General features: G+C 44.7%; 1 protein-coding gene across 1 annotated transcript; it reads right to left on the bottom strand.

Annotated features, from left to right (window-relative positions):
- Positions 1-58,115: 58,115 nt before the first annotated feature.
- Positions 58,116-254,257, bottom strand: PDGFD (platelet derived growth factor D). Its single transcript, XM_063127106.1, has 7 exons — positions 254,114-254,257; positions 129,255-129,459; positions 126,368-126,548; positions 89,593-89,652; positions 86,264-86,462; positions 69,810-70,024; positions 58,116-58,401 (listed from the first exon to the last, which is right to left on the bottom strand). Exons 1-7 carry the CDS (start codon positions 254,241-254,243, stop codon positions 58,267-58,269), a joined length of 1,125 nt encoding a protein of 374 aa, XP_062983176.1. The 5' UTR covers positions 254,244-254,257; the 3' UTR covers positions 58,116-58,266.
- Between the last annotated feature and the right edge of the window lie 34,101 nt (positions 254,258-288,358).

Genomic DNA, 288,358 nt, shown 5'->3' with positions numbered 1-288,358 from the left:
TTAGCATCATAATAGCTCCATTTACTAAGCAGCCCTGGAATTAACTCCAGCATATCTTGTTCAGTTGGGCAATTAAAAGAGAGAGAAAACCAAAACCGATACCCCACTGCATTTGACATTTAAGAATTTGACATTTAAGAAAGTTGGGCTCCAATCCAGAGCCTCACCAGCCCCACCTGTGCACTGCGCATGGAGCATGTGGGCTGCTCCCCATTCACTCTAATGGAAGGGCCAGCTCCATGCCCACATATCTCTCTGTTGGAATGAATAGCGGCACCTTAAGAACAGAAGAGCCACGCTGGATCTACATAAAGGCCTATCATGTCCAGCATTCTGTTCGATTGGCCAAGTAGATGCCCATGGGAAGCCGACAAGCAGAACACGAGTATAACAGCACCCTCCCACCCATGGGATCCTGCACTTTTTCTAGCTCTACAATAACCTTTTTGCTGTGGTGAACAGAACTGTACTCATTCTTCCAAGTGTGGCTGTATCATAAATTTGTACAAGGGCATGATCATACCAGCAGTTTTATTTTTAATTTCTTTCCTAATCACCGTTTTATTGAGCAATCCATCATAACCCCAGTATCTCTTTCTTGGACAGTCATTGCTAGCTCAGATCCCATCAAATAGACAAACAGATGAATTCAAATATGTTTTTCATATATGTCAAGTTAGGATCCCTCCCTCCTGCCAATGTGCATCACTTCACACTTGTTTACATTGCTGTTTTTATGCCCATTTTGGAGAGATAATCTTGGTGCTCTTCACTGCCTCTCTTTCTTTTAATTACCCTAAACAATTTGGTGTCATCAGAAAACTGAGCTACCTCACTGTTCATCCCAACTCCAGATCTTTAGGAGCATATTGAAAAGCAAAGTGTGAACCGCCCAGAGAGCTTCAGCTATTGGGCAGTATAAAAATGTAATCAATCAATCAATCAATCAACAAATAAATAAATTTAGTCAGTTACTGAGCTACCTCCATCCTTTCAGACAGAGGAGCATTATATGTCCCAGCATCCATACCAGGATACTGGCTCAAGATTACTATTCTAAGAGCTTGGCTTTGAATCATTCCCCATCTTTTCTCTACTATGGCTTATGCACAAAATATCTAAAAGCAGAGAGTGTAGAACTTTGGCTGAGGTACAGACTGTCACGATGTTGTAGATTTAAAATCTCTCTCTCTCTCTCTCTCTCTCTCTCTCTCACACACACACACACACACACACACACACACACACACACACACACACACACACACACATCATATTCTGCCCCTATTGATTGGGCAGATGCATATGACAACATTTGTCAAAACTGCCATTAATTTGAGATTCTCCATTTGTGTATTTGATCTGGGAGAGAACGTATGCCAGAGGAAACGGCACTTTTGAAAGGTGGACCTCAACAGAGGCAGGAGCTGAGAAGGAGCAAAAGGGAGGGAAAAACACTAAAAAGCCAAAATATGTATTTTGAGTGTGATTTTTCCTGAATAAATTGAAAACTGCTGTACGAAAGAGGGAAAATTCGAGTTCTGCTGCGTAATACAGGCAGTGGAACACATTACTGACTTCTGTTCCATCCTCTCAAAAAATATAGTAAATCTTTATGCAACTTTATTTTTCTTAAGTGCTCCAATTGTTTCACATACATGATTGCAGTTATCTCTGCAACGTTGGCCAATGTTATTATCTTCACATTACAGATAAGAGTGAGGGGGTGGCAATAGAAAAGCTTTCTGTTTCTTCACTTTCAGACTTACCACTGCCAGCTCAGACAGTAGATAAAACATCTTTGCCCATTAATGCTCAAGACTCCCAAAACCAAGGACTCGTGTTGGCCTCCACAAGTGGGGTGAGCCAGGACATTTTGCTGCCTGAGGCTAGGGACAAGATGGCGGCCCCTCACCATTCCCCACACAGAAGTCAACTGGCCTGGCAGCTGAATCTTACTTCAACATCGGTGACAGGAAAGCATTCTACACTCCAGCTAAGGTATCAGGCAAGGTTAGGTGGCCCAGGACATGTTGTGTGGCCTACGTAACACAATCCTCCAACATCATGCCAGTCCTTTTCCAGCCTCACTGGGTGCCAGTCCAGGTCCGGGCCTGATTCAAAGGGCTTGTTTTCAAAGCCCTAAATGGCTTGAGGCCAGGTTATCTGAAGGAACGCCTCCTCCCATATGTACCTGCCCAGACCCTAAGATCGTCCTCAAGGGTTCATCTCCATGAGCCCCTGCCAAAGGAAGTGAGGTTGTTAGCTACCAGGAGGAGGGCCTTCTCAGCTGTGACACCCCGGCTGTGGAATGAGCTTCTTAGAGAGGTTCGCCTGGCACCTACGTTATATTCTTTTTGATGCCAGGTGAAGACCTTTTTATTTTCTCAATATTTTAACAGTTTGTCATTTTAGTTTTTTAACTTTGCTGTTTTAAATCTGTATTTCAAATCTGTATTCGTCTCTGCATTGCTGCTCATTTTCATCCTGGTTGTGCTTTTATATTGTACTTTTATACTGTGTTTTTATACCATTGTTTGTTTTATATTTTGAATTGTCTTCATGGTTTTAATTTTTGTGAACTGCCCAGAGAGCTTTGGCTATTGGGTGATATAGAATGCAATAACTAGCTAGCTAGCTAGCTAACTAACTAACTAACTAATAATAATAATAATAATAATAATAATAATAATAATAATAATAATAATATATTTCTTTCTTACCCACCTCTTCCTTTGAATCGAGGTGGGGAACAACATTAAATACAAAAACACAATAAAATACAGTAAAATACATAAAACTGATTAAACTAGGGCTGTGCAGGGACCCCCCCGATCTGCTTCAGAGGCCGATCCGGAGCCCCTGAAGCAGCCCGGATCTGCCTCGGGGCTGCCTCGGGGTTCCCAATCCGCCTCAGTGCAGAAGCCAAGGTGAAATTTGGGCCCTCCAAGGCAACATGGAATTTTTTGGGTGGCAGCTGCACAGCCACCACCCAGAAAACTCACCCTACTTACCTGGTGCTTCCGCCGCCCACCGCCACAGATGGCGGCGGCACCAGGTAAGCCCCCTTCCCCACTTACTTGCATCCGCTGCTGCAGATGGAGGTAAGTGGGGAAGGGGGCTTGCCTGTGGCCGCTGCCACCATCTTTCTTCTGGTGGCTTCCAGTGCCACCAGTGGAAATGAAAGGGAGTAACTTAAAATCGTGCAGCCTACTCCCTTTCATTTCCGGCGGCGGCACCGGAAGCTGCCAGAGGAAAGACGGTGGCAGTGACGGAGGCAGCAGGTAAGGAGACTGGTGGGGGGTGAGGGTGGGTGGGGGTGGCTGCAAAGCGCCGTGGTGGCCTGAAGCTTCAGATCCAATTGGCTTCGGCTTTGGGCTGCCTCAGCCTTTGCCTGAACTGCCTCGGATCCGTTTCGGAAGGGTCCAACCCACCCCGATCCACTTCGGATTCGGAGTTTGGATCCAAGGCAGTGCACAGCCCTAATTAAAACATTTAAAAATTAATGCATTATTAAAATAACAGCCAGGCAGCTTAACATTCGAGTGGGTAGGCCTGCTGGAAGAGATCAGTCTTATAGCTTTTTTTAAATTCAGAAAGACTATTAAGTTGGCAAATCTCTCCTGGCAGGCCGTTCCACAGTCTTGGAGTGGCCGAAGAGAAGGGAATGGCTGGGAACTTACCTGCCACCTGAGATAGTGACTTCACTCTTCCTAATAGTAGGACTTGCTCTGAATGTACCCAGTGTCATCTTAATGAACCCTCCCCTCCCCTGTTTCCTGGAAGTGGTGGGCAAGCATTGCATAACCTTGGCAACTCAAGAGTTGTTGTTGGGCTACAAGCCTCTCTGCTAAAAGCCCCATGGGGCTGCAGCACAGGGCATTTTTAGAGTAAAAATAAAAATAAAAAGAGAAAGAGAAGAACCCCTTGGCCACCTCGTGCACTTAAAAGGTAAACAGAAACCATCCCCATCCCAATTAGAATTTTTTATGCAATTCTCCCTCTCTCTTCAAAAGAGGAAGAAAAAGAAACGCCTCTCTTTTAGGGAGAGAAGAATTTCTTTCACGGAGGTTGGGCCAATAACGGACTACTGAACAAAATATCTTAAAAAGGCCTCCATTGTCAGAGGCAATACGGTGGGGAAAAGAAGGACATCAGCAAACTGGAATGTTTTCAGAGGATGGTGACTACGATGGTGAGGAACCTGGTGGAAATGGGCATGTTTAAAATGGTGCTCTAGAAGACAGGGATAGAACCAATGGGTGGAAATTGGAGAGGAGCAGATTTTAGCTAAATCTACTAAGAGCTGTGCCAGTAGGACAGACTGTTCATTGAGCATTGGGCTCTTCTTCACTCAACAGAGACTGGAGGGCCATCAGGGATGCTGTAGTTGCATTCTGCATTGGAAATTCTTGCATAGAGCCAAAGGGCTGGACTAGAGGACCTCTCTTCCAGCTCTAAAATTTTGTGTTCTATGAATGCCATCATGTTCTGCTTGTGACTTTCCAGAGGCATTTGATGGCCGGGATGAAACAAAAGCAGAATGCTTGCTACATGGGTCTTTCATCCTCTTCAACAAAGCAATTCTTATGTTCTTAAGATGAAGCCTTTCCAGCAATTCCAGCTGAAGATAGATCAAAGGTAAATTCAGGATTGGCATTGCAACATTTCAGCATGTTACATCTGATTTCATTATGGATGAACTAAATAGAATCTTGTTTTTCAATCTGCATCTTAATGCATTTTCAAACCCCTTGACAGATCTGCTACTTCATATTCCGCTACCTTGACAACCAACCTGCATTCCATAATTTGTTCTGTCTCTCAACTGCCTCGGTGTTTTGCTCGGAAATGATGGGCTAACTCAACATGACCGGCACAAAACCCTGTTAGAGCGTCTAACGGTCTGAAATGTGCTGTTGGATATTGGAGCAGCCCAGAGTTTCCTTCTGGTTTCTATGGAGCCATTAGTAATGGTCTGAATTAGATCCAGGGCAGGGTGGGGTGTATTCAGAGGCAGTGAATTTCAAGGAGTGCAAATTGGACTCATAGGGATGTGCGAAACAGCAACATTTGTGCTCGCCAAAGTTTGCTGAAATCCACTTCAAATCTCTTTCCAACTAAAGTCCATATCAGATCGGGAGCTTTGTATTTTATTTTATTTTCACATGAAAATTTTCATGCATATTTCCCCAAATGTACACATCAATTGTGCGCATCTTTGAAATGGATGCATTCTTCTCCCATGGAGTGAAGCATATTTTTGCACATTTTTCAAAAGCACCCATTTTTTTCATGTGCAATTTTCAAATGCATGCATGCTGTTGGGTCCATAAATCACATTGCCAGCTCAGAAATGTATGGATTTTGACCACAGTTTGCATCCAAGTTTGTGTTCAGTCCAGAAGGTGCACACTGGTAAATTCTAATCAAACCCACTCTGGAATGAATTTCTCATACATCCCTAGATTGGAGTGAAGAAATCTATCGACATAGTTTCCCCAGTCCACAGCCAGTAGCTGGGAAATAATCCATAAACTAAATAATTTTACATACAAGAAGAAGGTAAAACAAGAGAGAATAGCATGTGAGTTTTTACAGGGATTGAGGATCAGCAAGAATCAATCAAAGTCCTTAAGGGCATGGGTTCCTGGGGCATCTCCTCAAAGTCATACTTCTGCCTCTGCAGAGGGAAGTCTTCTGCAACAAACCCAAAGTCAGGCCAATATGGACATCTCCTGCTTTTCCTTGCATCTAGAGACTCAGTAGGATACTATGGCCTTAGCTAGACTTATCTGATAGTCCGCAATGGAGGAAGGAAGATCTCACACTGCGATTAACACAAGATCCCTCCTCCATTTATACATGAGGTGCGACGACCTCAGGAAGAGAGGAGTCGCGCCTGCCATTTTTTTTAAAAAAAAGAAGATGGAATGCTTGAATGCTGGTGCACTAAAGGTAGGTTTTTTAATTTTTTAAAACTTAATTTTCCTGCTCCCTCCACTTTACCCCCGATGGGCACAGCTCCTGGCTCTATGCAAGGAATCGCGTGGAGCCGGGTCAAACCGCAGCAACTGGCCACATGTTCCGTGGTCTTGGTCTCAGCCCAAGACCGCGGAAAAAGCAGGCCCAAAGGGGAGGGCTGTATCCTGGGGCAAAGGAGGGATGATCCCTCCCTGATCCCTGGATCCCCTGTGCGTCATGTGGATGCACAAGGAAAATCCCGGGTTCACCCCATGATAAAGCCTGGTCTAGCTAATGCCTATGTCAACAGTCCTCACTACTAGTGCTGCTTACCTGTGATGGGTCAAGGCAAAACTGGAGCAGAAGTGATCATGTGATCTACCTGAACCAATTAGTCTGTTACTCTAGTGCAAAGCCTTCTTGGCCTTACTGTTAGATATTAGAGAAACAATAAACTGCTCTTTTAACTCAAACTTCACGGTGTATTCTGTTATCCAACACTTAGCTGCAACTTGAAAGAGCCCTATCACCAGGAAGTATGTCTATAACCTTTTCACTCCCACTCAAAAACATCATTATTATTCCTTTGTTTTCCTTCAGTGCTACAGGAACTCTTAATTGACTTTTAATTAAGTGGTGCACCGGTTACAACAGAATAGTCTTTAACTGCCGTACGTACCCTCAGGATTTTCTCGTGATGGTTCACCCACTTTCAACTCTGCTTTGGTGTGCTGAGATTATAAAAGTCAGGTGGGGAAAGTGTTACTTTAAACAAAAAGTTGAGAAGAGAGGATGGAGAAGAGCTCAGGTTATATGCTCCTGCATTAGAATTAATCAGCGAAGAAAAAATGCCCGCAAGCATAATCTTTTTCTTTTTTTATGGTACCATTACAGGGTTGTCCCACTCCAGTATGGCCTCACTTGGAATTCTAAAAAGCTCACTCTTGGAAACTTGTATGCAGGTCAGAATGATTATCAACAAACAGGAAATAACAAATGCAGTCTTTTCTATATGACTGTTTTGGAAGGACATAAGAAGGATCAGACCAAGGGTTCATCTAGCCCAGCATTCTGACACCAACCAGCGGTGTCCACAGCAACCCACAAGCAAGACACAAGTGCAGCAGCACCCTCCCACCCATGTTCCCCAGCAACGGATGTAGATAGGCTTTCTGCCTCTTCTAACGGAGATAGCATATAGCCATTAGGACTAGTATTAACATGCTGGTATTAACATTCAAACCCCAAAAGTGCTTGAGGCCAGGTTGTCGGAAGGCTTGCCTCCTCCCATATGTACCTGCCTAGACCCTAAGATCATCTTCAGGGGTCCTTCTTCAGGATCTCCTGTCAAAGGATGTGAGGCAGGTGGCTGGCTACCAGGAAGAGGGGCTTTTCTGCTGTGGCCCCCCCCAGCTGTGGAATGAGCTCCCTAGAGAGGTTCACCTGGCACCTACTGTACTACATTGTACTCTTTCCGGTGCCAGGTGAAGACCTTTTCATTTCCTCAATATTCTAGCATTTTACCATCTTGCTTTTTAAACTCTGCTGTTTTAAATCTGTATTTTAAATCTCTGCATTGGTGCTTGGTTCAATTGTGGTTGTAGTTTTATACTGTGGTTTTAAATTGTGTTTTTCAGCTTCCTTATTTTATATTTCACAGTTATGATCTTAATTTTTGTGAACTGCCCAAAATGCTTCAGATATTTGGTGGCATAGAAATGAAATAAATAAATAAATAAAAGTGATGCATAGCCTTCTCCTCCAGGAATTACATCAGTGTGTGTGTGTGTGTGTGTGTGTGTGTGTGTGTGTGTGTGTGTGTGTCTGTGTGTCTGTGTCTGTCTCGGTGTGTACATTTTCTACAGTATTCCTCTTCTTGCATTCAAAAGTCTCTGTGGTCTTAGATACAAGGCCTGTTTATACCTGCTCTTCCATGTGTGCAGCAAAGAAGTGGGTGAGGGAATATGATACTAGTTCCGCCCCCAATGCATCCTCTGGCCATGCCCCCAGTGAGAGGACCTATATGCATACATATGTAAGCCTTCTTCACAATAACACTGAATGTCTGCCTGTTGGGAGCATGGCCAGTAGGGCTGTCAGCATGCAGGTGAGTTTAGCTACGTGATCCCAAGCCCTCCTCCACGTGTTTTCTGTACACGTGAAAAAGAATGTCTGAATAGACCTAAGCATAAGAGGATTGGCTCTGTTCAGTTCCACAGACTTTTTCCCTCTGTGATGTGTTCCACTCCTGCTGTTTAACTAGAAGAATTTCTAAATGAATTCCCTTCTTTTAATTTTCAGGTCCCCCCTCTACTTTATTGATGCAATAATAGTAATAATAATCTTGATGAGATTGTGCATGATTTGACATTGAGGTTCCTTTTGTGTAGTGTTTGACTGATGCGTGCATGGGCTCCTTCTCAATACAACCCTTTGTAGAGTCACGTCAAGATTACTCTCTTGTAGTGTTTTATCTATAACCACATGTGCATCAGTAATGTAAAGGGAGGGAAGAAGACATTAAAGAATTGAAAGCTGCAGAAAATTTCAAGCATAGTACCCTGTACAAACACTGGAATCATCATCATCATCAACAACCACAATAGATAATTTCTAATACATTGTTTCCAGTTTGGAAACAAGACCAGGTAAAATCCACAGAGAAATGCAGGTAAGCAGAATTTCGGAAGCATTCAAACAAGCTTGATCTTTGGTGCCAGAGAAAATGGATGATAGCACATTGAAACATCATTATAATACTAGTGCTGTGCTGAAAGTTCTGCTAGGACTCTTTTTAGCACATTGGGGGGGGTAGAGAAAAGGGGTGAGAAATGACTCCACAATGTTTGGTGGAGTGGTTAATTTTATGAAATGTTTTGGGGCAGCTGTTCCACACACACCATCAACAATACACCTGGAAAAAATGCTGTGTTTTGACAGACTGCCTTTCACAGAGGCATTGTGTGAAATGGTCCCAGAGTCTGCTTGGAGCACTGCCTCCTCTTGCCACAGTGGCAAACACATCGTCAAAAGGAAAAAGAAATAGGAGGGCATGAAACGTCTGCCACCCGTCATTAAAGATAAGACCCCAATCCCCAAAATGTTTACAGATTTCTCCACCTGGTCCCCAAAATGCCAAAGGGCTGCAAAACTTAGAAGGAGGTTCCAGCCCAGTGTTAAGGTGACCATTTGGAAAGGAGGACAGGGCTCCTGTACCTTGAACAGTTGTGTAGAAAAGGGAATTTCAGCAGGTGTCATTTGTATGCATGAAGCACCTGGTGAAACTCACCAAATTTGAAGCTGCAAGAGCCCTGCCCTCTTTTGAATCTGGTTACTCTAGTATTGCTCCTGCAGCTTTAACTGTGGTGGTGAATGCAACTGTTCAAGATACAGGAGCTCCTGTCCTCCTTTCCATGTGGTCACCTTACTCAGTATGATCTAATCTAGGCCTGAAGAAGAGGCTTCCTACCAGGTTCTGCTTCCAACCCTTGGCCCCCTATCCCTTCGGGAACCTTATGGCAGGCCTAAATTCAACAGGAGGAGCTGATTTCTTTCTCACTTTACCTCGATGCTGGGAAAACTTTACCTGTTGAATCTCTTCCTGCTGTAACACCCTAAAAAGGCACAGGAGCCCTTTTAAAAAACTAAACAAAACATGTTTAGTTTTGACAGACCCCATCTGTCGGGGATGCTTTAGGGTGGATTCCTGCATTGAGCAGGGGGTTGGACTCGATGGCCTTGTAGGCCCCTTCCAACTCTGCTATTCTATGATTCTATGATTCTATGTCCGCCCCTCTTCTTCCTTCTGCTCAGCCACTTCTTCTCAGTTTGAGGCTGGCAGTTGAAGCTTTCAAGTGTTTCCATAGCTCTGGAAGGAGTGTTCAGTAGCTGAGAACAGAACTGAGCCAAGGAGATGCACAGTTTGATATTTAGCATCTCACACAGAGCATGAATCCTGAAAATTAAATGAAGTTGCTTTTTGCTGCTCAAGTGCACCTCACGACAAGGTATTTGCATGAATAATCTCTTGCGCCCAGGCTGCATGGATTAAACATGAATGGTGACATAAAATTAACACCTAGCTTGCTGTTCCTGTTATCGCTTGGAAACGTAACTTGGTGACGAGTCCTCTGGAGAATGCAATCTGCAAGGTGATCACTGCCTGAAGTGAGGTGGGGAGGGGAGGGAGAGAATTCCCATTAAATGATTTTTATGCGCATTACTTTTGGTGAAGGTCTTAAACAGGATGGCCAAATGCATGGGGCAAACAGGGCTACCACACCTTCAACAGTTGCTGCTGCTGCTGTCATTATTATGCATGCACAGCATCATTGGTGTACAGAGTTTCTAAACTTAGTGTGTCCCATCTCAGATGGTGGATCTTGGAGGACCATCAATGGACACAAAAGGGTCTATTCTTTAATTTATTATTATATTTTTACCATGGGGTGGGGTGAGATGCCATGTGGATATTCTTCCTCAGGCACCAAAATGCCTTTGGTTGGTGTGTGTGTGTGTGCGCGTGAGAGAGAGAGAGAGAGAGAGAGAGAGAGAGGCAGAAAGACACTGTGAAGGGCTCACTGGAATTCATGATAGGATGTTCTCACTTTCCTTTGATTTTGGTGGGGCTGTGAATCCATTCTGGATTTTGATCAGAACCAGCCAGAACTCTAAAAGAACTATCCACAACAGTGAACCTATTTTGTGGTTGGGTTCAGCATCTTGAAGAGCTCCTTCAGAGTTCTTACTGGTTCTGACTGAAACCAAGAGTGGATTCGCTCCCCCATGACATTGGAGCTACTAGCCTCTACTGGCTGACTGTGTTTTGAATGCAGTTCTTCCCAGTCCTAGGGCCTCACCCCAAAAGTTCTCAGGGCTCCAGTGACTATGTTAAAGTACATACTGTCTTTGCATGTACACAACACATAGTTTTTTCTTTATTTGAGGGTTGGAATCCAAGGTTGAAGACCTTACAGCGAGTAACTTCAGTATGAGATCCTAGCTCCAAATCCAGGGCTAACATGCATCTTCTGTCGTCACTTTTTATTTTGAGACTACTGGGATCTGACAGGCTCTTCATCAATGCTGAACCTGGGGCTATATCTTTCGTAAAGTATCCCATTAATTAGCTGTTCGGGAAAATCATTTTTGACAAGTGTCTCTGTATTTCTTCTCTTTAATATCCTGTCGTTCCCAAGTATCATAAACCTGCCATTAATTACTGGCATCAGCCAGGACTTGCCTTCCCTGTTCCAAACTTCAAAGCGATTTCCAGACTCCTACGCAAAGCACAGGCCCAGAGAAGCCACCAGGATAAAGTAAGAGGGGTTTCATTCAGCGCAGCACACCAGTGCAACCCCTCCGTACATTTGCACATCCATTCTGTTGCTGCAGGCATGAAATGTAATCTCTTCTCAAAGCCATGGATCTGCCAGATCTGATTTGCCTCGAAAACTGAACACGCAGACGAGGTCTCTGGGGCTGCCAGGCCTGCTTTGAAGTGTGCTGATGCTTGGGGTTGCCAGGCAGAGGTAGTCAGACTTCGTCCCACTCGACTCAAATGGGCTTGGAAATTATCCAAGTTCTTTCTGCTCTGAAATCAGAACGAACTCAGATCAAGAACTTGGAGGCAGAGTGGCCGAGTGGTTAGGGTGCTGTAATGCAAGTCGGGAGATCCAGGCCCAATCTACACCAAGCAGGATATAACACTTTAAAAACGTTATGAAAACGGTATATGTAATGTGTCCTGGGCCTGAACAGTTGTCATAACCATTATAAACCGTTATAAGGAGTAGTGTAGATCCTGCCCCAGGTTCTAGCTCCCACTCAGAAATGAAGCTCACTGGGTGACATTGGGCCAGTCACAGACTCTCAGTCTAACCTTCCTCACAGGGTTGTTGTGAGGATAAAATGGAGAGGAGGGAGACTATGGGTTCATCTATACCAAGCAAGATATTCCACTATGAAAGCGGTATGAAAGTGGTATATAAAAGGCAGGAGCCACACTACTGCTTTATAGCGGTATTGAAGTGGACCGACAACTGTTCAGGCCCATTGACACATACCATATACCACTTTCATACCACTTTCACGGTGCAATATCCAGCTTGGTGTGGATGTGTCATGGGCCCCAACAGTTGTCAGTGCACTTCATTACCACCACAAAGCAGTAGTGTAGATCCTGCCATGCACTTCAATACAGCTATAAAGCAGTAGTGTGGCTCCTGCCTTTTATATATACCACTTTCATACTGCTTTCATAGTGGAATATCTTGCTTGGTGTAGATGAGCCCCATGTAAGCTGTCTTGGGTTCACTGGAAGAAGAAAAAAAGACAAGATATAAAAATATAATTATTTATATAAATAAATGGAAGGATTTGTCTGTATGTTCTAAATGGACTCGAAAACTGTACATCCGATTGTTATGAAACTTTTAGGGTTTGTTCTACCTCTATCGGGGAAGGTTTTAGGCATAGTGAAAATTTAGACTGCTGTCTTGAACCAAAAAGGCTGCAAATCATTAAAAAGATTTACTGCTTCATTGATTTCAACCAAACTTCGCGTCATGATTCAGCACTGCAGCGAGCAGACTTTAACCATACATCATTCATGTTTTCCACGTTTTTAAAACATTTTAAATAAAAATAAGAATCCCCAAATATTGCGGACAGGGGAGAAGTTACAGTATGTCACAAAACAACAAGCACAGCTTGAAGCCAGGGAAAATTAGCAGGCTAAGGGCTAGGCTTGCCCCTTCTGTTGTGGACAGCTCCATCTAAGAGGGATGGAGTCACTAGAGCCCTCCCTCAGGTGGCTATAGGGGTGGACCATTACACGCCCATGACTAGGGGTGTTCAGCAGGCACGCCTTCACTCATGCAGGGCAGGCACAACGTGTCCAACTCTGAGAGCTGGGTAAGTTTCCTTGAAGGCTTCTGTGTATCAACCTAAAGGCAATTCCAACTCTGGGGAAACTGAGCCCTTCAGTTAGTTAATAAATAAATAAATAAATTTTAAAAAGTCTGATCCAATCCAAAACAATCACCCCTCCTTGCTGACCCTCCACATCCAGAAGCATTGTCCCCAAATGCCTCTTCCCTGTTACTTTTATATAAGTGGCAGCAGAGGCAGCATAAGCAGAAGATGCATGGAGGGCGGGAGGAGGGAAGGAGGGACGTCCGTCTCTTTCCTCACCTCTGTCATCCAGTGCACCAGGGCAACAGGGCGGGACAGTGTTGCTCACACATCTGCCAGGTAAATAAATCTAAGGGGAAGAGACAGTGGTGCAACGAGAACTACACCTTGGGGCCAAAGTCCAGGGCCCCATAGCCCAGGGGTCCCCAAATGATTACCCGTAGAGTGATAGGTGATGAGGTCAGTGTAGAGATCAACGAAACATGAGCGAATCAGCGAAACTTGAATTCCTTTTCAAAACTTGTTCTGACTTGAATCCATACCAGATGGCAAGATCTGTGCATTTCTCCTCCCAAAAGTACACATCGACTGTGCACCTCTTTCAAATGTACACATTCTTATTACATGGATTAAGGTGCATTTGTGCACTTCCCCCCTCCCAAAGGTATGCTTTTCCTTTTCACACTTATTTTTTGGGCATCTGTGAATCGCATGGCAAGCTTGAAAAGATATCAATCTGGGTCTGCATCCAATCTTGAAGGTGCAAACTGGGTAAATCCTGATAAAACTGAAACTGAAACATTTTTTTCCATATATCCCTAGGGCAATGACAACAGACCTGGGCAGGATCTACTGCTTCATAATTGTATTGAAATGCACAGACAACTGTTGGGGCCCATTGACATGTTCCGTATATTGTTTTTAAACTGCTTTCATAGTATGATAGAATAGTAGAATTGGAAGGGTCCTATAAGGCCATGCAGTCCAACCCCTGCTAAATGCAGCAATCCACCTTAAAGCATCCTTGACAGATGGCTGTCCAGCTGCATCTTGAAGGCCTCTAGTGTGGGAGACCCCAGGACCTCCATAGGTGATTGGTTCCATTGTTGTACTGCTCTCACAGTCAGGAAGTTTTTCCTGATGTCCAGCCAGAATCTGACTTCCTGTAACTTGAGCTCATTATTCCATATCCTGCACTCTGGGATGATTGAGTGTTATATCCTGCTTGGAGCAGATCTGGCCCTGGTAACAGCCTTTTGACCAGCATGAGCCTGCTGGACCGCACCAGGACTGACACTGCTCATTGTAGTATTTTTATATATTCTGCATTTAGAACAATAACTGCAACATTGTACAGTCAGGGGAAAGCCAGCTGGGGATGTACATATTTACTGTTTATCATTTTATTATTTTTACCTTAAATATCTATTATCTGTTTCTACAACAAAAGTAAATATTCCCAAGTAAACTTGTTTCGCCTCATTTCTATAGTCATTACTGTGCTATGATTTAAGTGAGTTTAAAATGCAGAACTGCCCATGCGCAAATTATTTTTTATTTTTATTTTTATTGTATCCAGGCTGGCAAACTATCTTCTGTTTATTCTTTTGCTCTAATGTCTTAAGAAGGTAGAAGAAGTAGTAAAACAGGGAACGGTGAGTGGGGCGGGTAAGAGAAATGTTAGCTGTGTGTTTCAGAACAATTTTCTCCCTCCCCCATCATTCTAGAACCCAGGATCATCCCATGAAGCTGATTGGTGGGAGATTCAGGACAGATAAAAGGAAGGACTTCTTCACACAGCGCAGAGTTAATTATGGAATTCACTACCACAAGATGTAGTGATGGCCACCAATTTGGATGGCCCTCAAAGGGCGGTTGGATAAATTCCTGGAGGAGAAGGCTATCAATGCGCATGTCTACACCACAAGGGAGTAGGGGGAGGATCACGGACTTACTGGCTTCCACAATCCTCCCTGGGTGTCCAGATAGTCGTGTGACATCCCAGAATAATGGCGCAACTGCCATTTAAAACAAAAACAAGAGAGAGAGAGAGAGAGAGAGAGAGAGAGAGAGAGAGAGAGAGGGAGAGAGAGAGAGAGAGAACCCTTGATAATTAGTAGTGGCATCTTTCTCCTGCAGGCCAGGTGGAGGCATCATTCCTCAGTTATTCCTCTAGAAACACATTCTGAAGGTTGAAGGTGTAAGGATGCTATTCCTCAAACATCAGTAATGGGTTATGCATGGTGCCCTCTAGATGTTTTGAACTATAACTAATGTAATCCCTGACCATAGGCTCATGGGAGTTGTAGTCCAAAACACAGCTTTTAAAGCTCAACTAAAAACTTTTCTTTTTCCTAAAGCTTTTAAAACTTGATGTTGTGCAGACTTCTACTGTTACTTTCTACTGTTAGTTTTTCCCTACCCTGTGCCTGCTTACCCTTCCCTGTACCTGTTGGCATTCTCTTCCCCTCCTTATTGTTTTACTATGATTTTATTAGATTGTAAGCCTATGCGGCAGAGTCTTGCTATTTACTGTTTTACTCTGTACAGCACCATGTACATTGATGGTGCTATATAAATAAATAATAATAATAATAATAATAATAATAATAATAATAATCTAGAGGGCATCGCCTTGCCTTCTGCTGATGTAAGGCATACAAACCAGAGAGATGCAACCCCTCAAAAGAAGGTTCAGATTGGGGGGGGGCGCTTGTACACGGATCCTCTGAGGAGAGAAAGAGACAATGTTAAGGAGCTGCAAATCTCACTGGTGTCAATGAGGCTTAAGGCTGCTTGGATCGTGCCCTGGAGAGTTCCTTTCATGATGGATAGGGCTGCTAGAACTAAGAAGATGAGCGGTTGTGTGAATTCTCCCTGTAATTAATGAAGTGCATTCAGCAGCATAGTATTATTTGGTCCATGCACTAAGCCATTGATTTTGTACTAAGGAACTCCCAATTTTTCAAAGATCACTTTCGTGCTTGCCTTCTCCATCTTTCAACCAGTTTGACCATTCAAAGGATCAAGGGGGCGATTTTTCCTCATTGCCTCTTCCTCACTTTGCCCTTTTATGGCTAAGTGAGCCATAATTTATGTTGCATCGGCATTGGAAATGTCATTGATCCCTATCTTGGACTGCTTTTCTTGATTTCTTCTTGGGAAGTCTATAGCAGAGGAAATAGATTTGTCTTTTTTGCACCTTTGTGATCTTTCTAATGTTTTAAAATGCATTGATGCTTCATCCCCCCCTATTTTATGGACTAGTTCACAGAATCTTTTTAACCAGCAGAGATTGTTAGAGATTGCACCTAATTATGCAATCATTGGGAAAGATTTTAAAATTAGCTTATTTTATTTAAAAGTACTTTTAGACTGTCTCAAAGTGTGGGACTCTCCCATTTTAAAATAGTATTTTTATTAAGAACCTCTTGATTCAAGAAAAGTTAACAACCTTTATAGGCAAAGTTCCTAACATCACAAGAGACATAATCTGGCATTTTAATCTTAAAAAAAATGATGGAAGAATACTTCTTTTTTAAATTGCTCCATAAATGCTCTCTTTGTTCATCAGCATGCAGTAACAATGAAATACTCTCCCAATTTTCTCTCCTGCACTTCACTTTTTCTTAAAAGCAATTACCTTTGAGAAACCATCCAAAAGCTTATATAATCAAAGGAGGAGTACCCACCAATAAGAATATATATAGGCTATGTGAGTAGTACATTCTATAACAAGGGAGGAGGCCTAGTGTGGTGTAGTGGCTAAGGTGTTGGACTGGGAGTCCGGAGATCCGGGTTTTAGTCCCCACTTGGCCATGGAATCTTACTGGGTGACCTTGGGCCAGTCACAGACTCTCAGCCCAACCCACCTCACAGGGTTGTTGTTGTGAGGTAAAATTGGAGAGGAGGAGAATTATGTATGCTGCCTTGGGTTCTTTGGAAGAAAAACGTCAGGATTATAAATGTAATAAATGAACAAATAAATAAATAAACCAGGGATCTTTAAGCTTGCTGAAATTCTCCAAACTTCACTTTGAAGCTCGGTTTGCATTTTTCAAAAGTTGTGCACTTTGCGAATGCAAATGCATCTTAGGGAATTTGTGAACGTTTTTGGACAGCACACGTTCCCGTTTGTGTTCAGGGTTGCATTTTTGAGTGATTTGCGAATGCAAATGAAATTTTCATGCATGCCTAGCAACAGTTGGTAGCAGGAGGAAGAGAGGGAACTCAGCTGGAAATAATAAAATAAAATAAAATAAGCCTTGATCCAGAAAGGAATGCACACTATTGTCATGAAGGAAATTGGTGGGCGTGGAAGGGAGTCAAAGGACATTATGACTGAGGAATTCTTCTCCACTTTAGTATTTTTACCTGACAGCTATAAGGGAGCCACAAGTATCAAGAGCTGTTGTGGAGATGATAGTATGGCTGAATTTCACATCATGATTTAGGCTAACCTCCCATTTGTTGACTGATGGCTTTTAGTCCAAATATAAACCTATTGGTGGCTGTCCTTCTTTGAGTTGACTGTCTTTTCCCACAACATCACATTCCTTTCATAATATCTGCTGCCGCAAACTTTATAAAATGATGTATCTAGAAACTGAAGTATAGAACAAACTAGCTATGCAACTGAACTCAAAATGGCTTCTGCTCTAAGTTTCAGTTCTTTGAATTCTTTCTCTTTGTGCATTCATTCATGGAACATGTTGGGTCCTGTTCCTGTTGCACCTTTTCTGCAAGTATTCCTACACAATATATAAACATTGGGCAACCTAATGGCTAGATCCATACAATGCAAAGGCTTTTCCCTACGTGGCTGGGACCCCACCTAGTAATATGGAACACAGCTTTGAGTACTGGGTGACTTGCCACATCACTCACATATCAGGAGTTATCATCATCATCATCATCATCATCATCTTTATACCACTCCATAGCCAAAGCTCTCTGGATGCTTCATATCAATTCACAAAAATTTCAAAACACATAAACAACATCATAAAAATAAAACATAGTATAAAAAATTTAACATGCAAAATTTAAAACAATTTAAACAGCCAAAAACAATTTCAATAAAATAGTAGACCTGTTAAGGACAGCTGACATAAATGCCCATCATATTTATTTCTTTATTTACAATATTTATATACCGCTCCCCATTCAAAATTTCAGAGCCGTGTACAAGATAAAACACAATAAAAACAGAATACACCTTAAAATAGATTTTTAAATTAAGCAAATTGAAAAGTGAACCATGAACCATGGCTGGTCGTTAAGGAAAGGCTTCCTGGAACAATGACATTTTCAGGAGGCACAGAAAGGAATACAAAGTTGGTGCCTGTCTGGCCTCCAGAGGCAGGGAATTCCATAGGAGGGGGGCTACCACACTGAAGGCTCTTCCCCTGGTGGACTCCAATTGGAGGATGGGTCTATGTGGAACCACCAGGAGCATGACCTCCGATGACCTCAGTGACTGGGCAGGTTGGTAGGGGAGAAGGCGCTCTCTCAGGTATCCTGGTCCCAAGTTCTTTAGGGCTTTGTACATAAGTACAAGAACCTTAAACTTGGGCCAGTCATGTACCATTAATTATCTGGGAATAAAGGGTGGCTTTAACTTGGTGCCCCCCCCAAATGTCAGTGTTGGTGCCAAGTGGATGAGGAGATCATTCCATGATCGGTGTGTGGGGGGGAACCACTGAGATGGCCATGTCCCTTCTTGGCACCTTCCAAGCCTCCCTTGGAGGTGGCACTCAGAAGAAGGCCTCAGATGCTGATCATATTCTCCGGGTATGTTCATTTCGGGAGATGTGCTCCGTCAGGCATTGCAGTCCTGAGCCATGTAAGGTTTTATAGGTTAAAACAAGCATCTTGAATTGGGTTTGGAAACATACAGGCAGCCAATGCAAGCAGCCCAAACTTGTCCCCAGACAAGTCCTCAGACCTTCTGGTCCCCCAGTTATTAATCTGGCTGCCTTATTTTGAACAACCTGCAGCTTCTGAACAGCCTTCAAGGGCAGCCCAATGTAGAGTGCATTGCAGTAATCTAACTTGGGTATATAATATCTACAATACGTTTACTTTACCATAATATGTAAAAGAAGATCATTGGAATAGTGAAGAACCAAGTGCGCTGTCCCTCTCCCACCCAGAAGTCCAAGAGTCTGCTATGTTGCTTGAAAATGTAGCAATTCAGGTGGTAACCCTGCACCAAGGAACTGCAGAACATGATGCCAGGTTTGAGCATGTGTCTGCCAAAAATGTTTGCAAATTACTGGAAATGTGCTCGCGTTAGATTTGCACAATTCTCCCAGTTCGATTTTGTGGAAACTTCCTAATTTGCACAAATTTTCCCGATACACTGAATCTTCGCTGGTTTAGTCTATGGAGGAAAGTCGTGCAAATGTCTCAAAATTTGCACAAATTTGGGGAAATTTACGCAAATTTCACATTTGATCGCTGCTCAATTTGCACAATTTTCCCGTTCGCACAGAATGAGTAGCAATCGTAGACACAAACAGGAATCGGGCATGAGATGAGCAGTGAGATGATGTTCAGAGAATCCTTGTGATGTGGAACATTGCTCGTTCCATCATCCCCAGAGGAAGTGGGTCAGCGATCAGCTGTTGTTCCATCTCAAAGGATGCCTCTTTTTTCTCTGAATTGGTATGTTTGGAACAGACTTGCACAGCCTGGTGCCCTCTGGATAGTTTGGACTACATCTCCCAGCAATCCCGACCTCTGGCCATGCTGGGTAGGGATGATGGGATTTGAAGTCCAAAACATCTGGAAGGCACCCATTTGTGGAAGGCTAGTCTAGTAGAAGCATTATGTGTAATATTAGCAGTCATGCCACAGCAGCAGGACATTGCAACCGGTAATAGGTATCCGACCGCATCTCCCATAAATGCCAGTGTAATCAAGGGTGATCATAAGCATGTTTTTACGACTTCTTTTATGTGTCTATTTTTCTTTCCCTTTCTTTTTTTTGGAGCCCCGAAGGACTGGTATCCTACGTATAGCCGACTTGTCACATTTTAGCACCCCTGGAGGCAAAGCCATACAGATGCCTCATTAATAAAGATTGTTTTCCTGACAAGAGGCTCATTACATAATTAGAAGGAACATGCAGAATTTGCAGCCTCTAGTAACTGCATATTCGGTGCTGTCCAGTGTCATCACAGATCCGGATCCAGGCTTTTCATTAATGCATAAGCCGTTGGCTGGGCATCAAGTAGTATAAAATAAAATCGATATGGTGTAACCAGGAATAATGAGAAATCATTAACTTAGGAGATATAAAATGTCCATTTTCGAAAACGTGCGGGTGTCTCTGTGTTACAAAGTTCTTATAAAGGCCACCTTGAATGGAAACATAGGGAAAACAGGATCTAGATGGAACTGGGCTCTCAGTAGAGCTGATGAAGCGGGCCCTATTGTCCCATTTCTATCTCTACTGTAGCCAGGTGGAATAGCAACTGAATGAGAGCAGCCGAGGCAGAGGGAGAGCCAAATGGAGCTGTTGTCTCAGCAGAGCTGAAGGAATGGATCTGTTGCCTTCTCTCTCCCTCTGCTGCAGGCAGATGGATATTATTTAATCTCAATCTCTCTCTCTCTCTCTCTCTCCTACATAAATATTATTTTAGTCAATATTTTGGCTTCTAGTATGTAAAACATCTCCCCTCCACCCACTGTGTTTCAGTAGTAGAACTCATGTACAGAGATTTGATGTTGGGTGTACACATGGAGGGGATGGTGGAATTGTGAACTTGCTCTCAGGCTCTTTCTTAGCTCCCTAAAAAATAACCCCAACTACAACCCCCATTTTTAAAATGTCCTTTGCAAAGTCATTTAACATTTGAGAAACTGAGCTTGAGTTTCCTGTTGGCACGTCCCTCCGATTCCGTTTGTGCGCTTAGTTCTCCGACTCGCTCTCATGTGGATCATTTTTATTTCTTTTAATTGAACTTTGACTCTTTAATTTTGTACCCCTATTCTTGCCTAGGAAGTTTTGAACTTTTCAATAATGTAAGCAACAGATTTATAAGAGCTGTCATTAATCTTAGCCTTCTGTTCTTATAGCCTTAGTTCCACTTGCATCAGTCATAGCCAGGCATATATTGGTAGGAAATATGCATTTTTCATTTCCTGGGTTTTCAAAAAGTGAAATTGCATCCCCTTAGGTCATAACAAACATATCTGGAGGAACTTCCATGGTTCCTTCTGCTCAAGCAGTTTCCCCCTTAGCATTTCTTGCTATGAGAAACTGACTAAATTAGGCCTACTTCCAGTGGAGGCTGGTGACTCCTATGTCAGTGGGGTTCTGAATCCACTCTGGGTTTCACTCAGAAACAGGTCAGACCTCTAGAGGAGCAATATAAGGTGTTGAACTCATTTTGGGGAACAAGGTCAACTCCTTAGATAGCTCCTTTAGAGTTCTGATTGAAACTTAGGCCCTTTCTACACCTATGGGTGTAGAGGAAGGGAGTGGGGGAGATCCCAGACTTACCTGCTTCCAGGATCTCCACCCTCAGTCCACATGGGATGCGCGATGTCACAGCTGTCATACCCATTGCGGCTGTCTTTTTTTTTTTAAAGAGAAAGAGCTGGAGCACACTCACGCTCCAGCAAAAATTAAGGTAAAAAAAGAAAGACACCCCCCGACCCTGCTCCCCACCCCACCCCCTATGGCCCTGGACTCCCCCATCCCAGCTCCTTCCCTCTGATGACCTTCGCTACTCGTGGGGAAGAGGGAAGAAGCCGGGATGGGTGTCCACACTGCCTGCAGTCCTCGGAATTGTCCTGGGACCGCAGGTAAAACTGAGATAACTGAGATTTCAATTATCCCAGGGAAATGGAGAGATCATCCCTCCCTGCTCCCGGGATCACCTGTGCATCATTTGGACACACAGGGATGATCCAGGGATGATCCCGGGGAAAACAGAAGGTGTAGAAAGGGCCTCAAGGTGGATTCACTGCCCCACTGCCATGGGAGCCACCAGCCTCCACTGACTATTTCACACATTGATCCTGTTCAGCTGATATGCTAAGCCACAGTGGTTAAGCATTTTGAGCTAAACATTATGGCTTAGTGTGTTGTGTGAACCATGACTTAGCGTGTTGTGTGAACCATTCCTAACCATGGTGAGTACATAACCATGGTTTAAACATGCTCACTAACCATTTCCTGCGAAAGGGTTCTTGGCCTAACCATGGCTTAGTGTGTTGTCTAAACAGGCCCATTATGGCTTAGCAGGTTGTGTGATCCATTCCTAACCATGGTGGCTACATAACTTGTCACTAACCATTTACTGCAAAGGGTTCTTGGCCTAACCATGGCTTAGCATGTTGTCTGAACAGCCCTATTCATGTATCTCACTTGAAAACTAATCACAGTCTCTGGAGTGTCTCAGGTATCCTTGCTTTTCCAAACTACGTACATGTGAAGCTGGGGGCCCTAATACAGCTCACCTCAGGTCAAGTCCTGCTCCAGCCCTAAGGCTTATTGGCAGTAAATATTTTAAGCTAAAATGTGCTAGTATCTTTGGCCTGGGCTCACTTGCCTTTGGTCCTGCCGCGCCATTGGGATGTAGCACCCAAAGAGTTTCTTTGAAGTGGAGTCCAGCCCTCAGGCTACAAGAGCTTCAATGTAGTGCTGGGCCCAGGCGGACGTGCCTAGCAGATTTTTGCCCCAATGCTACTGAAAGGACAAAGGGCGCAAAGGTCTGAGCAGAACTCAGTTCGGGCCTTACCTGCGCTCTTTGTCCTTTCCCCCTGCTGTGTTAATGGAGCCACCATTAAAGCAGCAGGGGCAAATACACCATTTCCCCATCCTTGGGGAAATTGTGTTTCCCCCCCCTCCCCATGCTGATTGGGGCCTTAAAGGCTCTATTCATAGGGCCTTTAAGGCCTCCATTGTTGGTGAAGGGAGAAACGTGATTTCCCCTCCACTCTAATGGTGTGGTTTTAAGAGGCCTTTAAGGCAAGGTTTTAAGAGGGTGTTTAAGGCCACGAGTGTGCAATTTCCCCAGTATGCCATTCATGTGGCCGGGGGAATTGCACACTTTCCGGAGGCCCCAGAAAGTGAGCTTTGCCTTCCCTGCCACCCCTCGCCCATGGTGGCCTTAAACACTCTCTTATATTAGCACAATGTAAATTATACTCCAGCCTCTTTGCTGCTAGCCTTCTGTTCCCTAGAAGAACGCCACCATCCAGAACCATCCCCTTGCCATAAATGTACTATAATCCTGACTTGTACTTGTAATGATTACACTTTATTTTGAGATAAGACTATTATAACAGATAAAACAATGGATTGCAGTAGACCAAGCAGAATCCTGGAGAATAAAAAATAAATCAATAATCCAGTGACTATAATACATATTGCAATACTGCTCACAAATAACACTGGGGAAAAAAAGAACCGGGGGGCGGGCAGGGAATACACAAACCCTACGATCGAGCCCTGGAATTTAAGTGTACCTGGAACTCAAGAAAATACATAGAGTGGCTCTCTACGGACGTTGTTCCAAACTGCCGTTCTCAGCACCTAGACAGGCAAAATTGTTGTGAACCACCCAGAGAGCTTCAGCTATAGAAATCAAATCAATCAATAAAATGCCCCCCCGCCCCAGATGATGTGTATCCATGTGTGTAAATGGTGTGGATGAGATGTGTGTTTTTGTGTATTTGGGGGTACGCCCATGTGTTTGGCATGATTAGTTTCATTCGTGGCTTGTACATCACCCTGGTACCTATACTAGAGTGACCAGATACAAAAAGTGAAGGGCTCCTGCAGCTTTAACTGTTGCGATGAAGAGGGAATTTTGCCAGATGCTGCATGCATACAAATGACACCTGCTGAAATCCCCTTTTTTATGCAACTGTTAAAGACACAAGAGCCCTGTCCTCCTTTTCATATGGTCACTCTATCAAATAGAGATGCTTCAAACAGAGGACTGTAAGGACCCTTGCTGCTGCCTTGAACCTGGAGCTTTTATTGAACACTCACAGCTCTTAAAATAAATGGAACCATCATGACTTATGTTGGAACGCATCAAGGAGCTGGGCTTGGGCCTTCCTGAATGTACATTGATATCTCTCCCCCTCTTCTCCACCCACCGCTGCAATGTGAAATAGAAGTCCTGGATTCTTCCCCCTCCCCCCCCCCCCCGAAAGGACCACAGCTCAGTGGTAGTGGACCTGCCTCCCACGCAAATGGTCCCAGCTTCACTTCTGACTCCTCCAGGAAGAGCAGGGAAATACCACTGCGTGAAACTCTGGAGAACTGCTGCCCAGTCAGTGTGTCGATAAAACGGAGCGACATGGAGCTACGTCACAGAAAAGAAACGCCTGTTGTTGCTGAGAGCGAGAAGCCAGGATGCAAGCTGAGCTACCTGAGGCCTGGCTCTGCTTTTCAAGCTCCCTGCTAGTGTCTGTTTCTGCAGTGCCAAGTAGAGGGTAGCAGCAGGCAAGTTTTCAGCCAAGATGTGTGCACATTCCAAAGCCGTTCGTAGTAAAGAAATCCCCCTTCTTTCCTTTTTAAAGTCACCGTTCACCCCACATCCCGCAGTAGTTCCTTTGTTCCAGGCACAGAGCAGCCTTGGACTGTGTTGACACCCTCCTTTCCTTTTGGCTTCCCCGTCGCTCTTCTTTCTCCTTTACCGAAAACGAAACGAAACGAAACCGTAAACATCCACGGCATCCTATTCGCTACGGAAACCCACAGCAATGCATGGTTTAATCGCATCCCTCGGAAAGAGGACAGACGCTAGTCTGGAGGGAGGGAAATGCAGACCTTGGCCAAAGTTGCATCTCAGCCTCTGAGGAGAACCGGCCCATGGTTTTTGATTAAAACATATTTGGAACTTGGAAGGACAAGGCTTAGTAGGAAAGCAGTTTTTTTTAAAAAAAAATCAATCAATCAAGGAGACTAGAATTAGAATATTAGTCCATCAAGGCCAGTATTGTCGACACTGACTGGCAGCAATGGCTCTCCAGGGTTTCGGGCAGAATTCTTTCCTCACCCTCCCTGCAGATGCTGGGGATGCATTTTACCACCAAGCTACAGCCTTTGAGCAGAGCAGTATTATTAGATTTCTTATAGAGGTGCACGGCATGTTCATCCTTTTTTTTTTTATTATTAGTTTTCCACATTAATTAGACATACAACATTACAATAAAGAAAACATCAAACAACTACTACATACATGTTGAATAAATGTTGAATACATATGTATTGAGTAAATATTAACTATAAAATATCATACCATAACATAATCATTCTTAACATAAAAGTGCACCCTCCACCTCGGGATCTATTCCTGATTCCAAAAACTTATCGTTTCTTCTGCTGGCGGTTTTCCACTTCCCTTAGTAAACACAAATATTAGGAACTGTTTCCAGATTCCTTCAAACTCATTTATTTTAGTTATACCTTTTCTCCACTTAATATTACAAGTCAGTTTATCATTAATAGCTATATCCCATACTTCTTTATACCATTCTTCAATAAGGTATTCCCCTTGAATCTTCCAGTTCCTAGCTACCATCAATCGTGCTGCAGTCAGCAAACTCGATATCAACTCTTTAGTTTCTTTTCCACATTTTATATCTTCAAATAGTGACAGTAATGCAATCTTTGGTGTTTGTTCTATTTTCATTCCCACTATTTCTTCAATTTCTATAAGCACCATCTTCCATAATCTTTGTACATATTTGCATTCCCACCACATATGTAAATACGTTCCTTTTCCCCCACAACCTCTCCAACAATTTGCTGAATGCTGATCATTTATCTTATTCAATCTAATCGGGGTTAGGTACCACCTCCACAAAATTTTAAAATAATTCTCTTTTATTCTCACTGACATACTTCTCAACACTCTTTGTTTCCACAGTCCCTCCCAGCTCTGTCGCCCTATTTGTACCTTCAAATCTGTCTCCCATACCATTTTCCCTGAACTATCCCCAACTCCTTTTCTAACAATATTTTATATATTTTGCTCATTAACCCTTTTAAAACTATACTTCCTCCTTTACCTTTTTCCTTATTTACTATTAATTCTTCAAACTTCGTCATTTCTCTACAAACTCTACTATCTTTAATCCACTTTTTATTCCATTGTTCTAATTGCCCATACTCTAACCAAGATAATTTTTTCTCCTTTAACAAATCTTCCATATCTTCTCTTGTATTTATATCTCTTAACCAATCCTTTAATTTCAATTTGTTTTTCTCTTTTAATATTTTACTTAATCTACCTTTCAGTTCCTCTGGGAAATTCTTTAACATTATTACCGGTGATAAGGGAGAGTTGCTCGGAAGCAGCTTCCCTTTAAATTTACTCCAAATTTCCCATTGAGACCTCAGGAGTGGATTATCTATACTTTCAACCCATTTTCTCCCTCCTTCCTTGAAAAAGACATTTTCCAAGCTCATCTCCGCATTAATTGTAGTTTTATCCTCCATCCAATATAGATCTCCTACTCCTATAATTGCTTCTACAATATGTCTTAATCTATTTGCTACATAGTATAATTTTATATTTGGGAGACCCAATCCTCCCTTTTTTTGGCTTAAATACCATTTATTCTTATTTACCCTCGCTGGCATGTTCATCCTTAACTCCAGATTGTACACACTGCAAAATATCTTCCTGGTGCTTGGTTCCATTTCGCAACGGACTGTTCCCCTGCAGGTAGGATCACACAAACCACCTGTCCCAGGACCGGGCCAAGATATTTTGTTACCTGAGGCAGAACTGTTCCCTCTCCCTCCCCATCCTCCCAAGTCAAGGTGCATATTACCCAAAGCAGTATTTATATGCAGGCAGCACCTGGTGAAATTCCCTCTTCATTACAACAGTTAAAGCTGCAGCAGCCCTGCCCTCTTTTGTATCTGGTCACTGGAGTATAGCACCGGCAGCATTAACTGTTGTGATGAAGAGGGAATTCCACCAGGCGCTGCATGCATAAAAACAACACCTGCTGAAATCCCCTTTTCTATGCAACTATTAAAGACATAGGAGCCCTGTTCACCCTACCTTAAAGGTCCTGGTGGCAGCAAAGCCAAGTGTTTGTGGGAGAAGGTGCTTCCTGTTGGGGGTGAGAAAGGCCTTAGAGGAGGGGAATTCTTACTAGGAGAGGGGCAGGAATGCCACACCCAACTATACCTACCCTGGACACCAGCCCTGCTCCTGGGGCAACTTGTTGGAAAGAAAGCAGATAAATAAGGTGACCATACCAAAACAATGAGTTGAGGTGACATCCTGTGCTATTCTGCACATTCAGACCTTCCATTATGTGGCATTATTTCAGTGCTAAGGAAAGAGAAGAATGTTGTTGAGATGGATGTGAGGAGATCCAAGAACTAGTTCATTATCTAAGCTACTGTCATTGTTCATCCAGGCAAGGGGAAATAATCCTCTTGTTTTATCTGCATTTTAACAAAATATCACCCCCTCCCTCAGAACGTAGATTTTTTTTTATTACCATTTTGCTGGTCCTTTCCCAAGCAGTTGAAAGTGCAGGGCCGCCTTTGTGGGGGTATGTTTCCTTTGGAAAGGAGAACACTGAAAAGACTGATGATATCTTTTATATTTCTCTAGAAATGTTTGGGCAGAGAAGAAATTATAGCAATGCAGTGGCGAAGTAATAATAAATCCGACATGCTAACAGTGAACACATTCTCTGAATGTAGCCAAACCCACATCATCCGCACACAAGAGGGGAGGATCTTCAGGCATGCGAAAAGTCTGAAGTTTGTAAAAGTAGCTTTTGTGAGGACTGGTTGAGTGGGTAAGGCTAGTGCTGCTTGCTGTGATTCTGTCTTGCTTAATGGAAGCAGTGGTAAGACCCGTGTGTGTGTGTGTGTGTGTGTGTGTGTGTGTGTGTTTTAAAAAAATACCCACCCGGATCCTCACTGTGTTGGATAATTTCCACCCAGTCTCCGCTATTCCATTCTTAGGCAAGGTGCTGGAGCATCCGGTGTCTTCTCAGCTCCAGGGATTTCTGGATGATGTGGATTATCTAGAGCCATTTCATTCTGGCTTTAGGCCTTGTTATAAGAAAGACAGTGCTTTGGTCACCATGATGGATGATCTACAACAGGAACTAGGCAAGGCAAGTTTGTCCCTATTGGTTTTGCTGGACCTCTCATTGTCAGATACCACTGACAATGTTATCCTTCTGGGGCATCTGTCTGAGATGGCACTGGGAGGCACCATTATATGGGGGCAATCTCAGAAGGTGGTGGTGGTGGGTTCCTGTCTAATGCTGTGTCTTTTAGCCTCTGGTATTCCTCAGGGTTCCATCTTATCCCCGATGCTGTTTAACATATGCTGTGAGAGATTGTTTGGAGTTTGGGAGTTTGGTGCCACCAGTACGACATCCAACCCTATCTTGACTTTCCATACACATCCAAGGAAACTATTCTAGTTCTAAATCAGTGTCTGATGTTGGTAACAGGCTGGAAGCTGCCCAGCTTTTGGCAGTGGCCAACTGCACCCATTCATAAAGATGTATGGTTAACAAGCCACCCTGAGGACATTCAGACAATACACTAACCCCTATGTACATCAGCTGCTAGGAACATGGGTGGGAGGGGATGTCCTGCTTGGGGATTTCCTGTCAACAGCTGAGTGGCCACTGTGTGAATGGAATGCTGGACTAGGTGGACCCTTGGTCTGATCCAGCAGGGCTCTTCTTATGTTCTTACCAATGGAACCAGTATACTAGTTCCACCCATCTGTCAGGGATGTTTTAAGGTGGATTCCTGCATTGAGCAGGGGGTTGGACTTGACAGCCTTATAGGCCATCTCTACTATTCTATGATTCTGTGTCCGATCTGGCCACTGTCATGCCTGCCTTAGTTACATCCTGTTCGGAGTACTGCAATGTGTGCTACATGGAGCTGCCTTTGAAAATGGTTCATTAACTTCAGCTAATCTGGAATGCTGCAGCTAGACTGTTGTCAGGGCCACTTACAAGGAGCACATGACTCTCTTTTTACAACAGCTTCCCTAGCTGCCAATCTGTTTCTGGGAAGAATTCACCATTCTGGTTATGACCTAAAAAGCCCTATATGGCTTGGGACCACCTTCTTCCATACAAGCCTGCCCAAGTTTTAAGATCTTTGGGATAGGCCCTTCTTTTGAGATGGCAGTCTTCACAGGTGCATTTATTGGCTACACAAAAGAGGACCTTCTCGGTGGCCACTCCCAGGCTATGGAACTCCTTGCTGAGGGAGGCAAGGTTGGCTCCCTCTCTGCTGTCCTTCTGCCAGCAGGCAAAAACCTTTTTATTCAAGCAGGCCTTTGGCGTATTTTAAGCCTACTGATTAGCATTTTTACAGATTTTGTATCCCTTCTTCTTTACCATCATGTATTTTTATTATGTCTGTGTACTTATGTGTTGTAATGGTGGTCTGTTGACTGTAAATAAAGATTGATTGATTGATAGATCTGTTGGGTTGGATGTTGCTTTTATTCTGTTGGGTTTTAATGTTGTTGTTGTTGTTGTTGTTGTTGTTGTTGTTGTTGTTGTTTTTAATCAAGTTTTATTGTCAACTACCTTGAGTGCCATTTTTCTTGGCAGAAAGGTGGGGTACAAATAAGAACATAAGAATAGCCATGCTGGAGTAGGCTGTCGACCAGCTGTCTACTAGGGACCCACAAGCAGGACATGGTGCAATAGCACCCTCCCACCCATTTCCCCCAGCAACTGTATATTGGCTTACTGCCTCTGATACTGATGTAGCATATTGTCATCAGGCCTAGTAGCCATTGATAGCCTTCTCCTCCAGGAATTTATCCAACCCCCTTTTTTAAAGCCATTCAAATTGGTGGCCATCACTACATCTTGTGGTAGTGAATTCCACAGTTTAACTATGCACTGTGTGAAGATGGTGTGCAGAAGAAGGTTTGCAAAAATGCTATCTCTAACATGAGGATCTTGATCAGAAAGGAGAACAGAAAGATACAATTCCTTTCATCTGCCTGGCATTTTTCATTTTCATTTTTGTAAAACAGGTGTAATAAAAACGTAGAGCCTTTCTTGATAGAAAGAAAGATGTAATAAAACATGCCAAACAGTTTCCACTTCCCCTTCGTTACAGGGGCAGATATGTTTGTGGTATGGATCCTTCTGATAATAGAGAAATAAGTATGGTGGGAAGAAATAGAAAGAAGGTGGAAATAGAAAGAAAGAAGCTGCCAGTGTTTCTGAAAGTTAAGTAACTGTATCCATATTTAGCATTTGTTTTCCTGCAAACAAACTTCTTTTTTTGCAACTTGCATATTTCTTTATCAATTGCAAGACGAGAAAATGATAAAAATGGCACATCCCCCTTCTTAATGGAAACTGTTAGCCATGCAGTTCCTCTAATGATAGCTCTCTTTTAATCATTTCTGTTTGGCTAAACCTTCTGTTTTCCAGTCTCCACCCTCCTATCTATGCTGTGCAGCTTACAAATTGGTAACACATAAAGTGTCTTGGAGACTGACAGCAGCCGGTGGGTTTAATGTGTGATCCACAGGCCTGCTGCTGCCTCTCCGACAGCGCAAATCTTGTCATCAGCACGTGTCTGGTGCTCACTATGGTGGGTAGTTAAGTGGGACGTGCTGAACCAAGAGACACTAGATTTAAATCATTCTCTTGATGAGTCTGAGGTGGGGTGGCTTGGCAGTTTGCTTTGAGTTTTTTGAGCCCAGCTGCACAACCGTCACGGTCAATAAATGAAATCTCGTGATTTCAATGGATCTAGGTTTGTGTTGCCCAAGTGTATCATGATGAATTTCTCTATGGGGTGGTTCAGACATGCATGGTAATCCCCTGATGACTGCAGCATCAAGGGATAGCTTAAATGTGTGAATACATTATTATCACATGGGTGATGTGCAGGTTCACAGGGGATTTGCAGGAGCCTCACATAACCCATCATCTTCCCGATATATACTGAGGCCACAGCAAGACCTAAGGTTTATCCTGGGATCATCCAGGGTTTGCCCCTGCCTGAGCACTGGATCCCCTGTGTGTCACCTAGATGAACAGGTTTGACCCCCAGATGATCCAGGGATAAACCTTAGGTCTAGCTATGGCCTCAGTCAACCAGTGGGATCTTCAGAGGAAGCCTTATTGGTCGTTCTGTGGCCAATGGAACATTGCCAGGTCATGGCACAAAAGTGGACCTTTTCAGTGGTGGCATCTACTCTTTGGATTCTGGAATACTCTTCCATGTGAAGTTCAAGAGGCAGAAGTGCTGGCTGGTTTTAAATGCCTCTTAAAAACACACTTGTTCACACAGACTTCCCCTGACTTGTGAGGACTCTGCTCTACCCTGTTTTATTGTTTATGATCCTGTAATTCTTTTTTTTTAAAAAAAAAAAATTAAAATGTTTTTAGTTATGCAGTTTTATCTTGTTTTTAATCTTCTAATATTGCATTTTATTGTGAATCGCTAATGGATACTCTAAACTAGAATATTCCTGCTAGGAGGAAAGAATATGCTGCACCAATTTGTTGCAGGCTTCACGTGTTACAAATAGAATACCCATATCTCCTCAAACACATTTATCTGTGAGTTGCCATGAGGGGAAAATGTATATGTGAATTTTCTTTGCATTAGGAAGGCAGCTACTTAGGCCTCCCCAAGTATAACCACCACAAAATCAGGTCAGTTTGCAAATTTGCATTCTATGCTGTGGAGACGAGAATCAGCAAAATGCAAACTCACTGAGGTTTCCAGACTCCACCTCAAAGCTCGTTATGACTTGTGTCTTTATCAGATTGTGAGCTTAATTTTTTTCTTTTTGCCTGAAAATTCATGAGAATTTTCATGCACATTTCTACAAATGTATGCAACAAGTGTGCACTTTTTTTTAAAAAAAAAAAATCTGCATTTTCTGCTTCCAGCTGGTTTCCTTCTATTTGGCCCTGGTTAGGCCTCATCTTGAGTATTGCATCCAGTTCTGGGCACCACACTTCAAGAAGGATGCAAACAAGCTGCAGGGTGTTCAGAGGAGGGCAATGAGGATGATCACAAAGCCCTATGAGGAGAGACTGAAAGGACTTGGCATGTTTAGCCTTGAGAAGAGAAGGTTGAGGGGAGACATGATAGCACTCTTCAAATACTTGAAAGGTTGTCACACAGAGGAGGGCCAGGATCTCTTCTCGATCATCCCAGAGTGCAGGACACGGAATAATGGGTTCAAGTTACAGGAAGCCAGATTCTGTCTGGACATCAGGAAAAACTTCCTGACTGTTAGAGCAGTACAACAATGGAACCATTGACCTAGGGAGGTCATGGGGTCTCCCACAATAGAGGTCTTCAAGAGGCAGCTGGACAGCCATCTTTCAAGAATGCTTTAAGGTGGATTCCTGCATTGAGCAGGGGGTTGGATTCCATGGCCTTATGGGCCCCTTCCAACTCTACTACTCTACGATTCTATGATTCTCCCATAGATTAAAGCACATTTGTGCACATTTTTCAAAAGCATGCATTCCTTCATGCACAGTTCTAAAATGTATGCAATTTCCAACTATATCTCCCAATGCCCACCACGAATGTCATCACAAGCCAGAAATGTACGACCTTCAACTGAAGATTATGTTTTGGTCTGCCTTCTATTCCGGGAGCTGCAAAACGGGTTAATTCTGGTAAAAGAATGATCAGAACTGAAACAAATTTCTCATCCTGCCCTATCCTACATTCATGCCTTTTCTTAGCTAACACAAATCAATAGAAAGAGGATGGAGCAGGAACACTTGGCCTGATAGACAGTCCTTCAAACAGAGGACTACCCTCTACACAGCAGGATATAGAGCCATCCTAAGTGTCCCTAATATTTTATCTTTCTCCCCCTCTCTCTCTTCTTTGACCTGTCTTTATTCTGCTATTTTATTTCCCTTTATACCTGGTTAATTGAATTAACCTGGAAAATAGAAGCCACAGATGACACTCTACCATTTGAGTGTCTCCTTTTGGGTAGCAAGAGAGTCAGCTATTGTATGTCCTACTGCTTTTTTCCACTTGAATGATGAAAGTGGAGATGAAGTGTATGCCCTCTACTGCGATGAATGTTTACAGAAGAACATACAACATGGAAGAATGCTTTGTGAAAGAACAGGAGCACATAAACCCTGAGAATTGTGACAGAGGATGTCACAGAGAGAACATGATTCACAGACCTAAAATAGCCAGCATGGAATAGCAGCTCAATTTGGAATAAGAGCCAAGTTCAAATTCTTCCTTTGCAATCAAGCTTGCTAGGAATCTTTGGGCTAATTGCTGGTCTCTAAGCTTAATTTACTTCACACAAGTTGTTGTCGTTGTTGAGAAGGGATCATATGAATAGAATGGTGAAACATTTCATATGCTGCATTGTGCAGCAATCCTGGGGAAGGGGCTGGAGTAACTCCCCTGTGAGGAAAGGTTAGCTTAACTTTACCCAAGAGACATGATGAGGTGTAGGAAATGATGCATGGCGTGGAGAACATTTTTCTCCCTCATAATACCAGAACCCGTGGTCATCCCATGAAGCTGATAGGTGGGAGAGTCAGGATAAATAACAGGAAGTCCTTCTTCACACAGTGCATAGGCAAACTATGGAATTCACCACCACAAGATAGAGTGATGGCCAGCAAGTTGGGATGGCTTTAAAAGGAGGACTGGACAAATTCATGGAGGAGAAAGCTCCAAAAAATGCATCTCATGGGCCACTACAGGGAATAGAATGCTGGCATTGATGGACCTTTGGTATGATTCGGCAAAGCTGTTCTTATGTACTTAATTAGTACTGGGAGAATTAGTGAGGCTCAAGATCATCCTTGTTCTCCGAATTCCACCTCGAAGATTGGTCTGCCTAGTTCCCGAAATGGGTTTTGCTCTTGCTGTTTGAACAGGAGAAGTATGCAATCAGTTATGCATTTCTTAAAGTGTGCACCCAAATGCACTTTTCTCCATTGACTAAAGCATGAAGATCTATCTATCTATCTATCTATCTATCTATCTATCTATCTATCTATCTATCTATCTATATCTATCTTCAAAAGGCACATTTTTAAAGTGCACATTTTTCTAATAAACACATTTTGTGAATGTGATCGCAAGCTCAGGAATATGTGAGCATGGTTGGAAAAATGTAGGTGCAAGGCAGGTGAGCATCTGTGCACAAAAAGGGAGAAAAATCTCAGGATGCTATAGGAAAATTTTATTATACAAAAGCCCGATGCATTTCAGCCTCTTGTTTTTTTAGGCCTTCTTCAGGGGGCTGTAAAAGTACATACCGTATTTCTTCGATTGTACGACGCCATCGATTGTAAGACGCACACTAATTTCAGTACCACCAACAGAAAAAAAACCTAAGGCACACCTGCAATTCTAAGACGCACCCCATTTTTAGAGATGTCTGTATGGGGAACAAAGTGCATCTTAGAATCGAAGAAATAGGGTATAAAAAACAGGAATGAGACTACATATAACTTAAAACATCTTGCAATTATAAGTGCACACTGCAACCACAGCCTGTGCATACACATGAACAATAATATAATTTCAGTAAAACACATAAAACGTATTTTAGGGAACATTGCAGATGAGGCCTGTGCATGTATTTAATAATAAAGAACAGTTAAAATATCACCTACTTACTTGTTACAAAGTCTGCAGAAATTTATTAAGAACAAATTTTTTCTTGTGATGGTGACTAGATGGGATGTACTGAATGCTATGCATTTTATATACTATTAGACAAGTTTTTCCCCCCTGAGTTTCGTACAGGTGTTATCATACAGGACATTTCCCTCAAGGTCTTTTCATATCTGGACAGAGCTACAAGCACCAGGGAATGTCTCAAAACTACAGGGTGGTTATAGGAGTGGTAAGAAAAATGGAGCAAGTTCTGATGTTTAATGAACTGAACTAAAATTCTGGAGCATCCTTAATTCTTAGGCCTCTCCCAGATCCGTGAGCTTCTAGGGAAGCCAGAGGCAAAACTACACCAGCTTAGATTCCCTGATCTGCACAACTTTGAAATGTGTTGGGGGGGGCAGTCCTGTTTTGCCTCTGGCCACTTCACTTGGGTCCCCACCCCATCTGTACAGTCACCACTTGCTCTCAACATACCTAGGTCTGACTCAGGAGTAGGCACTGTGGTAAATTCATCATAGGAATGACTCTGGGGTCACTGTCACCTTCGCCCTCAATATAATATCATTCTGAATTTTTAATTGAGAAGTCAGCTGTAAAAATTGTAATAAGCAATTAAGCTAAGTGTAAATAATAGCATTGGTAATTATGATTCTTCAGATTGTCTGGTTGACTTCTTAGACAATTTGGATGAAGGAGGTGATATTGCGCTTAGATCTTATCTGTGATTTTTTGTTTTAAAAGAAATGTTTTTAAAGAAAGCCAACCACATATAGCACGTTTTAGATCTATTTTAATTTGTCGGTGGGTTGTGTATGTTTTGCCTAGGGTAAAACGATCCCAACTCTCTGTTTTCAGAGCAATCTGAAAAGTTATCATTCAGCATAAATTTTAATAAGCACATTCTCAAGAGCAAAGCTATACTTTAATTAATGGGCAAAATAATTGTGCCCTGTTTGCAGTCTGGCTGTCAGCCCCCCAGCCTTGGTTAACTGTATGATTGTTGCTTTCCTCCCCATCCACTTCTTGTATTGAGAAATCATGCTATGACTCTTTGGGGATAATCAGCGTTTGCTGTGAATGCATGAAGGAGAAGGCGGCTTTTATACACTGGAGTAAGCCTGGGAAACATACTGCATTGCAGCAAGCTGGCTAAGAACTCAGTGAAGCAAAGCATATTTACTGCTAGGAACAGCGCATCGAGAAATGCCGTAATCAGTAAGCACAGGCATCTGGTGTGTGTATATGGGGGGGGGGGTAGATGTGGGGGGACGATGGTGAGGATTTAAGCACACTCCACATGCATATGCAATGTGCTAAACATAATATATCCCTGTTTTATGCCAGGAAAGGGATATTACTCTGTACAGCACCATGTACATTGATGGTGCTATATAAATAAATAAAATAATAATAATAATAATAATAATAATAATAATAATAATAATAATAATAATGATAATGATAATGTCTATGTACGTGGCTGCCAGGAGTGCTAGCTACAAGATGCATATGCCCACCCAATGGAGGCTGGCAGCTCCATTTTTGGTGGGCTGTCCAAGGTGCTGAACCCTACCCCCAAAATAGGTTCAGCACCTTGTATATCTCCTTTAGAGTTCTGGCTGGTTGTGGCTGAAACCCAGAATGGATTCATAGCACCACTGGCTTCCACTGTGCCCACAATTTGAAAGTTTAAGAACAGCTCAGCTGGATAAGGCCAAAGACCTGATATCTAGGCCAGCTTTCTGTTTCTCACATTGGTGAGATACATGTCTATGGGAAGCCTACAAGCAATAGATCTCTCCAACCAATAGCCTCAGCAACTGGTATTCTGAAGCATGCTGCCTCTGACCATGTTATGCCTGTTATGGGCAGTATCCAAAGTTGCCTGCACACAAGCAGGTTCCACCATAACAGGAAGCTAGTGCTCTCTAATAAAACCAGAAATGAGCCAAAACACTTATTTCTGGAATGGAGCAGCTCAGCAGAGCTCACAGAAGAGTGGTCCACTGACAGTCCTATTCTGGAAATGAACATTTAGAATCATTTCTGGGGTTGCTTGAAAAAGCGTTGGTTTCCTGTTGAACCAACGGTGGGTCCTACTAGTGCAGCACAATCAGCAGAGGCACAGGGAAAACACTGGATGCTGCTCTATGACTAATAGAGTATTAGTCTATTCAACTCCATGAATTGACTATTCTCCTTTCTATGTCTCATTTTTAATATGGTGGCTGTCACCATATGTTGTGGTACTGAATTCCATAGCTTGACCATGCACTGGGTGAAGAAGTCTCTCCTTTAGTATGTCCCAACTCTGTGACCATTCAGCTTCATTTAATGACCCCACTGGGTTCCAGTATGATGAGAAAGTGAGAAAAACTCTCTATTTCCACACCATGTGTAATTTTATAAACTTTTCTCATCTTGCCTTTTTACTAAACTAAAAAATTCCAAATGTTGTAACCTTTCCTTTTACCAGTCCCATGATCATTTTGGCTGTCCTTGGTTTTTGCTTTTATTTTATTTTTCAACTTTCCCACCAGATTTGTCAATCAGAATTGTGTAAATTTGTATAAAGGCATTTTGACAGACCTTTGGCATAAAAGCTGGTCTGATGCTGAAGGGGCTTTAAATTGGATAGTGCTATTTATTTCTTTTATTGTTGTGCTCTTAATGACATTTTTAATTGATTTGTTTTTATGTTATATTTTAATTGAAGTTTTTATTTTAATCTGCTTGAGAACCATTTTTTGGAATAAAGGTGAGATATATAATAAATAAACATATGACTAAATGCAGCATTGACAGTTTTATTTAGGGATGGATTGATCTATCAGTTTCACTTCCTTTCACATGTGAAGTTTTGCACTGGTTGGAGTGTTGGAATGGGATTCAGGAGATCTGAGTTTTAGGCCCCACTCAGCCGTGAAGCTGACTGGGTGACTTTGGGCCAGTCACTGACTCTCAGCCTAACCTAGCTCATAGGGTTGTTTTGTAGGGATAAAATGGAGAGGTGGAGGATTATGAGTCCCACGGACAAAAAAAAAGGCAGGCTATAAATGCAATAAATAAATAAAGATGTACTGTGTTTCTATTTACATCCTAGTAATTATTAGTTTTAAATTTGCACCTATACATATCAATTAGCAGATACAAATTTTATGCAAATCTATGTCCTCTTTTTTGGCAATGCACTGCGTAGTTGTGTAATTCAGGGAGGTAATAATGGTGGTAGAAATGTAAGAAATAAATAAGTAAAATAAAAAATATCAAGTTCTTTCTATCCCATTTATTTATTTATTGTACTTTTAAACCACCGAAAAATGCAAGTTCTTTGGGTGGTATAGAGAACATTAAAAACATACAGTACAAATATTAAAACGAAAAGAAAAACAGCATAGTATAAAACCAGAAGCAGAGAATAAAGCTATGACAACAGATTAAAACCAGCAGTGGAATAGAATAATATGCCTGGGAGAATAAAAAAATGTCTTCACCTGGTGCTGAAAAGGTCATACCATACATGCCAAGTGAACCTCTGTAAGAGAGCATTCCAGAATGCACTCAAAGCCATCTTCTATGATGGAGGAACTTCTCAGTTGTGCCTTCTTCCACATTTGACATTTTTAAATTTCAGATTCTTTCTGTCCTGTTTATGAAGAAATGTACAAACCTGAAGGTTGCCCTCCCCTGTCTAAAATGTCACTAGGACATAGGACGGCTTTAGCCAGGTCCTGGGTGTGCATGCAGTATTGCTAGAAGTAGAGTGTAAGATTATTTCTCATTTGAAATTTTACTAAATATGTGTAAGATTGGGGTTATAAAAGTTTGTTGGCATAGCATAGAGAAAGAAGCGTTTGGGGGCATAGAGAGGTCCGCCTGGCGCCTACACTGTACTCCTTTCGTCGCCAGCTGAAGACCTTTTTATTCACTCAGTATTTTAACACTTAATTTTAACTTAAATTTAAATTATACTGTTTTAACTCTGTATTTTAACCTTATATCAATTTTGCTGCGTGGTTTTATCCTGGTTGTGCTTTTTATATTGTATTTTGTATTTGTATTTTTAACTTGTTGGTTGTTTTATGATGATTTTAATTTTTGTGAACCGCCCAGAGAGCTTCGGCTATTGGGCGGTATAAAAATGTAATAAATAAATAAAATAAATATAAATAAATAAATAAATAAATAGAATGGGTTTACATAGGTGTACAAGTGATGGGGTAATGTTTTAATATTAAATGGGCAAGTAGGCATACACACATAGAACACTGTATCAGGGGTTTAGATGATTTAGTTTGGATAAGGCCTGATAGAAAATGATTTGGAAATATGGTTTGATATTGTTCAATGATGTTACTCATGAGAACTTGCAACTTGGTATTGCTCAAAAGACATTAGTCATATGAACTTGTGACATGTACTAACTGTAACTAGGGGAAGGGCAGGTGAGGTTGTGGTTGGAAAGAATAAGAGCCAGACAACCTTTGGCTCTTGACCTTTCATTGTCATAAACAACTAACTGAGAAAGGGGAGGAGGTTTTCAGGAAAGGATGGTCTAAATTATGAGGTGGTCCAATGGGTTTAGGAGTTCAGGAGACGTCAATAGGAGGAATTGATGATGTCAAATTGGGCATTTAAGGCTGAGCACAGAGGGATAAGATGTCTCCCCTTTCCCTCAGGCATGGTTTGGTCTTGCCTGGGAGAGATGGGAGTCCCTCCATGGAGAAGAGCTCCTTCACAGAGTCTGTGTTCGTCTGTCTTTGTTTGTGTTTGCCTGTGTTTGTCTTGTTCTCCAAATCTGCCAGACTTGTGAGTATGTTCTTTTCATTTGCTTTGCTGAATGGAGGTTTGTGTGTCTGTTTGACTTTAACTTTCTTAAATGGTTTTAATAAATGTTTTAAAGTTATAACAGCTTCATTGTGCTTGCGAGTCTGAGTGAAGTCAATCATTCTGGACGTCTGTCTCTGGATCTTCTTTATACCTACAACAAGGTAGTGCAGGAATCTGTGCCTATGTTCAGTACATCTTAAAAAGATCACCAGAAAATTCTTCCTACAAGAGAAAGGATACCTAAGCTATGTGAAGCTTTTCAATTCATCCTTCAGATGTTCTCTCAAATGGCACTCTTAAGGAGGGGTTGATAATAGCAATATATTTATAAGCTTGCTTTTTATTTCTGAGAATGATCAAAATGCCCCTTGTAAGATATTCTGGCGGAACACACTCAAGTTGCTTTTGTGTTCTAGCAGTGCAGATTTTTTTTTTTTTAATATGGGATATATTTTCCAGAAATAGACCTTTTTTTCAGTAACTTGCAATCCAAAACACACTTCAGTGTATGCATCCCTTGTGTGCTATAACTCTTAAAAAACAATGCTCTATGCCTGTAGTTCCTAGCTTTTTTCACTATAAATAACAGAAACTTATAGAGCTTCCACTGTGTACAGCACTTTATAATTCTCATTTCATCCTTATTGGCAACTCTGGGAGCTGCTATTTCCATTTTTCAGGGGTGAAGTTTAGCAACTTCTCCAAAATCTCCCTATGAATTCTTGGTTGAACTTAAGAACATAAGAAGAGCCATGCTGGGTCAGACCAAGGGTCCATCTAGTCCAGCACTCTGTTCATACAGTGGCCAACCAACCAGCTGTCAACCAGGGACCATCAAAGCAGGATATGGTGCAACAGCACCTTCCCACCCGTGTTCCCCAGCAACTAGTGTATACAGACTTAATGCCTCTGATGCTGGGTGTAGCATATCACCTTTAGGTCTAGCGGCCATTCATAGCCACCTGTCCAAGAATTTATCCATCTACTCCCAGAGTTAGGAATGTGATTTGGATTTGGCAGAATCCTGAACTGAATCAGGCTGATTCAGACAGAGTTGGGGAATGAGCAAATCAAAGTGGGGCTCCTCCAAATAGGGATGTCAGAGGAATCTGATTGGAGGATAGAGCTTGATGAATTTTCATTAGCTCCCCCCCCCCCCCGGGCTGGACTCTGTTCTATCTTCCACCAGCTATCCTGACTCAGTGTGCAATGAGTTGGGCTAGCTGGTGGATTTTTGGTATTTTTTATTTGTGCAAATATCCATTTGCGCAAAAATGTGACAGCAATTTGTGCAAAATTGCAGCTGTAATTGGCAATTTGTGCAAATTACACCATTTATGACTGCCCCTTGGAACAAACTGTGCTATTTACAGCTGCATTATTATTATTTTTTTGCACAAATGGATATTTTTGCAAATACCACCCCCCAAAGTCCCCAGATTTTGTGAACTGACCTAGGGCTCATCTCACAAATGCAAGCTGAGTCAGAGGTATTGTGGGGATCTGTCAGACCCCCAAAGGGCCAGATTTCTCTGCTATGGACATCCCTACCTTCAAGGGGGTCTGAATCTGAATTTGGACATTCCTGAAGATTTGGGATTTGGGGGGACACAGGGACAAATTGAGACATCTCTCCCAGAGCTCACTATATAAGGAAAACACAAGTGTGGGAAAGGAAGGTTGGAGAGGAGGATGGTGTAGTTTTATGACTGGCAGCTCTAGGGTGATCAGATGACACAGAAAACCCTGGAGAGCACAGGAAAAATGGGAATCTCGGGGGAAACTGGGGCTGGGCTCCAATTTGCTGGGGAAAAGGCCTGGAGGATGAGCTCCTAGACTTCCAGGAATGCATCCTATAGCCCCCACCCCCACCCCCCACCCCCAGTGCTAATCTGGCCTTCTCCTTGGCTGGCGCGATTGTGCTTGCCAAAGAGAAAGCCGGCATCAGTGCTGGGAGGGCCTAGAATGATGCATTCCTGGATTTCCGGGAATGAGTCCTCCAACTCCCCAACACTGATCTGACCTTTTCCTTGGCTGGCATGATTGCACTGGGCCAAGGAGAAAGCCTGGATCTGCCGGGGGTGGGGGGGCTAGAGGGACACATTCCCAGACTTCCGGGAATGCATCCTCTCCCACAGCACCATTCTGGCCTTCTCTTTGGCTGGCACAATGCAATATCAGCCTCTGCAATTGGCAGCCAGTGTGAAACATCTGGATTGGCCAAGCTTAGTATGAAGACTCTGTGCCTAGTGTTTTGCCTTTGCTTGGTCTACAGATCAGGACATCCTGCATTCTCAGTCCCTGGCTCTGACACCAGCTTCATCAATAAGAATGGGCCCCAGTGGGGCTGAGATGGAATATGTACAACCTATGCTTGGATTTCGGGATGGCCGGCTTGGCTTAGACATTAAGGAAAAACATGCTGTGTTTCGTTCTCTTTGCTGCATTCCCAGTACAAAATTCAAACATTAGCACTAAAGTAGTATAATCAAGTCGATGGCAATGCAGATAAAGTTTGCACAGACCACATCGCATAAACATTAAAGTGTAGTCGATGAGCATCTATATACCAAGGCTGATTCGGAACACTTCTGTGGTTCAAGACGAGCGATTTGCAGATATGTGTTTCCAGCTTTAGTTTCTCTCCATAATATTTGCATTTCTCATAATACCACCGCACCCAATAGAGAGCTATTGCACCATTGATTTTAATGGAATTTAGCTTAGTGCATACTGCAGAAAGCAGACTGTACAGAGAGAGTAATGTGGTTGCTGGTGCATAAAATAACTCAGACCAATATTCTTAGTAATAGTCATTTGCCACAAACCCTTACTACCTTTCTTGGTATTACTGCTAGATGTTCTTTGTGACATTCTCAGAGATATGCCTTAGTTTAAATCTTTCATCTTTCACTATAGTAGCTTTCCTTGGTGTGCGGGATACAATGAATGGGTCTCTTTATAACTGGCTGCTTTGGGGATCCAGGGCTGTTGAATTATCTCTGAAATGCTGTGTGTGTGAGTGTGTTGTGTGTTGTCCTCCCCTTCCCTCCTGTTACATCCTTAGGTGTAGATGAGCCCTGAGTCAGAAAGGATGAGGCATTCTGGGAAAAGGATGGTCTAAACTGTTGAGGTGGGCCAATAGACTTAGATATTTGAAAATAAATTAATGGCCTGGTTCAGACAATACGCTAAACCAGGCTGCTTAACAAGCAGCCTGGTTTAGCGTGTTGTCTGAACCAGGCCAATATGTATTAAGATCGACGTCTGAACATAGAGGAGGAAGATGCCTTTCTTTTCTCTCATGTGTAAGATCCAGGATGTTGCTCTGAGCCTAGCATCTAGGCCACACTGACACCTTGACTTTGCCTGGAAGAGCTCCTTTGCAGAGTCAGTATGAGTAGTACGGAACCTGTGAGAATACGGCTGCAAGATTTGTGACTATGTCATTTTGCTTTGCTTGGGAGGAAAGTTTATGATTATGTTAACGATGGGGTTTCTTTTAATAAAATGCATTTAAAGTTTGAGTAGATGTTTTAAGTTTTAAGTGCATCTGGCTGAATACAAACATTCTGTCTTGAATCCTCAAGTGCACCTGCACCTACAACATTTGCACCCAACTAAGGCTATTTGAGATGGGTGCACTGGAGTATCTGACCCTGGTATTTTAGCCTATTAGTTTTTCCCCTACAAGCCCTTCAAAGAGAAGACAGTCCTCTGTAAAACAGAGGATTCACAGCCACCCTACCTAGGGCCAGTCTCGTAAAATTCTGCATGTTTTCAGTACCCTGGCATCTTTTTCCTGATAGATGGACATATTTCTCTTGGTTTCCCCAAAACAATTCTCTCACATGTGCAGCAATTCCCACTGTACTGAGGCACCTATGGGCGTTTTGATCACTTTTGAATTTTTCAAAAGCCAATTTCTTCCTGCTGCCTGCAGTATTGGCCTTTCACTCCTGTTCCTGAGCGCTTTCTTCTTCTTTTCCTTTTTCGGTGCACTTTTCATTGGCATCCGTTCCACTCGGCTGAACTGTATCTGATTCCAGGGTAGCGGTGCTTGAGCAAGGTCAGCCCCATGACTAAAGGTGTGATCAGAAATTGTAAACTGCCTTTTCCATGTTCGGTTGGCCTGCTTGAAACGTTACCCTTGCATACCCTTCCACATTTTCTTCCCTTCTTAGTTTATTTATTTATTCCTGAAATGTATGCCTTGCCCTTCAAAAGCCAATCAGAATACCTGGGGCAATTTAGCAAAGAGTAAAAATACAGCTATTATAAAAGCATCTTTCTTGCATCAAGCATGATCTACAAGAACGTCCCCCTCTCTGTTATTTTATCAAAACCAATAGTAAAACAGGACAACACAAGGAAACACCCGTTCTTAAAAACAGCAGCTTGAATTTATTTTATTTCAGCTTGAATTTATTTCATTTTTCTGGGTTTATTTCTTCTAATGTATCTTTTCCATGCAACAATTAATTTATCGAACATTTGCCTAATGCTTTAATTTATAGATATGAAGCCTTTACTCTTTAAAGACAGGATAATATGAAGAAGGGAGGGGGAAGCCTAAAAGGCAGGGAATGCGACCAGGGATGGGGTGGAAGGGTTTACCATTTGTATTTCATTGGGAAATGAAAAATAAAAATTTAAGGGCGCAATGCTATGCATGTTTAGACAGAAAAAAGTACTACAACTCCCAGCATGCCCAGCCAGCTGTGCTCCATTGTATGTTTTTTTCTGTCTAATCATGCTTACATTTGCAGCCTAATAAACTGTTAAGAAAAAAAAAAGAAGAGAGCCATCCTATGGTGCCTGGACAAGTGTCCCAGGGACTATAGGATGGCTCAGAAACCCCCTTCCAGGGTCAGAGACAGTACTCTGACCTCAGAAGATGGAGGTAGAGATAGAGAGAACAGGGCCAGCTGCTTCTCCGAGATTGGAAAGTTGGCATTCTATTGGGGCAGAGGGGAAGAGTGTGCACCGGTCCGGATACAATTTATCCTGAGCCTCTTCCAGCCTCCCTCCCTTTCCGAATGCCCTTGCTAGATGGGCTGAAAAGCCCATCTAGCAAAAATAAAGGAGATCAGAGGATGGGAAGGCAAATATCGCCTCTGCTGTTCTTCCTGCCCTCAGCTCAGGAAGGCATAATCTTGAAAGCCTCTGAGTTTGGGGGCCTTCCAAGCAGCGAGGGCACAGTCCATAGCACTGTGCCCAGAAAAGCTGAGGAAAAGAGAAAGGGACTGGAAAGAGGAGACCTAGTAGTGGTGTAGAAATGATGCAGGATATGAAGAAAGTGGGGAGACATTTTTCCTCCCTTTCTCATAATACTAGAACTTGGGCATCATCCTATGAAGCTGAGTGGAGCTGGCAATGGTGGTGGTGGGGAGATTTAGGGCAGAGAAAAGGAAGTATTTCTTCACAGAGCATATAGTTAAACTATGGAACTGGCTGCTGAAGGATCTAGTGATGGTCACCAACTTGCAGTAAAAGGGGATTAGCCAATTTCATGGAGGATAAAGCTATTAACGGCTATTAAATGTTTTCAAAAGATGGGGGAAAGAGAAAGCAGAAAAAAGCCAAATCTTCACCACACAATGAACGAGAGCCATGATGGGACTTCCCTAGGCTGGCGGTTCTACAACAATGGTGTCAAAAATTTTAAAAAAGCTCTTCTGCTTATACCTTATCAGTGGACATATAGCAGGAACTGTGATGTTGAGTTGAGTGTTTTGAATAGTACAAATGGGAGGATGTGGTTCTTAAGGTATCCAGGTACCAACAAATTGAGGGCAGTGGGGTGGCAGAAGGTAGATCTCCAGATGTTTGGGACTTCAACTCCCAGAAGCCCTTGCCAATACGGCCAATGGTCAGGAATGCTGGGAGTTGAAGTGTAATCCACTGAAGATCTACTTTAGGGGTTTCAAAAGAAGAACTAGCACCTGCACTTCAAAATTTGCCACTATACCACTGGGAGTAAGGTCTTTCCAGAGGTGGAACAATGGCAGTTGAATCTTTCCCTAGATGGTTGACAAAGTAAAACCCCTTGCTAGTTTTTAAGAGACCTGTTACAACAGATTTTTATTCCACAATGCTTTTTAGCAGAACTGAATACCTTCTCCCTGCTGTGGCTTATTTTAACCTCCACATTGTTACTGAGGTTTCACTTGAAGTGAAACCTGACGCTAATTTCAAAGTTGCTCTTCTCAGGCAAAGCTTTGAGAGAAATAACGAGCGGCACTTCACAGGAGAGGTCCCACACATTCCCCTAGGTTGTCACCAAGTTTTGTTGAGAGCCAGAGTTGAAACTAATTTGGGGATGTCTTCCTTCAGGCGGAACATCTGGGGGAAGGACACAAAATCTCCCTCTCCCCCTAAAAATGTTGGAAAAAATGTCTATGGGAGGCAGAAGTATGAAGTCTCCTAGGTAATCATGAGGGTTTTTTTTCTTTCTTTTTTCTTTTCCTGAAAGTGAAATTCAAATCTTAATTTGGATCTGATGAAACGGGGAAACCAAAAACAAACAAACAAACACCTCCCCCATCAATCAGGAGAAAATTAGTCATACGAGTACAACAGTATCAGCTTCACAAAAAGCATAATAAATAGTCAAGATATACCTAAATGTAGAGTGACCATATGAAAAGGAGGACAGGGCTCCTGTATCTTTAACAGTTTCATAGAAAAGGGAATTTCAGCAGGTGTCATTTGTATATATGGAGAACCTGGTGAAATTACCACTTCATCACTGCAGTTAAAGCTGCAGGAGCTATACTAGAGTGGCCAGATACAAAAGAGGGCAGGGCACCTGCAGCTTTACCTGTTGTGATGAAGAGGGAATTTCACCAGGTTCTCCATATATACAAATGACACCTGCTGAAATTCCCTCTTCAATACAACTGTTAAAGATACAGGAGCCCTGTCCTCCTTTTCATATGGTCACCCTACTAAATGTGACCTGCCCCATCTTTCACCTTCTCCAGAATATGACAGCGATGATTTAATATCAGTATGCCAAGCCGTATTTTCAGTCGTGCTTCAATTAATATTTTATTAGAGAAGGGAAAAAAAATCTTTATAACGGTATTTTTAATTAACAAAATCTTTAGTCTCAAAGATTTGAGTTGTATGCAAAATACATTTCTTGGGGAAAGCTAATTTGCTTACCTTTCCTTGTCAAAGATTTAAATTGGGCCCAAGTGCCTTCATTAAAATTGAAGGGGGGAAATTTAATAATCACTCCTACACACAATCCTGCAGCATTTATCATGATTGAATAGCTAAAAGTGTAATTGTTCAGATGTTGTGTAATTGGGGTGGGGGGTGGGGGGCATCTCCAATATTTTGGTTTGTTGTAAATAGAAGTGGGCCCTCATCAGCAAAGGATCACATTTGTTTTACAAGAGTTTGCAAATCCTTGCTTGACCTTTGTGTGTGGGGGAATTACTGTAGCTGCAGAGATGGAGCCATTCTGTGCTGAAGCAGTAAAGGTTACTGTGAATGTCATGCATGCATTTTCAGAGAATAGTATAATCTGGGCAGGATCTATAATACTGCTTTATAATGGTATATTGAAGTGCAATGACAACAGTTGGGGCCCAGGGCCGTAGCTAGACGTAAGGTTTATCCCAGGATTGTCCTGGGGTCAAACCTGTTCATCTAAGTGCCACACAGGGCATCCAGCGCTCAGGCAGGGACGAACCCAGGATGATCCTGGGATAAACCTTAAGTCTAGCTATGGCCCCAGACACATGCCACATAATGATTTCAAAACACTTTCATCGTGTTAGATTTTGCCTGGTGTAGATCTGGCCCTGAACCCATTTGGTGCTTTCTTATGGAGCTTGTTCACTGTGTTGTTTACATGCTCTCACTCTAAATGCAGAGTGACTAGCCTCTTGGTGCATAGAACTCCTGAGAACACCTAAAAGGGAATATTGAATCTTTATTTATATTCTGTTTTAGGCAGCGGAGGCTGGTGGCTCTTACATTGGTGGGGATGTGAATCCATTCTGGATTTCATAGAATCATAGAATAGTAGAGTTGGAAGGGGCCTATAAGGCCATCGAGTCCAACCCCATGCTCAATGCAGGAATCCACTTCAAAGCATGCCTGGCAGATGGTTGTCCAGCTGCCTCTTGAAGGCCTCTATTGTGGGAGACCCCACAATGGAACCACTAGGTATCTGGTTCCATTGTCATACTGCTCTAACAGTCAGGAATCTGGCTTCCTGTAACTTGAGCCCATTATTCTGTGTCCTGCACTCTGGCATAATTGAGAAGAGGTCCAGGCCCTCCCCTGTGTGACAACTTTTCAAGTATTTGAAGAGTGCTATCATGTCTCCCCTCAATCTTCTCTTCTCCAGGCTAAACATGCCCAGTTCTTTCACTCTCTCTTCATAGGGCTTTGTTTCCAGAACCCTGATCATCCTCGTTGACCTCCTCTGAACACGCTCACTCCAGCTTGTCTGCATCCTTCTTGAAGTGTGGTTCCCAAAACTGGATGTAATACTCAAGATGAGTTTTCAGTCAGAACCCGCCAGAACTCTAAAGGAGTTATCCAAGCTGCTAAGCCTAGTTTGGAGCCAGTCTCCAGCACCTCAGATAGTTCTTTTGGAGTTCCTTCTAGATCTGTGTGCAAGTGGCATCTCAAAATTCTCCACCCTATTTGATAGCACCCTGAATTTCTCCTGGGAGAGGAGAATTTCTCCAACAATTTCTCGCAAGTAGGCCTCACCATTGGTTTTCTTTTCTTTTTTTTATCTAAGGGCTTTGGGGTTTGTTTGTTTGTTTGTTTGCACTGCCACTGCAAGTGGCAACAGCATCAACTGTGTTGGCAGCCTGGCCCCCATCCTGCATCCTTCACAATGCTCCATTCTGCATCCTCCAAACTAGCATCACTCCAGAGCATTGATGGGAGTGCAGCCATCACAAAAAATAATGGTGAAGAAAATGTGGAGAAAGAGTGGGAAGCCAAGGAGGCTACAGGCTGACTGAGGGCCTTGCTAGATGAGGCCTTAGCGCTCTTTGAGGCCCGATTTCCCTGCTGTGTGTCCACATGACGCACAGGGCAATCTGGGCCCAGGCCGCACTAAAGCCTCCCCTAACGCGCCATAAGCGAAGTCGCTTATGACGCACCTTTGTGGTTACTCGCTTACTCACGAGTAGCCAGGAAAAGCCGCGGACTGGGCACAGCACTCATACGAGCGCTGTGCCCATCGGGCCAGGGAGGGATCCCGGGGGGGGGGGGGAAGGCCGGACCTGGCAGGAGAGATTGGGATGGCGCAGGGCGACACGGGACAGGGAGGGAGGGCGCAGGGCGACACACGGCATGGGGAGGGAGAGCGGGGAAAGAGTGGGCAGGGGGCAGGGGGCTTAATTTAAAAAAGGGTGGGGGGCTTAAGTAAAAAAAACCACTTACCTTCTCTGAAGTCTTCGGGGTGCACGTGGCCCCTTTAACAAAAAAACAAACAAACAAAAATGGCCGACGCTGCAGGGCTTCCGTAGTCCCTGCGTGTCGGCCGTCTAGGAGGCGGCGCGGCGCACGCTAAAGTTAGCTTGTCGTCGCCCCGCCTCCCTGCCGGCTTATCCAGCAGGGTCTAGCAAGGCCCAGAGACAATGAAAGACTCACTCACACACACTCATCAGTCATCTCATAAGTAAGGTAAGTATAGGAACTGTGGACCAAACCCCATGAGAATTTCTCCAAAATTTCTTCTCCTTTGAATTCCTTTTCAGAGCAATTTCTTGCAGCCAGGTGGGAAATTGCCCAATTCTGGAAAAGCGACAGAGCTTTTGACCATCAACGCTGGTTTGATAAGATTTGGAAACTAGCTTTAAATGATAAATTGACACAACATAGCAGGTTAGCAAAAGGGGAAACAACATCAGACACATTTTTGGGAAACTGTTTGGACTTTTTCACATTTATTAATGTGAATCCTAGCGAACCTAGACCCCCAATGACTCAGGAATCCTTTTGGTCAGAGGTTCTAACCTAACCTGCATCTTTTTCTGTACTAAGTGCTTATTGAAGGAATGAACACCCATGCTTTTTTATAGTGGTGCTGTGGGAACCTTTATATTGTTGTTGAGTGTTTTCTTTTACTCTCTGTGTGTTTATTGTATTTGTCCTTACTTGAAAATCAATAAAAATAGTATTAAAAAAAAAGTTTTGAAAAGAATTTTCCAAAATTTGCAGAATTCTCCAATTCAGGACAAAAAGAACTTGAGATGATGATGATGATGATGATGATGATAAAACATTCAAATGTGGGAGAAACAGAAGCTGACTGATATGTCCATTTAGACCCAGGGCTTTCAGTGCTTAGCTCTTAAAACTGTGGCCTGGATTCCTTGGGTTTTCAAACATGTTTGTGCTGCTGAGTTAGGATTGTCCCCTCGTTCTTCTGAGAGACTCCTCATCTTTAACAGCTACTTGGAAGGCAGGTACAATGTGGTCGTCTCCATGGTGGGGATATTTGAATTGGGCTGATGTAGATGGGTGAAAATGTTGTTTCCTTTTTTGGATGCAAATTTATTAAAATTTGCAAAGTTCATATTTTGGTGCGAAAGAACGGCTAGGGCTGGACCTTGGGGCAGCCATCTAGAGCCCCATAGCTTGGGTTGCCAAATGACCACACATCAACTAGCAGGTGATGGAGGCAGGGGCAAACACACCTAGCATCATAAGAACATATGGTAAGTAGAGCCATGCTGGATCAGACCAAGGGTCTATCTAGTTCAGCATTCTGTTCACACAGCAGCCAAACAGCTGCCCATGGGAAACCACAAGCAGAACATGAGTGCAATAGCACCATCATGCCCACGTTCCTCATCAACTGGTGTACATATGTATACTGCCTCTGATACTGGAGGTAGTATATAGCCATCAGAACTAGTAGCCACTGATAGCCTTCAACTCCAGGAATATGTCTAACCCCCTTTTAAGACATCCAAATTGGCAGCCATCACTACATCTCGTTGTTACAAGTCCCATAGTTTAACTACATGCTGTGTGAAGATGTAATTCCTCTTATCAGTTTCATGGGATGATCCCAGGTTCTAGTATTATGAGTAGGGGTGTGCACAGACCCCCCGCTCCGCTTCACTTGCAGATCCGCCATTTTCCGGATCGGGCCGCTCCGCCCCGCCCCCGCTCCGCCCACTTCCGCTCCGCTCCGCCCGGAGCTCCGGATCCGGATCCGGAGCTCCGTTTCCCCCCCCCCCCCATAGGCTTGCATTGAAAGCTAAAAAATTATACAACTTTTTTTCTGTTCAAGTTAGAAACCTCATGTTTGGCACCATGACACCTCATGGGGATATACACACGCATGCCAAGTTTCAAAGCAATCCCATCATCCCCTGATTTTTGGCGAATTTTTGAAAATCGGGCACCCCACACACAACATCCCTGCGAGGTGGGCAGGGGAGGAGGGAGGGAAGGCAGGCAGGCATGCAGCTGGCATTTCTGGGGGCATAAGGAAGTGAGCCAAGGATAAGCCAGTAATGCATATAAAATGGAATAAATCAATCAATAAACAAAGGAGGGGTGGAATTAAAAGCAGCAGTGTTGCTCAATAAACAACAAGAAGAACTTTTTTTAAAAGGTTATATCTGTCTTTTACCAGCAATAGGGGGACGTGCCCGGGGGAGGGGGAAGTAGCTGCCAGTTCAAGACACTGACAGCCACAGCTCTGAGAAGAAGTAAAACGCTCACTTCGACTCAGAACAGGCATTGCTCCACCACTGAAAAGTGACCATTCACTTCAACTCATGATAGGCATTGCTCCACCGTTTTACTCTCTTTGGAAGGCTCTAATGGCCTTCCAGTGCAGGAGAGAGTGGGGGCACGTCCACGATGAGATGCCCTAGGGGAGCTCATCCCCTTGCACCACATCGATTCAGTTGTTCACCAAGGTTAGGGTGGGGAGCAGTGCTGTGTTTCTATCTCTTATTCTTGGCTTAGTATATGATTTCAGGTTGTGTTTGTGCATTTGGTGGGGCTACTGTGTTAAAAAACACGGGGAAAAGCCCGTTCAGATGAAGAAAGAGAAGTTTCCCAGAATCCCAAGTTACCTGTTTTGCCTATGCCCTCCTCCAACTTTGGGATCATCATGACCGGGAGCTGACTCTGCCCCTCAGCCCTTTGAAAAAGGTATTTTTCCCGCCGATTTTTTAAAAACGTCTAGCCCGCGACCCGTACGATGCAGAAAGTTGAGAGTGGTCTCAAAATGACCCCCATCCACGACTCTCTGTGCACAAGAATTTTCAGAACGATAGCTTAACCCCCCCCAGTTATCCCCGATTCTTTCCCTCAATGCAATCCTATGGGCGAAAAGCCGAAAACGCAGTTTGAGCCGCGCGGTTGACCCGATTTTCACAAAAATATAGCCCGCGACCCGTACGATGCAGAAAGTTGAGAGTGGTCTCAAAATGACCCCCATCCACGACTCTCTGTGCACAAGAATTTCCAGAACGATAGCTTCAAAAACAACGTAGTTATGCGCGATTATTTGCCGCAATGCAATCCTATGGCGAAATGTTTTCAAGATGGCGACCGGAGCGCTCCGCCTGAACTCGGAGCTCCGAAAAATGGGCGCTTCTCTTCGCCTTGCTTCTAGGGGGTCCGCGGTCCGCTCCTACTCCGCCTCTGGGTAAGGCGGAGCAGGCCAATCCGCTACTGCTTCTACGCTCCTAATCGGAGCGGAGCACATCCCTAATTATGAGTGAGGGAGAAAAATGTCTCCCTATCCACATTCTCCCACCCAGTCTTCCAGTTCAGCATACTGGATCTTAGCACAGTTCTTCTTCTTCTTCATCATCATCATCATCATCATCATCATCGTCATCATCATCATTATTATTATTTCTTCTTCTTCTTCTTCTTCTTCTTCTTCTTCTTCTTCTTCTTCTTCTTCTTCTTCTCCTCCTCCTCCTCCTCCTCCTCCTCCTCCTCCTCCTCCTCCTCCGAATTCAATTTTTTAAAAGTCAAACTTGGCAAATAGCATATCAATAATGTAGGAGCAGTTGCAAAGCATGGAATGACAGTGGTTGTAGGGAGAAGAGAAATGTTAGCTGTGGATATTGCAACTGAAGTAGTACATGCGACTATTCAAAGCCCCCACTCCCCATAAATTAACCTATGCTATTCACTTCCACAAGATGTAGTGATGGCCACCAATTTGGATGGCTTTAAAAGGGGGTTGGATAAATCCCTGGAGGCGAAGGCTATCAATGGCTCCTAGTCCTGATGGTTGTGTGCTATCTCCAGTATCCGAGGCAGTAAGCCTGTGTGTACCATTTGCTGGGGAACATGGGTGGGAGGTTGCTATTGCACCATGTCCTACTTTGTTTGATCTTGGTCGACAGCTGGTTGGCCACTGTGTGAATAGAGTGCTGGACTAGATGGACCCTTGGTTTGAGCCAGCACAGCTCTTCTTATGTTCTTATGTTGTTACTATTACATCCAAGACCTAAAATTACATGATTGTACCCCTGGCCAACATTACATTTTGTACATATGACTTTTGCCTATTTGGATGATCAAGGCTGTTCACCTGCATTGTCCCTTAGTTACCAAAAGAGCATTGGCCAGTTCAAACTACAGCCCAAGCAGAAGTGCAGGGAGACATAGGAGCAGATTCAAGGCTCATGTGCAGCCCTTCCAGTTTCCATCAATCCTATGACAAGGCTCATGTATAGCACATCCCTACACCTGTCATCCACACTTGTGATTGGCCCACCACAAGAAAGGGGTGGAGAGATGGTGGAGGCAGGCCATCGGAACATAGGAAGCTGCCTTATATTGAGTCAATCTATTGAACCATCTAGCTCGATATTGTCACCACTGAGAGGAGGTGGCTCTTCAACGTTTCAGACATGATCCTTCCCTAGCCCTGCCAGGAGATGCCATGGATCGAACCTGGGACCTTTGCATGAAAAGCATGTCCTCTACCACTGAGCTATGGCCCTTCCCTTATTCACACCATGTCACTCATTTCTTTTTCAACTACTGTCTATCAGGCTTCTGCAAATAATCCCAACTAAATTCACTGGAATTTTCTGCCATTCTCCTCCTCCTCTTAATTCTAAACATCTGGGCTACACAGATGTTACTACACATCGCCTTCGATTCCATTCATGTCACCACTTGGTTGATGGTTAGTCACTGTTTCCTCTGCCTGTGTTGAAGAATGCTTGTGGTGAATGGGTTGCTTGAGCATGAACACAGACATAAATTGGCCTTCCGCACTTCATCTTCCAAAGCGGAGAGGGAGGAGAAATGCAAAATGGCAGCTTGGTGCTATCCTTTCACAGTTCAGATGATGTATTTACCAAAAACATGACTCAGTCTGGGCAGGAGAGGAACAATCGACTCCAAGTGGACTGGGAGCCTTCAAAATTCCTTAGAGATTTCAATCATTGGCAAGGACAACTGAAATTCCCCTCAACCCAAGCCAATTTTATGTTCTAGCTATTTATGAATCTGGTGAGCAGGTTGTAAAGTTCTACTTTTTTAAAAGTACAGCTATCCCCATCACTCATTTAACATCTTGTCATGTATTTACTGAATATTCATGGCATGAAATCAGTTCCAGGATGACTCATGTCTTTAGGGTGAAGATTCAATGAATTAGTCAAACTACTTGGAAGAAATATCCAATTAAAATACCATGCAGTAGTGTGGTCCATGCAGGACTACAGCTTGGTTAAGAATGATTATGAATGCCGCGGTTTAACATGGTAGTTTTCCGACATTAGCTTGGAAATACTGGGGAAGTTTGGCCAATGAAGAACTCTGGAAAAAATCTTTTCAAAAGGAGTAATAAGGCTAATTTGAATCTTTGGCTTCAGAGCTGATCGTTTAATATTGGAGCAAAATGAATTAAGCATCTTAAAATGGCATTTTAAAAAGAGAACAATTACAACCAATTCGATTAAAGGAAAACAAAGCCAGTAGAAAAGCGGTATTTGGATTCTTGAGTGTTCCGCCAGAATAGGAAGTGGTAACTTGTTCAACATTTAAACTTGAAACGTTCCAAGAAGGGTTTGATAGAGATATAAAAACAGGGAGTAGATAACACATTCAACTTGATAAAAGAAACCAATCTAGAGGACGGCGATAATTTAGAACTCTACTACTGATGTAATCAACAGAACAGGAGTGGTTTAAAAGTTCACAGTATTACCTGATAACAGGCCAATTTCAGTTTAATGCATGAAATGCTATTGTAAAACCATTTCTTCCTTCCTTAAAGACAGGAGCCAGAAAAGCAACACATAACAATGAGGCATCTGTGAAACCCTATTTCCCCCACTATATTCACAATCAAAAGTTCATTTTGACCATAAACTGGCATATATTTTGCACTGGACTGCTTGCAGGGGAAAAGTATATATGAAACCCTCAGTTTGAAAGCATCTTCTTCCTTAATAGTAATCAAACAACTTTCTCATAATATGTTCAACAGCACAGGAAGCTGGCTATGTGCTGTCACCTTTAAAGTACTTTATTTTACTAATAGCCAGGCAGTAAATGAAGAATATCTATATTCTGTGAAAATAATATACATTCAGCATTGTTTGGCAAGAATCAGGTGAGGCTCACGGCATTAATACACCTCATCAAAACACAATCCCATTTTTCCCCCTTAAAAATGCTAGTAGTTTAAACTTGGCCAAGGAAGTTAATAAAGGCAGTTAACTAATATTACTGTATATAATGAGACAGGTATGGCATTCGGTATGTAGCTGAAAGAATACTGATCCTTAAACTTGTCTTCTAAAAACTAGAATGCTGCTCTTGCTTTCCACGTGGATACATATGTAAGAAGAGCTGGTAGGTAATGCAGTAAGATGTGACTGAGCTGGAAATCAACAAGTCCCCGGTTCGAATCTCTCCTCTGCCGTGAACTCACTAGGAGGCATTAGGCAAACCACTCTCTCTCAGGCTCAGTTCCCCATCTGCAATATGGGGGTGGAAATAGGGATGCCTTGAGTGTCCAGCTGGGTCTGCGAGGGCAGTGGAACCCCTTGTGTCCAGCCCTCATGGACCCAACTGAACACATGCTTTCTCCTTGCTTCACTCCCTACTACTTCAATTGGGGCCTTAAAGACCCTCTTAGTGCAAGGCTACCTTGCATTAAGAGGGCCTTTAAGGCCCTGATTGGGGCAGGAGTGGATGGGAATGTGCACTTTCCAGAGCCTCTGTAAAATACACAATTCCCCCAGGCACACTAACGGCAGCTGCCATTAGCGTGCCCAGGGGAATTGCACTTTTTGGAGGCTACAGAAAGCATGCTTTCCCCTCGTCTGCTCCAATTGGGGACTTTAAGACTCTGAGTGGAGTCGTGGGGGAGGGAAAGCACATTTTTGGAGACTCTGGAAAGTGCACATTTCCCTCTGTTGTGTTAATCTCCCGCCAATAACACAGTTCGGGGAAAGGGACAATGACCACCAAGTGGTCACGAGCCTTGAGAGCGTTCTGCAGAGGCTTGCGATTCCTGACTCATGGGGGCAGGCAGTGGACAGCAGCAGGGTGAGCACTCACTGTGTTCATTAACCCTTAGGTGGAAGGCCTTAATAATACTGCCTTGCCTTGCAGGATTGTTGTAAGGATTGCAATTAGAAAACGCATGTGAAGTACTTAGAACATTCGAAAGTCCGATACAAATGCAGGCTATTATTATTGAGAGTCATCTTAAAGAGGTCCAGTTTAAATACATGTACAAACAAGAGATAGGGGGTGGAAATTTTAAATTCCAGAAAGGGGTGGAAATTCCAGATATCCAACTCTGGGTTCTGGATTTCCTTGGTGTTGCTGCCCAGTCACATGGATTCTATTTGTAACAGAGGAACTTATCTGGATATGTTGTTTCTTTATGCCTAAATGGATTGCTGGGCGCCCAAAGGTCCCGGCTCACTTTGTAGATTGGGCCATCCCTGCCATTTCAGTGGACTCCACAAATGGAGTGCTTGTTTCTCATTGTGAAGATTGTAACGTGTGATTCAGTCAGGTTGCTAGTATACTACTGTCTTTCTACAAAAGCCTTAGTGTGCTTAAGCCTTAGTCTAAGGCTAAGCCTAGAGATGGTTGTAGCTTCTGAGATGGGGAGGGAGGAAAATGATAGAACTGGAAATTACAGTAAAATTCTTCTGAACTTCCATTGAACAAATCTGTCAATTTTGTTTTCTCTCTGTTTTTCATTTTTCCAGTCTAAAATTCAGCTCATTTTGATATTTTGGGAATTTCCCCAGAATTTGATTCACCCTAAATTTTAAGAATCTTTTGAAAACATTTGCATTTGTGCACTTTTCTCATAATCCATGCATTTTGTATGCATTTTTTGCGTAATATTTTCATGCTATTTCCCTATATAGGTGCATTTTTTGTTCTTGTTTTCTGATTGGAGAATTCAAGTGTGAATTTCAAAGGGTAACCGAATTTCAGTTTACATACTGGTTCTGATATGCAAAATTTGGTGACTTTGCATTAAAACCTGAACTGAACTAATTTCTTCTTCCCTATCCCTAATGCTACTGTGAGAAACATACTAGGTGGTAGACTACTATCTGGATAACATTGTGACTCCTGGGAATACAGAAGTTGACCATCCTTGTCCTAAATGCATCCTAAGATGTTTGCCAGCATTGGGTGACAACATGGCTCATCAACAGAAGTTGATTCAATAAAACTACTTTTTGCATGTATGATGCAATCCATCGTGGTCTAGTGTTTTTGCATCTGTAGTATGAGAGAACAAGGATGAGTACTTTGGGGTAGCCCTTTGTCTTAATCCAGAAAATTATCTGAGCAAGCAGAAGAGTACACACCCTTGGATTCAGACTGCTTAATGTGCAAGCTTGCTTGTTGTGAACTGTAAGTTGCTACGCATGCCTCTATGTATGCATTTCGACACTGCTAGATGTAGTCTCTTTTTCCCCATGCAGCAACATGATTCTGCATACCTAGTACACCAGATCCACATGTGGAAACCTGTTTCTGCACGTGGAGTACATTTGGTGGACTGGGCTGCTTGGGTATAAACTAGGAGGTGCTGTCTATACGGGTTAAAAGCCCAATGGGGGCTGCGCGGTAGCTCTGCATCAGCTATACGATGCAGCAGTCACTACGCAGCCAGTACGCTACGCAGCTGCACACTGGAAAAGTTGGGGAATTAACATGGCTTTTCCTGCTGGAATGAGGTCAGTATGGCTCTTTTGCCATCTGTCCTTGCTCCAGGGGCATTCCCGGGTGCAAGGCAACCTCCCATTGGTCGCCGGGAGCTGGGCGAGGGGGAGGGGTCAGGCCCGGTGAGCTGAATGGCCACTGGAAAGCCTGGGCTGCCTCCTGCATTGGGATTACCCAACACCACCCCGCAACAGCAAAAGTGCAGGTTTTTTTTACAAAAGCAGGAGCAACTGGCACTGTCAAGGCAGACCCTGGATTACCTACTTTGAAAATATATATGCATTTCCCCCACTTATTTACATTGTAAGTGTGCTTAAGTCAATAGGCTTATGTGTGCAAGGTTATGTGAATACACGCATGCATACCCATGTGTAACTTATGCATGCAAGATTTTAAAAGCCAACTAGGAAATTCACCCAAAAGAATACTGCCGTCATGGGAGTTAGATCTCATTGCAGGCACTGAACATACCATCCTTTGGATTCTCCTGTTTTCTCATCCTTAATCCCAGATTTGCATTCTGATATATAAATCTGCGTTATTAATGATGACATGTGGCACTTAGAGGTACTTTAAGCTGGATGCGGATGTTGACATCCCTACTGGTGGCAACGCAAAGTTCCAGTGCCACTGGGAAAATCTCTGGGAACTGCCCCTCCTTCAAGAGAAAGAGGTCCTTAAAGTTGCAAATAGGATGGCTTGGACTGTTTTTATCGAGGTGGCCTTGCACCGCAGATGCAATCACAACGCTCATGGTGTTCCAGTTGAATATCAACCAAAGACATGTTGTTCTTGGTTCTGCCCCTTCTCCTGGCATGACCTGCTTCAGGGATGAATTTCAGCACCTAGAATAGAAAATGGATGGTTAGTCAGAAGCCACTTCGAGTGCATCCAGGAAACCACGTATTCTGGATGGAAGTTTAAAACTGGTCTTAGAAAGGATTGCACTCCTTCTCAAAGGCCAAGCACATAGTTTGGGAGACAGGGAGGTATAACAAATTCCAGTCACTTCATTTTTTAAATTAACCCAGTTCAAACCTTCCAGACTGAACAGAGATTCCGACATAATCTGTGGTCGACGTTCATATATTTCTGAGCTCGCAGTGTGGTTTGTGGTCAAACGAAAATGTGTTCTACAGCATGGGTAAATTTGGAACAATGAACATAAAATTGTGCATGCTTTAATCAATGGGAGAAGAATGCATCCATTTCAATGATGTGCACAACTGATGCATACATTTGCAAAAAAAAATATGCATGAAACTATGCACGGATTTTCATGTGAAAAGAAATGATCTGCTTTGTGGGATGACTCCTGGTTCTACTAATATGAGAGGGGGAGGAAAAAAATGCCTCGCTATTCACATTCTCCACACCATGGATAATTTTGTACACTTCTATCATGTCTCCTGTCATTTTCCTTTTTTTCTGAGCTGTTGTAACCGTTCCTCATTTGGGAGTTGCTCCAGCCCTTGATTATTTTAGTTGTCCTTTCCTGCCCCTTTCCAAACCAATGGTCAGAGATGATAGGTAGTTGTAGTCTAGCAACATCTGGTGGCCACAATTTCCCCACCTCTGCTCTATAGACATCAATTCCATGTGCAGCCTATTGAGTGCAGAAGCTGGAGCATACACAAACACTTTCCCCAACATCTAGTGACTGTAATACAACGATTTTTAAAATTGTGAACTAGGGCTTTTTCAGGTGCTAGCACATGATGGGGGATTAGATCCGCCCAGGATTGAAGCCAACAGATCTTCTGACAGTTTAGGGATTTTGTCTTTTCTCTATTTTCTATTAAGAAACATGAGCACAGTCTATGTGCACTTTGCTGATAACAGGAGAGAAATGAATTGGCAGGCATGTTCCCACCCAAGACGGCAAAGCAGTGTTTGAACAACACAGGAATTTGGCGGCTTTACGAAATGATCAAGGGACTGATATTTCAAGTGTCAATCCTGCCTTTCATCTAATAGTCTTAGGCTCAGGTTTATTTGGCAGAACTGAAAATAAAATAAAAAGCAAGGTCGCCTGGCATGGTCACAGTATATAAAAGGGAACTCGGCACATTTGAAATAAAGCTGAAGTTTTCAGATTATGGGCCATTTGCTTGCTCAAAGATGCCTGTCTACTGCATTTATTTGAAACTGACCTGACCTGAAGTCATCAAATGGAATTTTCCATTTCTTTAATAGGGAACTCACCAAAATACTGCAGTGTATCCTCCTCACATCCTAACATAAGCCAGCCAGCTATGTGCTCCTTCAGGACAATGTAAGCTGTTAGTTGTAGAAGCAGGGCATTTCATAGCCTGCCCCCCTCCCCCAGTTTTCCATTTATCCAACAGCAGACACTGAACTTTCTGTAGCTACTGAGCATTATCAATCTCTATTGGACTGGTGTGTGTGTGTGTGTGTGTGTGTGTGTGTGTGTGTGTGTGTGTACACGTACATGTGTACAGGATCGTGATTGCTGGCCCTGTCCCAAATTTCACATGTTTGAGGTCCCATGGCACAGAGGCCTAAACATGCTATTCCCAATATGTATTGGGTTGGAATACACTATCTCTGCCCTCCATTATGCAAAATATATCACATTTGGGCATAAATGAATAGGAACATGAATGAAAGGAGATTCATGCTACAGGATTTTTATTAGAATGTAATTTTTATTAGAATTATGATTTTATTAGAATGTAAGCCTATGCGGCAGGGTCTTGCTATTTTATTGTTTTACTCTGTACAGCACCATGTACACTGATGGCGCTATATAAATAAATAAATAATAATAATAATAATAATAATGATAATAATAATAATAGGAAAATGGATCTCCCAAGATATCAAGTCAATTTGAGGAAATCTGGAAAAACAGGGAGCAAATTACTGACTGAACCCATACAAGCAAAGTCTAGTTCAGGGATTCTGTTATGTGAGTCATCGGAAATATATATTGGCTTTAAATAGTTGTATTTATTTATTTTACATTTATATCCCACCTCTTTTCTACTTGCAAGGAACCAAAGGTGGGTTACATGGTCTTTCTCCTTCTCAGTTTTATCCCCACAACAACTCTGTGAGGTAGGTTAGGCTGAGAGTTGGTGGCTGGCCCAAAGTCACCATGGCTGAGTGTTGGACTAGAAAACGGATCTCCCAAGGCCCAGTCCATCACTCTAACCACTACACCACACTCTTTCTGTAGGAAATGAGTAAAGATATGACTTAAGGAATGGCAGGTCTGGTTCCAAGGTTTGGGTACAACTATGCCCTTGGTGCATAATGCCCATCACCAGCTTCACAAGCAATTACTACATAGAATCATAGAATCATAGAATAGCAGAGTTGGAAGGGGCCTACAAGGCCATCGAGTCCAACCCCCTGCTCAATGCAGGAATCCACCCTAAAGCATCCCTGACAGATGGTTGTCCAGCTGCCTCTTGAAGGCCTCTAGGGTGGGAGAGCCCACAACATCCCTAGGCAACTGATTCCATTGTCGTACTGCTCTAACAGTCAGGAAGTTTTTCCTGATGTCCAGCTGGAATCTGGCTTCCTTTAACTTGAGCCCGTTATTCCGTGTCCTGCACTCTGGGAGGATCGAGAAGAGACCCTGGCCCTCCTCTGTGTGACAACCTTTTAAGTATTTGAAGAGTGCTATCATGTCTCCCCTCAAACTTCTCTTCTCCAGGCTAAACAGTCTCTCTTCATAGGGCTTTGTTTCCAGACCCCTGATCATCCTGGTTGCCTTCCTCTGAAGGCGCTCCAGCATGTCTGCGTCGAATTGTGGACCCCAGAACTGGACGCAATACTCTAAATGAGGCCTAACCAGGGCTGAATAGAGAGGAACCAGTACCTCACGTGATTTGGAAGCTATACTTCTATTAATGCAGACAAAAATAGCATTTGCCTTTCTTGCAGCCATATCCCATTGTTGGCTCATATTCAGCTTGCAATCTACAACAATTCCAAGATCCTTCTCATTTGTAGTATTGCTGAGCCAAGTATCCCCCATCTTGTAACTGTGCATTTGGTTTCTATTTCCTAAATGTAGAACTTGGCACTTATCCCTATTAAATTTCATTCTGTTGTTTTCAGCCCAGCACTTCAGCCTATCAAGATCACTTTGAAGTTTGTTTCTGTCTTCCAGGGTATTAGCTAGCCCACCCAATTTTGTGTCATCTGCAAATTTGATAAGCGTTCCCTGCACCTCCTCATCCAAATCATTAATAAAAATGTTGAAGAGCACTGGGCCCAGGACTGAGCCCTGCGGTAACCCACTCGTTGCCTCTCCCCAGTTTGAGAAGGTCAAACATGGAGGGGGTGGGAAAGCTACAGCCTCCCCCTCATGCTCACAAACAGGCTGATGTAGGAGGAGCACTGTAACGGCCCAACGCCTTCACTGTGTAACCCCGCATGTTAATACCAGGGACCCAAATAGTGATGAATGCTAGGATTGGGGCCAGGTAAGATATCAGCTCTGGTGGGCCCTGCTGTGGTACGTTTGCCCCGACAAATGCCCCAGTATACTGGGTACTGATTCAGGGGCTGAGGAATGGTTAGAGTAGGGGAAAATGTACATCAGAAAATATTCCCCCTTCATATATCACAGATTGAATCAATCCCGTTATGTGGGACCATGTTAATAAAACCTAGACAGAATGGGAAATGCGGCTGCTGAGGCTGATACTGTGTTGATAGGAATCTAAAAGATTACGATGCCCTTATAAAAGTTCTCATAGAACTGACTATATGGGGGAAGCAGAGGAATGCGACGCTGTCCGGGCTTTCTGCCTTGTAACTATATTGAAGGATAGTGAGGAGTCGTGCTTCTGTGACTTTCCCGTCTGGTGACAAATGCTTTGTGCTTCTCATGCAAACTGCATCACGCTCTCCTGACCTTGTTTGGAATCTAGGTGAATATGAAATGATCTAGGGTCATTGAAAATATACTTCAGAATGACATATTCTCCGCAAGGCGGCCCCCTGGGTAAAGATTTATCTATTTTTGGTGGAGAGCAATTTCCTGTTTTTTAAACAATCAATAGTTTTTAACCCTGCTATGCTGGAAAACAAAACAAAACCCCACTTTGGTGTTCTGATATTGGAAGTCAAAGAGTTTAAAAATGAGTGGTTGGCTTGTTAAAAAATAAAAATAAAAATGAGGTGTTTTTGAGACTGCATTTAAATCCAATTTAAGGTGATAAATCTGAAATTTCGTTGTTGTCTATAATTAAGGAGGGACGGAACAGACTATTATATTAGTCCGTGGCAAATTTCACGTGTGTTCATTCGTAAGTCTATCCTGTTCCAATTCTGCATTAATCTGAGGGGGAGAGGGGGATGGGTTAAAAATCTGCATAAAGTTCATTAATGTTTTATATGAACATTATGGTAAAACATGTATTTTAATTTTAAAAAATAAGCATTTTCCGGTAAAATATGCATTTTTATATGGATTTTGCTATGTTTTTAATGCCAAAAACTACTCCACATTCTGGAGAAGTGCAGAATCCAAAGGATAACTATTCTAATCTGCACATTAGCTTGGGACATGTTATCAGGACAGCTCACTTCCAAACACAGAGTGCACAAAATCCTCGAGCGTTCCTGTTACAACACAGTGACACAACTATACAGACACTTCAATGTTAATTCTCATGGAACCTCACCATTTACTCATTCACCTTTCTTTAAGGTCTATGGAAAATCTGCAAGACTGAGATGATTAACACCCAGGGTGGCCACTTATGCATTGCCAAAAAACTGGAAATGCATCACCAAAACAACAACAATAACAACAGGACAAAACAGGGCACAGATCTGCATAACATTTGCATATGTTAATTTATATGATAGATGCTACTAGCATTTAAACAGAAATCCAAGACATCCCACCATGGAGGGGAAGACGGTGACCAGTTGACCCATGTGTCTGCTCAGTCTGCTGTCCAGGAGCTAACAGTTGATGAGGTAACTTCAAGGCCCCCTCTCTCCCGCTGTCCCTCTGCTGTCCTAGAGGAGTTTTGCCCCGAAACATGAGTGTTTTAGAACTATATAGCAGGGGCACACAGTTCTGGAGATGGGAAAGGCATCCTTTGAAAACTAATCCCTGCCCTACTCCCAACCCTCATTCTAGGATACTTACTGTTAGCTGTGAGGCACTTGAGCAGGCCAATTCTCTTTCCATTTTCTCCCTCCTCTTGAAAAAAAAAAACCTGTTTCTCAAACTGCAGAAATAACTGATAGATACAAACAGCCCACCTGCCTTCTGGGTTCTTTATAACACACACACACACCGCTCTTCAGTAGGCTCAATTACTATCAACATTCTGTCAGGCAGTTTTTAGTGTGTGTGGGTTTAAAATAATATCATACACACACACACACACACAGAGTAAATCCAGATTCTAGGTGTTCCCCTAAGTATGTAGAAGCCCCTACCCTATTTGTATGTGACGCAATTTCACTTTCCAAAAGACTGCCGCTCAGGTACGTGAGTTGATTGCTAGGGTCAGCAAGTGGGGCCCGCAAGGGAATGTACCCTCACTTCTTAGCTGGAGTGCTCCTGTTTGGGATTCGTGATGGCCAGACAGACATGTACTCCTCCAGGATGAGTTGCTAAAGGAAGCTCAAACAGGAGCCCCACCTTTTTCTTTTCCAACTGACAGTCAACATTTGGTGGCTACTGAGCATGCTCTGTCCTTACTGAGCTACTTTTAAGGGTTTTTTTTTATTGGTCTCTTAGAGTTAAAACAACAACAACATTACTACATTTATGCCTCAGCATTTTTGCCCTCTTGAACAGAACGCAAGGTGGCACACATGATCTTCCTCCTCTCCATGTTGTCCTACATGTGAGGTAGGTTGGACTGAGAGTCTGTGACTGGCCCAAAGTCATCCCATGAACTTCATGGCCAAGTGGGGACTAGAACCCGTATCGCCTGAGCCGTTCCAACACTCTAACCACTACACCACACTGGCTCTTTGCACAATGTACTTCTTCAAACCTTGGGATTCCTTGAAGCATGCTGATACCTCCCTGAATGGTCCCATTTTGGCAACTATCCAGTTTGCTATGAGAGGGAGAAATTATGTCTTGTTTTTGTAATTTCGCTGTAAGCTACAAATGTAAAGGTACAGCAAAAACAAAACAAAAACAACATATTGATTAATAAGTAAATCTATCTAATTTCTACCCTGTTTTTTTTCCCTCTGAAAAACTCAGGGCATGTCTAGACCTAGGGAGGGGAGGGGGAGGATCTCATGATATAGTGATCACGAGATCCTCCACCTCACTCTACACATGGCGCATGATGTCCTGGGAGGAAGGAGGACATCGCGCCCACCAATTTGGATTTTTTTTTCTATTGAAGATGGGCGCATGAGTGCTCCATCAGAAAGGTAAGTGTTTTTTTTAAAAAAAGATCCTGCTCCCCCTCCCACCTCCTGAAGAGCTCCATGCCCCATGGTTTACTTGCAAGGAGCCGGGATGAAACCGGGACAGCTACTGACACATCATCTTGGGACAATCTCGAGACCACAGGAAAAGTCAGGATTAAAGCCGTCCCTGTTATCTCAGGGAAAGGGAGGGATCATTCATCCCTGCCCCCAGGATCCCCTGTGCGACATGTGGACACACAGGGGTGATCCCCAGGATAAGCCCTCGTGTAGACATGCCCTCAGAATGACTCATATAATGTTACCAAGATGTACTCCCACCCCAGTCATGCCTAACTTCAGTAGCAGAACTGTACCTTGTGTCTTCAGGACATTCAGTGGCCTCACATCAAACATTTGCTACATGTAGAATGCCAGCACATCACAGAGCACATCTCTGCTTGCCCTCTTTCTTCTTGGCATGTTCAGTTAGCAACACTTAGGCCCTGGTTACTTCAGTGCCCATCTCGCCCCGGTGCCCCACTACCAGCAGACCTGTTCACAGGAGCGGGGCGCTCTGATTGTCCCTCAATATCAATTAGAATGTGCAGGAGCCGGGTCTTTTTCAGTTGCTGGCCCCCAGCTATGGAACGATTTGCCAGTGGAAGTTAGACAGGTTCCCACTGTACACTGTTTTAAACGTCAGTGTAAGGCGTTTTTATGTATACAAGCATTTGTGGGAATGTTTGAATTTTCATGTGACTTGAGAGCTTTTAATGGTAACTGCTTTTATTAATTAATTAATTAATTAATTATTGCATTTATATCCTGCCTTTTTTCCACCAAGGAACCCAAGGTAGCATACATAAACTTCCTCCTCTCTGTTTTATCCTCACAACTACCCTGTGAGGTGGGTTGAGCTGAGAGTTTGTGACTGGCCCAAAATCACCCATTGGGTTTCCATGGCCAAGTGGGGACTAGAACCCGGATCTGCCGACTCCCAGTCCAACACCATAGCCACTACACCATACTGGTTCTCTTACGTGATATTGTAAAGTGCCATGATGCTGGAAATGGTGAGGTGGCGCTATGAAAATGTTTTAATGAAATAAAAATAAATAAAGTTCTACCTGGTGTGCATTTAGATATATGACCCCCATATGATAAGAAATATCTGGTGTGATGGCATGGGAGGCTGCAACCTTCATAAAGCTAAGCGGGTCTAGGCCTGGTCAGTTTCTGGAAGGGTGACTACCTGGGAACCCCATATACATTGATTCCTGCATTGAGCAGGGGGTTGGACGCGATGGCCTAGTAGGCCCCTTCCAGCTCTATGATTCCATGATTCTGCGCATCCTGAGGTGGCAAATCCTCTTGACGACTGGGCCATTTGCCTCTTGCTGAATGTTCAAATTGATTCTAAGTTGGGAAAGATACGAAAGAGTCCATGTCACCTGCTCTTCTCCCCCTGATGAGAGCTTTTTTGTTTTGTTTTAATGGCTAGATAAATGTGGAACAAAGCTAGTGAAGGGTAGTTAACCCCAGGACGGGACACACCCACACCCACACCCACACACCCACCCTCCTTAAAGAATCTTTCCTGGGAAGAATGTTGCACCGGACTAACATCAGTCCTGTCTTTGATGGATCCAATATAGATTTATCTTCACTGCGTCTATTAATGCTAATGTCTAAATCTGTGTTCATTGTACTGTTAATTCATCCCTAAAGGATACATTTACATTTAAATTTACAAAAGCCAGGTCATTCGAAGCTAACGCTAGAACATTGTCCTTAATTAATTCCGGTTTGTGAGATAAAACGAATGGAAGGAATTAATAGCAATGTGGCAGACTTGGTGAGTTAATTCCCATCTCACCATTCCAGTGGAAGGCAGGTCTTTCCACGCTGTGTCCACCCAGCAGCCTAGCAATCGCTTATCCTGACATGATAGCATTCAACGAAACCTTTAACATTCATTATAAATCACATTAATATTTGGGTGCTGCGTAGGCATTCCCTCCTTCAAACCAAGCTGCTGCTTTTGTATTTATTCATATTCAAGATGGATTTACACATTGTACTGCTTTTAGAAGCTTCTCTTCCCCACCCACCCCCACTCCCAATTCAATCAACCTGTACAGAGAGAAGCTCTGTGATCTTGAAACGTATTCATTAAGGACAAGCTCCACAAAATAACAACCAGATATTTTATTTATTACATTTATAGCCATTTTACCAAGCTAAGCAATCCCAGCGGTTGCAACCTTCCCTCCATAAGGGAGATGCTCCATACATCTTTCTTCATGGCCAGAGAAGTAGGTAGGGTGGCCATGTGTCCTACTTTACAGAGGACAGTCCTCTAGTTGAAGGGCTGTCCTGTGCAATTCCAGTTTGACGCTAAAGATCCATAAGCATGGTTGCCCATCATCAGTTAGACTGAGCAGGCAGGCAGCCATGATAGTTGGTCACAGTCTTCCATCCTATGGGACTGTACTGATGCTGCATTTCTCTTTAAATCACAATATTAATCATGTTAGTCATTAATGTGTGGGGTTCCTCATCCCGGTAGGGATATGGGTGTGGATGTCTGTTTTTCTGATTATGGCCCCTCACCGGATTCACGTAAAGCACTTGTTCAGTCTGTTCTGAATGTTCAGTGCTTAAAACAGGGCCGAAGAACCTCAGTCCCGGCCCCCAAATCCAGCCCTCTTGGAGCCCCAATCTGGCCTCTCGGGTTCCCCAGAGGGCCATGCCCCCTTCCACTCGCCCCACCCCCTTTCCCCGACAACCAATCATTTGGTGATTTCAAAGCTTTTGTGTCTGTTTTCTCCATTCTAAAAAGTTGAAATGCTTTTCCTTAAGTCTTAGGGCTCACCTACACCTAGAGCCCTTTCAAGATGGGGGAGGGATGATTATGGGGTTTCCAGCTTCCAAGATCGTCCCTCATGGAGCACACATGAGGGAAATTTCATGGGAGTAAAGGAGAGCCATTGTGGGACGTGTGGCCCGTGATGGTGCTTTCGAAGGTGTATTGGGAGAAGTCGGTGGGATTGGACAGATGGGTATGGGACATGGAATTCTTTTTAATACCTCCTCCGAGAAGTGTACCAGCGTAAATACACAGAAATGCGTGTGTGTGTGTGGGGTAGGTACTGCGTTGAAGATGCACTCCTGCGCATAGATATGGTTGCATTTAAAAAATGCACGGACGGGGCCAAAACACACTGCGAACCAATTAAAAATGTGCAGAAAATGGCGGCCGTCCACTCCCGCACACGTCTGAAACCACTGGATATGCTCCTGACAGTAGGTTGTCTGTTTGCTGAGCTGGGTGTTCACACCAAACAGCAGCAGCTTTGGGAAGGGGGGGGGCACACCACAGAGCTGAAAAAAACATGGCAAAAGCAGTCTGCGATATTCTTGAATAACTGAGGCGTCATCCCTAAATCACTTAGAGAGTAGGTGAACATCTTGCGGTGCAGTAGGGACGTCCTCGATATTATTCAAGAATAAACGGCTGGTGCAGATTAGGCCTTAGTTACTGGCAGTAAGAGCTTTCAGTTAAGACAGGCTGGTATTTTCCCCACACCCCTTTGCTTTTGGCTATGCCCATCCCTGGAATGGAGGCCACAAGAACTTCTCCAGCCTGGAATTTGGCTGAAAGAGGTTCAGCATAGTGCTGTGCTGATTCTTGCCCCCTATTTGGAGAAGTTTCCCTCTTCCCATGAAAGAGGCATTGTTTTTTCTGTCTCTTTCATGGGGAGGGGGGAATTCAGAAAAAAAATTCCCCTTATGGAGGGGGACAGGATTCCCAAATACCCTTTTTAAGTGTAGCCAATTGCTGAGGGTCTTTATTTCTACTTTTTTAGTTTTTTTTTTTAAAAAAACACCACCCCTGTGGATGAGCCCAGCATATTGGAGACCATGTGACCTCTTCTTCTCCAATAAGCATTCCAGTAAGAACTCCTGGGCTCCTGAAAATGCTGGAGGTGTTTTAAGAAAAATAAATAAAAAGAAAGAAAGAAGAACTCTCAACAACTGGCTACATTTAAAAAGGGTATGTGGAAAACCTGTTCCCATCCCCAAGGAGAAAATTCTCTGAAATTCTCACCTTTCCCAACCTCTTTTGCCTGAGTTTTTGCTTTTTCTCCATTCACCCCCACAAAATGCTGAAAATGGAATGGTTGAATTTTTGGGCCATCTACTGGTTCAACACCTCTGGCTTAATGGGAGAACTGGATAGAGGGCAATAAAGGCCTAGGCATGTATCCCACCTCAGGCGGAAGGGGATGAGGGGAATAATAGCAAAGAAGACTGTGTATGATTGGGATGAGGACTTAAGGTGGAGACTGCATAGGAAGCCCAGGACCCAAATTAGGCCTCCAAGCCTACCTCTATTTTAGAATAAGCATCCTAGCATGCAATGAACAGGTTTTTGGTGGGTTTTTTTAAAAAAATTCGGGGTCACTTGAGTAGTTTAAATGGTGGCAAAACCCTAGATTTTCTTGTAGGTGCTTAATAAATATTTATTATCAATAATGTATGTTAGAGCTTACTAATGACTGGTAGTGTGTGTGTGTGAGTAAGTGCCTGTAAGGATGTGTGAGGAAAAAGTAAAATCCAAAAAGAATTTGTGCTTAAAACATAGCCTTCCCTCAGCCTAGAGAAAACAATGGCGGAGCATAATTTAAATAATAAGGAGCGAGAGTGAGCAAAGTACCTCATGATATTTTTTCACCAATATCCCTGCTGTGATGTGTGAGGAAAAAGTAAAACCCAAAGAGAGTTTGTATTTAAAACATACCCTTCCCTCAGCCTAGAGAAAACAATGGCGGAGTACAAATTAAATAATAAGGAGCGAGAGCAAGCAAAGTACCTCATGATATTTCTTCACCAATTTCCCCGCTGTACACGTGCAGGATTTCCAGTTCAGAGAGCCGCAGCCACAATTTCCTCCACAGCGTTGGACCAGAAGGCAGCGCGGGAAGAAAACAACGTTGGTCTGCCTCAGCTCTTCCCTTATGTTGACCGAGTAGTTCCTTGGAGTGCAACTATAACGTTTCACGTCATCGTTCAACCTGTCCAAATCGACTGGAATGGAAAAAGAGAGAGTGGGGAGAGGTCAAACATGGAGACAAAGATTACTCAAGGAGACCCCTATGATGCCGATGAGGATGGACAAATCTGTTTATTTCTCACCCGGGTCACTTCTTAGAGCTGAGCTGAAATTCTCAGAAGACATTTTTATTCTGTGATTTTCATTTTTTTCTCAGCCTACCCCCAACTCCTAGAAAAAGGCCATTTTGTAGAATTTTCGTGGAATGATGCTAGAATTGGGGCATTTGGAGAATACACAATGGTGGTCAGTTTGTCAACACAGTGGTTGCTCTTTCCACTTGCAATGGCAGTAATGACAAGAATAACCATCTTAGGGGAAAAAGAAAGAAGCTAAAGGTCAGCCCTAATCTTGAGAAACAACGGCGTGGAGAATTTTGAGAGGCTGTTTCCATATTTCTCTAGTTTTTACCCACAATTCCATTCTATTTCACGATTAATCTGCATGGTTGTTTTTGTTTTGTTTTAAAAACCCTTTCAAAATAGTAAATCAGTACATAATTGAAAATGTATTTATTTAAAGGAGTACTTCCCCTCCAATATGTTTTAGATCTTTCATGATTTCTCTCAAAATGCACAAATTTACATATTTAAATGCATATTTCTCTCCCTCCCTCCCTCTCTCTTAAAATAGTATTGGGTTTATGTTGTTTAAAAAGTCTGTTTTGATATGTTGAAACTACTGAAAACTATGTTGCAACTTTCACAGTAGTGGAATATCCAACTTAAGCTCCAAGCTGCACATGAACTTGAGAGGTGTGGATCTGGCCAATTTTTTATAGGAATTTGCAAAGACTGAAGCCCTGAAGCATCCCTAGTTGCTGGGTAGGCTTTTAAGGCTAATAATAATAATAATAATAATAATAATAATAATAATAATAATAATAATAATATATTTATTTATTACCCACCTCTCCCTCTGGATTGAGGTGGGGAACAACATCAACTATAAAAGTACTATAAAATATATAAAACTGATGAAAAACATATAAAACTAGTACATTATTAAAATAACAACCAGACATTTTAAATTTCGACTTGGTAGGCCTGCCCAGATAGCAATGAATGGAATAACCAATAGAAAAGATTGAAGTCAATCACCAACCAGCCCTTTCTGTGGCAAATATGTTTCCTGGGGGCGTAATGGCATTGCGTTACTGTTTCCTGCAGTACAGATGGAAAGGGTGGGATACACAGAAAGAAAAACTAAAGAGGTTCCTCCATGGAAACTGAAACCACAACAGTCTCAAGGATCTTACGAATTGGGCATGGACTCCCTTTGACTCAGAAAACATCTGGGTTTTTGTGACTCTTCTTTGTGAGTACTTGGGAAACCTCAAAGAGGCTTGGAAACCTCAAAGAGGCTTTATTTATTTGTAGCCTGTCCCATAACATTTGATTAATTAATTGAACATATTTACACCATACTTTTCTTCACAAAGAGCCCAACACAATGGTGGTGTTCTAAAGTTCTAGTTCTCTGGGTAGTTTGCAAAAAACAGTACAAAAAGCCACTTGCAAAGAAACTGCCCACAAAAGATGCAGTATTCTGAAAATTTGGGGAGTGATCATGGAATGATAGAATAGAATTGGAATGGGCCTATAAGGCCATCCAGTCCAACCCCCTGCTCAATGCAGGAATCCACCTTAAAGCATCCCTGGCAGATGGTTGTCCAGCTGCCACTTGAAGGCCTCTAGTATGGGAGAGCCGATGACCTCCCTTGGTCATTGGTTCCAAACTTCCTGACTGTTAGAGCAATACAACAATGGAATCAGTTACCTAGGGAGGTTGTGGGCTCTCCCACACTAGAGGCATTCAAGAGGCAGCTGGACAACCACCTGTCAGGGATGCTTTAGGGTGGATTCCTGCATTGAGCAGGGGGTTGGACTCGATGGCCTTATAGGCCCCTTCCAACTCTGCTATTCTATGATTGCATGATTGCCGTACTGCTCTAACAGTCAGGAAGTTTTTCTTGATGTCCAGCTGGAAGCTGGCTTCCTGTAACTTGAGCCCATTATTCCGTGTCCTGCACTCTGGGATGATCGAGAAGAGACCCTGGCCCTCCTCTGTGTGACAACCTTTCAAGTATTTGAGGAATGCTATCATGTCTCCCCTCAAACTTTTCTTCTGCAGGCTAAACATGCCCAGTTCTTTCAGTCTCTCCTCATAGGGCTTTGTTGAGAGACAGCCCTCAGCTGCCACACACAGACAGACATACCAACTCCAGGGAGGAAATTACAGTTCTGAACATCTTCAGAATGGTCATTCCTGTGGGTATATAATAGCATTTGTATTCTTCCCTTGATTCGTCAGGAAACTACAGTTGTCAATAGGGAGACATTTTTCTCCCTCTCTCACTTGGGGTTATCCCATGAATCTGATTGGCAGGAGAGTCAGGAGAGAAAAATATATATTCTTCTTCACACAATGTATAATTATGCTATGGAATTCACTGCCACAAGATGTAGTGATGGTCACCAATTTGGATGACTTTAAAAAGGGGTTAGACAACTCCATTGAGGGGAAGGCTATCCAGGGCTACAGGTCCTGATGGCTCTATGGTACCTCCAACACCAGAGGCAGTATGCCTGTGTACACAGTTGCTGGATAATATGGGTGGGAGGGTGCTGTTACATTCATGTCCTGCTTGTGGGTTTCAAGAAGGCAGCTGGTGGGCCATTGTGTGAACAGAATGGTGGACTAGATGGACCATTGGTCTGATCTAGCAGAGCTCTTAAGTTCTTACAGTTCTGAGTCTGCCTTACTTTATGGTAGCCAAAGTCTCCTTTCCAATGCTGGTTCCCTCCATTCTCAAATGAAGGTAAGATCATTTTGTTGTTGTTTTGGGAGGGGTGGTTGCTTGGCGTTTGCTAACCATTTTCAGGACCGATCCAAACATGAGTGTGGATTTGCCTAAAATTGGTTGCAATATTTTATTTTATTGCATGAGCAAAATGTGTGTTTCACATTTTGAGCGTGTCTGTTTCAAAAACTCACCCAACTTGGGAAAACAGAGCTATTTATGGTTTTCCCCTCATTGAAATATTTCATTTTATTGATAAACTCCCAAGCGTCTTTAAATGCTCATGGACATGCAGCTCATTCCAATGTGTGCTCAATATCTGCGCGCGCGCGCACACACATACACACACACACACGTTCTTTGCATTTCATATGCTTTGGAATTTCCCTACTATAACTACTGAACTGTGCAAGTGATATCAGCACCTTCTATAAGAATATGGTAATGTAAGGCTTATTACTCAAGATCTACCAGACCAATTTTGCAGATTTGTGTTTTAAACTAAAGATTAAGGAGTGTAGACATCCAGAAAATGTAGAAAATTTGAAGAAATTCAAAGCTTGAGCTTTGGGCAGCTTGGGAAGGGAGACGGTTGAAGCAGAGGGGATGTTAATGCATATGCCCCACCCTGTGCATGTAATGTAACATGTGACACATTGGCCCCATTCAGACAACATGCTAAACTATGCTGCTTAACCACAAAATGGTTAATGGAATGCATTTATTTATTTATTACATTTTTATACCGCCCAATAGCCGAAGCTCTCTTGGCGGTTCACAAAAGCTCAATGCATTCCAATAATAATAATAATAATAATAATAATAATAATAATAATAATAATAATAATTTGTTACCTGCCTCTCTCTCTGGATCGAGGCGGGGTGCAACACAAATAAAAACACCATAAAATACATAAAACTAATTCAAATGTTTAAAACCAGTGCATCATTAAAAGCAGCACGCCATTAAAAAAGCATCTTAAAATTCAACTGGGTAGGCCTGCCAGAAGAGATCAGTCTTTATGGCTTTCTTAAATTCTGGAAGACTGTTAAGTTGACGAATCTCTCCCGGCAAGCCATTCCACAAACTGGGAGCGACAGAAGAAAAGGTCCTCGGGGTAATAGTTGTCAGCCTTGTTTTTGTTGGCTGGAGTAAATTCTTCCCAGAGGACCCGAGTGAGGGCGGATTGTACGGGAGAAGGCGATCCTGCAGGTAGCCTGGACCCAAGCCATGTAGGGCTTTAAAGGTGATTGAAAAAGGAAAGGAACCTCTCCTGCAAGCACTGAGTCATTACTGACTCTTGGAGGGACGCCAGCTTTCACTGACGTTTTCTTGGCAGGCCTTATAGCGGGGTGGTTTGCCGTTGCCTTGGCAGCCAGTGAAGGGATTTTAAGACTGGTGTGATGTGGTCACCCCTAGGTGTACCAGTGACCAACCTGGCTGCCATATTTTGAACTAGTTAAAGTTTCTGGACTAGGCACAAAGGCAGCCAATGTAGAGCACATTGCAGAAGTTGAGCCTCGAAGTTACCAGCACGTGCACTACCGTCTTTAGGTCTTCCAACTCTAGGAAGGGGCGCAGTTGGTGTATCAGCCGAAGCTGATAGTAGGCCCTCCTGGCTGTCACATCTATCTGGGCTGTCATTTGGAGTGATGGACCTAGAAGCACCCCCAAGCTGCAAACGCAGTCTTTCAGGGGGAGTGTAACCCCATCCAGAACTGGTTGACACACCGCTCGTCTGGATTCAGCTTCAGTTTGTTTTTATTCATCCAGCCCATTACAGCCTCTAAGCATTCATTCAGAGGAGACACACTTTTGTGGTTAAGCAGCATGGTTTAGTGTGTTGTCTGAACAAGGCCTGTGTGTGTGTGTGTGTGTGTGTGTAAGCAAATGTAATAATGCTTACTCCTGTGAGATCTTAGAGTGCTGGGCCAATGAAAGGCAGGCACAGAATGCTGGGAGAGGGGCTGGAGAAAAGTCAGGTGGTGATAGAGTAGGAAGGGAAGCTGAGCAGGAAGAACTGAAAGGACACCAGGGGGAGAAGAGAGAGAAAAATATATACTGCATGTTTTCGATCTCAATCTTCAAGTAATTGTAAATGATCTTCTTTAAAAGATTTTTTTGTTTTGTTTTCACCCTTGCCAGTTTATTTGGAGTACATTTATTTTAAATGTGTAAAGTTGCTCTCATCACAAGGGAAACATATTTTTATCCAATCGTTCTCAGTCTACTATCCCCTGTAGTGATACGGGATTTGCACTAGTTAAGTTCAGAATACAGCACCCTCAGGATCTCAGCTTTCATTAAAAAAAAAAAACCAATAAAACAACCCAACAATGCTTAGTTTTTAAATCTCAAGGCTCCAATATAGACTTAAAGGTTTAAAGGCAATTCCTGATGAAGTCTCGGAAGCTGGGAGTATGGGAGGAAGCTAAGGTTATTTTTAGTGGTCTGGGGTGAAGTTAGAAATGATATAGCCTATGTAAGGTTAGTTTAAAAGGAAGGGGGGAATGCTACATCTCATGATAAAGACTTGTCCTGTTTTCCCAAGAGTGCCAGTATTTGTACAAAGAAGTATGTATTGCTTGCGATCTAACCACAAAATCAATGGGAGTTACTAGCACACTCAAGCAACGAAAGCAAAGTCACCCTAGTGTACGTAGGGAAGAGTGAGGAGAATAGAAAACCATCGATTACTTTGTCTTAACGGATGGATTTTTGTGCTTTGTTGTCATTCTTTAAATCTACTGCCTCTGAAGCCTGACTGTTCAAGCTAATGCCATTTATAAGGAAGAAGAGGGTTTCCCCCAAAGTGTCTCCCCTCCCACCAAGCCAGCTCAAAACCACACACACATAAACATTAAAATGGCTCCATTAAAAGTAAGTGAATAAGGGAGCAGTCCTATGTCCCCTAGACAACATTGGGTGGCGGACGACATAGGATTTTTCAGTTTCCTTGCTCCAAGCTCATAGGTGGTGCTCTCCACCCCTCCCCCTCACAGCTGTGGTGACTACCTCTCCACACTCAGTGAAAAGGATGTGTTCCCAGTGGCAGGGAGGGGAGGAGACCATGCAAGTTGGTTTAGACAGCTTCCTAAGAGCCACATCCACTCCTCCCTCCCACTGTAAAGGCCCAGCTAGACAGTCACAATTGGCTGAAAAAAACAGGGCAGACAGAGCACAGAGGAGAGGATCCACTCTGTGCTGCCGCTGCCCTGCATTGAAAAGTTGCACGTCCCCAATGTTGGGGAGTTATGAATATCCAGGATGGTGCCCTAAATTACAGTATTTTTTTGTTTTAACATGCACTCTGTTCCCCAGAGAGCTTCGGCTATTGGGCGGTATAGCAATGCAATAAATAAATACATACAGGAAAGGTGCATGTGTGCACATGCAAGCAAACAGGAAGCCGAGATGCCGTTCCTCCAGCACAAAGATCATTTCTTAAAGAGAATGATCAAGAGGGCCGGGCTTTACAGTGGAATTGTAACTGTCCACATGGAACGGGGACTCTGGCTCATACAAACTGGCATGCCAATTACCTCGAAGGAGGAAGGGTCAAATAGTCTAAGCGGGATGAAATTACTGCTGTCATAAAGGGGGTGCATCTGAGCTGAAATCAATGGAATCGAGCCAATGATGAATCTGGCTTCGTAGAATTCCCCTGTCATTTTTTTTTTAAAAAAAGAAAGCATTTATGCTGCAAGAGCTGACTCATTGCATGCCAAGCAGCAGCTTAAGCTACAGTGACAGGGCGAATGTGTCTGGGTGTCCGTGTCCCTTTTGCTAATACGAGCTGGTTGACGTGCAGCACAGGCCTGCTGCACAAGCAGTCCCATCGTTCTCCAAACACACTCACAAAGAGGTAATTTCTGGACAGATCTCTCACTGGTTTGAAGGGCAAAAGGGTTCCTGATTCTGGAGAACCATGGGCCCACTGCCACTTTCTCTCCCCGCCTTCACACCAGTGGCAGCACCAGATTCCCCCCCCCCCCAAGGAGTCAGGGCACAGAAGGGCAAAGTATATTTCTAGGCGGGCAGTCTGTATCCCACACGTTAAGATGTCTGAAAGAAAAATAATGGTGTATCTCACTCTAAAACTGCCACTGTAACCATATATTCTGAAATAAGTCATATATTGATAAATTTTGGGGTGTTTTTTTTGAAATATAGCATGTATTAGCCAAATTCAAATTACTGTAAGGAAAAAGGCATTCAAAAAAGGTACAGTCACTACACAAGCATTTCCTTGAAGTACAGATTAAACAGACAGAACACTTTCTTTTAGAAAACAGTTACTTTTGAACTAGTGCACAACTTTGCCTGCACATGGCAGGAAAACCCAACTAATATCTATTTATCCCAGAAGAGTTGGGTTTTCTGAGGTTTTATTTTTAGCGCTAGAATGTGAAAATAGAGCGGGAGATGCACAGGAGGCTGAAGACATCGGAATGACCCACGAACATCCGTGAGCGGCCAGTAACGAGCAGGCTATAAAACATTCGTTTAAAGAAGCTCCTGCTTAAGTGATCTGCATGAGCTAGCTATGCACCTATGAATGTGCCCCAGAGCCCTTTGCAGTGCACGCAAGAGCCTCAGCAGATAGGTTATTATGGAACGGGTTTCCTGAAGGCACAACATTTGAAAACAACTGCCTTAGAGTGGCGATTTCCACATACACAAAAGGGTCTTTTTGGAACACAGGATGCATATTTGCCATGAGCGAGCACATGTGACATCTGTATTCCACATTCAAAGTATCATGGCTCACTGGCAGATGGCCCAGAACCCTTCAAGGTTGAGTACGAGGAGAATTACAGATATTTATTGGCGTCTCCTTGCAAACCCTGGAGACATGAGATTCCTCTGTTCAGTATTTTTTTTAAAGTGTTGAAAAATCATTTGTATTAATGATAAATGGATGACATTTTGTTAAGGATACGGGGAATTCACATGAAACCTTCACACTTTCGTGTGCATTGTTGGCCATTTTCACCACCTACACTAGAAGAAGGCCAAGGTGTGACATCCCTGCTCTTTGACCTTCTTTGCTCAAGTCCCTTTTTAAAAAACACACCACCCAATGGTGCCAGAAATTCTTGTTTAACTTGTAAACCTCCCATAGCGGCCCAATGTTATTTCAAGAATGTCCCACCTGATTAATCTATCCTCAGCAGCTGTTGCATAGTCTTTTGTTAAGTTTTGCATACCATGGCATAACATAATGTACGCAACAGAAGCATGGTCATTAGGGCTAGCTGAATCCCTGTGTAAGCAATCTAAATCAAGTTTGGTACATTTAAATTTTACTGATTTCATTGAATTGGAATTTCTCTGGTCTGCATGCATCTCTTTGATTACTATGGGCTAGTTCACACTGGCACATGCTATCTTTTGATTTCTTGTTAATTCCACAATGGTGATTTGCACCTGGATGTATAAACTGACCTCACTGAAAAAGCATTGCATTTGAGGTGATCGGAAAGTTCAGTCTGTGATATTTAACTTATAATGGCCCATTCACCTATGTATGTTCTTCACAACATGATTATAACGTCTCATAACTTTCTTGTGTGAACCCACTCTGTGTTCTTTACAGACCCGTTCCCATTGAGACTAGACCTGGGCTGTTTCTACACCTGCCCTTTTTCCTGGAATCATCCCGGGATCATCCCTGTGCATGCAAATGACACACAGGAGATCCCGGGAGCAGGCAGAGACGATCCCTCCATTTTCCTGGGACAATCCTTAGGTGTAAAAAGGGCCCTGTACAGCATAAGGTGCACTGGCCAATTGCAGTCCTCTTCCTCTCCACTTTTGCCTCCCTGTACAAGTTCCAAGTACCTACTGTTTGTAGCTCTTTGTGAGAACATGAAAAGCAACAGTGGACAAAGGAGAGAGCTTCCATCACTACAACTCCATTGTGCTTCCTCTCCCTGGATTCAGTACCTCTGTGGTCTCATTTAGGAAACTGTGGTTTACAGGGATTATACAGAGTTCCCCAGATTACATAGATTGTGGGAACAATCTATGTAATCCATCACACATAATTTCCCCCCTGCTTTGCCTCTGCATTTTTTACCTCCGATGCATAAGCGTGTCAAGCTTATGGTCCCTTTCACCTGAATATGCTGCTCTTTCACACGTTTGCTCTTCCACTCCACTCCACCCCTCACCTTCTCTTTCTCTCTCCAGTGCATTAGTTGTTCCTTCCCCTACCCTTTTTTTAAACAAGACATATACAAGCAGGTCCTGTCAGATGAGTACTTCAACTAGGCTGCCTTTCTGCCTGGCAAAAATGGAACAACCCTTTAGTCTGGCTCTTTGGGGGCATCAAGGGAGTACAATCCTGTCTTTGTGGAGATTTGGGCATTGTATGATTTAAAAAAATGCTTTCGAGCCTGGGATGCAATGTTTAGGTTTTATATTGAGGCTTGGAGTCGGCTGCTGGGAGAGATCACTTTTCCCTGCCAGGACCTAATGCAATCCATTCAAGCCAACAGTAAGGTTTATCCTGGGATCATCCTGGGGTCATCCCTGCCTGCTCCCCGGGATCACCTGTGTGTCATTTATATGAACAGGGATGACCCCGGGACGATCCCGGGATAAACCTTAGGTCTAGCTAAGGCCCAAGACTCCCGTCACAGCACACACAACACAACAAAGGAAAACGTGAGAGTACAGCACTACATGGAGGCTTAAGGGCACATTAAATGAGCTTAGGGAAAATAATCCAGACTGTAGGTGTTCTAGGAAAAGACGGAAAAGGCTAGGGAAGAGGCAGGGTGTCATTAGGACAGGCACGGCATCATGTCAGTACCATGCTGAAGATCCGCACACCAGGCATGGCAAGAGTGCACTCAATTGCTGGTGTGATGGAGCCCTGTGTCTTGAAAAATTGGAACTGGCCCCTGTCAAAAGTCCAGCATCAATTGTTGCTTTGTTCTTGCCAGATTTCAATTACAGATGACATTTACTATTAGAGGTTGATGGATTGAATAAAAAGAATTGGGCTGGGTGCAGGGTTGAGTGGAGTGGAACTCACTGAACTGGATGATCCCGGGGGCCAGAAGGCAAGTTTTGCCAATCCCCACCCTGCAACCCCCTACACCCTACTCCAGAATGTTGTTGAACAGTATCTAAGGTGGTGCTGGGGACTGCACAGGGAAGAAGGGATCGTCAAACATGGCTAGCCCATCCCTCTTCGTCCAGGGAGAGGCTTCACTGGATCCCAGTTCCCTCCAATAACAGAAGGAATCCTTCCATTCATGAAGTTCAACTCAGGATCCCTCCCATTGTGTATACGCAATGAATGTTACTGGCAGACACATTAAAAGAAGTCCTTCATATGAAGGAAATTCTTTTAGTTGGAAAAGATGAAGACAGAGATCCCAAAATACTCATTTTTGTCCTGTGTTAAAATAAATTTGGCACCCTCTTAATTTCGATGTGAAATTCTGTTTTACTCTCTGGAGGAATTGGAATACATCTGCATTCTTTGCAGCTAGGAAGACTGATTAGTACTTAGAAACAATGGTATTGTTTTGTATCTGGCCAAGAGGGCAGGGCTCCTGCAGCTTTAACTGTTGTGATGAAGAGAGGAATTCACCAGGTGCTACATGCATACAAATAGCACCTGCTGAAATTCCCTTTTCAAAACAATTGTTAAAGATGCAGGAGCCCTGTCCTCCTTTCCTTATTGTCTAGGGTGACCATATGAAAAGGAGGACAGGGCTCCTGTATCTTTAACAATTGTTTTGAAAAGGGAATTTCAGCAGGTGTCATTTGTATATATGGAGAACCTGGCGAAATTTCCTCTTCATCACAACAGTTAAAGCTCCAGGTGCCCTGCCCTCTTTTAAATCAGTAAAGCTGCAGTAAAGCTTCTGCAGCTTTAACTGTTGTGATGAAGAGGAAATTTCACCAGATGTGACATGCATACAAGTGACACCTGCTGAAATTCCCTTTTCTATGCAACTGTTAAAGATACAGGAGCCCTCTCCTCCGTTTCATATGGTCACCCTATTATTGTCAACCTAAGGAAAGAAGTGATTACTAGTTTAAACTCATGGGATGGTGAAGTTTTCAAAGTGTTCCAGTAATGGGAGCTGTGCACGTACCCAGGGCTGAGTGCTGAAGAGTCTCTGTCTCGTTCAGTCTGTCTGATTGACGGAAGTGTCAGCCAAGCTCTCCAGCTGCCTTCTCCCTGCCATTATGAATAACTCACCAAAATAAAATCTGGACACCTCTAATCGTTCCTCAAGAGTACAAATGGGTTTTGGCTTTCCCTTTAAAGCCAGTTATTGTATATCAACCATGGAACATCCTAATTATCACTTCCAGCTCCTCCTCCTCATGCCCCCACCCTGCTGCATTATAAGGGCTGGATAATCATTTTTATCGCACTGAGCTTAGAAGAACATCTGTCATCGGCACCTGTCAGAGCAGGTGGTTTTTTTAGGCTGCAAGCATCTCACCAATTTCCATTACGTAGACTGGGTGGCTGAGCATTTTAATTGTAATTGGACTAAGAGAGTGGACTTTGGTATTAGGCACCCGGCTGCTACAAGCGCATTGTTAGGGACACAAAAGAAAATGATTCCCACCTCCACTGTGTGATTTTTTTTCATTTATCTACCACTCAGCAGATAAGCTCTCGGGGCAGATTATATTTTAATACCTAACAAACCAATAAAGTCAATAAAAACACATTGAACATCATGCTAAATTGATATATTTATATCTAGAAATAGATCTATATCTATTTCTCTCTCAAACACATTTCCATACTTTGATTTTCAAATTGGCATAAACCAGAAGAGAATTGGTACTAGATTTGATTCTGTGGCATGGATGAGAAACTTCTGGCCCTCCACCAAGCCCCTCCCCCTCCACCAAGCCCCACCCCTCAAGGGTTAGAGGAATCTCCATTATTATCTCTGATCAGTGATTGGGGTGATGGTGGGGATTTCCGTAGTGTGCCATGCGCCATTCCGCACTTGGGCTTGCATTCCATTAAGTGCTTCCCCTTCCTCACATCCTTCCCAACAGGGGAAAGTGCAGGGCAGTCAGCGCCACCCCAACTGAGGTTCTAAAGTACTCCTCCCCCTTGCTCATTGGCTGCGGTGGCTTCACTGGGTGTGGGCTTTCCCAGGCCAAGGAAAGCCTGCATTCAGGAAAGTTGGACCCCCAGCTCCTCCTCCTGGTGCCTGAGTTAGGGTGTTTCCACCTAGGGATAGCGCAAGTGTCCAACTGTGTCTGTGAGGGCAGCCTCCCCTTCACGTCCAGACCCAGTCAGACGTGCTTGGGTGCGAGTGCGGACTTAAGCCCAAGGGCTTGTGGGCCTCCCAGAAAGTGTGCATTTCTTCCCCCTGCAGTAATGGCAGCTACCATTAATGCAGCAGGGGGAAGGGCCAGAAGCCAGGGCAGGAAGCTGCCGAGTTTGTGGTGGGCGGGTGAGCAAGGGTGAGCAGTGCCTGATTTGGGCCGCCCTTAGTTTCACCTCTCCCCAAGTCCTCTCCCAATGGGGGAAAGTGCAGAGCATGGTGAAGCTGGACTAGGGTGACCATACGAAAAGGAGGACAGGGCTCCTGTATCTTTAGCAGTTATATTGAAAAGGGAATTTCAGCAGGTGTCATTTGTATATATGGGGAACCTGGTGAAATTCCCTCTTCATCACAACAGTTAAAGCTGCAGGTGCCCTGCCCTCTTTTAAATCTGGTCACTCTAATATAGCTCCTGCAGCTTTAACTGCTGTGATGAAGAGGGAATTTCAGCAGGTTCTCCATATATACAAATGACACCTGCTGAAATTCCCTTTTCTATGCAACTGTTAAAGATACAGGCGCCCTGTCCTCCTTTTCATATGGTCAACCTAGCTGGACACCCATGTGAACTGCCACCCAGAAGAACTCCAGTTGGTGCTTTGGCCAAGGACTAAATTATGTTACTCGTTAGGGGGGCACTCTCCCCACTGTTGTTTGTTGCCTCGCCGAGGGCTGGTCCTTGAGATCATCTGGCTCCCCAGCCCCCTTCGATGGTCTACTGAAAAAGGCTAAATACATTTTGGGGGAGGCATGCAAGCCCATAATACATTTTGGAGAAGGCATGCAAGGAGGCATGCGAGCCCCTGCCGAAGGAAGTGAGGCAGGTGGCTACCAGGAGGAGGGCCTTCTCTGCTGTGGCACCCCGGCTATGGAATGAGCTCTCTAAGGAGGTTCGCTTGGCACCTACATTATATGCTTTTAGACGCCAGGTAAAGACCTTTTCATTCTTCCAGTATTTTAACAGTCTATAAATTAATTTTAACTTTGCTGTTTTAAATTTGAATTTTAAATTTGTATTTTTGTATTGCTGCTGTTTTTATGTTGTTTTTGCTTTTATATTGTATTTTATATTATGGTTTTATACTATGGTTTTGTTTTGAATTGTCTTAAATTTGTAAACCGCCCAGAGAGCTTCAGCTATTGGGCAGTATAGAAATGCAATAAAAAATAAATAAATAAGAAGAAACATGCAAAGACCACAAGACAAAACTTCCCAAATGTCCTGCAAGCTAAGGGAAAAAAGAAAGAAAAATAAACCAGAGCGCAGTCGTTATGTGCTGAAGATGCATATGTGAACCGGGATCGAGAAAGAAACCTCAACGTGCCGCAATTTTCATAGTTTTCTTAGTCAAAATTAAGAGTGAGCGTCAATTCTTGGTTAATGGAACTGTGCTGCCACCTGACAGCTTTCCCGTTTCTGTCCATTCCACCCAATGGATTCTTTATTCTGTTTTTTTTTGTTTTTTTTAAAGGGGGCATTATTTTGCTACTGTTATTTACAATCAGCTAATTTTACCATGAATGTTAATTTTTTTTTTCTCTCAAAGCTGCTGCAATACTACAACACAGTACAGTGCTAACAATAGGGTGGCCATATTTGGGAAACCCAAAAAGAGGACACCTAGTCAGGGAAGCAGCTTTCTGAGTCCTGCAGAAAGTACGTTATTCCCCCGCCACCTTAAAGAACCCGATTGGAGTGGAGGAGGGGAAAGGATTTCATTCTGCACCACCACCATCCACTCCAATTGGGGCCTTTTCTATAATGTCCACGAATGACCCACTTTCCCCTTTAAGACCTCACTTGGAGCTCGGGGTGGGGGAATGATGTGCCTCAAGAAAGCATGTCATTCCCTCCTGCCATGCTAATAGCAGCCTTAAAGGGGAAGGTGTGTCATTCCAGGACATTATTGAAAATTATAGAAAATCCCCCCTGACACCATGGAAAGAACAAAAACCAGGACAAATCCGGGGAAATCCTGACAGTTGGTCACCCTAGCTAACAAGGGCTACATGCCATTAAACCTCTGCGAAACACACTAAAGTACAGTAAAAAATGCTGTTTAAAAATGCTTCAGTTTCTGTAACTGTTTGGCAGGTTTACACAATGCAAGAAAGAGGTTAATGTAATAATTCTCCAGACATCTTGAGAAGCTCTGAGCAGTTTGCTGAGGTTGTTCTCTTGTCAAAAGTACTCTCTGTCGAGCTGAATTTCCAAATTGTGACCGAACTCTACATACACATTTAAACTGCCATACCTTCTTCTCAGGAAACACTAGTGTTTGGCAGGGCAGGAAGGAGGATTAAGGCTGGTATCAAAGAGAGGTATGGTTGAGCACCTACCGAGAACTCACAGCCCAGCAGGAGTCCACAGAGGAGAGCCCCCTGGAGTTGCACCTTCTCTTCAGCATTGCAAATGTGTACCACTTCGGTCCCGAACCCCAGCAATGAGCTGGAATAGATTAGGCCACCTTGGTCTGACGGTGGACCACTGCCCCTGCCTGCCCAGCTGTGGGACTTATTTGACCCTTCCTCTCATGTTGGCAAGCCTCCCCTCCTCCAGCAGAGACACCGTAGTTTGCAACAGTATCATAGAATCATAGAATAGTAGAGTTGGAAGGGGCCTATAAGGCCATCAAACCCAACCTCCTGCTCAGTGCAGGAATCCACCCTAAAGCATCCCTGACAGATGGTGGACTTACAGCAGGCCAGAGCTGTCAACATCCTTCAAGATGGTGGTTCTCCTAGAGGATGTGTGGCTCGCCGGTGCAAGTGGACAGGTTGGGTAAGTCCCATGGCCAGGCAGGAGGCAGTGTCTCTCTGGGTTTGGGGGTCAGCCTTGTGCTCGGGAAACTGCAACAGTTAACCAGCTTTGGATTTGGAACTGAATCTAAAGTAGGCCGGGTGGTTCTGAGTTATCCCGAGCCAAACTGGGGGCAATTTGGAAGTTCTGAATCAGCCTCTGAGGTGAATCGGGGGACTGTGCTCCCTGGCTCCCCACCTATCAAGAAAGCAAGTGGTAGAAATGATGAGAAAGGGGAGGGTGAGCAACAGCAGCAGGTGACAATGGCACTGAGAAGATAGGGTTACTGAGGGAGGGGACCACTGAGGGTCTTTTCCAAGGGCCCTAAAAAACTGAAGCTGGCATTGGCTAGCAGTGCCAAAGACAGAACCTCCCTTACCAAATCACACTTTCCAGGATACTTTTGGGGAAAGACATGTCAGCTGTAGAGTTACAAAATCCAATGTTTGCAGGAAAGTGATACCCTTAATTCCACACATCGTCCCTTTGTGTGTTAGCACTTAATCAATTTATAAAGTGTATATATATATATATATATATATATATATATATATATATTACCAGGGACAGCCCAAGACGTTTTGCCACCTGAAGGGCAAGATGGGATCTGCCACCATTCTGTGGAGAGAAGTCAACTGGACTGTGGCAGCTGAATCTTACATCAACACTAGCAAAGGGATAGCATCCTCCAATGAACCTGAGGGCAGCAGGCTTGCTTAGGGAATGCAGGGCAGGCTGCTCAGCAAACCTAGCACTGTTCACCCACAGAGGAGAACAGCCAGGGGTCTCAGGAGGAGGATGGAGGTGGCTGCTGCTGCATCTGCTGCCTGAAGTGTCCACCTCACTCTTTGTAATGGTAGGGCCGGCCCTGGTTTTTTAAAATGAAGGAGGGTGTTCTACCATATTAACTTTTGTAAATCGCCCAGAGAGCTTCGGCTATGGGGCGGCATATAAATTTAATAAATAATAATTACAAATATTTTTCATGGCTACCCTGAATGGGTTTTAGAACACATATTATCACACATTATTACATAAAAAATTAAAATGAGTCGAACTCTGTACAGCAATTACTCCTATAATAGTAATAATAACAATAAAAACAACAGCTCCACTGCTGGGTTCCATTCTTCTTAGCTCCATTGTTCAATCTCCTCTTTCTCTTTAATATGACTGAACAGTAACACAACTTACAGTAACTTTCAACAGTAAGACCATTGAAAAGTAACACAATATTAGAATCAAATCCCCCCACCACCAAAAAATCAGAAGGTTTCTTCCTACCTTTTGACTTCCTTTCATAGAAGCTTCTGCCTCGAGGTGGGCCAGTTTCTGTGTACAAATTTTCGAGATCTTCCTTCCACGTATCTGGATTAAAGTGCTTGAACAGTTCCTCGACAGTGTCAAATCCGGCGATGGTTTGATCCAGAGCTTCCGCAGTTAGAGTAGGGTCAGTCACTGATGGAGAGTGATAGGAAACGCCCTAAGAGTGACATACAGTGCAGGGTACTTTGAAAAACACAGGTAGAAAATGACAAAACATTTCAAAGAAGCTTTTTCCAGAGATGATTCATGGGCTGAATTCATGCAAAGCTGGTGTTGGGCATTTTTAAAAGCAATGGCTGTGTTTCCAGCTTATATGTGTGTGTGTGTGTGTGTGTGTGTGTGTCTGTGTGTGTGTGTGTGTGTGTAGTATATACACCCACTTTATTTATTAATTTATTGCTCACTTGTTCATACCACTCCATAGCCAAAGTTCTTGAGCAGTTCATAAAAGCACACACACACACGTTCATGACTAACCTATTTAGATATTCATTATTTATATAGTGCCAGCAACGTAATGGCACATGGCACTTTACAAAATAAAAAAGGATCAGTCCCTGTTCCAAGGGTCTTACAATGTAACATTCAACAAAGGGGAGTCAACAGAGGAAGGGGAAGAAAATGGAGGCAGGGCTGAACAGGGGCCGAATATGTGGTTATTTCAGTTATATGTACCTAGATTTAGTCAGAGTAGGTTAGGGGGATTAGAGGGTCATGGAAAATAGGTAAAATTTTAAGGTGGGTTTGAAAGAAGTTAGACAGGAGGTTTCATGGAAGTGCTCTGTGTGACAGTTCCAGGCATAAAAGTCATAGTCTTTTGAGGGACTAGGAGAAGTTCAGATAGCTGAGAGTGGTCCACCTGGAGAAGTGATTGATTTTTGCAGCAAGCTAGAGGTGAGAGGACTGAGGCGAGACCATGGAAAACCCAAGACGAGAAGTTGAGTGAGTGAAGACCAACGGGGAGTGAAATCCAATGGTGGGACACCAAGCAGTTCTGTTCAGACTTGCCTTTCTTTGATATAAAATTTGAAAAGACTGAATTTCAGAATTCCATAACCAAGCAGAAAAAGGAAGCTTAGGACTCTTGGCAGCAATGGGAAGTCAAGAGAACAATCACAGACCCTAATAACCAGCTGGCAGATTCAGTGGAAAAGTTACTCAATACAGGGCAGCCTAACAAACGTGAGCTTCTTCTGCAAAGAGGGTATAAGCAGTGTTAGCAGAAAAGCTTTCGGAAAGTCCACCGTGGCTTGAGCGTCGTATCCAAAAAAGAAGACAAAGAGGGACTGTTTTAATGGGACAAGGTTGAGACCTCTGGAGACTCACAACCTCACTGTTTTCATTCCACAACGTTCATTAGATTGTCACTTGGTAGGAATGACTGGCAGCTCTTTTCTAACGAGTGCCAAGCTGGTAGTAATGTTTTTATCCTCCAGAGAGATAACAACGAATTCAAATATATATATATATATGCATGCAAACTGGTTCAGCAAAGTTTATAAGTCTTCCAAGGCTACACAGATGTACAAATGAGCTCTTATGTGGTGGGGGAAGCCATAAAAGATACCATTGCCGTGCATTCAGTAGTAGAACAGGGCAAGGGCAGACATGTTTGTGGGGCAAATGCACAGTGCAAGATTGCTGATGTCACCTATCATTTGCTGGGGATGAGGTTCAGGGCCCAGGGTCTGAGCTGCGTAAATGTGGCAGGAATCTGTGGTGATAGTTAGGAATCGCATGCAACTCACTTTTGGGAATAGGCAGGCAAGTAGCATAATTCCCCCCCTCCCCTCAGTCAGCACCCATGGAAAATGTTTATGTTGCACCTAGACATATGGGACAGTATCCACCTGTGTCATTCTATTAATGCAAGTGACTTTGCACTAGTGGAAACTGCGTTCGACGCATGAGAAATATTGTGCAAGCAGTGTTGCACATGCGGTTGTACATGATGCTTGTGCAACCCATGGTGCAACCCTGCTCACACAACCACTCATGCAAACATAATGGTCAACCACTTGCACAACAGAAAGTTCAGCAGAGCTCTGTTAGTGCCATTTGAGTTTGTGGAATGACGCTGTTAGATACTGTACAGGGCTGGCCGAAGACATTTTGATGCCTGACTCAATGAACAAGATGACACCCCCTCCCATCCCATGTAAAGAAGCTGATTGGATGGCAGTTGTATGTTTGTTCAACCATGGTGATGACTTAGCATCCTCCACCACACAGCAGACTAGCTTACGGGCGCATGGCAGGCTGAATGACATACAGCCCTAGAACCATAGAATAGTAGAGTTGGAAGGCCATTGAGTCCAACTCCCGATTTTCCAACACTTTGCTCCTGCCTCCCAGCATTTGCAATCTGAAGCAAACCACCTCACTCTCCCTAACAGAAGGGCTGGCCGTGCCCAGGCATGTCATTCAATGTGGGCCTACCCTTCAAGAATGCAGCTAGTGCAGAATGCAGTAGCTTAAGTGTTAATGGCCATGTCTGTAAGTGACCATATCATACCAGTCTTTAAAGACTGGTACTGATGGCCTATTAGTCACTGGACTCAATTCAAGGTGGTATTATGAACATATAAAGACCTGAATGGCTCAGAACTATGAACACCTGAAGGAACACCTTTTCCCAAATAATGTTGTCTTGGCTTTGAGGTCAGCTATGGAGACCCTTTTATTTATTTATTTAGAATATTTATATACCGCTCCCCACTGAAAAATTTCGGAGCGCTGTACAAGATGAAATGAAAATAAAAACAGAATAAAACAGTTAAAACAAAATTTAAAAAGAAGCAAAACAACAACAAGACAGTAATCCAAGGCTGCATGTTAAAGAAAGGCTTCTTGGAATAAAGATGTTTTCAGGAGGCGCCGAAAGGAGTACAAGGGCGCCTGCCTCACCAACAGAGGCAGGGAATTCCACAGGAGGGGCGCCACCACGCTGAAGGCTCTTCCCCTGGTGGATTCCAATCAGAGGATGGATCTAGGTGGAACCACCAGGAGCAGGCCCTCGGATGACCTCAGTGACCGGGCAGGTTGGTAAGGGAGAAGGCGCTCTCTCAGGTATCCTGGTCCCAAGTTGTTTGGGGCTTTGTACACAAGTACAAGAACCTTAAACCTGGCCCGGTAGCGAATAGGCAGCCAGTGCAAATTTATTTATTTATTTATTTGCAATATTTACCTTGCCATTATATCACAAATTCTCCTTGTTGCGGATTTGAAATGAACTCCAAGCTCTTTTGCAATTTCTTTTTCAGATAAAGCAGCAGCACATTACTTACCAAGACGGGGCTTGTGACCGATTCCCAGTTGGTTTCAGACGCAGCAGGCTGGAGAACTTCCTGAGGATCAAACAGAAAAGGGGGAAGAAAAACAAAACAAGGATATTACAGCCACGACACTATCGTACAGATATTTTTCTGTTTTGTTTTTCGGAAAGCATGAACTATACAGCCAGTGGGGATTTTTAATCCAAAACACACGGCCTTGCTCCATTCTTGAGGGTTGTTTACTGATCGTCATTCTTTACATGTGTTCATGTGAATGAAAACGGTACTTCAGTGAAAGGTACTTCAGTGAAAGGTATTCAGGACAATGGATTGGATCCAGATTTAGTCAGAGTAGACCCGTTGAAAGTAAGTTAGTCATGGCTAACTTAAATCTCATTGATTTCAATAGGTCTACTTGAGTGTAATTTGAACACAGACAAAGCCCCCACTTTTCTTCCTCTAAAGAAAACTTGTGCTCAGGAGAAACAACTGAGTGCATTTCAGGGTGAAATTGTCAAAGCAAGAAGGCCTGTATTCACGACCCTTGTTTCCTCTCAGGAAACCATCCAGACCAGAAAAAGCATCATCATAGTTGGTAACATGACCAGGTGATCTGTGCGTCTATTCAGTCTGCTGGCCAGGTGCTATCAATGGGCAAAAGCCCCTTTTCTCCCTTCTTAGGTTTCTTTGACTTTAACCAGACTTGGACTAGACAACCCATCTGGGAAGGTTTAAAGTCTACTGAGGCAAGGTATTAATGCCAGGTCTTGTTTGTTTTTTGATGGAAGGGAATATTCCTGAGAGGAGTATTTTCAGTTCTCCAGTTACGATTCATTCCCTGGTTAAGTTTCATTTCTCCATTTAAGTTTTATTTCTTCAAAGTAGAAAGAGTACTTTCTGTTTTGGGGGAAGAGGGTACAAAAAAGTGAGAGAGCCAGCCAGGAGAGAGCCAGGGAAGACTAGACCATAAGGAAGGAGCAGAAAGATGCAGCTTGAAGAAGTGTAGGTGCAACTTAGGGTAAAAGGACTTGCATTTTTGCAACTTTTATTTTCTTTTAATGCCTTTGTACCACTCAGTTCTATTGACTAAATACCTTTATTGTAATTTTGTTGTTTAATAGTACACTGTTATGTTGAGCCACAAACATCTGGAGTGTCACTCACCCCACATCAACATCCTAAACTCCACATTACTGGAAAGGGAAGGTAAAAAGAAGTAGGGTGGGACTCTTAAGGAGGCAGATATCCTTAAGGAGTTGCTTAGAGGGTCCAGGTCAGAGAAGGGCCCTGACACCATCAATAGAGGGAACCTACAAACAGACAACTGTTATCTGCCAGCTCGCCAAAACAGAGGACTGTTCTTTGTAAAATAGGACATCTTTCCATTCAAGGCACAACAGTTAAACCTATTTCTTTTTGTCACTGATCTTCTATTCTAGTCTTTCTTCTGGGTGCTGAAAATGCTTACATGAGATTATGGATGGCCAAACAACTGATGTTCAAGATCACCAGAATTCTCCAAACATTGACTTGCTGCTCGCCTCATGCCTGATTCCTGTTCACATTTGCGATTGCAGCTCATTATGCATGAACAAGAAAATTGCACACATGGAGCAGCAAAGGAATATAAAATTTGTGCAACATCCCCTGTTCGATTTGCACAAATTTCCTACATTTCCTCCATAGAAGAAAGTAGAGTCTAGAAAGGAATAGTTGCGTGAATTATGAAATTGCTTACATTTACAAAATTTGCACAAATTGAACACAAGCACAGTCTTGGCAATTTATAATCATTTTTGATGGACGTATGCTCATGACTGCATTTCACCAACTTATATGCCATATCTATATCTATATCTATCTATCTATCTATCTATCTATCTATCTATCTATCTATCAACAAAGTTATTGTTTATTACGGATGTGCTCCGCTTCTAATCGGACTGGCGAATTAGAAACGGAGTGGGGGGCTTCGCCTGCCCTTAAGGCGGAGGCGAAGAGGATTGGGGGGCCAGCGGAGCGTGGCGAAGAGGATCGAGGTGAAGGCAGATCCTTCGCCTCGATCCGGAGCTCCGCCGGAAAGGTAAGTGGGGTTTACTGGGCCCTGCCGCTGTCGCTGTCGCCCATGCGGCGACGGCAGCAAGACCCGGTAAACCCCCCGCCCTCCTCTCCCTTACCTGCCTCCGTCGGCGGAGCGTCGATTATTTTTGATTACTGCATTTGAAGTTGCAAACAGGGCATGTTCACATGAAATCCTTCTACCTCCCTACATGACACACCCACCAAATGATCTCCTATTCAGGCACAAAGAAGGCTGAGACCTGTATAGCTTTAACAATGAAATGCTGTCACATTACCTCAGAACATTTTGAAGAAGGGTTTCTTGCCTCCTTTGGAGTATGTGAGGAAGCCTTTTCAGCTTGAGGAGGAGGTCATTGCATTTCCGGCACATATAAAGCACTGCTGGCTTCACCTTGGCATGTCTGCTCCCCCTTGGCTTATGAACTGTGTACTCCTTGTTTGAGTGAATGTGGCTTGTCTTTGGAGTCTTTAGTGGTCCCAAAACGTAGAACAGCCCTTTTCCTGATAAGGGTCTATGTTTTACCTTCCATGGTATTGGAAGGGCAGTTCACTTCTGAGGAACCTCCAGTTCAACTAAGATTAAGGCCTTAGCTAGACCTACCTGTTATCCCGCGACGGAGGAGGGAAGATCTCGTGTTGTGTTTAACGCAAGATCCCTCCTCTGTTTACATGTGACGCACAACGACCTCAGAAGGAGAGGTGTTGCACCCGCCATTTTTTATTTATGAAAGGGCCAGCAGCACACGAATGCTCGTGCACAAAAGGTAAGTACTTTTTAAAATTTAAATTACTTTCCTTGCTCTCCCCACCCTACCCCCAATGGGCGCAGCACTCCTGAGGAGCACTGCGCCCTGTGCGCAGAGCTGGGTCAACCCACGCCACCCGGCCACATGTTTTGCGGTCTCAGGCTCAGCCCGGGACCACGGAAAAAACAGGGCCAAAGGGGAGGGCGATATCCCGGGGCAAGGGAGGGATCATCCCTCCCTGATACCAGGATCCCCTGTGAGTCATGTGGGTGCACAGGGACGATCCCAGGGATCACCCCGGGATAAAGCCCCATCTAGCTATGGCCTCTGCCTCTGCAACTCCACTTAGATTGAGACAATTTCTCATGTGTCATTTTACTTTAGTTTCTATAAAGGACCAAGGGAGCAATTGCTGCAGCGTCTTAGGGCCTTGCTAGACCTGCTGGGATAAGCCGGCAGGGAGGCAGGGCGACGGCGCATTAACTTTAGCCCTGCAGCTTCGGCCATTTTTTTTTAAGTTTAAAGGGGCCACGTGCGGCCCGAAGACTGCGGACAAGGTAAGTTTTTTTAAAAAAATTAGCCCCCCCACCCGCTGCTGATCCCGCCCCATAGGCCCCTGCCTGCTCGCTCGTCCTCCCCGCATCCGCCATCCCCGATCCCGTCCCTGATCTTTGACCCCCCTCCCTTAGCAGCCCCATCCCTGATCTTCTCCCCCCTCCCTTGGCAGCCCTGTCCCCGATCTTCTCCCCTGCTCCCTTAGCAGCCCCGTCCCCGATCTTCTCCCCTGCTCCCTTAGCAGCCCCATCCCCGATCTTTGCCCCTTCCCTTGCCATTGTCGATGTCCGGCTTCCCCCCCTCTCCTGGGGGGTCCGGACTTCCCCCTGCCCCTCTCCCCCCCTTGGGATCCACCCCAGCTGATGGGCACAGCGCTGAGCACTGTGCGCAGTCTGCGGCTTTTTGCGGCTACTCGTGAGTAAGTGAGTAGCCGCAAAAAGCCACGGAAGTAGCTAGACGTTCCGCAGCCCCGGCCTCAGGCTTTGCGACTTTGCTTATGGTGCGTTAGAGGAGGCCTCAGTGCGGCCTGGGCCCGGATTCCCCTGTGTGTCATCTGGACGCACAGCAGGGAAACCAGGTCTCAAAGCGCGCTAAGGCCTTGTCTAGCAACACCCTTAGTGTTATTTCCCAGATGCTCTGGTGGTTTTCAGGTTGTTTCTGTTTGGATGGCTCTAATACCATGCTCTCAAGATGTTTTGGTTTACAACTCTCAATGCTTGCTAAGTTTTTGAACACTGCTATTAGCACCAAATTGGTAATGGTGGTAAATTACGGTGTACACATGCTCTGAACATGGCTCTTTATGTTCTATTTTTTGTGCTGTTGCTGCTGCTATTGCCATTGCTGTTGTTGCTGCTGGTTTTATTATTGACTGTTATTGTTTTTATTGCTATTTTATTGTGTTTATATTTTTATTGCTTATACTATTTTAACTGTGTTTATGTATTTTATTCCTATAAGCCGCTTTGGGAGAGCTTCTTCCCTGAAAGGCGGCCAAGAAAAGTTTTAAATAAACAACAAATATAAAAACGATGATGATGATGGGCCATGACATGGGCTAAAATAAAAAAAAATCACCTGAAGCTCTTTTCTTCCACCTCGGACTAATATCCCATTTTAAAGGAAATCATACAGTGCCTGGATGGTTTAGATAACACCAGGGCCATTGTATTTTACACTGTGCTTCTGATTATTTTGTGGTATCTTTCATAAATACTGTCTTCTTTTATTATGTTTATGACCTTGAGAGAGACAGCTTAGCTACCTTGCTAGGAAGGCACACAGAATATGGTTAGGGAGACTAGCAGTGCAATGCTATACATGCCTACTCAGAGGAAATTCCCAGTCATTTCAGCGGGAGTAACTCCCAGGGAAGCGTGTACAGGATTTCAACCTAGGTGAGATTAAAGTGGCAAGGACAAGAATCACGAACCACATTTATTTTATTTATTTAATTTCTGTACCACCCAATAGTCAAAGCTGTCTGGGCAGTTCACAAAAATTAAAACCATAAGTTACAGTGTAAAATTTAAAATAAGGAAGCTTAAAAAGACAATGTAAAACCACAAGTACAATATGGTTACTCACTTACCAGGAAGTGCGTCCCACTGAATGCAATAGGACTGATTTCTGACTAGAGGTGCTTATGATTTTACTGTTAAAGTTTTTGTTCAAAGAAGAAAAGTGGGATATACATTTATAGTACAGTCTCCTGCAGAAGTTAGTCCCATTGAGTAAAATGGGGCATACTGCCCAGCATATGTGTATAGGACAGGGGCATCCCAATGTTTTGGACTTCAACTCCCATAATCTAGGGTGACCATATGACTGGATTTGCCCGGGTTTTGGATGACAAATCTGGGAGGGGGAGGGGAAATCCAGATTTTTCCAAAGAGCAGCTCTAATGGGAATTAACAAAAATGCTTATGACTCCGTCGTTTTTAAGCTAAAGACATGAAACTTGGCACGATGGTAGCTCTTAGGAAGGGCTTTAGTCATACCAAATTTGAAACAGATCCGTTCATCCATTGATTTTTTAGGAATTTTTTTAAAATTGAGGTTTTAAAATTATTATTTTTTAAACTGTCATTTTTAAAGATAAAGAGCTGAAAGTTGGCACCATGATAGCTTTTAGGTAGAGCTTTAGCCATACCAAATTTGAAACAGATCTGTTCATCCATTGATTTTTATGATTTTTTAAAAATTTGAGGATTTTTTTTTAAAAAATATATTTTTAAAGATAAAGAGATGAAACTTGGCACCATGATTGCTCTTAACAAGGACTTTAGCGATGCCAAGTTTGAAACAGATCTGTTCATCCATTGAGTTTTAGGATTTTTTAAAAAAGTTTGAGGTTTTAAAATTATTTTTTTAAAATGCCATTTTTAAAAGATAAAGGACTGAAAGTTGGCACCATGATAGCTCTTAAGGAGAGATTTAGCCATGCCAGGTTTGAATCAGATCTGTTCATCCATTGTTTTTTTAGGATTTTTTTTAAAGTTCAAAGTTTTAAAATTATTGTGTTTTAAAACTGCTGGAGCCATATCCTTCAAACTCAGGTTGTCAAACCTCCTCTTTGGGGTTTTGCATATTGAGCAGTTTCAGCCCTTGGCATTAAGGGGATCTCCAGTCTTTAGGTAAACTGCCACAATGCCCACCCTAATGTTAGAGTAGAGAAACATGTGACAATTATACATAAGCTTTTTTAAAAAATTGAAATTAAAAAAAGCCAGCCATCTGGCCAGCCAGTAGCAAACCCTTTTAACAACAACAGCAGCTTGCAATGAGTGAAGATACAGTCAGAAAAGATATTTGAGGGAAGGGGAGACTGTATCACAAAAAGCATAGCAAAACCTACAAAGTACAGCAAAACCTACAAAAGTAGGAGTGAGTGAAGTTAATTTCAGATACATTGAATCTCTCACTTGTTCTTTATTTCAGTGATTTTAACATTAAGATGCTATGTAGAACAGATTGTCTTAAATGTGTGCTGTAAAATCAGACATGTGACCAAGGCTATGTTCGGGTGGGCACGCCCCCTTGGTGCTGGACACGCCCCCTTGGGGGCCGAAGATGTTGTCCTCCTTTTTGGTTTCCAAAATATGGTCACCGTACATAATCCCTAACCATTGCCCATGTTGACTGGGGCCGAAGAGAGTTGTAAACCAAAACATCTCGAGAGTACCCAGTTGCCATTGGGTTTCTGCCCTGAAGTATTAAATTTCACTATTGGAGTTCAGCCTTGAAGCATTAAATATAATAAATAATAGCTACATAGAAGAGGGGATGTTTGCAAGGCACTTGTTATGCATGCTTGGATGAGGAAGCTGCAGCTGCTGAAAGTCCCTCTTCTACATAACTGAAAAAGCAGGAAACAACGCAACAACAGTTTTATTGTTTAAACTTGCTCTGTTTCAACAGTAACATTATACAACTTAGAAACAGAACACATAAGCCTGACGTCATAAAAGCCGGAGTCAGTCACAACACAGGCATAGATGAGGTAATCCAAATGCCTTTTATGGTGTAAAGCCCCTTCTCAACTTTTGGAATGTTGTAGCAAATTAAGCTATCACATAATATATTTCTTGTGGCTGTATGGCAGGTGTTTTACTTTCCCTGAGAGCAACCTGAGCGACCCCCTCCTTGCCATCTGCTTATAAGAACACTAGGTCATAGCCTATTGTGCTGGAACTGATGGAGGCAAACCCCTTGGGAAGCCCACAAGCACGACATGAATTCAAAAGCACCCTCCCCCTCGTATTTCCAGCAACCGCCATACAGAAGCATGCTGATGCTGAGGTAACATATAGCACTCATAATTTGTATTAGGGATGGGCGAACTCACCCACGTCCCATTCATCATATGCTCACCCCATTGCTAGCTGCCCACCCGAGCTAGTCAGGCCAAGTGAGCTTCGTTTGAGGCCCAAGGAGCATTCAGCAGCCATCCACTCTCACTCTGGAAATTACATATCCCGCCCCACCCCCGTTGTGTAAATGGGTCCTTTACAGCCGCCATTGACACAATGGGGGAAACGCGCAATGTCTGGAGCCTCCATTGTGTGCCTCCATTATCTGTGAGTTTAAACTTCAATATTTAGAGCACAATCCTATGTAGTTTAGGCAGAAAAAAAAAATCTGGCTGGAGAATACTGGGTATCAATTAATCACCATAAGTACATGCAATTAGGTGGGAATGTGCAAAGGAGAATAGAAATGCACAAAAATACTTCAGTTAGTCTGTCTTAGCTTCCGTTCCTTCATCCACTCTCAGTTGGGTGTAACTATTTTTAAATCTCCATATCATATACTTCGTCAAAGAGAAACAGAAGTATATTTAGTTTTATAGAGAAAGGGAACGCTCGTATTCCAAATGGCTAGAAATGGCTAGATGCTGCCACCTGTTCCAGGCTTTTACAGCTGGCTCCTTTTGTCTCTATGATATTACATTTCCTCTAGCAAAATGTACCACCCATGGTTCCATAAGAGTAGTTTTTGTTCCACGATCACTTCACACAGCTGCAGTCACTCAGCACCTCTGAAGGGCTTTCGAATCCAACCCACCCTGCAGCTTATATTACAAGCTTCAGTTCCTGCTTGCACACACTTTAAAAATTATCAATATAATTTCTCAGACTTTTTAAACCTACATTGTTCATAACAGCCTTCTCTCATCAGAAGCATGACCATGCTATTGATTGAGCCCAAACAGATATGGTTTTATGAATTCTAAAGTTATGCCTCCTCCTCCTCCTCCTCCTCCTTCTTCTTCACCCCATCAAAGCACCTGGTGCTGTACATAGTAAAACAACAAAACAGAAATGCCCTGCCACATAGGCTTACATTCTGATATCACAAGAAAACAACAAGAAAGGGAAAGGAAGGGACCACACAGTCACAGGGGACAATAAAACTAACAACATTATAAAACAGTAAGATCAAACTAAAGTTCTAAAAGCTTTCAAAAAAAGAAAAGTTTTCAGTTGAGCTTTAAAGATCATAATTGAACTCATGGTCTGCAAATGTTCTGGAAGAGAATTCCAGGTGTAGGGGGCAGCGAGAGAAAATGGATGAAGCCAAGCAAGGGAAGCAGAAACCATTGGGCAGATAAGAAACATAATATTCAATGAGTCAAGAGCGTGAAGGGGGCAATAATGTGAGATAAGAGAAGAAAGATAGGAAGGAGCTAGACCATGGGCTCATCTACACCAAGCAGGATATTCCACTATGAAAGCGGTATATAAAAGGCAGGAGCCACATTACTGCTTTATAGTGGTATTGAAGAGCACTGCAGGATCTACACTACTGCTTTATAGTCATACTGAAGTGCACTGACAACTGTTGGGGCCCATGACACATCTACACCAAGCAGGATATAGCACTATGAAAGTGGTATGAAAGCGGTATTCGGAATGTGTCTATGGGCCCCAACAGTTGTCAGTGCACTTCAATACCACTATAAAGCAGTAGCGTGGCTCCTGCCTTTTATATACCGCGTTCATACCACTTTCTTAGTGGAATATCCTGCTTGGTGTAGATGAGCCCCATGACAAACTTTGAAAGTCAACAGGAGAATATTATGTATTATTCTGAGACTGCTGAGAATGTGGACTTTTTTCAATGATACTCTTTTTTATAGTCTATGCAACTAGATATGAGAAAACTAATGATCCGCACATCACAGAACAACCACCACGCATTTGGAACTGAGGGCTTATCTACACCAAGCAGGATATTCCACTATGAAAGCGGTATGAAAGCAGTATAAAAAAGGCAGGAGCCACACTACTGCTTTATAGCAGTGTTGAAGTGCACTGACAACTGTTGAGTCCCGTGACACATACCATAAACCACTTGCATACCACTTTCATTGTGTTATATTCTGCTTGGTGTAGACAGGTCCTGGGCCCCAACAGTTGCCAGTGCACTTCAGTGCCACTATAAAGCAGTAGTGTAGATCCTGCAGTGCACTTCTATACCGCTATAAAGCAGTAGTGTGGCTCCTGCCTTTTATATACCCCTTTCATACCACTTTCAAAGTGGAATATTCTACTTGGTGTAGATGAGCCCTGAGTGAATACTCCATAGCAGGGGTGCAGAACCTTCTTCAGCCTGAGGCCATTTCTACACCTGCCTTTCCCCCCTAGAATCATCCTGGGATCATCCCTGTGCATCCAAATGACACACAGGGGATCCCAGGAGCAGGCAGGAACGATCCCTCTATTTGCCTGGTATAATCCTTAGGTGTAGAAAGGGCCTGAGTTCCATTTTGGAGATGCTTTCAGGGGCCACATTCCAGTGGTAGGAGGGGGTCAAAAGAAAAGGGGGGCAGAGGTGAAGGTAAAAGGGATCTGGCCAACACCCCCAAAATACCTGCATATTTATGCTGCTAAATATTAAGCTTTAGGAGAGGCAGTGCAATTTTTTAGAATGGCAAATCAACTGCATAAAAGGAAGGAAAGTACCATGTGATTAGTGGTTGGTCAAAAGAGGGCATGTCCATCCAGGAAGTAAGAGGATGGACAAGATCGAAAGTCCTCTGTGGGCACCAGGTCATCTGTGAGCAACTCCAATGGTGCCCGTGAAGGGGTCCCCAGCATGGTACACGTGGGCACCTGTGCAAACTCTCCTGTCCCCATTTTTTTTAAAAAAAATAGACATACATGGATTTGTATCTAACCATAGCAATTAATACATATGAAATGCATACAACTTTTTAGGAATTCAACAAAAGTGGACCAAATATCCAATTAATCCATTTGAAGATGCAACCTATATGCATTTGAAGATGCAACCTATACTCTGTACAGCACCATGTACATTGATGGTGCTATATAAATAAATAAATAATAATAATAATAATAATAATAATAATAATAATAATAATAATGCCACTGAAAGAGTTGTAAGGTCCTCAATACATTGCATTATAGGTGAGTGTTTCTCCTTCCAATGTTGTAATATCAGTTCTTTTAGTTATAGAAGTTATACAACCTGCCCCCACCCACAGCAAGACGTCCAAGGTCCAAAATTACCTTGTTCCGATCCAGTCAGTTCATACCGGAATCCACAAAAATCAAACATCTCTACAAGAATCCCAAAGCCAAAGCTGCATGACAGATTGCCATTTGAAATAAAGGAACATTTGAAAAACAGTTTGTGAAACGGCACGAGGGTGTCTGTGGCTTCTTTTGACCTTGAACTGGTTAAAGGAAAATAAATGAGGTTGCTATTTTTTCTTCTCCTTCCAAGGTGCTACATCCAAACTGAGCCTTAAACATCCAGAAGCCACACATACCGTGAGCTGTTGAAGTGTTCGGCTGCCACTACACATCACTAGCTATAATTCCATTATCGGTGATGACTATGTTAATAATAGTGTGAAATGATGTAGCGGATGCCTCCTGATGCATTCTGACATAGTCACTTGTTATAGTAGGGGGGAGAGCATGATAGTCCAAACTCTTGTCAAAGAAACATGAAGGTTTTCAGCTGTAATTACAGTCAAGGTCAGTCTGAGCTTGGTTTGCCTATTTATGAAAAGTGAAAGGTGCAGGAGCGAGGAAAATGGCTTTAAGGAGCAGGTGCATTTGGTCTGCACCTCTTTCATTCTTCGCTATTCTGTTAACGAAGCAAGGGTGTCCAATGTGTGGCTCATTTATGAAACCATGAAAACTTTCTGCGGGAAGAAAGGGAAAAATATCCACTCTTTCAGGTAAAAGAAAGAAAAATGGGTAAGCTTCACATTTAAGACAAGGACTTCACAAAATGTCTTTTTGGCCTCTGGAATTCATTGCCACAGTTGGGGTGGTCAGGTGGCCTCTTTTACAGAGGACATTTCTCTGTTTGAAGGGATGTCAAAGGATTGTCCTCTATTTGAAGATGTCCTCTGTTTGAAAGGCTGTCCAGTTCCAGGTTAAAGATAATGGACCCCCTAAGTCTGATGTGAAGGGTTAAGGGACCCTCTGGAGCAGATTTGGGGCATATGTGGGGGGTTGCAGGGGGGAGGAGAGGATGAGGAAGTCCCTTTGTATGAGGAGACTTCCCGTGCGTGGCATTGTCTCCAAGCCTTTGTATCACACACCTACCTGAGGAACCCTGTTCTTGAGAGTTAAATCACATTGTCACTGGGGAATCTGGTGCCATTGAAAGGACTTTGGTGATCTTCTGTCATGCTGACTGACAATTTTTTGAGGGAGCCTTCTCAGTAATACAAGAATATGCCTGGAGTACAGTTGCTTGCTTCAGTTGCCTCGCCTGTGTCCAGCAGAGCAGAAAAACAGCCCTCCGGAATTAACAGGAAGCTAACGAATGTGTGTGAGAGAGGTAAAATGATCGTTCCCAAGCCCCTTCTCCCTTGATGTGAGTGACAATGAAAGATGACATTTTGAAGTGGTCCCTGTAAATAAGGGCTGTGGAGAGATTTTGTGTTTAAAACAGGGAATTGTTTATGAAACAATAGAATATTCCAGAATTCAGCTACAGTGGGTGCAGCAGGAGGAGGTAAGAGATGTTTAATTGGAGACTGAAATATATTCCTGCATTACAAAACAATGCATTTACGAATGCATTTTTTTAACTTCTTTTCTTGGATATTATTGTTGTTATTAATGGGGGTGTGTGAATCACTTTACAACCAGGTAGACTCAAGATATATTGGACTAGAATCATAGAATAGTAGAGCTGGAAGGGGCCTATAAGGCCATCAAGTCCAACCCCCTGCTCAGTGCAGGAATCCACCTTAAAGCATACTAGCAGATGGCTGTCCAGCTGCCTCTTGAATGCCTCAAGTGTGGGAGAGCCCACGACCTCCCTAGGTAATTGGTTCCACAGACGTACTGGTCTAATAGTCAGGAAGAGCTTCGGCTATTGGGCAGTATAAAAATGAAATAAATAAGTTTTTCCTGATGTCCAGCCGGAATCTGGCTTCCTGTAACTTGAGCCTGTTATTCTGTGACCTGCACTCTGGGATGATTGAGAAGAGATCCTGGCACTCCTCTGTGTGACAACCTTTTAAGTATTTGAAGAGTGCTATCATGTCTCCCCTCAATCTTCTCTTCTCCAAGCTACACATGCCCAGTTCTTGCCTCATAGGGCTTTCTTTCCAGACACCAGGTCACTGGCTAAAATTTGGTCAAAACCAAAATGAAACAAATTTCTCATATAACTCTAGGTTCTACAGAAGACACGTGGGACTCATAGAATCATAGAATCATAGAATAGCAGAGTTGGAAGGGGCCTACAAGGCCATCTAGTCCAACCTCCTGCTCAATGCAGGAATCCACCCTAAAGCATCCCTGACAGATGGTTGTCCAGCTGCCTCTTGAAGGCCTCTATTGTGGGAGAGCCCACAACCTCCCTAGGTAGCTGATTCCACCGTCGCACTGCTCTAACAGTCAGGAAGTTTTTCCTGATGTCCAGCCGGAATCTGGCTTCCTTTAACTTGAGCCCGTTATTCCGTGTCCTGCACTCTGGGAGGATCGAGAAGAGATCCTGGCCCTCCTCTGTGTGACAACCTTTTAAGTATTTGAAGAGTGCTATCCTGTCTCCCCTCCATCTTCTCTTCTCCAGGCTCAACATGCCCAGTTCTTTCAGTCTCTCTTCATAGGGCTTTGTTTCTAGACCTCTGATCATCCTGGTTGCCCTCTTCTGAACACGCTCCAGCTTGTCTGCGTCCTTCTTGAATTGTGGAGCCCAGAACTGGATCCATTGTTGATGGGTGCTATGCAGCTACTCACCTGGACTGCTCTACAACTCCCATCATCCCCAATCAGCATCACCTATGACCATGTTGGTTGGGAATTATGGGAATTGTACTCCAATACACCTGGAGAACACCAGGTTGGGGAGAGGAAAATGTGTGTGTGTGCGTGTGCGTGTGTATCATCTCTCTATCTATCCAGGTATCTTCGTTGTGTGCAGAAAAGGTCAGCTAAAATGATCCAGGGGCTGGAGAAACTTCCCTACAAGGGAAGGTTAGAACAGCTGGGATTGTTCAGCTTGGAAAAAAAAAGAGGTTTAAGGGGAAACATGATAGAGGTGCACAAAATTATGCATGGTGTGGAGGATGTGGATAGGGAGACATTTTCTCCTTCACTCATAATACTAGAACCTAATGGGGTCTTCCCATGAAGCTGATTTGTGGGAGATTCAGGACAGATAAAAGGAAGAACTTCTTCACACAACATATAGTTTTTTGTTTTGTTTTGGTTTATTACATATTTATACTGCCCAACAGTCTAAGCTCTCTGGGCAGTTTACAACTAAAACCATAAAATCCAGATTAAAACTTTAAAATCACATAAAAACAGAATAAATTACAGTCCAGGGAAGGCTTGTTTTAAAAAGACATGTTTTTAGGAGGCGTTTAAAAGTTATTGCATTTTCCGCCTACCTAACCACACGAGGGAGGGTTTTCCAGAGGCTGGGTGCTGCTACAGAGAAGGCCCACCATTGAGGTTCTTCATGGCAATATTCTTTTCGTGTTGGGACGATGAGCAGGGCCTCTTCTGAAGATCATAAATGTCACCTGGGTGTATATAAGTTAAGCTATGGAATTCGCTACCATAAGCTGTAGTGATTGGATGGCTTTAAAAAGCGTTGAATAAATTTCTGGAAGAGAAGGCTATCAATGGGTACTAGTCTTGATGGATATGTGCTACCTTCAGTAGCAGAGGAAATAAGTCTGTATACACCAGTTGCTGGGGAACATGAGCAAGAGGGTGCCATTGCATCCTTGTCTTTCTTGTGGATTCCTGGTAGGCAGCTAATTGGCCACTGTGTGAACAGAGTGCCAGACTAGATGGACCTGTATGTTCTTTGCCATTTCAAATGGAAATGTCAACACTTACTCAACTGATTAATTGACAGAGGGCCTTACTAGACCTGCCGGCTTACGTTAGCGCACCTCCCCCGGGCTTCCAGACGGCGGAGACGCAGGGAGGACGCAAGCCCTGCGTCGTCCGCCATTTTTTGTTTTTGTTTAAAGGGGCCGCATGTGGCCCGAAGACGGCGGACAAGGTAAGGTTTTTTTTAACTTTTTTAAAAAAAACGGGCGGGGGGAAGGATGGCAGGGTGGGTGGCATGCTTGCTCGGGCGGCGTGCAGCGCGATCTCACCCGCCCTCCCCCGTGCCACCCACCCTGCCATCCTTCACCCTCCCCTCTCTTCCCCCCCCCGCCGATGGGCACAGCACTCCTATGAGTGCTGTGCCAGGCAGGTACGCGGCTTTTCGCGGCTCCTCGCAAGTAAGCGAGGAGCCGCGAAAAGCCGCGGAAGTCGCTAGACGTTCCCCAGCTCCGGCCTGAGGCCGGAGCTGGGGAAAAAATGCGCCATAAGCGCATTCGCTTATGGCGCGTTGGAGGAGGCCTCAGCGCGGCCTGCCTCCGGATTCCCCTGTCCCCATCTGGACGCACAGCAGGGAAACCGGGTCAGAAGGCGCGCTAAGGCCTCGTCTAGGAAGGCCCTAAGATTACTGTCAGCAGGATGACAGACCTATTCATTTATTATTAATTGTGGCTGTGAATCCAAAAAGCTTCCTAAAGTCGCACTAAAAGTTTATGTTAATCCAACAAACATTTTTATTGTTTTTTCTTCTCTCTCATGATCTGACCCCCCCCCCCCCGCCATATCCTAAACTCCCTCTGGAACTCCCCTCAGGTTCAAAAATGGTTTGCCATGTGACCTAAGGGGCTGGTGGTTGAGAAAAAGTCCAAAAAACAAAACAAAACAGCCTTGGGCTCATCGTACCACAGACCTTTGGAACTTGACTACTACTGCTATTATTATTGTTATCATCTCTTCCATGAAATTTTATTTCATCTCAAAATAAAGTTAACAAAACTGTGCACTGACCTGTTGCCTTAGCTGATACCACGTATATGAGTGCTTGCTTGTGGTTTTACCTTTGCCTGCTCTCTTGACCACTCCTGCCTAGCCTGAACCTCACTGGCCTGAAATCTGCGTGCTTGAACATTTGCTAGCTTCATTGACTTGCATCTTGGTTAGCCCTGCACTCCAAGTTTGCACTCTGGACCAAAAGAGACATTATTTTCAATGTATGTCTAGCGGCTATGTCTTTTCTTCATTTCTTTATCTTTACCCTAGAGTAGATGCAGGGCTCCTGATCGAGATGGGGTTGTTGTAGGGATCAGCCTCTGGAACAACATCTGGATCAGCCTACCCCCATGCCTACTCCAGAATAAAAATGAAAAGAAGCTATAGCTGCTAAACATACATTGGATGGAAACAAAGCCCTATGAGGACAGACTGAAAGAACTGGGCATATTTAGCCTGGAGAAGAGAAGATTGAGGGGAGACAGGATAGCACTCTTCAAATACTTAAAAGGTTGTCACACAGAGGAGGGCCAGGATCTCTTCTCGATCCTCCCAGAGTGCAGGACACGGAATAACAGGCTGAAGTTACAGGAAGCCAGATTCCGGCTGGACATCAGGAAAAAACTTCCTGACTGTTAGAGCAGTATGACAATGGAATCAGTTACCTAAGAAGGTTGTGGGCTCTACCACACTAGAGGCCTTCAAGAGGCAGCTGGACAACCATCTGTCAGGGATGCTTTAGGGTGGATTGCTGCATTAAGCAGGGGTTTGGACTTGATGGCCTTGTAGGCCCCTTCCAGCTCTGCTCTTCTATGATTCTATGATTCTATGCTATTACCCTAAGGACGTAAGAAGAGCTGTGCTAGCTCAGACCAAGGGCCCATCTAGTCCAGCATCCTATTCACACAGTGGCCCAGCACCTTCCCATGGGAAACTCAAGAGCATGACATGAGTAGAATAGCACCCTCCCACTGAGCTACAGAGCCTGGATCCAACCCAATATGTATCAAATACCTGTTCAGTTACTGGCGAACATCCCAAAGGTGACACAGATTTGCATAAATTTTGCATATGCTAATTTATCCCTATAGATGCAAATTTAGAAACAATTACTATGTTTTAATTAGAAATACAGTACATCTCACCCAAATGGGGAAGACTGTGATCAGGTGACCCGTGTGCCTGTTCAGCCTCTTGATGGGCAAGTTTGGGGGGCCCTGTCATAAATCAGCAGTGTTAAACTCGATAAGCAGGAGGGAAAAATCAACGAACAGTCTGTGGTCAAAAGCTGAAGTATCTGTCCAAAGCCGGGTCAACAATACTGGAATCAAGAAAGCATCAAATCGTAGTCAGGGTCTGGTCCAACATCAAGAGAAGTTCAGGCAAGATCAAAGAGCTGGTATGCGAGCGATGAAGACAAGACACCAAGAATAACAGTTGCTTCCAGTTGGATATTAATTTTTAGGATTTTTTGGATTACAGAATGAATTTGAATCCAGAAAGTTTTTGCTTTTTTGCAGGTCCACCATCTGCATGGGACTTTCTCCTGTGAAGGGCCACTCCCCAATCACTCCCAGGCCTAGCTGTTTAATTTTTGTCTTAAACAGAAAGCTGTTCGTCTTTTCTGTTTAATCCCTCAAACTGAAGCACCAGAGGCCCCTCCTTGCTCTTCTTCAGGTTCTTTATCTTGGAACTGGACTAGGGTAGGAGGACAGCCCTTCAAAGAGAGGACACCTTTGAACCCTGACTGTTAGAACAGTAGGACAATGGAACCAGTTACTTTTGGAGGTTGAATGCCATACTAGAGGCATTCAAGAGGCAGCTGGACAACCATCTGTCAAGTATGCTTTAAGGTGGATTCCTGCATTGAACAGGGGTTGCACTCAGTGGCCTTATAGGCCCCTTCCAACTCTACTATTTTATGATTCTATGAATCAGTGGGGCCTGGCAGCTCTGATTTCGCTGGGGCTGTGAATCCATTCATTTTAGTCAGAACTATAAAGGAGCTTCCCAAGGTGATGAACCCTACCTCCAAAATAGTTTTCAGCACCATTAGAGACTAGGGCAGGATCTACACTACTACTTATAACAGTTTATAATGGTTATGACAACTGTTCAGGCCCAGGACACATTACATATACTGCTTTCAAAACATATTTAAAGTGTTATATCCTGCTTGGTGTAGATTGGGCCTAGGCAGGTTCTGACTGAAACCAAGTATGGATTCACACCCCCACTAAAATTGCAGCCACCAACCTCCGCCGTTTTGACTACAGGCCTGTCCTCTGACAGCCCTTCAATGAGAGGCCTGTCCTTTGCAAAGTAGGGCACATGGCCACACTAGAACGCAGGACTGGATGGGCTTTGGGTCTGATCCATCCCAGTTCATGTTCTTGAGCATTGTGCCTATGGAGGTAAAGGGTTGTGCCCGTGTCTGTCTGTTGCAAATTTAACATGTCTTACTGATTTTATCTGAAGGTTCATTGAATTTTCAAGCTCAGTGGGTTCCGTTTAAGTTTGCAGTAAACGTACGAGAGAAATATGGATTATGCTTCATAGGGACCACGCAAGGCAAAGTAATTTGTTTTACCCCCTCCCTGAGCTGCAAAGCGCTGCTCTTTTAAGGGGAGGCGATACAAAGGGGGAAAAAGGAACCTGTTTAAACTGTCTGAGATGATAACAGCAATGGCAAACGCCGAGAGACCCCTCAGTCTCTCAAGAGTAGAAGGATGGTCTTTTGCCAGGTTCGTTTGTTTACCGATGGGATCAAAAGATGCTGATCTAGTGGAAGTAGCAAAGAACACTGCTTATTTGCGTTGTTTTAACCTGACCTCAGCCTGATAGTCAGAAGAGTATTGGGGGAGGGAGTTTCTCCTCCTTCCCATTCATTTTGCAACATCAGTTCCTGGTGTTTTCACACACAAAAAGGGTCTTCAAAGGACATTAGGATTTTCTTTTTCAAGTCACCGCTCTTTCTGGAGTTCTTAGTTAATTGCAGCTATAGAGAGCTGCACCGCAGGTGCTATTTCCAATGTCAAGAGCAGACAGCGAAGCCATTTTATCACTGGGGGTGGGGAGATTCAATAGGGCTGCAATCCTACACCCACTTACCTGGGAGTAAGCCCCATTGAAAGTGGGAATTACTTCTGAGTAGGCATTTATAGGCTTGTCCTGTAAGTGTCAAAGGCCTGATCCTAGCTTTATCCAAGGACAAACTGCAAACCCCTCCCCCTGTTTACTTGAAAGATAATTTGTTGAGATTATTTTCTATCTACATACTTTAAAATAAATACAGCAGTTCAACCAACGCAGGAGAAAAAATAATATCTCTCTCTGCTTCTAAAGGGACTTGTGATTTCATCTAATACCTTGTTAGGGCAGAGCTCCATTTCATTGTTTATCAGCATAAAGGGGCAATGAACCAGCCATTATTATTAGGGCTGTGCATGGACAACTCCGCACCCATACCCGATTCGCTTTGGAGACTGATTCATAGGCCTAAGGATTATCCCAGGCAAATGGAGGGGTCGTCCCTGCCTGCTCCCGGGATCCCCTGTGTGTCATTTGGATGCACAGGGATGATCCTGGTACAATCCTGGGATAGAGGCCTGGTCTAGCCATGGCCAGAGCCTCATGTGGCGCAGAGCGGTAAAGCAGCAGTTTCTGCAGCTGAAACTCTCCCCACGGCCTGAGTTCAATCCCAGCGGAAGCTGGTTTTCAGGCAGCCGGCTCGGGTCGACTCAGCCTTCCATCCTCCTGAGGTTGGTAAAATGAGTACCCAGTTAGCTGGGGGAAAGGTAATAACGGTTGTGGAAGGCAACGGCAAACCACCCCGCTATAAGGCTGCCAAGAAAACATCACTGAAAGCTGGCGTCCCTCCAAGAGTCAGTAATGACTCAGTGCTTGCACGAGAGGTTCCTTTCCTTTCCTAGCCATGGCCAGAGACTCCAGATCTGCCCCGATTCAACTCAGGATGCTTTGGGCCTGGGCTGCCCCACTTCGGATCTGGATCTGAAGCGAGTTCTGGACACCCAAAGTGGGTTGACTGTTGTGGGTTCCTGAGTGCCCACCTTTATGGCTGCCTTGGCTTGAGACTTTAGACTGAGTAAGTGACAGAGCCCCTATCTTCATTTAAAATAACAGCTCTCATTGAGGATGGGTGGCTGCCAGATGGCTCAGGTAAGTCCTGCAGGCAGGCGGCAGCAGTGGCTGACTATTGCCACGGGTTGGTTCAAATTCAAGGTTTGGGCCTGAAGCGGTGCACAGCCCTTACACCAGTAGAATAATCGCATGCGATTTGGAACATGGATGTGTGTGACTCTTCCCTCCCACCCTCACTAAATGATATCCTGGAGTTTCAGGGTGCCACCAGGTGGGAATCTACACTGATGTTATTCTAACGTTTTGAATGGGTTACTGTGACGCACAGCGTCACGTGACCCTGGGTCTCCAACTTTGTAAATGAGTTGTACTTACAGGTTCTATTTCTTAGTTCCAGCGTGGCTACAGATTCATGTGTAGCCTCGTTCTACCGGTAATTTCCCTCTCCCAACCCAGAGCTGCTGGGTTTGCTCCGCCCACTTCCTGTTCTCCTTCCTTCGCCCCGTTTGCTATCTTATCTGCTACAGCAGATAAATCACACCAGCGTTATACTGTGCAATCACTGACAATTGCATGCAAAGGACTCAGAAGTTTTCCACCTTAGAATCTGCTTTTATTGTGAAGTACTCCCATGCATCCTGCCTTAAAATTTGAATCAAATTGGGTCATCGGTTGATTTTTTTTTAACATTTCCCCCCTCTTTGCAAAGGAGCTGAGGAGCGCTCAAAGGATCGCTGTAGCTCCGTGCAGGAAAATTAACAAGGGTCTCTTGGTCCCAGTCCAAAACTCATGGCCAGCGGGGCTTAAATGGGGCTGCTGCTAAAACTTTTCAATTTGGTCTCCCATCTAAACCCTGACCAGACCCTGCCTTAGCTTCAGCAAACTGGCTGGCTCCTATGCGTTCAGGCAATTCCCTGGGACTTGTGTTAAGATGTTTTGGGAGGGGGGTTGTGTGTGCTTATGACTATTGCCCTGCACTGCTGGCTAGGAATGAGGCAGGCAGTGGGCGGAGCAAACCCAGCAACTCTGCTATGCTCAGAGGGAGACCAACGAAAGGATTTAACAATGTGCCTTGCAGTAACGTTACAGCTAAACGTAAGTAACGCTAGTGTGCCCCGTGATACAGAGAACCGATACAGAGAACCATGTTAGAAAGGGACATGTTATAAGACTAGTGTAGATCCGGCCCAGGGCTGGCTGAGGGGATAGTTAGTGTGAGAAAACTAGAGTGGCTTTGTGTCCTCTTTTACAGTCCTCTCTTTAAAGAGCTGCCAGAGGGCTGTCCTCCATTTTGAAGGTGTCCTCTGTTTGAAAGGCTGTCCAGGCTATGTCTGATTTAAAGATTTAAAAAAAAAAAATCTGAGGGAAAAGCTGGGCCTTGAGGTTGCCCATCAATAGTTACCACCTGGACAGCAGACTGAGCAAGGCTCACAGGTCACAAGCCGGTTTTGGGCCGAGGTGGGCTGAATTGGCAATCCTGAATCAGATTAGGGGTTTGGGATGGAGGCAAAGCATACCCATAATTTTAGGATAGGAAGTACAGTGCCTGGTACTGTTGTCATAGTTTGAGATCCCGACCGCTTTATCGGATGGGAAAAGTGCCCTCTGTTTAACCTTGATTTGGATGAAAGATATTTACTCGCTTCCCCTTTTTGTGTTCCAGATGAGAATGCTACGTAAGCCTCTGAAGAAGGAAAACACCTGCGGGCTTGCTGGCTTATGAGCCCCAGATAAGCACTTTCCATACCTTTAATCTCTTTCTAAATGCACCTGGCCAACGTACCTGAACCATCACTGAGATGGCACTGCAGACTCTGAAAGCTGCAGCTAGAACAAGCAAACAACAGAGCTGGCTTTACTTTCTTGCATTTGGGGAGAAAAATCACCCACAAGGTGATCACTCATCCACGGTCTTCCTATCCCTGTGTGCTTGGAAAAGAAAGGCGATTCTTAGGGAATGGTTTACATGTCTGGACTAGTTGGTTATCAGTTCCCTCTTACTTAATAAATGCTCCCAGTAATTTCAGGGAGATAGTAAGCTGTCTGATATGGAGCCACATCTTTGATCCATTGAGCCTAGTGTTGTGTTTCTAAGTGGCAGTGGGTTTCAGTTAGGGGTCTTTCCCAGCTCCATTGCCTGAGATTCCTTAGTGCTGGGGTGGTGCCTTCGGATTGCTCAGGGGCCACATTGGACCCTCTGGGGGCCACACCCTTCACTTTCCTATGGCTGCAATCAGACGTAGCCAAGTGGCGGCACTCCTAGTGTTCTTTCTATTTTCTCTGTTGTCCCATTTTCATCTCCACTACGAGCATAAACCTTATGGCCGGTTTGGACCCATGAGCACATCTGGGAATTTGAAAAACGGCTGTGGGCACCAACACAAAATGGCTCCCATGGAGGTTATGGCTAGTCATATAATAGCTGCCGTGGGGGGCTGCCTAGTCCAGAACAAGCTAAAGTGGTGTCTGTTGGTGGGAGGGGGGGGAGAGAAAGAGTAAGTCCACAGGTTGTGAGGGGAAAATAGCAAGGCGAAGGGGGAGAAGGAGCAAGGCTAGAGGCTGGAAAGGGAAAGCAAAAAAAGAGTTCAGTAACATTTTGCAAGGTTTTAATTATTTATATATTGAAGTGGGCACGGAGTGGGGAGCTCTACGGGCCCTGTGGGCTCTGTGTCTAATGGATTTTAATTGACTTTTTTAATATGGAGGCATCCTAAAATATTTTGTATTATAACAGAGAATAATATATTATTGCAGGTAAAATTCACCATCCCTCTCCATCCATCCAGGGAACAGGGAAGCCTGGTGTGTGTGTGTGTGTGTGTGTGTGTGGTGTCAAATTTCATCAGCATCCTTGCTAATAAAAAGTGCTGGGTCTACACAAAACTGGGTGGGATAGCTAATACCCCGGAAGACAGAAACAAACTTCAAAGTGATCTTGATAGGCTGGAGCGCTGGGCTGAAAACAACAGAATGCTTCCAAATCGCATGAGGTACTGGTTCCCCTCTATTCAGCCATAGTTAGGCCTCATCTTGACTATTGCATCCAGTTCTGGCACCACACTTTGAGAAGGATGCAGACAAGCTGGAGGGGGTTCAGAGGAGGGCAATGAGGATGATCAGGGGTCTGGAAACAAAGCCCAATGAGGAGAGACTGAATGAACTGGGCATGTTTAGCCTGGAGAAGAGAATACTGAAGGGAGAAATCATAGCACTTTTCAAATACTTGAAAGGTTGTCACACAGAGGAAGGCCAGGATCTCTTCTCAATCATCCCAGAGTGCAGGACACAGAATAATGAGCTCAAATTACAGGAAGCTAGATTCCGGCTGGATATCAGGAAAAACTTCCTGATTGTTAGAGCAGTACGACAATAGAAGCAATTACCTACAGAGGTCATGGGCTCTCCCACACTAGAGGCCTTCAAGAGTCAGCTGGACAATCATCTGTCAGGTATGCTTTAAGGTGGATTCCTGCATTGAGCAGGGGGTTGGACTGGATGGCCTTATAGGACCCTTCGAACTGTACTATTCTATGATTCTAGGAAAGAAATATTTGGAAGGGAGGGGCAGCATATAGATCTTTAGAATGGTAGAAGACAGCATGAGTAATGTGGAGGCATTAAAGAAAGGGAAAACATAGGCTCGCTATGAGAAAAAAAATCTTCCTGACAGTGAGGTTTTTCTCGATGTTGATTGCCCTGAAGGAGTGATAGAAGACCTATTTGTTGGGGCTTTTAAAAGAAAACTGGGCAGACAGGCGGGAAGAAATATAAAATAAGAGAGATTTCCGCCCAGAGAGATAGTTTAATGAGATGTCCTAATAGCTTTTTCAGATCTGTAGTCCCAGGGTCTGCATTCTTCTCTAACGACTGCTGCGGTGGAATAATAAAGCGTGAAAAACAGCTGAAGCCTGCATTTGTGGAATCTGATCAAACATCACGATTACTGGACCTAACCCTGCAAATGCCTCCCAGTGGCTATTACTTGGCCACTTCAAGTCTTGAGTGGAGATTTACGTTGTAAATAATGACACATTTCGGACTGTTTTCCAATCATATGTTAACTTTTTGTGAACTTTCCCCACTCCCCACATATTCATTACAAACACTTCAACTGACAATACCAATTTAGATTTGTAATCCATCCTGTTAGTAACCGCTAACAGCCTTTGAAGATGTGGAATGAAATAAATGTATCTTGGGGAGAAAAAAATACTGATTACGAATCATCCAAGGGAATTAAAGTATAGCACACCAGTGCAGTGTGGCGCTTAAGAGTGTTGGCTTTATATCATTTTATTTTCCAACAGCAACATCTAAACAAGCATCACACATAATACATACAGAGACATTGTACATACCCACAAAACTGCGTATAACAACTACAATTACTAAAAAACATTTAAGGGTGAGGTTAGGATATATATTCTGTCCTCTCCATGCCTGAAATGCCCCTTCTGTTCTTAATTACCCTTCCACCTAAGTTACAACCTTGAATTCACAGAATTTGTTTTCCCTTCCCCCCTCTTAACTTAAAAACCACGAACAAATTAGACTGAGGAGAGCCCCGGTTCAAATCCCCACTCAGCCACACAGGTTGCTGCATAGCTCTGGGACATTCAGTAGAGCTAGTTTGGTTAGAGTGTTGAACGGGCACTCAAGAGATCCGGGTTCTAGTCCTCACTCAGCCATGAAGCTTACTGGGTTGCTTTGGGCCAGTCATTGACTCTCGGCCTAACCTACCTCACAGGGTTGTTGTTGTGAGGATAAAACGGAGAGGAGAGGGGGATCATATCCTTGTAAGGCCAAAAAAAATGTGGGATATAAATGTGATGATAAATAAATTCACTATTTCTCCACCTAAACTTCCCCACAGGGTTGTTTTGAGGATTAAAGATGTCCGGGAAAGCTGCCAAGTGGCTTGACAAAGATAAGCTCACACAGTTGGTATCTTAGTAACAAGGAATTTATTGCAGTTACAGACTTCGGAAGCAAGGTCCAGAGATGCAGTCCAAAGGTCACAGGAGTAGGCACGGGTAAATGTTGTCAGAGGCAGTCCAAGGTTACCACAGGATTCCGGAAGTCGTCAGGCGTGGTCACGGGGTCCGGGAGTCAAGGCTGGGTTCAGGAACTCGGGATCTGGAGCGAGGTGCGTGCTCAAGAGCTCTGGGAGCCAGCTTCCACCGAAGAGCTCAGATAATCTCTGACAATTTGGCAGGGCTCCTGGCTGCTCCTTTTATCCTCAGTCAGAGTGCTGAGTCAGCGTTCCGCAGCTGATCTCTGATTGCTTGGCGTTTCTCTTGAAGGCGGCTAGACCGCCTTCGGGTGGACTTGTCCGCCCTTAACTGGCTGAAACTGGGCTGGTCCCTCTCCTCCCCAGATCCCTGCGGCTCTTCCAGAGTCTTTGCTGGCATCAAGCCCTCAGAGCTGGCAGAGGTTCCTGCTGGCCTTGGCTCCTCTCCCTGAGGCTCTGCCACAGCCTCTGCCAGTCCATTCTCTTCTCCTGAGCCAGGCCCCTCTGCACTGGGTCCAGCCTCTGCCACCTCCCCCTCATCTCCCGACTCCGGTTCCATGCAGGGCATGACACTACTCCCCCCTCCATTATCCCCTTCCCCCGAACCCTGAGGGCCCGGTTTCCGGGGATAACGGCGGTGGAAGTCGCGAACCAAGACGGGAGCGTGGACTTCCGAAGCTGGTTCCCATGATCGCTCCTCAGGACCATAGCCCACCCAGTCGATCAGATATTGGAGTCGACCACGGTACCTTCGGGAGTCCAACACCTGTGCCACCTCAAATTCCTCTTCCCCATTTACTAGTACTGGAGGAGGAGGAGGCCCGGCCCCCGAATCCGGCCGCACCCCAGTCGCCGGGACTAGCAAGGATCGGTGGAAGACTGGGTGTATCCGTAATGTCCGAGGCAGCTGTAATCTGAAGGCCACTGGGTTGACCTCTGCGGTTATTAGGTACGGCCCTATAAACCGAGCGTCCAGCTTCCGACACGGCCGTTGCAGAGGCAGATTTCGGGTCGACAGCCAGACTCGGTCCCCGACCTTTAAGGGAGGTCCCTCCTGTCGCTTCCGATCCGCCCCGGCCTTATATGCTTCTTTGGCCACCTCCAACTGCTCTTGAAGCAATGCCCGAGCTGCCTGCAATTCCCGCAACCACTGGTCTGCTGCAGGAACCGCCGAAGAAGGAACGGCTGCCGGAAACCATCGAGGATGAAACCCCCCTGTCGTGAAAAAAGGGGTCTGCTGGGTGGAGGCATGGACCGAGTTGTTATATGCAAACTCCGCCAAGGGGAGCAACTCCGCCCAGTCATCCTGCTGATAGTTTGTATAACAGCGTAAGTACTGCTCCAGCGTGCCGTTAGTTCGCTCCGTCTGACCGTCCGTCTGGGGATGGTATGCTGACGACATGTGGGCCTTGATATCCAACAGCTGGAGGAGACTCTTCCAGAACCTGGCCGTAAACTGCACTCCGCGGTCTGAGACTATTCCCTCTGGGAGGCCATGGTACCTGAACACCTGATTGACAAAGAGCCTCGCCGTTTCTTTTGCCGTGGGCATCCCTATGCAAGGTACAAAATGGGCCATCTTCGAAAATAAATCTACTACCACGAAGATGGTGGTATGGCCTGCAGACAGAGGAAGGTCCGTTATAAAATCCATTGAGATCACCCGCCAGGGGCCTGAAGGAGTCGCCAAGGGGTGCAATAGCCCTGCCGGCCTCCCCCGCAAATCCTTAGCTCTGTGACAGACTGGGCAGCTTTGCACATAGCGGCCAACATCCGCTCGGACCCGAGGCCACCAAAATTCCCGAGTCAGTAGATGCAGTGTTTTGCAGAACCCAAAGTGCCCGGCAGGCTTTGAATCGTGGCACAGGCGAAGCACCGAATCCCGACAAGGCCCTCCTGGTACATAAAGACGGCCACGATGATACAGAAGGCCATCCTTCATGGCGAACGGAGTTGGCGGGTCATCCCTGGCGTGTGCTGCCACCAAAGAGTCCCGCCCCTGGAGGTCCCGAATCTGCTCGATCAAGGGGGATCCTACTGGGGCAGCCGCAAAATGTTCCGGACGCAGAATTGTTGACCTCTGTTCTTCCCCAGGCTGTGTCGCATATTCAGGCTTCCGAGATAACGCATCCGCTTGTCGATTCTGGGAGCGTGGGATGTACTTCAGCTTGAAGTTGAACCGGGCGAAGAACAAGGACCATCGCTTCTGACGCTGCGTCAGTTTCCGTGCAGTCTGCAAATACTCCAGATTACGATGGTCCGTTCTCACCTCCACCGGGTGTACCGCTCCCTCCAGCAAATGCCGCCATGCCTCAAAGGCCGCCTTAATGGCCAGCAGCTCCTTCTCCCAGATGGTGTAGTTCCGTTCTGGGGGCGTGAGCTGTCTGGAGTAAAAGGCACAAGGCGACAACCGAGATGCATCCTTGTTTGGCTGCAGCAGCACTGCTCCGATAGCAACATCCGAGGCGTCTGTCTCCACTATGAAAGGGGTCCGAGGATCGGGATGCTGTAAAATTGGAGACGAGGTAAACCTAATTTTCAGTTTCTCAAAGGCCTGCTGGGTGCTCATAGTCCACTGAAACGGGGCCTTACCCCGGAGCAACTGTGTGAGAGGCTCAGCGAGGGTCGCAAAGTCGGGAATGAATCTCCGATAAAAATTTGCGAATCCTAAGAACCGCTGAACCTCCTTCCTGTTCCTCGGAGGCTGCCACGATAACACCGCCTCCACCTTTGCTTGGTCCATCTCCACCCCTCTTGCCGAGATCCGGTACCCCAAAAATTCCACCTCCGTCAAATCGAACTCACATTTTTCTAATTTTGCATAGAGATGGTGTTCCTGGAGTCTTCGAAGCACCGCCTTCACATGGACGTCGTGGATGGTCTGGTTCGGGGAGTAGATCAAAAAATCATCCAGGTAAATTATGACGAACCGATCCAAGTAGTCCCGGAACACATCGTTCACGAAGTGCTGAAACACGGCTGGGGCGTTGCACAGGCCGAACGGCATGACCGTGTACTCGTACTGGCCGTATCTGGTCATAAAGGCAGTCTTCCACTCATCCCCGGGTCGGATGCGCACCAAGTTATAGGCTCCCCTTAAATCCAGCTTCGTAAAAACCCGAGCATGGCGCAGACGTTCCAGCAACTCCGGGATCAAGGGTAGCGGGTACCGGTTGCGGATGGTAATTCTGTTCAAAGCTCTGTAATCATTGCAGAGCCTGAGTTCACTAGTGTTCTTCTTCGTCACAAAGAGGACCGGGGCCCCTGCAGGCGACGTGGATGGACGAATGAAGCCCTTCCTCAGGTTGGACTCTAAAAAGTCCCTTAGGGCGGCCAGTTCCGGTTCCGACAAAGAATACAGGCGCCCCGCCGGTATAGGGGCTCCTGGGACTAAGTCTATGGCACAGTCATACGTCCGGTGTGGAGGCAGTCGCTCAGCTTCCTTTTTTGTTGAAGACTCCCGCCAATTCCTGGTATTTTGCGGGTAGGCCGCCAGCAGGTTCTTGGGGGGGGTTTTCTGGGGCGGCAGGGATCCGTTCGGGCCAGCAGTATTCCTGACAGTAGGGTGAAGCAAACAGCACTTCCCTCCGAGCCCAAGATATACAGGGGTCGTGCTGGGTCAGCCAGGGCATCCCCAGGACCAGCGGGAAGTGTGGGACAGCGGCCACGAAAAACTGGACCTGTTCTACATGGCCCTGAATCTCCATAGTCAGCACCTCCGTCTGTTGGTTCACAGGGCCTGACTTTAGGAGCCGTCCGTCAATGGTCTCCACCGGCCGGGGTTCTTCCAAGTGCTGCAACGGGACCTGGTGCTGGGTGGCAAACCCCAGGTCCATAAAGCTGTTGGACGCCCCAGAGTCAATCATGGCCCCTACTGACATCACCAGGCCCTCCCGTCCCCTAAGGGTAGCAGTGACCAACAGCGGATCCCTTCGGGGTTCTAACTGGGGTAGGGTAGTGGCTAAAGCAGGTTCTCCCAGTCTTTTAACCCCAACTAAGCCTGGGAGGGTCCGTTTCCCGGCAAGGGGGCCCCTCGCTGCTTGAGAGGACACACCCGGGCAAAATGGCCCCCCTGTCCACAGTAAAGGCAAAGGCCCCCTGCCCTCCTCCGCTCTTTTTCTGCTGCTGACAGACGTGGACGTGCTCCTCCCAGCTGCATCGGCTCCTCTGGTGGGCTAATCACCGGAACCTTGGGCGAGGCTACGGATGTCTCTGGAGCAACTGCAGGTCCCCTCAAAGCCCACCCTTCTGACCTGGGTGGGTTCTGTAAGCGGGCTAGCCTGCGGGCATTCAGCCTGCCATCAATCCGTGCCGCCTGTTCCATGAGCAGAGCCAAAGACTCAGGTGGAGCAACTCGGGCCAATTCATCAAGGATAGCGTCTGAGAGTCCATATCTATACTGGGCTTGGAGGGCGCTATCGTTCCAGGTAAGGTCCTGGGCGATGAGGCGGAACTCAGTGGTGTACTCCCTCACTGAGCCCTTTCCCTGGTGCAGGTGATGGAGGAGCCTTTCTGCTGTTTCCACCTTAACTGGATCTCCCCAGGTATCCAACATCTCTTTAAAAAAATTGTCCAGCTGGTTCAGGAACGGGTGGTCTTGGAGCAGATATGGAGTAGCCCATCGCTGCGCTGGTCCAGACAGGAGGCTGATGACAAACGCCACTTTCTGAGTGTCTGTAGGGAACTCCTCTGGCCTGAGCTGGAAGTGCAGCCTGCACTGGGCAAAAAACCCTTCCAGCTCCTGCGGTTTGCCAGCGAATTTTTCAGGCAGAGCTGCCAAGCACTTGATTCTTCGAGGGGGGGGCTGGGGTTGAGCAGCTTGCGTTTGTAACACAGCCACGGCCGTTTGCAATTGAGCCACCAGCGTCTCCAGCTGCTGATTCCTCTGCACTAACTCTTCCATTGCTTTTTCTTTTCTTTGTCAGCCAGGTCAGAGATTATTCTGTCCGGGAAAGCTGCCAAGTGGCTTGACAAAGATAAGCTCACACAGTTGGTATCTTAGTAACAAGGAATTTATTGCAGTTACAGACTTCGGAAGCAAGGTCCAGAGATGCAGTCCAAAGGTCACAGGAGTAGGCACGGGTAAATGTTGTCAGAGGCAGTCCAAGGTTACCACAGGATTCCGGAAGTCGTCAGGCGTGGTCACGGGGTCCGGGAGTCAAGGCTGGGTTCAGGAACTCGGGATCTGGAGCGAGGTGCGTGCTCAAGAGCTCTGGGAGCCAGCTTCCACCGAAGAGCTCAGATAATCTCTGACAATTTGGCAGGGCTCCTGGCTGCTCCTTTTATCCTCAGTCAGAGTGCTGAGTCAGCGTTCCGCAGCTGATCTCTGATTGCTTGGCGTTTCTCTTGAAGGCGGCTAGACCGCCTTCGGGTGGACTTGTCCGCCCTTAACTGGCTGAAACTGGGCTGGTCCCTCTCCTCCCCAGATCCCTGCGGCTCTTCCAGAGTCTTTGCTGGCATCAAGCCCTCAGAGCTGGCAGAGGTTCCTGCTGGCCCTGGCTCCTCTCCCTGAGGCTCTGCCACAGCCTCTGCCAGTCCATTCTCTTCTCCTGAGCCAGGCCCCTCTGCACTGGGTCCAGCCTCTGCCACCTCCCCCTCATCTCCCGACTCCGGTTCCATGCAGGGCATGACAAAAGAGGGGGCATGTGCTTCCTTGGGAAAGATGGAATCAAGATGCAATTGACAAACATGTGGAGAAAATACTTCTAAAACGAACCAGTTTTTAATCCATGACCAAAGAAAAATGTCCCAGATTACTCCTGGAAGAGGCCTAGCACATCCAGGCTTTACGTTAGAACTTAAGAACACAAGAAGAGCCCTGCTGGATCATACACCTCAATGTATGCATTTTTAAATGTATACATCCCCCCTTTACATGGGTGAAATGCTGTTTTGTGCTCACATTTCCCTAATATTTGGTGTGCATTGGAAAGCTTGCAGAAATGTGGATTTTGGACTTGCTGGAAGTCTTGGCAGGTGTGAATTGGATCAATGAGAGGATGGGACCTCTGCTCGCATTGGGTCACTCTGCCCAATTTTTGGGAACCCCCCCTCCCCAAATGCACCACATCTCACACTTTTTTTGGGCACAGTCCTATCAAGATGCCCATCACCCTCTGAACCTGGAGGATGGCAGGCTTCCTAGGCAGAGTGGGAGGCGCATGGGGGATTTGCACTGCTCCTGCTCTGCATTTTTGCTAGATGGGCTTTTTTGCCTGTCTAGTTGGGGCTCTGCAGAGTGGGACAGAAGGAGGTTTGGGAGGCTGGAGGATTCTTCCTAAGCCTGCCTCCCCAATCCCCTACCTCAATGCCCACAGAACCCTCTTTCCCTCTTCAAAGTCGCTGTTGTGAGGGGGAAGGGGCAGGGAAATCAGATCCTGGGTACAATGTCGGAGTGCCATCTCCAACTTCAGATCCAGGAATCCAACCTATCCTACTGTATGTCCCCTGAGCCATACAGTAGAATGGCCATAGAATGTTCTCTTACCATGTTTTCCTAACTATATGCAGCATTTTCAGAGTGTTGGAGAGGCTGCTTTGGCAAGGAGGGAGCAGGGAAGTCCACTTCCGCCAGAAAAGTGGTCCCAGCATAAATTTGGAACCTGTACAAATTCGCCTGATGAAGCACATTTCTCTTCTAGCCCTAGTTGTCCTGGTGCAGACATAGGCTACTGAAGTTGGCTCTGCCTCCACAGGCACTTGACGGCGTGGAGCATCATCACACAGGGGAAAATTGTGATTGCTTTCCGTTGCTTCTCCGCCCGCACGTTTGTCCCTCATTACTTCCTCTTTTGAAAGAGGAAGTAAACAACGTACCCGTGGCCCATTCAGTGGGCCGATTTGATCGTGCGGCTTCTCCTGCACACAGCAAGAGATAATGGCAACTTCCATTTTTTAATAAAATAGATGGACTTACTGTGGTGTGTTTTTTTGTCATGCGAAGAAGTCTAGAAAGGGCAGGAGGTTCTCGGGGGGCGGATGATGTTGTGAGAGGGACCCGCGAAAATCTGAGTGCCCAGTAACAATTAGGCAATAAAGCACTTGTCTGATGGAGCTCATGGAAGAGAATTCTCATCCTTCCTCAATCCTTAACCAGCAGCTTGGGGTGGTTGCCCCACTCGAACCCTCTCTGTGGCCACCACTGATTTTGAACACATCAGTAAGATCCACACCAGAAGCCACTGCTGGTGGAACAGAGCCGAGTATTTTACCAGAATCTCCATCCCCATGGAGTGTTTGTAACTCAGTTGTTAAAATCCCATCTTTCACTGTTTTCAAGAGCATTTATTTGGCTCATGATGTTATCTGCGCCGACTTGAAGTGGGCTTAGCTGTTTCCTATGAAGAGTCATAGATTTTTAAAGGTAGCAAACACGGCTGCAACCATTTAGCCTAATTTCATGGAAAATTCATAGAAATTGATTTAACGCAGTAATGTTGGCTTCAAAAGCAAGACGTGCAGTTAGTGCATTTGAAGAAACCTGCGCTGCTTGCTAAACCCATAAAAGCACAATGACGGGAGAGGCCTCAAAGACACCTTTCGACTCTATGCTGAAAGCTAAAATTACACTACAGAACAGTAAGCCAAATTCTGAATTATGCAAATGTTATTTGATTATCTGATCCAATAAAATCAAATGTGATTTATTACACAGATTCCATTCAGCATCTGCAGGAGTGGTAATGGCTTATTTGAGACAGGGCCATCCATACTACGGTAGGCAGTCTGCAGTAGTTGCAATAATGAAGGAAGAGGAGGAGGAGGAGGAGGAGGAAGAGGAGGAATGGGGGGCGTTGGGGAGGAAACACTCAAAAGATTGCTAACTCCTCAAGTGAGCTAGAAATAAACACAATGGCCTTGTTTAGGCAACACTTTGAGCAATGTGATCATCAATAAACACACCTAGTGTTGCTGCCACATGACCACAAAACCACACCCTAATACGTGGTTTGCCTAACTATACCATAACCACAGCTGCAGCCAGAGTGTTGACTGGGGCATGGTTACAAGGAGCACACAATTCCCCTGTTAAAACAGCTCCACTGGCTTTCAGTCTGTATCCGGGCACAATTCAAAGTGCTGGTTAAAGCCCTATATGGCTCGGGTCCAGGTTACCTGAAAGACCGTATTCTCCCTTACGAGCCAGCCCATCCTCTGAGATCTTCAGGGGAGGCCCTTCTCTTGGTCCCATCACTATCACAGGCATGACTGGTGGGAACGCGGGAGAGGGCTTCTCGGTGGCTGCCCCAGGGCTCTGGAACTCCCTTCCCGGGGAAGCAAGACTGGCTCCTTCCCTGGTGTGTTTCTGGAGGCAGGCTTAAATGTTTTTGTTCCAGCTGGCCTTTGGGAAGTACTCTGGACCTCTGTTAATGCACTGTTTATATGTTGTATTTTTAAATTATTCATATTTTAAATGTTTTTAAATGTTTTAAATAGGGCTGTGCACAGACGCCCCCCCCCCCCCGATCCACTTCAGAGCCCGATTCATACTTTCCAAACTTGTCCCAATCTGCCTCGGATTGATTTGGACCTCCCCCGATCCGCTTCAAAACCAGATCCGAAGTGAGATTTGGACCTCTTAATCAAGCTTCAGATGGGTTTCCCCATAGTGTTTCATTGGGAGAAATAAATGCCTATAACTTTTTCATTTTTTAAGATAGAAGCAGAAAACTTTTTGAACTTACAGATGGCTTCATGGTTGTCATCTGTGGAAATCTTCAGACAGATCTGTGCTGCAGTTTGCTCACACTGAATTGAACAGGGTCAATATATTCAACACCACACGCCTTTCTATGTGCTCACAACTTTCAGAAGAATGCTTGGATGGCACCCAGGGCCAAGACAGGGCTTCCCCTACACACACACCCATACCTGGAGACTTTAAAAGCAAGGCTGGAGCTGAAGTTTGGGAGGTGCTGCTTCAGGGGTAGAGATGCTATTCCAACCAAGTTATTTTTTCTTATCTGTTCTGTTTTGTTGTAAACTTGTATTTAGTATATTTTGAAGTATTATTGTGATATTGTTGATTAGTATATTGTTAAATATTGTTGCAGTTTTAATTTTTGTAAACCAACCAGAGAGCTTCGCCTATTGGGTGGTATAAAATGTAATAAATAAATAAATGAAAATTAAAATGCAATAAAATAAATAATAATAATAATAATAATAATAATAATAATAATAATAATAATATCATCTTTTCATCTTCAGGTGTGCTCCTAAGTCCTTTTAGGGTGGAGCCTTATGCATATTTAGAAAGAAAAATCTCTTACAACTCCCAGCGTTCCCCTCCACGTTTAGACAGAAAAATCTCCTACAACTCCCAGTGTTCCCCAGCACATAGCTGGCTGGGAAATACTGGGAACTGTAGGACTTTTTTCTGCCTATACATGCATAGGATTGTGCCCTTAGTCTGCCATGCTTTCTGCATGGCTTAATGTTTTTATCTCCCTGCTTTTCAACTTGTTTTAACTTGTTCTTATTATATCTTTTATTTCTTTTTTCTTTTTTTCTTTCCCCCCAATAAATTTTATTTCAATGTAACCAACACGTTCTCACTATATGATTACCAATGTTTATTTTGTTTTTATATAATTTTCAGACTGCTTTTATTACTACCTTGTCATGCTTGGAGCAGGCTCAATGAAAACAATTGGACTTCAGTTCGCCATGAATGAGTTAGATTGTATTGATTTCAGTGGGTCTTCTTTAAACACGACACAACCCATTATTGTTGCTTTTTATGTATTGTTTTGGTGTTGGAAGCCACTTTGAATTTATTGATAAAGAAAAGTGGGCTAGAAATTTCTAAATAAATAAAAAAACATGTTCCCTCAGCAGAGCGGTAAAGCAGCAGTTTCTGCAGCTGAAACTCTCCCCACGGCCTGAGTTCGATCCCAGCGGAAGCTGGTTTCAGGCAGCCGGCTCGGGTCAACTCAGCCTTCCATCCTCCCGAGGTCGGTAAAATGAGTACCCAACTAGCTGGGGGAAAGGTAACAATGGCCGGGGAAGGCAACGGCAAACCACCCCGCTAGAAGGCCTGCCAAGAAAACGTCAGCGAAAGCTGGCGTCCCTCCAAGAGTCAGTAATGACTCAGTGCTTGCACGAGAGGTTCCTTTCCTTTCCTTCCTTCTATTTTAATATAATGGAAAAGTATATAGAGTATGGCAATACCAAAATCCTCATCCCCCTATGAAACACACATATAAACTTAGGATGGATTCACTCAATCCTTTTTTCTTTTTTTAATGTGGGGTTTATGTCACTGACTTTCAGCCTAGCCTACCTCACAGGGTTGTTGTTGTGCAGATCAAATGGAGAGGAGGGGGATCATGTACACTGACTTGGGCTCTTTGGATATAAATATAATGAATAAATAAAAATAAATAAACCTTCTGGGATCAGCAGCTTATGGCTTATTTCTCATGTGTACTATGTTCAGCAGAGAGATTGTGTTGGACAAAAACTAACATTGGCTTTCATTGAATATTAAAACTGTGGATTGCTGTTCTAGAGTATTTTAAACTATGTGCAGAAGAAATGTTCACCTTCATCTCTCTCATCTGAGATGAAATGCTCAGACATCTTCCAGCCAAGAAAGTACATCTCGGTTTCAGAGTAAGTTGGGAAATAAAGGTTGTCCAAGAGGCAAACGATTCTTTCTGTTCACATTCCTGGCAAGGTAGAAGTCCAGCAACAAATGATTATCAATTTTCCACTGCTGAAAAAGCAGCTCTGTTGGAATGTTATATTTTGTTTTTCCTACACCCCCAGGGTCCCATATTAACTGTACATAGTTTCTTATAAAGCTAGCTAATTGTAAGAGAGGTCGTCTGGGAATATCACACCATGCTGCATTGCTTAATTTGTATGCATTGTGGTACTGCAGGGAAAGCAACATCATAAATTGTTGTTTTGCTAAATTGCCTTCAACTTAAAGGCAACCTGATCTCATAAGAACAGTTCCAGTGAACTATCCCAATAGTCCATGGGTGGGAAACCTGTCATCCTCCAAATGTCATTGGACTACAAAGCTCATCACCCCTGATTATTGTCCATTGGCCAATGACATCTAGAGGGCCACACGGCCATAAAGGTGAGACAGGAGCAGCAGCAGCAGTAGGCCTAAACCCTCACACACGTCATCAGCACAGGGGGGATTGAAGTGGTCCTGGGTGCTCATGGTGTGGATAGTCCTGTCAGGTAGCTTGTGGGCATCTCAGGTGAAGCCAAGATGACACAGGTGGGCAGGACATCACACCTTCAACAAATCAAAAGTCTCCAGTCTCATCAAGACAGTGAGCTTACACACATGCAAGGTCTCCATCCTAGAGAACTATGGAGACTAAATGGACATCCTGCTAAGGCATGTTGTGTTCTGCTTGCAGCATCTATTATGTAAGGATGGGGCCGGGGCTTCCTGGTTTGGTTTCAGATGCTGAGTCAGACTTGGAGGCAGAAGTAGAAGAAGCCCAGCCAAGAGAGGGAACAGGAGAGGAAATTCCTTAAGACTCTTCAGGAAATTCCCCAGGAACTTATTGCATAGGAGGCCCAGGTTCAGAGACCATCTTCCCCCTCCCCTCCTGGGAACTCAGCCTTTGTCGGAGAGGGAGTGAGCATCGGAATTGACAGATCCCAGAGTCCTCTGCAGGGTGAAGTGGGCAGAGTTGAGAAGAGGTGGGAGGCAGTCCACTTGACTAGCTGCACATCAGAAGTTGAGTCAAGAGGACCCTCCCTGAAGGAGGAGTCCAGTAGTTGATAGGGTAGTGCTTTGCTTTGTTTGGCTCATTATGCTTAGAAGATGGCTCCTAGCCTTCACAGTCACTATAGGTGTGAAGAGGGGGGTTTTTTGCGCTGGGTGGGGTTGTTTCTGTTTTACTGAATAAAGACTTTGTGGATTGCACAACGAGTCTCTTTAGTATCTCACATTTCAGTGGGAGGGCTTGGAACCACGACAAATTCTATATCGCCTATGTATATCTCATGTCAGTTCATTTACTTATTTATTTACTATATTTATATACTGCCCCATAGCCGAAGCTCTCGTGAGCTATAAACCCCAAGGGCACCCACCCACCCACCCACCCACCCACTCCATACCCGACCGCAGATGCAAATCAAACTGAAGCTGAAAAAGAGCAGCTGTTTCTATGGTTATTCTTTGGGGTCTTTCTCTTTGCCTTCAGCGTGACACTTCGACACAGAAAGTGATAGCATTTCTGAAACACGTTATTAAAGCACGCAGTGATGGGCTTTAGTTTATAGTTTCCCCTTAAGTTCTTATTGAGTAAAAACCTGGCCATCCTATTTTGATCTGTGGTATCTCAAATAAAATATCTACGGACAGTCAGTTTTTCTTTGCTCGAAGGTGTGCTATTCCACGCATCCTCAAAAGGTCTGCACCCCTTCCGTGCTGGAACCTTTGCTTTATCCAAACAAGCGGCCATCTTACTTACCACTAGGGAATAATAAATCTTGAATCCAGGTTTAGCCACTAAGTAGTCATCTGATTTGAAGGTTATCTTCAGCTGGTTCGTTTTTGACGTTATTCTCGGAGGAGCTTCCTTGTATCCACACCATCGTCCTCGGATCAGTGTGCTGATTTCGGATATATCTTCCACTTCCACAAAGTCATATCTGGAGTCAAACAAGCAGGCATGGACATGTTCCTTAGCTAGGGCTAACATGGAAAGTGATCTCCTGTGAGCTTTTGCCTTGAAATTAGCGGGGAAGGTGGAAGGGCAGGATGCCCTGTCAAATTTTGGGTTGACATTCGGGTGAAATCATGGGTGGAAAAGCATCCCGAGTGACCACCAACTGGTGGCTGCAATTTCTCCCCGCTCCATGACCTCCACAGAACTATACTATGTGCTGTTGTAGTACAGTCTTCCCCAGCCTGGTGCCCTCCAGGTGTGTTTGGACTACATCTCCAATCATTCCCAGCCAGCATAGGAGTTGCATTCCATACATCTGGAGAGCACCAGGTTAGGAAAGCTTGATGCAGTGTGGGTACAAGTCATATTAATACTGTTGGGAAAAGGGACACAGTGGGAAAAGGTCACAGTGGCTGTACTTCTTGTCTTGCCCCTACAGTGAGGGTGTACACACACTTACACAATGGGCAGTATCCAACTGTACCATTCTGTTAACAGAAATGCTGTTTTGCTAGCAGATGCTAGGTTATGAACTATGCACAAGAGATGAATCCAATGAAAGTCACATTTACATACAGATGGTTGCACCAGTGGTTTTTCATCAATCTTGGGCAATGTGTTGTGCAACCCACTGCACATTGGGCTGTGTAACCCATTGTGCAACTGCTTTGCACTCATTGTGCAACCGTTTGCTCATTCTGCTTGTGTAACCAGTTACGCCACGGCTTGCACAACTGGTGTAATGGGCGACCGCTTGTGCAATGGAGAGATTCAGTGCAGTTCCGCTAGCGATAGCTGAGTTTGCGGAAAGACACTGTTGGATACTGCCCATAGAGAATATCTAGCAACTTCCTTGAAGGTATGTCAGGCCTAATATTAGGGTACATTCACTAATGGTTTTGACTTCATTTATAGCAGCTTTCCCCAAACTGGTGCCCTCCAGAAGTGTTGCGCTGTAATTCGCATCATTCCCATGCCCGTACTGCATGGGAATGATGGGAGTTCAAGTCCAACTCATTAAGGTCACCCGGTTGGAGAAGGCTGATTTATAGTAACTCTGTTCTTTTCTGGGTAACAATGGATCATTTTCTGTAATTTTCTCAGAGTCTGAATCTACTAATTTGACTGAGTTAGCAAGTACCTTACACCAGCCTTCACAACATAGTGCTCTCCAGATGTGTTGAACTGTACATCTAGCTGTGGATGATGGGAGTTGTAGTCCAATAAATCTGGAGGTGCCAGATTGGTTTCTACAGTTATGAAGTTCTACCAGCTGATTTTGAATGAAAGCATTCCATTTCTTTCCCCCCATACTCCCAATTCTGGTGCTCCTGGTTCTACAGAGGTTGTCGGGGATGGGAGGAAATAGTGGCTGCAACTTGATACTTTGAAGTTTTAAAGAACTTTTTAAATGCTAGTAGTTACAGGGAGACCTGCCTTTGAAAAGGTGACATGTGAAGTGCAGGCGGGCTTGGATCTCTCCTTGGCAAAAAGCCCCCCTTCCCAATCCCCAAAAGGACTTGGTGGATTATTTATTATGGACTAAAATTCATCCATATGCTTTGAATGCTCTGTGGAAGCAAAAGAGCCATAAAGCAGCCGGTGCAGCTAGGAATATGGCTCCTTTGTGTGCCTAAATGAGCCCAAATGGTATCTTTATTCAAAATAAACATTAAAAAAGAACAAATCCTGCATAAAGGCAGTTGTTCTAGTCATACATCAGACTGCTCCATCCCTTCCCAATCCTCGGAGTGCTGAACGGCATGCAGAGTTTCCTGCAGGCAGGATGGAATTCCCAACCTCATGCCTCAGAGTGGTGGTGGGCAGCTGTTTCACTTAAATCCACAGCCAGAGCCTCCTGCTTGGGACAACGAAGGCCAGATCTAATCATTATGAATGTGGAATAAAAAGCAGGAAATAACACCATGAAAGAAAACGGTATATGGAATGTGGGTTGCGCCCCAACAGTTATCTGCGAACTACGAGTTCCATCTTAGATTTTAAAACGCGTTTGAAAACTCATCTGTTTTCCATCGCTTTTGGTATTTTAGCCTGATTTACTGTTCTCATTGCTATGATTATTCCCTTTTTTCTGTTTTGTGTAACCCCTTCCCCCTTCATATGCTTTAATGTGATTTTAGACTGTAAGCCTCTAGGCAGGGTATCGCTGTTTTATTTGTATATTCTGCACAGCACCAAATACATTGTTGGTGCAATAATAATAATAATAATAATAATAATAATAATAATACTTCAATACTGCTATAAAGCAGTTGTGGAGATCTAGCCTGAGTCTACAGAGAATGTGTTTACTTTATTTATTACATTTATATATTGCCCCATAGCCGAAGCTCTCTGGGCGGTTAACAAAAGTTACAAACAGTAACCATTAAAAACAAATATACAAAGTTTAAAAACAAAAAGCATAAAAACAACAGCATGCTTATAAAAACAGCTATTTTGAGGTCTGTTAAAAACAAAATGGACTTTTGCTCTGGGGAAACATATTATTAAACTTTCCAGGTGAGAGACAGGTGAAGAAGACCTCGAGTTCTGCCCTGAGCTGGACTCCCCCCAACCATAAGGTCATCTACCATCAACTGCCTTGTGGGAAGAATTCCGAGACAGACACAGAGAGAGAGAGAGAGAGAGAGCATTTTACAACTCCACCCCCCTGTCCTCCACTCACCTGCAGATCTCATTCTCTGGTTCCTCCAGTCCGAATTGATGATCAAACACCAGCTGTATCCTTGCGTTCCCCGGCGAAAGCAACTTCCATGTCAATAAGAGGTTCCTGGGGTAGTTGTGCGGGAAACGGGGGCTGTGGATGTAGCCGCTCTCCAAGACGTTGATGGACTCTTCTTTGCGGTACAAGGCTGTGAGGTGATTGCTCTCTGTTAGTAATCACAACTTGTAGGAATTAGTATGTGGCTCAGGACAGAAGGGCAAAGAGAACAATTTGACAATAAATGACTATCTACATTGATAGGCTTTTAAGAAACACTGGATTCACAATAACTCTTTTATCAACTCGTACACAGGGGTATAGTGGAACCAGGGCTCACAGGGTCAAAACACTGGGAGTTTTTGATTAGCAGGATTGATGACATCATCTGCCACCTCCCTCAGGTTTTTGTGTTTCCCCTGAGCATAACTGCAATCCTCACAGTAGCCAGGGAGAAATGGATTAGTTCTTAGCAACACAATATTGTTGTGAGCTATCCCTGCTTTAATGGAAAGTATTTTGGGATGGTTTATTTGTTTGTTTGTTTACTGCATTTCTATACCGCCCAATAGCCAAAGCTCTCTGGGCAGTTCACAGATATTCAAACCATAAACTACAACTGAAGTACAAACTTTATATCACAATATAAAATTACAACCAGAACAAAATTGAGCAGCAATGCAGAGATTTAAATTACAGATTCAAAGCAGCAAATTAAAAGATTAGGATGGTAAAATGTTTAAATACTGGGTAAATAAAAAGGCCTTCGCCTGGCATTGGAAAGAGAATAATGTAGGTGCCAGGTGAACCTCTCTAGGGAGGTCATTTCACAGCCAGGGTGCCACAGCAGAAAAGGCCCTCCTCCTGGTAGCCACCTGCCTCACTTTCTTTGGCAGGGGCTCACAGAGAAGGGCTCCTGAAGATGATCTTACGGTCCAGGCAGGTACATATGGGAGGAGGCATTCCTTCAGATAAACTGAAGTGGAAATATGGAGAATCTTGATGAACTCGAGTTTTTTTAGTATGCTCATCCCTACTCCCAGTGATAGCCAGACACGTGCCTTTGGGAAGCTCACAAGCAACAAGGTGGAGATAGCCAGACCTTGTTTTCCACCACCAGTGTCCCCAACATTGTTCATAAAACCTTTAAGATGATAAGGAACTCTTTGTTGTTATGGTTCCTAAGAGTCACCCATGCTGTGAATCATTGTCTGTTTGGCCAAAGTCAACTGAAGCATGATTCAATTGACATCTGTCTGCTAAGTAATTTCCCACCATGACTTCCCACCATTGTTCACAGAGCAATTAGGAAAAAAAGGAGACCCATCTTATTTTTAATTTTGTTCTCATCACATATACCAGCTGAAGAAATTAGGTGTGGCTCAAGAGCTTGCATTAACAACAGCAACAACCAAGCAGACATGGTATAATAACAACCTATATTACCTGAATATGTTCTATGCTTTCCTTCTCTGGGATTCTTGGGCTAATCTACATATTACAGTGACAAACAGGGATGACATGGAAAATAGTTTCTGCAGGTAAGCAATCCACACCCAGGTCATAATATCTAGAACAGCTTGGGGGGAGGAGGGATGACCCATCTCTGAATCACTGTGTTTACCAAAGGGGGAGGTGTGTGTGTGTGTGTGTGTGTGTGTGTGATATTTTAGAATGGATTCAGGTATGTGGGTTCTTGAGGGTGTTTATTGTGAGAGTGACAATACAATTTTTCTTCTCTCTTTCTATAAAAACTTGCTGTTTGCGCCTAGTGTCATTTCAGGGTGGAGTGTGGGGGAGAGCTGCTCTAGTAATTGCTTCCGGAAATAACAGATTATTACAGCAGAGAGAGAGAGAGAGAGAGAGAGAGAGAGAGAGAGAGAGAGAGAGAGAAGGAGGTTCCACACCACAGCAAAATCCCTGAAGTGTTCCTTTATCCCATCCACTTAAACAATCTGAATCGTTTCACACTAGGGATGTCAGAGAAATCCATTTGGGGGTGGAGTTTGATGGGTTTTCCTAGGCTTACACCCCCCCCAAACTTATTTTGGTTCCCATTGGGCATCCAACTCAATTTGCAGTGAGTAGGGCCAGTTTCCAGATTTTTTGGGGGTGGTGGTGGAGTGTCTGCAATTTGTGCACATTTCTGAGCAATCTGTACAAATTAAAAGCTGAATTTGCATAAATTTTTGTGAACTGCCCAGAGAGCTCCGGCTATTGGGCAGTATAGAAATGTAATAAATAAATAAATAAATAAAATAAATTGTACAAATTATGGCCAAATTTGCACAATTTGCATAAATTCACCTATAATTTCCAGAAATTGCAGAACGTCTCCCCCCCAAAAAACCCATACACAAACACACACAAACACACAAGTGATTTGTATATGCTGGGGGAATTCAGTCAAACTACAAAAGAACCAGATTTCCCAATGGACATCCCTATTTTACACACACACACACACACACACACACACACACACACACACAGAGAGAGAGAGAGAGAGAGAGAGAGAGAGAGAGAGAGAGAGAGAGAGAGAGAGAATGGTCAGAATGTCTCTTCCCCACATTCCCCACCTGCAAATGGGATGGTGAATAGGGGTGAGCCCATGAGTAATTGTACAGATCCCTGTAAGTTGGTACACCTATATACTCCCATATAAATTGGCATGTATATTCAAAACGAGGGCCATTAGGGCCAGAATTTGGAGTAATTAAAATATTTTTCTTATAGCATCTTAAAACGAAGACACAGATCAAACGCTGATGTGAAGCATCTTTCCCAACAGTCCCGATTAATCTTATCAATAGCAAACTTCTATGATGGATATCTTTCCCTGAAGAAAACCAACAACCCTGTTTCTCAGCCAGTAATTTCATCACCCTAGATAAGAGAGAAATTCCTTGAGGCAGTAGTGCAGTCCCGCTTTCTCAAATAGTATTCCCAGCTCAAAATAAATGTTGACTATAACAGACAATAGTACCTTAAATGCTACCCATAAGCCTTTTAGCTAGAAAAAGCTAGAAACTTCTGGCTTTAGGTTAGCTCTGGGTTATTCACATTAGGAAGTGACAGAACTTTAATATCAGATATAATATGAAGCTATAGCAGAAGATATAAATCCAGATCCACACACCACAGAGTGCAATGGCATTAAGTTTGACTCTCACATCAGTCACGATTAAGACAACAGAATTCGTGTTCTTTCCCTGTTTACCCTTGCCTCTATTTCCCTTCATTTCCTCTGCTGATTCCCCAGGATTGAATCATAGATTGTAAGCTCCTTGGGGCAGGGATCTTTCCTGTTTTACTTGGCAAAGCTTCATGTGCACTGATGGCACCATGTAAACAAGTAGCTTCAGAGGGCCTTCTCAAGTTCACCCTGCTAAATGGAATACAATGGGTGACTTCTGTTTTGTGCCTTTGTTGTGAAATGCCCTCATGGGAGAGACTCACTTGGCACCTATGTTATGTTTCTTTTGGCCCCAGGTGATGACCTTTTTCTCTTTCTAGATGTATTTAATTTATTTGTTACAATTTTACACTGCCCAATAGCTGAATCACTCTGGGCAGTTTACAATTAAAACCATAACATTAGGGCTGTGCTCTGCTCCGATTCAGATCGCGAATCTAGAGCAGAGCGACCTGATCTGCCTCCTCCAAAGGCGGATCCGGATTGGGTTGGGGGAGCTGCGGATTGAGGCGAAGCAGTTCGCCTCCATCCGGAGCTCTGAACTCAAGGGGAGGGAGAGGGGGGTTTACCTGGCTCTGCCACCGCAATCCGTGTGGCGACGGCGGCAAAGCCAGGTAAGGGGGGGCTTACCTACCTCCATCGCGGTCCAGCGTCAGCTTCAACTGAGGGCCAGGCCTCAAGCCAGAAGAGCAGGCCTGCTCTTCTGGTTTGAGGCCTGGCCCTCAGTTGAAGCCGGCGCCAGACCGTGACGGAGGCAGGTAAGTAGGGGGAAGAGGGCTTACCTGGTGCCGCTGCCACCGTGGTCCGTGCGGTGATGGCGGCGGAGCCAGGTAAGGGGCAGAGGGGAGGGGGGCTTATTCAGCCTCCATTTTGCCCCCCCTTCCTCACTTACCTGTCTCCAATGTCTGCCGCGGAGGCAAGTAAGTAGGGAAGGGGGGCAAAATCTTGATTCGCCCCTCTGGATATTGCTCCGCAGAGCAGAGCGGGGGGGGGGGGGGTCGAATTGACCCGAAGCAGATCGGCCTGATCTGAAAGTTGCAGATCAGGCCACGAAGGGGTTCGGGGGGCTCCGTGCACAGCCCTACATAACATACATTTTTAAGTGCTTTATTCTTAAGCTTTTTTAGTGCTTTTAACTCTGCCATTTAATATGTTGCTGCTGCTGTTGCTGTTGCTTTTATTTATTTTAATTGTATACTATGTACTGTGGTTGGTTTCATTCTGTCTGGTTTCATGATTGAGGTTGCTTGATTGTTTCTATGTTTTGAATTTTTTCATTCTTGACCTCCCGGAGAACGCTACTCATAGGCGGCATACAAATAGTGCTAACAAACAAATGTAACAGTAATGGTGAGAAGAAGATAAAGGTGGAACCTGACATCCTTGTCAGTTCATTCAAGTTTGCTCCTCATTCCATTACTGTATTTGTATGTTTCTCTTATGCAGACACGTTGGAGAAATGAGTTTGGGGTGTGGAGTTTGATGCATTTTCCTAAACCTGCCCCCCTCACACACTTTGTTTGATTGTTGCTGCAGCACCAACTCGATCTGCAATGAATTGGGACAGCTCATCAATTTTCCAGGGATTTTCTGCAATTTCCCCCTGCAGCTTTTGCAATTTGCGCAAATTTCTGAGCAATTTGTGCCGACCCGGCTGTATTTTGCGCAAATTCGCCCATAATTTGCACACATTGCTCAGAAATTTATACAAATTTGAGGAACCTGTGGTTGGAAAAGGCACAAAAAACATTCCTGGAGTATAGGGAAAAGCCCACAGCTTGGTTCACAAGTGCGAATTGAACTCAGAACTCTGTGGAGCCAAAATAAAATTGGATTTCCCAGTGACTGACATCCCTATTTTTATGTAAACACCTCCTGCTCTTAGGATTGTGAGCTAATGGTTTGTTTTGTTTGTTTGTTTCTAAATTAAGACTGAATGGGAGAAACAAAAAAAAATGGAATACTAATAAGGAAAACCATTAGCTTCTGGTGTTACTTTATTGACAGGAGAATATGAACTGATGAGGGTGTATCTTTGATCCTGTTATCTTTTGAAGCATGAATGTTTAGGTCAAAATAAAGTGAATTTAAGATCAAAATGTGGAGGTCTTTTTCCGAACCACTTAGGAATACAAATATAACTATTTCATCTCTTCCCTCGGATTGGTTTCTGCTATGTGGGTGGATGTGGGCATCTACATCCATTAAATTCTGCATAAGAAATAGAAGTATGTCAGTCATCCATCAACAATCTCTCTAGAGAGTGAATAACTCTATCTGAGGAAACAGCTTGAAAAAATATATAGGACAAGAGCCTGGGCACTTGTAGTAATGGATTTTTTTTAAACACGATTAAGTAGTATCATTTTACATCCCCTCAGTCTGCCATTCACTCCATATTCCCTATCAGAAATTTCCTAAAACTGCTCTGACCAAATAAAGAATTACAATTTTTTTTTTAAAAAAAAATCCAGCTGCTACTTAAAACCAGTCAGGTTCTGGTGACTCCTCTTCCGCCCACACACATTGAAAGATAGAGGTGCTCAAAATTATATACGGTGTGGAGAAAATGGATAGGGAGACATTTGGGGGTCATCCCATGAAGCCGATTGGTGGGAGATTCAGGACAGATAAAAGGAAAGACTTCTTCACGTAGTGCACATTTGAAGTATGGAAATCACTTTCACAAGATGTGGTTAAGGCCACCCATTTGGATGGCTTTAAAAGAGGATTGGGCCAATTCATTGAGGAGAGGGCTATCAATGGCTACTAGCCCTGATGGCTAGCTGGCAGTATGCCTATGTACACCAGTTGGTGGGGAACATTGGCAGAAGGGTGTTGTTCCACTCATGTCCTGCTTTTGGTTCCCTGTGAGGCACTGTTGGGCACTGTGTGAACAGTATGCTTGACTAGATGGACTCTTGGTGTGATCTGGTATGGCTTTTCTTATGTTCTTAAAACGTGAGTCTTGGGGCTACACAGGCTAGCTCTGCCAACGGCCTCTGAGGCATACCATCACCATGTCCCCACCATCTGTTCTTTTGGCTCTATGCAAGTTCATCAGTTTGCATGTAGAGGAGGGCTGCAGATCTTCAATCTGGTGGGCCAAATCCAGCCATCCAGGGTTTCCCAGAAGGCCATGCTGACAGGAAAAGTGCAGCCAGCCAGGATCTCCTGAGTGGTATAGCATTGGGTCAGAGAGTTCAGGGATGGAGGTGTAGAAAGCTACCAAACTGAGCCGTCCCCTTTTCCTCCTCTGTGTGCTATCCGGAAGTGTTCCCTTTTTCCTTGTCAAAGGAAGGGGAGGAAAAGGACTCTCCAAGGCCAAATCCCACGCTTATTAATAACTTGTGTTTATGAGCCATGTCTCCACTGTAAGAAGTGCACAAGGCAATGTACACAAAGCTCTGTAGTTCTCACTAGATTATGGAGAGTCTTCCCCAAACACCCTTAGGATTAACTCCCAAACTATCCATGTTCTCCCAACCCCCCCCCCCCAATAATCCTGTTAGTTCCAGTGGGAGCGGGAAAGAGACTATTCAGGGGGCTTCACCCCTGCAGAGTTGTACCACTCTTCCTCATGCATTCTAACAGAGCAAGACTCTCCATTATCTAGTACAGGATGACATAGTGATGGACGGACCCACCTGCATCTGATCATCAGAAGTTCGCCCTGCTGCCCACCTCCGCTCATTGGGCCGCCCGTGATTCTGTTGAGGCTTGGGCCCTTTCTACACCTCCTGATTGCAAGAGCCTTCCCCAGCGTGTACACGAGGCACGCGACGTCCCAGAAAGAAGCAGGGACATCGGAGCTAACCTTTTTTCTTCTACTACTTTTTTTAAAGCAGTGGGGCCAGTAGTGCAAGCACGAGGCCCTGCTCCACCGAAAATGTAAGCATCAAAAACAAACAAACAAAACTGAAATTGACCCCCCCCAACCCCCTCCCTGCCATCCCAGGGGTGGCAAAACTGCTGCCACCACCTCCTCTGATGGGCATGGAGCCATACCACATGGCTCCATGCTCATTTCGGGTGCTGCGCTTACTCACGTGTAAGCGCAGCACCAGGTGGGACAGGTGCCCACACTTCCTGTGGTCTCAGGCAGAATTGGGTTTTCCCAGCATTTCTTTATCCCTGAGAAAACCTGTGCCTGTTTCCCCTCCCCCTGCCTCAGGGAGTCCCTGTGCATCATTTGGATGCAGAGGGACTCAGCCGTGATGAGCCCGGACTATCAGGCTGGTGTAGACATGCCCTTGCTGAGGCCCAATGAATGCTCAGCAAGCAGCTCTTGCTCCAAAAATTATGCCTCCCCCCCCCCCCGTTGTGTAAATGGCACTGTTCTGTAGATACATTTCTTTGATAAGTTGTTTGACTCTGTTAGAGGAATAATTTGCTAGAGCTTCCACATTAATCCCATAACGATAGAGTATGATACTGACTGAGTTTGCCCAAAAACTTCAAGACAAGGATTGTAATTGCTCTAAGTAGCATTTTATTGGGAGCTGGGAATCACTCATGCTAGCCAGCTTCAGCCAGTATAGGGCTAGTGCAACATGTGCACCAGTTTGAATGGAGATTAGCCCTGTTTCAGCCCTTAAAAAGGGGGCAGACATTCCTTTGGGGACAACCAGCAATGATTTTAGAAAAGAGTTCTGTATCACTTCTAAGGGGAAAGCATTACTGTATCCCCAGATCTCTGCACCATACAATAATTGTGGCACAATCTTCTGTAAATTCTATGTCACAGTGGAGGCTCTGGAAATTGTACATTTTCCCCACTGGCCGCCATTTATGTAACATGGGGAAATACATAACTTCTGGAACCTCCATTGTGGTGCACAATGGAGGCTACAGGTGAGGGTGGATGGCGCAGAGCAAATGCACTGCGGGTGTCCAACTGGGTCCGAGGGGGGCGGACACAGGGGAGTCCTTTGGACTCCTAGACGCAATCAGGCACCCGTAACATCCCTAGGATGGGGGGGAGGGGAACCCTGCAAGGGATAAGCTAGCATTCCTCTCCAGCTCAGAGGACAAGAATTTGAGACTTTTAATGCTCACCTTTCCATTGAGTTGGGTTCAAAAGTGCTCCAGAAGTTCTTTCCCAATACAGGAAGAACTTTGCCAGCTTCTCTAGACAAACTCCTTGTTTGAGCTAGCTGCCCCCCATGCTTTTTACGGTCTTATTTTTTATAAATAAAGTAATGTTTTTTTCTGCATACCTGGGGAGTCCCTGGGGCAGGCAATCAGATACCTATACCCTGTCCATGAGTGGGCAAACCTCACAGCTCGCACTGCTTAGCGTGCAAGTTTGCTATTATTTTAGAACTTCTATAGCACCACCTTATCTCATTCTAATTTCACATTACCTGGCAGGCAAGGCTTCCCTGCTATTCAAGCTGAAATATTCCCTTCATCAACCTATTCTTTAGGTACATTTACACTCGAGATCTAGCCTGCTGCGAAGAGACTGCCAGAGGCAATGTGGTTTTAATTGAGCCTCATAATGCTTTGGAAAGAAAGATGATGTGAGTTAATCCACCCTGCTAATAAAGGGAGGCACACTAGCATTCCCGCACCACATCTGAGATAAGCGCAGCACCATCCTTTCCAGGTCTTAGCTGGGGAAGATTTGCACCCCGTTCTGCACTTCCCTTCTGCATCAAAGCTTGGGTCAATGCTGGAGAATGCGACACCTTGACAGAATCTCCGAGTCTGCCTCTTGAATAATGCAAGGGCAGGAAATAAACACGTTGCATTAAAAGCGTTGAAAGAAGAAGGGCTTTTGTGTTTTCATTTCTAGCAAGAAATACCTCTGGTTTTTTTCATTTCTTTTCATTTCCCCCACTGGAATCTGTGGGGAATGAAGAGTAATTGGTTCATATGAAGAGGACGTTTACAGCAGTGCTGGAGAAAAGGCCAATAGTGGACAAAGCGAAATGAGGAGATAACGGTCTGTTGATATTGACCTTAATAACATGAAATGTTTTCTCTTATTTTTCAGAAAAGAGGAGGAGGAGGAGGAGGAGCTCAACTGTCAATCTTCAGTAACGGGAGATATGGTACAGCATACCAAGACATTTTGCAAAGGCCAAGGTGGGGCTCCCTACCATTCCATGGCCAGACTGGCAGTAGAATCTTACTTCAACATTGCATCTGTGAACAGCAGGCTAAGTTAGAGGACGCAGGACTGGTAGCCTGGCAGCAATTCATCCCCACTCCCTTCAACCCAGCATCTGCCACCTGACATGGCCACTTCACTCTGCATGATAGTAGGGCCGGGCCTGCACATACTTTTTGCTTGTGTGAAGTCCCAGCAACAATCTCCAGCATCACAGTTGAAAGGGTCAAAGGCAGGGGTGAGGAACCTCAAAACCAGCCCTTCTGGGATGCCAATCTTGCCCTCTGGGGTTCCTCAGAAGGCCCTGTGTCTTCCTCTGGCCCCACACCATTTTCCCCCACCACTGAACATTTGGCAGTTCCTGGCTTTTATGCAGTTCCCTACCTCTCAATGTTCTAAAAGATTGAAATCCCTCTCCCAAGGCTTAGTTATTGGCAGTGAGAGCTTGAATAACAGCTACAATGTGGCAGACTATTTGTGCCTTTACCATTACATAAATGGGGCATTTACAGCCCATTGATGCAGCAGAGGGGGGAATGTGCAATTTTCAGAGCCTCCATTGGGCTCGCAAAGGAGGCTTCAGAAATTGCACACTCCTCCTGCTGTGTTAATGGCAGCCATAAAGGCCTCATTGATGCAGTGGGGGAAGTGTGCAATTTCGGCAGTGGGAACAGATGGCTGCTGGGTGCTTGTCGGGAGGGGGCAGAGATGGGGGAGTCTGTTGGACTCCCAGACTCAGTCGGGTGCTTCCAACATCCCTACCCAAATCTGGCTTCCAACATCCCTACCCAAATGCCCACATCTCACCTGCAACCAATTATAACAAAGCCAAGTCGGGAGGAACCAATGGGCTCCATGGGTGTGCGTGGAGCCAAACCGGGATCTGGGAGAACAGTTCAACCCCTTTGCTCCTCCACTCTGTAGCCTCAAGTGATTCACCGCAACCAACACCAGCATGCAGATAACCCTGGCTCAAGTCCTAGCTGAACCTGACCCTCAGACCCAGGCCAGTTGGATGGAAAATATAGAAGTTACAAGTAGAAAAATGGAGCTGCATCTTCAGCTGAAAGCAACAGGTGGCTTATTGGTTTGTTTGTGTGCTTATTATTACATTTATAACCTGCCCTTTTTCCTCTTGCAAGGAATGCAAGGTGGGTTGCATAGTCTCCATGCTCCCCATTTTATTTATTTATTATCTTGCCTTTTTTCCTCCAAGGAATCCAAGGTGGTGTACATAATCCTCCTCTCCATTTTATCCTCACAACAACCTTGTGAGGTAGGTTGGGCTGAGAGCCTGTGACTGGCCCAGAGTCACCCAGTGAGCTTCCATGGCTGAGTGAGGACTAGAACATGGATCTCTTGACTCCCAGCCCAACTCTCTAGCCATTACCTCACACTGGCTCTCTTTTATCCTCACAACAACCCAGAAGGTTAGACTGAGAGTCAGAGACAGGTTCAAAGTCACCCAGTGAGCTTCCATGGCCAAGTGGGGATTAGAACCCAGATCTCCTGAACCCTGGTCCAATACTCTAACCATCACGACACCCTGGATGTGTGCCTTTTAAAATTGCCTACAAAATCCTTGTCATTATCTGAAATTTGGCTACCCTGATGCTTTGAAAGAAGTATAGAATTCCTGAACATTTCTTGACATTTGGATGGGAACCATCCAAGTTCCATGCAGCAGAAGACTGGTCGGGTCTCCCATTGAAAGCAATGGGAAATGAAAATGAATGGTTATCAATGAAAATGAATGAACTTGTTGCAAATCAGTAATGAACTAAGTGAAAATTTAGAGCATTGCATACGAACTGAATGAACAACAAATTAATGAACAATACAATACAACTTTTAATAACAAAAATGAATGGAGCAACCAAATGATTTCTTTTTCTTGCTCACCCCAAGAAATGTGACACAAGCTTATGTGGGTTCAGGCAGAGTAGGTGATCACCCGGGATAGGTGATATAAAGCAAGAAAATGAGATGTAATCAGGAAAACTGATAAAAATATAAAAACGGGCATAAACAAAAAACAAATGCAAATGAATGGCAACTAACAAATCACTGCCCTTTACTAATTTGGATAAATTTTGGACAACTCTCTATTGCCTTTAACAGCTTCAACACTAATATAAATTTAGAGATATAGCAGCAGCCACAGTAGAAATAACTGGAAGATTATGAACATAAAACTATTTTGTGTCATTGAAAGCCATCCAACTAATGTGCTAGTGATGGTAATATAAATGTTATTTCAGGGACATAGTTGGCATAGAACATATGCACTCTGCCCAAAGTCTTTCAAAATGTTCAAGAGTGCACTTCATTAAGAGGAAATGTTGTTGAGTAGCAGCCATAGACATCAGTTTTCCACAGAACACGCCCTGTAAATCTACTTTTTTTGCCTAATTATTTAAAAGCATGACTAGGCAATGTAAGTGAATAAATACAGGGCTTAAATTATAATGTCAAAATAAGGACAGAGAATATTACTTAATCCAGCCATCATTTTGTACCACTTTTGCTGAGTGGAGCAAAGGCAGGCCTCTTAAAATGGATGCAAAATTAAGGCCGGTGTGGCATTATAATTCTCAATGTATTTTCAAAAGATAAAAGTCAAGAAGAAGACATTTCAGATGGCTTCACACCTATGGTAAAATGCGAATTTATTGGAAATTTAGGATGAACCTATATTGCTCCTACCTTCTGAAATGCTGGGTGTGAGGCAAAAAAGATGAGACAGCTAAGGTATCAGGGGCCAGGATAAGAATGACCATCAAGGAACTGGTGGAAAACAGGCACTATTTGGGGGGAAATGGTTGTTCATAGTGACAGAAGCCACTGTTGGAATGGCCCTAACTGGCCTACAAAACAGGGTTATGCCAGTTAGGGGACCTCCAAATTCAAAATGAGATAGAACCACATCCAAAACACTGCATCCTTTATTTGATGTTTTTCTCATTAAAAGAATTACCCAAGGAATGGTCAATTGGACACTTTTGACACACCGCATAAAAAAACGACCACCTCAGAGTACCATCAACAACTGTGCATCTGATAGACAAGGTGATTTGGGCCAAAACAAATTGAAATATATGAGTTAAACAAATCCTGCCCAGCTATGTTCTGATCTAGAAGCCGTGCTAGAAATATGGAACTGCAAAATCCAGCATAGAATCCAGCCAAGGAAGATTCTGTAAGCATCACTATTCCTGAATTCATGGTCTCTACAATAGAACAATGTTTACCTTAAGACAGGGTTGGGGTCCCAATCTGGCCGTTCGGAGTTCCACAGCTAGCCACACCCCTTTCCCCTGGCTGTGTCCCTTTCTTCCGACCAATGATTGTTAGAGACGTGTGAAACAGAAAAACCTGAGCTCGCCAAAAGTCTCCTCATTCCACTTTGAAGCTCGTTTCGAGTTGAGTCCATGGCCTTTGCTAGATGAGGGTTTAGCCTGGGCTGATACCCGGAATCGCCCCTGTGCATCCAGATGACACACAGGGGATCCCGGGCTCAGGCAGGGCTCAACCCTCCCTTGCCCCAGGGTAATGGGCTCCACTTTTGGCCTGGTATTTCCGCGGTCCCAGCCTGAGCCTGGGACTGCGGAAAGTCTAGCCCGTTCCGCCACTTTTTCCAGCTACCGCAATTACTCACCTATAGCCGGGAAAAGTGGCGGACGGGGCCAGTGCTCCACAAGAGCGCTGGGCCCATTGGGGCAGGGGGGAGATCGGGGGGTGGGGAGATCGGAGCCAGGGGGAGCAGGGAAACCATTTTAAAAAAAGAAAAACTCACCTTGGTCATTGGTGTGCTCCTACGCACCCGGCCCTTTAAAAATGAAAAACAAATGGCGAACGCGATGGGGCTTTCCTTTAGCCCATCGCGTCTGACGTACTGGGCCGACAGCCTGCGCTAGCTGCAGCATGGGCTCGCTCCTCCTCCTGACCAGACTTTCAGGTACGTCTAGAAAAGGCCCATATCAGATTGTGAGCTTTGTTTTCTTTTTCTTTTTGTGAATGAAAATCTGTCTGCATTTTCATGAATATTTTCCCAAATCTTTAAAATGTATGTAATCTTCTCCCATTAATGTGTGTTTTTGCACATTTTTCAAAAGTACCTATTTTTTTTCAGGGTTTTGCATGCTGTGAACACATTTTTTGGGGTGAGTGTGTTTGTGAATCACATAGTAAGTTTGAAAATGTACAGACCTCATCTGTCGATTGCATCTGAGTCTGTGTTCAGTCTGGAAGGTGCGAACTGGGTAAATCCTGATCAAAACAAAGTAATTTGAGAGAGCTTCGGCTATTGGGCGGTATAGAAATGTAATAAATAAATAAATAAATAAATAAATAAATAAATAAATAAATTTCTCATACATTTGTGGACCCCAAAAAGTGTAGAACAGGATGTGTATGTTTTGAAAATGTGCATGAAAAAATGGGTACTTTGACAAATGCACACACATGCACTTTAATGAATGGGAGAACAGTGCAGACATTTCAAAGGCATGCGTAACTGAAGTGTACATTTGGAAAAATATGCGCAGGAATACACACGGATTTTCATGCAAAAACCAAAACCAAAACCAAAGTTCGCAATCTAATATTAACTCAAGGTGGAATAAAACTAGGCCTCTGCACTGCTTTGGGGCCAAACCCCAAATCCAAACTGAAGTAGGCTGATCTGGCCCACTTTGGTCCGAATCTGGATCAGCACCTGATTCGGCCAAGGAAGTAGTTTACAGCCACCTTTTTGGCCACCATGTTTGTGACCTTAGATGTAGGGAATTGCAGAGCCCCCACTTATTTTTAAAATTGCTTCAGATCCAGGTCTGAAGCAGGTTGGCCTGGGCCTGAAGCACCCGAGTTGAATCCGAATCAGCCTCCAAAGTGAATTGGAGAGGGGGCTGTGCACAGCCTTAGTTAAGACAGAATCATCTACCAGTCCAGGCTGCTTTTGTACATGGGATTGGAAGGGGCGCCTTCTTGTCCATTACTTCAGACAGCAAAATGCTGGTATAAATACCTATTTAAATACTTTTTGTCCATGTTCCGAAGGGCAGCCTGTATGCTCACCTGTGTCCCAGGCTGGGGCCCATTTATGTTACGATTGACTGTTCCTCAACAGAAGCAATGAAGTTCTGTTGTGTTCCACAGGTGTCTATTGTAGAAGTGGGGCAGCCTTGCTTGTGCGTGCTAGTGTGATCACATCACCCCAATACTGAAAGATCTGCACTGAGTGCCAATTGTTTTCTGGCATCAATTTAAGGTACTGGTGTTGACTTGTAAAGCTCTAAACAGCTTTAGGCCCTGGCTTTCTTGGCATGAAGCTGATTGTTGATTAAGATCAGCAACAGAGGTCCTTTTAAAGTCACCCTCACTTGCAGAGGCCTGCTTTTGGGGTATGCCGGAAAGGGCTTTCTCCTGTGTTGCTCCAAAACTCTGAAATGCACTCTTGGTCACTCATCTCTCTGTGTCCAGAAAAGCGATCAAGGCACATCTTTTTAAGTTGGCTTTTAAAATGGCTGTTCTGCTTGTTATGGCTGTTTAAAGATGTTTCAATGTTTTCTGTATTTTTATTTGTTTATGGTGCTTTATTTTTTGAAATCTTTGTAAAGTGCCTTGGTTGACTTTGAAAAGGTGGTATAGAAATACCATAAAGAAATGAAATAATAATAAAATAAGTTCTCAGTTTTGTGTTCTTCCAGGCTACTCCTACCTGTTCCTCCCATAGTTGTCTGATCCATTCAGACAACTATGAGCCCCTGCCAAAGGAAGTGAGGCAGGTGGCTACCAGGAGGAGGGCCTTCTCTGCTGTGGCACCCCAGCTGTGGAACGAGCTCCCTAAGGAGGTTCACTTGGCACCTACATTATATGCTTTTAGATGCCAGGTGAAGACTTTTTTATTCTCCCAGCATTTTAACAGTCTATAAATAAATTTTAACTTGGTGTTTTAAATTTGTGAGTTTGCATTGCTGCTGTTTTTATCTGGTTGAGCTTTTATATTGTATTTTATATTATGGTTTTATACTGTTGTTTTATACCTTGAATGGTTTTAATTTTTGTGAACCGCCCAGAGAGCTTCGGCTATTGGGCGGTATAGAAATGTAATAAATAAATAAATAAATAAATAAATCCCCCCCTCTCTCTCACACACACACCTTTCAATATTTTGTTACCATCTTTTCACACATCAGATGAAGATTTTTTTCCCCCCTCGCAGATAAGCATTCTTTCATTTTCCTTGGCTTGGCAGCTAGCAAAATTGAGCCAGTTGAATTCATAGAGTTCCAAATAAACGAGAGAAAAGCATATTTGAATCCAAGCCACAGAACAGTTCAGCTTCGGGTCGAGACATGTGAAATAAAGTGAATTTGTACAGCTAGTTCTGTCGCCTGCTTTTCTCCCGTCATTTCCCCGTAGTAAGCAGGATTTTTTAAAACAACAGCAACAACAATGTGTTATGTTTAGGATTCTATATAAATCAGAAGGAACATTGACAGATTGCATGTGAGGACTGGTTTCATGGTCAACCCTGCAACGAAGGGTTTTTCGGAAATGATGTAAAATTGCAGGACTATTTCCCTTGGCAAAATCATTTGTACGTGTGTGTGTGTGTGTCTAAACAATGGCATCAATCTTAGCCAATGAAACAATGAACCATTACATCACTCTGGACTCTTGAGGACAAGGGCATTCCTATGGTGCCAGCGAATAATCATTCACGCCCTTCCTTTTAAAGCGAATGGTTCACACCTCACCTCCCACAGCATGAAACGACAGAAGTGCAGCTGCTCTGATGGAAGTTGGCTTGTTCGCTATCAGTTTGACAGCATGGAATCTCCTCCATCAGACTGGTGGAGTCTTGATGATGGATTATATGGGGTGGCAAAGTCCGCAGAGAAGAAGCAAGACAGTGGCAAAACCTGGGCCAGATGCGATGGGGGCATAGGAAAAAAATTGGGGAGACACAATAATGCTTAGAGTAACCATCTGGAAAGGGGGACAGGGCTCCTGTATCTTTAACAAGGAATTTCAGCAGGTGTCATTTGTATGCATGCAGCACCTGGCAAAATTCCCTTTTCAACACAACAGTTAAAGCTGCAGGAGCCCTGCCCTCTTCCGTATCTGGTCACTCTAGTATAGCTAGAGTGACCAGATACAAAAGAGGGCAGGGCTTCTGCAGCTTTGATTGTTGTGATGTTCAGAGAGATGTGCAGAGGCAGAGCTGGATCAGATGTGGTGGGTTGCAGCAGTGCTGGGTCAGTGCCTCCAATGTAGCATCACTCCAGAGCATTGTGGGAAATTTAAATGGTGACTGGACTTTGCTGCCTCACACAGCTTGGGGCATAGTCTACAGTGCTGCTGCTGTTACAGCAATCCTTGATGGAGGAGGAGGCCCACTAGAGGACACCTTTCCCAGGGCCACCTCAAACCAGGAGCCAACACAGACCCTTGGTGGTGGTGGGGAACACGTGTTTCAGACCTCTCCAACGTCAAACATTTCCTGCATACCCAAAGCTTGTAAGTTAGGAAGAAGGCTGAACTAAAACTCTGGCATGCTATGTTTCTATATACTGGACAATATTTGATGTTGGGGAATCATTCAAATGTTTTAAACATCTGCTATCTATATTTTTGTACCGTCCAGTGAGGATTGTGCTGTTTTTGAACATTTGAAATGGCTTCTCAATCATTTAGTTCCTTACACAACAACAACACAACTCCATAAGCAAGTCTTATATCCATGATCTTATATATTTTCTACTTTTGTCATATGACTTATTCTGGCCTTTGTAAGTTCTTATAAGGTCTAGTTGATCTTCTTCAAATTCCCTCCTTTAGTTGGAGCATAGTGGTAGTACTCATCCTAAACTGCACTGCAGGGCCGGCCCTGTCATTAGGCAGAGTGAGGCAGTTTCCTCAGGATCATGAGCATCTGTTTGTGGGCTTGAGCTTGGCAAATTCCTGCCAGTTCGGCCCCCCAGGTGCCAGTTCGTGAACCCCCACGCTTGCCAGAGTCAGTGTCTGCCAAGGCAGGCAGGCATGGCAGTGGTGAGCAACCACGCTTCCTCATGCCGGTGCCCAGCCGAGAGAGGCGTGGTTGTTCAGCAGTGCTAGGGGCTTCCCCTCATGCTGCTTCTGTTCAAGTAGAGCACAAAGGGAGAGAGAGAGACTTTTCTGTAAAAGGCTTTTACGGCCCCCCTCCCTTCATGCTCTCCTTGTGAAGAAGGACCATGAGGGGCTGCTGCAGTTGCTGAGCAACTGAGCCTCTCTCTCTCTCTCTCTCTCTCTCTCTCTCTCTCTCTCTCTCTCTCTCTCTGGGAAACGTGGTTGCTTGGTGGTGGTGGCCCCTCATGCCCCTTCCTTGCAAGGAGAGCACGAAGGGAGAGGGAGCCTTTTCCATAAAAGTCAATTTACGTAAATCAACCTTTATGGAAATGTTCCCCCTCAATCCTTTGCACTCTCTTTGGGAGGGGTGTGACTTGAGCGGATGGACTTGAGTGGACAGGTCACCGAGACTTTGAAGGGCTCTCGTGACCTGGCTTGCATGGGTGGGCGGTAGCCGTGGCTCCTCCGATGCCTGCCCAAAATGGACTTGGGTGAGTCTGTCCATCTCTATCGATGGCAGATTATTATTAGCTCCGTTCTACCACATTTTTGGAAGCCTGCCTTGTCCACAGTTTCACCGAGAGCAAATTTATTTATTTATTTATTTATTTATTTATTTATTTATAGTATTTCAATCCCACACCTCGGTCAAAAAAGGCTCCCGGAGCGGCTTACAATCGAGTTAAGATGTTACCTTTCTGCAGAGGAACAGGAAACAAAAGCTTCCCATGGCTCCTGTTCCTCCAAAACAACGCCACTTCCTAAAGAATTTTTTTTGCATCCCCTGGATCTGAGGTATTTTCATGCTACTCCCAATGCCGAAGACGAATTTTGCATCTCCAAGGTGGGGAAGAAGCAAAGGCTTTATTTCTCAAGATTGCAATGGACTGGAAGTATAGAGAACATGCATATCCTGTTCCTGAATGGCAAGCTGATCTCTTTAAGTCTGCATGGGAAAAACTGCTTGCAGTGTGAAACCGGCATTCTTTTTATTAAAACAGCATTAATACAGCTGTCAGGGGCTGTCCATCCTATACCACACCCCCAAAGCCAAGATTTAGCTCACAATTAATGACAGCCATTTTGTTTATATCACTCTATTCCTGACCAAGACGAATGGCTTCACCTGAATTCTGTGTTTGCATGAGGCTGGCCTCACATTTGCCACTAACCTCTGGGTCCTCCGGGGTGGGGGGTGGGGAATGGGACATAATAAAGAAGAATGGTTTTGCAATATAATGGACATCTATTCTATATAGCTGGCAATTCAGCTTTCATCCATTGGGAGATCGACTCTGTTCCTACGTGCGTTTCGAAAGAACATCCTCCAGCACAGTGCCACAGCACCAAGGACAGCAATTTGTTAATGCACGTACACGCATCCCATCAGGCTATGCAGCTGTTTTGAACACCAGAACTGAATTAAGGACCAAGGTCTGTTCATTACTATTATTAGTACGTATCCATGCATTTTCACAGGGTAATTGCAGGGGGTCAAGGATCAACGCTGTGGATCCTTCTTCAACTTCAGTGAAGAGAAAACAGCACTTCGCTTGTTCTTTGTTTTAATTGAGGTTAATGAGGGACTATGACTGCATGCTGCTTCCATAGCAAATTTTATTCTGCATCTTTGCTTGGCTTCTGGATATAACTTTGGCTCTTGAATGACCTTTCCAGCTGATTAAACAACATGGGTTTTCTGCCAGTGCAGTACTCGTGGCTACAATCCAGCACCACGCACACAGTGTCCCATTTGCACACAATATAGAATGGGGGGGTATTTATTTTATTTATTTATTACTTTTATATACCACCCCATAGCTGAAGCTCTCTGGGAGGTTTACAAAGATTAAAAAGATTGGATTAAAAAAACTGAACATTAAAAATCAATATACAAAATTTAAAACCATGAAAACATTAAAAAGTTAACATTTAAACAAATTTTAAACACTCAGCCAGGCCAAAGCTATTGAAGTCAGTAAAAACTCAGTATGTGCTTTTGAATTCTTGGGAGAAAAGGAAAGTCCTAACCTGGTGCCGAAAAGATAACAATGTTGGCACCAGGTGGGCCTCTTTGGGGAGATTGTTCCATAATTGGTTGGCCTCTTTACCTTCAGAAAACCCTCTCCATATTAACCAGTGTGCCAAAGAACTCTTGCTGTGGAGTCTCTTTGTGTTGTGGAAGATTCTGAGCCACGTTATAAGATGCACAGTCAATTCATGGGGAGCGTTGGCCAGACCTGTTGGGCCCCATCATAGCTTTGTGTAACATAAAGATGCACCCTACGACACACCCAACACTACAATTCCAGAAGAATATTGTGATGGCGGTTAAGTGATCTCAGGGAAGCTATTCTGTGATGACTAATTTGCGAAGGATGCAAATCATGTTTGAGATTTGCGCAAATCAAGCAAATTACGGCCATCGTTTGCGCAAATCATGCAATTTGCAGCCGCAATTTGCCTAAATGTCTTTTTATGACTCCCCCGCCCCACAGAAATAGAAGGAAAATCTGTGCGCTTGCTCAATTCATGCAAATCAAATAGGGCCAGGTTGTGGGGAAATGAGTCAAAGTCTGAGGATCTGAGCTGTTGAAAGCTCAGTGAACTTCACCCTCCAGATGGATTTCTCTGACATCCCTAACACACACAAATGAGAGAAAAAATGAAGATAATATTGGGGGGAAGGAGCACGACTAAATCATGTCAGTTACCTTGAAGAATTCCCCTGCTTGAATCCACTATTCCCACTGAAAGTGAGGAACATTTGCCAAGGCTGGTAGTGTTGGTAAAGGGGTTCCCCAGTGCAATGATGACCAGTGCTACAGTGATGCTCAGTTGGGATCATCTCTTGCTACCAGTATAAAGCTACCTGCTGTGACATACATTATACCCATGGCAGTAGACTAGTACTTAATACTAAGCCTGGGACAAGTATATCTGAGGGAGTATCTCCTTCCATATGAGTCTCCCCAAACTTGAAGACCCTCAGGAGTGACCTTAGATGAGACCCCTTCCTTTTCAACCATTTGATCTCATAATGCCTGGAACGGAGTCTTCACAGTGGTGGTGCCACAATTATGGAACATCCATTCCAGAGAAGCTCTCCAAGTCAGCTCTCCATACTACCTCATTGGCACCTGCCTGACCAACAAAAGCAGGGAATTCTATTAGGAGGGGATGCAACCCTACCAAGAAAGGTGCCAACGTATACGTTTACAATATACCGTCAAAAATAACTTTTAAACCCTAAAACTTTGTAATAGTAACATAATACAAACACCACTCAGATCTCCCCTGAGAACATTAGCTATTGGGAGGATTACAAAAGCAATAAATAAATAAAATTAATAGATAACAACAACAACAACAACAAGAGCCAGATTCAGCCCAGTTAACAAAATCAGAAAAATAATTATAACTAAAAAACCACAACACATATATTGAGTCAGTAACCTGGTAAAACCCTTAACTAAGAGAAAGTTCTGTGGAGGGAGGGTAGCATCACTTGACTGACTCAGGTGTCTCCTCCCCAACCTGTGGCAGCTGCATAGTAGATTAGTGCAGTCCAGTACTGAGCTGTGTTTAATACCTGTGTTAAATCAGGTTTGTGTCAGTTTTTTCACAACCTGGTCTGAATTGGTGGGAGAGATGTGGGTAGGCAAGGAAGAGAAGTCCATGAGCAGCTTTCTCTATGGTTGAGAAACAAGTTACTCCGTGCCAAACTACATGTGCACTGGAGCCTGGTGAAGCACCCCAGATAGCTCCTTTAGAGTTCTGAATGATTCCGACTGCAACCCTGAACGGATTCACTGCCCCTCTGACATTGGAGCCACCAGCCTCCACTGCTTTTGTGTCACTTGATCCCTGCTGGGTTAGTGCAGCTTCAATACTAGTTTTTGGTCCTCCGCAGAAATGGCTTCTGCAGCACAGCAGAGGACAAGCTAGCAGGGGACCCTTCTCACACAGACTACCCCAGAATGAAGGACCTGGATCTCACCTCCAGAGCTCCGTATTCAGGACCGCACCTATCTTCCTACAATTGGCCTTTCCTTTATTTATTTGCAATTTTTATTGTAAATAACCCCCCCCCCCAAAAAAAAACCAGTCAGGGCAGTAAAAATGCCAACCAGCCAGGTGGAGACCCTAATCAAACCTGCCTTTGCTGTTATTCTAAGGCAGGAGCTACACTACTGCTTTAAAACAGTTTATAACAGTAGTGACAACTGTTGGGGCCCAGGACTGTTTTCAAAATGTTTTCAAAGGGCATGTCTAGACCTAAGGACCAGAGGGGGAGGATCTCGTGATATGGTGATCATGAGATCCTCCCCCTCAGTCCACATGCGGCACGTGCCGTCCCGGGAGGAAGAGGACGTCGCACCCACCATTTTCGATTTTTTTTATTGAAAATGAGCACACAAGCACTCCAGCGATACTAGTAAGTTGTTTTTTTAAAGGATTCCACTCCCGCCTCCCACCCCCGATGGGCACGGAGCTTCTCATTTACTTATGAGGAGCTGGGACGAAACTGGGACGGCTGCCCACACGTCCCGCAGTCTCGGGATCATCCCGGGACCACGGGAAAAACTAGGACAAAAGTACAGGGCAATATCCCTGGGAAAGGGAGGGATCATTCCTCCCTGCTCCAGGGGATCCCCTGTGCATCATGTGGATGCACAGGGATGATCCCGGGGCGATCCCTGGGATGTCGCCATGTCTAGACATGCCCAAAGTGTCATACCCTGTTTGGTGTAGATCTGCTCTAAATCTTGCCAGATTGAGGGTACAATAAACATTTTGGAAGAGCAATTAATTGAATAAGAAGGAAAGAAAAAAAAAACACTCTTGAGTCTTCCTTGATTTAAGAATGGATGCAAAGCCTCGCAGAAGACAATCTATAGTTGTTCACTGAATAAAATAAAGTGGCAACGGGTATTTCCTAGGGTTCCTGAGGGATCTTACATTCTATTTTGAAAGTGTGGCCTGTCATTATAAAAGGAACCGCAGCAGTGACCTTGAATATCTTCTGGCATAAACTATAATTAAATAACCGGCATCTATGCTAAATAGCAACTCTGCGGTGCGATGCTAAAGTAGTGTCTCTCTACACGTCCCTGGACTAGTTTGCTGCCCATTGATTTATTTTGACTTAAAGTAGCACCTCTTAACATTTTCACAATCCCCTTCTTTGTAAGGCATGACCTGCCTTCTTCAAATCTCCATTCTTTAAAAAAAAATTCTTATTAAACCAAAACATACTACATCATCAAAGTCTCACTTGCTCATAACCCAGCTAAATCACACTTCGAATGTTTCCTCATGTTAAATAAGCATTGTGCCAATAATAATAAAAATTGGAGTTTTGTATATTTGTTTGATATTGTTCCTGTTCTTCACCCTGTGTGTGTGTGTGTGTGTGCGTGCACGCATGTGAAATCATCATCCTGTCAGTACACCCTGTCGTTTCCTCCTCCCACATGTGCTCAATGTCCATGCATACAGTAGAACATTTGCACAGAGGATCTCCATTTCTAGGCCCCCGAATTCACGTTCTGCTGCACACATGGATACTGGGGGCATAAAGGAGCAGGACCTGCTGCAGCAGTCACCAACCCCAGCTCCACACATCACGGAGAATGGCACTGAACGTCTGCACAGGCTGTGGCTTGGTACAAAAGAGAGCTAGGTTCTATCACAGCCCATTCTATGTTCTGCTAGGTTCAGGACCTGCTAACTCCCACAGACTAAATTGGATGGGATTCGGAGGAATATCTCACTGCAAGCCCCAATGCATGCTGGGGTTACCAGGAATCAGTGCCTAGTCTGAAATTTGAGAAAACACACTTAAGTCCTGGTGAATCCAGGGCCCAAATACACACCCAGTTGCCCCATACCTGGGCCCTTTGAAACCACACCCTGGTCCCTAAGAACAAATACAGCAATGAACTGGGCTGGGAGCAACATCAGAAGACAGAGTACATGCCTGGCTGCACAAGCCATCCATCCCCAAGCAGAGTTCCTAAAGAAGAGTTCTTGGCTCCAATACTTTCAGGATATGGCCCCTCTACATAAAGGCAGGTCTACTATGAAAATCCTCAGTAGCTGGTGCTGGGGCAACACCTATGGTACTTAGCTCCAAGTGACCTACTGGACAGCTCCCCTGCTGTTACAGCAACTTTGCCCCAGAATCTGGCTCTGGAGTTAGGTTTGCTGCCTTGCTGTCAGGTATAGGCCTTGTACCTAGTGGTTAGATTTATTAGGAAATGCTTTGAGAATGTCAGATGTTCCCTGCAAGCTTATCTCTGTAAGCAGTTCCCATGGGAATAGGTGGTACACTCCTTTGCTTCGGCCTTGAAGTAGCTGGTTCTCTGGGAACTTCAGAGTGTTTTGGAAAAGGTGGGGGATACTCTTCGAAGTGGGTTGTAACATCCCGCCCTCTTGGCACATGGGCATGGTTTACAGGTCAGAGGACCTGTCTGTCAAGTGACTTTGAATAGGCCTTAAAGGCTGGTGCAAAGCTGAAAAAGCTTTGCTAGGTTTCATCTCTCGACACAACGCTTGACCTCCCTCCTGCTTTGGATTCCATCTCTGCTTGGGACTTTGAAAGCACTCTGCACATGGATGCTTTGCTATTTGGACTTTGGATATCTAAGAACTGTGCCATGAAAAGTAGTGAGGCTTTTCATAGACTTGGACTTACATATGCTGTGGATTCTGTGTCCGTGCCCAGACTCAGGTGGCAAGGAGTTCCCAGTCCTTAGCAGAAGGATGGGACTCCTGGGCCTGAGGCTTAACCTTCCCTGAAGTCATGGTAACGAGGTCAGCTCAGTTGTGGCAGGCTGAGATTGACAAGTGTGTGACCGATCTTCTCTGCCTGGCTTTGGTGGCTCAGAGCAACCTTTCCCTGGGACTTTGTTTTAGGAGATTGGCCATGTCCCTTTGAGAAGCCAGCGTATGCGGCATCTGGAGAAGTTCAAAGCTGTTATTGGTGTACCCTATTCCCCCCCTCCTCTCCGAGTGTTTGCCTTAAGGATCGTTTCAGAAAAAAGAGTCTAAAGCTTCCTAACCATCGTTCAGCTTTAAGTGTGTTTTGGAGACTCTGTAACCATTAAGCTTGTCTACCATGTGATTTCCTCAACAAAAGAAGTCTCACTGATGTGAGTGTCTCGTGTAAGCTTGCCAGCACGTGTGAATGCCAGAGGGAACAGACAAGAACAAGACTGGACAGCTCCTCTTACTAATCCAGAAGACCATCAATTCAAGCCACTGTTAGTAAGAATAGAAGACCTACTGTACTACTCACAAAGAGTTTTGTTTTGAATACAGGAAAGCATTACAAACACCATCGCTCTCGCTTATAGTCTGAAAAGGACTAGTCCATTCACCCACCTCAGGTCTCTCCCCATTGTCGCTCCATTCTATTTCAATCTGCTTCAGAGTGCCTCAGCCCAATCCAGGACTGCTTCAGATTTGGGCCAAAGAAGGCCAAATCAGCTCGCTTTGGCTCAGATTCATGGTTTGTACCCGAGGTGGTGCACAGTCCTAGAATATATCATACCAGTGCCCATTTAACTTTAATGCAAATTGATTGTCTTACATGACAGGGATAAATCATGCTTGCAATTTATGCATCAAAGTTGTTAAACGGCTTATAAACATAACAAAGAATAAAATATTCAACAGTTGTGCAAATGGAAAGGGGGCAAAGACACTTCTCAGGGCCAGCCCTGGATTTACATTTTCTTCCCTTGCCTCTCCCGATCCAATATGAAAGCTGAATTTCCTGCCCTGGGGTTTCAGCCATACTTTGAGATCCGTTCTTTGAGATCCTGAGAACCATATCTAAGATTGATGTCAAGGCTTTGCTTTTAAGGGGCCTCGGATATGATCGCTGCTGGAGTGATTAAGTACATCCCCAGTCTGACAGGCATCTCCAGGACCAGGGTCACTCTCTGATTTTAGCAAGCTGATGGGTGAATCCCTAATACTTTAAATATTTTTGCAAGCCTATCAACCTATCACAAACATTCCCAGAGTTTGAAAAATAAATATTTAACAATATACAGTCCACTTCCTTCCTAGTATTGCTTTTACAAGTCTACCTTTTGGCTGCTGCTGCAGCTGGCCTGGAATGTTGTGGTTTATCTCCAAAGCTCCTGAAATTCCACTGGAATGTCAGGGGTAATCCAGGTCTTTTTTTTTTTTTGCCTGGCAGGCACACCAAGGCGGTCCATTTTGGTCCTTGCCCTGCTTTTTGAACACTGGCAGCCAAGATATATTTTGGACCTTCTTGTGTAGTAATTTCTAGTGTGGCCCATGTGGATGAATTTACAGAGGATAGTCTTCTATTTGAAAGGTTATCAGATGGCAGCTCTCTATTTGAAGTTGTCCGCTGTTTTAAGGAGGATCTAGTCCAAGTCTGGTTTAAAGATAAAAAGCCACAAAGAGAGAGAGCAGCAGGAACCTTGAAGTTGCCCATCCAGAGTTAGGACCTGAGCAGATAAGTCCTGGTCAGTTAAGAACTGGTCACAGTTTTCCTCACCATAGAAAGATAGTGGCGGAGTTGGCAAAACTTACATCAATAATGAGAGAAAAGTCAAGATCTAGGTTCAGAACTGAATGGAAACCTTTTATAGACTTCATGCAGGATCAAGAAAATAATTATTTGTTTATCTGTGGATTCAATGAATAAGAAGAAAACTTTAAGATAAAGGAAAGAGGAGAATTTTTACTTTTGTAATTATAGAGCAAGAGAAAATATTGTTACATATTTTTGCTGTGGAGAAAATTGGAAGCCCATCTTAATGTTGTATGTGGTTTTTTTCTGTCTTACTTTGTATATTTTGTGTTTGTGAGTTTGTTATGTTTTGAAATAATAATAAAAATATTATTAAAAAGAAAAGAAAGAAAAAAGAAAGGTATATTTAAATTATATGTTTAAATTAAAATAATCATTTCTATATTCTTGTGGAAATCGGTGTCTCTTTTCTCTTCCATTTTGGTGATTCGTAAGTAGCCATTTTAGTAATTTCTCCTTCAGGGTCCTAATTGTTATGGACACACACACCTCACCCATAATCAGACCTCAACGTCCCTTCCTGTGGTAGAGGAGACACATACTTCATATAGGGCTTGTTCAGACAACACACTAGGCTGCTAATCCTTTTGCAGCAAATGGTTAGTGAGCATGTTTAAACTGTGGTTATGTAGCCACCATATTTAGAAATGGTTCACACAATACACTAAGTCATGGTTCACACGACATGCTAAGCCATAATGTTTAACTCAGAATGCTTAACCATCGTGGCTTGGCATCTTGTCTGAACAGGGTCATTGAGATGTCCTTTGATGGGAAATCTATTGCTCTGTCTGCTTGGTAGAGAATCATGGCATGTCTGGCATTTGTGGGCTGAGTTGCAGGTTTTTCCCAAACTCTGAGAACATATTGCATATTTTTGATGACTAGCTGTAATTTGTGTAATTTGCAAAAATTGTGGTCAAAATGTGTGCAATTTGGTAGGGATGCTCGAGAAATTCAAGATGGCCTAAAATGAGTTCGGATTTCTAAGAATCCAACTTGCAGAATCCACAGTGAGCCAGCCCCTACAGGCCTCAGGGAGTCTGCAGACTTCCGGATTTTTGTTTTTAGTTTCCTGAAATTTACACAAATTCAACCACAAGAAAATTTGCATGTTTCAGCTGAGACATATAGAATCATCGGATTGTTGACTTGGAAGGGACCACAAGGATCATCTAGTCCAACCTTCTGCAATGTGCAGGAAAACCAATTAAACCATCCATGAGAGGTGGTTGTCCAGCCCCTTCTTTAAAAACTCCGGAGATGGTGAACCCTCAACTTCTGTAGATAGACTGTTCCACTGTTGTACAGATCTTACCGACAGGAAGTTTTTCCTTAAATTTAATCAGAATCCAGGTAGCTGTAACATATACCCATTATTTTGAGTCCTAATTTCTGTGAAAATGGAAAATAGTTTTTAGTTCCAGGAAATATTAATTCTTTCTTGTTTAGGACCCACACTTAATGCCGCTTTAAATTCCGAACATTAAATTAGAAACATGCCACACTGAACAAGCAGAATGTGTGTGTGTGTGTGTGTGTGTGTGTGTGTGTTCCAATCATGGTAGTGTATTGTAATTATGCCAGACTAATGGCATCATGTAGCTTCCAAGGCCTACCCAGAGACTTCTCACTTTGAAATAAACGCAGAGGGCCACAGAACACTTCTCATCTTCAAAAGCCCATTCCATTGAGCTGAATTATCAAGCCCCATTATGCAGTAAACAAGTGTCTATGTTTACAATGCCAGAGCAGGTAATTGTCGATTGAGGAATGATTTCTTGTTTATAAGAACATGCAGTACAATGGCTCGGCCGGTCACAAACAAAACAGAAGGCGCGCATTAAATCATTTTGCTGGCATGCAACGCGCACAAAACGAAAGCATTACCCCAGGGATATCTCCATAAAAGGAAATTCTCGCAGGAGAGGGCATGAACTTGAGTTTGCGTGGATTAATTGTTCTTAAAGGTGCTGAAGCAACTTTTAGCAACTCATGCTAGAGTAACCAGGAAAAGACTAGAAATCTTGAATAGGAATGAACAGGTCCCATGAAAGAGCAGAGAGTCCCACATCCTCTGCTGAGACATTAGGTTTGGGGAGTTTTAAATGAGTACCTTTGCTATAAATTCAAAGTCTGGCTATTTATCTTTTTATTAGCCCAAGAAAAGACTGAGTTCCAGACTGGTTTGAAGCCACAGGCTGAACTTCCTGTTTATCCACCGCAAATGTGAGCTTCAGTGAGTCACAAGGTTTTTCATTTAGGAGAGTCAACACAAGCAACTTCTTGACAAAGTCCAACCCCCAATTAGTTATTTGTTTAGCAGTTGAATACTGCAATTTAATGCACACTTTCTTGGGAATAAGCCCTGTTGAGCACAGAGGGAAAAACCTATACATACAATCGGGTTCAAAGCCATTACCCCAAATGAAAGTTTCCCATGTGCAACTCAGGAGGACATCCGCCAGGAAGTTCTGCGGTATAATAAGCCTCACTAAAATGGATGTTCTCTCAGCAGGGGGCTTGGAGTCTGTTGCCCTACTAACACTAAATGTGGAGAACTGTAGAGTTCCAAATGCCAGTGCTGTTGCATGTCACACAGGCCATGATTTCACAGAGCACAGAGTTGGATACAGAATGCAGAATTCAAGCAGGGCTGGTCCTTCCATGAGGAGGAGTGAGGCAGCTACCTCAGGTGGCAGATGCTTTGGAAGTGTGGGCCGGGGGGGGCAATGGTGAGGTGTTGGAGGGTAGAGTAAGCCTCCTGCCCCATGTCCACTGAGCTAGACCACTGCCCTCATGAGGGCACTGTGCCCTCTTGAGGACACAGGAAGCAAAAAGTTTTGGTCTGGCCCTCATCTCATCTTTGATAGGCAGACATTCCCTAACATATTATCTGGTACATCTATGCCCAGGGGACATCATCCATGAGGCCACTGTATCACTGTAAATACCATGTCTACAATGACTGAATTTGAAGATCCATTCAGTCATAAAACACAACTTTTACAGTGGTCATGTCTGCACCTTACATATATCCTGGAGTCATCTCTAGGTCGTCCCTGTGCATCCAAAAGATGCACAGGATATCCCGTGGTCAAGCAGGGACAACCAGAGACTTTTCCTGGGATAACTAGTAGGGGTGTGCACGGACCCCCCGCTCCGCTTCACTTGCAGATCCGCCATTTTCCGGAGCGGGTCACTCCGCTCCGCCCCCGCTCCGCCCACTTCCGCTCCGCTCCGCTCGGAGCTCCGGATCCGGATCCGGAGCTCCGTTTTTGGCCCCCATAGGGTTGCATTGAAAGCTAAAAAAGTAAACAACTTTTTTTCCGTTGAAGTTAGAAACCTCACGTTTGGCACCATGACACCTCATGGGCGTATACACACACACGCCAAGTTTCAAGGCAATCCCATCATCCCCTGATTTTTGGCGAATTTTTGAAAATCGGGCACCCCATTCACACCCCTTGGGATAGCTCCGTCAATTTGCATGTTAGAAACCTCAAACTCGGCACCAGGGCAGCTTATCCATGTGTCCACATGCACACCAAGTTGCAAGCAAATCCCATCATCCCCTGATTTTTGGCGCGGCTCTACCCTCTAACGCACCACCCATAACCCTAATTCACACCCCTTTAGATAGCTCCGTCAATTTGCACGTTAGAAACCTCAAACTCAGCACCATGATAGCTTATCCACGTGTCCACATGCACGCCAAGTTTCAAGGCAATCCCATCATCCCCTGATTTTTGGCAAATTTTTGAAAATCGGGCACCACATTCACACCCCTTGGGATAGCTCCGTCAATTTGCATGTTAGAAACCTCAAACTCGGCACCATGAGAGCTTATCCATGTGTCCACATGCACGCCAAGTTGCAAGCAAATCCCATCATCCCCTGATTTTTGGCATGGCTTAACTCACCCCAAATTGTCCCATTCTACAACTACGTCAATTTGCATGTTTGAAACCCCAAAGTCGGCACCATGATAGCTTATCCACGTGTCCACATGGATGCCAAGTTTCAAGGCAATCCCATCATCCCCTGATTTTTGGGGAATTTATGAAAATCGGGCACCCCATTCACACCCCTTGGGATAGCTCCGTCAATTTGCATGTTAGAAACCTCAAACTCGGCACCATGATAGCTTATCCATGTGTCCACATGCACGCCAAGTTGCAAGCAAATCCCATCATCCCCTGATTTTTGGCGCGGCTTAAACTTTTTAACTCACCCCAAATCAAGTCCCATTCTACAACTACGTCAATTTGCACGTTAGAAACCTATCCTTTGGTCCCATGACAGCTTACCCATGTGTCCCCATGGACACCAAGTTTCAAGGCAATCCCATCATCCCCTGATGTTAGGGGAACTTTTGAAATTTGAACACTCCAGTATGTCAGGGATTTAAAGTTGCAATTGCAGACAGCTCAATGGGGCCAGTTCCAAGGCAATCCCAACATGCCACGAGATAACCCTAAATCTTCTGGCACATTTGAAAAAGGGATTATTGAATTTGATAAAGTCTAAGTGAGCGCAGGAAGGACTTCTCCCCTTAGTCAAAGCAAGACACATACACCATCGCTGCAAGGCGGGAAGGGGAGAAGGGAGGGAAAGCAGGCAGGCAGCATGCATTGTAGTGCCGCAAGGATGGCTTGAGCACTAACGCATAGCAAACCAACCCATAAGTGGGCGCAAAGTGAGGCAAAGATGGCTGGTTCTTTCTTTCTAAGCCAGCAGTTACGCCTTGAGGGGCACAGAGGAGGACGATTGGGAGCAAACCAGGCACCAGGCGGGCAGAGAGGCAGGCAGAGTAGGCGAGGAGTCAGTCCTGGCAGATGCCCCACCACAGCAGCACCCCGGGGGAGGCGGGCAGGCGGGCAGGCAGGCAGGCAGGCTGCGGGCATTTCTGGGGGCACAAGGAAGTGATGGCTGGTTTCTAAGCCAGCATTGCAGTTAGTCACGCATTGCAAACGCAAACCATCCCAGCGAGTCGGTCACCGAGGAGGACAGGCTAGCAGAGGGGCAGGCAGAGTGACATGTCATAGATCTAGTATTGGGGAGGAGTCAGTCCCGGCAGATGCCCCAACACAGTAGCACCCTGGGTGGGCATTGGAAAACGCCATCTTGTGGGTCAATACTTCCCCCACCCCATGTCCTGCAGGGTTGCCTGCCTAACCCTTGTGGGGATGGGAGATGGAGAGCTTAGAGTGGCAGTGCCAGCAGCAGCCTTCGGCTTTCCCCTGGAACCAGTCGCCTTGCCCGCCTCTTTCCCCAGCAAGATCGCCTGGTGCTGCCTATGAATATGCATCTTCATGCTGCTGGTTCCAAAATGCCCTGTCGATGAACCCCTGCTTAGGCTGAGTTTGCAGTGGCGACAGACAGCAAAGCGGGGATCCGCTCCCAACTCAAAGTGGTCCCACACGATGCTTGTCTTTCGTTTCCGTGGTGACACCACCAATTGCCCGCCTGAGCTCTCTGGTGTTGCCACAGAAACAGGGGTGTGGGATGAGACTGGGGAGAGAGCCTCGGCCTGCTGCTGCTCCTCCTCAGCCCCCACATCCTGGAGGCCCACCGCCTCCTCCTCCTCCCCCCCTCCACTGTGCTGAGGACCTCATCTAGGTCCATCATCGGGCTCGTGGGCTGAAAGGAGAATGAAGGAGTTGGGGATACTCCTCCTCCTCTAATGGCACTGCTGCCACGTGCCTCTTGCAAACGGGCACTTTTCCCATTCCCACCCTCAAAAAGAGAACGCCGGGCACAAGTTGCAGAAGAGAGTGGCTCTGCCTGCTGCTTGTCCTGCTTCTGTTTTGGAGCAGTCAGCCAAGGAGTTGCCCGTTTGAGTTTCACAGGAGGAGAGGCAGCCTGCTGGCAGCCTGAGCCTTGCTGCTTTCAGCACGCCTCCTTCCTCTTTTCATGATGACTAATAAAATATTAATACTACTAATACTATGTATAAGGTACTACTAAGAATATGTATAAGAAGAATATAATATGTTTAAATGTAGGGAAATGGGACAAGAAGAATAAAATATACTACTACTAATATGTATGAGAATATACTAATATATATATATATACTACTAAGAATATCTAAAAGAATATAATAATATGTTTAAGAATATTACTAATAAATGTAGGGAAATGGGACAAGAAATGGGACAACCACTACTATAAGAAGAGGAAAATATGAATACTACTAATAATATGTATGAGAATATATACTAATAGACTACTAAGACTATGTAAAAGAATATAATAATAATATGTTTAAGAATAGGGAAATGGTGTGCGTATGCTTTCCCCAAAATGCTCAATCTGTGGCTGCACAAAAGCAGCCCACTCTGTCCAAGTTACACAGAGAAGAAAAAGAGAATCAAATTTTTTTGGTATATTTTGGTATATAGAAGATAGAAGGAAACAAAATCAGGATTTAAGAGAGGGGAGGGGGGAAAAGAACCAACCACTACTATAAGAAGAACAAAATATGAATATTACTAATATGTATGAGAATGTATACTAATAGACTACTAAGACTATGTAAAAGAATATAATATAATATGTTTAAGAATAGGGAAATGGTGTGCGTATGCTTTCCCCAAAATGCTCAATCTGTGGCTGCCTGTTGAACTTGACAAAAGCAGCCCACTCCGTCCAAGTTACACAGAGAAGAAAAAGAGAATCAAATTTTTTTGGTATATTTGGTATATAGAAGATAGAAGGAAACACAATCAGGATTTAAGAGAGGGGAGGGGGGAAAAGAACCAACCACTACTATAAGAAGAACAAAATATGAATACTACTAATATAATATGTATGAGAATATATACTAATAGACTATGTGAAAGAATATAATAAAATATGTTTAAGAATATAAATGTAGGGTAATGGGACAAAAAGTGTGTGTATGCTTTCAAAAGAAAGCTTTCACAAAAGCAGAACAGTCAGGCTTTAATACAGGGAAGGGGGGGGCAACCAACCCAACCACACACTCCAAAATTCAAAAATAAAGTTTATATTAAATCAAAGTAAGGGGAAAACACAGGGCAAACTAAGCTACAAGTCAGAAAGAAGCAAACAAACACACACACGCGCCAAACTAAACCTATCCTAATCTATCTCCAAAGTCCAAAGCAGGAGCACTAACTAACTAAGTGTTCCCTCCACGAACGCCAACCCACAAAGAGACACAAAACAGAAAGTTCTCAGGGTGGGTCTGCCTTAGTCCCCCCTCCAACGCTGGGATTGGAGGAGGATGCTTTCTGAGGAGATCAATTCTCATCAGGATTGGGAGTTGAATGTGCCTGTCATCGCTTCCAAAAAAATAAAAAAATAAATAAAAAAAACCCCAAACCCCGATTTTTAACAAAATATTGCACGTGAACCACAGCACGCAGAAAGTTGAGAGTAGTCTCAAAATGACCCCCATCCACGACTCTCTGTGCACAAGAATTTTCAGAATGATAGCTTAACCCCCCCCCAGTTATCCCCGATTCTTTCCCTCAATGCAATCCTATGGGCGAAAAGCCGAAACGCAGTTTGAGCCGCGCGGTTGACCCGATTTTCAAAAAAATATAGCACGCGACACGGACAACGCAGAGAGGTGAGAGTGGTCTCAAAATGACCCCCATCCACGACTCTCTGAGCACAAGAATTTCCAGAGCGATAGCTTCAAAAACATCGTAGTTATGCGCGATTATTTGCCGCAATGCAATCCTATGGCGAAATGTTTTCAAGATGGCGACCGGAGCGCTCCGCCTGAACTCGGAGCTCCGAAAAATGGTCGCTTCTCTTCGCCTTGCTTCTAGGGGGTCCACGGTCCGCTCCTACTCCGCCTCTGGGTAAGGCGGAGCAGGCCAATCCGCTACTACTTCTACGCTCCTAATCGGAGCGGAGCACATCCCTAATAACTAGGACTGTGAATTTCCCAGTTTTTTCAATGTTCCCAGGACACCCCCAAGGATTGCAGTTGGGGTAGCGCACGATCACAGGTTATCCCTTCTTCCTTGCAAGAAGCAGGGCTCTGGAAATGGGCATGGAGCTGTGTGGGGGCAGTCTGTACCCATCAGGGTGGAGGGGGAGCACTTTCAAGGTGTGTGTGTTTTAAAAATTTTTTGCGGTGAAGCACAATTGGGCTCTGTTTCTGGGGCGGGGGGTGATGGAATGGTGCCCGCAATGTTCCTCTTTATTTCCGGGATGATGTGCAGGCATGCACATGCAATGGGATGATCCTGGAAGCTGTAAAGCCTGGGATCCTCTCCCCTCCTGGAAGGTTCATAGGTGTAGATGAGCCCAGTGTTTCACCACCTGAAGCAGCAGTTGTGTTATTTATGCTATCCAGAGCAAATGTCAAAAGTTCTATGTGGGTTAAACAATTAGCCCCCTGAAGAAATGGATAGAGGGACACCTCTGTAATATTAAGAACAAAATAATAGGTGCCCTTTAGTTGGTTGTTTCATTGAATATAAACATCTTGCAACAGATTTTAAGTTTTAGGAAGCTTAACGTGCAAGACGATAAGACCCTGCTGAGAAAAGAAATAGAATGGATCTTTTGATTAAACACCTCATCCCCTCAGGGACTAAATGAGGAACTGGAATTTCTACCACTTCTGCAACAGCTATGTAGTTTTCAGACATCCCCTTTCCTCTCTAATACAGTCTTGTCCAGATATGAGAGGCCATGATCTAATTGATGTCTCTGGGGAACACCTACAAAAACTTGTCTAACAGATAGAATATAAACTCCAGCCTTCTGAACCCTTTCCTAAATCACCAATGAATTTCAGTAGGAGACATTTATTATTAGAATTTCTGCAGGCTTTTTTTTTTATATATAAGCAAGTGTGCACAGGCCTATCTGCAGTGTGCAATATTATGTATGCTTCTGAATGTTAAAAATTCTATATGTTTTTCAATGCTAAATGTTCTATATTTTTCAATGCTAAAAAAAAAAATTATGCTACTTTAATAATGTATTGCCCGGGGGGAGGGGGCGTCTTCATGATGCCACTTTGGCTGCCCATTCCCTCAAAACCCTGTGGCATCGCTGCTGTGGGGTGGGAATGTTAAATCCCCATGGCAGGAGGGAGCGTGGGCTTTCTGGTGGCCATTTGGCTAGTTGAGCCTGCCCTCTGTCCGGTCTTCCTGTGACAAATCTGTGGTCACAATCTGCCCCCAGCCTCAAGCCGAAGTGAGATCACCATCGACAGATGGAGTAAAGGCACTGGTGACCTCAGAGTAAAGGAAAAAGTCACGGTGAGTGCGAAACGTTTTAGAAGCGCAGTTTCGTGGAAAAGCCCTGTGGCGGCTGCAAGTTTGTGGCTGCAATGCAGAGCCGCTATGCAGCCACCATGGGGTATGCAGGGTGTACAGACAGCCTCCTGTATTAATTTACTGTATTATTTTACAGCCTCCTGAAGAAAGCCTTCGAATACAAATAGGTTGAAACATGTTGGGCTTTTTTTACAAATGTAATCTTTATTGCAGAATTTTCTGTTCTTGTTTTTTGACTGACACAATGTAATGTTGTTATTGAGAATGCTCAGTGCTCACTGGGTATTTATATATATATATTCTCCTAACCACTTGGCAGGCTGATGCAGGCTGCCTCATCAAGTGCTTACTTGAACGTTTTAGTAATTTACCAATGAATAAATGGTTGTCTAACTAGACTGATATGCTAGAATATTTGTTTCACTGCCTCACTTACTGTTTGAGTATAAGATCTTCCCTTCTGGGCAGGTAAAATTGTAGCACCATGTGATTTCTGCATAATATGTTTCGATGTGAATTGTGCTTGAGTCATGAACATGTGCAAAAAAATCCCTTCTTTCTCCATCTGAGTATAAGCCTTTTTAATTAAAAGGTGATGAGGACACTGCTATATTACATGTGTATCCTGGGAGTATCATTTCCTTTCCTCCTGCCAGGAGCTCTGCCTGAACACATAAATATTTAGATCTACTGCAAGTTTCTACATCTGTCACCACCTTTCCAACAAGGTCTGTTTTCCATATTCATTTTTTACACCCTCTCAGAACAGCATAGGCAAGATTTTGAGCTAGTCTGAAAGAGCTCAATAAACTAAATTTATCTTAGGACTGATGCTGAAGAATCTGTATGTAGAACCTTATTAGATTGGACCAAAGAGCCATCTAGTTCAGGGGTGGAGAACCTATGGCCCTATGGATGTTGTTGGACTACAACTCCCATTATCCTTGACCATGCTGTCTGGGGATCATGGGAGTTGGAGTCCAGTGATGTCCAGAGGATCACAACTTCTCCACTCCTGATTTAGTCCAACATCGTTCCACTGGTCATTAGAAGCCACTCCACAGATTCCTTGCCACCCACATAGTCATTAGAGAAAAACTCTATCACAGGTGCAAGCACATGATTCCTGTTATAGATATGCAGCTAGGCATAGGCAAAGGCACTCTGATTATCAGCATAAAGTGGTTGTCAAAACAGCTATGTTTCCCTAAGAGGGCTGTCAAAAGTGTTGCAAGCTGCTCTTGGTAGGTAACAACTCCTGAGCGATTCACAATGCAACATATGCTTTGCAGATGTTCCGCAATGAAAAACAAAATGAGAGATTGAATCTATTATTTCACAAAGAACTATGTAGGATATAAGGCTGGGTAAAGAAGTGTTCTACCTCACAGGGATTCCTAAATACTAGGGGTGTGCATGGACCCCCCAATCCGCTTCGTGGCCTGATCCGGAAAATCTGGATCGGGCCCAATCCTCTTCGCGCCGCTCCGCCCGTCTCCCGCTCCACTCCGCGGAGTAAGATCCGGCTTCGCCACCGTCACTATATGGACAGCGGCAGCAGTGCAAGATAAGCCACCCACCCACCCCGCCCCCTTACCTTCCTCCATCATGGGCTTCAATTGAGGCCCCGGTTGAAGCCGTAAGAGGGCCTCGAAGCCCGCGACAGAGGAAGGTAAGCGTCCCTCCTCCCTGCTCCCTTACCTGGCGCCGCCGCCGCATGGATGGCGGTGCCGGTGGTGCCAGGTAGGCCAGGCCCCCGCACCTGCCCCCGCCCCCTTACCTTCCTCCGTCGCAGGCTTCAATTGAGGCCCCAGTTGAAGCCGGAAGAGGCCTCGGCCTTCACTTCCGGCTTCAACCGGGGCCTCAATTGAAGCCTGCAATGGAGGAAGGTAAGCGTCCCTCCTCCCTGCTCCCTTACCTAGCGCTGCCGCCACTGCTGCCGTATGGATGGTGGCGCCGGCAGTGCCAGATTAGTCCCCTCCCCCCCACTTAACTGCAGGCGAAGCTCCGGATTGAGGCGATCCTCTTCGCCTTGATCCGCAGCCCCCCTGACTCTCTTCGCCTCCACCTTTTCCGGAGGCGAATTAGGCCGCCTCGCTCCTGCTTCTCTGAACCGAAGAGAAGAGCAGCACATCCCTATTAAACACTGCATCAGTCTCTGGGCTTTTCTGCATGAGGCATTTATCATGTGCTAGTCATTCATGTCCCCCCCCCCTCAGATTCTTTAGATGATGACGTGACCCTCCAGTTTCACTTCTGTGTGTAACCAATACTTTTGGTGAATTTTCTTAGAGCAGGGAAAATGTGGCACTTAATTGTGAAAGTGAAAGGAAGTGCAATTTCCTTTTCTGTATTTGTGCTATTCTGCCATGTCACAGTGCCGCCTATGTAGTGAAAAGCAGGAAAGGAAATGCTCAATTCTACAATGAAACTGAAAGCATATTCAGCCAATTAACAGCTGTTTAACAGCCTTGTGTAGAAAAGTTCTAGATCTCCAAGCTACTGGAGAACATTGTTAGGAAGAAGGGAGATTAAAAATCTATATAGAGCAATTGTGAGTTTCAACCAACAATCATGGCCAAAAGAACCTAGCATATTTCAGGATTATTGAGGAGACATGGGGCTCATCTACACCAAGCAGGATATTCCACTATGAAAGCGGTATATAAAAGGCAGGAGCCACACCAAGCAGCATAGAGCATTATGAAAGCGGAATACAGTATGTCTCAATGGGCCCCAACAGTCGTCAGTGCACTTCAGTACTGCGATAAAGCAGTAGTGTGGTTCTTGCCTTTTATATACCGCTTTCATGGTGGAATATCTTGCTTGGTGTAGATGAGCCCACAGTCTGCATAATGCAAATAAACCATGTCAGAGATAGTATTTAAAAGACTATGATGGGGAGCATACTGGTTGTCTTAGCCCCGTGGAGAACAACAGCAACATATAGTGGGCCTGTTCAGACAACACACTAAACCAAGGTTCAGCTGCTAAGCCTTTTGCATCAAATGGTTAGTGAGTATGTTTAAACCAGGGTTACGCCACCATGGTTAGGAAAGGTTCACACGACACACCAAGGGCCTTGCTAGACCTACCTGAAAATCCGGGTTTGTGGAGGGGCCAGCTTGTGCTACAAGTAGCGCGGGCTGTCGCTCCTATCCACACGTCAGACGTGACAGGCTACAGGAATGCCCCGTCACATCTGCCATTTTGTTTTAGTCTTAAAGGGCCGGGTGCACAGGAGCACACCACCGGCAATGGTAAGTGGGTATTTTTTTTTAAAGGGTTCCCCACTCCCCCCATCCCCGATTTCCCCACCCTGGCCACAATTCTGCCCCACGATCCCCACTTCCCCCCCTACGATCCCTGCTTCCCCATGATCTCTGGTTCCCCCCGCGATCCCCACTTCCCCCCTGCGATCTCCATTTCCCTCCATGATCTCCCCACCCCCGATCTCTCTCTCTGCTCCGATGGGACCAGCACTCCTGTGGAGCGCTGTGCCATGTCTGCCGCCTTTCCGAGCTACTCGCACATAATTGTGGTAGCAGGGAAAAGCGGGAGACCGGTCTACACACCCACGGTCTCAGGCTCAGCGCGAGAAATACCAGGCCACAAGTGGTGCCGGTTACCCCAGGCCAAGGGAGGGTTACCCCTGCCTGAGCCTGGGATCCCCTGTGCATCATCTGGACCGGGGCTCACACCGGGCTAACCCATCATCGAGCAAGGCCCTAAGTCATGGTTCACATGACATGCTAAATGATAATGTTTAACTCAAATTCTTAACTATTGTGGTTTAGTGTGTCATCTGAACAGGGTTATAACATGCCAAAATGCCAAGGAATTGTCATCCTGATTACAACAACAAAAACAACAACAATTTTATTGCAATCAATAGACCATTTCAGCAAAAGTTACATGTCATCCTGATTAAGCAGTTCAGCACATAGCTAACGATTCTGTGGCAAGAGCAGGGCTACTGCAAATATCTATTTAACAAAAGGTGCATATTTACAGTGGCACATTGTGTGTGTCTATCAAGCAATTGTCAGATAATCAGGTTTCTGAACAGTTTATTGCAATTCTGTGATGAAAGAAAGAAGTGGAGACCAGTTGTGAAATTTTGGCAGGATCTACACTACTACTTTATAACAGTACTGAAGTGCACTGATAACTGCTGGGGCCCATGACACATTCCATACACCGTTTTCAAACTGCTTTCATAGTGTTATATCCCGCTTGGTGTAGATTTGGCATAAGACTACAATTCCATACACATTTACCTGGTAGTAAACCCTATTGGACTCATTAGGACTGAGTTGGGAGATAGCGTCTCAGGGATTATGATATTCTGATTCTGGTTAATTTGATAAGGCCACCTGTGAGGCCGACTCTCGCCACTCCAACCGGTGTCATGCGATCCGGGGGGTGAGTGGCATGGGTTGGTCTACCCTCCCCAAAAGGGGTATGGCCTGGGTGTGGCGATCATCTGACGCCACTGTCCAGACATAGAATGCTTCGCCCAATATAAGGCCATGCTAGTGGCTGGCGTAGATTAGTGCCCACCCAATTTCCCTTTGCAGATCTTTAATAAATGTGGCCCAAATTTTATACCATACACCATTGTCCAAATTGTTCTTCTGAACAGAGCAATAACTAAGCCATTTGGCTTCTCTGTCTTCAACGCATTTTTTAAAAAATAAAATTTTATATAGCCAAGAGAATGCTGTGTCTGTATGTGCCTCTATAGAATTTTTCTTAAAGCTACCCCTCACTGCTAAAGTAGAAAGGATATGAAATTAAGGTGGGCCTGCACTTTTCAGTTGAGAAGAAATGCACCAGCGTGCTTGGAACTGAAATGCCATGTGAAATAACAATGCGGACAAACCTGCCCTTGAAAAAACTGCATGCCTACTTTTGTGGAGAAATGTCCTGCACATGCAATGCTATTTTTGACAAACAAGAAATAGTTACAAATGTTTCACAGATCTCTAGGTAATTGTTCCCTCCCTGCACTGAAGCATGACTGGAAAGAGGTCATGGACGTGCTGAGATTGCATAGTAGCAATCCGCAGAGAAAGAAAAGAAAGGTCAGTTGGTGGAACCAGACAGAGAAGTGTGCCTAGCAAAACACCAGCCATGGATCATTGGGAACCAATGGGACAACCCAACATAGCCATATCAGGCTGCAAACACATACCTGGTGTTGGGAATCTGGAGCAAGAAGCACTTGTTATTGTCCAGACTAATTGCTCCCTGGTGGACTAGAAATATGAATGGATAAATCTATTTCACTTTCTGTAATGTTCACGTTCCCCCCCCCAAACCCCCCAACACAATTTATTTCCATCGTGTTTCCGCATCAGATGGTCCCCAACATGGCACCCATGGTCACCAATGTGCCTGTAGACACTACTCTTGGTTGACTGCCAGGCTTTCTGACAGTCCTGAATTTGATTTCGGTTCTTAAACATTCATTTTATTTTTAACTTGGGGAATGGCATGCATGCTGCAAAGCAAAGTACCGCCCTCCAGTAACATCTTTATTTGGTTCAAAAGACTGATTTTGAGTTTCACAGTTCCTCTGCCTTGTATTTAGGTTACTGAGCAAGTTAGTTTTCTTTTAGTTTTACCAATTTGCCTTCTGAGAAATAAGTGTTTTGTGACTAGCCATGCCCACAATGGCAGCCATTTTATGAATGGTCAAGACACCCACCATGGCAGCCATTTTGTAAGAATGCTCATGGCACTCTGTCAAAGTTCTAATTGTGTCCACTGCTCCCAAAAGATTGGGGATCTGATATGAATTTTGTATGCTATTCCCCCTAATATATACATTTTCCAAGCATATACATATTTTTGTGCATAATTTTCCCTCATATATGAATACTTGTGCACTTTTTTTTTTTTTAAAAAAATAGAGCATTGCATCACAACATTTGGAGAAATGCAAAAACTGAAGGATAACTGTGTTTGTGCATTAGCTCGGGATGTGTGAATTAGGTCTGTTCATATTAAAATGACAATCAAATGAACTCCCCCCTCATCCCTACCCAGAAGTGGTCAGCCATAGTTGAGACTTGTCTACATGGCCTGTATACCTCATCATGGCTGAGCAGTGGGACTGTGTTAGGGTGACCAACTGTCAGGATTTCCCCGGATTTGTCCTGGTTTTTGTTCTTTCCATAGTGTCAGGGGGGATTTTCTATAATTTTCAATAATGTCCTGGAATGACACACCTTCCCCTTTAAGGCTGCCATTAGCATGGCAGGAGGGAATGACATGCTTTCTTGAGGCACATCATTCCCCCACCCCGAGCGCCAATTGAGGTCTTAAAGGGGAAAGTGGGTCATTCGTGGACATTATAGAAAAGGCCCCAATTGGAGTGGATGGTGGTGGTGCAGAATGAAATCCTTTCCCCTCCTCCACTCCAATCGGGTTCTTTAAGGTGGCGGGGGAATAACGTACTTTCTGCAGGACTCAGAAAGCTGCTTCCCCCCCACACACTAGGTGTCCTCTTTTTTGGTTTCCCAAATATGGTCACCCTAGACTGTGTTGTTTAGGGGTGTGCACGGACCCCCCGCTCCGCTTCACTTGCAGATCCGCCATTTTCCGGATCGGGCCGCTCCGCCCCGCCCCCGCTCCGCCCACTTCCGCTCCGCTCCGCCCGGAGCTCCGGATCCGGATCCGGAGCTCCGTTTCCCCCCCCCATAGGCTTGCATTGAAAGCTAAAAAATTATACAACTTTTTTTCTGTTCAAGTTAGAAACTTCATGTTTGGCACCATGACACCTCATGGGGATATACACACGCACACCAAGTTTCAAAGCAATCCCATCATCCCCTGATTTTTGGCGAATTTTTGAAAATCGGGCACCCCACACACAACATCCTTGTGAGGTGGGCAGGGGAGGAGGGAGGGAAGGCAGGCAGGCATGCAGCTGGCATTTCTGGGGGCATAAGGAAGTGAGCCAAGGATAAGCCAGTAATGCATATAAAATGGAATAAATCAATCAATAAACAAAGGAGGGGTGGAATTAAAAGCAGCAGTGTTGCTCAATAAACAGCAAGAAGAATTTTTTAAAAAAGGCTATATCTGTCTTTTACCAGCAATAGGGGGACGTGCCCGGGGGAGGGGGAAGTAGCTGCCAGTTCAAGACACTGACAGCCACCAACAGCTCTGAGAAGAAGTAAAACGCTCACTTCGACTCATAACAGGCATTGCTCCACCACTGAAAAGTGACCATTCACTTCAACTCATGATAGGCATTGCTCCACCGTTTTACTCTCTTTGGAAGGCTCTAATGGCCTTCCAGTGCAGGAGAGAGTGGGGGCACGTCCACGATGAGATGCCCTAGGGGAGCTCATCCCCTTGCACCACATCGATTCAGTTGTTCACCAAGGTTAGGGTGGGGAGCAGTGCTGTGTTTCTTCTTGGCTTAGTATATGATTTCAGGTTGTGTTTGTGCATTTGGTGGGGCTACTGTGTTAAAAAACACGGGGAAAAGCCCGTTCAGATGAAGAAAGAGAAGTTTCCCAGAATCCCAAGTTACCTGTTTTGCCTATGCCCTCCTCCAACTTTGGGATCATCATGACCGGGAGCTGACTCTGCCCCTCAGCCCTTTGAAAAAGGTATTTTTCCCGCCGATTTTTTAAAAACTTCTAGCCCGCGACCCGTACGATGCAGAAAGTTGAGAGTGGTCTCAAAATGACCCCCATCCACGACTCTCTGTGCACAAGAATTTTCAGAATGATAGCTTAACCCCCCCCCCAGTTATCCCCGATTCTTTCCCTCAATGCAATCCTATGGGCGAAAAGCCGAAAACGCCGTTTGAGCCGCGCGGTTGACCCGATTTTCACAAAAATATAGCCCGCGACCCGTAAGATGCAGAAAGTTGAGAGTGGTCTCAAAATGACCCCCATCCACGACTCTCTGTGCACAAGAATTTTCAGAATGATAGCTTAAACCCCCCCCCCCAGTTATCCCCGATTCTTTCCCTCAATGCAATCCTATGGGCGAAAAGCCGAAAACGCCGTTTGAGCCGCGCGGTTGACCCGATTTTCACAAAAATATAGCACGCGACCCAGACAACGCAGAGAGGTGAGAGTGGTCTCAAAATGACCCCCATCCACGACTCTCTGTGCACAAGAATTTTCAGAATGATAGCTTCAAAAACAACGTAGTTATGCGCAATTATTTGCCGCAATGCAATCCTATGGCGAAATGTTTTCAAGATGGCGACCGGAGCGCTCCGCCTGAACTAGGAGCTCCGAAAAATGGGCGCTTCTCTTCGCCTTGCTTCTAGGGGGTCCGCGGTCCGCTCCTACTCCGCCTCTGGGTAAGGCGGAGCAGGCCAATCCGCTACTGCTTCTACGCTCCTAATCGGAGCGGAGCACATCCCTAGTGTTGTTTATATGATGCAGCCGCCCACTTGCTGCCACATTGGGCTTTTCTGTGGTGGTGTTTTACCATGACTTTTTCAGTTGCTCCGAGGTCACCACATTGTTTCTTTGTTTGTCAGTGGTAGTTTCAGTTTGGGTTAAGCAAGTGGGTGTTGGTAGGGGGTGGATCCAAGTGCAGGGTAAGCATGGGAATGCAGGGCCAGGGGTGGGCTTGACAAACCGAATGGCCTCCAGTGTCACAGTTTTTAGCCCATGCTCCCTCCTGCCAAGTAACTTTATTGATTCTGCCTCACAGCAGCGATGCTGCAGGGTTTTGAGGGAATCAGCTACCAAAGCGGCAGTTTATAGATGCCCCTTGGTCACTACCACCCCTGTATGGCACAAGCAAGGCTCAGATTCCTCTTCATCTTTTGGTATCCAGAATTGGGTCCCTGGACCTTACTAGTTAGTAATTTTTTATTTGTCTAACAGCAATTATTGATGAGTAGTGCTTGACAAGAGATTAAGGCCTCATCTACACCAGTCAGGATACTGCAGTATGAAAGTGGTATGAAAGCGGTATAAAAAAGGCAGGAGCCACACTACTGCTTTATAGTGGTATTGAAGTGCACTGACATCTGTTTGGGCCCATTGACACACACCATATACCGCTTTCGTAGTGCTATATCCTGCTTGGTGTGGCTCCTGCCTTTTATATACTGCTTTCATACTGCAATATCCTGCTTGGTGTAGATGAGGCCTAAATATATTGATGATCCAACTCAAGGACTACTACCAATTCACTGTTACAAACAACAGTTATCCTTCTATTCAGTTGTCTTATTTATTCTTGAACAAGATGTGGTTGTGTTTCTGGATGGACATGTTCTGGAAAGAATCTGAGGGAACTGGATGAATTTCCCAAATGTTCTCTGAATGTTTGAAAAACTAATCCAGATTGAATGTGGGGCCTTAGCTAGACCTCAGGTTTATCCCAGGATCATACCGGGGTCATCTCTGCCTGCTCCCGGGATATCCTGTGTGTCATTTACATGAACAGGGATGATCTCGGGATGATCCTGGGATAAACCTTAGATCTAGCTAAGGCCTGGATTAATCCCCAACCCTGCCATATGATGATGTGAAAACTGCCACATGAAACAGCCCTGAGGCATCAATGGGCCCAATTCACATCCATTTCAGATGACTGGACAGAGACATTGGACAATTTTGGGTCTATTCCAAAATGGATCCAGAGGCAGACTTCCTATATCTGGGTAAACATCTGAGGTTGCTGAGCTTATGTTTACAGCCAACTCTAGTTGTGTTATATAACAGGAATCTGAGTGAGAAATCAGAAAGTCACAGTCTTTTTGTAGCGGTGATATAGTATCATCTGCTTGCTCTGTTCTTCTTCTTCTCTCACACTGTTACAATTACGGCAGCCATTAAGAGCTAAGCATCTGCTAAGCATCACCACCTAGTGACAATTCAAGACATCAGGTGTCCCAAATGTATGAAACAGAAGGCAACTCTAGTATGGCATGGCAAAGGCCAATCTGAATGGGGAGATACTTGCCACACAAGCTAGAAAAAGAGTGATGATGGGATTGCAATGGAATGAGAAGCTTGTTCTGTCAATTTGCACTTAATCATGCAGCTCAAGAACAAACTTCAGCAATATGACACATGAAGCAGACAGTCTGGGCATATATGTATATGGGTAGTTTTGTAGAAATGCACTCAACAACTTTATTAAATGTGAACGTTATATACAACAAGGTGCACATTTCCAACAGTGCACACAAAAATGTATATGTTACAAAAATGCATACATTTGGGGGGGGGAAATATGCACAGCAATGTATACCCATGTTTATGCAAACTCAAAAAAGAAAAGAGCAGAAAAGAAAGTAAGTAAGACAGAAAAGGAATTTGTAATCTGGTGGGGAATGGGACATAATGAACTTAATAGTGGAAAAATGGGAACCTGAGCAAAATCAAGCACGACAGATTCACCCATCCTTAGGCCAGACAGCAGGTTAAGAACATAAGAACATATAAAGTGCCATGCTGAATCAGACCAAGGGTCCATCTAGTCCAGCATTCTGTTCACACAGTGGCCAACCAGCCATCAGCCAGAGATGAACAAGCAGGACATGGTGCAACAGCACCCTCCCGCCCATGTTCCCCAGCAACTGTTGCACACAGGCTTACTGCCTCGGATACTGGAGATAGCACACAACCATCAGGGCTAGTAGCCATTAATAGCCTTCTCCTCCAGAAATTTGTCCAACCGCCTTTTAAAGCCATCCAAATTGGTGGCCATCACTAATTCTTGTGGTAGTGAGTTCCATAATGTAACTATGCGCTGTGTGAAGAAGTCCTTCCTTTTATCTGTCCTGAATCTCCCACCAATCAGCTTCATGGGATGACCCCGGGTTCTACTATTTTGAGAGAGGGAGAAAAATGTCTCCCTATCCACATCTACATGCTACAAATACATCATGAGTTTGATGGGACTGAGCTGTACATTAGGCTGATACACAGCAAGGGAACAATAGCAATAGCTCATCATCATTTGGTGGTAAGGACCAGTGCCAGCTCCAGGTTTTGGAGGGTCCTTGGGCAAGACACCCTCAATGGTCTCCCTCCTTCAGGGAGTTCACCTTCTCACTGCCATTGTCGCCAGCTGCTATTGCTCCTCACCCTGAGGGGATCTACACTAGTATATGAAACGTTGTTTTTACAGTCATTGAACATTTTGTTTTTGAATGATTTAAAATGTAGCAGTTTTTAAAATGTTTACTTACTTTTCTCTTTCCATGGGAATGCATTCCTTTTAGCCACACTAAGAAAAGAAATCTGTTTGTTCTTTTCCCCCGGTCTGCCAATTTCCCCTCCCACTTCCTCTTCTCTCCGAGAATCCTCCACCGGCAAACAATCCAGCAAGCAGCCTCCCAAAAGTGAAACTAAAAGTGTCTGCAAAAAAGAGGCTTGAAAGAAAGAAAAAAACGGCTCCAACTTTGGGTGCGGAAATTACATAAACATGCCCCCCCACCGGAATGCGATTGGCTAATTAAGAACTACAGGAAACCCATTTAATACGATGAAATTGGCCACATCATACCAAACAGAATGACTTATTTCCGAGAAGTTCAAAATAAAAACCGGAGAACGCTCAACAATAAAATGTCATGTGGCGAAATACTACCAAATGCGCACTTAAAAATGGTGAGACACGTTCTAACTTGACTAGTGTAGATCCCCTACCTCTCTCTCATCACTGCTACTGTTTCCTTGCTTGGCAGGCAGAGGGCCAGTGAGCAAATAGGCAGCGGCATTGGCTGCTCTTCTTTCTCAGAGCAAGAAGCAGGGAAACAAGCATGTGCAATGGTGAAGAGAGGGAGCAACTCCTCCAGGGGGTGGTCCTGTTGGGGTGTGGGCCCTTAGCCAGGGCCCCACCATGCCTACCCTTGATGCTGTTAAAAAAATTGTGGATTACAACCCAATCAGGGCCGGTGCCAGACTATTTTGCGCCCTAGGCAAGGGGAGCTACTTTCACCCCACCCCCCAAAATGCCAACTTTGATTTTTAAGAGGCTCTGGGAGGGCAGCTTCTGGGCAGAAGTCCGAACGTGGAGCTGCCTCCACCCCCACGCCAGCGTCCCTGGCTTCGTTTCAGCTGGGCGGGCGTGGGGTGCCATCTCACCCGCCCAGGCCCAGCTGAATCCTCGGCCTGGGCCGGCTCACAGCCAACGCGCGTAAGTGCTGCACTGTGCCCGGCGCCCCTCTTAGCTTGGCGCTCTAGGCGGCCGCCTGAGTGGCCTCTATGGTAGCACCGGCCCTGAACCCAATTAAATCAAATAAAAGGCATCCGGATGCAGTTTCAAAAGGAAAGTTTATTTTCCACCTCAGGTACCAAAAATCTCTTTGTACAAAGGTCCCTTTCCCTTGCCAATGTAAAGGAAAAGGCCCAGAACAGAAGTTTACGTTTCATTTTATACAGGGGGAAACATTGTACACAAGTAATCGGTTGCTAGCTCAAATCGTCACAGCTGATCCTCCTCCCTGTTTTCTTGACATGCTCAGATGGGGAGAGACCCTGTTGACCTTGCAAAACTCTATTATCACATGATTCCCTTAGTAATGAATCCTGGGACATTCCTGTCACGTATTCCACTGTCTTTAACTAATCCCTGTCCCCCACTCCCTCCCTGGTTCCCCCCCTTCACAATGTCCCCTGGGACATTCCTGTCCCACCTTGCCTACGTGGCAGAAACTTTCCCGCTTTACCTTCCCTTCCCAAACTCCCACCGAAGTGTGTGGAAAGGAAGTTGAAGAAGAATCCCCCAGCCCTCCAGATGGTGCCTGACATTCCTTTTGATGGGCGAACTTCTCACCTCTTATTTCTCTCCCTGGTTTCCAGCTGAGCTGTGGGGAAAGGAAATAAGAGGTGTGTGTGTGTATGCCAGCTGCGCAAGCAAGTGCCTGGCAATTTAACCAGCGGCTAGGGCTCATCCTTTACACCTGAGTAAGTGACCTTAGCCAAATGGGACTTTTCTCTCCTACCTGGGAGTAGAGGGTCTATTCTACTCATCTAAATCACTTCGAAATCACCCAAGGATGGCATTTTGGGAAAGAGAAATGAGGGATCTTGGAAGAAGGAGGGGAGAGAAGAGATGGGCGAAGAGAGAAGTGGGAAATCAGTTATTTTTCCATAACAATGCCAACTCTGAGGAGAGGGAAAGATCTTGTACGCTGCCCTTCACGCCTTACACCTTGGAGAAAGGGTTTAAAGCTCTTCCCTGGCCTGTCCACTGATGCTCTGTGTACAGATAGCATTATAGAGAAATAAGTACTAACATAATAAGGGTGTGATCAAAAATGTAATAAATCAAAAGCAGTAAGGCAACAGATTGCCATCTAGCATTCTGTAGAAACGCAGAGATGGAGGCTCCATGGAAGCTGGAAAAGAAATGGGTAGATATAACATGCCAGCAAGGTCAAAGGACCTTTAAAACCTCTTTCTTCAGGTCTCCATTGAAACCCCCCTCACAGGTACACTTCAAAGGCACCTCACAGCCTGACACCTTAAGCCAATGGTGTGGTGATCTCTGTGACCCAGCCTGGGCTCCTTGGCGTCACGACCCTCCTTTCTTTTTGCCAGCCATCGCCTCTGCCGCAAAGGCAGCCTTCGCCTGCAAGATGCAAGCCGTAGGGGATTAGCTCGCTATCAGGTCGGCCCACACGGCGGCTGATACGCGCTATCTGCCTAGCCATCGCCCTCAGCTCATCATCTGAGCTTCCCTCCAACAGAGAGGGACTCACGATCCATTCCCAGCCAGCAGCTGCGGCGTGCCAGGGAAGAAACCTTCTCCAAAATGCAGCATCCTTTCTACCTGGTAGCGGCAAAAGCTTAGACAGTGCTCCCCACTCCCCCGCTCTCCCACTCCCAAATCTTTGTCCTAACTGGTAAAAGAGCCGTTTGTTATTCCAGCTTTACTATACGGAAATGCACAACATCCTGGAAGGCTTATTTCAGCCCGCTCCCCACACTCACCCGTCCCCGCGCCGCCCATCTTTGTTCCGGAGCCTAACCTATCATCAAATCCACAAATATCCACCTTTCCCACCTCCCCGTGGATTTAATGCCAGCTTTTATTTGGCTGAAGGCTTCAGCTCGAGGGGACCAGCAAGGAAAATGATCTGCGGCTCTATTTTCAAAGAACACGAGCTGCTTCTTTGTTCAGCAAAGTCTTTCTCCCTTGCCTGAACTCTTTGTCTGTTGTAAATCAGGACATGCCGGTTTATTTATTTATTTATTCTCTAAAAGGAAGGCCAAAGAGAATAAATGAGATTGAATGCTTACGGTTCACTCATTCTCTCTCTCCCTCTCTCTCTCTCTCTCTCTGTGCCACGATTTGGTGCTGCTATAGGACTGCAGGAAACACAAGCTGTTTTCTCAGAACCAGCCCCAGTTTTTGGAGAGATTTGGGGCAAGACACCCTCAGTGGGGCCCTTCCCTCAGTGAGTTGAGCTTCTCACTGCCATTGTCACCAGCAGAGGCAGTAAGGCTATGTATGCCAGTTGCTGGGGAACATGGGTAGGAGGGTGCTGTTGCACCATGTCCTGCTTGTGGGTCCCTGGTTGACAATTGGTTGGCCATTGTGTGAACAGAGTGCGGGACTAAATGGACCTTTGGTCTGATCCAGCAGGGCTCTTCTGATGTTCTTAGCTGCTATTCCTCCTCCTCCTATGTCTCGTCATTTACCACTTGCTTGCTTTGCAGGCAGAGAGCCAGGGAGCCAGTGGTCAGTGACATCTGTTACACTTCCTTCTTACCATCTCCAACGTCAGATCTATACCTTGTGTCAACTCATTAGGATCCCAATATGGTAACGCTACATTCCTCTTGCGCATTTATACATCGTAGGATACACAATGGCATTTGAATTATGTGGAACTAAAAGTGGGAAATGACACTATGAAACTGGGATATGGAATGTGTAATGTGCCCCAACAGTTATCAGTGCACTTCAATGCTGCTATAAGGTAGTGTAGATCTAGCACTAGCCTGGGCCAGAGGAAGAGGCCAGTGAACACACAGGTTGCAATGGTGAAAAGGAGGAACAACTCCGTGGGCTTCTTGTTACTGGGCCCCTGCTGGGGTGTACGCCATGGGCAGATGATCAACTGTGGCTACCCATGATGCTGACCCGGTATTGTCTAAATGAGGCTATGTAGACCACACACAATCTATTCCAGGCTCAGGAATGAACTTTGGGAACCCACAACAGCTCTATTTTTCTGAATCCTCTCTCTGGAAAACCCTGACACACTCCCCGAGTTGAGAAGAACAATGTCCTGATGACACTTGACTTTATTTTTGAGGAAGTTTGGTTGAAATACCACTTGGCATCACCCCAGACAGTGTTCTTCAACCCAGCAAGCTGTTAGGGCTTCTCACCCAGGAGACTGGGCAAGTTAAAAGAAGCCAGGTGTGGTACTCTGGACTAGGGCTGTGCTCCGCTTCTCTTCAGGTCGGAGAAGCAATAGCGAGGCAGCCTGATTTGCCTCCGGAAAAGATGGAGGAGAAGCGAGTCGGGGGGGGGGCTGCGGATTGAGGAGAAGAGGATCACCTCAATCCAGAGCTCCTGATGCAGGTAAGGAGGAGAGGGGGACTCATCTGGCACTGCCACCACCGCCGCAGTCCCTGCAGTGACGGCGATGGAGCCAGGTAAGGAGGCAGGGAGGAGGGAGGCTTACCTGTGTCCACCACGGTCTGCTGCGGGCTTCAATTGAGGCCTCAGCTTCAAGCAGAAGAGGCCATGGCCTTCTCTTCTACTTGAAGCTGGGGCCTCAATTGAAGCCTGCGACAGACCGCAACGGACGCAGGTAAGGGGGCAGGGGGGTTGGCCTACCTGACACCACCGGCACCACTGTCCATGCGGCAGCACCAGCGGCAGAGCCAGGTAAGGGGGCAGCGAGGAGGGAGGCTTACCTGCATCCGTCGCAGGCTTCAATTGAGGCCCCAGTTGAAGCCGGAAGTAAAGGCCGAGGCCTCTTCTGGCTTCAAGCCGGGGCCTCAATTGAAGCCCGCGGCGACTGACACAAGTAAGGGGGTGGGTTGGCTTACCTGGCACCGGCGCCACTGTCCATGCGGCGACAGTGACAGAGTCGGGCGGGGGAGGGGCAGATCGGCCCGAAGAGGACCGGGCCTGATCCAGAACTTCTGGATCGGGCCACGAAGCAGATCCGGGTGTGTGTGTGTCCGTGCACAGCCCTACTCTGGACACGCTGCTCCTTTCTGTTGAGATTGAAAGAACATAATTCTTAGAATGCCAATGACATTGTGGAAGGTTCAGGATGGTCTTTGGTTTTGAAACGCCACATCAATTGTAAAAGCAAAGCAATGACAATACTGCATGATGTTATTTATTAAACATGAATTAATCATGACATAAAAATAGAATCCTCATTCAATTAAAAACATTTCTGCTGTGTCCCTGAGCCTGTGAAAGAGTAAGCCATGCGTACATAATGGACCCGCTCCAGTGACTAGGCAAAAAGTGCAATCACAGAGATCCGTGCAAGTTGAGGCCTGCCCATTCCTCTCTAGCATTGGGGACTTGCTCCATGGATGCAAGAGAAACAGATATACATGTTTCAGCATTGTTTTTGGAATACCACAAATGCACAATGTAAAATGGGCAAAGTTAAAGCGAGATGGAACGGATGGACAGGATGCTTAACCCTTTCCCACTACCTATTTTTCTACTCAAGAGAAAGCACTGCAAGCTGTTTTTCAACTACAGGGCTCCAGAAGTTTACAGATGGTGATGGATTATTTAATAATGATGTCTCCTGTAAGAAAGGACATTAGCCGGGGGGGGGGGAACAAGGAGACCACACTCTTCTTCAAATGAAGGAAAGAAAACACTTTTACTCACAAGTATTCTTGCATATACAATGCAGGTATAGCATAGAGTTTCAAAAGAGTTTGTTCAGTCCATTTTGTGTTCCATTACACCATCAAAAGTGAGAGAGCAGACACATGTGCTCCCAGTAATGGTGGAAGTCAGAGAGACGGGAGGGAGGGAGGGAGGGGAGGAGCAAAACGAAGAAATCTCAGGAAACCACATTGTAGCCTAGCTGTGGTCTAAATTCCCTTGCATTAACTAACTGCAACACTGTCCCCTTCCAGTAACTTGTAGATGAGGTTGCAATTTCCCCAACACATGGAAGAAAAAGCAACTTTGGGTTGAGTGAATTTGAATAGGCAGAGTTTTCTTGCTGAGAAGCATTAAGTACCTCTTCTTTCCCCATCTTTGATATTCCTCTGCTAAAAAGCATAGCTTTCTAAAGCTGATTTTCATTTCAAAGAAGTTGGGTGATCGCTTCACACATTTCCATGCAACATGAAACACCAAATGTAGGACATAGTGAGACAACTAGAGTTTGTTTATGGATTGTTCCATATTTCTGTCCTTCATAAGTAGACAGCTTGTAATGGATAGTTTGCCTTTCCTTCTTTTGTCACTGGTTTTCCTCGTAAGAGCTGCACTCTCAAAGGATAACAATAAACTTTGCGTGAATGATGAATCTCATATGATATCTGTGTCACTTTGTTTGACTAAATGGATCTGTATGCCCTCCATCGACACAGCAGTTATCGTGTCACCTCAGCGCAATATTGCCACAGAAAAAGAAATTTCCCTCCCAACTTGGTAATTAAAATGGCGGTGTCAGAGCACCAACCACTACACTGAGGTTGCAATAAGGACTATCATGTTTGACCCTGCAGTGCTATGAATGGACAGAGGGCCCCATATTTGTCTGGATTATATGCCAGCCCTGGGGGCATGTTCAAAACCAACTCAGCCTAAGCAGAAATGACTGGAAGTCAGCAATGACTAACTTTAGCCCTTTAACTCCCACAAGTTGAATTGTCACAGCAACAGGCTCCTATGGCCAAACTGAGGTAAATCTGACACCAGAGAGGCATGATTAGAATTTTACCAGGCTGAGGCCTGAAAATGAGCTTTAAGGCCTTGGTAATGCTCATCTCAAAGGGGAGAACAGCATAAGGACAGAACCCTTGGATGCATCCCCAGCTGAGATTGGCAGTGGAGGCTGGAGGCTCTGCATTCGGTGGGGCTGTGAATCCATTCTGGCTTTTAGTCAGAACCAGGCAGAAATGTGGAAGGAAAGGCACCATAGATCAACAGCAAAGAAGGAGGCGAACTCCGGCGCTCAGGACAGAAGTAAATTTATTATGCGGTACGCATTTCGGTGGGATTACCTCCTTCTTCAGGAGCTGTTTTATGGTGTGTGTTTTTATTATTTCCTGGTCTCCAAGAACAATAATATTTCCTTCTTTTTCTAGTGCTGCAAACGCTGTTGTTTTTTTTTAGCTTTTGTCTCCCTATCCACATTCTCCACACCATGATGGGTTTCCCCATCACCCACCTTTACCTGTCCATTTCACTGCTAATGCCAGAGACTGAACCTGGGAGCTCCTACATCTACTCCAGGGCTAGGCAGAGGGGGGGGGGGGGACAGTGGGGCCAGTTGGCATGGGCCTACGATTTTGAGGGAGCCTACTCTGAGTCTCCCTGGTAGAGGCAAAGGGGGACCCTTTGGTAAAGATTTGTTATAAAGTAGCTCTCCTGTGAGTGCAAGAACGTTTGAATAGATTAACAGTTTTGAACATTAACATTGACAAGGCAAAGTTGCTTGATTTTTCTGTTGTTGATGATGAATTTGCCCAAAGAAAAGCACATAAAGCAGTGGTTCCCAAAGTGGGGAGTACCACCCCCTTGGGCACGGTGGGATTGCATAGGGGGCCGTTAAGAGGCAAGGGGGCAGCAGGGGGTGCTAAGAGGCAAAGGGGCGGCAGGGGGACGCTCAAGGTGGTCTTTTCCAAGAAGCGCCTCTCTAGAAGGTCTTAAAACCCAGGGACATTTTTATGGGAGAAGGTAGTTTGGTCCCAAGCCATATAGGGGAAGAATCCACACATGTATTAATACTGTTTAAGAAGAGTCCTTTTAACGGTGAATTGAAATGTTTCAAAAGCACCAAAACGCTAACGAAGAGACGTACCCTGCTTGGTGTGCCCCGCCACGCTGGCTGCAAAACAGAGGCGTTCGCTCTCTTTTCCCTCCCTCCCTCAGCAAGCCTGAGGCAGGTGCTTCAGATTTTGAATAAATATTCAATTGATTGTTACTGTTTTGAATTTTATTATCTTCCTTAGTGGGTCATTGAAAACTGCTATTCTGAATAATGATTTTTATAGTGTAGGGTAGGGGGCACTGGGCATGAGTTTGTGGAACCAAGGGGACAGTTACCTGAAAAAGTTTAGGAACCACTGACATAAAGCATTTCTGACTGTGAAGAAGTGATATCTTATATACATCTTGAATAAAAATGCTTGCCATTACCTTTTTTTAAAATAAATTGTTCTAGTTCATATGTATTTAGAACTGATTAAAAAATACTTAATGAGCAGTTTAAATGGGGCCTACATTTCCCATCTGGCCCGGGCCTATTCCCAGCTTTGCCCGGCCCTGATCTACTCTACCATTGTGCTCTACCACTGAGCTGTGTCCCCTCCAACTCTAACACTGGTTCTCAACAAAATATATCCATGTGCACACACATGTGTGTATCATGCCTCTTTATGCAGAGCCCACTGTCTTGTACTGTAGCTTCACGGCTTTTGTAATATGCAAGTCCTCCCTTTCCACACATCCCTCCAGAAGGCAGGCCTCTTGCTAGTATAAGATATTTAATTCATTTCAATAAATGTCTGAACACCAGAAGTATGATATAAGGAGCGTACATGCCTGAGCGCTCAAGCACTCAGAAAACCTTCAGTCACTGATACTTCTGACTTCTTTTCAAAAGAAGGCATTTTGCCTTGCAAGGAGAACATATCCCAACAAAAGCATGGGAGAAATAACTTTGCAGAAAGCCCTTGATGAAATGTTCAGTAAAACCTCTAAGATCAATACAATCTTTGAAGTGGTGTTCTGAAGTACAACTGGTCTCATTTTCTCATCTTGTGAGGAAAAATTGATTTCTAAGCAATGTTTCATGGAAAGGAAATGGGGAGAAATTGCCATATTAGCAAATGTAGACCATCAGATGTTCAGTTCAAGCGCTCTGTGACTTCTGAATCCATAAATGAATGCTTTTGAAATACAGAATTTTTTCCCTTCTTTTTTTTCGAGTAAAGTACACCAAAGAAAAGTTCCTCTCTCCCTTCTTTTTCTTTAATGAGCATCCCTTGTGGGAAAGGTTGTACATCTCAAGAAATGTTGAGAGTTGGAAGTGGGGGACCTGCGAAAAATTAATTGGGTTCTTTCCTATCTTAAGATGGCTGGGAAACAGATTTGGCGTAGATGGTTCCGTGAAAGACGGAGAGACATTCGCTCTGTGCAGGCATTATGCCTGAACAGGGAATTCCCATGCTGCCCTGCCTGCAATGTCCCTGACTCCACCCACTCCAATCCTGACCTTTCCATATTGAATGGGAAAAATCTGAAGAGGGATTCTGGGTGTGTGTTCAGCTGAACTTGTCTAGAAGACTCCCTGTGAACAGGAAGTCTGCTTTATCACATTTACCAGCCTTCAAAGCTTTGATGTACATTCAACAAGGAAGCTTCTAAGTGCATTCAGCCAAACGCATGATGAAGAAGGTCCCTTCAGACCTTCCCGTTTAACATGTTAACATTACAAGGTCAGGAATGGAGAGCGGCATGAACACCCAGCACCCACTATGCAAGTTGGAATTCCCTATTCAGGCACAATGCCTGAACAGGGCTATTATGAATGGGGCTTCCAATTCCAGAGGCAGTGTACCTCTGGCCAAATGCCTTGGACAAGCAAAAGGGAAGGAGGTTTGCTTCTGTTATTTATTTATTTATTTATTTTAATGCATTTTTATGGTGCCACCTCACCATTTATCAATGGAACCTTTTATCAATGGAACCTTCTCAAACTGGGGAGAGGCAACGAGTGGGGTGCCGCAGGGCTCAGTCCTGGGCCCAGTGCTCTTCAACATTTTTATTAATGATTTGGACGAGGAGGTGCAGGGAACGCTGATCAAATTTGCAGATGACACCAAATTGGGTGGGATAGCTAATACCCTGGAAGACAGAAACAAACTTCAAAGTGATCTTGATAGGCTGGAGTGCTGGGCTGAAAACAACAGAATGAAATTTAATAGGGATAAATGCCAAGTTCTACATTTAGGGAATAGAAACCAAATGCACAGTTACAAGATGGGGGACACTTGGCTCAGCAATACTACAAATGAGAAAGATCTTGGAATTGTTGTAGATCACAAGCTGAATATGAGCCAACAGTGCGATATGGCTGCAAGAAAGGCAAATGCTATTTTGGGCTGCATTAATAGAAGTATAGCTTCCAAATCACGTGAGGTACTGGTTCCTCTCTATTCGGCCCTGGTTAGGCCTCATCTAGAGTATTGCGTCCAGTTCTGGGCTCCACAATTCAAGAAGGACGCAGACAAGCTGGAGCGTGTTCAGAAGAGGGCAACGAGGATGATCAGAGGTCTAGAAACAAAGCCCTATGAAGAGAGACTGAAAGAACTGGGCATGTTTAGCCTGGAGAAGAGAAGATTGAGGGGAGACATGATAGCACTCTTCAAATACTTAAAAGGTTGTCACACAGAGGAGGGCCAGGATCTCTTCTCGATTCTCCCAGAGTGCAGGACACGGAATAACGGGCTCAAGTTAAAGGAAGCCAGATTCCGGCTGGACATCAGGAAAAACTTCCTGACTGTTAGAGCAGTGCGACAGTGGAATCAGCTACCTAGGGAGGTTGTGGGCTCTCCCACACTAGAGGCATTCAAGAGGCAGCTGGACAACCATCTGTCAGGGTTTCTTTAGGGTGGATTCCTGCATTGAGCAGGGGGTTGGACTCGATGGCCTTGTAGGCCCCTTCCAACTCTGCTATTCTATGATTCTATGATTTCTGGCATCGTGGCGCTTTACAATAATACATGAAAGCAGTTACCAATAAAAGCCCTCAATCCACATGAAAATTCAAACACTTCCCCAAGCGCTTGTGTAAATAAAAACGTCTCACACAGATGTTTAAAACAGTGTACAGTGGGAGCCTGTCTAACTTCCACTGGCAAATCGTTCCATAGCCAGGGGCCAGCGACCGAAAAAGCCCTGGCTTCTGCAAATTCTAATTTATATTGGGGGACAATCAGAGCACCCCTCTCCTATGAACAGGTCTGCTGGTAGTGGGGCACCAGGGTGAGGCGGGCACTCAGGTAACCAGGGCCTATGCAGTGCAGGGCTTTATATACTGTTAATAAAACCTTGTAGCGCCCCCTAACAGCCACTGGCAGCTGGTGGAGCTCTCGAGCCCCTTGACCAACCAGGCTGCTGCATTTTGCATGGCCTGTAGGCACTGGATTTGCTTCAAGGGAAGCCCTGCATACAGCAGGTTGCAATAATCAAGCTTGGAGGTGACCAGAGTGTGCACTGCGGTGGTGAGATTGGCTGCTGACAGAAAGGGGTGGGCTTGGCGAAGCACATGTAGTAGGTAAAAGCAGCTCCGGACCACAGCCCCCACCTGTGATGACATGGTGAGGAACTGGTCGAGGATGACTCTCAGGACTCGAGCCTCTGTCACAATCCTCAGTCGGATTCCTGAGAATGACACACCTCTGACCTCCTGCATCCAATCTGCCAATCGCCGGCCTCAACCAACCACCAACAACTCAGTCTTAGCTGGTCTTAACTCGGTCTTAAACACCAGGTTACTTCCAGAAATCCAATTGCAGTTCTCAGCCAGGCACCGACACGGAACAGTGACCACCCCACCGAGGTCTGAACCCACAGAGATGTAAAGCTGAGTATCATTGGCGTACATATGATACCTCAACCTGTGGGCTCTAATTAACTCTGCCAGAGGCCTCACATGAAAGGTCCTGTGGAACTCCACAAGGGAGGGCTGTAGGGTTGCAGCCCTCCCTTGTGGGCTGCAACCCTACAGCCCACAAGTGGGAGGGCACAAGTGCCCATGGTAACCAAGGGCTTTGCTAGACGTGCCGGCTTACGCTGGCAGGGAGGCAGGGCCGAGGCGCGCTAACGTTAGCGCGCCTCCCCCACACTTGCAGACGGCGGAGCCGCAGGGAGGACGGAAGCCCTGCGGCGTCCGCCATTTTTTTTTGTTTAAAGGGGCTGCTGGTGGCCCGAAGACACCGGGAAGGTAAGGTTTTTTTAAAAAAAACTGGGGGGGGGGAGGATGGCAGGGTGGGTGGCAAGGGGGGGCGGGTGACAGAGGGAGCGCCGCGCGCCGCTGCCGCCACTCGCCTGCTTGGCGAGTGGACGCACAGCAGGGAAACCGGGTCAGAAGGCGCGCTAAGGCCTCGTCTAGGAAGGCCCCAACTGAGTCCTTCCATCCAGGTAGGATGGGAACCAGGCAAGAGCCCAGCCCTCCAGTTCCACTTGGGTCCTCAACCGTCTGATCAGCCATTCGTGATATGCTGTGTTGAAGGCCATAGCAAGATGGACAGATGACCTGTGTCCATTGCTAAAAGAAGGTAATCACAGACCATGGTAAGGGCAGTTTCAAGCCGGAAGCCAGATTGAAAAAGATCAAAGAAATCGGAGTCATAGAAAAACCCACTCCAGTGCCACTTTCTCCACCTCCTTGCCAAGAAAAGGAATGTTGGAGACTGGGCGGTAGTTTGATGGCAGTGATGGATCAGGAGTTGGTTTCTTGAGGAGTGGCCTCACAATAGCCAATTTTAGGCAGGTGGGCACCCTGGCCTCAATTATGGATGAATTCATCCATTAGTTGAATCACTGTGTTATATCATGGTCAGTCCTATCCCCATATGGACATTAGTGCATGCCCCAATGTCTGAAAATGATCGCCATGTATTAGCTCATCACTGGTGTTCATTTGGTGCCTTTATGCACGGTTATATGTGAGGGTTATAGGAATCACTGTGTTTTAAACCATGCACATTTGGCTGTCCATTTATATGCATGTGCAATATCGCACGCCTCCATATCCACAACTGATCACCATGTATTAGTCTACAGCTAGTATAAATGAGTCACCACTTGAAGCCGTAGTGATGAACATCCATTTTGGAGCCAGTTATGAATTTCAAGACAGGACAAGACAGTATCAATCTCCTGCTCTGAATGAAGGAATTGTGGCATCTGTAGTAGATGGATCACATCCATCTTTTGAAAATCCCTATTAAATGCACATACTCACACATACACACACAATCTGGCTCCCCCCAACTATGCAAATGCCAATTATACTCTGGTGCTTCCATATACATTTCATGTTGTCTCAAACAAGGTGATTAGCAATTCCATAATTTCCCATGTAAATAGCTTCATTTGTAGTCCTGTCAAGTTCTGTCCTTTAAAACAACACTCTAGAACCTTTTTGACTGACACCGCGTCACTTTTTGAGAAAACATATATAGCCATGTGTGATTAAACCAGGGCAGATTTAATTGCAAGCAGGGAGGAAAGAAACAGATGGGCAGACAGTTAAAAATGAAGGCAAAAGATATTTGCCGTTGAAGATTGATGCTCACTGCTGTCGCTCAGTCTCCAAACTGGCTATTGACAAGAGGCACTTCATTGGTATTCTACAAGCCACAGAGCCTTTATGCAACCATATGTCAACATATCAGTTATCATGGCACTGACATGCAGAGCGTTCGGAGTTTAACTTCTGCCAGCTTCTTCATTAACCGCCTTAAGTATTGCAGCACTAGGTTTGTTCTGCCAGGGTTACATCGCAAGGCTTCATTCCGGCTAATCACTTACTACTTCTGGTAAATAGAATCATAGAATCATAGAATAGCAGAGTTGGAAGGGGCCTACAAGGCCATCGAGTTCAACCCCCTGCTCAATGCAGGAAACCACCCTAAAGCATCCCTGACAGATGGTTGTCCAGCTGCCTCTTGAAGGCCTCTAGTGTGGGAGCATTAGACCCTTCGATCAGGGCTGCACAACCTTTTCTGGCCATGAGGGCTGCATCGGACATTGCCAGGGAGGCGCACTTGCATGTGTGCATGTGCATAAGTGCTCGCTCATTCACATGTGCACTCACGCATGCCCCCCCCCCACAAGCCTGAGGATGCCGTTGTGCATGCTTGCAGCAGCAAGGGAATCAAGGAGGCAGAGTATGAAGGGGTATCTGGCAGGTTACCAGAAATTTCCCATGTACACCATGCACAGGCTACCAGGCTACAGCAGCTCATGGGCCACACTTTATGCATTCCTGCTCTAGATACATTGAGATCTTCTGGGGAGGCCTTTCTCTCAGCCCCACCAGCATCCCAGTCACGCCTGATGGGTACGCGGAAGAGGGCCTTCTTGGTGGCTGCTCCAAGGCTCTGGAACTCCCTTCCCAGGGAGGCTAGGCTGGCTCCCTCTGTGCTACAGTTTCAGAAGCAGGCAAAAACATTTTTGTTTCAGCAGGCTTTTGGAACTATACTAGACCTGTGTTAATGTATTGGATCCCCCCCCCTTTTTAACCTGTTAACAGTTTTTTAAAAAATTAACATGTTTTTAATTTTACTGTAGGTTTAATTCTAACTTTTGTAATTTATATTTATATGTTTTAATTGTACATGTTTTAATCTTGTAAACCGCCTTGAGTCCCAGTACTGGGAAAAAGGTGGGATATAAATAATAATAATAATAATAATAATAATAATAATAATAATAATAGCCTGAAAAGCTCATAGAGTGCCCTGTGCAGACATGGGTACAGTAGCATGTGTGAGCATGAGATGAGTAATGACTTCTAGCTCCCTCTGACCAGCTTGTTCCCCAAACATGAACAGGTGTATCTGAGCTTCACCATGTAAAAAAAGAATACAACAGCTTTAAAGGACAGACCCCACTCGGAGATAGATCTAGAAAACTTTACCAAGTGTTTTGGGCTTCAGGAATTAATGTATGGGCAGTGGTCCCTGAAACTTCACACAAGCCAGTCAACATAAATATGGTATTAAAAATACATTATTATTATTATGCTCAAACAGTCTGAGAGAATAACGAGCTTTAGCTAAACAGAGACAGATCACAAACATCCCTAAACATGCACAAGGTGTAATAACTAAAAGAATTATGAAGATAGTAGCACGTAGGGATGGATGGACTCACCTGTGTCTGGCTCCATTGGATTCTCAGCAAGCTGCCATTCGCTCCCACTCACACCCACCCACCCATATGAGCTTCTTTGTGGCTCAGCAACCACCCAATGAGGCTGCGAGCCCATCAGCTCTGGCCCAGAGCCTCCAATGTTGCACAGAACCAGCCAACATGGTCAATGACTAGGAATGTTGGTAGTCCACAATATCTGGAGGTCACCAGGTTGGGGAAGGCTGCAACGGAGTGTCATGTGAACTACTGGGATCACCTGAGCTCAGACCTTCCACTTGGCCATGAGGATCATGGGGTGATCTTGAGAATTGTTCTTCTGGACTAGATGTACAAGTATCATCCTAAGGTAGTAGACTGGAGGCAGTCTACTCCCATATAACACCTCCCATATAAATAAGATAAAATAAAATTCCTGCAAATAAAACATTAGCACATAGAGAAAGGTTCTAGCTTAGTCTACTCCCTGCTGAGCTCACTTTCTTTTTGCAAGGGGCTTTTTATGCGAAGATTTCAAGAACATGATCCCACACGGGGAACTGAAAGTGGTTTTTGTTCATTCTCCCAACTTGTTCCTAGTTCAGTCTTCTACATGTACAGAACAGTTCCCAGTCTAATCTCCCTCACAGGACTGTTGTGAGACTCAAATGGGATAAGACCCACGTGAGCTTGCCCTGAGCACCTTGGAGAAAGGTTAGCGTATTATTTCTTATTAATTGAATTTCTCAGGTCATTAGTACACATTGTGAATTGCATTCCGGAGTGTTGAGCACATTGATTAATGAACTTGCTGAACCATGCACAATTATTTTTAAAATGCCATGGGGAACTGGGTAGGTAACAGGAAAATAGAAAAGAGTAAATAAAATAATAATGTGAATATATTATTTTTTTAAAAAAAAATAGCAAGAGACCAGAAATTGCTGTTAACCATGGCTGCGTTTACACCTGCCATTTGAAATATTTGATTTTGCACAATGTAAACCATCTCATTACTCTGTGACTGACATTTAGCAATGTTACGTTACACCCAACTGTCCTTTCCTTTCAGCTGCTTGCCACAACAGAAATGTCGGATGCAGTAGCATTTATTGCTGCCTCTCCCCTAAAAGATGTTATTTACTTTGGAAACTTGAAATTAAAGTTGTTGCATTTCTTATATCCAAAGATCCATGCCTTACAAATGTAAACAGGCAGAAATTCCACTGGTGCCGATGTTTCTCATGGTCATGGAGACAATCTACACTTGTCTAGATGAAACGTAACAAGTTGGCAGAGATGACGTCAGCAGTCACGTGATGCTGTTGTTACATTTCTTCTGACTTTTAAAACCGTTCCACTTTCCATTAAAATCGTTTTAATACTAACAATGTGCCCCAACCTTTCGTTGTTTTCAAAGCCGTGTTTCAAAGCCATGTCTCGTGACCATGGTCTTTGCTTCCTGTGAACAGCAATTTTGGCTGAAGTGGGAGTGTTGTGTGTTGGGGAGGCTTTAAGCTTGCTCCCCCAGCGATCCCAAGCAGTCTGGGAACAGTGATTTGGCTGTGTTGAGATCACTGGAGTGGGGAGGTTAAAGCCTCTCCCCAGTGATCCTGTGTGTGTGTGTGAGAGAGAGAGAGAGGGGGGGGGATATGTGTGAATGGTTATGCAAACGGCCAAAGGCAGAGGCGCACAAGTGAGGGCTTTGCTAGTTGAGGGGAGGGAGAGCTGGCACAACGCGACGAGGGGGAGGGGGACAGAGGCTTAATTTTTTAAAAAACGCTTATCTTTCCGGGCGCACGTGGCCCCTTTAAAACGCTGCAGGGCTTCCCTGCTCCCAAACTTCTCAGGATCGGTTAGATGGCTCTAGTGCGCAGCAAATAGCAGCTAACAACGGGGGTCTGGAAATATTTTTCTTCTGCTGCTCCTCAGTTCCACAGCAGTGGAAGGAAGCCTCTGCAGCATGGAATCAACAGGCAGCCAGCCAGCCGCCCTCTCTCAGCTGTGCACATTCGTAGTTGCAAAGCTCTGAATCCACAGATGCGTCGCCCCGCCTCCCTGCCATCCCGGCAGGTCTAGCAAAGCTCAGAGTTACAGGAAGAAGGAGGTTTACTTCAGAGACGACATAATGAAGAATGTTCTAAAGAAGAGTAGATAGAAGGGGTAAAACGATAGAAGAAAAGGTATTTCGGTTGACTGGGCTCAAGTTGCATTTCCTAACATAACAAGGAAGGACGCAACAATGCACTTAAACAACGGTGTAATGAATAGTGTAGATCCCCTCATGGTTACCCAGTTCTCCCCTTGAGTTGCAAACCAAATTGTGTCAGAGCACAAGCCTAACCTATTATTTCAAAAGTCTGTGGTCTGAGTTTACCTTACCACCACTTTACGTCAGCTGTTTTCCATGGAGGACTGCAGCTCTGATATTTTAAACCTTTGTTGACTGTTAAAGCCGAACCCTTAACTGTTGTAAACCGCCCAGAGAGCTTCGGCTATGGGGCGGTATACAAATGTAATAAATAAATAGATAAATAAATATATCCATGTAATGACGTTGTTGTTATGGCGATAAAATGGGATAACCCCTTGAGGACAAAATGGTTTAACCCCATAAAATGGAAATACAAATGTAATAACAACAAAATGCTCTGCTGTGCCCCCTGGGATGTGTGTCTGTGTGCACACAGGGCTCCTCTGTGACTGTAGCATTCTGTAGTGGTTTGTTGCCCCAAAGTGTGGGGAATCAGCCATTTTTTGTCACCATTACCACAGATTCTGTGTGCAGCAGTGGCAGGACTGGAGCCCACAGGGGACTCTGGGGGCAGGGAGGAGAGGCGAAAATGGCCTCCTAAGCACCTGATGTTTCCCACTTCTGCTTTACAAAGACAGAGCAGAGTGGGGCCTGAAACAGAAACATTGTGCTTGGGGGCGGTGTTTCCATCCCACTGAATCTCCCCTTATTGGCCTTAAAGAGGCTGATGGCAGCTGGGATTCGGTCTGACCGGAGTGAAAGAGCTCCATCAGGTGAGCGTTTTATTGCACGCTCATTGCTGGGCACTCATGTGTCCCTCTCACAGTGTTGTCTACATCCCATGTGCCTCCCGCTCCTTCTAGCCTTCTTCACATCACAAAAAACAACCACCACCACCTGGTTGGCACCTGGTTGGTCACTGGCCTCAGGTAGGCGAGAGGGATCAGAGGGAGGCTATCTCATGATTTGATGATCGCAAGGTCGTCACCCCCGTTCACATGCAGCATGTGAGGTCGTACCCGCCATTTTGTGTTTTTTGTTAAAGGGGACAGAGCGCAAGAGTGCTCGTGCGGAAATAGTAATTTTTTAAAAATCCCCGCTCCTTCCCCCCTCATCCCTAGAGCATGGAAAAAGCATGCTACAACTGTAGGGTGATAACCCGGGCCAAGGGAGGGATCATCTCTCCCTGCTCCTGGGATGCCCTGTGTGTCATTTGGTTGCACTGGGACAATCCCAGGACGATCACTGGGATATTGCTCCGTCTAGCTAAGGCCACTGTGTGAACAGAGTGCTGAACTAGTTGGACCCTTGGTCTGATCCAATATGGCCCTTCTTATGTTCTACAGATGCAAATTCTGAAATTATTATCATTATCATTGAAATAGAAATTCAGTACATCTCACCACAGTGTGGATGACTGCCACTAGATGACTTTTTTACTCTGCTCATTCCAACGTGGTATAGAGGTTAATGGTGTTGGACTGGGACTTTCTAGTTCCCATTTGGCCATGAAGCTGACTGGGTGACTTTGGGCCAGTCACTGACTCTCAGCATAACCTACCTCACAGGGTTGTGGTGAGAATAAATAATAGCTTAAAACAATTAATACCTCAAAAGTAAGGCACAAAACAACTCAAGGGGAATAATCTTAAAAAAAGAAAAGAAAAAAGGTGTGGGGGGGAAGCCTTCCCTGAAATCTATCTATCTGTCTATCTGTGTTATATGAAATTGCTGGAATCACTGGAGCTAATTAAACTTTAATTAATGGCATTACTTGCAAATAATTGAATATGTGCATCATGGGTGGTGTGTGTGTGTGTGTGTGTGTGTAATGTGACTGCACTGCATTCATGAAGCATAATCAGAGAGCGTCACACACATGTGTCTCAGGGAGAGAGAAAAAGAGGGCAGGCCCTTTCTTTTAACAGAACAAGCAAACTGGAAAGTGAATGCTCACACTATTGGGGTGGTGTCAGAATTTATATTCTTAGATATTACATGCCTGCTCATAAACAAAGAAACATAATTCTGTCCTTCAAAGGAAAAAAGTTTCCCCACCCCTCCCTGCCCTTGGTGTTGAAATGTTATTTTTATCCTTTGCCAAATGTCAGAATGCTGTTTTCCCCCCATTTCCAGACATCAAAAACTCAATGGCCTTTTATGATGACTATTTATGACAGATGTAGAGCCGGGAATGTAGGGGAAAGTTCACTGGAGCAGCTTTATTTGTGACTTCAGCACAGAATTCTTGCTATGTTCAAATATGAAAATGGGCTTCTAAACCTCACCAGTTTAGCACATGCTCTATTCAGAGAGACAAAAGTACAATTGTCTAACCTGAAGCAGAGTGGCAGAAAGGATGAGCAGAAGACACAACGGCAGATATTAATTTGCAACATTGCAAATGAAGATATTAATTTGCAACTTTAAAAATAACAACACTAGCAAAATGTTCAGTATTACATGATGCCTGCGTATGTGAAGAGGGAGGGCTTGTACATTGCAAAGAGCCGGGGAGAAAGGAACAGATACACTATATCTCTGTGATGTTTGCACTTGTGGAATAATTCCTCCTGGCAGTGAGAACCAGGTTGCCCAATGCCAGGAGTGAAGGGCAGTGTTTGCCCTCACTTCATCCATGATCCAAAAATGCAGCACTCTGGTTCCCCCCCCCCCCCGCCCAACTTGATATGTTTCCTGACCCGAGGACTGCATCACAGCATTCAGAGAAGTGCAAGTTCATGGCAAGGGCAGAAAAGGGCAACTAAAACTAAAACTAACAAGGGGTTAGAGCATCTCCCCTAGGAGGGAACATTACAACAGCAGGGATTCTCCAGCTTGGAAAAAAGGAGGCTGAGGGGAAACATGATAGAGGTGTACAAAATGATGCATGGTGTAGAGAATGTGGATTGGGAGACATTTATCTCCCTCACCCATAATTATAGAACCCAGGGTCATCCCATGAAGCTGACTGGTGAGAGATTCAAGACAAATCAAAGGAAGGACTTCTTCACACAGCACATAAACTATGGAATTCGCTACCACAAGACGTAGTGACGACCACCAAAAGGGTTGGATAAATTCCTGGAGGTTACTGGTCCTGATGGCTATATGCCACCTCTAGTATCAGAGCCAGTAAGCCGATATACACCAATTTTAAGCTGTTTTTAGAATGTTTTTAGGATGTTTTTAACAATGTAGATTATGTTTTAATTCAGTTTTATGTATTTTATCATTTATTGTCGTTCCCCGCCTCGATCAAAATGGAGAGGCGGGTAAGAAATAAATTTATTATTGTTGTTGTTGTTGTTGTTGTGGAACATGGGTGGGAGGGAGCTGTTGCATTTGTGTCCTGCTTGTGGGTTCCTACTCAACATTTGGTTAGCCACTGTGTGAACAAGAATGGTGGATTAAATGGACCATTGGTTTGATCCAACATGCCTTTTCATACGTTCTTCTTATGTTCTCATGTTCTTCTAATGACAATTCGTATCAGAATTCACAAAGCTGGAATTCTTGAAGCATGCCTATCCATGTCAGAGGGACACTTCTGGGATTGTGTTGACCCTATTCTTCTGTGGCTTTCAACATGCTGCTACCTGCCACACATTTTTAGGAATAGGCGGGCCGTGAATGAAAACACAGAGATCAGATGCAGCGTCTTCTCTGCCTCTATGTCCTACATTTCCTGTGCCAACGGGATGTGGGCTGCTAACCGTTGACAAAACGCACAGGCGGAATCAGTGCAGGCAGACAAGCTCAGCGTGTTGCCCAACATTGACCGCCAGCAAGAGAGAGGCCAAATCCAGCCCCGTTTGTCATCCATGGCACTGACAACTAAGGACACCAACTGCCAGCAGCAGATGGAAGAGTCAATGCAATCTCTTTAAATTTTCCATCAGGAAAATTTTTTCCATATGACAATCCTTCTGTCTGGAGAGAGAGAAGAATGCATTACTCTGTGCAGGAGTGATCAGTTAGCCTGCCAAAGAAAAGACAGGATATAAATCCAGTACCTAGCTAGCTACCTACCTACAGGTATGGTGAGAGTGGGATGATAGCGCAGTCGGGGAGAATGTGCTTTGTATGCACTCCATTGCCTGCCAATGCTTTTGGGTATTTTAGGGCACAATCCTATGCATGATTAGATAGGAAAAAGTCCTACAACCCCCAGCATTCCCCAGCCAGCCATGCCGTTTATACATGCACAGGACTACCCCTTAAGGCTGTTTTCTTTTTCTTTCTTTCTTTCTTTCTTTCTTTCTTTCTTTCTTTCTTGGGAATTTTGAATTCTGTCAGTTTTATTGCAGTGGCTTTACATGTTCATTGGCAGCTTGTGATTTTCATCTTCAACACCACCTTCCTTCCTTGCAATACAATCTTAGGCATGTCTCCCAAAACTCTACTGAGTTCAATGATACTTCGTTCAAGTTAAGCCTGTGCAGGATTTCACCCTCCATTTTTAAGTGGAAAGGCAACTGAGAAGTGCAAAAAAAGGACCAAAAAAGAAAATAATGGTTGAGGCGATAATCTGGATAAAACTACAGCATCATGTGTTGTGGATAGCTTTCCTCCTGACATACTAATAAAACTGATTTGGAGCTTTTTTAAAACACACACACACACACACACGCACACACACACACACCATTTTCTGTAATACTACCAGCAATTTATGATGCCTGGCCAATTCCCAGCATGCTACCAGTGGCTTCCGTGTTTGCCATTCAAGGACTCAGGCCATAGCTAGATGGGGTGATATCCCGAGAATCATCCCGGGATTGTCCCTGTGCGTCCACATGACCACAGAATCATAGAATAGTAGAGTTGGAAGGGGCCTACAAGACCATCGAGTCCAACCCCCTGCTCAATGCAGGAATCCACCCTAAAGCATCCCTGACAGATGGTTGTCCAGCTGCCTCTTGAATATCTCTAGTGTGGGAGAGCCCACGACCTCCCTAGCTAACTGGTTCCATTGTCGTACAGGGGATCCCAGGAGCAGGGAGGGATGATCCCTCCCTTTCCCTGGGATATCACCCTACCCCTTTTTTTTTTTTTTTTTTTTGGTTTTCTGAGGTCTCAGGATGATCCCGAGACCGTGGAAAGTGTGGCCTGCCATCGTGGTTTGTCCCGGCTCCTTGCAAGTGACCATGAGGAGCTGGGACCCTGGCATGGAGGTGGGGTGGGGGAGCGGGGGAATTATTATTATTATTAAAAAAATCTCATCTTCTGTGCACGAGCGCTTGTGTGCTCCCTCTCCGATAAAAAACAAAAACAAAATGGCGGCTGCAATGTCACACACCACATGTAAATGAGGGCGACGATCTCGTGATCATACAATCATGAGATCATCGCCCTTTTACCCCCCTCATCTAGCCACGGCCTTAAATAGATTATAAAATGACTATAGTCTTATATGAGCACCTGGGGCACAACAGCCATGCATGTTCCCCATAAACCATCCAAAGGGTAGGCAACATGATGTCCTCCAGATGTTTTGGATTACAACTCCCATAAACCCCAACGACCATGTCCAATGGCTAGGCATTATGGGAGTTGTAGTTCAAAACTTCTGGAAGGCATCTGCTTGCTTGCCCGACCTAACCTTCCATGCAACCACAGAGGTTGCAAAGGTGCCAAGGATGAGGAGGCCGTGTCAGGAGAAACACAGGCCAGATCTACGCCAAGCAGGATATGACACCTTGAAAATGGTTTGAAAACTGTATATGCAGTGTGTCCTGGGCCATAGCTAGACCTAAGGTTTATCCCTGGATCGTCCAGGGGTCAAACCTGTTCATCTAGGTAACACACAGGGACACAGGGGATCCAGTGCTCAGGCAGGGGCGAACCCTGGATGATCCCAGGACAAACCTTAGGTCTAGCTGTGGCCCTGGTCTCCAACAGTTGTCATTACTGTTACAAACCGTTTTAAAGCTGTAGTGTAGATCCTGCCCCAGTCTTCGAGGTCGCAAGATAGAGAGTTCCTAGGATCAGCAGCAGGGATGGAGGAGAGAGGAAGCAGGAACCTGAACCTGTGTTGTCCTTAAGGGCATGGTACTAGTGGAGATATCAGTTTATTTCCGAGCTCTGTCAGTCTTGCATGTGTTTCTCATAAATCCATTTCATCCCATTTCAAGATTAATAGGCATTTATTTTTTATGTCCACACAAAAAAAATCATATTCAACCATGTATTTAAACACATAATGTGGAAAGTATTTTCCTCTTTAAAAAAAAATCCAATTTCCAATCATATTTTCTTTTTTTCATTTCCACACAAAAATCCACATTTAAATAAATACATATTTAAAAAATGCATTTCCAATGCACTTTCTCTCGCAATGCATATTCTGAAACTCATTTTAATCCTAAAATAGCCATTTTTAGGCACATTTCAGTATGCTCATTTGAGCTGAGAACTGCCTCACAAAATTCAGAGAAGTGCGAAATCTGAAATAACTGCGTCCCCCATCTGGACATTCACCCGGGAGGTGAAGATCAGGTCGGTTCACTTCCAAATGTGGACTAACCAAATGGTGGGACAGCCCTAGACAGATTCACAGGGCCTGAATATGACACAAACCGAACTCAAATTATGCATGGATCTTCAAGAAATTTAAATCGTTGGCACGTCGGCTTTCGCTCTAACCAACTCTTAACGGTTATATAAAGTGCATGCATAAATCCATGCTAAGAAGGAAACCTAAAGACAGATCTTTGTCGCAAAGCGGATTCGCATGAAAAGAAAAGGAGGCCTTCAAAAACAAATAAGGCTATAAATCTTGCATGAAAGTGGTTCCTCCTAGAATGAACTCCTCAGAAAGAGTGACAGAGATGGAGGGGGCAGCAGGGCGAGATATGGAAAGTGAAGACAGGAGCCAACTCGGCTACTTCAGGGGATAGTGCTTCGGTATGGCTGTATAATACAGTGACCATATGAAAAGGAGGACCGAGCTCCTGCATCTTTAACAGTTGTATTGAAAAGGGAATTTCAGCAGGTGTCATTTTTATATATGGGGAACCTGGTGAAATTCCCTCTTCATCACACCAGTTAAAGCTGCAGGTGCCCTGCCCTCTTTTAAATCTGGTCTCTCTAGTATAGCTCCTGCACTTTAACCATTGTGATGAAGAGGGAATTTCACGAGGTTCTCCATATATACAAATGACACCTGATGAAATTCCCTTTTCAATACAACTGTTAAAGGTACAGGAGCCCTGTCCTCGTTTTCATATGGTCACCCTACTGTATAAGGGCTTTCACCATATTATTTAACTGTTGTAAGCACGCTATTAATGATACAGCATTTTAAACATTTTCTTCTATGTTGGGTGACCATATGGAAAGGAGGACAGGGGCTCCTGTATCTTTAACAGTAGTCTAGAAAAGGGAATTTCAGCAGGTGTCATTTGTATGCCTGCAGCACCTGGTGAAATCCCATCCTATAGAAAGAGCTATACTAGAGTGAGGAGATACAAAAGAGGGCAGGGCTTCTGCAGCTTTAACAGGTGTGATGAAGAGGAAATTTCACCAGGTTCCCCATATATACAAATGACACCTGCTGAAATTCCCTTTTCAATACAACTATTAAAAATACAGAAGCCCTGTCCTCCTTTTCATATTATCACCCTAACCAATCCTGAACCAACTATGTAAAACTATGCACATTCCTGTCCTCCATGGAGATGACTACTGTGCAAGGGGAACTTCAGTGAGTGGACCCCTTCCTTCATGGATGGGCTTATTCAGTGGTGGTTGTCAGGAAGCTGCCACTGACCCTGTTCAAACGATACGCTAAGCCATCATGGTTAAGCATTTTGAGCTAAACAGTATGTCTTAGCGTGCCATGTGAACCATGACTTAGCGAATCATATAAACCATTCCTAACCATGGCGGCTACATAGGGTGACCATGTGGAAAGGAGGACAGAGCTCCTGTAACTTTACCAGTTGTATAGAAAAAGGAATTTCAGCAGGTGTCATTTGTATGCTTGCAGCACCTGGTGAAATTCCCTCTTCATCATGGCATTTAAAGCTGCAGGGGCTCTGCCCTCTTCTGTATATGGTCAAGAGGGCAGGGCTCCTGCAGCTTTAACTGTTGTGATGAAGTGGGAATTTCACCAGGTGCTGCATGCATACATGACACCTGCTGAAATTGCCTTTACTTTTCAACTGTTAAAGATACAGAAACCTTGTCTTCCTTTTCATATAATCATCCTACATAACCACAGTTTATACACACTCACTAAACATTTACTGCAAAAAGGTTAGTGTCCTAAGTACAGCTTAGCGTTTTGCCTGAACAGGCCCACTGTATGTATATATTCTGTGTCGTGCCTTTCTCCCCGGAAATGGTCCTCAAGGAAGCTACCAACAAGAGCTCATATTTCAAATAAAAACACACAATTAAAGCAATCTTAAAACAAGTTGATTAAAAACACAATTAAAGAAACACAACAATAAATAACAAAATCATTACCCAACTCAACAGGCCAGCTTACAGGCCAGCTTGAATAAAAACGTATTTGCTTGCCTGCTGATAGCAAGCAGAGAAAGAGCCAACTTAGCCTTTCCTGGCAGGGAGTTCCAAAAACCTGGGAGCAGCTACCAAGGAGATCCTGCTCCATGAAGAGCTCTGGAATATTGTAGGAAATTTTATAGAGTAGCTTCTTAGACTCAACCAGAAGTCTAAGCGGGGTGGGGTCCCAGGTACATGCCAGTGTCAATGTCTCCTGGGACACTGGAATCACAGCTGTTGCCATTTGCTGAGGCCAGGCCTGCCCCCATATTGGAAAAGATGCAGTAGATTAACTATCCCTCTGGGGATGAATAACTGAAATGAATTTTTGCCACCACTTAGATGCAGAGCAAGTTGTTGAGTCCCCACCACCAACACTGTCCCTCAGGAGATACACTATCACATCTGTAGAAGGGAATAGACCATGTGGGGTATTTTACAAGCCTTGAAACACAGCCCGGCCATCTCTAATAGCTCTTTAAAGAGCCCAGTGAAAATGAGGATGTGTATTTCAATGATAAATGGCAGCTAAACAAGTTCGTGCGCAAATAATTAGAAGCAACAATTCTCCGTACAATAGGGGAGAGGGTGATTATTACGGAAAGGCTCATTAACACTGTTATTCTTGAGGTATGATGAGAGCAATTTTTGTTAGCGGGAACAAAGACATGAGCTTTAGTGGCATAACAATAAAACAGAAGTATATTTTTTGAAATGACATCCCTCCCCCCTCCCCCAAGGTGGCCAGGTGTCCTCTTTTACAGAGGACTGCCCTGTATTTTAAGGGCTGCCAAAGGATCGTCCTCTGTTTGAAGGTGTCCTCTATTAGAAAGGCTGTCCTGTCCACATTCAGTTTAAAGAAAAAGAATCCTAAGAAGGGAGAGCAACAACGCCCAATAACCCATCCACAATTAGTCCCTGGACTGCAGACTGAACAGGTATGTAGCCAGGTCACCTGGTGACATTCTTCCCCATTATGAGCCAAAGAAATTCTTCCCTCATTCCAGTCTTTTGGAGATGAGGCCAGATGTAGTTCATCATCTTATCTATCTTTCACTTTTAGGAAGTCCCTCCACTAAACCAAATTTTGATGTTTCCATACCCACCGAAAGGGAAACACAAAGCAAAGTTTCAGGTGCATGCATGCTACACCATGCATAGAAGCATAGAATAGTAGAGGTGGAAGGGGCCTACAAGGCCACTGAGTCCAACCCCCTGCTCAATGCAGGAATCCACCCTAAAGCATCCCTGACAGATGGTTGTCCAGCTGCCTCTTGAATGCCTCTAGTGTGGGAGAGCCCACAACCTCCCTAGGTAACTGATTCCACCGTCGCACTGCTCTAACAGTCAGGAAGTTTTTCCTGATGTCCAGCCAGAATCCGGCTTGCTGTAACTTGAGCCTATTATTCCATTTCCTGCACTCTGGGATGATCGAGAAGAGATCCTGGCCCTCTTCTGTGTGACAACCTTTTAAGTATTTAAAGAGTGCATACGTGCATCTGTCCATTGCTGTATGCTAGCTTGAGCATAACTGCTCTAAAATTGATATCATGTCCATCTGTTACGATACTGTAGGCAATAGCTGGGTTCACCCACCACGACAAGCCAGTGTATAGGTTGAGTATGCTTTGAGTGTGCATTCTCATTGAATCATGGCATGTTGTGCTGTGAGAATACAGCCATGCTAGCGAACTATGGTTTCTTAATCACAAACAACCTAAAAGGAGAGCCCATGGTTTGTGAATTGTGGGTTGTTTGTGGATAACAAACCATGGTTTCTTAGCATGACTGGGTTCACGCAACACAACATCCCATGGTTCAACAGCAACCTACTGTTCAGTGTCAACCCACACTCAGCCCATAGTCGGGCTCATTGTGTTAACCAAGTAGCATCTACAAACTATGAACGGTATGCTTTCCTGCAGTTTTGATTTCACCAGTGGGAGCAACCACGTGCACAACCATTTTTTTTGGTTAGGTCTTGCATCTCTATTTAAATGAAAGCTGTTATTTCTACATGGGCACATCTACACATATAAATTGGCATGTGGAAATTTGATGCAAATCTGTGCCTTCCTTTGTCCTCTTTTCTGGTGAAGCATTTCCACCTTTCTCTGTGAGCATTCCACTGCTTACTCCAAAGGGGATGTAATCTTCGTAAGTGTTCCAACTAAATGTTCACCCCCCCAAAAAAAACGTTCAAAGGCTCTGCTGCAAGCATTCAATGGAAACATTTGCAAAAGCTCACTCTGACCTTTTGCATAGCCTTTGCTGCCATTGCCGTTACCTTCCCTTCTCCTATACCTGGCCCTGAAATTTACCTTTGAAAATAAGGAAGGTGAAGGTGGTAGTGGGTTGTCCTAAGGTCCAGCACAGCATCTGTCTCCATTGCCCTCATTAGTACGGAAGTCCGTCACTGGGGAATCTGGTTCTGTTTCATTGAGAGAGAGAGTTCCATGGTGCGTAAGACTCGCTTTGTGTCTGCAAGCAAAGCGGCAGGCTGTTCCCCCCAACTTGGGGGATGTTTTTGTGCAAATTGTTTTCTCAGCAATTTTTGCATATGGCATCTAAATCTGTGCAAATCACAGCTGAATTTCTGCAAATCATGCAAATTCTGCTGTAATTTGTGCAAATTGGTATCCAGATTCAAAGGGTTAAGGAAAAAGACAATTTTAACAAGATTTTATCACATTAAACCACTTGGCTCAATTTGGGTTACATAACTTTCTGCTATTCTCTTCACCCTTAGTATAGTATTTTAAATGAGTATTTTTGTATGTTTCAATCTTTGCAGGGGTCACTGAAGAAGACACCCCAGTGTCGAAATGCGTTTGACCTGCTTTTTAAAATTTCTCTTTTGGTATTCTTGTATAACATTAATGCAATCAGATGTATACAGTAGATGCCAGTGCACGTTAATTGTTTAATACAGTTGTTGAATTGTATTTGTGTGATAAAATCTTGTTAAAATTGTCTTTTTCCTTAACCCTTTGAATCTGGATAGCTGTACATTTTGTTAAGGACAACACCCTTTCTTTTTACATTTGTGCAAATTGGGCCGTAACTTGCAGAAATTGCTCAGAAGTTTGCGGAAATTGCTGAACCTTCTAAAATTGCACAAAATCCCCAGAAAATCCATGAACAGGTCCAACTTACTGCCGATTGAGTTGGGTGCCACAGTGGGAACCAAAATGAAGTCTGGGGCGAGCCTAGGAAAACTCATTGAACTCAAACCCATATAAGGATATCTCTGACATCCCTACTCATGGGAATGATGGGGCATTTGCACTTCTAAAGGAACTCAACAAATGAACAAAACACTCATTTCTGGATTGGAACAAGTCAGTGGAGATCCTTTCAATCTCTGCTGACCCATTCTGGAAACAAGTGTTTCTTCTTGTTTTGCGTTATTTTTAGAAGTCCAAAAGCCTCGTTGCACAAAAAGTTGTTCCCTTGAACGCACGGGCACAATCGGACACTACCCGTTGTGTTGTACCATGTTATTGCATTTTATGGTTTTAGGTTTTGTTTTGTGAACCACCCAGAGAGCTCTGGTTATTGGTGGTAAAGAAACAAAATCTGTACACCCCTGCTTGAATGCGCATGACATCCCTGATCTGGAGCAGGGGATGAGGGCAGAAAATAGAATAAGTTTAGGTGTGGCGTTGAAAAATATTTGAGAAACAGTGAACTTCATTACACTAAACCAGCTCAAATATACATCAGAGGTTTAAAACCGCAATATACATATTATTATTATTATTATTATTATTATTATTATTTATTTATATAGCACCATCAATGTACATGGTGCTGTACAGAGTAAAACAGTAAATAGCAAGACCCTGCCGCATAGGCTTACAATCTAATAAAATCATAGTAAAACAATAAGGAGGGGAAGAGAATGCAAACAGGTACAGGGTAGGGTAAGCAGGCACAGGGTAGGGTAAAACTAACAGTAGAAAGTAACAGTAGAAGTCTGCACAACATCAAGTGTTAAAAGCTTTAGGAAAAAGAAAAGTTTTTAGTTGAGCTTTAAAATCTGCGGTTGAACTTGTAGTTCTCATATGTTCTGGAAGAGCGTTCCAGGCGTAAGGGGCAGCAGACGAAAATGGACGAAGCCGAGCAAGGGAAGTAGAGGCCCTTGGGCAGGCGAGAAACATGGCATCAGAGGAGCGAAGAGCACGAGCGGGGCAATAGTGTGAGATGAGAGAGGAGAGATAGGAAGGAGCTAGACCGTGAAAAGCTTTGAAGGTTAACAGGAGAAGTTTATATTGGATTCTGAAGTGAATTGGAAGCCAATGAAGAGATTTCAGAAGCGGAGTAACATGGTCGGAGCGGCGAGCCAAGAAGATGATCTTTGCGGCAGAGTGGTGAACAGAAACCAACGGACTGATGTGAGAAGAAGGAAGGCCAGAGAGAAGAAGGTTGCAGTAGTCCAACCGTGAAATAACCAGTGCATGAACAAGTGTCTTGGCAGAAGAGACAGACAAAAATGATCGAATCCTGGCAATATTATACAGGAAAAATCGACAAGATTTAGCTACTGCCTCAATATGAGGAATAAAGGAGAGCGAGGAGTCGAATATAAAGCCAAGGCTACGAGCTTCCTTGACCGGAGTAAGCGTAGTCTCCCGGTTCTAACAGCCCTGCTAATTCTAGGTTTGTACAGCATCTAAATTTAAACGGATACTGTTGTTTTTATACTGTTTTTTATGTTTTTGATGGTTTTAAAATTTTGTGTACTTTTAATGTTTACCGTTTTTAATTGTTGTAAACTGCCCAGAGAGCTTTGGCTGTGGGGTGGTATATAAATGTAATAAAATAAATAAATAAATAAATAAATAAATCTAGCATACTGTAAGTGCAAAGAATTTGAAGATCGTTTCCTCAAATTTCTGTACTATTTTTCCTGGGACTTATCTAGGCATTCTTTGCAAGGGAAGAAGCCCTGCCTTTAAAGCACATCCTTTGTTTCAATGGCCAAGCTCCAAGGGAAGAGTTAAACACACTTATTTACAGTTTAAACAGAAGAGCACTTCTTGTATATATATCAGAGAAGGTGGTGGTGGTGGGTGATGCTGGCAGATTCACAATTATAAATAGTTCTTCGTAGGCGCCACTTAAATGGAATACAGACATTTCATTCTGCCCAATGGTTACCAAGTGTATTTTGATGATTTTAAATGCAGATTAGCATCTGTTTTATTCATTTGCTTGTCTCGATTTCATCACATGCTTTGCCCTGAAGCTGTAAGGGACCAGACCTAGCCCCATCTGAAGGGGTTCTGTTAAATACCACATGTCTATTAAAGGAACCAGTGAATATTTGCAGAACAAACCATTCCTGTTCCCCAAATGATACAAATGAGTTAAAAGGAGTAAATAAATCAAGAAAACAAATACTGTTCCCTCTAGTAAAAGATTAGAATGTAATACGGCTGTGGGCTGGCCTGCTTCCCATGAGCTAACTATTTAGGAAACGGGGATTTGGGAACATAAGAAGAGTCCAGCTGGTCTAGCTCAGGCCAAGGCTTCATCTTGCCCAATATCTTCTTTCCATCAGTGGGCTAGCTTCTGAGAAGCCACAAGGAAGACATGAAGGCAAAAATCAGAGCAGGCCCTACTATTTGGCAGAGTGAGGCCATATCTAGACCTAAGGTTTATCCCTAGATTGTCCAGGGGTCAAACCTGTTCATCTAGGTGACACACAGGGGATCCAGTGCTCAGGCATGGATGAACCCTGGATGATCCCAGGATAAACCTTAGGTCTAGCTGTGGCCTGAGATGACAACCTCAGGTGGCAGATCCTTGGTGGGGGCTCCCCTCCCCACTGTTCCTCCTGAGCCCCTTTGGCTGTCAGAGGATAGAATTGTCTATGGGCTCATCTGTACCAAGCAGGATATTCCACTATGAAAGTGGTATGAAAGTGGTATATAAAAGGCAGGAGCCACACTACTGCTTTATAGTGGTATTGAAGTGCACTGACAACTGTTGGGGCCCATTGACACATACCATATACTGCTTTCATGCCACTTTCATGGTGTTATATCCCGCTTGGTGTGCATGTGTCAATGGGCCCCAACAGTTGTCAGTGCACTTTAGTACCACTATAAAGCAGTAGTGAAGATCCTGCAGGGCACTTCAATACTGCTATAAGGCAGTAGTGTGGCTCCTGCCTTTTATATACTGCTTTCATACTGCTTTCATAGTGGAATATCCTGCTTGGTGTAGATGAGCCCTATGTTGCACAGTCTGTCCTGGTACCCCTAAACATGACTTCTACCTCAGTTGTGGTGGAGGATGCTATCCCAATTACAGTATTGAAAGAAGATCCAACTGCCAGTTTAGTTGGCTTCCTTACTTGGACTGGGAAGGGACACCATTTTGTCCTTCACCTCAGGCAATGGTCTTCTCCTCCAGTGCCAACTCCAGGCTTTTGAGGGCCCTCAGACAAGACATCCTCAATCCCCCGTCCCTCAGTGAGTCAACCTGCTCATCGCCATGTTCAGCACTTCTATTGTTCCTCCTCCTCTTTCTTGTTATTGCTACACTTGCTTGCTTAATAGGCAGAGAACCAGTGAACATGTGGGCCAGAGCGAGAGGCAGTTAAACCAGAAGGTTGCAATAGTGATAAGGGGGAGCAAGTCTAGGGGACTTTTGTCAGGGAACCCCACTGGGGTGGAGGCTCTCAGGAGGGCCTGACCGTGTTTAACTTTGATGCCAGCTCTGTTCTCCCCATATACCCTAGCAACTGGTATTTACAGGTATTTGTAGATTCCATTTAGCTCTCATGGTGAATAGACATTGACATACCATGGCTTGAAAACTTGGTCTAATCCTTTTGCTATTTCTATTTTATTGATTTTAAACTTTTGAATCCTGCCTTTCAATTAATCTTTCTGAGCAATTAAAACACACAGAGTATATACTCATTTAAAGAAAACACACTAAAAATAACCAAGACAATGTCAGTAAAACAAGCAGGGTAATGCAGTACAATAAAAAAACTAAATGGCATCTTAAAGCAGAGAGCAGCTAAAACCTCACCATTTACTGCTCTTTCAAACCCCGGTTAAATAGGTCAGTCTTAAAATGGAACTTAAAACTGTATTTGTTTGTTTGTTCTGAGAATTGTAGATCCCACCCCAGCATAGTAAAGACAACAGTACTCAAAGCAGCTTACTTCGTTTCGAAACAAAATAGCAATACATCATAAAAGAAATTCAATGATTTAAAAATGATGACAGCAAATAAAAATCAACTAGAAATGGTGGAATCAACCATTAAATATCCTAGCTGCATTAAAAGAAAAAAGAAAAAGAAAAGAGGCAGCAGAAGACAGGAAAAAAAGGAGCCAAAAGGACCTTCTGAGGAAGAGAGTTCCATATTTTGGCTGCAGTCAAATCTCACTTAATGTTCCCATTAGGTCTTAGGGCATTGGCAAGACTATGGCCATGGCTAGAGCAGGCCTATATCCCAGGATCGTCCCAGGATCATCCCTGTACATCCAAATAACACCGGGAGCAGGCAGGGACAACCCCTCCATTTGCCTGGGATAATCCTTAGGTCTAGCTAAGGCCTATATGGGGAGAGATGGTCCCTTAGGAAACCTGAATCCAGGCCATGTAGGACTTTAAGAGTAACCACACTGAATTGGGCCTGGAAACCAATGGGTAACTAGGAATGGGAAAACCCAAGATGCAGATTTGGGACAGATGTGGACACATGTACATTTTTGGAAATGCACACCTGTGCAAATGTGCACTTTCGAACAAGAATGCAAGTTCAGAAAATTGCAAAAATTTCCCCCCATAAATTGCATACCTGCTCACAATTGCATTCGGGGTTGTGAACAGGACATATTTGTGTAATTTGTGAACATGGTCATAAATCAAAGCAACGGGTTAAAGATTAAATCCCAGTTGTAAGAGGAAAGTCTTAATCTTACATGTCTAAATGTATACAGTGAAGTCCCAGGGTGGAGCTCCCTAGGAATGGCACTGCAGAGATGGAAGTCCACTATAGAGAAGGTAGCCACTTCTTTCCCTGGTAGCCACCCATCACACCATTGTGGTGGTAGCACCCAGAGAAGAGCCACCAAAGAAGATCTTAGCCACATCCCAGCACTGGTAAAAGCCTCATGGAATTGCAACCCCTCTCTACCATTGCAACCTGCTTGTTCATTTGGCGCTCACTCTGGCCCAGACAATGGCAGTGTGGAGGAGGAGGAGGAGGAGGAGGAGGAGGAGGAGGAGGAGGAGGAGCAGCAGCAGCAGATGCCGCTGCCTACTTGCTCACGGACTCACTGCCTGTCAAGGAAGCAAGCGGTAGCTATAATGAGAATGAGAACGAGGAGCAATAGCAGCGGGTGACAATGGCAGTGAGAAAATTGACTCACTGAGGAAGGGATTCAACTGAAGCCACAGCTAGACCTAAGGTTTATCCTGGGATCATCCAGAGTTCACCCCTGCCTGAGCATTGGATCCCCTGTGTGTCACCTAGATGAACAGGTTTGACCTCTGGACGATCCAGGGATAAACCTTAGGTCTAGCTATGGCCTGAGAGTGTCTTGCCCAAAGGCCCTCAAAAACCTGGAGCCTCCACTGATAATATCAGTTGGGCAGGAACATTTGCAGGAAGGTGCTGCTTCAGGTCCTAAGCTGTTTAGAGCATTAAAAATAAGCACTAACACATTGAATTGGGCCCAGGAATGGACTGTTTACACAGCACTAGAGTAATATGTTTAAAATGTCCAGTCCCAGGAAGCTCTATTTTGCACTAACTGAGGTTTCTGGACCATCTTCAGAGGTAGCTCCACATATAAGGCATTGCAATAATCCATGGTTCATGTAATATGTACCATGGCCAGATCAACTAATGGGGCTTTTGTTTGTTGGCTGTTTTGCAGAATGTCCAACCAGCCCCCTTCACTCGTAATCCTCTTACCAATGCATGTTTCTTGCTTGTTTTGGAGACCAGGAGAGCTTTCTCAAATGTACACCAAAAACATTTCTGTTTCAGTCCTCCACTGTAGCCAAAAGTGATCGTATTTTCCTACTGGCAGCCTCTTGAATGCTGCCCACTTTCCCTGACTTCAGCTATGCAGTATTGACTGGGGACCACAGAGTACAAAATGGAATGAAGACTTTAAACAACAAAACAGCAAAGAGGAAACTGTCCACCCGTGGACCATGTTCTTTACCTTCTCTGTCTCTGGCCTGATCTACACCAAGCAGGATGTAGACCACTACACTATGAAAACAGTATGAAAGCAGTATATAAAAGGCAGGAGCCACACTACTGTTTTATAGTGGCATTGAAGTGCAGTGACAACTGTTGGAGCCCATTGACACATACTATATACTGCTTTCATTCCGCTTCCATACTGCTTTCATACTGATATATCCTGATCAGTGTGGCTCCTGCCTTTTATACACTGCTTTTATATGCTGCTTTCAGAGTGCAATATCCTGCTTGGTGTAGATTAGGCCTCTGCCTCTGGCCTTTTCAACACCATCATTTTTTTCCATGGATCTTCCCTGGATCATCCCTGTGCATCCAAATGACATACAGGGGATCCCAGGAGCAGGGAGGGATGAGCCCTCCATTTCCCCGGGATTACTGAGACCTCAGTTATCCCGGTTTTACCTGTAGTCCCAGGACAATTCTGAGGCCTGCGGGCAGTGTGGGTGCCCATCTGAACTTTTTCCCTCCTCCCTGGAAGTAGGGGGGGTCATCAGAGGGAAGGAGCCAGGACGGGGGGAGTCCAGGGCCATCGGGGATAGGGTGGGGAGTGGGGTCAGGCCTTCTTTTTTACCATAATTTTTGCTGGAGTGCAAGTGTGCTCCAGCTCTTCCTCTTTTAAAAAAAATGGCTGCTGCGACAGGCATGAAGCCTGGGATGTCGCACGGCCCATGTGGACTGAGGGAAACGATCCCAGAAGCAGGTAAGTCCAGGATTGCCCCCTTTCCCTCCCTGTACACCCGTAGGTGTAGAAAGGGCCTCTGCCTCTCTGTCTCTCTTTCTGAGTCAGTTTTCCAAAGGACCAAGATTGCTTCCATCTGTTGGAAGAAAGACTCTCAGCCTACCTCATAATGCCTTTTGGGCAGATGCTCCGGTGCAGCCGTCCGAGCAGCTTGGAGATGTGGTGGAGGTGGAGAGGTCAGAACTTTGCAGAGTCGCTAGGCCTGTGCAATTAGCGTTCTCAGAGCTAAGCAAACTTGACAGGAATGTTTTGGCAGTGGTTGTTCGCTTTGGCAAGAACGTTTCCCTGCATTCCCCCACCACCACCCATCCTACTCCCAGCCAGATGGAAGAACTACAAAGAAACCTGCTTAATGAGACTGAGTTAAGAGAGGAGCAATACGTAATACCCCGCTGGTACACAATGAGGTCCCCAAATCTGTTACATTTTGTAGGAACATCTTCAACCCCAGCTGAAAAGAAACCTAGAGTACATGTAGCTGCATTTCCTCATCCCCTTTTCACCTCGCTGCTCTCCTTTCTCCCTCCCCTTTGCTTCCTTTGTTGTCTCGACTACTGACAAAATGCACATTGCACATAGCAATGGAGTTCTCCCCATCTGAAATACTCTATGGAGTTGGGGTTTTCAAATTTCCTGATCTTGTTTCCAGAGCAGTGCTGATACCTTGGCAATCTGCCATGCTTCCATTTTTGATTTCCGGACATTGCCACAGTTTTCAGTTTGCTTGAAGGCCTGCCGACGGAGGCACCCTGATGAAATCACAGAGCAAAAAGGAGTCTTTTGATGTGATCGTGCCAATCCCATACTTACGTCACTTATAAAACTTACTTTAGAAATAAACTGGGAGGCAGGCAGTATGAAACATGGGGCACAGCTAGGGTGACCATACGAAAAGGAGGACAGGGCTCCTGTACCTTTAACAGTTGTATTGAAAAGGGGATTTCAGCAGGTGTCATTTGTATATATGGGGAACCTGGTGAAACTTTCTCTTCATCACAACAGTTAAAGCTGCAGGTGCCCTGCCCTCTTTTAAATCTGGAGGGATTCTACACGCCGTACTGAGGGTGCTTCCATGCGCCCCCAGTGCGGCCCCAAAGTGATCGTGTAACTTGCCTGGAGAAGCGACAAGGAAGAGGCGTCCTTGCCGCCACAGCCGCCACCCACCTACCTCCGACCCAGCCGGCGAGGAAGTAGGTGGGTGGCAGCGGTGGCAAGGACGCCTCTTCCTCGTCTCTTCTCCAGGCAAGTTACACGATCGCTTTGGGGCCGCACTGGGGGCGCATGGAAGCACCCTCAGTACGGCGTGTAGAATCCCCCCAGATTTAAAAGAGGGCAGGGCACCTACAGCTTTAACTGTTGTGATGAAGAGGAAATTTCACCAGGTTCCCCATATATACAAATGACACCTGCCAAAATTCCCTTTTCTATTCAGGAGCCCTGTCCTCCTTTTCATATGGTCACCCTAGGCACAGCAAACCCATGGAACAATAATCAAATAAAATGGAGGAAAACTGCTCACCCCGAATTGTGAACTGCTCAAAGCTGTGTTTTGTCCTGTCTTGCTTTATGTTACTCATGCAGAAGGTCTCAGGTTCAATCCCGAGCATCTCCTCATAGCATGATCAGGTACCAGGTGAGATGGAAGACTCCACCTGAGACCCTTGAGGATGTCTACTAGTCAGGGTAGAAAATATACAGGTCTCAGATGAACAAATAGTCTCACCTGCTCTAAGGCAGCTACCTATGATTCTGTCAACAGCTAAACATCATTGCAAGGAAAAACTACTAAACATCATTCAACACCTACACAAATTAAACCAGGCTTTCATTCTACAAATGATAGCCATTATCAAGAAACGTTTGCAAACATATGAACTCAAAAAGAGCGCCTCTTTTAAGGAAGAAAGTGATGCTACGTTTCTTTCATGTGTTTAGGCGATGAATATACAATAAATTTAAAAGTGAAGGCTCTACAATTGTATTATTACTTTGGGCAGTCGACTGGATATTGCTTTATACAGAGGGAAGAAAATGGTTCTATTTTCCCCCTCCTCCCAATGATGTCGTCTTCTTTTCTTTTCCTCTCTTTTTTAAAAATTTATGTTCGACACTGTTCCTGCACATGGGAGATAAAGTAGCATCAGTGGGGAAGCTTGCAACGCTATGATGTAGCAGAGAGCCGCAGGGTATATATTCTGAAATGGATCCCACATTTCATTCACTCATCCAACATTTCTCTGAGATACTATACACTGTGTTGCAAATACAGAGCTGACACACTGACTTTAACAAATGATCAGAGGTTGCAAAGGCTGAAGGTGTCCTTCACAGATAATTGCTGGATGAGACTTCGGCTGAATTATTTGGAATACTAATGCCTACACGCGTACCGGTTCTTTAAAAAAGAAGGCATTTCCATTTATGTTAGTCACGCTATTTAAAAGACTGTAAAACTAATGTTCAAATTAAACTCCCTGAAAATGTCTGTTACTTGGATTTAAGCCTGGATTTGGTGGAGGGTAGGGAGTGCCAAGGAATCAGATCACTTGCATCAGAAGAGGTGTCTTAGGACATCAAGCACCATGAGATTGGGGAAGATCTTTATTTATCACTGGCAAATGGATCTGGCTTCACGTGTTCAAATAGTCCTTAGTTTGATACAGTGAAGTCTTCAAGAAAACATACCTACCGTTCAGACAACACACTAAACCATGCTGCTTAACCACAAAATGGAATGCATTTTATGGTTAAGCAGCTTGGTTTAGCATGTTGTCTGAATGGGGCCATTGTGTAGGGTGACCATATGGAACGGAGGACAGGGCTCCTGTGTCTTTAACAGTTGTATAGAAAACGGAATTTCAGCAGGTATCATTTGTACATATGGAAACTCTGGTGAAATTTCCTCTTCATCACAACAGTTAAAGCTGCAGGTGCCCTGCCCTCTTTTAAATTGGGTCACTCTAGTATAGCTTCTGCAGCTTTAACTGTTGTGATTAATAGGGAATTTCACCAGAGTTTCCATATGTACAAATGACACCTGCTGAAATTCCCTTTTCTATGCAACTGTTAAAGACACAGGAGCCCTGTCCTCCTTTTCATATGGTCACTCTACCATTGTGTCCACCCCATCTGTGTGAAACCATGCCCACTGGCACCCCTAGACCTGGCACTCTAAGGTATGCCCTTCTAGGCATGGTCCCTATAACCCCCTGAGGGAGAGGTCTGCTCCCCTGAAGGTGGGCTGCCCCACAGCAGTTATGAGGGGGGCAGCCATATAACTACCCCCCCTAATCCTTGCAAAAAGCAAATAGTAGTTGTCTTAAGCTCTATTGGAACCTAGTACCAGACCTCTAGAATGTTTGCTGTCAAATCCTTGCTCTGAGCTGTCTATTCTTACCGGATAGAGCCAACAAAAGATGGGTTGATTACCCATCAATAGGTGGCTTCATCAACCAGCTCTGCGGGCAACCACCGAGGTAAGCCCTCTTGCAGGCATTTCTTTGGAAGAGATGGAAGAATTCCAAGGAACCAAGTTTATCCCCCTTCTTCCAAGAATGTTTCATTGCTGTGGTCCTGATGGCTCCCTTGCTGGAAAATCCCTGGTTCTGGCAACTCACTGCTACCACCATAATGATCCCAGGGGTCTTCCAGCTTTTAATAGTACCGGAGCAATGCTCTGGTTAAAGGCTTCCTAGAACTTTGGAGGAGCTTCCAGGGCATGCTGTTTGCTTTGGGTTGGGATAGTGATGCTACTTTAAAGACTAACCACTTCTCTCTGGGTGCTTCCCTACTCTCCCCCATTCACTTTTGATCTTTGTAAATAAACAGGCATTACAAAAGAACCACTATTAAATCCCCAGTACTCTCTCGCTGCCAAGAAACGGCTGCCACTGTTGGTTCCAGGTTTTGAGGGCCCTCAAAGGAGGCACCCTCAATGGGCTTCTGCCCATGATGAGTCTATCTCATCACTGCCCAGTTGCTATTGCTCCTTCTCTTTTTTTCCATCATTGCTACCACTTGCTTACTTGATAGGCAGAGAGCCAGGAAGCAAGGAGGCAGTGTGATCTACTGCACCTCCTTCCCACCACCACCATTTTCTGGACCAGTATAAGAGGCAAGTGAACAAGCAGGTAACAAAGGTGAAGAGGAGGACATCCATGGGGTTCTTGACAGTTGGCGCCTGCTCAGGTGTGTGTCCTCAGCTGGTGCCCAACCACGCCTATCAGTGACATTGGTATAAATACTGGTAATGGTTTAGAAAGTATTGCTGGAAGTTATGTTAGTGATGCACTGCATCAGCTAATGCTACTTCATGTAGCCGACCTTGATTGCTTGGGAAGTTCTCATAATTTTCGATATATGTGGAACCCATTGCTAATATTAGGCACTAATCGTTTGCCAGAATGAGGCAGAAAATAATTAACCACCCAAGAACTTGCATGGTCCTCTTCAAATTTCTAGCTACTAAGCAAAGTGGAATTCTCTGAATAGCTAGGAGTGCATCATTTATTACAATTACTCATATTAGAGATTTTAATTATAATTTATAATTGTGTAAGCATACATAATCATTTTATACCAGCAATAAGCAATTAGCCTTGCAGAGCACTGCTAAGGCATTTAGCCAGTGATAAAAACTTTCCTCCTGATTCCTTCTGCTGTGAGGACATACATGGGGAGCGTTCTTGTTGTTTTCTTAAAAGAAAATCTGCAACATCTTAGGAAATCATAAAATCTTAGAGCTATGCACAAACACCATCCATTTCTTACTTATAGAAACACCTAAAATAGACTAGGTTCTTTGCATGAATGAAACACATAAGTCCCTGCTCATCATCTAGATAAAAATAACCCATGAGACGAAAGGAGAGGGGGCTTGGAGAAAAATAACAGAAGTTGGAGATAGTATCCAAAAAGGTCAAACTCAGTTTTGAATTTCCAGTGGTCCAAGACCTTGACAAAATCCTCCTCCTCCTCCTCTTCAGAGGATCTTGACCTTCCATCCTCAGAAGAAGCTCCTGAGTTAATAGTTCAGGGAGAAGACTCTGTTACAGAAAGGCATCATGGGTCTTCCACTTCCTCGAGACCCAGGCCAGATCTACACCAAGCATGATATGACACTCTGAAAACATTTTGAAAACTCTATATGCAGTGTTTCCTGGGCCCCAGCAATTGTCACTACTGTTATAAACCATTTTAAAGCAGTAGTGTAGATCCTGCCCAGTTCTCCACAAAGACCCTAGGCACCTTCACTCAGAGAAGGCCACACTGCTCTTCTCAGACTCTGAGAACTTCAGCCATGACACCAGTATGCCACAGCCATCCCCACCTGAGGCTGGTAAAAGAGACCATGACCCTTTAAAATAAAAGGCCTTAGTCAATGTGAAGGCCGGGCTAACCAGCCTAAAGGAAGTCAAATTCCTACCTAAGGCTCATCCACAATATGCTGCTTGTTGGAGCAACAAACAGACAAGCCAGTCTGGCTTCCAGCCTCAAGTGGAGCTTTCCATGGTGCTGTTATATTCCCATTCCTGCAACCTGGTTGAAAAAGCTCAGTCCACAGGGAGTCCTGCAACCCAGGCCTCACCAGTGCCTAAATGATGCTAAGCAGAGGCAGAACAGGTTTAGTGATAGACGAACAACCCATGGATCAAACTGAGCAGGCTTAGAATAAGCTGAGGTATTTCTGAGCCCAGCCCATCTTGTCAGCCCCCAAATTTCCCTCCCCACCTACCAACATAGCCCCCCAAACCTCCTTTCTCCCTCTTATTCCCCAACAATGCCCCAACATTTCCCTATGGATGGCAACAAGCAGGGTGGAGGGGGTGGGGAAGAGGTGGAGGGCCCACCTCAATCTCTCACATGACACCTGGCATCTTGGTATGTGGGATGCCAGGTGCAAGAAGCCACCAGAAAACATAGGTTCCCCCTGCCCTAAAAAAGATTGTGATATCACAGCAGCCTTTGGGAATTCCCAGGATTATTTGCACCTGGCGATATGCATAGATTTCCCAGGATTATTTGCACCTGGCGATATGCAAAGCCACATGCCAGGCATCAGAGGACGGAGGGTGAGAAAAACAGATTCTGTCTTCCTTCTTCCTGCTTGTCACCACTAGAGCAGTGACAGCATCCAGGTATATGGAAGGGGGAAAGGGAGAGAGGAGTGGAGGTTGTTAGCTGGGTCGGATTGGCTGGCTTTGTGCTAAAGTTGAATTGAACTCCAATTTGTGAGCTATAGGGAGGTGTTTCTTTTTTTTAAAGTAGGAGGCATGTCAGTTACCCGCAGAGCATTTTCTAATATAAATAAATGTTGCTACATTTTTCCTGCCTTTTTCTCAGCTTGACTTATTTGACCTTATTCACAGTTAAGAATACCCTCAACTGACAGATGGATGGAAACAAAAAAGGAAGCTAAGCTATAGATCCCGCCCCCCTTAAAATCCCTTGTAAAGTTTCTTAAATTAGCCATACAGCATGGAATAAACAAACCACACAGCAGGGAGTTCTGAAGGATTGATTGATGTTATATTTCACTTTTCCCTCTCACCCCCAGTGCTTAGAAGAAGAAATATATTGTTGCCCAAAGTACTAATGCCCTATGATCCCCCCAAAACCTTTGATCTAACCTTGTTCAAATATTTTCTCTGCAATTCACTTAGTGGTGGTCTTTCATTTCACATCCCACATCTTTCCAGAACATTTCCCCAAACTCAGAAGCACCTTGCTAACAAGGGATGTGGCATAAAGGAGGAAGTGGGAAAGTTGTATGAATGGAACTTTGGTTCCAATTCTCTGCACCTCCATCCCTTCATTCAATTTTCTCCTGCTATTCCCTTTCTCAACTCCTAGGAAGCATTAGTGGTTAAGGAGATAGACAGAAGAGGTAAACAATGGATGGGGAAAGTAAATGTTAAATAGGGGTGTGCACCACCATGGTCCTGAACCCCAAATTCAAGTCTGACTCGGCCTGCCTTGACCTGAATCGGTGTAGGGTCAGAATTGGGCCACTTCAGCCTGAAACGCCTGTAGATCTTTGGGCTGCTTCGGCCTGATGGCGAGCCACTGCTCCTGTCCACCCGTGGGAGTTATCTGACTCCTCCACTCATGCCAGCATGCTGTCCATCCTAAGGAAGATGGCAGCTCTGGCCTGCTGTAGATCTTCCCTAGATCTATTGTTAAAAACTATGGTGTCCCAGTCAGGTAAATTACGTGGGCTGACAGGTAGGCAGGGGGTGGCTCACTGTATTCAGGGGTGAGTGGAAGGGGAGGGGAGTCCTGGCATGGGTTCACAGGAAAAACAGCCAACCCTCTTCAGCTTCAGAACTGAATCCCAAATGGATTGGGATGATTATGAGCTGAATTAGGCAAATTTGGAAGCTCCGAATTGGCCCCTGAGGTGAATCAGGGGGTTGTACTTGTACACAACCCTAATGTTTAAGTGCTGGCGCTCACCATGACAGTCCCTATAGCCACACCCTTGAAAGTCCAATAATCCATGTCAACAAACCTGTTCTAGCAGGTTTATCTCCACCAGGATCAAGTCTTTTGTAAAGCTAATGGGTCTCAATTTCCCATTCGTAGCAAAGCCATACTGCATTACAACAGGGAACAATATTTTGTCACTGGGAAAATTAATTCCGCTTCCCCAAGCTACTGTGAGGATTGCAGCCAATCTCAGGGGTATCATGGAGTTCTGAGAAGGGGTGGTGGTGGCAGATGATGTCAGCATCCCTGCTAATCCAAAAGTGTCCCTGTGAACCCTGCCTCCACTACGCTACTGATCCTACACCAGTTTCACTATTTATGTGGGAGCCTTTAGAAGATTAACTTGGTAGAGATGCTGCCCTACGCAAAGTGCAACACATAGCCAGGTTCTTGGCTTGATAGTTCTAAAAAATGTGCCCTACAACATAATGCTACTAGCTTAAGAATACAATGGTGTGGCAGAAAATACATTGGCTCAGTTCAGACAACACATTAGTCAACGCAGTGTGAAAACTCCACTCAACGGTTGAGTTCCCAGGAGGTACTCCCCACACAACATGTTCTAACTCCACTGTTGTGTGACTTTGGGCTACTGTGGAATTGAGTAGAATCTCTCCTCCCCCGGTCCTCCTGATGGTATCCCATCAGCCATTGTTACAAAAAAAAAAAAAAAAAAACAATCCCGGCAGCTTTCCTAGAGCAGCACTCGCTCCTTTCACTGCTCTTGCCAGGGAACTCTGTAGCCAGTGGGAAAAGTCAACTCAACACAACAGAAAACTCCACGGAGCCCGCCACACAACATGCAACACAATGGTTTTGCAGGAATTCTCCTCTGCACAGCGTAGATAATCAGCATGGAGTGTTTTCCGCACACACACACACACACAACTCCACCGTGGGGTGGAGTTTTCCCACCAGACAACACATTTCTCAGCAGTGGTGAAATACTCCACCATGGAGTTTTAAAACCACCGTTGAGAAACATGTTGTCTGAACTGAACCATTGTGTGCACTAATTGTGTGCACTAATGTTCAACAACGTTCAATGTTCAAAGCTTTTCACGGTCTAGCTCCTTCCTATCTCTCCTCTCTCATCTCACACTATTGCCCCGCTCGTGCTCTTCGCTCCTCTGATGCCATGTTTCTCGCCTGCCCAAGGGCCTCTACTTCCCTTGCTCGGCTTCGTCCATTTTCGTCTGCTGCCCCTTACGCCTGGAACACTCTTCCAGAACATTTGAGAACTACAAGTTCAACCACAGCTTTTAAAGCTCAACTAAAAACTTTTCTTTTTCCTAAAGCTTTTAAAACTTGATGTTGTGCAGACTTCTACTGTTACTTTCTACTGTTAGTTTTTCCCTACCCTGTGCCTGCTTACCCTACCCTGTACCTGTTGGCATTCTCTTCCCCTCCTTATTGTTTTACTATGATTTTATTAGATTGTAAGCCTATGCGGCAAGGTCTTGCTATTTACTGTTTTACTCTGTACAGGACCATGTACATTGATGGTGCTATATAAATAAATAATAATAATAATAATAATAACGTGGTATGACAACAGCTGGATGTTTAGTACTTGAGTATCATGCTTTAAACAAACAAAACAAAACAAAATATGGCCTAGTGTCCATTAGAGCAACTGCTTGATTCACTGCTGTATTCATATTTGACAAATCATCTTGGCACTGCCAGAGATTTCCATAATGCTTCCAGATGGGTTGCTGCCACCAAAATTTGGACACCCTTGAGACAAAAACTGCCAGATCGGTGCCTCTGTGGTTTTTCAATCTGGAAGCTTTTGAATGATATCAGCTTTGTTTAGTGAGCAAAAACTTTATAATATCATGATTCATTCTCTCTCTCTCTCTCTCTCTCCCAACACATTCTGAAGTATAGTTAGCTGTGTTGTTGGTGGGGCAGGAAGGGGAGATTTAGGATGATAAATTCTCATGCACTGTTTTGCTATGTCAGCAAAATCCATAAAGTTCACTGATTAATTGTATATTTTTAAAATTCTGTGATTGAGTCTGTTTTGACTTAATTAATTAATTAATTAATTTTATTACATTTATATACCGCCCCACAGCCGAAGCTCTCTGGGCAGTTCACAACAATTAAAAATAGTAAACATTAAAAGTGTACAAAAATTTAAAAAAACATAAAAACAGTATAAAAACAACAGTATCCATTTAAAAACAACAATTCTGGGGTCCATTAAAAACAAACTTAACGTTGTTAAATGCTGTTAAAAGGCTGTTAAAAAGCTGTTAAAATGCCTGGGAGAAGAGAAAAGTCTTGACCTGGCGCCGAAAAGATAACAACGTTGGCACCAGGTGAGCCTCATCGGGAAGATCATTCCACAGTCAGTGGGCAACCACTGAGAAGGCCCTCTCCCTTGTTGCCATCCTCCAAGCTTCCCTCGGAGTAGGCACTCGGAGGAGGACCTTAGATGTTGAGCGCAGTGTACGGGTAGGTTCATGTCGGGAGAGGCGTTCCATCAGGTATTGTGGTCCCAAGCCATGTAGGGCTTTATAGGTTAAGACCAGCAGCTTGAATTGCCAGTTTAATTTACCAGTTATTTTATAATTTATTAAAATAAAATAATTTTGCAGATTACTAAAATTTTCATAGGAATGCCTTTTGGAGGATATTGAAGGAAATGCAAAATAGCTTCCAGTTTAATTAACGAGGTCTAAGAGAAGAACAGAAGAAGAAACATACTGGACACAGACAAAGGCCTATTTACTCCTCCATTTTGTTTCCACATTAGCCAACCTACGGCAGCATATGCAAAGCCCTCAGGCAGGACCTAAATGCAATAGCACCTCACACTCATGTTCCCTAGCAGTTTGGATTGGGGCAATGGTGATTTGGGAGGGGGGAATTTAAGCTCACCCCTCCCATTTTTGTCCTAAAATTCCACCGGGGGCATAAAAACAGTATGTGTGTGTGTGGGGGGGGGGAAATGTCCATTGCAGGTAAGTAATCATGTATTGCTCTGCTGTGCATGGTTAGCAAAACTTTTGGTTTGGCCCTTTGGCTGAGTCATGAGACAGCCGATTGAGGACAGTCTGCCACATACTGGCAGTGGAAAGATCTATTTTGCACAAATAAATAAAACCATCAGATATGTATAACATCAGAATATTTATCTTTCCTCCTTAGATTCTGGTCCTGCATCTACACCATCTGTGGCAGTATATTTTTAAGCTCCGGTTTCGTAAAATGAAAAATGATCTGTTGTCGAGATATCAGGACAGCATTTGTAATTTTTGAAAGTTTGGTATTGTCAGACATCTGGTGGTGCTGTGAGAGATGCCTCCTCCTCCTCCTCCTCCTCCCCCTCCTCCTCCTCCTCTTTTTACCTTGAACTTTCAGATATAACTGCTAAACTGGATAAGAATGGGATATAGGTTTGATTCTGATGTGCTAAAATCTTCATGTTAAGAGTCTTTGCTTGGACAGGTTCCTAGTCCCTGGCATAGAAGGAAAATCTTAGGGGACACTTTTCAGGCAGGTAACCAAAGTCATGCCAAAGAATATTACAATGAACTTGAGCACCTAGATAGTTTTTTGTTGGATGCAACCTCCAAAAGACAGAAAATAAGGGTCCACAAACTTTATAACACCGTGCACATGAAGACTAATCCAAGGGTGTTATATTGCTAAGTTCACCTACAACTTAGGAAGAGGTACACCCAGATCTCTTTCAGCAAAAAAAGGGGGGGGGGCGGGGGAAAGATGATTTTCTTTTATTTTGCTTTTTCAAAAAATATGGGCACCCATTTGAATAGTTGGAAGATGATCTCAATACTTCATTTTTTGCCATATTAAGATTTTTATCCGCTTCAGGGTAAATAAGACATTTTCTGTTTTTCATCTCTTTTGGCATCACACAGAAGTAAAACTGATGGCTTTGCAACTGCAAATCAATGACATATGCTAATATTTTCCAGTGTTTTCAAAAGTAGAAATCTCACAGACTACATGAAGGGCTTTGCCAAAATGTGTGTCATGGGTTAAATGACATTGAAAACTTTCTACAGGCACCAAGATGCTTCCTCCAAAATATTCGGGAATTAACATGGATAGTAAAGGAAAATAACCAGTGGAATATGTATTTGCCAGCCATGCAGGCTCTCACACTTGAATTATATTCATCACTCACAGATGTCAATAACACAGCTATGATTATAGAAGTTCTTTTTCACCAGTAAGTGTACTACAAGTGGTAATTGTTAAGCCTGCCAGAGAAATATAAAACATGACATTCAGATAAATTATTGCACTAATAAAAATTCTAATTCTGATGGAAAAATGTTGGCACCCACTCTGAAAATCTACTATGCTTTCAACAAATCAACTTATGAATCACACTTGCATAAATGAGCATTACGTACTTTCAGGATATCTGCGTTCTTGTGAGCCACTGGTACCAAACCATCTGAAGTTTCAAGATAGATTTATCCTTCCCCTCCCCTCCATAGTATCTGCATATGTGAAACATGCATTCATGAAAACAATTGTTCACGCAGCCTTAGGAATACTAAAACTGGGATGTAGTGTGATGAAGGCTGAAATGTATGCGCATGAAAACGTCTGGGATCTTCAATAGAACAAAACCATAGACAGAACTAAAGGGATGGCAGTGCAGATAGGACTTGAAAAGGAAGTTGGGAAGCAAGACAAAAAAAGGAGTTGTGCGTTAAAATGTTACGTCTGCCAATGGATGAAGTGTGGAGTTCAGACAAATGCAGCCTGACTGATCCTGGAAGAAGATAAGCATTCTAATTACAATGAGACTCTCTTTTTATTATAATATCAGCAAAAAGGCACATTTTTATAGTGAGTGATACCTGTGTGAGGACAGAGTGAGGGGAGGCAATCAGGGCCGGTGCCAGACTATTCTGCGCCCTAGGCAGGTGAGCGGCTTCAAGCCGGGCGTGCTGTTCCGAAGCCGCCCCCGCCCCAGCGTCCTGGCTTCAAAGCCAGCGCTCAGCCGGAAGCTGCTCCTGGCTTCGAAGCCAGGACGCTGGGGTTGGGGGTTGGGGCGGCGGCTTTGGAACAGCGCGCCCAGAAGCTGCTCTAGAAGAGTGACTTCCAGGCACGCCGTTCGGCGCCCTCCTTTGCTTGGCACTCTAGGCCACCACCTGAGCTGCCTCTATGGCAGTGCTGGCCCTGGAGGCAATGAGTGGGTACTGCAGGGCTGAGTCCTAGGCCCAGTGCTCTTCAACATTTTTATTAATGACTTGGATGAGGAGGTGCAGGGAATGCTTATCAAATGTGCACATGACACAAAATTGGGTGGGATAGCTAATACCCTTGAACATAGAAGCAAACTTCAAAGTGATCTTGATAGGCTGGAGCGCTGGGCTGAAAACAACAGGATGAAATTTAATAGGGAAAAATGCCAAGTTCTACATCTAGGAAAAAGAAACCCAGTGCACAGTTACAAGATGGGAACTACTTGGCTCAGCAATATTACAAGTGAGAAGGATCTTGGAATTATTGTAGTTATCACAAGCTGAATAGGAGCCAACAGTGTGATGTGGCTGCAAAAAAAGCAAATACACATTTGGGCTAGATAGATGTATAGCTTCCAAATCACGCGAGGTACTGGTTCCCCTCTATTCGGCCCTGGTTAGGCCTCATCTTGAGTATTGCATCTAGTTTTGGGCACCACACTTCAAGAAGGATGCAGACAAGCTGGAGCGTGTTCAGAGGAGAAGTAACCCCTTCCTTGGTTAGTTCTGTGATAGATTTTAGATTGTAAAAATGGATTGGATCCAAAGAGGAATGAGTGGAACTCCACTTGTGCAACAGGCATTTCCTGGCTCCTCCCCTAATAAAGCTCTGTGTGCCCCACTATCTGCTTCTGAAACTCTTGGGGGCCTCTGGAATGGCATGGGGTGGGGAAATGGGTCTGTAGGGAGATGGGGAAATCAGAAGAATTTGGCTAGGCTGTTTAGTGCAGGTTGTTAAATTATTATTATTATTATTATTATTATTATTATTATTATTATTATTATTATTTCAGAAACTGGGCCTACGAAAATACATCCACACCAACATCCAGAATGCAGTAATACTTAAAACATGCTCAATTGTCAGGAAACTCCTGAATCTGAAAAAGACAACATGACTTGGCAATGCCCATCGTGACCGTCTAGAAAAACCACCATGAGCGAGAATGAGATAATAATAATAGAGAAAAATATTTACTGGCTCTGGAAGTTAACAAACTATGGCAACAGGAAAAGGTCACAATGATGCCATTAGTTACATCAGTCACCGGCATCACATCAAAAAACTATGAGAAAACCTTCAGAAACTGGGCCTACCAAAATGCATCCACACCTACATCCAGAAAGCAGTCATACTCGAAACATGTTCAATAGTAAGGATGTTTCTGAGTCAGTAAAGGACAGCATGACTTGGCAAAGCCCGTTATGTTTGTCTAGAAAATCTGCCACGAGCGAGAAAAGAGAGATAATAATGAAATACATCAGAGGGAAAAGAGAGGCAACAGAAAGGAGAAGGAGGTGGAGGAGGTGGAGGAGGAAGGGTAACAAGAAATGTATGTGGGAAAATGTGAGCATATGTACCTAGACGTCATTTCAGTTGCGGATAAAAGATGTGGGAGTTCAGTCAAGATTTTAGGGAACTTGTGGGCTTTGGGAAGAGATTTGGAGATGAATCAGCAGAAATACAAATGCGGTTCTGAAAAAGGATTGCATCATTGTCTGGACCCTGAGGTTTACATAGTTGTGTGGAAAGTCACCAGCGATGCAAGTCCTGATAAAGCTATCAAAGGTAATGGGAGGGATAAGCGTGCCATCGAGAAGATGGGCTTTATTAGGTAATGAAATGCGGTTTGTAAAGTACTTTGCAGAGATGAAAAACTTATTAACATTGCACACGGCTGTTATCACTACCAGGTTTTCCTCTCCCTCCCCACTGTAAAATCAATTCAGACAGAAACATCAACACCAGAACCATTTGTCAAATTCTCTTGGTTCCGATTAGATCAAATGAAGAGTTTTATGTACCACTGAGAACGTTGGTATCTTACAAAGCCAAGGAAAAACTGCCACTGTGTTTGCTGATGCATATCCCATTATCTTCAACACATTGTACACAACTGCCTTTGTTTTTCTGCTTAATTTAAATCTAGAGGACAGAGAGACATTAATTACTGGTGGGGATTTTTTGTAACCAGGTTTGTTAGGAAAAGAAGACGTGGCGAATCAGTCTAACACAGCCTTTCCCATATGGGTGCCCTCCAGATGTATTCGACTGCCACCATTGGCCATGCTGATTGGGGCGGGGTGGGTGAGAGATGTGATTCAACGCATGAGAGGACACCAGGTTGGGGAAGGTGGATTTCGTACACCATTTTGTCCAGTGGCTTAGTGCTGCAAAAAGTCTTCTTCCAACCAAATTTTAAAGTTGCCAGTGCATGTACAGAATTGTGCAGTACTGGAAGCAAACTCTGGCCTAATCTACACCAAGAAGGATGTTGCACTATGAAAGCAGTATCAAAGCAGTATATGGTATGCGTCCATGGCCCCCAACACTTGTCAGTGCACTTCAGTACCACTATAAAACAGTAATGTGGCTCCTGCCTTTTATATATTGCTTTCATAGTGCTATATCTTGCTTGGTGTAGATTACGCCTCTGTTGTCGTCATCATCATCATCATCATCATCATCATCATCATTATATGATACTTCAAGATAATTACGAACTCCTAATATATTAAAAAATAGTTATTTTACTGGCTGCCTATTCACTACTGGGCCAGGTTTAAGGTTCTAGTGTACAAAGCCCTAAACAAGTTGGGACCAGGACACCTGAGAGAGCACCTTCTCCCTTACCAACCAGCCCAGTCACTGAGGTCATCTGAGGGCATGTTCCTGGTGGTTCCACATGGACCTATGGTGCTATTGAAGTCCACCAGGAGAAGAGCCTTCAGGGTAGTGGCCCCCTTCCCATGGATTTCCCTGCCTTTGGAGGTCAGGCAGGTGCCAACATTCCAGAGCCTCCTGAAAATGTTAGGAAGCATACCTGGAAGGACCGGCTGTGGTTTTATCAGAACCTTGTTCTTTTAAAAATGTATTTCAATAGTGTGTTTTTATTCTACTTTTGATTCTTTTATTCTATTTGTTGTTCACTGCTCTGAAATCTTCTGCTATATACATATTGTAAATAAATAAATAAATAAATAAATAACTGAAAACCAGCCATTTATCATTCAGTGTTAAATTCAACCTTTTCATCCAATGGACACTTCCACTAAAGAGTGGAGGGATTTTCACCAATTCCCCCTGCAGCTGCCTCATCAGAAATAAGCCCCACTAAATTTCATGAATTTCCAGTGTGTATAGGATTGCAGCCTATGTTAGTTGAACACGTTAATGGGACTTAAATTGTGACTAACTTTTTCCATTGATGTCAAGTTGGCTGAGGTTCAACTAATTTACAGCACAACCCTATGCATGTCTACTTTTGTGAACCGCCCAGAGAGCTTCGGCTATTGGGCGGTATAAAAATGTAATAAATAAATAAATAAATAAATACTCAGAAGTGAGTCCCAGAACTCAATGCTTACTCTGGCGTAAATGGTTATAGGAATTGCAGCTTCAGGCTAGGTCCGTCCCATAGTGTTTAATAGTTTGGGGCTTGGCTACATCCTGGTTGGGGAACTTGTAGGACTTTTCTCTGTCTGAACACGCATAGGGTTGCACTCTTAGGCTTCGTGGTGTCTTTACCATGACCTCAAGGGAAAATGGATGGAACTATATTCTGCCATACATCTACCTGGAATAAACCTATTCTAAGAGTTAATCTATAGAATGAAGTGCTACATTTCTGGACCATACCACTTCAGACTGAAAGTGAGGCTATATTTTGTATTTTAAACGCATCTTCATATTAAAAACACATAGTAAAGCACATCAAAGGAAAAGGTTTAGCACTGTCCTCGCCTTGATAAGCTAATTTACTATATATTAATTTATTTAGAAAATCTATATTCTGCTCTTTGGGCAGTAGCTTCTCCCAACATCTAAAGGCTAAGGCATAAATTCCCAGTAGATCTAGGTTAAAATGAGAAACAAAGACCCACCTCTAACAATGGCACCACTTGATACATTATAATTATCTATTCCAAGCAAAGGTGTCTTTTAAAATAATAGCCATCCATTCAGCCTGGTGTGCAAATTGGATGCTAATTAAAACCATATGAATACCTGAACCTTTGCAGCTCAGAGCCGTAAAGTAAATTAGCATTTTATTTACTGGTCATTAACATGAGGTGAGGAGCAGCTGATATTGCACTACTTTTAATAAGGTCACAACTACAATAAATTACTTTGAAACAAATTGGACACCATCTCACAAGGATAAGCATTCTACACTCGCAATGAAGATATAACACGGAGGTCTTTTTCCAGCCTGATAATACCTGTTGCGCTCTGGGATAGGAGGGACTTAACGTGGCTAGAAGCCACTATTTTTTTGTGAGACAATTGCCAAGATAAATGGGAGCCGTGATCAATAGCTTGTGACCTACTAGTTCTTCCAAACTAGCCCAGTCCAAGTGGTGTGGATTGATTAAGATGACCACACAGGTCCTTTTCCAACTCCTTTGATTCTTGACTCTACAGTTTCAGTAACTAGAGTCTCCAGTATCAGTAGATACTGTTCTGAAGATGCTTCCAGTTTCAGACCATGTGCCTATGTACACTGTTGCTGGGGAACATGGGGGTGGAAGGGTGCTGCTTTTATTGCTGTATGGAGATACAAATTCTTTTTACTGGCTGCACTTTTGTTTTGCAGCATTTTTGTTGAAATGTTCTTATTAAAAATGAGTGAAGACAACCTGCCTCCAGGATCAGAGGCTGCATGCCTACATACATCAGTTGCTGGGGAACATGGCTGGGAGGGTGCTGTTGCACTCATGTTATGCCTATGGACTCCCTGTTGGCATCTGGTTGGCCACTGTGTGGATGGAATAATGGACTATATGGATCCCTGGTCTGATCCAGCATGGCTTTTCTAACATTCTTATGAGTTCCTGGTGCAGGGGACCAGGAGGCAACGCCTCTCAAAGTCTTGACAAGAAATCGACAGTGGATGGTCAGTGACATTCTGATGATGCATTTCAGTGGGAGCTGGGATGTTCCAAGAAGTCATAGGAGGTAGGCAGAAATTACTACAGCCAGATTCCGGCTGGACATAAGGAAAAACTTCCTGACTGTTAGAGCAATGCGACAATGGAACCAGTTACCTAGGAAGGTTGTGGGCTCTCCCACACTAGAGGCATTCAAGATTCATCTGGACAGCCATGTGTCAGTCATGCTTTAAGGTAGATTCCTGCATTGAGCAGGGGGTTGGACTTGATGGCCTTATAGGCCCCTTCCAACTCTACGATTCTATGATTTTATTATTCCCTGAGTAGCGAATGAGATCTTTCTGTGTGCACAGCAAAAAGTCGGTCAGTAGTGCTGAAACTGAGTTTGAAAGAAGGCTGAGAGCTGACTTTGCTCTCTGCAGGAAGCCCTACGGCATTATGGGTTCCCCCAGACATTTGATGCGGAACAGAAATCTGTTGGGGTGCTAACACTATGAACTCCCACCTATACTCAGACTGTATATACCTGCAAATAAATCATATATCACAGAAATGCCGTAAGTTTCCAGTGACATCCTTTGGAGAAAGCTAAATCCTGGGTAAGTGCTGGAAACAGGACATCTCCCACACTTTCCCCCAGTAATCCTGTGGTGTGTGTTTTTAACACAGAGATAATCCAGTATCTGTTTATGACAGGTTTTTATTCCACCACTAGATGGTGCTGTGTCATTGCAGCCTATTCTTTTCAATGACATCCCCTTTTCAATTAAAACTGGTTGCTGTTTGTCGCTGCCCAAAGGAGACCAGGTTGAACGTAAAAAGGTCTGAGATTGGGAGCTTGTGGTAAGAAAGCAGAGGTTTTTTTCCCTAGGGCATGTCTAGACCAAGGTATTTTTCAGGGGTCATCCCTGGATTGTCCCTGTGCATCCAAATGATGCACAGGGGATCCCCGGGGGCAAGCAGGGATGACCCCTCCATTTTAATGGGATAATTGGTTGCCTAGTTATCCCGATTTCCCCACAGTCCCGGGGCCATCCTGATGACCACGGCTTATGGTGCCTGAAACAGGCACGGTGCTGTGTGGGGTGGCTCCATGCCCATGGGGGTAGGAGGGCAACAATTTCGCCATCCCTGCCGGGGGGTGGGGAACACAATTTTTTTTTAATCCTTTTTTGCCACACATATGTGGCTCCTTCTTCTGAAAATAATAAATTAAAAATGGCAGCCGCGACGTCCCTCCTTACTTCCAGGACTAAATGTGGCCATCTAGATGCTGGGGGAGGATCGTGGAAGCAGCGTGAAACCACAATCCTCCCTCAACATCCTTAAGGTGTAGACATGCCCCTAAAGTAGAGAACCTCAAAGTGATGCCTTGGTGGTAGGTGAGTGGGGAGGAGAGGAGAGGAGCCAGAAGTGTTCAGGATACGAGTTATCCTGAGCCACCTCCTTCCTTCCCTCTCCAAAGCACCCTCACTAGTGGGATGGGAAAATCAGGAAAAATAGAATACAGGGAAGTGAGGGTCCCCTCTGCTTCTTCTCCCACTCTGTTGGTTTCAGCCCATCAGGGCACAGGAAATTTGGAAGCCTCTAGGGTGACCATATGAAAAGGAGGACAGGGCTCCTGTATCTTTAACAGTTGCATAGAAAAGGGAATTTCAGCAGGTGTCATTTGTATATATGCAGAACCTGGTGAAATTCCCTCTTCATCACAACAGTTAAAGCTGCACGAGCTATACTAGAGTGACCAGATTTAAAAGAGGGCAGGGCACCTGCAGCTTTAAGTGTTGTGATGAAGAGGGAATTTCACCAGGTTCCCCATATATACAAATGACACCTGCTGAAATTTCCTTTTCAATACAACTGTTAAAGATACAAGAGCCCTGTCCTCCTTTCCATATGGTCACCCTAGAAGCCTCTGGAGGCTTGCAGTGGTGAGGGAGCAATGGATAAGATTGCACCCTTAGCCATACTTAGAGTAGACCCACTGAAATCAACGGGACGTTAATCATGACCAACTAAAGTCACAAAAGCTGACTCTAATGGTTTTAACCACGATTTAGGATTTTTCACCCACACCTGCTTCTTAAGGCTAGAGGAGTCAAGAGATGTGCACAGCTTGCCCACATTATCAGTAAGGTTGAACAGCTCTTGGTCAAGATGCTGACTTAGCTAGCACTCACCGGGGGCGGGGGGGTGGATTTTGGCCTAGGCTCCATTTTCCTTAGCTTCAACTAAGGTAGTTTTTATTTTTTTGTTCTTTTGGAAGCGCAAGCAACTCTGTTCACTGTTTCAATTTACTTTAAAGGCCTACTCCAGGTCAATACGTCGCGGTGCCCACAGAGCTGAACACAGACCACCAGCCATGTATTGCAACCAGCCAATGACTTGATCATCTATTTTTTCCCAGCCTGAATGAGATTGCAAACGCAGGATATTTGTCAAGCTCCTGAGCTGTATCCGCCTTGGCAGCTCACAAACAGTGCAGGCCTGCAGGTGAAGTGCTTTGAACACTCAAAAACACCCACTTAAATGCCATATATTGTTACTTGTCACCTGGTTCTTTATACACAACTAGAAAGGGACTATTGAAGTAATTATGTTGTCTGGGATCAGGTCCCTGGGAAATGGTCATGCTCAGAGCAGATTTGTGGAACAACCGGGCTGGTCTGACACTCGAGAGGGCCATAAAGCAATCACATTTTCTGCATACAGGGCAGCATAAGTACTCTGGAAAGTGATCTTTGTGATGGCCACCTCAAACATAAGGTGACCATATGAAAAAGAGGACAGGGCTCCTGTATCTTTAACAGTTGCATAGAAAAGGGAATTTCAGCAGGTGTCATTTGTATATATGGAGAACCTGGTGAAATTCCCTCTTCATCACAACAGTTAAAGCTGCAGGACCTATACTAGAGTGACTGGATTTAAAAGAGGGCAGGGCACCTGTAGCTTTAACTGTAATGATGAAGAGGGAATTTCACCAGGTTCCCCATACATACAAATGACACCTGCTGAAATTTCCTTTTCAATACAACTGTTAAAGATACAGGAGCCCTGTCCTCCTTTTCATATGGTCACCCTACCAAACACAACAGCTAGAACCCTCTTTCCCTTCTCATTTAGCTTATAGCCAAACTAGATGTAATGTAGGGTGACCACCTGGAAAAGAGGACAGGGCTCTTGTATCTTTAACAGTTGTGTTGAAAAGGGAACTTCGGCAAGTGTCATTGGTATGCATGCAGCACCTGGTGAAATTCCCTCACCACAGTTAAAGCTGCAGGAGCCCTGACTAGCATGAGCAGATACAAAAGAGGGCAGGGCTCCCATCTACTAATATCATTACTTGTTAATTCCAGAGAAACTCAAAAAGTCCCTGACTTCTCCTTGTCCTTTAGCATCCTGTTTCTGTACCCAGGGGTGGATAACGGAGGTGATCATTTGGAAAGGAGGACAGGGCTCCTGTATCTTTAACAGTTGCATAGAAAAGGAAATTTCAGCAGGTGTCATTTGTATATATGGAGAACCTGGTGAAATTCCCCCTTCATCACAACAGTTAAAGCTGCAGGCGCTCTGCCGTCTTTTAAATCTGGTCACTCTAGTATAGTACTTTAACGGTTGTGATGAAGAGGAAATTTCACCAGGTTCCCCAAAATACAAATGACACGTGCTGAACTTCCCTTTTCTATGTAACTGTTAAAGATACAGGAGCCCTGCCCTCCTTTCCATACGGTCACCCTAGATAACGTATCTTTAAAAAGATGCATCAATCACAACCTTTCGCCATAAACATCCTTTTTCAAAATCAAGATGACTCTGCTGCCCAACAAGCATTTCCTGAAATTCACTGTGGCTCAAACTAAGCCCACAGAACCAATCTTTGCTCGGGCCTACTAATCTTTGGTTCTCTTAGCTACCCCATCATGGACTAATCTGATGCTATCAGTGCTGCTCTTATAGGTAAGCAAAAACCTTGTGGCACGGTCAGATAGCCGCCTGGCTTAAATAAGCTCAGTTACAATGCCTTTTTAAGCTTCTTACAGAGGGACCTGGTCAGGATTGGGAAGCTAGCATGTAGGGTAGCTTGGATTCAGCCATTTGCCCCCAACAACGGTCCCAATCAGGCCCCATGAGCCTGTCATTTGCATGGGAGATGGATGTTCACATTCCCTTCAGTGGAAGTGTTTCTTTCCATGCCAACTGCAAGAATGAGGACGGTGCTGCTCCACGTCAGGACTGTAGGAGGCGGAAAAGAGCAAAGCCCCAAATCTCCACCCACATTAAGGTCAAGGGCAGGATCTACACTACTGCTTTAAAATGGTTCATAACGGCATTGACAGCTGTTGGAGCCCATATTCCATATGCCACTTTCAAACTGCTTTCAGAGTGTTATATCCTGCTTGGTGTAGATCTGGCCCTGGTCTGGGATGGACCTCTCACACTGGCTATTTCTTAAATAATAGTCATAGAATCATAGAATAGCAGAGTTGGAAGGGGCCTACAAGGCCATTGAGCCCAACCCCCTGCTCAATGCAGGAATCCACCCTAAAGCATTTCTGACAGATGGCTGTCCAGCTGCCTCTTGAATGCTTCTAGTGTGGGAGAGCCCACAACCTCCCTAGGTAACTGATTCCATTGTCGTACTGCTCTAACAGTCAGGAAGTTTTTCCTGATGTCCAGCTGGAATCTGGCTTCCTTTAACTTGAGCCCGTTATTCCATGTCCTGCACTCTGGGAGGATCGAGAAGAGATCCTGGCCCTCCTCTGTGGGACAACCTTTTAAGTATTTGAAGAGTGCTATCATGTCTCCCCTCAATCTTCTCTTCTCCAGGCTAAGCATGCCCAGTTCTTTCAGTCTCTCTTCATAGGGCTTTGTTTCCAGACCCCTGATCATCCTGGTTGCCCTCCTCTGAACACGCTCCAGCACTTAAGGGCAAACCACTTGATTATTGTCACTTGTGGTTTGGCCCCAACTCAGCTTTGATAAATCATAGTCCTAATCAATGTGTTTGTATACCATATTTCCCACAATGCATTGTGCACAAAGTAGTTCACCAAGCCAATACAATCGCCATATTTATAATCCATTACAACATAACATTAAAGGCAGTGGAGGCTGGCGGCTGCAATGTCAGAGGGCAGTGAATCCGCTCCGAGTTTCAGTCAGAACTCTAAAGCAGCTATCCAAGGTACTCTGTACCCTTAAGAGCGCTCACTGGTTCTGACTGAATCCCCCAGTGGATTCACTGCCTCACTACCATCAGAGTCACCAGCCTCCATTGATTAAAGGCACAGTAATATATGAGGCGTAGTCATTTACACCCAGGTGTTAATCATTCCCCAAGAACAGTAACGTGCCAAACCCATTGTAATAGTTTGTTCTGCACTGATATCGCCTACTGTTCTCACCCCCCATGTAGGGAACATGAAAAGACCAGGAGAAGCTGGGTTTGGATTATCCTAGTGCTATGAATACTATCTAAGAGAAACCAAATAGCAACCAGTGGAGCATTTTGTTGTATGCTGAGAACATTCAATTAAGGAAAGTTATGTTTTCCAAACCATGGAGATTTGAGTGTGATTTTAACCATCCTGCTAAAAAGAAACTCATATTAGATGATGATGATGATGATGATTAAAACTCTTTTACATCTAAGCCTTTCTGAGGGCTTTGCAAGACCTGCCGGCTTACGCCGGCAGGGAGGCGGGGCCAAGGCACGCTAACGTTAGCGCACCTCCCCCAGGCTTCTACACGCACGACGCGCAGGGACGTCGAGTCCCTGCGGCGTCCGCCTTTTTTTTGTTTGTTTGTTTTGTTAAAGGGGCCGGGTGTGGCCCGAAGCCGGAGAAGGTAAGTGGGTTTTTTTTTTAACGGGGGGGGGAGGATGGCAGGGTGGGTGGCACGGGGGCAGGGCGGGTGCGATCGCGCCGCTCGCCGCCCGAGCAAGCAGGTGAGCGGCGCTTGCCCGGGCAATGCCTGGCATGGGGCAGCAATGCCTGGGCAAGCACCGCTTGCCTGCTTGCTCAGGCGGCGAGCGGCACGATCGCACCCGCCCTGCCCCCGTGCCACCCACCCTGCCATCCTTCCCCCTCCCCTCTCTCCCCCCCCTCCCGGGCCGATGGGCACAGCGCTCGTATGAGCGCTGTGCCAGGCAGGTCCGCGGCTTTTAACAGCTACTCGCGAGTAAGCGAGTAGCCGCAAAAAGCCGCGGAAGTCCCTAGACGTTCCCCAGCTCCGGCCTGAGGCCGGAGCTGGGGAAAAGGCGCGCCATAAGCGAATTCACTTATGGCGCGTTAGACCAGGCCTCAGCGCAACCTGCCGCCGGATTCCCCTGTGCGTCATGTGGACGCACAGCAGGGAAACCGGGTCGGAAGGCACGCTGAGGCCTGGTCTAGCAAGGCCCCAAATTAAAGCGGTGTTCAGTGTTTTGATTGTACTCTGCCATAAAATCAAATAAGTTGAATAGATAAAATCAGAAATACTTTTCCTGCTCTTTGACAACTCTGGTTTCAGTGTAGGCAGATGGAAGTGACCAGCTTTACATGCTATTGCTAATCCGTTTTTTATTGCATGCCACAAACCATTCAAAGATGCACAGTCATTAGACGGAAGAGCAATGAGACCTATTTTCTTGTCACTCATCCAAGGAAGTGGCTCTCTGAGGTTATAGCACAAGCCGTTTAGACAGAGACAAAGCGAGAGAGAGAGAGAGAGAGAGAAAGAGAGGGGGAGGGAGGGAGGGAGCCCTCACAGTTCAATAGCAGATAGTGTGTCTCCAAAGGGATGATATCCAAAGGATGTAATATAATATTTCTTTCCAAGAATAGAAGCTTTTAGGCTTCACCTACCTTTTAATGATGACTAACGAATAGGGGGGTGGGTGGAACTAAAAAAATCTTACATATTGTAGCTATCAAGCTATATGGGTCCAATGAAATGCATCACCTTGATTATCTGGCGGACAGGTCTGCCAACGGCTCTTAGAAAGTAGCGGTGTGCTTTGGATTCAGCCAAACCCCAAACCAAATTGAAACATTGAAAGAGTTTTTGCAGCTTCTGTTGGACCTGGGAGGGTGTCGTATGAGGTGCTTGCATGAAAAATATTGGATGTTCAAGTTCTTCTGCTTCTACCACTCTACATTTTACCATCATCTGTCCTATTGAATTTTCGATCTGTCCTCCACTCCTGTCCTATTGAATTTTCTGTGACTTTAGTGCCAATTGAGCAAAAAACCCAAAGAAGCTTTAAATTGTTTTTGATTCATCATAATTCTTGAGTCCTTGCACCTATCCTTCTGAAATTTGGCAGGTTTCTTACCTAGGGACACCTCTATAATGAATGCTACATGCATACAAATTACCCCCTCAAAAAAAAAAAAAAAAAAAAAAAACACAGAGGGGAGGGGAAATGAATCACTCCTTCCCCCCCAATTTTTTTTTGAAAACCCCTTCCACAAAGAAATGCTGCACCTATCCTTCCAAACAGTTCCAAGTTTCTTAGCTAGAGCCACTGCCCTGCAACATGCCATTTTCATGACAACTACCCTTGAAGACTGGGGAGGGGGGGTAAACACATCCTTTTTGGACTCCCCCCAAATTCTAAAGGCTGATACTACACAAAACTTTTGCTTCTATTCACCTGAAACTAGGCAGGCTTTATCTCCTCAGAAGGGACAACCATACTCACAATTTTCATCTAATTCAGGCAAGAAAATAATAATAATCAGCAGTTTGCTTATTTAATAAACAAACCCAAAATTTAAAGGCATCTAGCACAACCTCCCCTGCGCCTATTTGTATGATATTTGGCAGATTTCATCCCTTTACAAGAGGTTACTATGCCTAAACTAGCAGAAAATGGCTATTGTATCCCAGCGCTTCTTCTTGTGAGATTCCTAGAAACTTCCGGTTGGCCACTATGAGAAACTAAGTGGCAGACTAAATAAACCTTTAGTCAGAAACACCAGGGGTCTTTGTATGTTTTTACTTGTGGTGGATCTATTAGCCTTGGGACCTGCAGTTTGGTCAATTAAACCAGTGATCTTCAGCTGGTGGGTCGCAGCCCAAAAACGGGTCGCACATCAGTCCAGATGGGTCATGGCGAAGCTGTTGCTACCATGTTGAACATTTGTAAAATTGTGAAAGTGGGTCCCATATTGCAATTTGGAATCTGAGGTGGGTCTCAGGTCTGGAACAGTTGAACAGCACTGAATTAAACGATATCATTTTACTTTATACCTCCAAGGACAACATTCCCCAGCCTGGTGGCCTTCAGATATTTTGGACTAGAGCTCCCATCATCTATGAACATTCAGCCACCATGCTGACTGGGGCTGATGGTAGTTGTAATCCAAAATGTCTGAAGGGCACCATGTTAGAGAAGGCTCTCTAAGGGCCTTTATACTTTTGAAAATACCTTTGAAAAAAGTATAAATCTGAACTCTTGCAGAAGAATTTTAAGATATTCATGTTAAGTACCAACTACCTAAATCCAATATGTGCCGATTTCAAAAATTTTTAACCCAACATGATCCATACCACATATAAAGAGAATATAAGCATGAAATGTTTTTGCAAGCAAACTCAGGCTTTGAGAACATGTTTGGACAATCCCCCCCCCCCAGCTGTTTTCAGCTGTATTTCAGATTTTCTTTTCTGGTTCATTATCTTGCAGTTTATTTTTCAGAGGCATCTTCTTATGTACTGTAAACTTAGGAATCCACATCCATCTTCCATGCCAGTGTGAATGTACTTGAAGGGCTGCCCAATCTAAGACTGGTTTAAAGATAAAGAACCACAAGAATGGAAAACAGGCGTCTTGAAGTTGATGATCAGCAATTTGCACGTGGACAGCAGACCGAGCAGGCGCGTAGATGGTCACAGTACGGCAAGATGTGCTTTATTTCTGTTTTAGATTATAGCCATTATTTCTAAATTGCTTTTATACATATATATTAACGTATCAGGACTGATCAAGTTCTGGTATTGTTTTTAACTGTTTAATAGTTCTAAACGTTTACACGTTGAGGATTTTATGGTTTGTTTCTTTTTATCATGTTGTATTTTGAGTGTTATTTTTTGTCAACAGAGTATAGAAACAAAATTAAATGAATATGCACATTTTATGCAAATCTGTGTCCTCTTTTGGGGTGAGGCATTTCTTCTTCTTTTTGGCAATGCATAGTTTATTTATATGTTGTATTTATATTCTTCCTGTTTCCCCCCCCCCCACCCGTAAGGAGCTCAAGGTGTGATCCTCCTCTTGTCCATTATATACTCACAATGAAAAGTAGGTGAGGCGGAAGCCTTAGCCAGACCTAAGGATTATCCTAGGCAACTGGAGGGGTCGTCCCTGCCTTCTCCCAGGATCCCCTGGGTGTCATTTGGATGCACAGGGATGATCCTGGGATGATCCCAGGATATAGGCCTGGTCTAGCTATGGCCTGAGAGTCAATGACTCGCCCAAAGTCACTCAGTGAGTTTCATGACAGAGTCAGGACTAAAACCTAGGTCTCCTCAATCCTAGCCAAACACTCTAACCCAGCCTTCCTCAACCTGGGGCGCTCCAGATGTGTTGGACTACAACTCCCAGAATGCCCCAGCCAGCTGGCTGGGGCATTCTGGGAGGTGCAGTCCAACACATCTGGAGCTCCCCAGGTTGAGGAAGGCTGCTCTAACCACTACACCTCACTGACACTGTTCAGATGACACACTAAACCATACTAGCCCAATTTGGGCTAACCATGAAAGTGTGCAAGGCGTTTGCCTATGCATGGTTTCTGTATAACCATGTTCTAATCAACTTCATTAACCACAAGCCGTGGTTCCACAGTTGTGTGGAACAGAGCTACGAGTGGATAGTGGTAACCACAGTGAGATGTGTTTAGCATAACCACCTTTCCTAAAGCGTCATCTGAATGTCATCTCAATTAGGGTGACCATATGAAAAGGAGGACAGGGCTCCTGTATCTTTAACAGTAATGTAGGAAAGGGAATTTCAGCAGGTGTCAATTGAAATGGGTGAAATTCCCTCTTCATCACAACAGTTAAAGCTACACTAGCTATAGTAGAGTGGCCAGATACAAAAGAGGGCAGGGCTTCTGCAGCTTTAACTGTTGTGATGAAGAGGGAATTTCACCCTCTTCAATTGACACCTGCTGAAATCCCCTTTTCTACATTACTGTTAAAGATACAGGAGCCCTGTCCTCCTTTTCATATGGTCACCCTATCTCAATGCATAAATAGCTACCCTATAGAGAAAGCATGGTTAAAATAAACTATGGCTTAGTGTTATGTCCACACAGACTACTATGAAAGCTGTAATGCCCCCAGATTTATTCAGAAGTTAGTATCAGGTGAGCATCCTAACACTTTCCCAGGCAATTTCACCTTTATGACTACAGCTGATCCTGTTGATTGCAAATCACCTGGGTGCTTCTTCATGGTATTTTCAAATGAATATTTCCTGAAATCCAAGGCAATACTGAGCACTTGTGGTCACTCACAAGTATTATTGCACTCACTGTAATAATGAGGTCATCGTAAGATGGTCCAGAAATAACTTAGGTCAGGCACATCCCACTGACTTGAATTGAAACAATACATTGAGGACCACTGTACAATCCCGAAACACTTCTTGCTGTGTTACATGTAGATTTACTGGCCATCAGTATTCTGTGATGGACTCATCCCCATCAGCAATTAGAATCTGTGAACATTCTGTGACATCACAGCTGCTCAGCCACTGTTGAAGGAGGGGAAGGTCATGTCGATGACAGGCAAAGGGGCAGTCAGGTGACCAGTATTTTACCCTATATTATGTATGCAATTTCATGTGTTGCAGATAATTCTCTTCTTCTGGATGGCAAATTGCAATGCACAGGCAACAGGCCCACTCCCACTGTAGGTGACGGCATGTTGCCATTGTATTATTTCAGTGGAAGGGAGCAAGGTCAAGCTCATTGTATTTTTCAGCTGTTCACAAAGTTTGCTTTTATGTTTCTCATGGAGCTCAACCTCATAAAGTCTCAAGTACAGAGCCGGGGCATTTGGGGGCTAGCAGGAAGTCTATTCAGCAGCCAGCGCTTGTCCTCTCGGTGTGTCGAGTGCTTAGACTGCCAAAGCACAAATGTAGGAAGCCGAGACAAAGATCATCGCCAAGGAATGAGGCCAGAAATTACTCAGATGCAATAGGAAGCTCAACGTCATGTAGAATTTATGGCTTACCAGAAGAGCAGAGCCATCCTATTCTCCAAAAAGAGAGAAATGTGGCTCACTTGGGCTGCCATTCTTACAACAATGCCACTTAAATGATCTATAATAATAAAACAGGATGTGTGTCCATCTGTCTGTCTGCACCATAGCGCCATGAAAGACCATGAAACCTAGGCACCGGAAATTTGGCACGCATGCCAAGGGGGCCACAGTGGTACAGACCTCCGGGTTGTTTTTAAAAGCAATCCATTTAAATTGGTCCATGTGGTTGAAGCCTGCTGGACCATCTTCAGCCTCTAGGAACAGACTTCCCGAACCAGCAACACAGCTTTGAGGACCATAGAGTTTGAAGCCAAGGGGGATTAGTAGGCCAAGGGATGGAGTTTTATGCCTCCTCTCTCCCTCCCTGCTGTGGAGGGAGGAGTAGACATGAGAAAAGAGTGGACAGAACCTTCCATCACAGGGCTCTAGAGATGCACCATGACAGGAGTCATGATCAGGTATGCCAGAGGACCCACCTTCATTCACACAAGGAGGCACAATGTGTCTAGCTCTCTGATAGCTGTATAGAGTCGCTTGAAGGTTTCACTGTATCAAATGAAGGGCAATTGCAATCTGTGTTTAGCCAGATCATAAGAACATAAGAAGAGCCATCTGGATCAGACCCAGGGTCCATCTAGTCCAGCGCTCTGTTCACACTGTGGCCAACCAGCTGTCAACCAGGAACCCACAAGCAACAGCACCCTACCACCTATGTTCCCCAGCAACTGGTGTCTATAGGGTTACTGATCAGATGCTGGAGGTAGAACATAGGCATCAGGACTAGTAGCCATTGGTAGCCTTCTCTTCCAGGATGTTATCCAACCCCTTTTTGAGTTGGATGTTCACACTAGTGCCAGATATGGAAAGCCTGGAATCTCTCTTGAGATTCCAGGGATCCCTTCCATATTTCTGATCTCTGAGGATCAGAGATAAGGAAGGGAGTGCATGGTTAGTGGTACTGCTAGCACACCAAACCCCAAGCAAGGCCACCATGATTTGTTCCATTTGGAACAGTACTTTTTAAAAGCTTAAGATTAAGTGAATCACCCAAAGAGCTTCAGCTGTTGGGTGGTATAGAGATGTAATAAACACACAAACAAACAAAGTAGATATGGACACATCTCTGCATGATCACAGTGGTAAAAACAATTGTGATTATGGGAAGAAGATATTCTTCATCGCTTTCTGCGCTAATTCCCACTGTCTTCTGCTATCTTGGCCCTGATCGTGCAATCCTTTTCAGAAATAGAAGAATGCAATTCTGTTTCTATGAACTATAGCAACACTGTGATATATACTTAAAAAAAAAAGCAAAAAGCGAGAGAAGTATTTTAAAGGGTTCTTAAAGGTTGGTGCTGATAACACCATTCAGCTCTTTAAAAGTTACTGTAACTCCAAGACTGACTGGGGAGTTTATAATTGAAATATCTGCTTTGGCATGATACACATCTATCTGATAAAACGGGCCAGCTACTGCCAGGTCCTTTGTGGAACTCCACTGTATTGATTACAGCTGAGTCAGATTTGTAATTTCCCTAGTTACTTTAGTTCTTTAAAGATAACAGTGTGGTTAAGAGCTAGTGCAGCATTGTGGTTACGGGCATGCATTGTAAGCTACAAATTCTCCGTTCCGATCTCAGCGCAGCAGCCGCTAAAGGACTAGCTCAGATGTAACGCCCAATCACGGTGTGGTGCAACGTGAACAGGCCTTTAAGGACACCCCTCACTCCTGCCCCTGGGCTAACGTGCACCCTCTTCCCCTCTTGTGCTGCAACTCCCTCCCCTTCTTTCTGGTTTGAAGCAAACCATAGTTTGACACTGTCTGCACCAGCAAACTACGGCTTGCCCATGCTCTGAAAATCAAGGTGGGAAACTAAGCTCAGACTGTCAGGCAAGAGAGGAGGAGGGAATGCAAGAGAATGTGGGTCTCCGAGGCTCTTTCACATAGCACCAAACCATGATTTGGAATTACATCTGAACCAGCCCAATTTCTTAGCCTTGCCACTCCACCCAACCTGCTGTAATATGGGGAAAACTCGTGGAAAGACATGAAATGTTGCAGGAAGGTTGAGCTAAAATGTGGGAGGTGGTTGCTTTCCACAAACCCTTTCATTGTTCTGTAAAAAGCGCTTTCTTTAGGTCATGGGTGTAGGAATTCTTTCAGCTTTTAGAATGGGGAAAAAACTAGTGTAGGGACAAAAATCCATCAGGGCCCATAAGGGCAGCAGACGTCCCCTGTCCAGGCCTCACAGGCCCAGGCAGATGTGCCCAGTGGATTTTCACCCTAATTCTAGAAGGGCGCAGGTCAGGGTGGAACTGTTCTGCCCTGACCTGCGCCCTTTGCCCTTTCCCTCTGCTGCATTAATGGTGGCCGCATTACCCACATTAATTGTGGGTAAAAATACACAATCTCCCCAGCCTTGTGGAAATTGCGTTTCTCTCTTTTCCCCACCCCGTGTCGATGGGGGCCTTAAAGTCTCTATTAACACAGCCTTTAAAGGCCCCATCGGGGGGGGGGAAAGATGTGATTTCCCAAAAGCTGGGGAAATTGTGTAACCCCCCCCCACTCTAATGGTGGCAGCACAGCGCACTTTCTGGGGCACTCTCATGGCTCGGGGGGGGGGGAAGCATACTTTCCAGGGCCTTTGGAAAGTGAACAATTCCCCCCAATATTAGGGTGACCATATTTGGGAAACCAAAAAAGAGGACACCTAGTGTGTGTGTGGGGAAGCAGCTTTCCGAGTCCTGCAGAAAGTACGTTATTCCCCCGCCACCTTAAAGAACCCGATTGGAGTGGAGAAGGGGAAAGGATTTCATTCTGCACCACCACCATCCCCTCCAATTGGGGCCTTTTCTATAATGTCCACGAATGACCCACTTTCTCCTTTAAGACCTCAATTGGAGCTCGGGGTGGGGGAATGATGTGCCTCAAGAAAGCATGTCATTCCCTCCTGCCATGCTAATGGCAGCCTTAAAGGGGAAGGTGTGTCATTCCAGGACATTATTGAAAATTATAGAAAATCCCCCCTGACACCATGGAAAGAACAAAAACCAGGACAAATCCGGGGAAATCCTGACAGTTGGTCACCCTACCCAATATGCCATTAGCATGGCCAGGGGAAATGTGCACTTTCTGGAAGCCCTGGAAAACATGTTTTGACCCACACGCCAATCGGGGCCTTAAAGGCCCTCTTAATCCAAGGTTTTAAGAGGGCTTTTAAGGCCACGATTGGCGTGGGGTGGGAAGGTAAAGCATGTTTTCCAGGGCCTCCAAAAATACGCAATTCCCCCAGAAGGCTAATGGCACACTTGCGCAGGCCAGCTCCCTAGAAATGTTTTTTTTCCAGCCCCTAGAAAAAACTAGGCAAAAGACGGGAAAGCATCCTATGATAGGTGGTCAGGGGAAAGGGGCAGTGCAGGCCACTGGATGGTGCAGTGGTGAATCTACTCAGGGTTTCAATCAGAACCAATCAGAACTCTGACTGAAATCTGGTGTGGATTCATAGCCCCACTGACATTGGAGGCACCAGCCTCCACTGAAAAGGGGAGGGGGTAAGACCAGGAAGCCTTGTTGCGGGCACAGGTCGCAGTGTTCCATGTTTTCTTCTTCTTCCTTAAATGCAGAATTTCATGGTATCTATCACACTGCTGAAGTTTTCCTCCTGTCCCCCAGTATGTAATGTGTTTGCCCATCCCCATCCCTATCTGTCATCCCTTCCAGCTGCCACTCTTCCACAGCCCTCTACCACCGTTTTCCTTCTCCAGCTTCTCTCTCCTTCTGTGAGATACATGCAGGTGAGTCGATTCACCTGTGCATTCACACCTTTAAAAAAAAACGCTAGGAGGAAGAATTGCTCGAGACTGTTATGGTGGGTATTTGCAAATGTGCATTTTCGAAAAGGGGGCATTGCAGAAGATTACACCAGTGGTTATATATTATACGCATTTAAAAAAAAATACAGGCAAAGCAGAGAGAAATCACAGGGCGCCTGCAAGACCATGACAACGTGTGGACAGTTTGCAAAATGGCACATGCACGGCAAGGTGGTAGCACATTTAAAAGCCTCATCTGATCAAGCGCCAGATACCAACTTGACTCCAGGATACTACAACACCTGGTTTTGTATACTTGTCTTGGTTCAGGAAAGGTCTGGTCTGTATTGGGTGAAAAAATACATGCCTTATGAAAACTACTCAGCATTCTCTCTGAGGTCGACATACAGTGGTAATTCCAAATGGTGATTTTCTATTTTCTGAAAGGACCTCCTCTTTTTTCTTTTTCTATTTTTGCCTTTCAGCTCCCAATCTCTAATCCTGGTATTCTGTAACAGTAGACCTGGATCCCCGCGAGATAGTCTTTTCTTTTTTTTCTTTTTTGGTAAGGTTGCAGAAATCTGGACATGAGCCCAGAGTATTTTACTGAATTAGGTTTTGTCCTAGCATTGTAATTAAAGTAACAGTATTGGAACATGTTCAGCACAGACCATAAGAAAGAAAGAAAGAAAGAAAGAAAGAAAGAAAGAAAGAAACCATGTTCAGAGGAGACCTTTTTCTTTCTTTCTTTCTTCCTTTCATTTATTTTAAAATGTCAGCAATTCCCAGCTAGTAGGTTAGGGCACCATTGCATGTCTCAAAAGCTGTGTCAATGTAGCTAGGTTGCAGCAAGAGCAGAGAGAGGGGCGCACACAGCTGGAAATGCAGAAAGTGGCTCTAGTGGTGCTATATTTTCCGCCCAGACTCCAAACTGAGAGTAGAAATCCAGCTGTGGGCAGTTACACAAATAAATCCATATGGGTGTACATTCTCTCTCTCCAGCAAAAAATGAATTTTGTGTGGTACTTTGAAGACTGACAAACTTATTTTGGCATGGGTTTTCATGGACCCCATCCACTTCATCAGAGGCAGGAAACGCTGACCTCAAATTGGCAGATTTATATAGATTTATGTATCTGACGAAGCAGACAGTGTCCACAAAAGTGTATGCTTATCTCAGGCATTTGTCAGCATATAAAGAGCTTTTAATCAGGTCCTGGATTGTCTTTGGTTGATTGATTGATTGTTGTTGGTGTTGTTTTAAAACAAAATGTTTTTTAGATATATGTTGCCTGTGTGTGTGCGCTGTCTGTTTATATGTTTCGATTATGTAAATGGTTTTATACTTTGTATTGTATAATGAATTTTAATGTGTGAGTGGGTTTTTAATTTTTGTGAACTGCCCAGAGAGCTTCGGCTACGGATGGTATAGAAATGTAATAAATGAATACATGAAATGAAAAGGCCCAAATAAATCTGTTAGTCTTGGGGTTAGTCCTTCCCGGAGTTGAGTCTACCTTCTCACCCGCCACTGTTCCCAGCTGCTATGGCTCCTCCTCCTCTTCCTCAGCATTGCTACCACTTGCTTGCTTGACAGGCAGAGAGCAAGTAGGCCGTGGCATCTGCTCCTCCTCCTTCGCACCACCACTGTAGTATGGCCAGAGTGAGAGGCAGGCAGGTGAACCAGCACGTTGCAAGGGTGAAGGCCACGGAGCCCCTGCTGGGCGGATGCCTGAGCCTGCCTGGCGTGACACCAGCCCTGCTCGAGGCAGTAGCTAAATCTTGTCGTTTCTTCCTGTATAATATTGCCAGGATTCGACCATTTTTGTCTGTCTCTTCTGCCAAGACTCTCGTTCACGCACTGGTTATCTCTCGGTTGGACTACTGCAACCTCCTTCTCTCTGGCCTCCCCTCATCTCACATCAGTCCGCTGGTCTCTGTCCACCACTCTGCCGCTAAGATCATCTTCCTGGCCCGCCACTCTGACCATGTCACTCCGCTTCTGAAATCTCTTCATTGGCTTCCAATTCACTCCAGAATCCAATATAAACTTCTCCTGTTGACCTTCAAAGCTTTTCACGGTCTAGCTCCTGCCTATCTCTCCTCTCTCATCTCACACTATTGCCCTGCTCGTGCTCTTCGCTCCTCTGATGCCATGCTTCTCGCCTGCCCAAGGACCTCCACTTCCCTTACTCGGCTTCGTCCTTTTTCCTCTGCTGCCCCTCATGCCTGGAACGCTCTTCCAGAACACTTGAGAACTACCAACTCAATCACAGCTTTTAAAACTCAGCTAAAAACTTTTCTTTTCCCTATAGCTTTTAAACTTTGAGTTTGTTCTGACTCTATACTGTTAGCTTCACCCTACCCGGTGCCTGTTTACACTTCCCTGTGCCTGTTTGCATTCTCTTTCCCTCCTTATTGTTTACTGCAACTTTATTAGATTGTAAGCCTATGCGGCAGGGTCTTGCTATTTACTGTGTGGTCTGTGCAGCACCATGTACATCGATGGTGCTATATAAATAAATAAATAATAATAATAATAATAATAATAATAATAATAATAATAATAATAATAATGCCCTTTGTGCCATCGGCAGAATTTATTTATTTATTACATTTATATACCTCCCCATAGCCGAAGCTCTCTGGGAGATTTACAAAAGTTAAAAACAGTGAACATTAAAGAGTACACAAAATTTTAAACCATCAAAAATATAAAAACAACAATATAAAACAACAATATCCATTTTAAACAACAACAGTTCTGAGGTCCATTAAAAACAACAACAGCACTGAGCATACGTTGTTAATTGCTGTTAAATGCCTGGGAGAAGAGAAAAGTCTTGACCTGGTGCCGAAAAGATAACGAGGCCAGGCGAGCCTCGTTGGGGAGATCATTCCATAATAGGCGGGCCACCACTGAGAAGGCCCTCTCACTCGTTGCCTCCACTAGGGAATCCCAGTGGAGGCAATGTGGGCTGTGAAGTTCGCAAGAGACAAAACCACCAGCTGTTGGTGTTGGATTAATTCCATCCTAGACTGCATCTCTTTTATTTTATTTTTTTTCAACCAAGGAACTCTTTGCTGGTTTGGAGTTAAAATGCTGAATTTGGAGTGGGAGAAAATCCTATTCAGCTGTGCCCTCAGAAGATGGTGATGTAAGTGGACAAAGAGAGAGAGAGAGAGAGAGACTAGGAGCTCATTGGCCAAGGGAAATGACGCTATCCAAGAGATAACACACTTCTTGCAACCTTTGAGGCCTTATTTAAGACCTTTAAGTGCTACTAGTCCTTCGATGGCTTCCTTTAGTAAACATCTGCTGTGGAGAAGTATTGGATTCCAGCTGTTTGCAGCTGTAAATCCTCGTATGCCTAATATTTACACAGCGGGGAGAGGGGGAGAGGCTGTGTTCACCGCTGTATTCACCGCTGTGTTCACACACACCCCTGCATTCCCTCTTCCACTCAATCTCCCACCCACCCCCATCAAAGAAAGAACCCAAAACAACTCAGTCTGGAAAAAAAAGCCCTTTTTTGTTGCGCTTGAATCATTTAGTCTTATGACACCACAAAATTGCAGCTTCTCAGCAAAGCTATGCAAGGCCAGGCCTGGGGGTGGGGTGAGGTGGAGGGGAGAGCAATGTGCAAAGTTGTTTTATACCAGTCTTGGCATCCGAATGTTTAGAAAGTCAGCAGTACAGGGGCAGCCCATGAGCGATGAGTAGCTCTCTGTCACTCAGCCAGCTTAAAACAATTGGCACTCACACACACCAAATTCCTCTAGAGCGAAATTAAAGGCATTCTTCTTGTTATGAGCCTTTGTTTCCCGTTTGATACCTTACAAACAAAGGAGATGCAATCTATTCAGCTGGTTTCACACAGCCTTCCTCCTCCATATGTGTTGGTACTACAACTCCTATCTGCCCCAGCTAGCATGGACAATGTCCAGGAATGATGGGAATTGTATAGTGTTTTATTCTGTGTTTTAAACTGTGTAGTGATTTATTCTATGTTTGTATATAATGGCAATTTGCTACGACACAATAAAGAACGGTCTGACTGATTGTTGGGGAAGGCTGTGTCAATGCCACTAAGAAAGAAAGAAAAAAACTACCAGTTTTTCAGCTGTAGGTTTTCTGTGCCAGGGTATTGCTCTAGAAGCCCTGTATAGGGCAGGATGCAACCTCTCTAGATTCTTAGTCTTTGGAGTGGCAGCAAATGCATCATCCATAGTGCTGGAATATTTATTTATTTCATTTCAAATTATTTTTAGGCCCCCTTGTGGGACCCCATGGAGAAGGTGTGAAATATCAGGAAGGCCATCAGCCCTTAAAGGCATCCTAAAAATCACCTGAAATAAAATAAATAAATATTCCAACATGATTTGACTGCATTCAAGCTGCACACAATCACCCTTTCTCTACCCTTCAAGTGGCATTATCTCTAGGAGAACTCCCATGGGGCACTTTGGGGGCAGGGAAAGGGGGAGGAGAAGCTCCTGCTTTGAGCTTCTCATGATATTTCCCTGCTCTGATGAGGTTCCCCAAACCTTCCGAAGAGATTTGGAAGGGGGATGGAGCAGTCCGATCCCATTCCTTTTCTGATGTCACTGCTGGAATCAGTGCTTTTGTCCCTTAATGCTGGCATGCAACTGCAAGCGGATGCATGCAATTGCACATGACAAGCTGTGCAAGTTTAAGATACGGTGGCCAGGGGTCCTACTTTACAGAGGGGAGTCCTCTATTTTGGAGAACTGGCAGAGAACAGTCCTCTATTTGAACATAAGAACATAAGCAGTGCCTTGCTGGATCAGACTGAGGGTCCATCTAGTCCAGTACGCTGTTCACACAGTCGCCAACCAGCCGTCAGCCAGGGACCAACAAAGCAGGACATAGTGCAGCAGCACCCTCCCACCCATGTTCCCCAGCAACTGGTGCACACAGGCTTACCGCCTAGAATAGTGGAAGTAGCACACAACCATCAGGGCTAGTAGCCATTGATAGCTTTCTCCTCCAGGAAGTTGCCCTTTTTTGAAAAGCTGTCCTGTCCAATTCCAATTTCAAGTCAAAGCACCATAAGAAGTGAACAGCAGGGGCATAGAGTTCCCCATCAACACTTAGTACCTGGACAGCAGACTGAGCAGGTACAACAGGACCCCTGGTCCGTCTGCTCCACTAGGGTGAGAAGTCTTGTATTCCTATTTAAAGAATAGTTATTCTTTCTAAATTTGCACCTATACACATACATTTCCATAGGCAAATCTTTTGTCCTCTTTTTTGGCAATGCGTAAGTGGCCACCAAAAAGTTTGAGAAACGTGCAGGAGTGCCTATGATCATACGCAGACTATATATTGAGTAAGAGGCAGGGAGATGAGATCAGAACCTAACTTGAGTCCAAGCACCTCTTATTTCAGAAGTTTACTATACAGTCAAGTTCGGTTTAATCAAGAATCCCTGGAAATGTGCCTGAATTTCCACAGAGAAGTTTGCAGCTGGGGGTTCCTTTCCCCTCTTGCTACTTATGAATGGTATTTGCAAAATGTTCCACAGATCTTCAATCTATTCCAGTAGGGCTCTTCTCCTTATGTTCTTCCAAGAAGAAATTGCAGAAAATAACAGGGAAATTAAAGCCAACCTCTCTGGGGTCCGGGTCAAAGCTGAGCAGCAACTACAACCACTTAGCGCTGTCCCTACTCTTGCTTCAGAAGATATTCTTTCCTTAGCTCATACCATGCTCACAGGGTAAACTCAGAATAACCATCTTCTCTCCTCTCCTCAGTTAGCAATTAAGGACACAATCCTATGCATATTTTGACACAAAAAAGCCAGTGGAATTATGCTATCTGTAGATAATTTAAGAAAGCCATAAAGACTGATCTCTTCCGGCAGGCCTACCCAGTTGAATTTTAAAATGCCTTTTAATAATGTGCTGCCTTTTAACAATGTATTACTTTTATACGTTTTTAATCAATTATATGTATTTTATGGTGTTTTGTATTTGTGTTGTACCCCGCCTCGATCCAGAGGGAGAGGCGGGTAAGAAATTATTATTATTATTATTATTATTATTATTATTATTATTATTATTATTGCAGCTAAGTAATTTTAGATCCTGGACTAACACAGATATCCTATGGCCTCCTAGACAGCATTGGGGAGGGGCACTGTAAACAGCCCAGAGAGCTTCAGCTATTGGGCGCTATAAAAATGCAACAAATAAATAAATAAATAAATAGGATATTTTGGCTTCCTGTCTCGGAGGTCAGAGACAGCACTCTGACATCGGAGCCAGGAATCTGTGGTCACTGCCCCCTCCCCTTGCAGCTGGCATAGAAACAACCACAGTGGGTGGCCGAATGCTTCCGAGTTCGGAGGCATATGGCCATGCTGATAGGATTGCAGCCTTAATGATCTTGGGGGCAGGGGGAGTGTTGACATCCATTTATATTATTTTGGTTTTGAAGCAAACAAACAACATTTCTCCTCTTCTTCTTTGTCTTCCTGATATGTTAGAACAATAACAAGACAACTGTGCAGTTTTGCATTTTAAACTTACTTAAATCATAGCATTATCTGGAATAAAATGGAGTTTGCTTCTGCTGCCCTGATGCCCTCATAACCTCATGCCGCCCTCTAAGTAGTCCTTTGAAGGATGCCTGGGCTGTGGGGTCCTGGATTTTGGCCCCAATGTCCAGTCCCAGATGCACCACTGGAAGAGGGCCAGCCCAGTACACAGATGACCACAATATCAATCATACTTTCCAACTCCCTGGCGGGAATGCAAATGCCCTGCCAATTTGAGGCCAAAGCTAACTTTAAACTGGGATTGATTGTAGTGCTAGGCCGTAGCCCGCTGGCCATGGGGGCAAGGCACAACTGCTGGTAGGAAATGGAGTTGAGCCATTGCTTCTTTCTTCCAGAATGCGCTGCTAACGCGATCGATCAAATGGTATTGTGCTATGCCTACCAGTGATTCAGTCGATCTGCACATCTCCATTTTGAGATGGGAACTAAACTACAGACCTGACAGTGACAACATTCCCTGCTTTTTGAACCACCTGGCTTGACACAGAGTTGTGGGAAACTTGAAAGCTTGCATACTTTTGAGGTATTTTGGTTGGTCCTACTGATGGACCAAAAGGATACCCTGGAGAAGGTGCTGATGCTAGGGAAAGTGGAAGGCAAAAGGAAGAGGGGCCGACCAAGGGCAAGATGGATGGATGATATTCTGGAGGTGACAGACGTAACCCTAATACCTGTGGAACTATGTGTCATATGAGCACAGGGAGTTGTCTTAGCCACACTGTTGGTGCATCTAGCCCAGAACTATCCATTCCAACTTGAAAGAAGCTCTATAGGACATCGTTATGACCATGTTTCTCCTTTGTTGAAATCTCTTCATTGGCTTCCGATCCCATATAGAATTCAGTATAAGCTTCTTTTGCTGACATTCAAAGCATGTCATGGTCTTGCACCTTCTTATCTTTCCTCTCTCATTTCACTCTACCATCCCCCTCGTACCATCCGTTCTTCAAATGTTATGTTGCTCTCCTGCCCAAGAATTTCTATCTCTCTTGCCCGGCTTCACCCATTCTCTCTGGCTGCCCCGTTGGCTTGGAATGCTCTTCCAGAGCAACTACGTACCACGAGTTCCATTGTAGATTTTAAAACGCATTTGAAAACTCATTTGTTTTCAATAGCTTTTGGTATTTTAGCTTGATTTACTGTTCTTATTACTATGATTATTCTCTTATTTCTGTTTTGTGAACCCTTTCCCCCCTTCATATGTTTTAATGTGATTTTAGATTGTAAGCCTATGGCAGGGTATCGCTGTTTTATTTGTATATTTTGTACAGCACCAAGTACACTGTTGGTGCTATATAAATAATAATAATAATAATAATAATAATAATAATAATAATAATAATAATAGAACATAAGAAGAGCCATGTTGTATCAGACCAAAAGTCCATCTAGTTCAGCATCCTGTTAACACAGTGGCCAATCAGCTGCCCACAGGAAACCCACAAGCAGGACATGAGTGAAACAGCACCTTCTCACCCATGTTCCCCAGCACACAGGTGTACATAGGCCCGCTGCCTCTCGTAATGGAGGAAACATATAGCCATCAGGAGTAGTAGCCATGATAGCCTCCTCCTAACCTGATACTGTCCAAGTGTGTTGGGTTACAGCTCCCATCATCCCCAGCCACAATGGTGCATTGCTTGCTGAGAAATGGGAGTTGCAGTCTAACATATCCGGAGGGTGGCTGGTTGGGGGAGTCTGCTATAGGAAGAGGTCTTTCCCTATTGCTCGACTGAAGAGATCTGTAACTGAATCTGAGATCTTGAGCATGCAAAACACATGGGTTTTGGACGCTTGGCTCCTTATCCTGCTGGGCAAATTTTCTAGGCCGAAGGGTCAAGCAAAGTAGGCAGGTTTGAGCCCCAGTGTCCCCCTTAAGTCCTTGGGGTTACTACTTCATAAGACTTGCCACTGGATTCCCACCACTTGGTGAGCATAAAGGTTTATCTCTAGGCCCCTTCCTACTTTTTTATTTTCCCTACATGCATGTGACTCGCTGTGGATTTATGCATCTAGAAGCCACTGAGTGGCTGCAGCTTCCCCAGAGCATCCCTGTCACGTACGCACACTGTGGAATTGCTGTATGTTTTGGATACATGACAATTGACACACTGGTTTCATGCATGCTCATCCACAGAAGTGTTTTCCATGTAGGAATTCGTAATGGGTGAAGTGATCCTGCGTGTGACTTCTGAGGGATTTGGATGTAGTATATTACATCCTCCGGTATATTAAACATGTGCGCTTCTAGATTTCCACCTGTCCATACAATGAATGTACTTGATTTCAGAGCTAATATGGGCTGCACAACAGTCCCTCCAACTTTTGCAGGAGTGTGTAAGTCTGTGAGAAAGAGAGCGAGCGAGAGAGAAGAGGTATATGAAAAAGGGGCCTGTTTTCTCCACTTCCTGGACCTGTAGTTTTATTTATTTATTTATTAGGTCTTTCACTCTGTCTTTACTATAGTCTTTTACTATGCTTCCAGATGGAGGACTTCTGGCACTCTCCATCAAAAGGTATTGAGCAGCTGTTCTATCTTTTCCATCCTTAAGGAATGTTTTTCAGACAAGAAAAAAAGGCAGAAGGGGCAATGGAATGTTTACACACGGACGCCCTCCCACAGGTCAAAATTCATGAATGAGTCAGGGCGATTGCGCAATAAAAGCTTGATCTGGAAGTAGACGTAGCAGTGCCCACAGCCCCATCCCATGCATGGGTTTTTGTGTTGTTGTTGATGTTGTTTTTTTAAAAAGTAAGCCCTACTCAATGGGGCACACTCCCAAGTCAGTGTGCCAAGTAAGTGCACCCTATTTTCCAACCCAAAACAGGAAAATGGGCGGGGCGGCAGGGCTGACAAGCTCACAAGTGCTTGCAGTTGTTTGCACTCTGAAGACTGGAAATTTCTCATGGCATAAACTTTTAAGGACTACAACCCGTTGTCACTTGCTTTCACAAGTTATGCGGCACCTTAAAGACATTTATTCTGGCATAAACTTCCAGGACACCGTCCACTACATCATGTGCATGATGTGCAAGTTATGCATTTCTTATGCAGAACACACTTCCAGATATGGGGGTTGGGAAAGGCAGGGGGGAAGAGACCAAGTCCATGATCAACACCTATGGAAAACTCACACGTAGGGTGTTCAACCACAGGGAAGCTGCACCTGGCATCCCAGCAAGAACGTCATGCTTCCCGTCCCCCCACCACGTGGCAATTTGCATTTTATGTAGGAAATGTGTCATGTGCGTGCGGCAGCCCTAAAAGTCATGTGTGTGTGTGGAAGAGGAGTCGCCTGCATCCGCACACAGACCCGGTTCCCTTCTTCTCATCATTCCTCTCTGCTGAGGTTGCACCACTTTAGAGTACTTCCAGAGGGCGCCTTTCCATCACCACCTCCAAAGCTTTTGGCGTCCGCCTGGTCAATTTCACACATCATTAACAAAAGTCGGGAGAAAGCAGGCACTCACCATCTCTCCGCAGGTTCGAGGCGCGCAAGGCTCGGATAGATCCGCTCTGCGTGCCAGCCGCGGAACCCTGTCGGTTGCAAAAGCCGGCGCCGGCTACAACGCACAGGAGGAAAGGCGCGAGGAGTTGCATCGGGGACCCTTGGCGCTGCTTGGCACGAGAAGGGGGATCTTCTTCCCAACGGAAGGTCTCCTCGTCCACGAGGCGCGCGGGCGCACCGCCTCCCGCACACGCGTCTCCCTTGGCCCCTTTCTCGATCTGCTCTCCCGAGGATGCTGCCGAGGGGGGGAAGGAACTTTGGCAAAGCGGCCTCGGGGATGAGAAGAGGAGAAACTTTCGTTGCCAAGGGCCAGCGAGACAGACAGGTTGTCTCCGCCACCTCTCCTGCAGAGCCGGAAAGAAAAGTGGTTCTCAAAGTGGGGAGCTGGCTCCGCGCATCCACGCTGCGGGCTGCCGGGGGGGGAGAGAGAGAGAGAGAGAGAGTTGGCAAACGGCCGGCTGCAACGCCCCCCTCGCCGTCTACGCTTGCCGGGATGGGTTGCCCCCTTCCCCCCCGGTTATATGGTTTGGCCGATCTGCAGCGGTGCCTGAGACTTTCCCAAGACTTTTTTTTTGTGGGGGGAGGGACGGACGGACGGGGGAGAGAAACTTCCTGGCTTGAGAGAGACCAGAAGCGGCGGAGGGAGTCGCTCAGCCCCCGGAGGCGCCGGTGCATCGCCGCGAGGGGCAGGCGGCGCTCGGCCCGGAAGGCTGGAGCGATCGCGGGAGGCGCTCCCCCGCCCCCGCTCTTTCTCATTCGGAAGGAAAACACGCCGGCGACGGCTGGGCAGGGAGGGAAAGAGGCGGCGGCACAAGGCGCCGCCGGCCACGGAGCCAAAGCAGGCAGGGCGCTGGAGCCGCCGGACGGAGCGCGGTTGGGCAGAGAGGGACGCGAGGGCCTGCAATGCAGCCGCCCAGGCCGCCCACCTCCCCTCGCATCTGGGCGCCCAGCGAATCGGTATCTGCATCCACAGCGGAGGCTGGTGGCTCCGATTCCGGTGGGGCTGTGAATCCACTCTGGGTTTCGGCCAGAATCGGACAGAGCTCTAAAGGAGCTATCCAAGGCGCTGAACCCTGTCACCAAAATAGGTTCGACACCTTGGTTAGCTCCCTTAGAGTTCCGGCTGGTTCAGACTGAAACCCAGGCTGGATTCATAGCCCCACCTGAATCGGAGCCACCAGCCTCCACTGATTCATCGAAGTATGCTGCAGGGCAGTGGAGGGCGGGGTCACGATAAGGTACACCTGCCCTTCAGGTGTGCCTGGCACGGGATGACGGAGGAACCAGGGCATAGCAGCTGGGGCTGTTGGCCCCACTGGGCCCTCTCCCAACTCATTGCACCAGAGAAAGAGAGGCCTAATCTACACCAAGCAGGATATTGCACTATGGAAGCGGTATATAAAAGGCAGGAGTCATGCTACTGCATTACGGCGGTATTGAAGTGCACTGACAACTGTTGGGGCCCATTGACACGTACCATATACACCGCTTCCAAAGCAGTATATCCTGCTTAGTGTGGCTCCTGCCTTTTACATACCGCTTTCATAGTGCAATATGCTGCTTGATGTAGATCTGGCCAGAGAGAGAGAAATGGGGACTGCTGCTCTTTGCATTGCCTCTTCCGCTCAGCCATGTGTTTGGGCGAGTGGCAGAAGGGGCGGCAAGGAGCACTGGCCTGAGCTTCTCCTTCAGCTGATTCACCCTCTCCTCCCAGATGGCATGACTGGGAGGACTAGTTGGCAGCTGCAGCCCCTAGGATAAATTGCACCCTAGGTGAAGAGTGCCTTTGGTGCTCGCCCCCACGTGAGTTTGCAGGGCCACCCATTTGATTTATGGGGCCTGGTGTAGGTGTCATGTTCATCAGAAAAGACATTGCTCAAAACTTTGTCCTCCCAGGGGTTGTCTCCATACAGGGAAAGCCCCACGGTGGCTGTGGATCTGCGCCCCGTAGGTTAGACAACGCAGGAGCAGGTTCGCAGTGAGCGAGCGGTTTTCCCGTGACGCTGCGTTTTGAAAAAGCCGGGGATTTACCCCAACTTTTTCAAAGGGAGTGATGTCAGCGCAGCACTTCCGCTGTGTAACGTTGCTCCACAGCCAATCCAGGGCCAGCCTGGGGGCGGAGCCTGGTGGTAGGCAGCCAGCGATTGGTCACCTTCCACCAAGAAAAAGGCGGGTGGTGGCTCCAGGACCTGGATGGCCGCCCAGAAACCCCACATTCCTTCCTTGGCATCGGGATTCCCCGACGCTGCCCCAGGAGAGGGAAAGTGCAGTGTCAAGGAGGGAGGCAGCGCCAACCCTGTGCCATGAAAACAGCCCCCTCTCTGCCACTGTGCTTCCGTTTACACACAAGCCAAAGTTCAGAAAGCCAGTGCAGGGCAATATGCAACACAGCAGAACTAGCATAGGTTATATATATACATTCCTTTTTATTGTATATATCAACAAATCTGAACAGAATATACATCGTGCACAGAAAAAAAAACATTACATATATAGAAATATCATCATTTTTCATCATGTGTTTCATTGTTCATTCGTTCAGTCGTTTCCGACTCTTCGTGACTTCATGGACCAGCCCACGCCAGAGCTTTCTGTCGGCCGTTGCCACCCCTAGCTCCCCCAAGGCCAAGTCTGTCACCTCCAGAATATCATCCCTCCATCTTGCCCTTGGTCGGCCCCTCTTCCTTTTGCCTTCCACTTTCCCTAGCATCAGCCTCTTCTCCAGGGTATCCTGTCTTCTCATTATGTGGCCAAAGTACTTCAGTTTTGCTTTTAAAAGCTCACTTTGCTTTTCAAGTGAGCAGTCTGGCTTTATTTCCTGGAGTATGGACTGGTTTGATCTTCTTGCAGTCCAAGGCACTCACAGGATTTTCCTCCAACACCACAGTTCAAAAGCATCTATCTTCCTTCGCTCAGCTTTCCTTATGGTCTAGCTCTCGCAGCCATAGGTTACTACGGGGAATACCATTGCTTTAACTATGTGGACCTTTGTTTTCAGCGTGGTGTCTCTGCTCTTAACTATTTTATCAAGATTTGTCATTGCTCTCCTCCCAAGAAGTAAACATCTTCTGATTTCCTGGCTGCAGTCAGCGTCTGCAGTAATCTTTGCGCCCAGAAATACAAAGTCTGTCACTGCCTCCACGTTTTCTCCCTCTATTTGCCAGTTATCAATCAAGCTGGTTGCCATCATGTGTACCATTTCATTAATACCATTCATCATGTGTACCATTTATTAAAAGATGTGGTGGTGGGCAGTTATACATAGATTTCAAGAAAAGCAGACCAGATATCTGTGTATTTATCCACTTGCAAGTTGCGCCTATATAACACCCGTTCAAAAGTTGATAGCGTTATTAGGTCTTCAGTCCATTGCATTATGGTAGGTGAACGTTTGTCCTTCCAATGTGATAATATCAGATTTTTGGCTGTCATGAGGGCCCTGAAGATCCATCTGCACTGACCATGTGTTAATTTCCAAGAAGGTGGCAAGTAATTTAAGAAAATAAGAACATAAGAAGTCCCATGCTGGATCAGACTAAGGATCCATCTAGTCCAGCACTCTGTTCACACAGTGCCCAACCAGCCATCATCCAGGGATGAACAAGCAGGACATGGTGCAACAGCACCCTCCCACCCATGTTCCCCAGCAACTGGTGCACACAAGCTTATTGCCTCGAATACTGGAGACAGCACACAACCAATAGAGCTAGTAGCCATTGATAGCCTTTGCCTCCTTTTGAAGCCGTCCAGATGGGTGGCCATCACTACATCTTGTGGTAATGAGTTCCATAATTTAACTATGCACTGTGTGAAGAAGGACTTCCTTTTATTTGTCCTGGCTCTCCCACCAATCAGTTTCATGGGATGACCCCGGGTTCTAGTGTTTTGAGAGAGGGAGAAAAATGTCTCCCTGTCCACATTCTCCACACCATGCATAATTTTAGGAGGACATGCACATTGTTCCATGTTATAGATTGTTTCCATACGAAGTTTATCCTCCCTAAAAGGGGCGATTACGGGACATTGCCAAAGCATACGAGTTAAGGAAGCATTAGGTGTATTACATCTCCAACAATCGTGCGATTTTTATTTATAACATTTTGGGGGGGCGGGGGGTAGCACTTCCTATCTTTTGGTAAGCATTTTTTTTAAAGGGATACCCATTCTTTTTATCTTTAAGAAAAGTTATGAATAAAAAGGCATGCAAGCTGACCTCTTAGAGCTTGCAGCATTCTTTTATTATTATTTATACAGTGCTTATAGCCTTTATATGCATTTGAAGTGCTAAGTGCTTGGTAACGTCGCTCAAAGTAAGGCTGTGTTCCACTGGGTTTTTTTTCTCTCGTAATGCAAATGACATCAAAGTGGAAATTGAAAAGGAAACATGCTTTCAAACGAATTGTAGTTTGAAAGTTTTTGTATGTATATAGTTCGCACCCAAATAACCTGTAGAACCTTGAAAGAAAAGTTACAGACACTTGCTTTTTGCCGCCCTAGCTCACTTCAGACAGTACATTAAAAAAACACAGCTGCTCAGCTCAGCTTGGGTGACCCCCTCAGCTTGGTGACAACCTTGCTCGCCCACCCTTGAGGCCAGCCCTGCTGCCATGGAGGAGGAGGAACCACTACTACCAGTGGGAGGGCCTTGTGGTAGATTTAGAACCACTACTACCAGTGGGAGGGGCTCATGGTAGATTTTAGGCTCACTTAGTTGGGTGGGCCATTCAGTCGGACCTTCTTCTTCTTCTTCTTCTTCTTCTTCTTCTTCTTCTTCTTCCTCCTCCTCCTCCTCCTCCTCCTCCTGTTGGCACCAGTCCATCTTCCCACCACCACCACCCAGGGGAGTTGCTAGGCCTGGGCCCTTAGTGCTCCAGGCCGGGTTTCTTTCCCAGTGCCTCAGATCTTTTCCATAGAGCCTTGAGTGACCATTTATTTATTTATTTATTTATTACATTTCTATACCGCCCAATAGCCGGACCATAGGCACCAATGGATGGTGTGTGCTTTTTTCAACTCTCTGTCGCCACGCAGGGGGCAATTTTCAGGGGCATTGCAAATGGGGGGAGGGGTTACTCTCCTCTTCCCTCATCCTCCAATCCCTGCCAATCCCCCTCCCCGGTCTCCCCTTGTATGAGAACTAAACTTGGTGGAGGGGGGAATATTTTTTTTCCCATTGGTTTGGGGTGCAAATTAATTGAAGTATTTATTTTACTTGAGGCGATTTGGATGAGAAATTAATTGCCTGGCTTTAATTGCCTAACAGCCACTAAATTAATTGTTTCTTTTGCTGCTTTACTCCCAGAATGCAATGCGTTTAGCACCGGAATGGAAATTGCCTGCTTAACTTGGTAGTTTGCTTTAGGGCTTCTGTTGTTGTCTTCTTGTTGTTAAAGAAAGTGTGTTAGTGGTATTCGAGAAGAACAGACTTGTGCAAGGATAGAAAAATAATTATTAAAAAGTTTTGATTTTTGTGAGTCCTCTTTGCAATGTGGTGATGGAGCACGTGTGGGTGGTGGGGGTATTTTTACGTATTTCCCTGGGCGAGGCGGGCATCTGCTCCATCCCTTAAAAATGAAACTGGTGCGATCTCTTTTGAGCTCTTCAAAACAGCATTAGCAGCCACTTCATTATTTGTTCCCTTTGAAGCTTTGCTCCTGGAATGCATTACTGAGATCGCCTGATTAACTTTTAAAAAATAAATAAAATAAAAATCATTCTTAATGTAAGTTCGTGGTATTCCAGAAAACCAGACTTGCGCAAGAAGTATAAGTACAAATCAAAATAGGGTGGGGTGGGGTGGGGTGGGGGGCGCTGAGGCTTTCTTTTTACAAAGCAGGGAGAGGGGGAATCTGCTCAGCTGCCTGCCAGTTGATCCCTTTTCTAGCAGCCGTGTATGTTGGGAAAACGAGCATGACATAGCAGAGTGCCGTGCTCCATAGTCCTGAATTAAGAAATTCCAAAAGACTTCTCTTAAGGTTATATATCTATATCCATAATTCAAATTTGGGAGTTCGTTGTTCATCCCTTTTATTTATTTATTTATTTAATTTATATCCCGCCATTTTTCCTCCAAGGAACCCAAGGCAGTGTACATAATCTTTCTCCTCTCCATGTTATCCTCACAACAACAACCCTGTGAGGTAGGTTGGGCTGAGAGTCTGTGACTGGCCCAAAGTCATACAGTGGGTTTCCATGGCCGAGTGGGGACTAGAACCCAGATCTCTCGACTCCCAATCCAACACCTTAGCCACTACACCACACTGACTCTTTTAGATTGCCTTCCTTTATTCTCATAAAACACACTTCATTGGAAGGTTCTTGTCACACAAATTCCATGAATAAAAATGGGTTTCACTATAATTTAAAGTCAGGAGTTTATTAATGTCAATATATATATATTTAAAAAAGAATTAGGCTAACTGCTATAATAACGTACTATAAAGTTTTATTTTTTAATATTAAAAAATGTCAAGTATAATTAAACATAATTAATTGCAAGTTGGAGCAAAATGAAATATGGACACACACACAAAAGTCTCGGTACACATTTATAAACATGGCTGCAGGCAAAAGTACAATGATATGCCAGTAACATGCCCTGTAAACAAATCATGAAGGGATTAAGAGACACCTACAGTTAAAAGTAATCCAGTCAAAGTTTAGTTACTGCTCAGAAAGGAAGTCTCTCTGACTGTTAAATTTAACAAAATAACATTTAGAAGATGGTGGGGGGTGGCTCCAGTACTTGGACAGCCTCCATAAACCCCACGCTCACTCCTTGGCATCAGGATTACCCAACGCCATCCTGGGTGAATAAAACCACATGGTTTTGCGGGGAGGTGGCACTGTGAAGACAGGGCCCATATCAGACAAGCAAATAGTGGAATAGGCTGAAAGGGTTAGCAGACTCGCTCACTCTCTGGATGGCATGGATAGATTAGGACTGCTGGGGTGTGTGGGGGTGGTTGTGGTAGGGGTCAGCAAAGGCATATGCTTGACACCCCCTCCCCTCCCCAAGCCTGGCCCTAGATGGGGAGGGGGGATGAGGGTGCCTGCATGGTTCAGCAATTGATGCAAAGCTCAGTTAAGTTGGCAGAAATTCCTTACCTCTCTTTCACACACACTCATGCACAAGGTGTAATAATGGCCATTCCCTTGGTTTTGGACGCACAACGACTAAAGCAAATTAAAATAATTGTATCACCTCCCCCATCTTCTCTCTCTCTCTCTCTCTCTCTCTCTCTCTCTCTCTCTCTCTCTCTCTCTCTCTGTTTGTGTCTCCTTCAGTTGTCTTGTTACCCTTATTCTCTCCTCTCTATTGTCCAGTTCCTCCTCACTGTTGCTGCCTAACTAGTTTGTAAGCTCCTTGGGGCAAGAACCTGTTTCTCCCCTGCCCCCTTCCTAAAGTATTCTGTTAAGGAGACATGCAAGGAAGAAGATAAAGGGGATGACAATAAAGGATAGTGGCGAATAAGAGGAAGAAGAGGTATTCCGTTTGCAAAGTTTGCACTTCATGTCGAAGTGAACCCTTTTCTTTTAATATGATGTGAGCAGCCTTGAGATAGCCCTGAAAGGCAGCATAAAAATGTTGAAATAAATAAATAAATAAATAAATAAATAAATAAATAAATAAATGCATATGGGACATGCATCCTTTCCCCATCCTTCAAGCTGGACTTTGTCATAAATAGCAAGGTCATCCTGAAAATATAAAGGCGCACCTTCATAGTTGCTGGTGATAATGGGTTGTTTGATTGGATGGCTCATATTGAAAGTTCAGAAAAGACAGTGTTTATCATGGCCCAGTGATTCCAGTAGGTTACTTATTTGTGTTTTGTTCCCCTGAAGTGCATGCCTTGGCTTGCCTGCTTGAGTCCTTGGGCGCTGACAGTTCTGTGCTATTGCTGTCCTGCATGGGGCATGATAATGAGGAGAATATGTGCTATTCATTAGCAGGGGATTTATGACTGCACCCTAGGTATTCATGTCGTAGTTATGTCCAGTTTAGATTATTGCAAGGTTCTGCACGTGGGGGGCTTCAGAGTGCTGCAACAAGATTATTATCTAGCAGGGCCGGACCAAGTCATTTTGCTGTTTAAAAAATGGCTTACCTACAACCAATGAAAACAAGACAGACCCTCCCTGCAGGTTTCCAATCTAAGAAGACATGACACGAAAGGAAAAAGGGATGCGGAGGGCAGAGGGAAAATAGTGTGACTGGGCCCATCCCCATTGTGTATGTAGGATCATTGGTTGAGTGACAATTATTAGAACAATTAAATGATGTGAGGCTCTCAGTATGCATGGGAAAAGCACAAATCTCTTTGGTTAAAAAAAAGGGGGAACTGTATTTTTTGGAGTACAAAAAAGTATGCCCCACAGATGTTTTTAAACAACAACACTGATTCTTCTAACTTAATCTTGAATCTAGGCCCTTTGGATCTTGGTGTGAATCTTGCACCTCTTACAAATATCTTTGTCTCCTTCAATCAAACTGAAGTCCAATTTGAAAAAGGGGTTGCGTGTAATGACCTACTAAATGAGCCTGGTGTACACCAGATGTTTTGGACCATAACTCACATCATTCCTCTCCATGGTGGGTGGGGTTGATGGGAATTGAAGTCCCAAACATCTGGAGGGCACCAGGTTGTGGAAGGCTGTGATAGATTCTGTGCATTGTGCTGTGCAGTCATGACAAAGCACTCATCAGAGATTCAAAACTATCCGTCACTTTGTTCTTTTAACCTCCGAAAGAGTTCAATACGAAAACGAGAAGGGGGAGTAAAATGCTGAGTCATGCAAGTAAAATGCTCCTTGCTACAATGGCAAAAGAATGTAGATTTCTCTCGCACACACTTTATTTGCACGCTCAGCCAAACAGATATGCGGCCAAAACAAACAAATTCCAAACAGCTGCATGTTTTGTTTTGTTTTTTAATATTTATTTATGAAAGAATACTTTTCTGACTGATATTAGGTCTGATCATTGAATCTTTAGAGAGCTGGTGTTTGACAGAGCAAGCTGCAAACAAGAAGTCCCCAGTTCAGATTTCAGGCGAGCATGTGAGCGCAGTGAACTGTTTCAACCCCACCCATACATACGTAGTTGCCTTGGAGGCCATTTTGGAGCCTCCAAAATAGCCCTGATTCAATTTGGGGTGCTTTGGGGCTTGGCTGCCTCGCTTTGGTACTGAAGCCGAAGCGAGGTTCGGTACCCCCGAAGCAGGTCAGCCTTTGCGGGTTCCATTGGATGCCTTGCTCACCTCCCACACATTTATTTGTTTGATTTGAAGAATAGCCTGTCTTGGGGTTAGGTAGCAATATGTTATTTGATCATGATCATCTCCCTGAATTATGTTTATTAAGCCCTAAGCCCTCCAACTAAACACTAGGCCTGTACGCTGCCTTGGGGCAGAACATGTAATCTGAGCTGAAGCGGGCTGATTCGGGCCACCTCATTTCGAATCTAGAGTCGTACCAGATTGGTCTGAGGCACCCTGAAGTGGATCAGAATGGGTCTGAGAGCTTTGGGGTGCCTCTGCCCAGTTTGGCGCAGTTGAGAGCCACTGTCCCCACCTGCTGCTAGGATGACAGGGAGTCCCTATACTCCCTGCTGGTCCCTCCCCACTCACCCCCAGAACCCGGAACTGGCCCCCCCCATCGCCAGCCACAGGATTTACCTTAGCTGCTCGCACTTGATGAAAGCTGCCATTTTACACCAAGATGGGGGCTCTGTAGTTTCCTTGATCTAAGGTCACAAACTATGACCATAAAGAGATATTTGCGACCATAGATCTAGGAAAATAGCAGAGCCCCCATCTTTGTGTAAAATGGCAATTCTAATTGAGGACATGCTGCTAAGTTAAGCCGTGCGGGTGGTGCAGGCAGTGATTCTAGGTTCTGGGGGAAATGGGGAAGGGGGTTCCAATGGAGTCCAGCTTTATAGTTTAAAAGGTCCCCCATATTTAAAAAGTAAGTTCTTGTTTGCTTGAGGAAATATAGTCAAATAAAGTTTGAATCATGCACATTATCACTTGAATGGAAGCAAGTCCTCTCGATTGCCCAGGACTGAGTAACAAGAAGTCATCAAAAAGTCTGGTACTTCGGATAGTTGCATATGGTGAAATGCTTGCATTTTTTTTCCTTAGCCAATTACAGTACAAACGTGTGGGATGAAAGAGCAGAATTCAAAGGCTAAGAGTGCCAAATATCCCGGTACCAGAAGAGCAAAGGGATAAAGTGAACTCAAACGATGACAGCTGTTGGACGAAAGCCAGTCACATACAGACACCAGCCCAAAATACTAGAAGCGACTGGCACACGTCCCAAATCAATTAAGGAAGATTACTGCAGCATAGACAATATACTTGTCTCCCGCAGCAGAAAATGTAGATAACGGAGCGAAAAAGGAAAGGAAGGGAAATGTTAACTAATGAAATCAAGAGAAGAAACCTATGGAAATTTGAATTGCAAAATTAGGCTGCGGTGCTGGTGGGTTTGCTTTGGACGGGGCTGTGTTTTTTTAAAATAACACCAAAGTCAATGTGACCTGACAACTTAACTTTGACAGCAGGGTATTAAATTCTCACATAAATTATATAGAACAGTGACTTCGAGGGGGTCTGAAGAATCATAGAATAGTAGAGCTGGAAGGGGTGTAAAAGGCCATCAAGTCCAACTCCCCGCTCAGTACAGGAATCCACCTTAAAGCAAACCTGACAGATGGCTGTCCAGCTGCCTCTTGAAGGCCTCTAGTGTGGGAGAGCCAACAACCTCCCTAGGTCATTGCTTCCATTGTTGTACTGCTCTAACAGTCAGGAAGTTTTTCCTGATGTCCAGCCAGAATCTGGCTTCCTGTAACTTGAGCCCATCATTCCATGTCCTGCACTCTGGGATGATCGAGAAGAGATCCTGGCCCTCCTCTGTGTGACAACCTTTCAAGTATCTGAAGAGTGCTATCATGTCTCCCCTCAGTCTTCTCTTCTCAAGGCTAAACATGCCCAGTTATTTCATTCTCTCCTCAAGGCTTTGTTTCCAGACCCCTGATCATCCTCATACACACTGAAAAGATTTAGATTTACAACTCAGATGGATAGATTTAAAATGCATCCCACTGCCTCTAATGTTGTCCATTGGAGAAAGCAGGAATATGGTACAGGTGTCCCTCTACTGATGCAGAGAAGCTCTTCTGGGACATGGGGGTCTTTGCTGCCATGGAGACCTCTGTTGTGCTCAGTGAGAGATCAGGAAGCTACTGCTGGTGGTGTTCTTATTGCCGGTAGCTGGCATATAAGAGCCCAAAAGAGGACATTATGGGAGCAGAAGAAATTAGCCCTAAGGGTACAGGTTTCCCAACCCAGCTTTAAGCACAGCACATGAGACAACAGGCCAATCACAGAAGGCTATGTCACCATGCTTTGCATTCACGATGCATGGGGCAGGAGAGAACTCCATACTACACATGTCAGATTTCCATGTTGCACTTTGGTGATGCGCTTGTGCAAACAACAGAGATCTTTAATCTATGTATAACTTGGTGAGCAAATTATGAATCATGATGGGGTCAATTCATCCATCGCTATTTATTGCTGGTCTGATTCTTTTTAGATTGTAAACATGAATTTGGATCCAATTTAAAGAAGGACGATGCTGGATCAGAACAAAGGCCTATCTAGCTCAACCTTCTGTCCTTCTGTTTCTACAGTGGCCAACTGCTTGGAAGCCCACAAGGAAGGCAACAGCACAGCAGCACCTTCCCACCCATGTCCACCAGCAACTAGTGTTCTGAGGCATACTGAAGCTCGGAGAGTATTACTGCCCATGAACATACTGGCCCCGTTCAGAAGACACCTTAAACCATGGCTTTAACCACGGTGAGTCAGGCAAAAAGCCTTATTCACCATGGTTAAAGCCATGGTTAAAGGTGTCTTCTGAACGGGGCCACTGAGTCAGAACATTTGTCCAAGTAGCAGTTAGGATGGCCATGCTTAAATCACCCAAAAAGAGGGACACTGACTTGCATAAAATGTGCATGTGCTAATTGCTATGTATTGAGGCAAATTTAGAAATGCTACCGGTTAAAAGGAACGGTTTCCTTTAGAAGAGCTTCCCACAACGTGGTGTCCTCTAGATATGTTGGATGGCCATGTTTTGGATGGCCACACTGATGGAGTTTTAGTCAAACATCTGTGGAGACTGGAGGACACCAGTTTGGGGAATAGGGATGACGCAGGCACCCAGCTTGGTCTGGTGGACTCCCCTGCTCCCACACACACACCCAGTCCCAGTTCGCTGGGCCGTGGCACATTTGTGGGCCTGCTCTTCAAGTGTCCCGAGGCTCAGCAACCGCCTGGCAGCCATCAACCCTTCATCCGTTCTTGCCTTCAATCTGGTGTGAATGGGGCCTTTATGGCCACCATTTACACAACATGGAAAATAAGCAATTTCCAGAGCCACCATTGGGTGCTTGCTGGGCTGTGAAGAAGTTTGCTTCAGGCTGCGACTGGGGCAGGCAGAGGTGGTGGCTTGGCGGGTGTCCAGTGGAGCAGCATGGGGGTGAGTCTGTCCGTTGCTATTGGCGAAGGCTCTACTAAAGGAAATCATTCCTTTTAATGCACAGCATCAGCAAACCCACCTTTGTGAAAAGGTTGGGGAAAACATACGGCACGTCTACACCAGCTCTATATCCCGGGATCATTCCTGTGCATCCAAATGCCACACAGGGGATCCCGGGAGCAGGCCGGGACGATCTCTCCATTTTCCTGGGATAACCCTTAGACGTAGAAAGGGCCACAGTCTCTTTTTATGTTTCATGCTAACATTGGATATTTACTGTGATTTGTCCTAGAAAATAGTCTCTCTCTCCCCCCCCCCCCCATATAACTGCTGGTCATCATTTCTAGGTTTATTAATCCACATGTTTCTGGCAGTTCAATTACAAGGCAGAAACCCATTAGCTTTACAAAAGATCTACAAAGATCCATACACACACACACACACACACACACAGAGAGAGAGAGAGAGAGAGAGAGAGAGAGAGAGAGAGAGAGAGAGAGAGAGAGAGATGAATCTGCACAACTGGCTGATCAGCACCTATCCTTCAAAATTTACCCCTACACCTCTGGGCATTGGCTGGGCTGCATCACTGAGATCCACCCAATAGGAGGCTGTGCCCCACTGACGGTCTTCAGCCCACAGTTTGAGAAATGCTGCCCTAGGCCTCATGAGAAGCGTAGTTGTACTTTCTTCTGTGACTGCTGCAAAAACATATGCAAAAACATATGCTTCAGGACTTGAAACTTGCACATTTTCCCCCTCATTCCTTAACTAACAGATCACAATTTTTCTTGCAGGAGCACAATAAAGCCACTGACTGCTTTCACCTTCCTTATCCATTTCCATCAGGGATTACTGTTCCCAGTCGGTTTTCTTCTTAAGGAGAAATGATGTAACGTCAACCCCACAGGGAGTCTCCCCGCACTTTTAAAATAAAAAGCATACAGGTTATTATTTTGCCTTGCCGCATTTTGAAACTGTTTGCTGTTGCTGTGATAGCCCAGCAGTAATTCTTCCTGAACTTTGCCAAATCCTCTCCGAAGACCTAAATCAATACATTAGTAAGCAGTGGTTAAAATCTTCAAGTTCAGAACTTCAGTCAGTAACAAAAGTGCTGATGCGGAATGCTGTTTAAAATAGGAAAGGGGAGAATTTTGTTTGGTTTGCTTTTTTTAAAGCAAGCCAAACCAATTCACGGTTCCTGGACTGATACGTTGATTGGGACACAATTATCCTGTGGAATGCACACGCCTCCAGATTTTGCAAAGGCAGTTCTCAGCTCCAAAATTGCACACACACACACACACACAAATGTATATTGGGGAAAGTTACATACAAATATGCATATATTAAGGGAATTGTGTTTGAAAATTAAAGTGAACTTTTATGCTTTATAAATAAATAACAGACTGATGCAGAACTTGGACAGAATGGATTTACAATGGAATACATGTGAAACTGACACAGATCAGAAACAGATTGATTCATTTGTCCCTAGTTTTTTTTTAAAATAAAAAGGGTTCCCCGTAACCCCGGCAGTTTTGATGAGATTATTATAACAAAGAAATGTAAATGATCATATTTTATGTTATCACACAGAACAGGGGTCAACACAAGGCCAAAATTCCATTCCAGATAAACTTTTGGGGACCATAGTACAGGGGTGAGTAGGATAGAAGGAAAAAGAGGCAGGACCAAAAATACCAGCAATTGTAGCTCTTACTCCCAGTAATAAAATGGTTTTCCCCCTGTCTAAACAAACATAGGATTTCACCTTTAGTACAATATATCTTTTTATGGCTGGCTAAGATCAATAGCTTTTATTTGCTTTACAGTGTTGTAGAACAATATGTTTAGCTGTTATTTGAGTTACATTGAGGGAAGAGTTAAATGATCCCACTGGTGGGTGGTGAATCAGAGGGGAAAGGCAGACAGCCTTAGCAATCCACAGAGTCAGCAGTGGAGAAGAGGCCTGGGTAGACAGTGAAGTGACCACATTCATGCTTTGTCTAGGCCATAAACATTCCTAAGGCCACCTGGCCAACATAGATGATGGGACTCTAGAAAGCATTTTCCTACCCTACATAAATGTATTTCTGTTAGAACGGGGGGCTAATCCTGTTTACAAGCTTATATACCTTTAATATGAAATGTTGCAAAATTTCAGTTCACTAGTGGTTCACACATGCATGGTCATCAGTTGATGACCATGACGTCCAATGATGACTTGCATGTGTGAATGATCCAGAACAGATGCAGTGTGGTGTAATGGCCAGGGTACTGGACTGGGACTCGGGAGATCTGGGGTCTAGTTCCCATTCAGCCATGAAGCTCAGCGTGACTTTGGTTCAGTCATTATCTGTTGGCCAAACCTCTACCTTACAGGGTTGTTGTGAGGATAAAATGGAGTGGAGAAGGAGGACCATATAAGCCATCTTGGGTTCCTTGTAATTCCTTGGATTTGAATATAATAAATAAATAAATAAAACCACAGTCAGAAACTTCTTATCACCCAAAATTATCAGAAATGCAATACTATGCAGTGGAATCAATTCATACAGCGGACCTTCATACAGCGAACCTTTCCTCTCTACCTTTCCTTTTCATCAAACTCAGGTGAGGCAGTGACTGTTCTGAACCAGTGCCTGAACATGGTAATGGACTGGATGAGGGCTAACAAACTGAGACTCAATCCAGACAAGACAGAGGTACTGTTAGCGGGTGGTTCATCTGTCCGGCGAGGTGATGTTTGCCCTGTCCTGGACGGGGTTGCACTCTCCCTAAAGGATTGGGTCCGTAGTTTGGGGGTGCTCTTGGATCCAGAACTGTCACTTGAGGCACAGGTGAACTCAGTGGCAAAGAGCACCTTTTATCAGCTTAGGTTGATATACCAACTACGCCCTTATCTGGACAGAGATAGCCTAGCTACAGTTATCCATGCTCTGATAACCTCTCGCTTGGATTACTGCAATGTGTTATACGTGGGGCTGCCTTTGAAAACGGTCCGGAAGCTTCAGCTGGTACAAAATAGGGCAGCCCGTTTACTAACAGGGACTGGCCGACGAGATCACATTACGCCAGTCCTTTTCCAGCTACATTGGCTGCCAGTCCAGGTCCAGGCCCAATTCAAAGTGCTTGTATTGACATTTAAAGCCCTAAACGGTTTGGGGCCAGGTTATCTGAAGGAACGCCTCCTCCCATATGTACCTGCCCAGACCTTAAGATCATCTACAGGGGCCCTTCTCCGTGAGCCCCTGCCAAAGGAAGTGAGGCAGGTGGCTACTAGGAGGAGGGCTTTCTCCGCTGTGGCAACCCGGTTGTGGAACGAGCTCCCCAGAGAGGTCCGCCTGGCGCCTACACTGTACTGCTTTCGTCGCCAGCTGAAGACCTTTTTATTCACTCAGTATTTTAACACTGAATTTTAACTTAAATTTAAATTTTACTGTTTTAACTCTGTATTTTAATCTTATAATCAACTTTGCTGTGTGGTTTTATCCTGGTTGCGCTTTTTATACTGTATTTCGTAATTGTGTTTTTAACCTGTTGGGTGTTTTATTGTGGTTTTAATTTTTGTGAACCGCCCAGAGAGCTTCGGGTATTGGGCGGTATAAAAATGTAATAAATAAATAAATAAATAAATAAATAAATAATAGTGCAATCCTATGCATGTCCACTCAGAAATAAACTCCACTGAATTATTTGCTGGAAAATGTATGCAGGATTGCAGTTGTAGTCATGGGTGAAGGATGTGCATGTCTGAACCAGCCAAAACCCTTTTACACTACCCCAAACGTTGATGCTCCTTATGTTTTGAAAGCAATCTAGTCCATTTGGTTAAACGAGGCTGTGCTTTGTGACTGGTATTTCCGCTGGAGATATATGGCAACGGTGCTCGAGTAGACATTTGTTTCCAAGCAAATGTATCCCCCACGCAGGAGCATGTTACAGAAAGATCACGTCAAAGCAAATGACATAAAATTTGAAGGTGAAAATCTTCCCACTGCAATTGACATATTTTTCCCCTACCATCAGATCTGACAGAGAAAACAAATACGAAGAAAATAATTCCACTGTATTCTTTCTTTCGATCCATTAATCTTAATTTAAATCTGAAATGAAAACCAAGAAGCATCAATCTCATTTTATTTCCCATAGACTCTCAGACAAGCAGTCCCTCCAATGTGTTACAATTACTCAGTGAAGCTCTAGTGTTCAAAGTGAAAAAAGGAGAGGGAAAGAGAGGAAAGAATAAAGGGTAAATATTGGCCATTTCTACACCAGCCCAGTGTAGAGGGAGGGAGAGGGGAGGATCTCGCGATATCCTGATCATGAGATCCTCCCCTTGCTCCACATGTGGGCACGACATCCCAGGAGGAAGGAGAGTTTTGTGCTCGCCATTTTTTTAAAAAAGGAACTGAGCGCATGTGCGCTCCAACGAAAGGCGAGGTTGTGTGTGTGTGTGTGTGTGTGTTTTTAAAAAGCCCCGACCCTTCTCCCCCCACCCCCGATTCCTCCTGGCCTGGTTCCTTCCCTTTACTGCTCTCCACTACTCATGGGGAGCAGGGAAGAAGCCAGGATGGGCGGCCACCCCTCCCGTGGTCTCGGAAGTCCCTGTGCATCGTTTGGACACACAGGGACTTGGCTGGTGTAGAAATGGCCATTGTTATTGAACCAGTTGTTGGGACACCCCCACCCACCCCGCTAACTTCTGAAGTATACAGGAGGGGAAGTAAGGAGCACATGAACCTCATTCAGACAATCTATGTGCAGCTGGTAGACTGTGTGAACAGCCCCAACTGTGATACAAATGAGGTTCTGAGTGTATAGTTGGAGCCCTGAACAAAACGGGATTCCCCACTGTTAGGGCTGGCCCGTGGACAGCAGTCTGAGCTGAGCCAAGAGCCATGGAACAAACCAGTAGCCAGAACTGAAGAGCAAACCAGAACCATGTACACTGATGGTGCTATATAAATAAATAAATAAATAAATAATAATAATAATAATAATAATAATAATAATAACAACAACAACAACAAAGGACAAAGTGGAGGCAAGATCCAGGACCAAGTCAGAGCTCAGGAACAATGAAGGATACAACACGGCAAAGCTCAGAAGAGTTTGCTGTTCAAGCCAGGCTCAATGGAACAGGAACTCTCTTATACTCCTTCCTGTCCAGGAGGATCCAATGGCCATCCTGGGTGGATGGAGTCAGTCCAGCTCTGAGAGTATTTCATTGAAAAGCGGCCACCTGACCATTCAGCGGCTCACCACACAGGGCAGCAACCCATGGATCCCAGAAACTCTTGATGCCCATGGAGACAAATCTATGCACGTACCGTGTTTACTTGTATAGGGTCTGTTCACAGAGTGTATGAAATGTGCATAAGGTTGAGCACTGCCAAATGCTACTGAGGACTGACATGCAGAATATAGACTACATGTCGCAAAGTCAATGGCAGTTTCTACTATCAGTTTCAGATGCATATGGACAGCCTTACATCACTTATCTTCTAGTGAAGGAATTCAGAACTTCATTGATGCAGTTCTACCCTCAACTTACTTTGAGGATCACCATGTCATCCAATTTTGGGGGGTCCCACATTTTTCACAGAAGAGGATCCCCTTTCTTCCAAGAGGATTACATGCGCAAATTACATGAGGGATAATAGTATTGCACGTGTAATTCTACATCTACGGATGGGTGGCTGACGTTTTCAAATATTCTTCCCCAGTTTTTCCCCTTCTCTTGACTTCCTCTGTTGTTTCCTGTGATGAATTTTAAATTGAAAGTTGCTTGCGCAAGCTGTCCTTTTGTACTAGGCAGAGTGTGATGAGGACATAAGAAGAGCCCTGCTGGGTCAGACCAAAGGTCCATCCCATCTAGCATTCTGTTCACATAGGCCACAGCTAGACCTAAGGTTTAGCCTGGGATCATCCAGGGTTCGCCCCTGCCTGAGCACTGGATGCCCTGTGTGTCACCTAGATGAACAGGTTTGACGTCTGGATGATCCAGGGATAAACCTTAGGTCTAGCTATGGCCATAGTGGCCAACTAGCTGCCTGTGAGAAACACACAAGGACAAGAGCACATTGGCTTGAGTTCCCCAGTAACTGGTATACATAGAGATGGAGGGCCTTGCTAGACCTACCGGATAATCTGGCCGGGAGTCGGGGCGACGGCGCGCTGCAACTAGCGTGTGCCATTGCCCTTTTCCACACATCAAGACACGACGGGGCAAGGGGAAGCCCCGTCGCGTCCATCATTTCCCCCCCCCCAAAGGGCCATGTGCGCAGGAGCGCACCGCTGGGAAGGTAAGTGCTTTTTTAAAAAATAAAGCCCCCCCACTCCTCCTACCCCTGCTTCCCCCCCACAATGCCTGATGCCCCCCGCCCGCTCACTCGCCTGTCCTCCTCCCATCCACCAGGCCCGTCTCCATCCCCAATCTTCTCCACCCGCCCCCGCTTACCAGGCCCGTCTCCGTCCCCGCTCTTCTCCCCCCCTCTCTCCTGCCAGGTCAGTCTTTCCCCCAGCCCCCATCTTCCCCCCATGATTCCCCCCCCCCGGCCCGATGGGCACAGCAGTCCTAAGGAGCGCTGTGCCCAGTCTGTGGCTTTTCATCAGGAAAAGCCTCAGGCTGGAGCTGCTGAAAAACCGGGCCATAAGCGAATCTGCTTATTCCGGTTCAAATGAGGTCTTAGCCTGGCCTGACCCTGGAATCACCTGTGCGTCATCTGGATGCACAGGAGGGAGACCGGGCCTCATCTAGCAATGGCCGGAGGTGGCAGACAGACAGAAATGAACAAACTACCTATCACAGCATGTGTTTCTTTCAGGGTAAACTCAGGGGGTTGTATCCAACAGTGTCCATCCACTATGGAATGGACACTGCCGGCAGAACAGAGTGGGTTCATCTACATCAAGCAGGATATTCCACTATGAAAACCGTATAAAAGTCAGGGGCCACACTACTGCTTTATAGCAGTATTGAAGTGCACTGCAGGAGCTACACTACTGCTTTATAGTGGTACTAAAGTGCACTGACAACTGTTGGGGCCCAGGACACATCTACACCAAGCTGGATATTGTACTATGAAAGTGGTATGAAAGCAGTATATGGTCTGTGTCAATGGGTCCCAACAGTTGTCAGTGCACTTCAGTACCACTATAAAGCAGTAGTGTGGCTCCTGCCTCTTATATACCACTTTCATAGTGGAAGATGCTGCTTGGTGTAGATGAGCCCAGTATCTTCCCAGCCTGCAGTTCCCCATTCACCCCCAAATCTGTTCCAGAGGGATGGGGAACAAAGCCATGGGAGGGCAGAGTGGAGGAAAGGAAGGGGAATTCCCATTCTACAAATGGAGGTCTGCTTGCATGACGTTGGATATAACCCACAGATTCACATCTAAGATATATTATAGGATTCACAAAATATTTTTTAAACTCCCCTAGAAGTTGTTTAGTGACATGTATATGCACTGAAATAGAAAGTAAGTGTAAGTAAATAAACATTGCGGTGTTTACTTATTAGATCCTACAGAAGTAATCTTCCCTTTTTATCGCCCACATCTATAGAAATCTCGGCTCCTTCGTGGTGTAAATGTCCTCAAAGTGGCAGGAACTTCGCAAAACATTTTTTTTCTTTGAATGTTATAAAGTAAGACCCTGTTATAAAAGAATAGAACATATGAAAAGAAACAGCAAAAGCATACAGACATGCACTCTAAGGGCATGTCTAGACGGGGTGATATCCCGGGGATCATCCCAGGATTGTCCCTGTGAATCCACATGACACACAGGGGATTCTGGGAGCAGGGAGGAATGATCTCTTCCTTTCCCTGGGATATGGCCCTACACTTTAATCCCGATTTTTCCCACGGTCTCGGGATGATCCCAAGATCATGGGAGGTATGGGCCACCATCCTGGTTTGCCCTGGCTCCTCGCGAGTAAATGCGAGGAGCCGGGCACGGAGCTCCTCAGGAGCTTCATGCCTATCGGGAGTGGGATGGGGGGAGTGGGAGCGGGGGTTTTCTTTTTAAAAAAACTTACATTTTACATTCCAGAGCCCTTGCGCTCTTTTTCGATAAATTTTTTTTATCAAAATGGTGGGTGTGACGTCCTCTTCCTCCCAGGATGTCAGGCACCATGAGTAGACACAGGGCAACGATCCTCTCTGACAGTCTGAACCTGTAGGTGTAGACATACCCTAAATGTCCAATAACACCCCCTTTTTAAAACTACATACTGAGCAGTAACAAATTGTCTAGGGCCTATCAAAGTGCCACAGAAATCTCTTTATTATTAGCAACTCACCTCCCCAAACACACTCAACTGTTTACCTCAGAAGGTGAAAGCTCATTTTCTTTCATAGAATCATAGAATCACAGAATAGCAGAGTTGGAAGAGGCCTACAAGGCCATCGAGTCCAACCCCCTGCTCAGTGCAGGAATCCACCCTAAAGCATCCCAGAAAGATTCTTTCTTTCTTTCTTTCTTTCTTTCTTTCTTTCTTTCTTTCTTTCTTTCTTTCTTTCTTTTATTGTTATCCCACTTGTCAGATGAAATATTAGACATGTTTGAAGGTTCAATTCTCCCACACTATCAGAATCATATGAAGTAAAGTGGAGGCACACTGGCCGTTCATATGTCCTATCGCTGCAAAAAAACACAAATGCTATTTTGCACTGCAATAATAGAAGTATAGATTCCCAATCATGTGAGGTACTGGTTCCCCTCTATTCAGCACTGGTTAAGCATCATCTTGAGTACTGCATCCAGTTCTGGCACCATACTTCAAGAAGGATGAAGGCAAGCTGGAAGGGGTTCAGAGGAGGCCTAGATTTTCAGGGGTCTGGAAACAAAGCCCTAAGAGGGGAGACTGAGAGAATTGGGTATATTTAGCCTGGAAAAGAGAAGATTGAGGGGAGTCATGATAGCACTCATCAAGTACTTGAAAGGTGGTCACACAGAGGAGGGCCAGGATCTCTTCTTGATCATCCCAGAGCGTAGGGCACAGAATAATGGGCTCAAGTTATAGGAAGCCAGATTCCGGCTGGACATCAGGAAAAACTACCTGACTGTTAGAGCAGTACAACAATGGAAGCAATTACCTAGGGAGGTCGTGGGCTCTCCCACAGTAGAGGCCTTCAAGAGGCAGCTGGACAGACATCTGTCAGGTATGCTTTAAGGTGGATTCCTGTACTGAGCAGCGGGTTGGACCTTATAGGCCCCTTCCAAGTCAACTATTCTATGATTCTATGCAATTTTGATGGGGGATATTTGGAGACAGAGGGAAGCTCCTTCTTAGTCATCTTCATGCACAGTCATAGCCTGCTAAGGTTGACATCACCAAGGTTTGGGTTTGAATCTCTGTGTATGGGGTAGTCGTGAGTATCTGGCTGGGTCCATGAGGGCAGTGGACCCACACCCACACATCCACCCCTCACAGACCCAGCCAGGTGCACTCAACATGAGCATGGAATGAGGCTGAGTGCTTGTGAGCCCCCCCCCCCCATGATCGTTCAGCAGCTGCCCACCCTGACTGCTAACATCGCACACTGCCCAGCCTCCATGTTAATGGTGGCCGGCCACCGGTGCAAAAGGAAGTGGGCAATTTCCAGAGGCTCCATAAATTGCGCACTGCCCCCTTTCATGCTGATGGTGGCAGCTATTACTGTGGAAGGGGAAAATGCGCCATTCCAACTCTGCTCTTCTATGATTTTGTGACTTCCATGGCTGGGGGCATTGGGCCCAGCACCTCTGCAGAGACACCCCCAAAAGACATGGGAGCTGATTCTGTGTGCGAGGGGGAGAAGGCAGAAGGGTTTGGTGAAGCACTAAGGATTCAGGAGACTAACAGAGAGGAGTTTGTTCAGGTGCAAGCTAATCATTTGGGAAGCAGCCAGCCAGGCTAGCCGAGAGGAGCAACATTAACTCGTGAGGCCTTCCGAAAGGCTGGCTGTGCAAAGAAGGATAGCTCCTTTGGAGTTCTGACTGGTTCAGATTGAAACCTGGAGCGGATTCACTGACCCAGTGACATTGAAGCCACCGGCCTCTACGGGCTATGATGCTCTTCCTGAGAAGCAGGGATGGAATCTCCCAGTAGCCCTTTGCTTCCTGGACAATAGCAGTGACCAGAGCAGGCTTCCCTTCAGAGCACTGTCCCGGCCCTTCCTTGTTGTGTAGGGTATTAAAAGCCTTCCTTTTCAGCAGGTTATATACACATCTATGCTAGCTGTGTCTAAAAGTCAGGATAATTGGCTCCAGCTTTTCTAGTCAAAAGATTTGGATTTCCTTAATGCAGCATCTTTATAGATGCGTCGTGCATCGTTGGCTTGTTTTTGTATAAGTTGGACACCTTCGATGTTTTAATCTGGAAGTGTAAATGCAGCAAAGACTGTGCTTTGGGGAACACATACAGGTTGTACTGTCAAGGAGATGGAACTGACTGCTGTCCCCTGTTGCATGTACATTCAGCGGCAAATCCAGCTTTACTGCTGCATCTTATAAATAATCTTACTTTCTGAGCAGTGCTAGGTACATTCCCTCTTCAGGGAAGTCTGGCGCATGCATATACCATGTCAAAACTCCGAACTAAACCACACACTACATTAAACATGTAGCGTGCAACTTATCCTCACAATTGTGTTGGTCTTAACTCATTATGGGATGAGTGTTTTATCACATGCTCATTACTGGCCATTCACAGTTTTCCTTGGCTCCTTTTGATGATGTCATCAGCCTTCTGCACGTCTCCCGCTCCTTCTGGTCTTCTTTCGGCAAAAAAAAAAAAAAAAAGGGGGTGGGGAGGGAGACCTGGTAAATCGGTTGATTTTTTTTTAAAAAAGAAACTTGCCACCATTTCCTGCACGATAAAAATGCCCACTGAATGGGCCATGTGGTCATTGCTGCTTCCTCTTTCTTCTTCGTATGAAGGAAGAAGAAGCTGATCAGGCCTACTGGTGACAGTAGGGAGACACGATTGTGTCCCACCAACACAAGACACATGCTATGGTGGGACATGAGAGAGGGCTTTCTCTGTTGTGGCACCCCGGCTGTGGAATGCCCTCCCCTTGGAGGCCTGACTGGCACCAACGCTGACTTTATTCCAGCGCCAACTAAAGACATGGCTTTTTAACAAAGCCTTTGATGGCTAAATTCACCAAGCTTGCACATGGTTTTACTACTTTTAAGTTCTATACTGCTTTTAGCTAGATTAATGGTTTAATTTGTTTTGAGCTGTGTATAGTTATTATTTTATACTGTATAATTTATCTGTATGATGCCCTGAGATCCTAGTGATATAGGATGGGATACACATGTTTAAATAAATAAATAAAATGTAGAGGCTCATGATCTGGATTGGGACCACAATGCACAGATGGAGTAGATCTAAACCTTCCCACCCAGTCACTCCTCCCCTCCACGGGGACTTAAAAGTGTGTGTATGGTGTGTGTGTGGGGGCTGTATTAGCAGCAATAGTGGGTTTCCCCCCTTTTAAGCCTCTGCAATGGGGAGGTGGATTTTAGGGGTAAAAGTGGCTGGGTGGAAACTTATATACTTTCTCTACCTGGGTACAGACATCCAATCTGGATTGGGGCCCTGTACACAAAGATAAACAAAATAGTAAGGAACAGCTGCAAGCTACTTCTTCAATGTAATGTGTAGTTTGACCCTCAGAAGCCGTGCTGTTTGAACAAGTCTTGCTAAGCAGCAGTCCTAGAACATAAGAACATGAATGGAGCCCTGCTGGACCAGACCAAGGGTCCATGTAGTCCAGCATTCTGTTCACACAGGGGCCAACCAGCTGCCCACGGGAAACCCACAAGCAGGACATGAGTGCAACCACACCTCCCACCCATGGAACCCAACAACCGGTGTACATAGCCACACTGCCTTTGATAATGGAGGTGGCGTATCACCATCAGGACTAGTAGCCAGGACTAGTAACCACTTATCCTTCATGAATTTCTCTATCCTCCTACAAAAGGGAAGCTTTTGATGTGGCAAACTCTCATGTGAAGCCAGCCGTGAAAAACGGATATTAAGGCCACAGCTAGACCTAAGGTTTATCCTGGGATCATCCAGGCTTCGCCTCTGCCTGAGCACTGAATCCCCCGTGTGTCACCTAGGCCATAGCTAGACCTAAGGTTTATCCCTGGATCATCCAGGGGTCAACCTGTTCATCTAGGTGACACACAGGGGATCCAGTGCTCAGGCAGGGGCGAACCCTGGATGATCCCAGGATAAACCTTAGGTCTAGCTGTGGCCCCAGATGAACAGGTTTGACCCCTGGACGATCCAGGGATAAACCTTAGGTCTAGCTATGGCCTAAGGCTGCCATCTGATACCTGCTTGTCTGAGAGTAAATACCACTGAAATCAATGGAGCTTTCTTCTGAGTGGACCTGTGTAGGATTGCCCTGTAAAACATTTAATTTCTAATTCACGTTATGTGATTGAACAGAGCAGACTGTAAGGATGGAGCAAAAATCATCAGTCGTGGAAGAAAATGCAGGACATCGTTTATTGAAAAGAATGCTCCTGGTGGAATTACGTCCTGGCTAGACAGTGAAGTATCAAATGGACAGAACAAATGTTTGAGCAGAAAACAACATCCTGTATTGCCGGTGGAAGTTGGCTTGGAGTCATGAAATATTATTAGCAGGGTATTGAACAAACAGCATTGTCTCTTAAATCATCTGGGAAGGATGTAGGATAGGTTAAAAGATATGATGCCAATGTGGTGAATATTTAAGGAAATGGCTAAAGTTTCAAAAATGTCCATAATGAAGTCAGTTGTTAATAACAGTGATCCCTTCTCCTTCCGTTTACGGAAGGGTCACAGATCCAACCGTAGCTCCTACAAGAGCTGATTTTCACCAATTCCAATTTCCCCCACCCCTGCCACCCCCTTTCCCACTTCTAAGACCCTTCATGGATTGTAGTGGAGGGTCCTCCAGGGCAGATTTTCTGCAAGGAGAAGGAAGGATCATCAAAAATTACATCCATTTCTTCCTCCTGTGCTTAGGGAAGTTGGGGAAAGCTGCAACAGATTCAGAAGTATTCAGATTTCTATGAAGCTGATTTGTGGATTCCACCCTGGATTTCCTTTTTCCATATTGCCTGGATTCTGTGGACCTAAGAAGCCTTTAAAAAAATGTTTGGAAGGATTTGTGCAAATTTGCACTTTTGCCAATGCGCACTTGCACAAGTGGGACAGAATGTTGTTGTATTTATTGTTGATGTTGTTTATTGTATTATAGCGCCTTTTTTACTCCAAGGAATCCAAGGTGGCATATGTAATCCTCCTCCTCTCCATTTTATTCTTACAATAACAATAACCCTGTGAGTTGGATTGTGCTGAGAGCCTGTGAGTGGCCCAAAGCGGGGCCATGGCTGAGTGGGGACTAGAACCCAGATCTCCTGAGGCCCAGTCCAACACTCTATATCTATATTGTCAGTGAGCAGATGATGGAATAAAAGACTCCTGGCAATCTGTGAAACACAGTTGGAATGGATTTAACCAAATTCCTTCCTCTCTACCTGTGGAAGTCTGTCATGAGCGGATTGTGAAAATCTAAATAGGGAGCTCTCATCCTGACAATCCTTTAAAATGAGTCACTCTTTACTGTTACACACTCTCCCCCACTTCCTCAAGTGGTGGGACATTCCAGGGAGCACGACCTGATTGAGCTTCCTTTGGATAAGAAAATTCTGGAGAATTATGGTGTCTTTGTAATCGGCACAACAGAATGGAGGCATGCGTAAGCAGATGGCACAGCATCAGATTCCCAGGGAGAAATGCACCCCCCCACCCACTATTATTTCCCAGCTATCCCCAGCTAGAAACTCTAAGCTCTTAGTCTGGCCTTTTCTGACTCCCCCACAACCACCACACACACACACACCAGTTCATGGTTTAGTTTGTTTTTAGCTGTGTATATTTACTTTTTTATACTATATGCTTTTACCTGTATGCTGCCCTGAGATCTTATTGATATAGGGTGGGATAATGACAAATCTTGATAAAATAGTTAAGAGCAGAGACACCACACTGACAACAAAGGTCCGCATAGTTAAAGCAATGGTATTCCCCGTAGTAACCTAGGCTGCGAGAGCTGGACCATAAGGAAGGCTGAGCGAAGGAAGATAGATGCTTTTGAACTGTGGTGTTGGAGGAAAATTCTGAGAGTGCTTTGGACTGCAAGAAGATCAAACCAGTCCATACTCCAGGAAATAAAGCCAGACTGCTCACTTGAGGGAATGGTATTAAAGGCAAAACTGAAGTACTTTGGCCACATAATGAGAAGACAGGATACCCTGGAGAAGAGGCTGATGCTAGGGAAAGTGGAAGGCAAAAGGAAGAGGGGCCGACCAAGGGCAAGATGGAGGGATGATATTCTGGAGGTGACAGACTTGACCTTGGGGGACCTAGGGGTGGTGACAGCCGACAGAAAGCTCTGGCGTGGGCTGGTCCATGAAATCATGAAGAGTCAGAAACGACTGAACGAATAAACAACAATAAATGATTTAAATAAATAAATAAACTGCTTCTTGTGATGTCGTTCTGCTTGGGTATGCCATTCAAAAGGTCTGAGAGAGATCAAAAGCTATCAGGATGTTCCAACCATTATCCTCCATTGATAAAACTTCAACCAGCCATCATGTAGAACCCTACATTAGAAAGGCTTTTACCCATTTTCTTCTGTTCTTGACTAGAAATGTCACGCATGTGTTATTCACAATTTGCATTTTCAAACTTAGAATTCTTATCCCCATCTTTGCATTTTCAAATTTAGAATTCCTGTCCCAGTCTTTGTTCCACACTTGAGAAGGATTGTTGGCATCAATACACACACACACACACACACACACACACACACACACACGGGTATGTATGGGAGACCAACCTTAAGGATGAATGGGATCTTCTTTTCATTCCTTTAGAACAGGCATGGATAACTTCTAATGGGTGAGGGGGCATATTGCAATCCTATGTATGGAACCCTCTTTTTGGGTGGTGTTGGCCATTTTGGCTGTGTTTTTACATGGGGAGGAACTGCCTTGAACCATTTGCAGGGAGTGTTACCTTTTAAATGCTCCCTCCCCAATTTAAGAAGCACTTTCACCAGATAGCAAAAGACATAGGACATGTGCTCTTCAGGATGGCCTGGGACCACGGAAAACTTGGGTTTTCTGTGGTCCCAGATATCCCAGGGAAAGTCCCTGGTTGTCATGGGTTGCCCCCGGGATCCCTTGTATGTCATTTGGAAGCACAGGGACTAACCAGTGACTACCCTGGGATATAGGGCTGGTGTAGACATGCCCAGTGAGAGCTCCTTGGGTTGACTGGTAGACCACCGCTGGCTGGCTTTGTTCTCATCTCCAAGATGTAGTGGTGTTCCAGCACCTACTGGGAGAAGAATCACGGTGGCTGTGCAGAAAAATGTACACAGTTGGGAAAACTGTGCAAAAACATGCATCCAACAGTGAACATTAAATGCAGGAACATGTTTGAGAAAAGCGCACAAAAAGATGTATACAAAATCCATGCAGCAAATGTGTATATTAGAAGTGCACACACACTGCAAACGCATGTTCATGCCGACTTTCTAAAAATAAAATTCACACACTGATGCAGAAATGGGCTGAAGCAACTTCAGGCACAATCATGTTTAGGCAGAAAAAAGCCTTACATCTACCAGTGTTCCAGTTTGGAAAAATGAGAAATTGAACCAAAATGGACAGATTCATCCATCCCTATTTACATGAATTTTTAACAAGCGTTACACCAACACAAAGCCAGAAGGAGCTGTAAAAGAAAGGAAATAAGAAAGAAAGATACAATTTATTACACTGAAATTCACAGTGTGCTCATTTCCTTATATAAAGAAACAAGGGAAAGGATTATGTTGATGACTTCCACTGGAGGCTTGAAAGCACATGTGGAAAATGATTAGAGAAATGTCAACCCAGGTAAACATCACATAAAATTATGTTGTATACTGGCATTACATCCCTTGAAAATTTAGAGAGCTATGACATTGGCAAATGCTAGCAATATAACAGTGAAAGGGAATTTTTTTTTGCACATTTTGTCATGTGCAAACATTAGGAAAAGATCAATAAAGCTATAAAAGACACCCTATATGGGCTTTAATAGCATTAATAACACTGGACAGTGTGGTTTTGTCATTGGTATATCTGAAATATCACATTATAAATATGGAGGATGAGTTTATTTAGAGTTATTTAGCTTTTTGGACTACCCAAGCAGCTTAGTCAGACAGTTTATTTCCCCCCCAGAAAGGACAGTAATCGAGTTTAGGAACAGAACAGGTGGTTTTTGTTCTTTTTCTAGAACACCAACTAGGCCACTCTTCTTGAAACGTCACACACAGGCCTTCTTACTTCCAGAACCCTTGCTAGTTTTCTGAGCTTTCTAAGGCCTTAGCTAGACCTAAGGTTTATCCCAGGACTAGGGTGACCATATTTGGGAAACCAAAAAAGAGGACACCTAGTGGGGGGGGGGAAAGCAGCTTTCTGAGTCCTGCAGAAAGTACGTTATTCCCCCGCCACCTTAAAGAACCCGATTGGAGTGGAGGAGGGGAAATGATTTCATTCTGAACCACCACCATCCACTCCAATTGAGGCCTTTTCTATAATGTCCACGAATGACCCACTTTCCCCTTTAAGACCTCAATTGGAGCTCGGGGTGGGGGAATGATGTGCCTCAAGAAAGCATGTCATTCCCTCCTACCATGCTAATGGCAGCCTTAAAGAGGAAGGTGTATCATTCCAGGACATTAGTGAAAATTATAGAAAATCCCCCCTGACACCATGGAAAGAACAAAAACCAGGACAAATCCGGGGAAATCCTGACAGTTGGTCACCCTACCCAGGACCATCCTAGGGTCATCCCTGCTTGCTCCCGGGATATCCTGTGTGTCATTTACATGAACAGAGATGACCCCGGGACGATCCTGGGATAAACCTTAGGTCTAGCTAAGGCCTATGTCTCTCCACACACAGCTGTCCTACTAGGGGCTGCTCTTTTAAAGAACGTCAAGCACAAATGGACTTAGTTAAAGGAGATTACTGTCCTTGGAAAGCCCATGGGCCCAATCCAACTAACGTTTGTTAGGATTTCCTTTGGAATGTTCCCAACAGATAATGCTCAGTTCTACCAGATATAGGGCAACCATACGAAAAGGAGGACAGGGCTCCTGTATCTTTAACAGTTGCATAGAAAAGGGAATTTCAGCAGGTGTCATTTGTATGCAGGCAGCACCTGCTGAAATTCCCTCTTCATCACCACAGTTAAAGCTGCAGGAGCCCTGCCCTCTTTTGTATCTGGTTACTCTACTTAAAGAAGGCAGGGCTCTTGCATCTTTAACTGTGGCGATAAAGAGGGAATTTCACCAGGTGCTGCATGCATACAAATGGCACCTGCTGAAATTCCCTTTTCTATGCAACTGTTAAAGACACAGGAGCCCTGTCCTCCTTTCCCAAACCAGATAGAACCAGTCACTATGGGATCTTTCTGAATGGTATAGAAACTCAGGCAAACAGGATGTCATGCGATACAATTTTGTTTTTCTAATCACACATGCCTAGCTGAGCTGGTGGTTTGTTAATTTTAGCAGAAAAACCAAGTCACTCTAACCACACTCAGCAAAGGAAGCCAGACTAAACCCTCTGTGCTCATGTCTGTCTGCATGGCAAAGTGGGACTCACCAGTTGCCAAAGTTAAAACTCCTGCAGTGTCAGCTGAAACTTCCACAGGACTAGAGTTCAATAGGTGTCAGTGGACAACGTGGAGCTGTATTCAGACAGTGACCTAATTTTTTTACGGACGCCAAACCAGGTTTTGTTGTTTTTTTATAACTGCTAGCCCAAAGCCCATGGTGGCCCCATAGACCGTCTGCATCTTTATTTTAGCATGCCTGTGGTAAACAACTCCATTGAAACATAAGGAGCTGCCTTACTCTTAGATCATTGGTCCATCTAGCCCAATACTGTCAACACTGACTGGCAGTGACTCTCCAGGGTTTCAGGCAGACGGTTTTTTCCAGCTGTACCTGGAAGCATGCTCTACCACTGAGCTGCAACTCCTCCCTCCAGTGTGTCTTCCCCCATAGTGTTTGATAGGTTTTTAGTTTGTAAGCTGCCCTGGAAACTACACATCTGGGGAGCGGGAGGGTTCCACATTGAGGAAGGCTGCAAAAAAGGGAGAACTTGTGAATAGAAAGGCAGTGTGTTGATGAGATGCAACAACCTGTAAACACACACACACACACACACACACACACACACACACACACACCAATGAGATAGTTGCATGTGGATATCTAAAGGAAGGCTGCATGCTTTTTTCTACATGGAAGAGCTTTCCACACAAGAAAAACACAGGAAAGAAGCACCCTTATGGGTGTTAATCAGATTATATAATGTCATCAGCTAGCCTTACCAGGCTGTATAGAAATCCCTACCATCACTGCTGGAAGGCAATGCAAATATGTACTCCATGTGAACTACTAAACTACCTGCAAGGTTAGGAAGCTTATGTTATTCATAATACTTCTGCTTTGTGCTGCACTAGTCAGGCCACATTTAGAATGCTGTGTCCTGTTCTGGTCACTCCATTTTAAGAAGGACATTGATAAGCTGAAGTGTGTCCAGAGACAAGCAGCCAGGATAGTGAGGGGTCTGGAAACCAAGTCCTATGAGACGGGTAGCGAAAACGGAGCCCTGCCTGTTTCCTCTTGTTGCCCTGGCGCTTGTCGATGCCAGGGCGATGAGAGGCAAGGGGCGGGGATCAGTTCACTCTATTCAGCACTGATTAGGCCTCAACTTTGAGTATTGTGTCCAGTTCTGGGCACCACACTTCAAGAAGGATGCAGATAAGCTGGAGCATCTTCAGAGGAGGGTTCAGAGGAGGGCAACGAGGATGATCAGGGGTCTGGAAACAAAGCCCTGTGAGGAGAGACTGAAAGAACTGGGCCTGTTTAGCCTGAAGAAGAGAAGACTGAGGGGAGACATGATAGCACTCTTCAGATACTTCAAAGGTTGTCACACAGAGGAGGGCCAGGATCATCCCAGTGTGCAGGACATGGACTAATTGGCTCAAGTTACAGGAAGCCAGACTCCAGCTGGACACCAGGAAAAAACTTCCTGACAGAGCAGTATGACAATGGATCCAATTACTTAGGGAGGTTGTGGGCTTTTCCACACTTGACTAGAAGTCTTCAAGAGGCAGCTGGACAACCATCTGACAGGTATGCTTTGAGGTGGATTCCTGCATTGAGCAGGGGATTGGACTTGGTGGCCTTATAGGCCCCTTCCAACTCTACTATTCTATGATTCAATGATGATGATGACGATTATACACTCCCCCTGAAGACACAGGTCCACAGCTTGGGTATACTTCTGGATTCAGCCCTGAGCCTGGATGCCCAGGTTTTGGCGGTGGCCAGGAGTGCATTTGCACAGTTAAAGCTAGTGTGCCAGCTGCGCCCGTTCCTAGAGATGTCAGACCTGGCCATGGTGACACATGCCTTAGTTACATTCCGATTGGATTACTGTAACATGCTCTACGTGGGGCTGCCTTTGAAGAGGGTTCAGAAACTCCAGCTGGTTCAAAGAGCTGCAGCCAGATTGTTGACCGGGGCTGGTTACAGGGAGCACACAACTCCCCTGTTAAAACAGCTCCACTGGCTTCCAGTTTGTTTCCGGGGACAATTCAAACTGCTGGTTATGACCTATAAAGCCCTATATGGCTCGGGTCCAGGTTATTTGAAAGAACCTATTCTCCCTTATGAGCCTGCCCGTGCTTTGAGATCTTTTGGAGAAGCCCTTCTTTCAGTCCCACCATCTTCACAGGTGCACTTGGTGGGAACATGGGAGAGGGCCTTCTCGGTGGCTGCTCTAGTGCTCTGGAACTCTCTTCCCAGGGAAGCTAGGCTTTGATGGGCTTTCGGAAGCAGGCTAAAACTTTTTTGTTCCAGCAGGCCTTTGGAGAATAATCTGGTCCTCCATCTATGTTAATATCTTATAATTTTGTTGTGTATCTTAAATGTTTATGGTTTTGTTCCCCCCCCCCCCAATGTATGTTTTAAACTTTGTGAGGCTGCCTTGAGGCCCAGCATTGGGCAAAAGGTGGATACAAATAAATATAATAATCATAATCATAATAATCATAATATGCATTATCCAGAGCAGTATCGTACAAAACATACAGAAGCAGCTCAACATGGGAGGTAATATGTAAACCAGGCAAACCTCTTTTAGCCCAAGAGTCAAATTCCATTTCAGAGAAGGTGTTGGGGGCTGAATTCCAGTAGTAGGTGGGGCCAGAGGCAAAAGGGGGTGGATCACCCCATACAAATGCCAACAGAGGTATGTAAAAGGGGGAATGCTGGGACTTGTAAGACTCCCCCCCCCCCAGTCTAACCATGCATAGGGTTGCGGCCTTAGGATTCTTAAATTCACAAACCATTTTTAATTCCACACTGTTGTTCCACTCAGAGTAATGACATGACCTATGAAAAGCAGAGTGAGAGCTGCTGTTTCTCCCGAGATGGCTGGGCTTGCATTGCCTCTGAATTACCAGCCGTGTGAATTAGTCTAGCCTTGTGATGGCTCCTTCAGAACTGGGCTGCCTGGATATCCCTCCTGTATGATTAAAGATGTGATCCGCTCCCAAGTGGCACATTTTCAGAAACGTTTAAGAGATCAAAGCGGTATTTATGCACAATGCATCCGTCATACTAACACGGATGTCCAAATCCCCCAGAGATGAAAGGATTCTTGGGAGAAATGTGCCGGGGGAAATGCAATTTATGAACAAATTAATGTGGAGGGCGGGGCAGGGTGGTGGTGGTGACGGATGAAACTTTGCTACTCAGCTTTAAACCTGTAACCACGAGCATATCTTTCAAACCAGAACAGCTCACAGAAGGCAGACTTCTGGATCTGCCCTATTCCCTACTTGGAATAGTATCCTTTGCAGGTTTTCACATGTGCAAGTTCCCTACGCACTCTAAACCTTTCAAACAACCTTGGAAGCAAATACGTTCCCATTCCTTGAAATCTCATAGATGCTGGTTAGTTAGTTCCCCCTTGCTGTCTTCACTTCTCCCTGCTTCAGGTTCTGTAGGAGAGGTTCAGCCCACAACAGTTTCTACCCATCACCTGTAGCATGTACGAACCATTGCACTGAACTGCTTGGTGTTGGATTTACACCTGGGAGACAGATCTACCTGGTTGGCCATGTTCCTCTTTGGTAATGTCACTGATGGCAATTACCTCCCCATTAACTGACCCGGCATTTGCTAAAGGTCACTTACAAGCTGTGGGAACAGATCTCAGAGTGAGATGTATGCGAGTCACCCATGACATCTCTGGCCTACAACAGCTACCTATGGTCTAGAGCAGTGTTTAAATACCCACTTTTTCTTGGCCTCAATGAAGCACGAACTGCATTGCTATTAACCTCTAGCTTCTTCCCTGAGATGAGAAAAAACAGATCCAGGAAAGCAGGCAGCAGCATGATCCACTGTACCTGGCACAACAGGGGCAAACTTTTTGGTCTTTCTTTCTCCATAATGGGAAGGAGGGTAGAAATGGCCGGATCTGTCAGTGTTGTAGGGGT

The sequence above is a fragment of the Elgaria multicarinata genome, chromosome 5 (assembly GCF_023053635.1).
Source record: "Elgaria multicarinata webbii isolate HBS135686 ecotype San Diego chromosome 5, rElgMul1.1.pri, whole genome shotgun sequence".
NCBI classification, from domain to species: Eukaryota; Metazoa; Chordata; class Lepidosauria; order Squamata; family Anguidae; genus Elgaria; species Elgaria multicarinata.
Note: the sequence above shows the minus strand (reverse complement) of the source record. Positions and strands in the feature narration are given on the sequence as shown.

Coding starts and splice junctions, on each gene's coding strand:
- PDGFD (XM_063127106.1), bottom strand. CDS start 254,243: ATGCAACTCCTCGCGCCTTTCCTCCTGTGCGTTGTAGCCGGCGCCGGC. Junction 126,549..129,254: donor CCAGAGAATGAGATCTGCAG/GTGAGTGGAGGA, acceptor GTTTGACTCCAG/ATATGACTTTGTGGAAGTGG. Junction 58,402..69,809: donor TGGTGAAGAAATATCATGAG/GTACTTTGCTTG, acceptor TTTCTATTCTAG/GTGCTGAAATTCATCCCTGA.